We start from the raw sequence: 288358 nt of genomic DNA, 5'->3' as shown, positions 1-288358 counted from the left end.
CATGCAGTGGGGTCCCAGCCAACCTTCAATCTCAACTAACAAAAAACTTTTTAAAAAAAGATGATCTGGACACTCTCCCATTACTGTTTATGGGAATTTGCTGTGCACAACTGGACTGCAACGACTTGGACTGCAAACATAACCGCGCTCTTCAAGAAAGAAAAGAGATAGGAAACTTTGAGCCAATTAGCTTTTATAAAGGGAGATCACATTTGACAAGCTTGCTGAAGGTCTTTCAGGACTTAGCAACCAGTGTGGATAAAGGGGAACCAGAAAATATCTTGCATTTACATTTACAGAAGATATTTGATAAGGTACCACATAAAATGTTATTGGACAAAATAACACTTAGGACAGAGATGAGGTAAAAATTCTTTTGAGCATTGTGAATTTCTCGAACTTTCTGTCCCAAAGAACAATGAAAGCAGAGCCAACTGATTATATTTGATTTCAAAAGTGATGGGTATTTCAAGAAGGTGCCAAGTGTTTAGGAGAGAAAAAGAAAGTGGCATTGAAGTCAAGACTGGCTCAACTAGGACATTCATGAATGGCAAAGCAGGCTTGATAGGTCAATAAGCCTTCTTCTGGTTCTTACATAAAGAAATCTTACAATCCTTACAAGTCAACAGTAACAATAATTCAGAAAGTTGCTTCTTGGCTCTCGGTATCTTCAGGATACACCATGATAGGCAATTTTCCCCATGCTCAATAGACATGTGCATACTTCCTCCTCTATGTAGAAGAACCTCAAATAAGCATCAGTAAGCCACGTACTTCCATGCAGGTTTCCCCTCCTGTTTCCTAGGGGACACACTCCGGTGAACTGATTCACTGACAGTAAAGTCTTTGAAATTCAAGTGCTGAAATAAAATTTAAACCTCTTTAACATTGTAGACAAAAAATAGAAGCTTAATCCATTATCTGTTGAATTCTTCCAAAATACTATCCGATGGTTTTCCTTAATTAGAACAAAGAGGTCAAATTCTGGCGGGAAGCAATCGTTTAATGCATCTAGTGTGTGTACACACACAGTACATTAGCAGATAATATTCAAAACTCCACTGGTAAGCAGGTCAGCACAAGAATGTAATTTATTGCCTGCTAGTTTTACTGGGTATAATCCCTCCATTCACAACCTTAATATTTTAAATAGATTGTTCTAGAGTGTAAGAATATACAGGAGAGATGATATCTATTTCAGGAGGAGTGCAGAATTAGTTATACAGCACTACATTTCTTTTATGATACTTAAAGCCATACAAGAAAGACTCCAAAATTGGATTTATTTGAATAAGACACTTTTAGATTTAAAAAACTAATCAGTGATGAATAAAGCTGCTCAATCTATAGTTTGTAATGGTTCTTTACTTCACCTGGACTGTGAAACATAAATTGGGACAATAATAAGAAATATTGAAAGTTCTTATGAGGTGAAGCGATCACAATTAAAACAAACACATTGAATAATCTGTGGAAAAATGTAAATCCAACATTAAGATCCAGCATTTCTTTCACAGAATTTTTCCATTTGAAAAGTTCAGCTGAGAAGGACTTGTTCTAAACTGCAAATACAACAAATACTTTTACCTTCATTAGAAAATGAAAATTGTAGTGCAATTTAATTATTCAGATCAAAGAAAAGATAATCTACATCCAAACATTGATGTATCTATCTTCCATTGGCTAAAGAATGCCGGCTAAAATGCAATTTCTCAGAAACAACAAGGATTTGTAAACTGAAAGCTGCCTGAAGGTTCACATGGTTTGAATCAGGGCAGGAGATTCGGAGGGAGAATTCCTGTATGCCTATCCTAATCCTCGAATGGGTGAAAAATATACCTCTCTGCCCCTGCCAGAGATTTTGCGCACAGGAGAGACTCTCAGAACACTGCGGCTCAGTACCGGGAGATATATTGGAATCTAAATCAGACAGAGCATACAGAGTGCAGCTTGCTTTGATGGTGTTCTTTTAAATGTAGTAAACTGCCCCGGTCTTTCACAGAGCCACAAGTTGAAGAAATTCAGTCAAACTCAAGGAGTCTTTCAGAAGATGAGAGGGGGAAGAGTTAAAGATAGAATTAAACTTCTTGAGGCCAAAACTGCATTCAAAACTAGCAGTGCAATAGTCAAAAACACAACAGATTATCCTCAATATTTGGTTATCTTTTAATAGAAACAAAGTTAAATTAATCCATTAGTTACAGAAAATCATCAACCCCTCTGAAATGTTTCTGTTGGATTAAAGGCAAGCAAACATATCTAAATCAACTTCTATGTATAAACGTAATGGATAAGTTTTCATAAACTTTTCAAGCCAATATTAAAACCAGGTTTTTGACTGAACTGCTGGTTTAAAACAATCACATCTGGGTGTCATATAAATTTATACAACACAATCATAAACACAATCCACAAGTTTTAACAAACTTGAAAAGTGAACCAAACGAGCCGGCTGGAAGCTGTTGCCGCCACAGCCTTGCTTGCCATTCTCAGACCAAACACAGTTCCCAAAACATTCACTTTCTAAACGTAAGATTATTTCCGAATCGCTCCACATGAGCTATCAAGGATTGCAAAGGTAACTTTTCAATCTCAAACGACCTCACTAAAACTGTTGAAATAATCACAAAATTGTATAAAAGGTTATTGTTTAAAATATTTAAAACAAGAAAGATTAGTACTCTCTCGTCACTTCTCAGTAACATTCTAAAGATCAAAAGCAAATGGGAAGATGAGTCCCTATTTGTTTCAAAAATACCTAATCATAATCCTCATTATTTTTGCTAAATAAGGCTGTATTGGCACACTTATAGTGGCTTAACTACAAAGAGTCTACAGATACACTATAAATGTAGCCTCCATAGTTCGTCTCCCTCTCGACGGGAGCCAATTCAAGTTTTAACATCAAATTTACAGAACTCAAAATTAGCACTAAAGTGACCTTGAAATGTTTGTCATACTGTCAAACTTATTATGTTAGTGAACTACAGAATTTAATTTAGGTTATCACTGAGAGCCTCTTTAGTTGACTCGATAATTACACGGTGACGTGCTTTTGTGTGGATTAGTCTGGCAATATTAGGATGTTATTATTTTAGCAAGAAATAATTAGTACAGTTAGGTTTTGTGTTTTCTTACTTTAATTTAATCTCTGTCCTTTGTAACTTCTTTTGTCTGTTCAATGATGCAAAAAAAATCAGAATCCATTATTTCTGAGTCCCAAACGTGAAGTTCTGCTCCACCCAACAAATTATCTTTTTCTAAAAATTGTCCAAATGGAATGATGGTTTTAACCTTTCAACAATTTATTTTATTGTTAAAACAAAAATCATTTTGATTTCTAATGGGGTTATTACCATTTGTTTTGTTTTACCATCCAGTGCAATTTTTTCTGGGTTTTTTTTGGGATATAAAATTCTCAAATGGAAACATAACGAAAACGCTCACAGAATTTATCTGGCAAGTTTTAGAGAGCATGGGAAAAGGTATTGTTGCTGAGTTTAGAGCAAACTTAAAATGTCTTCCTTCCCAACTTCGAAATGTTTTACAAAAAAAAACAACCGCCAGTCAACGTGGAAGCTGGTGAAAAAATAAGTCTTGTCTTATAAGTATCTTTAGATAATCCTCTTCTACAAAGTGAAAATTCCTCCTTCTGCGCCCACCGCAAACAAATGCTGCCGTTGCTAAGTTTTCCTACTTTATTCAACTCGTATTTACAGACTGTGGCTAAAAATAGCAACAAATGATCCATTTATAACTCAGGACGAGGTCCGCTCTGCAGCTCAGCGCCGCCTATGGTTTGAGTTCCTTGCATTTTTTAGAAATGAGGTCAGGCTTTCCTTAAAGGAACATTCACCCCAACTGGCTCCTCAGTTGCGCAGCTCACTTTATCGTTCACCAAACCCTTGACAAAGTGAATATCTGTCATTTTTCGTTTAAAGTCTGACCGTTCAAGTTCTACCCGACAATGGAACTATCACAACATTCACCAAAAAAAAGACCTCATTGACCTTAAAATTTGCCTTTTTTTGTTCAGCAATTCGCTTTCCTCAGCCTGAAACTGGGATAAATTATGTATTTCTTTCGACGTGTCCACCTTCTGCTGATGGAAACACTAAGTAATTCTAATAATGATTACTCATATTTGTAGAATTAGGTTCTGAATAAGTAACTGGTTCAACATAGTCTGCCAGCCTCCACCCCTTAGGTGCACCACAAATTTCAAGTTTGTTGAAAGGCGGTGTTTTTCAGGGTGTGCTTCCCCCTTGCATATATCATTTTATGGGTAAAAATTTCTACAAGTAATCTGTTTATCCACCTCCCCACTCTGCTAAGGTGGCTGTATTTATTGCAGAATTCTACATTTAACACGGGGATTCTTTGCTAAAATGCAAAGTGAGTTTGTAAGTGCAAAGTGAAATGCAAAGTACTGCAGATCTGGTGTTAAAGGGTATCACCAACTCTATCATGATACAAATGGGTTACAGTGGACTTGGGGCTGACTGTCAGCTTTCAACCCTGAGAGTGCAGTTGGCTTGCCACTGCCCCCAACAACCTGCTTACTGTGCTGTGCTGACCAATCCTCAGTTTTTACAACATGCAATATTACAGCACTGTATGAGCCCTTTTAAAGCCACCCTTTTAACCTACTCCACAATCAGTCTAATCCTTCCCTCCTGAACAAACCATAGCCCATCCTTACATCCGTGTGCCTATCTTAAATGTCCCTATTGTATCAGTCTCTACCACCACCCCCCAACAGGCATTTACCACTCTCTGTGTAAAAAACCTACCTCTGACATCTCCCCTACACTTTCCCCTACTCTCCTTGAAAGGATGCTCTCTGGTGTTGGCCATTGTCACCCTGGGAAGAAAGGCACTGGCTGTCCACTCCATCTCTGCCTCCTATCAAGTTGCTCCTAGGTTAGCAAAACCATGACCACCTTGATCACTTTGCACTAAAATAGACTTTTTTTGTTCCAATCATGTTCTTTCTTGTAAAAGTTATTTATGTTTTTCACGTGAATGGTGCTTATCTGATTCTGCGTGTCTGTGATGCTGCTGTAAAATAAGTGTTTCATTAGACCTGTGCACACATGTACCTGTGCACAACATGACAAAATTGATTCTGAGGTGACTCTGAGGTTCTATCACTTCCTGCGGAATTGATAGAAGAAGTCCAGGTATGATCTATGGAAGGCTATCTAACAGCAAAGCAAAAATTTCGATTAAAGTTGGATATGGAATCAAATGCATGTCAGCTCTGCCAGGTTTTGCAGGCCATTACTTCCTACGAGGCAAAATCCGACATAATTAACGGTTGTGATGCTTCACTCCCAGATGAGCTCAACGGCTTTTATGCACAGTTTGAAAGGGAGAATAACACCACACCTGTGTGAATCTCTGCAGCATCTGGTGACCCTGAGATATCTGTATTGGAGACCAATGTCAGAACAATTTTCAAGAGGGTAAACCATCGCAAGGCATCTGGTCCTCATGGTGTACCTGGTAGGGCACCGAAAACCTGTGCCAACCAACTGGCAGGAGTGTTCAAGAACATCTTCAATCTCTCACTGCTGCAGCTGGAGTTTCCTACCTGTTTCAATCTGGTGGGAACCTGATTGACACTAGTATGATTGTCACCCACCTGGGTAACAATCATAACAGTGCCCAAGAAGAGCACGGTGAGCTGCCTCAACAACTAACGTCCAATTGCACTCACATCTACTGTGATGAAGTGCTTTGAGAGGTTAGTTATGGCCAGAATCAACTCTTGCCCAAGAAGGACCTGGACCCACTGCAGTTTGCCTATCGCTACAATAGGTCTATGGTGCATACAATCTCACTGGCTCTCCGCTCAGCCTTGCATCACCTATGTCAGGCTGCTGTTTATTAATTACAGCTCAGCATTCAACACAATCATATCCTCAGTTCTAATCAACAAACCTCGACCTTTACACCTCCCTCTACAAATAGATCATTGATTTCCTTATCAGCAGACCACAGTCAGTGCAGATCAGATATAGCCTTTCCTCCTTGCTGACAATCAACACTAGTGCACTTCAACAATTCACTGTCTCTACACCCACAACTGTGTGACTAGGCACAACTTAAATGCCAAAATAGGTTTGCCAATGATTGTCTGTTGCTGAATGAATTTCAGATGGTAATGAGGAGGTGTTCAGGAGTGAGACAGATCAGCTGGTTGAGTGGTGCTGGAACTCAATGCCAGTAAGATCAAGGAATTAATTATGGACTTCAGGAGGGGGAAGTTGAGGGAACACACACCAGCCCTAATAGAGGGATCAGCAGTGGAAAGGGTGAGCAGTTTTAAGTTCCTAGGTGTCAACATCTCTGAAGATCTATCTTGTGCTCACACATTGACGCAATTACAAAGGAGGCACAAAAGCGACTACATTTCATTTGCAGTTCGAGGAGGCTTGGTATGTCACCAAAGATGCTTGCAAATTTCTACAGATGTGCCTTGGAGAACATTCTAAATGGTTGCATCACTGTCTGGTATGGGGGGGGGGGGAGGGTCCACTGCACAGTATTGGGAAAAGCTGCAGAAAGTTGAAAACTCAGCCAGCTCCATCCATCATGGGCACTCTCCTCCCCAGCATCGAGGACACCCTCAAAAAGGAGATGACTCACAAAGGTGGCATCAATCATTAAGGAGCAACATCACCCAAGAAATGCCCTCTTCTCATTGCTGCCATCAAGGAGGAGGTATAGGATCCTGAAGGTAAACACTCAATGTTTCAGGAACAGCTTCTTCCCCGCCATCTGATTTCTGAATGGACAATGAATCCATGAACGTTACCTATTTTTGTTTGCTCCCTTTGGGCACAACTTTCTTTCTTCCCTTCTTTCATTCTTTATTTATGTCTTTATTTCTTTATTTATCTGTGTGTGTGTGTGTGTGTGTGTGTGTATTTCTTACTGCAACTTAATTTTTTTAAATTATGTTTTACAATGTACTGCTGCCACAAAACAACAACTTTCACAATATATACCCATGATATTAAACCGGATTCTGATCCTGATTTTGCACAGTGGTTGTTTGTCAGTCCTTGTGTGTAGTTTTTCACTGAATCAGAATCAAGATCACTGGCATATGTCATGAAATTTGTTAACTTCACAAATTTCTAATGTATTCTATTGCAATGGATACTATTGTATTTCTTTGTTGTTCTGTGAATGCCTGCCAGAAAATGTGCATACCCCGATGATAAATTTACTCTGAACATTGAATTTTGAGAAGGTTCAGAATTGGGGCTTCGCAAAAGCTGGGTTAAAGTAGGAACAGAAGTGAGCAATGTCATGGAACCAAAAGCAAGCCATTGTTAGGAATACAGGGTTAAAATTCAGCTAAGGTAAGCATCAGACAGGGTTAGCCTGAGGCAAAAAGGGCCTGTGAGTGAAGATTTACAATAATGGTTTTCTCTTCTAAAGAGCTGAGTTGGAGAAGGCCACAGCTCAACCTTAAATTGAGTATCCGGCACAGTCAGTTACACCACGGCTGATATTTCTCTTCCGGGAGAGAGGCTTGACTATTAATGGTTTATTAAGAATGCCTGAGTGTCTAGGCGGTCAGATTGCATGTTTATGGGGAGGAATACATGGACAGGATATAAAATCTGTGGGAGTCAGGGATAAGGGGAAGTTGGAAAAAAATTGAGGATCGTTAAACTTCCCAAATGTTTGAAAGATAGTCAAAGGGGGAGGGGACTTCAAATATTCCATTTCACAGGGGATCCTGTGTTTCCCTTCTTCTCCAGGATCCTACAGCAAAAGATGAAATAGGCAAAGAGCAAAGAAACCTAGCTGAGCTCAGTGTGGCCAAGAGAGGTGTGCTCTTAAAGATGAGGACAAAAATTACATGACTCTTCTCCCACCCTTTGTGTGCAGAAATCATTTATCTCGGTAAACTGAAGTTCAAACTTGACTGCATTCCCATTTTTAAAAATAAAAGCTTTATAAGGAGAAAAGAAAACCATGCAAGTTCAGTCTCAGCTTATCCCTAATTACTGATCAACAGCCGCAGAGCTCCCACAGCTGGGACAGTGTCTAACCCAGAGGTACCAGAGAGGGGCAAAAACAACCCAGGGCTTCACGGAATAGCTAACTTAATGCAGGTGACAGCAAAAGGCATTTGGAGACTGTTAATGAAAATGAAAGGTATCCTGATAAAGTATATCCAATATTTTTACCCCATAATCTCCATCTTTAATATTGCTTACTGCCAAATCTGTTGTTGGTTTTTTGAATTATTCAGAATAAGATCCTGTGTCTGCTGGAGTGGGTGATACATTTTCTGGAGCCAAACTCCTTATCAGGTGGCAGGAAACTCTTGGATCCAAAGATCTCTGTTGCTACATGTTGGGCAGGTGGGCAAAGTGAACCAAAATCTTTCTGAAACATTTCTCTGCTGCCAGTCGAAAGCTCTTCAGATTATCCTCAGTTCGTAACAAGGTTAGCTCCAGATCCATCCCACCCATCCCTGCTTCCAGTTAGTTCAATGTTGTTTGGAAACCATTTGATTTACAAACTACTTCACTCTTAAAAGCAATGCAAAAATGTCAACACTGTCTCCAATGTATTTAAACTAGTTTTGGATTACTTTTACCAGAAAGACAACTTTTCCTCCATTTAGTCCAGTATCAGTTTAGATCCACACTCTCATTGGGACTTTGTAGCAGAGAATAGAACAGACTTTATGTTCGAGCTCAGTGTGGCCAAGAGAGGTGTGCTCTTAAAGATGAGAGTTGTAATAGACAACTGTTGTAATAGACAATTACTGCTTTGTTGGTGGTATCACCTTTGGACTTTAAGCCAAACATCATCTACCTTTATTAATAGACTTAATTAATTAATTAAAAGAATCTGGAACTATTGCTAAAGTGTAGTGGTATCCTTTGGTATTCTGGCCACTATTCACTCAAACACAAGAAAACTGGAGGAATAAGTCACCTGGCCCCCTCAAGCCCACCCCACTATTGAATATGATCATCGGTGATCTACCCCAGGTCTCAACTCCCACTCTGTGCCAGTTATATAGCCTTCAACTCCATAAATTTTCAAACATTTATCTGCCTCCTCTTTAAGTCCCTCCAGTGAGCCTTCACAACACTAGGAATACAGAGATGCAGCAACCTCCGTATGAAAAAATTCTACACATCTCAGTTTTATTTGACATTTACCTTGTAACTATGCCCACTCATTACAGTCTCTCCCACTGCTGTAAACATCTCAATGTGTACCACTGCTTGTTATACTCAATCCTTAATGAAGAGCTCAAATAAGGTACTTTATTGACTATAAAAGGCAAGGATGGGAATGATTACAGTGAAATTAAAGGTGAAGCATCAAACTTAATGGCAATGTAAGATTTAAATACTTGATAATAATGGAAAGCAGATGGAACTGCAGCTGTTGGAATCTGAAGCAAAAATAGAAATACTGGAAAAATTCAACCAGTCAGGCAGCATCCGCGGAAAGAGAAAGGTCCTTCAAGCAGGGAGAGGGAGAGAGAAGGGGAGAGAGAGTAAGAGCGAGTGGGGAGAGAAGGAGAAAGGGTCAGAGGGAGAGAGAGAGATATATACAGGATCACTGAGTCAAAACTCTAACCACTTGCTCTTTCCACACATACTGCTTGACTGGCTGAGTTCTGATATTCTCTTTTTGATAAATACTTGACAGACTGATTAGCAATGCAACCATGAAGGAACAAATTTGGAGAGAATTATAAAACAAAACATGTTTTAACTGTGGCTGCCTGGAATGTGGTGAAGCAGAAATCATGCTGATAAATCTTTTTTAATATTGACAGTTTGAGAGTTGCTTGAGAAAGACCAATATTGAAAGGCAAGGGGGAAGCACAGCAGAGTTTAATTATCATTTGAAGCTAATGGGAAAAGCTCGACACCACAGAATGCATGGGGCAACTGGCCCAGTTTCGTGTCCTGACACAGGAGATATAAAATTTTGTGTAAAACTGTACAAAGAATGGACACAGATGAACCATATGTATCACTAATGGGCTGAGGAACTGAGGATATTTATTCAATGTGAACGTGTTCCTCATTCTCTAACAGAGATCGATGGTAGCCATTCTGAGTGATTGATGAACGCAGTCTGTGCGGAGATTACATCGTTGTAGAGCATCACAAACAAAAATGTTCCGTCTAAAATTTCAAAACATTCCCCTTGTAATACAAATGAACTAATGTAGCATTAATAAAGCAATCACATATTTTCAGCTGATGACAATGGCGTTTTATGGTGTGGTAGTTCTGCTAGCCTGTTGCTGGTGCAGAAGACCTGAATAATAACTTCATTTGAACATTTCAATTCGTTCGCAAAGTCTGGAGGTAATGCGAGTGACCACGTCGCTCTCTGAATGTGATAGAAAACAAAATCCAAATGGTTCAACAATACCCTTCAGAAAGGATAATTCACCTTCTGGCTTCTGCATGATTTCACTCTAAAGTTAGTGGGGATAGAACTGTTAGCTCACAGCTCAAGTGATCCGGGTTCAGTCCTGAGCTTAGGTGGGAGGTATGGAGTTTGCCCATTCTCCCTGTCACCAGGGAACATTCTGCCAAGTGTTCCCATGGACATGCAGGTGGGACCTCAAAGTATGTGGGAGGCAAAATGAATCAAAGGACATGGATAAGCATGTACTACAAGTTGCATGGCTACAAGGAAATAAGGAGAGGAGAATGGGACTGTTCTGTTAGCTCAATGAATCAGAACGCCTCCAGCTGCACCATAATGAGTAAGTGAAATAGCTGATCACCTTCCAAAACCACCTAGAACGGCAAGTTGTATCGAAGCTCTGGAGCCAACTTTTTCCATATACCTCATCCCATGATTTCAAAGTGTTTTAAATTACAGAACAGATTTTGAAGGTTCAATGCTCGTGATCCCCTTTAATAAGTCGCTCCTGGTTGGGATTTTACAACTACCTTCAGTCAGAAACAAACTTAAAAGATCACTTTTCCTCAGTCTTCGGTGCTACCCTGTAATTCCCGGAAGACCACATACACCAATGTGCAGGATCCCATGCCCCAACAACCATTCAATAGCCTGTCCATATTAGGAGTTGATCACACTGAAATGAGCCACAAATAGAATTTTGACACAGAGCTGGAAAGTCATTCCACTCTTGAACTTCTAGGTACAAGATCACAGGTCACACACCAGCTACAGGGGGCTTTTACCAGGGTGAAATGTCTCCAAGTCCTTCACCAGAGTGAGTTTTGATACACAAAATGAAAAGTAACTAACTACAGTTGCTCAGAATCTGAAACTGAGACAGACAACGTTAGACATACTCAACAGGTCATGCAGCACCTGTGGGTTTTCAGTATGGCTCAAGATCATCCATCTAAAATGTTAACTTTTTCCACAGATGCAGCCTGACCAGAATTTCCAGCAAGTTCTTTTTTTAGCTGGAATAAGATAATAACAATAGGACAAATGAAAAATGTTTGGTAAATTTTATTAAGTCATGTTCAAAGATGGAGAAAGATATCGATGTCAACAAGGGGAATTCTAGAATTGAAGACACAACACATTTGAAGACGTAGCTGGCAATGGTGGAGAAAAAGAATCCGCCAATGCACAAGAGATTTCTCAGTGGGGTATAGGGCTGCAATTGGTTATTGGAGTGGGCAGGTGAAGGCATTTCGAGATTTAAGTCCAAAATTGAAGTGTTGTCATATTGAAGGCCAAGTCACAGAATTCTAGGTGAGTGGTACTTGCTGAGAATACAGTATAGGACACTAGATCACAACTACTGCATCTGCTGGAAATCCAAAATAAAAAGCATACAATGATGGAAGCACTCAACAGATCAGGCAGCATTTATGGAGAGGTAAGCAGAGTCAGCATTTCATATCAATAACTCTTCTTCTGGAAGGTCACTGACCTGAAGCATTAACTCTTCCTGCTGAGATTTTGGCTTTTCTGCCTTAATCTGGCAGCAGGATTTCAGATGGCCGGAGCTCACCCAGGGATACAGGATGGGGTCTTGGCAGGAAAGTACCGAAAAAGAAAAATCCAAGAAACAGCAAGGAGCCGAGACAAAGACAGGTAAAGCAACTGCAGTCTTGGCAAATGAGAAATTGGAGCCTGAGAAGTCCGCCCATAAGTCCAGAAAATTCCTTCCTGGGAATTCCAAGACTGGGGAAAACAGATTTTAATCCAGATGGATGGGATGGAAATCTTCATAGCCTTCCGTTTGTAATCGGTTATGTTCAAACCATTTCTTCGTGCACTTAGTTTTAAGACACTAAGACTCTAATATGAAAATGGAATATGCTCTTCTTATTTGAATATAGGTTATAAATAGGGGTCTTGTTTGTAAATGGAATTGGGCCAGCCTCAGACCCACAATGGAACATTGCAACTTTCTCCCCCAGACCAAAAACTATTCTGCCTCCTTCAACCATCTGTTTCATTACAACTCAGATCTCAAACGGTTAACCAGTTGGGATTACACTTGTTCCAAAAGTGCCTTTGTTAAAAATAGCTTAAATAGACAAATAGTTTGTCTGTTCTCCATTCCAGACATCAAGAGCAAGCTTTGTTCATGCATAACACAAGGTGATTAATTCCTGACTTTTAATTTTGTTGTTGCTTCCAGCAATGCCAAGGTGTTGGATTAAATGTTGCTTCTAAACCATTACCACAAGGACAGTCCAGAAAAAGAAAGCAAAATATAAATTAAGGCAAACAATAGCACTGCACATGACCAAGAGCTGCTCGTGCCAGAATAGGAACATTCTTTTGCACAAAACTAAAACGGTCATATATCCACAAACACATTCACTCTCATATCCATCGGTGTATGTTTAGCTGAATTTAAAAATGCTCTAGTAAGCTCCAAAATTATCTGGATAGCCATAAGACCAAAAGACCATAAGGTACAGGAGCAGAATCAGGCCATTCAGCCCATCAAGTCTGCTCTGCAATTCACTCATGGCTGATTTATTTTCCCTCCCAACCTCATTCTTCTGCTTTCTCCGGGTAACCTTTGACATCCTTACTAATCATGAACCTATCAACCTCCAATTTAAATATGCCCACTGAAGGCCTCCACAGTCATCTGTGGCAATGGACTCCATAGGTTCACCACCATCTAGCTAAAAAAATTTCTCCTCTTCCCTATTCTAAAGGAATGTCCTTCTATTCAGAGACTATGCCCTCTAGTCCAAGACACAATAGGAAACATCCTCTCCACATGCACACTATCTAGGTCTTTCTATACATGGTAGGTTTCAATGAGATCCCTCCTTCATCTAAACTCAGGTGAGTACAGAACCATTAAACACTCCTTCAAATAATAACCTTTCTTTTCTGGGATCCTTCTTGTGAACTTCCTCTGGACCTTCTCCAATACCAGCACACCCTTTCTTAGGTATTGTGCCCAAAACTGCTGATAATAATCCAAGTGTAGCCTGTCCAATTCCTTATAACACGACCCACCCAGCCAACACACTTTTCGTCCCTCTTTCCTCCGGGAGAAGGCTCAGGAGCTTGAAGACTCGTACGGCTAGATTTGGGAACAGCTTCTTTCCAACTGTGATAAGACTGCTGAACGGATCCTGACCCCAATCTGGGCCGTACCCTCCAAATATCCGGACCTGCCTCTCGGTTTTTTTGCACTACCTTACTTTCCCTTTTCTATTTTCTATTTATGATTTATAATTTAAATTTTTAATATTTACTATCGATTTGTAATCCAGGGAGCACGAAGAGCAGAATCAAATATCGCTGTGATGATTGTACGCTCTAGTATCAATTGTTTGGCGACAATAAAGTATAAAGTAACGCCTCAGCATTACATCCTTGCTTTTATATTCTAGTCCACTTGAAATGAATGCTGTCATTGCATTTGCCTTCATTATTACTGACTTAACTGAAAGCTAACCTTCAGGGAATCCTGCACTAGGACTCCCAATTCCAAGTTTTGAATTTGATCTTGGCCTTTATTGCTTCTCCCTAAATGCATGACCATACACTTCGCTACACTATATTCCATCTGCCACTTCTTTGCTCATTCTCTGAATCTGTCCAAGTCCTTCTGCAGACTCACTGTTTCCTCAACAGTACCTGATTCTGCACCTACATTTGTTTCATCCACAAAGTTGGCCAGAAAGCCATTAATTCTGACATCTAGATCATTAACACATAACGTGAAATGTTGCTGACCCAACACCAACTTCTGCAGAACACCACTAGTCACCAGCAAGCAACTATAAAAGGTCTCCTTTAATTCCACTCTTTTGTCTTCTGCCAGTCAGCCAATCTTCTGTCCATGCTAGTATCCTTCCTGTGATACCATGGGTTTCTTTAGCAGCTCATGTGCAGCAGGCAAGTCTGGACCACGTCAAAGGCCTCATGAAAATCCAAGTAAACAACGTCCACTGCCGCTAGGCCCCACCTCCCCCTCGTACCCCATCTGTTACTCATTTTTATGCACACATTCTTTCTCTCACTCTCCTTTTTCTCCCTCTGTCCCTCTGAATATACCTCTTGCCCATCCTCTGGGTCACCCCCCCCCTTCTTTCTTCCCGGACCTCCTGTCCCATGATCCTCTCGTATCCCCTTTTGCCTATCACCTGTCCAGCTCTCGGCTCTATCCCTCCCCCTCCTGTCTTCTCCTATCATTTTGGATCTCCCCCTCCCCCTCCAACTTTCAAATCCCTTACTCACTCTTCCTTCAGTTAGTCCTGACGAAGGGTCTCGGCCTGAAACGTCGACTGTACCTCTTCCTATAGATGCTGCTTGGCCTGCTGCGTTCACCAGCAACTTTGATGTACGTTGCTTGAATTTCCAGCATCTGCAGAATTCCTGTTGTCCACTGCCTCTCCTTTGGCTATCCTGCCTATTACTTCCTCAAAGAATTCTAACGTATTTCTCAGGGAAGATTTCCCCTGCAGGAAGTCATGCTGTCTTGCACGTATCTATCATGTGCCTCCTCGTACTCCGAATCCCCATCCTTAATAACGCTAACCACTTAAGTTAGTCTAAGTGATCAATAATTTTAAACACAAGAGATCCTGCAAACGCTGGAAATTCAGAACAACACACACAAAATGCTGGAGGAACTCTGGAGGTCAGACAGCGTCTATGCAGATGAATAAACAGTCGACATTTCAGCCAAGACCCTTCTTCCGGACTGGAAGGAAAGAAGAAGATGCCAGAATAAATAAGTGGGGGGAGGGGAAGAAGGACACGCTGGAAGGTGATAGGTAAAGCCAGTTGGGTAGGAAAGGTAAAAGGCTGGAGAAGGACTTAGATCACCTGGACAATACAAACACTTATGTCTGGATGCTGTTCATTGACTATAGCTCAGCATTTAACACCATCATTCCTACACTGCTGATTGATAAGTTACAGAACCTGGGCCTCTGTACCTCCCTCTGCAAATGGCTCCTTGGCTTCCCAACCGGAAAACCACAACCTGCGTGGATTGGTGATAACATCTCCTCCTGGCTGACTATCAACACTAGCATGCCTCAGAGATGTGTGCTTAGCCCACTGCTCTGCTCTCTCTATACCCATGACTGTGTGGCGAGGCACAACTCAAACGTCATCTATAAATTTGCTGATGATACAACACAGCAAGACCAAGAAATCGATTGCAGACTTCAGGAAACGGAAGCTGGGAGAACACACATCAGTCGTCACTGATGGGTCAGCGGTGGAAAAGCTGAGCAGCTTCAAGTTCCTGGGTATCAACAACTTAAAAGATCTATTCTAGGCCCAACACAATCATAGAGAAGCTACACTTGCGCTCTTGAAGAGATCTGGTATGTCACCAAAGACTCAAATTTCTACTGATGTACCACAGAGAGCATTCTGGCTGGCTACATTATAGCCTAGTATAGAGGCTCCAATGCATAGGATCAAAAGCTGGAGGCTCCAATACTCTGAGCAGAGCTGAGGAGGATGATGGTGCCTAACGGCGACTCCTCTGCTTGCATCTTTGGAAGCAACTCTATTTCTATCTTTAATATCTTTTTTTCCCCCTTCAGGGTTCTTTTGAAGACCCTGACCTGGAGTTACACACTGACTTCAGTTCTTCGCGGAAATGGGTCCCGCTCTCGGGGCCTCACCACCGGCCGCTTTTCGATATGCCAAGGATGCGGCCTAGAAGACTAGAGCACCTTTAGGGTGCTGGATTTTCGTGACTCTAGAGGCGGGTGGACTCGAGGCTGGTGCCGCCGCCTGGTGCGTCATGGGAGACAGAAGATCAAAAGCAGCGAGCTGGCTGCCTGCTGTGTGCCCAGAGACCCGAGTTCTTTGGATATAGAGCTCGGAAAAAGTGACGCAACAGACTTTTAACACCATTAATCGGCCAGTTGCTTTGTTATGTCTCCCCTCTCGCTGTGAAAAGGGGACAACTCTTTTTCCCTTATTAGGGAGAGAGAGAGGGAGCCTGTGGTATGTTGAATTACTGGGTGAACGAGTAGTCTTTGGGGTACTGCAAGTCTGTGTCTTTATTGATGCTTTGCTGCACGCTTGAGTGCTCGGTGGAGGGTTCAGATGCTTTCTTGCTGCTGGGGGGAAAGGAGGTTGTTGCTTTGCTGCTGCTTATGCGTGGGAGAGGGGAGTTGGGGGGGGCTTTACTCCTCTGTTTCTCATGGATGTTTGCGAAGAAAAAGAATTTCAGGATGTATACTGTATACATTTTTCTGACGTTAAATGTACCTATTGAAAGAGACTGTAGTAGAGCTTGGTAGACTAGTCAGCATCATGGGCATAACCCTACCCATCCAAGGACATTTTCAAGAGGCGGTACCACAAGGCAGCAGCATCTATCACTAAGGACCCTCAACATCTTACCATCATGGAGAAGGTACAAGTACCTGAAGATATAGATTCAATGTTTTAGGAACATTCTTTCCCCCGCTCTGCCATCAGATTTCTGATGGGTCCATAAACCTATCACCACTACCTTCAGCCTTCTACCCGCTTCCTTTCCAGTCCTGATAAAGGATCTTGGCCTGAAGTGTTGACTGCTTACTCCCTTCTATAGACGCTGTCTGACTTGCCGAGTTCCTCCAGCATTTTGTGCGCCTTGCTCAACACTACCTTGTTCATTCATTTTTTATTTATTGTTATTAACTAGTAATTTCATGTCTTTGCACTGTCCATGCTGCCAGAAAAGAACATGTCGTACAAGTCAGTAAAAATAAACTTGATTCTGGTGCAGATTCTGACTGTACCTTGGGACTCAGCGTCAGGATTCACAATGAACTAGGAGTACTCCGGCAGCTATTCTGATCAGTTCTGTGGGTGGTGGGACTGGATGACCAAGTTAGGAACTGGCAGTGAGTGCTAATGGAGTAACAACAGGGCATTGCATTGCTTGCTCTGTAATTATTATTTTAGAATCCTGGCTCCATTGTTGTGCCTGTAGGATAGTGGAGAGGGCAGTTTGCTCGGGAGAGCACGCGCAAAGTCGCCAGTCACCGGCGCCATCTTTAACGAAGATGGATTGTAAGGATTGCCTGTTAAGCCATAGTGCCGAAGAAGCCAAATTAATTCTGTACGGGGGACCCCAGTTTTAGCCTAGGGCGTAAATTTGCCTGTGTTCTTCTTAGCAGTCCCTTGGGATCAGGATGACTTGCTTTCGTTCTGGTTCTGAGTTAATGGAGGAGGCCAGTGTGGGAATCACAGATCCTTCCACAGACTGTGGGTGGGTGAGTACCTTGTTGGGTGGTACACCATGGTAGAAGATAGCTGCTGGGTTTGTTAGACATGGGACATCCATCAGACAGTAATATGGACAGCAGCCATTAATACAATGAAAACAGGTCTTCAAAAATAACTTCACAGGAAGTAGTCAAACAGAGACCATTGCGCGCAATGATCGTAGGCTACCATGTTCACAACAGGAGACCACTAAAAAGGGATACTTTGCAGACTGACAAAGCAAACTCTTCTATTAACTTTGTTTAATAAAGTACAAATGCACTTTATTAAACAAGGTGACATCTATCCACATTCTGAGGACATTGATACTTGTCATCGGGTGTGAGACACTCTGGTGTTGCATTATTAGAAATTACACAGGGCAAAACCAATGCATGTTAATCAACCCACACTGAAGTTCCCAGGATGAGATCGAGGAAAGGATTAAGTGACTGCATGGGTTGGCAGGAAACGTAGAGGAGGCAGAGCAGAGGAGACTATTAGCAGTAAACAATAACCTAATACACTGCAAAATAACAAATCACAGGGGAGCCACAAAACAAGAGAGAACAGATAGCTAACATGACAAGGCAACAAGGTTACTGAAGGCTCGGAACGACTGGTTGAGGCTGGCTAGTTCGAATGAGTCAACAAAGCTAAGAGCTGGGTTTAAATGGGCTGCAGGCAGGCACCTCCCAGCTAACAGGAGTCACCTGCCACTATTTCGAAACGAGTGGCAGGTGACTCCTGTTAGCTGGGAGGTGCCTGCCTGTGCAGGCCTGACAGGACCTCCTTCCTATGGCTGGCACCCGATGGCACAGGGTGATCTGGATGGGTCCAGAGGAGTTTTTCGATAAGCAATGGATCCAACATGAAACCAAAACCTCTCCTCAGGGCTGTACCCTCTCTAGTTGACCAGGTATTGCACACCTTGTCCGCAATGAAATGAATCCACCAACCAGCGAACTGTGTAAGCTCAAGCACTTTGCACCATCCATGATGCCAGAGATGCAGGCCCAGGTGGGTTGAGTGGCCCGTGCACAACAGGCTAGAGGCAGGACACATGAAAGGTGGCTGAGATCCTGAGGGAAAGTGACAGCTGGAGTCAGTGAGCGACTGGATTGATGTGATAGGCAATCTTGAAGGGACCAATGAACCAGAGCGAGAGCTTGCAAGATCGATGTACGGGGCAGATCTCAGGTGGACACCCAGACATAGTTCCCAGGCCACAGTGGTCTGGCTGGGTGCCGATGGCAGCTGGCAGCTAGGATGGCCGTCTGTGCCCACTTCCGAGCATTTCAGCATGGAACACCAGGGACAGCCATCACTGGCTCCTCCATGGGGAATTATAGGGGATGGTAGCCATGAAGCACTTCAAAGGGAGACAAACCCCCTGGCAGAGGACTTGTGTAGGTTGGGGTACAGTTCATGCCAGAGCAGATACTTCTTCCAGTTGGAAGGATTAGAGATGGCGAAGCATCACAGAATCTTCTCCAAGTGCTGACCGTTTTCTCTTCTTGCTGTCCATTGGTTTTCAGATGACAGCCAGAGGACAAACTCATTGAGGTGCAGAGGAGGGAGCAGAAGGCTCACCAGAAGCGGGAGATGAATTGTGGGCCCCAGACCGACGGTGAACTATGAATATGTTGGAGAGCCAGGTCTGCTGTCTCAGCCACTGATGGAAGTTTTGGAGGCAATGAAAGTGGGCCACCTTGGAGAATCATTTCACCATTGTCATGATCACCATGGCCCCATCAGAAGGTGCAAACTCACAATGAAATCCATGGCGATTTGGGACCATGGTCACTGAGCAATCAGCAGGGGCCGCAGGAGCCCAGGGGGCTACAGGTCGGAGGAACTGGACTGGGCACATTGAGAGCAGGCAGCGATGAACTATCATACATTTGCGATCATGGTGGGCCGCCAGAACCTGCAATGCGGGTAGATATTCCAGGGTCCGTTGTGCACTTGTTTGGCCAGAGAGAGGGAGAGGGACGAGCTGGAATGCTATGGAGCACACAGCTGCCGGCACATTACATGTGGCTGTCAGGTGTGTGAGCTGGAGCAGGCTTATGCTGTAGGGCCTGGTGAATCTGGGTCAATCTCCATTTCAGCTGGGTCAAACGGTCGTGACAGGGCACCCACCTTAGTCTTCTTGGAGCCGGATCAGTAGGAGATGGTGAAGCTGAATTGCTTGAAGAAGAGGGTCCAGCAAGCCAGATGTGGGTTGAGTTGAGGATCTGTTGTATGGACATGAGATTCTGGTGGTCAGTCCAGATCAGGACAGGCTCAATGATTCCCATCGGCCAATGTCTCCATTCCTCCAAGGCCCAGTGATGGCGAGCTGCTCCATAACAATACTGTGTGGAGTTGAACTTGCTTGAGAAGGCACCACAAGTGTGTATCTTCCTGAACTGTTGTCGCTGGGAGAGGACGGACCCAGCGTCCAAGTTGGATGCATCCATCTCCACCACAAAAGGCCCAGAGGGGTTCAGATGGCGGAGAAGGGGGTCAGTGGTGAAGCATCTCTTGAGCTCCTCGAAAGCATGGTCCATGGCAGCAGACCAGGTTATCCGTGAGGAAGATGATTTGGTGAGGGAAGTGAGACAAGCAGTGATTTGGCATTAGATGGCTGAAGAAATGGTGGCAGAAATTGGAGAAGCCCAAGGTGCACTGTAGCTGTTTGAGGGAGCACGGTCGGGACCATTCAACGATGATGCACACTTTCTCTGTCTCCATGGTTACGCCTTGGAGTGAAAGGATGTAGCCCAGGAAGGAATGACTGGGATGTGGAACTAGAAAACCAGATGATCACAGGGAGTGATAAAGCCCAGGAGGAGCAGATGCGTGATCTGTGATGGAGCAGAGTGCTGGCCTCCCTGCTTTGAAAGCAATGCTTAAGTCATGATATTCCTGTGGGAGTGTGATGAGGTCGGGAGTTTTCTCCATTTCCTTGGACTTATGGGGTGAGGTCAGCTGAGGATGCAAGCAGATGAGACCCCAAATCAGCAATGAACTGGATGACTAGGCGAAGGTCACGAGTGGAAAGCCAGGGTTAATCCAAGATGAGAGAAGTGTTACGCGAGTCAAAAAGGAGGAAATGGATGGGCTTGCAGTGCTCCCCAATGCTCATGTGCACAGCCTATATGTGTGCTCTAACCATCCCAGACCTCAAGAGATGTCTGCCATATATATATTTCTCCGCTGATGCTCATGCTGTTGGGGGGAGGGAGTTAAGGGAGCTCTCCCTTACTGCTGGATTCCAGAGGCATTGATGATGAGGACTGTGTAGCCTAAAAAATGATTCTGAGAACAGAAATGGTGTTCTGGCTGATTACCTGGAGGGTCGCTCCATCAGACACTTATCAATTTGGAGGGCTTGAGGTTGGTAGGCATCTCCTGGATAGACAGCACGTCTTTCAAGCGCTCCAAGAAACCGTGACAGTAACGGGCTAGCAGAATTCCAGCTGCACTCCACCACGACAGTCCTGAAATCCACGATGTAAACCAACACCAACCATGAACCCACATAGACACGGAGAGAACGTACAAACTCCTTACAGGCAGTGGCGGGAATTAAACCCGGGTCGCCTGTACTATGAAGCACTGTGCTAACCACGACACTACCATGTTCATATCTTGCCAGTCTTCTCCCATTGTAAATCTGTAATTCTGCAAAGTTACTTGTCTGCACCCAAAATGTTGAAGGGAGCTGCATAATTATAACTATTAAAACCGTACTTAATCACCTGCTCTGATCTTTGTGCTATAAAACCTCTATGTATCTGAGTTCAGTGAGACTCGTTTGAGATTCATCCAAGACAGATTATTTCAGAGTGCCTGTTTGTCACACTGAAAACAACACCTTTTACATCTACAGCTCCATTCTCCTTGTGGCTCATTCGTAGTCACAGCAGCTTCAAGGGTCTTGATGCCATCCCAAATGCAACTTTGAGCGGTCACGATTCAGGGATGCTGCACATTGCAGACACCCTTGAATCCCCTCCCCGGTCTGCCTAACAATCTCTTCCTTTACTGATGAAGTCCAGAATACACATACTGTTTGGGAATCTGATGTCAGGCATGTGAACGATGTAGCTGGTTTTATACAAGCAATTGGAGAGTCACTAAGATTTTCAATGCTAGGCGTTGGCCTGGGAAAGTACGCTGACTTCAGTTCACTTTTCCTTTTCCAGTGAATTTAAAAGATTTTGTGGAGACAGTAACAGAATTCTGTACCCTGTCAGTTTTCTCAACAATTTCTAAAGCACTTAAAATTAATTTACAACCTGATAAATTAACTGTGCTTTTTGGAATAGTTCCTCAAAATATTCATGGTATTTCTGTGTCTGACCACCATGCTATTGCATTTGTTACATTGATAGCTAGGAGGGCCATTTTGTTGAAGTGGAAGGATACATCAGCTCCCACTTTGTCACAATGGTTCTCTCAAGTGATGCTATGTCTTAGTTTGGAGAAAATTAGAAGTCAAACCTTTGAACCTTTATTTGATTTTGAGAAAAGATGGGGCTCATTTGCTCGTTATTATCATTTGAGTTAATTGATATAATTGTTCCATGATCTAATTGTAAATTCTTTTAGTATATTTTCTTTTCTTGCTGGCGGTTTGATGTTTATTTTTAGAAGCTTTTTGTATGACGCATGGCTCCGGGGTTGTACACCTAATGGGTTCTCTTTTTTTTCTCACTTTTCTGCTTAGTAGGTTTTTTTTTGTTATCACAAAATTTTGTTTTCAATCTTTAAGATGATGGTTTTTTTGAGGCATTGTAAGCGTTGTTACTTCGATGTACTCATATTATTTTTCCCATATATACAATAAAAAGATTTGAAAAGAAAGAATTCTGTACCCTGGACTGTGGTAAAGAGTAAAGCTTTATAAATATGGGGAACTGGAACAGAAGAAGAGTTTAGAGCTAGTGTAGATCAGCTTGATGGGCCAGATGGCTTGCTCCTGCTGCTATATTCTTGTGTTTTTGTATCTCTCCAGTGCCTTGAGAAGCCAGCCATACCAGTCCAGCTTCCAGAAGCATACAGCAGAGCAGTGATCACTGGTGCCCAGAACTGCATTCACAAAGAGCACAAAAACCATTTCAATGTTTTAACATATCCATCAAAAATACAGAATATGACCAAGACTTGTAAAAATAAAACCAGGCCTGTACTATTTTGTCAATCTGAAACAACTGGTTCACCCCAGAAATTTTTTTCAGACTGAATAAAACTCATGCTGAACACAATGTTAGAACTCAGTAAAATGTCAAGATTAATTGGTTAGACCCAACTTTTGTTGGAGATGGTCATTGGTATGGAACTTGAATGCCACAAATGTTTCTTGTTACTACGAGCTTGAGCATTGCTCCATGTAGGTCTGGGGTCCTTTGTTGTTTTGGCATTGAACATTAGACAATCATCAATAAATATCCCCACTGAAGATGACTGAAACAAAGGCACTACTCTGAGATCATGTTACTGTACCAGAGGGACATCAGGGACTGCCGTGCACTCTGTCTTACGGAAATATGGCTCACACCAGCAATTTCAGATGCAGTGCTGCAGCCGGATGACTTCACCATTCTCTGCAAAGACAGGACAGCTCAGTCTTTTAGAGGTAGAGGAAGTGGAGCATGCTTTATGATTAACTCATTGTGGTGCACAAACATGGCAGTTCTGTTTCAGTCCTGCTCACTTGACCTGGAACATCTAACAGCCAAATGCCTTTTGATGTTGCGGTGTTCACTGAACTTGGCAATTAGCTTGCAGACTTTTCATCTCCAGTCAAGATGACATCCACAGTACACAGTTGTTGGTGTTTCTCTCTGGGAATGCTGGCATTTATATAGCCCCCACTTGCTTGCCTCAGTCCTGAGTGGCTACCTCTTCAGTTGACCTTTGAATGTTATTGCCTCGCATTTCTTTGGCTCTTAGGGGTTCATAGATGGTGTCGATTTCAATATGTTTGTTTACTGAGTTATCAGAAGAGAACCACACTACTAAAAATTCTCGTGCCTGCCTGGTGTTTGCCTGCGCCAGAACCTCCACAGTGTCCCAGTTAAAGTGGGCTCCTTCTTGGCCCTCATGTACCAAAATCAGCAACAATGGATAATGTCTCTGTACTGCCAGTTTGAGTTGCCATAAATGAGTTCGAGGAGACTTGGTATGTCACCAAAGACTCTCGCAAATTTCTACAGATGTACCACAGAGGGCATTCTCACCGGTTGCATCACCATCTGGTATGGAGGGACCACTACACAGGATCAGAAAAACCTGCAGAAAGTTATCAAGTCAGCCCGCTGCATCATGGGCACTCGCCTCGCCAGCATCAAGGGCACCTTCAAAAGGTGACGCCTTAAAAAGGCGGTATCCATCATTAAGGATCCCCATCATCCAGGACATGCCCTCTTCTCATTGCTAACATCAAGGAGGAGGTACAGAAGCCTGAATCCACACGTTCAGTGTTTCAGGAACAGCTTCTTCCCCTCTGCCGTCAGATTTCTGAATGGACAATGAACCCATGAACAGCACCTCAGTATTTTCTGGTCATCTCTTTTTGCATTTCCTATTTAATTTAATTTTTAAATATATATACTCTTATTGCTAGTTATTATTTTTATTACAGTGAATTGCAATGTACTGCTGCCACAAAACAACAAATACGCTGGTGATAATAAACTTGATTTTGATTCTGAGTAATGTGTGATGTGATGTCCTGGCATTGGGATGATCGACCTCCAACAACCACCACTACAGGGTATGACTCCACCAAAGAGAAGAGACTCCACTGGAATGTTTATTCCCTGGTACCCATTGTCTTCAATTTAACCAACTCCTTGATGCTACGCCTATTCCAATGCTGCCTTGATGTTCAGAGTAGTCTCTTTCACCTGATCTCGGGGAAACCCAAAGCAATCACCGGTGGACAAGTTACCGAAGAATAAATGAAACTTAAGAACACAGTCCACAGACCTTCCTTCACTCTGCTAATGATTGAGTGTTAAATAATTATGTAAGGGACACAATGTCATGGTGGGATTGGCTTGAACACATAGTTCTACTAGATCTAACAGATCATCCTGCCCATACTGCTTTACTAAAATCATCCCAAGTTTTGTCATCATTATGAAACAGTGAACACATTCTTTTACAATGTGAAACATATAAGGTTGAAAGAAAGCAACTGCAGGCTGCACTTCTATCTTTGGGGGTTGATAGTTTTCATTTAAAAACTTTACTAAGTTATGAAAGTGACTTTAATTTAATTCACAATATTGACTTTCATTATTTATAATCTATAGGGCTTTTTGAGGCAATTTAGTTTTCACTGATAAAGAACTAGTATGGGTTTTATTTCCCAACTCTCTACACCACACTCCAGTCCAGTTGATGGTGGTAATGCATCTTTAAATTGGACCGCCTACTGCTACTAAAAGTCTGAAGAAGAAGAAGAAGATCATCTGCAAAACACTGTGCTCCATTATGCATGCTGCAAAGCATATGCTTCCATCTTAGAAAGTCTGTGGCAATAGCTTCCAATTTAAAATCAGTTGGTTTTAGTATCACAAAAGGCTCTTTCAGTATCTTCCTCTGTGACAAAAAAAATAAGCAAATTGCTCTCAGAAACTTTTATTTCAGGTTTAGGAAACTTCTATTGTTTTGTGGTTTGTGTTATCTCCTTTTCCCCAAATGGGTTTCCCCAAAATGCACATTGTCTTCTGCCTAAGATTGGCAGATTTGTACATGGTCGACGCTACATCCAGTTTTCTTCTCCTATGAAAAAGCTTCCGGCTATGAATAAGCATCTCCCAACAGATGGATCATCAATTACAGTCAACCACGTGTCCTATCCTAGGCATCCGAAACGGCTCCCTATTAACACTCTCCTCTCCAACTCAGATTCAATTCCTACTTCAAAGAAGGGCTGAGGGCCACTACACTGTTGTGGTTCACCTTTGGGACAATGACTCCCTCCGTCACTCTCTTAAAGGGACATGAAATGTCCAATGACACTATCTGAAAGAACATTCAGCAAGTTCTTTGTTCCTGTTCCAGCATCCTTAATCAGTGTAATTAAAAATAGCAGTTTATCTGATTAGAGCAGTTTTCAAAACCTAAAACTCCCACTTTACAATCATGGTTATAATTCAAAACATTTTCAATGGCTGTAACATTTTTTGTGAACCCCTGAATATACAAAGAATGCTAATATAAACGCAATTCAACATATATACGATAGGGTATGATAGGGTCTTTTAAGAGACTCCTGGACAGGTACATGGAGCTCAGAAAAGTAGAGGGCTATGGGTAACTCTATGTAATTTCTAAGGTAAGGACATGTTTGGCACAGCTTTGTGGGCCAAAGGGCCTGTATTATGCTGTAGGTTTTCTATGTTTCTATATCTAGTCCAAGATCACACCACACATCAAAGCAGCTCCCACACTACTAATCCCAAAACTCAATTAGAGGAGAAGATAGAATCTACCGTTGATTTCACCCTCTGGAAGTAATCATAAAAGATAGAACATAGAACAGTACAAGCACTTTCGGCCCAAGATGTTGTGCTGACCTTTTAACCTACTACAAAATCAATCTAACCCTTCTCTCCCTCCATTTTTCTTTCATGCAGTGTGACTACTCATGGGTTATTTTGACAAAAAACATTAAATTGCAGCATCCATTGTGCAAAGAGTATCATGAAAATTCCCACACTAATAACAAGTACTGTTACTTGTTTCAGCAGTTTTGGAAGGTCAGTTCACAAAAACTATACAAATTCCTCGCACTCCAATATTGTTGGTGAGATCCTACATGCCCTTATTTCAGAAAACAATGTTTTGGGTCACAGTCGATGATACAGTATATGACACAATGAGTAATGAAGAATGTTCACCTGTGGTTCTCACAGCTCTTCACTGCTAACTCCCATATCCGGTGCCGAAGAAATGAACTGACAGATTAATCACAATGATTAGTGAAACACACCATTACAGTTCTATTACTTGAGTAATGGAATTGTAGATCAAATTGATGGATGTCGGTATTTCTTTGTCCATCAATTCTTATGCTAAAATTCCCTGTAACAATGCCCTGGATGAACACGTGCAATGCTGACAACTGTATTCATATGACATATAACATGGACACTAGGATTTCACTGTCAAATTAGATGGATTACCTTTTCTCTCTTAATTATGAAAAGCACTGTTTTTAAATATTGCAGTCTCATTCTTCATTACAATAAACCCATCAAGATACAAAAGATTTAACTTAACAACCCAGAATCTCCAGTCGAACTTAATTACCAAAATCTAGTTCTTCCTTCCGTAAGCTATCCTGTTTATGAGAACCATCTGCCAAACCCAGAAATAGTTGCTAAACAAAAAATGTTTTGTGGATCCAGAGTATCCTTAAATTAGAATAATAAGAATCTCACATCACAACACCTTTAATTACTGACAGAATGGGCACAACATCCAAAGTGTACATTGATAATAACCACCAACCAATCTCCAGTCAAAAGGTTAGAGAGCATCCCTCACACTTGGGGATGTAATGGGTGCTAAGGATATAACTTCCTGATGAGAAAAGATAATGAAACCCCATTCTGCTATGGGAATGGTGTGTTCAAAACCTTTCCCCAGAATGGCATTACAGTGTTCTGAAATAAGTCAGCAGGTTAGGCAATACCTGAGGAGAGAGTGAAGCAGTTTCTGGCCTTTTCGTTCCAAAGGGAGGTTTTGAGGCTGAAGACCCTGTTTCTCTCTCCACAGATGCTGAGTGTTTACAGAAATTTTTTTTGTTTTCATTTTAGATTTCCAGCATCTGCAATTTTGTTTTGCTTTTACAAGGTTGATTATTTTTCACCGTTGGATGTATTTGTGAGATCACCTAGGCCTGACTTCCACCACTACCCCTGCCAACACCCTGAACCCCCACCCCTCTCCCTACTTTCCTACCCGCTCCCACCGTGACTTTTTAGAATAATGCCATGGGGACTTTTTGGTAAGCTGAACTGGAGACGGGACTTATGTTTAATGGTGGTTGGTGATGTGTCTAAAATACTTGACTTCTGACTGAGTACTGGAACACACTGTCAATGTGGATTATGGAACAAACTACTCGGAGACACCAGCAACATTTTAAGGGATATTCTTCCACTCGGAATTTGTTCCCTGACACATTTCAAAATGGTTAAGCACAATCACAAGTCATGAGCAGCATTTTCCCCTTCTTGACTCATGGTTCTATTCAGAAAGTCCACTGATTTACCATTGCAGCTCTTTCCCAAAGGCTTATTATTAGCTTCATTTCTGCAGCATTTTTTAGATGCTTCACTGGAAGGGGCCATTCAGCCTATCCTATTCATACTGGCTGATGACCAGATCGACTTTTTACCTCCTCTCTCCATGTATTCATCCAATACTCCCACGAATACCTCAGTGGAACCTGTCTCCCCCTTGTCTGTAGGTTTCAAACATGCAATGTGAAAAAGTTTGCCTTCAGGTCATTCTTGGTTCTCTCTTTATTTATTTTATACCTTTAACCTTGACCCCTCCAACCAAAGGGAACAGCCTCCTCCATCCACACTTCCATCATTTTATATGCTTCAGACTTCCCTTCAATATTAATAATAATTGCACCTTTCATACATTAAGATGCAGGCTCAAACTGCTTTATATAGGTTGTAAAGATAAATCAATATTGCCATAAAAATACAAGTCAAAATTGAAAATCACAAGACAAACATTCTATAGAATAAAATGTAATCAAATATAATCAAACTATAGAAATGTAACCAACATCAACAGGCATTAAGTAGTCCTAAAAGCAGGGCAAATTAAAAAAGTAGGTTTTTAGAAGTGTTTTGAAACGTTCCAGAGTTCTAGCCTGGTGTATCTCAGTCAGTGAAGCATTCCAGCAAAAGGCTATAGCACAAGTTGTTATATGCTTGGCTCTGGGAACACTAAGCAAACCAGTATTCACAGATCTAAGATTAAACATAGAAAAATAGGTGCAGGAGTAGGCCATTCGGCCCTTCGAGCCTGCACCGCCATTTATTATGATCATGGCTGATTATCCAACTCAGAGGAAAAATCAATCTAACCCTTCTCTCCCTCCATTTTTCTTTCATGCAGTGTGACTACTCATGGGTTATTTTGACAAAAAACATTAAATTGCAGCATCCATTGTGCAAAGAGTATCATGAAAATTCCCACACTAATAACAAGTACTGTTACTTGTTTCAGCAGTTTTGGAAGGTCAGTTCACAAAAACTATACAAATTCCTCGCACTCCAATATTGTTGGTGAGATCCCAGCCTTCCCTCCATACCCCCTGACCCCTGTAGCCACAAGGGCCATATCTAACTCCTTCTTAAATATAGCCAATGAACTGGCCTCAACAGTTTCCTGTGGCAGAGAATTCCACAGATTCACCACTCTCTGTGTGAAGAAGTTTTTCCTAATCTCGGTCCTAAAAGGCTTCCCCTCTATCCTCAAACTGTGACCCCTCGTTCTGGACTTCCCCAACATCGGGAACAATCACCTAAAACCAAAAGTGTTTATCAACTTTTCTGCATTTTGAGGTGTTATATGAAATATCGAACTTTTGTAATGTTCCTTAAATAAAAGAACACAGTCTAATAACATGGTTAATATGTGATTTGAAATTTTCCACTCGGAATCAATGATAACACCTAAATTCTTTACCTCTGGCTTGATTTGTAAGGCCAGATAATCAGATTTATTTCTAAGATTCACACTTCTTATATTGCTACCAATAGCCAAAAGTTCAGTTCTTTCCGTAATTTGGTTTAAAAAAATTCAAGCTCATCCATTCTGTAACACTAGTGAGACACTGGACCAGAGGGTTTAAGAGCCTCAAGGTCATCTGGCATATAAAGCAAATACAGTTGTGTGTCGCCTGCATAGCTGTGCTAATTCACATTGTGTTTTGAAATAATCTAACCTGATGGGAACAGGTAGAGTGAGAACAACAACGGGCCAAGAATTGATCCTTGCAGCACACCAAAGACAACATCATGGATTTTGGATGCACAATTCTCCAAAGAAAACAGTCCCAACTTCTGCAATCTTTCAATGAAATTGTAGTCCCTCATCCCAGGAACCGCTGATGTATACCTTTTCTCATCCTCTCTGTAGTGCTATGTACAATGTACACTGAATCTCAGACGACGTCTTTTTTTTAATTGAAAGGCAAGGTTGCCGAGCACCATCACTCTGAAGGCTGCAAAAGGCAGGATCTCCTGGTGACTACCTATTTCAATTTAACTTCCTATTCCCATTCTGACATGTCTGTACATGGCCTCCTCTACTGCCATAATGAGGCCAAACTTAGTTTGGAGAGGCAACACCTCATATGCAATCTGGGTAATGCCTCCAATCCAATGGCCTGAACATCAATTTCTCCAACTTCTGGTATTGTTGGACAACAAATCTTTTATTTCCTGAATACTGCTGGGTGTATCTCGTGGATCTTGGGCTGCTGATCATGAAAATCACCATGAAAGCTCCCCATTATGCATCATTTTTTTGAAATTGCCTATATTTGTTATTTCAATTCATAATTCAAGTCAATTAAAATGTTGCCCACAAAGTCAGCTGAAAAGTCTTCTATCTCGGCATACTTAGGCAAGGTGGATGCTGTATGGCAGGAGAGGTTTTAGAAAGACTGCTACTAGGAAAGCAGCTCGGATACACCAAGAACTGTTGTTTCATTTATGAATGGGATGACTGTGCTAAAGAATCTCATTACATTAAAAAGAATTGGCCACTCCATAAGCATTTGGCTCCAGGGCAAAAATGTGTGGCACATAAGTCACTTGTAGACTCAGCAAAGATATTTTTTTGCCTCCTCTTCATATAAAACTGGGGCTTATGAAAAGTTTTGCAAAAGCGATAAACAAGGAAGGTGAAGGATTTCGATATTTGAGACAGATGCTTCCCAGAATAACTGATGCCAAGATTAAGGAAGGCTTTTTTGTTGGTCCACAAATCAAACAGGTCATCAATGAATTTGAAGAACTTCCAGTGGACCAGAAAAAATGGTGTGTAAGGCATTCGAGGATGTTGTTGAAAAATTTCTTTGCAGCTACAGAGCACCAAACTAGTTGCAGCTGGTTGAAAGCATACTTCAAGCATACAAATCCATGAAGTGCAATATGTCACTAAAAATTCATTTTCTGCATTCCCATTTAGGCTTCTTCCTTGCAAATCTTGGTGCTGTCAGTGACAAGCATGGTGAATGGTTTCACCAGGACACTGCGGTCATGAAGAAACGACATCAGGACAACTAGAATCCATCAATGCTGGCTGATTATTATTGGAAACTTAAGTGAGAAACCTCAAACCCTGAGTACAAATGAAAATTATCAACAAAACGTTCTTAGCTAAGTTGAATTCATTAAATTCAATAAAAGGTAATTTTTGTTTCTCTCAATTCCTACATAATACAAGTAGTCTGAAATCATATTTGTGTTCAGCTTCAAGTGGTCTATCATAAACAAAAAAAAAATCTGAGAAAGAAACACTTTCAAAAAATATTGTTGTCCAGTGTAATTTCTCCTTCTTTCCTTTTTCTATCCCCCATTCTGGTTACCTTCTCACCCCCTCTCTTCTCCTCCCCTGCCCATCACCTCCCTCTGGTTCCCCTCCTCCTTCCTTTTCTTCCATTGTCCACTATACTCTCCTAATAGGTTCCTTCTTCTTCAGCCTTTTACCTCTTCCACTTATCCCTTCCCAGCTTCTTACCTCATCACCCTGTCCCACCCACCCATCTTCTCCCTCACCTGGTCTCATCTATGGTCTGATAACTTGTACTCCTCCTCCCCCTCCCCTCACCTTCTTATTCTGGCTTCTGCCCCCTTCCTTTCCAGTCCTGATGAAGGGTCTCAGCCCAAAGCATCGCCTGGTTATGCCCCTCTGTATAACTTGTCAAGTTCCTCCAGCACTTTGTGTGCCTTGCTCAAGATTTCCAGCATCTGCAGAACCTCTTGTTTTAAAGGTTCTATATTATTCAGAATGATGTATAACAGGTAGAAGGCTCAGATACAGGTATGCAGAGTTTAGTTATCAAATTCTATCCTTTCACCTGTGCTCACTTGCCTTCAACTTAAGTGAATGGGGTTCAAACCACTTGGAGCACAGAAGCTAACTGGTGCAGTACAGTGGGAGTTCTGTGACTCAACCTACATTACTTAAAACAGCTTCAGAATATCCTGAGGTTACGATAGACACAAACACAAGTACACCTACTTAGGGGTTAACAAGATAGCTTCTAATAAGCAGAGTTGGAGATTCAAGATTGTTTAATGTCATTTCCAGTTCAGAATGAAGTAATTGTTACTCTGACTCCAAGGCAGAACAAAAAAAAACAATAAGATAAAGAACACAATAATAATAAAAATAAACACAATAAATAATAAATACATAAGATAGTTTATGTACATAGATTGATTGTATGTCCACAAAGTGATGCTAGACACAGAGCATCTGTAGATAAGACGATTAACAGGAGATGATAAATAGTGGTGGTGGGGGAGGGTTAGTGGGTGGAGGTGTTGATCAGCCTCACTGCTTGGGGAAAGTAACTGTTTTTGAGTCTGGTAAACTTGGCATGGAGGCTACATAGTCTCCTCCCTGATGGCAGTGGAACAAACAGTCCACGAGCAGGGTTGGTGGGATGATTCATGGTGTATACCATGCAGTGATACAGCTCTCTACCGCACACCTGCAGCATGTTGTGAGTATAAACGTGCACAGACCAGCTCTCTTCAGCCCCCTCAGAGAGTAGAGCTTTTCTGATAGTGTAGAGTGTGGTCTGGGACCATGAGACGTGGTGTGAGATGTGCTCACCCAGGAGTTTGAAACAGCTCGCAGTTCCCACTGTAAAGAGGAGAGTGTTAATTACAGTCCAACTTCTGCAGCGCTACGAGGTTGCTAGCTAGGGCTTACATTTTAGCATTATGTTGTATAATTCAAGCAAACAGAGGCTGTTCTATTTGTTGACAAAGCGGTCAAACATAGGAATGATGGGAGTCACATGAAGGCTGGGAATAGCAATGCTAACGAACTGTAAACGCACTGTGTGAGGATCCTCATGGCCACGGGCAATATGCGTCCTTATTTACACGTTTGAGTCTTTTCATCATCACCAATAAACAGGCTTGAACAGCATATCCCAGGATGGATTGAAAGCCACAATTTATCAGCACTTGCATTGTTAGACTTTTACATTAAGAAATGGGTATACAGTGTTGCTTCTGTAGGGCTTTGCTGGACCAGACGTGTTGAACAAAGAGGAGTATGTTTAATACCTAAGGCTCTAAGACTCGAAGATAATAAAAAAAACTTACAGTAATTTGTGTATTTTATAACTTGAAAATGTCCTTATCTGCTTCACACCCACCCCACACCCTTCCCCGAGTATTAACCTGTAAAGAAACGACAGCCCAGTTTGACGTGGTAAGGTCCAGAATCGGCTATAAGCTAAAGACTTTTTTTTAAAAAGAAAAGTGATATTGGTTGAGAGTAAGTACTCTCCATGGCAAGAAACCCGGCGAATACCCTCACTACTTTCCAAACACTATCTGGTCTCCTGGTCCAGAATCAGCCCTCCTTACAATTTGGATCTTCAGCACAATTGCACACAGGTCACATCTCCACAGGGCAGCTTAAAGATGAAGCCACAGCCCTGGGGAAGAGTGGAGATGAGAGCCAAGTATGTACAAAGCTAGGACAGCACTTCCGTCCTGTACCACCAGTCCTCTCTCAAATGTTACACCATGAAGTTCAGAGCTGCTGAAGCTTCACTGGTGGTTTGGTTATCAACAGTAGTCAACAGTATTTCAAGATCAAGAAACTGGTTTTGTCTTGCTGGAATAGACTCCACCCAGCTGTTGCCGGAAAATCGCTCCAAGCTAAATTCCAATCTATTTTGGAGGTCAAATAAGCTTGCCACTGACTCTGGAATCCCAGCCAACCGCAATTTTCAGGTGACTCCAGAATAAAGTAAAACACTGCAGGTTCTTCAACTTGAGACTGGTCCCAAAATTCATCCTTCTTGGCCAGGTTCCCAGATTATGAAAATTTCAAAAGGGGGGAAAAAAAAGATACCATACAGCCTTTCAATTTCTCATTTAAATACGGGTGTCTCTTTTTAATATGGAGTTGCTGGCACCCTAGCTGGTGCTGCTGAAGGATTTAAAGCAGAACAGTACTGAGGCATCATATCTTTATTTTCCAAATGCAAACGGCCCAGCCTTTCAACGACGTAGCCACCAAAATGCTTGAAAAGTTGTCCGCACTACTGTACATGACACAAGTGTGATCCAGGTGTTGATCACTCAAAATGTCAGGCTGCCATCAGCAAAATTACAAACCTATAAACAAGGATCACCCTTCTTCCCACCTCAACCACACAGCTCCTACCATAGAAGCTCTCAAAAAGAAAATTAAAGTTTGAATAAAGGCTTTACATTAATGACTTTTGGACATTTTGCATAACTTCAGAGTCTGTTTGACTTCTTGGCACTGTTGTAATGCAGGCAATGCACAGCAGTCAATTTTGCACACAGACAGTAACATCGTGGCGTCGTACAGTGTGAATAGGCTCTTTAGCCACCAAGTCATCTGTATTCAGCAAGAAGAACACAGATGATAGTGAGATCAGGGAGGGATATGCTAATATGCTAAAACATGTTGATATCGAGAAGGATCAATTTCTTCAAGAACATTTAGGCGGGGAAGTCCCCAGCACCTGGCGAGATATTTCCCAAGTTACTGAGAGAGGAAAGACAGGAAATTACTGAGGCCTTGACAAAGACCTTTGTACTCTCTTTAGCCACAGGCAAGGGCACAGACACAGACAATGTTCCTTTGCTTGAGATGGGCAACAGAGACAAGTCAGGAAGATGTCAGCCAGTAAGCCTGACTTGAGAAGTTACAGAAGAATAAATTACCAAAAAAGACTCTTAGGGTAGGATTTATTCACATCTGGAAAAGCATGGACCTTTTGGGATGGCCGGCATGGCTTTGTGCAGGGGAGGTCATGTTTTACAAAACCTGATTGGGTTTTTTCAGGAGGTGATGAAGATAATTGATGAAGGTAGAGCAGTGGACTTTAGCAAAGCATTCAACAAGGACCTTCAAGGTAGGCTGATCCAGAAGACCTGGTAGATTAGATTCGAGACTGGGTTGCCCATAGAAGACAGAGGGTAGTGGTGCTGTTCTGACGGGAGCTCCGTGCCCAATGGTGTTTCACTGCTGGGACCTGCCTTGTTTGCGATACATGTATAAGCAAATTGGATCAACATGCAGGTGGGCTGATTAAAAAGTTTGCAGACAATACAAAAAGTGACGGTTATGGATTGTGAGAAAAGTTGTAAAGGATTCAGCAGAATATACATTAGTTGGAAATATGAGCATAAAAGTGGGAGATAGACTTTAATCCGGACAAGTGTATGAGCTAGTTTACTCTGGAAGGCCAAATGTAAGAGGAAAGCACAGTGCCCATAAAAAGTATTCACCCTCCTTGGAAGTTTTCATGTTTTATTGTTTTACAACATTGATTCACAGTGGACTTAATTTGGTTTTTTGACACTGATCAACAGAAAAAGACTCTTCCATGTCAAAGTGAGAACAGATCTCTACAAAGTGATCTAAATTAATTACAAATATAAAACACAAAATACTGATTGCATAAGTATTCAGCCCCTTCAAGTCAGTATTTAGTAGATGGACTTTTGGCAGCAATTACAGCCTTGAGTCTGTGTGGATAGATCTCTACTGGCTTTGCACATCTGGACATTGCAATTTTTCCCCATTCTTCTTTACAAAACTGCGCAGGCTCTGTTAGATTGCATGGCGATCATGTGTGAACAGCCCTTTTCAAGTCCAGCCACAAATGTTTAATTGGATTGAGGTCTGGACTCTGACTTGGTCACTCCAGGACATTAATTTTGTTGCTTTTAAGCCATTCCTGTGTAGCTTTGGCTTTATGCTTCGGGTCATTGTATTGCTGGAAAACACATCTTCTCCCAATTCCCAGTTCTTTTGCAAACTGCATCAGGTTTTCCTCCAGGATTTCCCTGTATTTTACTGCATTCACTTTACCCTCTACCTTCACAAGCCCTCCAGGGCCTGCTGCAGTGAAGCATCCCCATTGCATGATGCAGCTACCACTATGCTTCACAGTAGGGATGGTGTGTTTTTGATGATGTGCAGTCTTAAGTCTGACAGCCAAAAAGGTCAATTTTGGTTTCATCAGACCATAGGACCTTCTTCCAGCTGACTTCAGAGTCTCCCACATGCCTTCTGGCAAACTCTAGTTGAGAGTTCATGTGAGTTTTTTCCAACAGTGGCTTTCTCTTTGTCACTTTCCCACTAAGCTGTGACTGGTGAAGCTCCCGAGCAACAGTTGTTGTATGTGCAGTGAAGTTTATAACTCCTCCAGAGTTGTCATAGGTCCTTAGTAGCCTCCCTCACTAGTCCCCTTCTTGCACAGTCACTCAGTTTTTGAGGACGGCTTGCTCTAGGCAACTTTACAGCTGTCCCATATTCTTTCCATTTCTTGATGATTGACTTAACTGTATTCCAAGGGATATTCAGTGACTTGTATCCATCTCCTGACTTGTGCTTTTCAATAACCTTTTTGCGGAGTTGCTTGGAGTATTCTTTTGTCTTCACGGTGCAGTTTTTGCCAGGATACCAATCCATCAGTAGCTGGACCTTCCAGATACAGGTGTATTTTTACTATAATCAATTGAAACACTTTGCCTGCACATGGTGATCTCCATTTAACTAATTATCTGACTACTAAAACCAATTGGCTGCACCAGTGATTACTTGATGTGTCATATTAAAGAGGGGAATACTTATGAAATCAATTATTTTGTGTTTTATATTTGTAATTAATATAGATCACTTTGTAGAGAGCTGTTTTCACTTGGACATAAAAGAGCCTTTTTCTGTTGCTTGGAGTAAAAAAAAGCCAAATTAAATCCACCGTGATTCAATGTTGTAAAACAATAGAACATGAAAACTTACAAAAGGGATGAATATATTTTATAGGCACTGTATATAATAAGTGACTGACCTTCGAAGCATCGATGTACAGAGGGACTGGGGTGCAAGTCAAGTTCCCTGAAAGTAGCACCACACTTGGACAGGGAGGTAAAGAAGGCATACAGCATATATTTATCAGAGGCATAGATAAGTGTCTTATTCCAAGGATGGAAATGTCAAATAGAAAAGAACATATATTTAAGGTGACACTCACAAGACGCTGGAGGAACCCAGCAGGTCGGGCAGCATCCGTGGAAAAGATCGGTCGACGTTTCGGGCCGGAACCCTTCGTCAGGACTCTAGAGGGAAGGGGCAGAGGCCCTATAAAGAAGGTGGGGGGAGGGTGGGAAGGAGAAGGCTGGTAGGTTCCAGGTGTAAAACCAGTAAGGGGAAAGAAAAAAGGGTGGGGGAGGGGAGGCAGGGAGGTGATAGGCAGGAAAGGTGAAGGAAGAATAGGAGAAAACACAATGGGTAGTAGAAGGAGGTGGAACCATGAGGGAGGTGGTAGGCAGCTGGGGGAGGGGCCAGAGTGACATAGGGATAGGGGAAGGGAGGGGGAGGGAATTACCGGAAGTTGGAGAATTCTATGTTCATACCAAGGGGCTGGAGACTACCTAGACGGTATATGAGGTGTTGCTCCTCCAACCTGAGTTTAGCCTCATCATGGCAGCAGAGGAGGCCACGTATGGACATATCTGAATGGGAGTGGGAAGCAGAGTTGAAGTGGGTGGCTACTGGGAGGAGGTGTAGGGACAGGTGTAGCACTTGTGCTTACAGGGATAAGTGCCAGGTGGGAGATCTGTGGGGAGGGACGTGTGGACCAGAGAGTCGCGGAGGGACTATTCCCTGAGGAAAGCAGAGAGGGGTGGAGAGGGAAAGATATGCTTAGTGGTAGGGTCCTGTTGAAGGTGGCAGAAGTTGCGGAGGATAACGTGCTGGATCCTACACCTCCTCTCTTGCCACCATTCAGGGCCCCAAACAGTCCTTCCAAGTGAGGCAACGCTTCACTTGTGAGTCTGTTGGGGTCATCTATTGCATCCGGTGTTCCCAGTGCAGCCTCCTCTACATCGGTGAAACCCGACACAGATTGGGGGATCGCTTCGTCAAGCACCTCCACTCCGTCCGCCAAAACAGACAGGATCTCCCAGTAGCCACCCACTTCAACTCTGCTTCCCACTCCCAATCAGATATGTCCATACGTGGCCTCCTCTACTGCCATGATGAGGCTAAACTCAGGTTGGAGGAGCAACACCTCATATACCGTCTAGGTAGTCTCCAGCCCCTTGGTATGAACATAGAATTCTCCAACTTCCAGTAATTCCCTCCCCCTCCCTTCCTCTATCCCTATGTCACTCTGCCCCCTCCCCCAGCTGCCTACCACATCCCTTATGGTTCTGCCTCCTTCTACTACCCATTGTGTTTTCTCCTATTCTTTCTTCACCTTTCCTGCCTATCACCTCCCTGCCTCCCCTCCCCGACCCTTTTACCTTTCCCCTTACTGGTTTTTCACCTGGAACCTACCAGCCTTCTCCTTCCCACCCTCCCCCCACCTTCTTTATAGGGCCTCTGCCCCTTCCCTCTACAGTCCTGACGAAGGGTTCTGGCCCGAAACGTCAACCGATCTTTTCCACGGAAGCTGCCCGACCTGCTGAGTTCCTCCAGTGTGTTGTGAGTGTTGCTTCGACCCCAGCATCTGCAGATTATTTTGTGTTACATATCTAAGGTGAGGGGGTAAAGCTTAAACGGAGATTTCTGAGACTAATTTTTTATTTTTCTTAACACAGAGAGTGGTAAGAACCTGGAGTACACTGCCAGAGAGATGGCAGAATTAGATACGATTCAAGAGGAATTTAAACTGGCACATGAACAGGCAGGGAATAGAAAAAGGATATAACATTATGGTTTGCAAAGATATCATGGGCTGATGTTTCTAAGACCACACCCACTATTAACCATTCACTTACACTAATTCTATTCACGTTTTTATTCTCCCCACATTCTCATCGGCTTCTCCTCCCCCAGATTTTCCCATTCATCTGCTCTCTGGGGGCAATCTACAGTGGCCAATTAACCTACCAACTTGTACATTTTTGGGAAATCAGAGCGCCCAAAAGAACAGTGGAGTGTGGGTGCTTGAAATTGAAGAATTCAACGTTCATACTATCTGGTTGTAGATTATCCCACGGAATACAAGGTGTTACTCATCTAGTTTGCATTTGGGCTCACTCTGGGAGTGGAGGAGACTGCGGACAGAGGGACTGGTGTGGGAATCAGAAGGGGAGTCACAATGTCTGGCAATCAGGAACTCAAGGTGGCCATTGTGGACAAAGCACGGGTGCTCAGTAACATTTGTCCAGTCTGCACTCGGTCTCGCCTCTTTATGCTGGCTAACTCCCCTTTACACTCTGATGCAGAGTCTCAACCCCCAACTAAAACAATCCCTTTGCCTTCCGCTCTCAAGGAAAGCAATTCTCTACGTTAAAAAGCATAGATGCTTTCCCAAATGTGAATAGACGCATTATAGAATTTCATGTATTGCTCTGGAGCCAATACTCTGTTGCAAATTAACCTCTTTTATTCCCAGTTAAATAAGAAGCAAAGACATCAGTGAAGTGATGTCCAGTATAGATCCCAGAAAATCGTGATCTTCCAACATTCAGTTCGGTCCCACACCAGGGAACTATTCACTGAGACTAGGCTGGTGCCTAGGTAAACTGACTCAATCTGCAACCCCATAATATGGCATTCCATTGATCCATTGATAAATGACAGGAGGTACAGGAGCCTGCAGACACATACTCAGTGTTTTAGCAAAAGCTTCTTCCCCTCTTTTCTCCTTGGAGCGACAGAGGATGAGAGGTGACTTGATAGAGGTGTACAAGATAATGAGAGGCATTGATCATGTGGATAGTCAGAGACTTTTCCCCAGGGCTAAAATGGTTAGCACGAGAGGGTATAGTTTTAAGGTGCTTGGAAGTAGGTACAGAGGAGATGTCAGGGGTAAGTTTTTTTTACACAGAGAGTGGTGAGTGTGTGGAATGGGCTGCCGGTGGCGATGGAGGCGGAAACGTTAGGGTCTTTTAAGAGACTCCTGGATAGGTATATGGAGCTTAGAAGAATAGAGGGCTATGGGTAAAGCCTAGGTAGTTCTAAGGTAGGGACATGTTCGGCACAGCTTTGTGCTGTATGCTTTCCATGTTTCTATCTTTCTCCACCAGCAGTTTTCTGAACAGTCCATGAAGCCATGCAAACTACTTCCTTATTCGCTTTTTGCACCATTTATTTATTTATGTCTTGCTGCCACAAAACAACAAATTCCATGATGTGTTAAGAGATAACAAACCTGATTTTAATTCATAGACAAAACAGGAAACTGGGCCTTAGGAATGATTTGGCTTAATTTGTCTAAAAAAACCTAACTCTATAAAGATACACAAAATTGAGAGTACTTGGAATGACATTAATTAATGATAAGGAGACACTGATACACACAACTTCTATCCCTCGAGTCTACACTGAAATTTTACTCTGTGTAATCCATCAACACAGAACTATTGGTCATTATTCCCATAAGTGGCTCATGCTTCTCCAAGGGTTTGACAAGCCTCAATAAATACCAGAATAATCATAACAGACCTCTGGAAAAACTTCGCAGCCAAGAGCCATTCACCTCAAAACAGTGTCCACCTAAAAAAAGGATTACATTGACAATATATACATTCCTCAGTCAGTGCAGACAAGAAAATGAGACTTGGTTTCTCTGTTACACATGTGAACTTGAAACAGTTCCCACCGCTAACACACTGAGCCTGATCCACTTTTACAGACACTTAAGGATAGCTGAATATATCATAGACACATAGACATTGCCAGTTTGTAAAGTCACTTATATCTATATATAATGTACACTTTGAGAGTTAACCCCTTAATAGGACATCACAGCCAGAACAAACAACAAAAATGGTAAAAATTCTTCCTTGATGTTGGGTAAATGGATGTTAATAAATGAGGCACTTCATGAAAATTGGTTAGCATCACATAGGAAAGGCACAGACTTTCCCTATGATAAGAACATTAAGAAGAAGACTATTTCAAAATCAAGTCAAGCTGTAAAAAGAATAATTACAAAAAAAATCTTCACAGAAATAAATTGTGAGAACGTAGAATGACTCAGTCAGTCACCAAGAGGCAGTCATATAAGGTACTCACAGGGAAAGTAATGAAATCATTATTAGTCTAAGAAAAAGTGGGAATGGGGATGGGAGGGGACTAGAGTCAAGGGCTTCAAAAATTAAACAGGTGCAGAGACAAAAGAACTCTGCTTGTTCCTCTAACATGGCCAGTTGCTCCCCTCAACACTTATTAATAACATGCTATTGAAATACGAAAGGTTTTGAGCTTTGTAAGTAATGATCAAACCAAATTCTGTACTATAAACACAAACTTATTGTATCACTTTTGCTGAGCACAAACCCAGCAAGGGTGAAGTAACTACCCCTTTTTCCCATTTTAACAAAACTTTACAATAGATCTAAAGCAAAAATAGGAGAGGTGTGGCACTGAACTTTTCACATCATGAGACCCATCCCAACATCAGGCACCAGGTCAACTGCAATAGATCGTCCCTACTGTTTAGTTAATAAGAAAATCAGGTTTCTGTTAATTTCCTTATTTCCTTGTAAATTAGGAGTCTTGGCTGGTTCACAGTGCAATCCCATTCCCCAACTAATCTCTCCTGTAACCTCTTCTCCCTCCATTGCCACCCAGATTAATTGCCAGGTTACTTGATAGGATCTACTGCTCCCAGATGCCAACTGGCATGTCTCTGAGATGTTAGGAGAAACTGCAGCACCTGGCCTTCCAGTCACAGGCAGAGCATGCAAACTCCACGTAGACAGCACTAGAGTTCAGGATGAGCTCAGATCACTTGAGTTGTGGGGACAGCGGCTCCTGCAGCTGCACCACTGTTACACCCAGGTGAGTGGTCAAACCTGGGTGGGGAGTTTATGTGAGTGTGGCAAGAATAAATTAAGATTACTATAAATAGGTGCTTGATAACTGACATGGATTTGGTGGGGTCTAATCTCCATGAAAGACAGCCAGCTTGATTGGATTTGAAAAAGTTTTTTTTTCTTATGGTCACGATTATAGAGAAAATTCTCTTATAAACTACTTAGTTTATATCACCCATTAACCTTAATTTAACCAACACACATCAAAGTTGCTGGTGAACGCAGCAGGCCAGGCAGCATCTCTAGGAAGAGGTACAGTTGACGTTTCAGGCCGAGACCCTTCGTCAGGACTAACTGAAGGAAGAGTTAGGAAGAGATTTGAAAGTGGGAGGGGGAGGGGGAGATCCAAAATGATAGGAGAAGACAGGAGGGGGAGGGATGGAGCCAAGAGCTGGACAGGTGATTGGCAAAGGGGATATGAGAGAATCATGGGACAGGAGGTCCAGGGAGAAAGACAAGGGGGGGGGGGAACCCCAGAGGATAGGCAAGGGGTATAGTCAGAGGGACAGAGGGAGAAAAAGGAGAGTGAGAGAAAGAATGTGTGTATAAAAATAAATAACTACATCATTTTTGCCTATCCTTTTTAGTTTGTTCTGTTCCAATGCATATTGAAGGGTTAATTATCCTGGCTGAACTTCAGGACATATATGGTAATTAGATCATCATCCTATATGGTGATTAGATGTTCAAGAAGCAAGGTTTTTTTTTAAATTTGTCGTTCCCTCAGGTTAATGGTATTTGCATTCACGCAGCTAGAGCCGAGTAAAACATGGTTGTGTAGAATAATCACTACTCACGTGCACCTCCTAGTGTCCAATTTGAGCACAATCCTCGGCCTTTTGGTTAACATCAAACCCCTTGATCACCAACTTGTCATGATCAAGGGATTGAGAAGAGCTTAACCTGCTGACGTAGAAGTGGATCCCCATGCTGACTGGGAAACCAATCTAAAACCCCTTTCCAGCAATTAAGTAATCAACTACAGGACCTGGGATCTGAAGCACCATCAGGGTGGCAGTGAAGGATCTCAAGGAGGGGAACCCCTTCAACAGGAGCTACTTCATTCTGAAGGCCCTGCTTCAAGTGCTGCAAGTCTGAGGCAAATGCCATCTACCAAGACTTCACTGGAGATGGCTTTTTCAAAGTAACCTTCAAGTGCGCGGCGGGATGGCAAAAGTTCCTGCAGGATTTTTGAGAGGAGGAGACTGAGGCGCTGCTGAAGGCGTGGCCATTCTTTACCACCCCGACACAGAAGGAGCCTGTGATAACAGCGCACATGTTCAAAGCACAAGTGCTCATTGTGGACGAAGTCACCTTTCTTGCCCGTTACACCAAGGGAGCTAGAAACTGTGTGGACGTGAAAGAAAGGTTCAGGATCTGGACAAGCAAACGCAGGGCAAGGTGAAGTCACGCTGAGGGTGGATTCAAATAGCTCCATTATCCTCCCTCTCTCAGTCTTCAGCATAGGGGGGAAACCGCAGTTACATGGTGTATGCCAGTTAACCCAGGCTGTGCCATAACTACAAGCCATGACACGTAGTGGCCCAATGCAGTGTAAGAAGGTCACCAGACAACGGACTGGAAAGCCAATGCTGCAACTTCTTTGGAGGGGCAGGCCACCTCTACAAAGCCTACCCAAAATATGCTGACACCTATGTACAGGCACTAAGAGGGGGTGCTGGCACCGACAATGCCCAGGCAAACGCTGACGTGCTCACCACCAGCACAGAGGCCGCAGTCAACACCAAAAAAACAAATTGAGACTGAGGAAAGGCTGACCACCTTGAGCTCTCACCTCGCCACTCCAGCTGGAAAAAACCCAGACCCCTCCACAAGTCGAGGAAGAGTCCACAGAGGAAAAGAGGGCAGAGGGACAAGAGGAGAAATGGCTGGTGCTAAAGAGGAAGAAGCCCCAGAAAACACCATCCAGAAGACAATAGGCTGCTGTGAATAAACTGAATAGGAAGAAAAAAAACAGGGCAGCAAACAGATGACAGCAACCTCTCCTCATTGGAGGATGAAGCAAGCATGGGAAACCAATGATACAGGCAGAGGAAGTGCTAAACAGCTGGGGAAAAAGTGAAAAGGAACTAACAAGCAATTGTGGATGGGGAGGGAATTCTGCTGACCAAACCCCAGTCCCGGGAAACCAGGGGCAGCACAGAGGCCATAAGCCACCAGCTCCAGGAGACAGGAAGCAGCACGGGAGCTGAAACCACAGGAGCTGATGTGGCCCATCTCCTGCTTCTCCAGTTTGGGAATCACCCGAGCTGTCTTCAGGTTCATCTGGGGATCCAAGTTGGAGTGGGTTAGATGGGTCATAATACACGTCCCTGGACAATGGAGGCAAAAATGCACCCAATATCGCCCTCACTCCGATGAGCACCTTTGTGTGAGGCTGCATCAGGCTGCGTGAGGAACCAAAATACGTGGGCATCAAGTACCACTAAATACGAAAGTTTTATCTGTTCCTGGTGTTATGAAAGATGGATCCGGCCCCGTTGCCATGCAACATCCCAATCAGCCGAATGTTGCTACACTACCTGTTCTTCACGGAAAAGTTCTTCTGGTCCAACACCTTTGAACGCAAATCCATCAGGCATTGGTCAGTACAGAACGTCCTACCGTCACTGCAGGAGAAAAACTCAATGGTCAGAGTGGGGTGGTTCTCTGAGCAGATTGTCCAGACCATCTAGCAGAATGCCTTATTGTCGAACCTCCCCAACAGGCACCAAGACCTTGCCTGGCTGGCGGTGAGAGAGGTTCTCGCTGTCGGATCCTTCTTGCATGCCCAGAGCATCACTCCCACAGCACGCTGTCCACGGGATGGCTGCAGTGAGGAAGGGGCAGCAGCTCACCCGTTGGCGGACTATGGATTTGCGAAGTGGGTGTGGAGAAAGATGGAAGGGCCACAATCAGGATTCATCTCAAGCAGCTGCTTGACAGCGGGGTCTTATTCAAGGTTCCCACATGCTGCAGAGTGGAAGTTGTTGAATTAAATGTTGAGACTTGAGGGAAGTAACATCCCTGGTCAGAAAACGAGGTGCTGCTCCTTCTTGGGCTTCATCTGAACTTTGTAAGAGCCCAAAGTCAGAAAGGTCAGAGTGGAATGGGGATGGAAACAGGCAATTGAAAAATACAACCTGTTTGATCTATTTTGATCTAGTTTGATCTATTTCAATGCCTCTCTGGCAACCGCATAGCTTATCCGTAACACTTCCCGAATTCTAACTCCATCTACAAGTCTGCAGATAACACCAGAGCGGGGCACATCTCAAATAATGATGAGTCAGAGATAGAGAGCTCAGTGACACGGTGTCATGACAACAACCTCTCCCTTAATGTCAACAAAACAAAAGATCTGGTCAACACAAACCTGCCTGTCCTGGTAGACCTTTTATCTCAGCATCCACGAATCTGCCTGTCCTGGTAGACCTATTGTTTCAGCTTGCACCTGCCCCACCAAACTCATTTCTGCATACCTCAACACTGTTTTATTCCCCCCTTGTTCAATCCCTTCCCACCTATGTTCGTGACACTTCTCACGCTCTTAAACTTTTCCATGATTTTAAGTTCCCTGGCCCCCACCACTTTATTTTCACCATGGATGTCCAGTCCCTATATATTTCCATCCCCCATCAGGAAGGTCTCAAAGCTCTCCGCTTCTTTTTGGATTCCAGACCTAACCAGTTCCCCTCGACCACCACTCTGCTCCGTCTATCGGAATTAGTCCTTACTCTTAATAATTTCTCCTTTGGCTCCTCCCACTTCCTCCAAACTAAAGGTGTAGCTATGGGCACCCGTATGGGTCCTAGCTATGCCTGCCTTTCTGTTGGCTTTGTGGAACAATCTATGTTCCAAACCTACTCTGGTATCTGTCTCCCACTTTTCCTTCGCTACATCGACGACTGCATTGGCGCTGCTTCCTGCACGCATGCTGAGATCGTTGAATTTGTTAACTTTGCCTCCAACTTTCACCCTGCCCTCAAGTTTACCTGGTCCATTTCCGACACTTCCCTCCCACTTCTAGATCTTTCTGTCTCTGTCTCTGGAGACAGCTTATCTACTGATGTCTACTATAAGCCTACGGACTCTCACAGCTATCTGGACTATTCCTCTTCTCACCCTGTCTCTTGAAAAAATGACATCCCCTTCTCGCAATTCCTCCGTCTCCGCCGCATTTGCTCTCAGGATGAGGCTTTTCATTCCAGGACGAGGGAGATGTCTTCCTTTTTTAAAGAAAGGGGCTTCCCTTCCTCTACCATCAACTCTGCTCTCAAACGCATCTCCCCCATTTCACGCACATCGGCTCTCACTCCATCCTCCCGCCACCCCACTAGGAATAGGGTTCCCCTTGTCCTCACCTACCACCCCACCAGCCTCCGGGTCCAACATATTATTCTCCGTAACTTCCGCCACCTCCAACGGGATCCCACTACTAAGCACACCTTTCCTTCCCCCCCCCCCCACTTTCCGCAGGGATCGCTCCCTACATGACTCCCTTGTCCATTCGTCCCCCCCATCCCTCCTCACCGATCTCCCTCCTGGCACTTATCCTTGTAAGCGGAACAAGTGCTACACATGCCCTTACACTTCCTCCCTTACCACCATTCAGGGCCCCAGACAGTCCTTCCAGGTGAGGCGACACTTCACCTGTGAGTCGGCTGGGGTGATATACTGTGTCCGGTGCCCCCGATGTGGCCTTCTATATATTGGCGAGACCCGACGCAGACTGGGAGACCGCTTTGCTGAACACATACGCTCTGTCCGCCAGAGAAAGCAGGATCTCCCAGTGGCCACACATTTTAATTCCACGTCCCATTCCCATTCTGATATGTCTATCCACAGCCTCCTCTACTGTAAAGATGAAGCCACACTCAGGTTGGAGGAACAACACCTTATATTCCGTCTGGGTAGCCTCCAACCTGATGGCATGAACATTGACTTCTCTAACTTCCACTAATGCCCCACCTCCCCCTCGTACCCCATCCGTTATTTATTTATATACACACATTCTTTCTCTCTCTCTCCTTTTTCTCCTTCTGTCCCTCTCACTATACCCCTTGCCCATCCTCTGGGTTCCCCCCCCCTTCTTCTTTCTCCCTGGGCCTCCTGTCCCATGATCCTCTCATATCCCTTTTGCCAATCACCTGTCCATCTCTTAGCTCCATCCCTCCCCCTCCTGTCTTCTCCTATCATTTTGGATCTCCCCCTCCCCCTCCCACTTTCAAATCTCTTACTATCTCTTCTTTCAGTTAGTCCTGACGAAGGGTCTTGGCCCGAAACGTCAACTGTACCTCTTCCTAGAGACGCTGCCTAGCCTGATGCGTTCACCAGCAACTTTGATGTGTGTTATCTGGTCATTGACTTTAGAAAAGAGGATGATACACATGATCCTGTCTACATCAATGTTGTTAAAGTTGAAGGGTTCAGAGATTCAAATTCTTAGATGTGAGCATCACTGATAACCTGCCCTGGTCCGACTATATTGATGCCATGGCCAGGAAAGCTCACCAACCCCCTCTACTTCCTCAGGAAGCAAAAGAAATTCAGCACAATCCCATCAACTATTGCGAAGTTTTATCAGTACACCATAGAAAGCAGTCTTATTGGATGCATAATGGCTTGGTATGGCAACTGCACTGTACGTGACGGCAAGAAACTTTAGAGCAGGGGTTCCCTACCTTTTTTATGCCATGATCCTACCATTAACCCAAGATGTTCATGGACCCCAGTTGGGAACCCCTGCTTCTAAGAGTAGTGGACACAGCTCAGGACATCTCAGAAACCAGCCTCCCCTCAATGGCCTCTATCTATACTTCTCACTGCCTCAGTGAAACAGCCAGCAGAATCAAAGACCCCTATCCATCCCTTACATTCCCTCTTCTCCCCTCTCCCATCACACAGAAGATACACAGCCTGAAAGCACATACCACCAGCCTCAAGGACAGCTTCTATCCCACTGTTATCAGCCTCTTGAAATGGCCTCTTGTACGATAAGATGGGCTCCTGGCCCCCCCCCCGTCTACCTTGTTATGATCTTGTACTTTATCATTTTTTTTCCCTGTAGCTTTTACACTTTATTCTGCACTGTTACTGTTTTACGTATTCTACCTCAATGATCTGATCTGTATGAACAGCATGTGAGACAAGTTTTCCACTGTATCTTGGTATATATGACAATAATGTGTTCGCCCATCGTCAACGTCGATGAGGACCTCGACACCATTATTATGGTGTCGACTAGCGCGTGGTTTGGACTTCAGTGAGGGAGAGTTGCGCAGTGTCAGCCTCACTCTCTCTTCCCAATTCCCATTTGGATCCAGTGGCAAGACAGAGTCGAGACAACTGGAGATGGGACTAGGCGCAGTGGATGACCAGGATGTCTTCTGTGTCTTGTCCTGCTCTACTCATTCCATGACGCTTGCAGAGACCGCCTTCTTGACCATTGGACCAATACCAATATGACAATAATAAACGTAAACCAATACCAATTCACAATGATCTATTTATCCTTCACACAGCACATTTGTTGCCCTATGTTTGTTCCAACTCAAGGAACAACTCAAATTTAAAATTTCTCATCCTGGTGTTCAAATCCCACCAGGAACTCATCCTTCCCAACTCTGTAGCATCCTTTAGTCCTACAATCCTTCAATAATTCCAATCCTATCCTTGCAGATATACCCATTTCCTTGGGTGCAACGCGTTGTTGCAATTACAACAAAGGCACACTAGCAGCTATACTTCATTAGGAGTTTGAGGAGATTTGGTACATCATCAAAGACTCCATCAATAAGGATCCTCACCATGTCCTTTTCTTGTTCCTACCATGAGGGAGGAGGTACAGAAGTCTGAAAAGCCGCATTCAACTTTTTTAAAATGGTTTCTTCCCCTCTGAAAGTGTAGATTCTTGAGGTGTACCTGTGTGGATGGTCAACAAGGAGGAGATGTTATCACTGATCCACTCTAAGTGTGGTCTCCCAATGGGGAAGTCAAAAATACAGTTGCAGAGGGAGGTATAGTGGCCCAGGTTTTGAAGCCTGTTAATTAGTACTGAGGGAATGATGGTGTTAAATGCCAAGCTGTAATTGATAAACAGCAGCCTAATGTATGTTTGGTCTAGGTGTTCTAAAGCCAAGTAGACAGAGTTTGCATCTACTGTAGATCTGTTGTTGAGATAGCTCATCCTGCTCTTCTTGGGCACCAGCATGATTGCTGCTCTGTTAAAGCAGGCGGGAACCTCCGACTGCAGCAGAGGTTGAAGATGTCCTTGAACACTCTCTCCAGTCTGTCTGCACAGATTTTCAGGACCCAGCCAAGTACACTGATGCCTTCTGAATGTTCAACCCTTTGAAGAATGTTCTGACGTTGGCCTCCAAGTCAGAGATTACAGGGCTGCCAGGTGCTGCGGGCATTCACGTAGGCATTGTGTTCTTTTCCATTTCAAATCATGCATAAAAGTGAAGCTTCTCTGCCACCTATGCTGCTGGGTTTTGTCTTGTGGAATGTACTGGCACACAAACCCTGCCACAACTGTCGTCATGCTTATCCATATTATATTCCATATGCACATCAAAAATAAACTGATACGCAGAGCATTTTTTCAATGCTCTAAAGTGACTAAAAGGCATTGAGGGTCAGAGGGAGCTGGTGATCCTTGTACACAGATCAGGGAAAGTTAGAGTGCTTGTTCAACAAGCAATTAGGAAAGCAAATGGTGTATTGGCCTTCATTGCAAGAGGATTTCAGAGCAAGAGTTCTGAAACCATCTTGCTCCAATCCTATTGGGCTAAAATGAGTGAATCTGGAATATTCACAAGACAAGATCACAAGACAAAGGAGCAGAATTTGGCCCATCGAGTCTGCTCCGCTACTCCACCATGAGCTAAACTATTCTCCCATCTAGTTTCAATTTCTGGCTTTTTCCCCATATCCCTTGATACCCTGATTAATTAGATACCTATCAATCTCCTCCTTAAACACCCTCAATGATCGGGCCTCCGCAGCTGTCTGCGGCAACAAATTCCATAAATCCACGACCCTCTGGCTAAAAATATTTCTCCTCATCTCTGTTTTAAATGGCTACCCTCTAATTCTAAGACTGCGGTCTCCTTTCCTGGACTCACCCACCAAGGGAAACAGCCTTTCCACATCTACTCTGTCCAACTCTTTCAACATTTGAGATGTTTCTATGAGATCCCCTCTCATTCTTCTATACTCTAATGAATACAATCTAAGAGCCGACAATATGTTAGCCCCTGCATTCCAGGAACCATCCTCGTAAATCTTCTCTGAACTCTCTCCAACATCAGTACATCCTTTCTAAGACAGGGAGCCCAAAACTGCACACAGTATTCCAGATGAGGTCTCACCAGTGCCCCAAACAGCCTCATCAACACCTCCTTACTCTTATACACTATTGAATGCCACATTGCAATATTGTGCATAGTACCTACTAAATTAACATAGGAATAATCCTAACTTCCATTTGCAGTGCAGACTGATTCCCAGCAAAATCAGTTTGTTATATGAGGAAAGATTAGACATTTAGAAGGTTAAGAAGTGATCTTACCAAAACATACAAAACTCTTTCCAACCTTGATGCAGAGAGTATGTTTCTACAAGCTGAGATGTCTAGAATCAGGAGTCAAGAATTCAAATAAGAAGTTGGCCATTGAGAATGGACATAAAGAAATTTCTACATCCAGAGCATGATGTATCTTAGAAATTCTTTACTTCAAATGGTTATGGAGTTGCCGGGTATACTTAACATGGAGATAAGATTTTTTTTATATAGCAATTAGGGATGTGGTTCGTGCTAGAAAGCAGCACTAACGAAAGAGATCAGCTATAATGTTGCCGAATGGCAAAACAGGCACAGAGGTCCAAAAGGCTTCCTCCTGCTCCTGTCAATACATTCATTGGACTCCCATTACAAGCTCATTAGCACAATTTTGTTTTCAGAAAGTATTTACTATTGGACATCCCTAGTTGTAAATGTCCTCCATAACTTATTTGTTCCCTCCTCCCATCACTGTTAGATTCCTCACCCATGGAGGCTCTTGGTACAGCAAGACTAGATTAAATATTCTCATCCTTCTGTTCAGCTCCTTCCATTTCTCTTCCCTGTCTCTGTAACCTTGCAAAGCATCTCATCCAAAAGGGGTAAAACTATCCAAGTCATAAAGCAAAGTCAATTATAGAGCTACACCCTACATTCAATGAAACATTCCCTATCCCTACCTCCTAAGCCACGAGAAAGTGGGATTGATGATTACTCTACAGCCTTTGGTTACTAAACAATCTACAGCCTTGTTATCTTACACAACAGATATAAAAGTGAGTTTTCTAATGTCAACTTATTGAGCTAAATTGGTTGCACAAGTGAATATTTCACATAATGAAATAGCAGAGAAACTCATAACAAGTTGTTTTCCAACTTTCACCAAAAAACTTCCTTCTCTACATTTTCCCTTTGCGGATATATATGTTAATACACATAATTTGAAGCTTAAGTGTTGTTATCCAAACAAGCAAATGACTTATCTTAAAAAAATAACATTCCAAAGTGTGTCCTAATCATGTGATACGTAAATAGATGAGAGCAGTGTCAATATCGTCACTCCTATACTGCTTATGAGTGGCAGACAGTTTGAGGCTTATGGAAAAATTGATGAACTATGGCAAGCCAAAGAGGTCAGCTTCCGTATTCTCTTCAGAAAATCAGGATTACTTCCCCAACAAATTACTTAGATAATACAAATTGTTAGCACTAAATCAATTCCAGTTACTTAAAGTAGAATAGTTTTAGGCACAATTGACAGAGCAAATAGTCAGTCATTTCCATGTTCACCAAAGGCTCGTTCTCTCGCTATATTCTGCTGAATGGGAAAATGATGTGTTACAAAAGCCAGGAGGCCTAAAAATTTTAATGGGAGTTGATGTTAGGAAGCTCTGAACAATGAATAGATGTGATTCAAAGATCTCCTAAACCCCACTGTTAATTCTCATTTCTGCAGTTTGGGCATCAGTTGCTGTGTTACTCATGGGATCAATCCCCGGGAGAAGGGTGAAGGGGTAACAACAGTGAAAATTCACAGGGTCAACAGACAGGCAAAATTGAGAGAAAGATTACAATTACTTTAATTGGCTTTACAGAACCAGTTGAGGTGATTAAGTGTACTTAGAACATAACCTTCTAAATTTTGCACAGGCATTGGATAGGGAGGAACGGTGGTTTAAAAAGAATCATCACAAATTATCCTCTTATCCATCAGTATCTCTGAAGGACAGCCAATGGAATGGGCGCATGTTGCAACTAAATTCCTTGCCAGAATTCCTCACCCACATCACTTTTGTGGCCCCAAGTGGTGGGTGGAGACACCAGTGCATGGTTCCTTCAAGAAAAAACAAGAACTAATGATGCAGGAACAAAGGAGACAGAAACAGAGATGTAGAACACAGAAAACCCTTGACAGGGCTTCAAGTTCTTCACCCACTCATTTTGTCCGTCTCTGTACTCAAGAATGTAGTTCTATTTTCAAAAAATTCAAGACAACCACTGCCTGTCTCTCCAGCAGTTATTTTTATATTGAAAATGAAAATGCAGGTTTATTTAAACTGTAAAATGTGAAGCTAAGTCAGCCAGACACTGTGAAAAGCTCCTCTTATTTACACTGTCCTTGGCAATAAAATTATAATTCCCAGCAAAGAACTCTCTGCAGCACTTCTGCTTCCATCCACCACTCACCCCTACCTCTACTATTTTTTCACAACCCTTGCTCACAAGGACAACACCAGTCATGGAGAGCTCTGGACTGTGGCGAATCTTATCTTAAGGATCCATCATTGCTGAGTGAATCATTCAATTTTCTCAACTTTGGACCACTCCAAGGGCCCCACAAATGATGTGGTGGGGAGGTGGAAGGCAATGGATAGCTACACCTTTCTCCCTTTTGTTACCCTCTACAGTGAGCCACAGCAACCTCCCATATTCTGCTTTATGTTCTACAAGTAACGGCATGGCTCAGAGACCACAGGCTCCAGGCAACCATTGACAAGTACCCACATGTAAGCCAGGTAACCATTCCTGCCATCTCCTTCCCTTCCTATGGGGAACAGCTGACCCAGATATCATGATCTGCCACTTGGTTCTCTCAGCCCTTGTCTTCTTCTGCCCATCCCTCATGACCTGCCCATCACCTCTTTCTGGTTCCTCACCTGCTTCCCTTTATTTCATGGCTCACTGCCCTCTGCTATCCTTCTTCTTCAGTCCTTTACCTCTTCCTCTATCCCGTACCATCTTCTGTGCCTCCCACTCTCCCACCTTCTTATTCTGCCCTCTGCCCCCTTCCTTTCCCGTCCCGCTGAAGAGTCATGACCCGAAAAGTTGATTGTTTATTTTCCTGCTTAATCTACTGAGTTTCTCCAGCATTTTGTGTGTGGTGATCAGCCACTCCCCTGAAGCAGGAGCAAGCACGGCACTTGCAGGGCTAGTGATTCTACGATAGTCAATGAGCATTTCTTGACAGCTCAGCACATACCCCTCACAATCCAACAATAAAAGTGCAGATAAGCCACAAGTTCTTCTTTAGCTACAGATTTGCCACGTGCTCTTCATCCTTTCAACTTTTGTTGGTTTCCTCTGCTTTGGAACACTAAACCAGGATGCTTAAAAAAACAAAAGAGCCAGGAAAAGAACGTGCAGAAATGCGGACCTCCTTGATTTGCCTTTTGGTCCACGTGTCAACACAAACCCAATATCAGTGGTCAAGGGCTCAAATTGTGACAAGAATACACATAGATTAAGATGTTAGCTGTCCTGTGCTGGCATCAGTGGGATCAGCAGTTGGTCTGCCGCCTGTCTTCAGGAGAGAGAGAGATAAGGAAAACAATGGAGCAGCATTCGGAGATGTTAATGAAGGGACGGGAGAGAGTAACGGAAGGAGAGCTGTCAAGAGCAGCTCCCCCTTTGAACCCTGAACTGTTTGAAGTGATGGACAGGCGATACCCCAGCAGGGGGATAAAAAGGGACAGGTTCGCTAAGGCATGACACACGACACCTGAGGTAACGAGACCCTGGAAGCGGTGCGTCTCTCACAAGTCGGTGGGAAGTTTTGGAAGGCCAGTTGCGGGACCAGGCCATAGACGCACAGGGTGGAAAGGCATGATCGGCGGGAACCTGGTGTGTGTCCACCCTTGTCTGGGTGCCGGGTTCACCACAGAGAAACGATCGTATCTGGAAACGGAGGGGGTCACGGTCGGTGACCTCAGATGACATCACAAAGGACTCGCCCGAAAGCTGACTGCGAAGGTCTGTGTGGAAGCCGTCTTGAATATTCATTCGTTTTGCTCTCTCTCTCCTTCCCCCCACTGTCCATCGCCACGGCAGCGATTACTGCGAACTGAATTGAACTAAATTGAACTGAACTTTGCGTCACTTTGAAACTGGTCATTTACCCCTAGACACCGATAGAGCTTGATTGATCCTGTTATCTTAATTCTGTGTACATGTATGTTTATCATTGCTGAACTGTTGCATTCATTATCCTTTTGATTAGAGTACTGTGTTGCTTGTTTCTTTAATAAATCTTTCTTAGTTCTAGTAATCCAGACTCCAACTGAGTGATCCATTTCTGCTGGTTTGGCAACCCAGTTACGGGGTACGTAACAAAATCAACACTACAGATGCATGAACAAAATTTCCTAGAAATATATTTTTACTACTGTGATTCATCTCTAGATCTGAATAAACTTGCCACAGTTGTCACCAACTTCATCAAGACCAGCGTGGATGAGTGTGAGTTGTTGAAAACATACCCAACGAATAAAAACCAGAAGCCGTGGATGAATCATGAGTTTCATTGGCTGCTGAGGGCTAGATCTGTAGTGCTTAAGGTCAGCGATTCAGCACCCTACAGTAAATCCAGGTATGACCCACGGAAGGTGAAAAGGCAATCCCTTGTGAAGTTAAAGAGACAAAAGGATGCACGCCATTACTTCTTATAAGGTGGAAGCTTAGAGCATAAATGGCAGTAACGCTTCAGTCCCCAATGAACTCACCGTCTCTTATGCACACTGTGAAAAGGATAATAAAACAACACCTGTGAGAATCCCCATAACATCTGGTGACCCTGTAATCCCTTCCTCAGAGGCTGACGTCAGAACATCTTTCAAGAGGGTGAACCCTCTCAAGGCGTCAGGCCCCAATGGTGTACTTGGCAGAGTACTGTAAACCTGTGCCAACCAACTGCCTGGAGTGATCAAGGCCAACTTCAATCTCTCGGTGTTGCAGTTGGAGCTTCCCAGTTCCATCAAAAGGGCATCAATCATACCAGTACCCAAGAAGAGCAGAGTGAGCTGCCTCAAAGACGATTGCCCAATAGCTCTCACATCTACTATGAGGAAGTGTTTGAGAGGCTGGTGATGGCTAGAATTAACTCTTGCCTCAGAAAGAACCTGGACCCACTGCAATTTGCCCAGCGCCACGACAGATCTGCAGTGGATGCAATCTCATCTGGTCCAAAGCAAATCATGTTTCAGGCTGCTGTTTACTGATTACAGCTTGGCATTCAACATCATCATCACCTCAGTACTCATCAACAAGCTTCAGAAAACTGGGCCCCTGCATCTCGCTCTGTAAATAGATTCTTGATTTCCTGGGAGACCACAGACAGTGTGGATTGGTGATAACATCTCCTTGCTGACAATCAGCACGAACACACCTCAATCATGATAAGGTGCCACACATGAGGCTGCTTAACAAGATAAAATCCCATGGCGCTACAGGAAAGATACTGGCAAGGATACTGGAATGGCTGACAGGCCGGGGCAGCGAGTGGGAATAAAGTGGTCCTTTTCTGGTTGGCTGCCAGTGATTAGTGGTGTTTCTCTGGGGTCAGTATTGGGACCACTACTCTTCACATTGTTTGCCAATGATTTAGATAATGGAATTGATGGCTTTGTGGGAAAGTTTGCGGATAATATGAAGATAAGTGGAGGGGTAGGTAGTGCTGAGGAAGCAATGCGATTGCAGCAGGACTTAGACAAATTGGAAGAATGGGCAAAAAAGTGGCAGATAGAATTCAGTGTTGGGAAATGTACAATAATGCAGTTTAGTAAAAGGAACAGTAGTACGGACTATTACCTAAATGGGGAGGAGGTGCAAACATCAGAGGTGCAGAGGGACTTAGGACTCCTCGTGCAAGTCTCCCAGAAGGTTAATTTACAGGTTGAGTCTGTGGTAAAGAAGGCAACTGCAATGTTGGCATTTATTTCAAGGGGAATTAAATTTACAAGCAAAGAGTTGATGCTGAGGCTTTATAAGACACTAGTCAGGCCACAGTAGGAATATTGTCAACAGTTTTGGGCCTCATATCTCAGAAAGGAGAGAACCCAGAGGAGGTTCACAAGGATGATTCCAGGAATGAAGGGGTTAACATATGAGGAGCATTTGGAGCTTTGGGCCTGTACTCACTGGAACTTAGAAGAATATGGGGGGGGATGGGGAGATCTCATTGAAACCTACCGAATGTTGAAAGGACTAGATAAGGTGGATGTGGACAGGATGTTTCCTATGGTGGGGGTATCCAGAACTAGAGGGCACAGCCTTAAAACAGAGGGGTGACCTTTTAGAACAGAGGTAAGGAGGAGTTGTTTTAGCCAGAGAGTAGTGAATCTGTGGAATGCCCTGCCACGGACTGCAGTGGAGGCCAAGACCGTGGGTATATTTAAAGTGGAAGTTCATAGATTCCTGATTGGTCAGGGCATCAAAGGATATGGCGAGTAGGCAGTTGTATGGTTGAGTAGGATCCGGGATCAGCCATGATGGAATGGTGGAGCAGACTTATTGGGCTGAATGGCCTAATTCTGCTCCTATGTCTTATAGTCTTTTGCGTGCTTAGCCCACTGCTCTACTCCCTCTACCCTCATGACTGTGTGACTAGGTACAGCTCAAACGGCATCCAGAAATTTATCAATGGTGCCACTGTTGATGACAGAATCTCAGAGACATACCAGAGCAAAACTGGTCGAGTGGTGTCACAACAACCTTGTACTCAATGTCAGCAAGACCAAGGAACTGACTGTGGACATCAGGAAAACATACAGTACACCAGTCCTTATTGAAGGGGTCAGTGGTGGAAAGGATGAGCGGTTTCAAGTTCCTGAGCATCAACAAATCAGAGGATCTACCCTGGGCCCACCATATAGAACATAGGATGTAGAAAATCTACAGCGCCTTACAGGCCCTCCAGCCCACAATGTTGTGCCAACCATGTAACCTACTCTAGAAGTTGCCTAGAATTACCCTACCACATAGCCCTCTACCTTTCTAAGCTCCATGTACCTAAGAGTCTATTAAAAGATCCTATTGCATCCACCTCTATCAGCTTTGCTAGCAGTCCATTCCACGCACCTACCACTCTCTGTGTGAAAAACTTACCTCTGACATCCCCTTTGTACCTCCTTCCAAACACCTTAAAACCATCCCCCCTCGTGTTAGCTATTTCAGCCCTGGGAAAAAGCCTCTGGCTATCCACACGATTAATGCCTCTCGTCATCGTATATACCTCAATCAGGTCACCTCTCATCCGTCGCTCCAAGGAGAAAAGACCGAGTTCACTCAACCTATTCTCATAAAGCATGCTCTCCAATCCAGGCAACATCCTTGTAAATCTCTGCACTCTCTATATAGCAGCCACATCCTTCCTGTAATGAGGTGACCAGAGCTGAACACAGTACTTCAGATGGGACCTAACTAAGGTCTTATATAGCTGTAAATTACCTCATGGCTCTTGAACTCAGTCCCATGGTTAATGAAGGCCAACACACCATACGCCTTCTTAACAACACTGTCAATCTGCACAGCAACTTTGAGTGTATTATGGACACGGACCCCAAGATCTCAATGATCCTCCATACGGCCAAGAGTCTTACCATTAAAATTATATACTGTCTTCAAATTTTACCTACCGAAATGAACCACTTCACACTTCTCTGGGTTGAAGTCCATCTGCCACTTCTCAGCCCAGTTCTGCATCCTACTGATGTCCTGCTGTAATCTCTGACAACCCTCCAGACTATCCACAACACCCCCAGCCTTTGTATCATCAGCAAATTTACTAACCCACCCTTCTAATCCCTCATCTAGCTTAATTTATAAAAATCACAAAGAGGAGGGGTCCCAGAACAGATCCCTGCGGAACACAACTGGTCACCGTCCTCCATGCAGAATAGAAGCCATCCACAACCACCCTTTGCCTTCTGTGGTCAAGCCAATTCTGGATCCACAAAGCAAGGTCTCCTTGGATCCCATGCCTCTTTACTTTCTGAATGAGCCTCGCATGGGGAACTTTATCAAATGCCTTACAGAAATCCATATACACTACATCCACTGATCTATCTTCATCAATGTGTTTTGTTACATCCTCAAAGAATTCAATCAGGTTCACAGCCACAGCCTGCCCTTGACAAAGAAATGCTGACTATCCCTAATCAGATTATGTCTCTCCAAATGCTCATAAATCCTGTCTCTCAGGATCTTCTCCAACAACTTGCCCACCACTGAAGTCAGACTCAATGGTCTATAATTTCCTGGGTCATCTCTACTCCCTTTCTTGAACAAGGGAACAATGTTTGCAGTCTTACAATCCTCTGGTACTTCTCCCGTCCCTATTGATTATGTAAAGGTCATCTCCAGAGGCTCAGCAATCTCCTCCCTCGCTTCCCACCGTAGCCTGGGATACATCTCATCAGGTCCCAGCAACTTATCTAACTTAATAGCTTTCAAAAGCTCCAGCACATCCTCTTTCTTAATGTCTATACACTCAAGCATTTCCGTCCACTAGAACAAGGGTCCCCAACCTTTTTTGCACCGCGGACTGGTTTAATATTGACAATATTCTTGCGGACCAGCCGACCGGGGCGGGGGGGGGGGGGTTGTTCAAGTAGGGTTAAACTCACCTCAACATGTCTTTTACAGTTAGGGTTGCCAACTTTCTCACTCCCAAATAAGGGACAAAAGTACCAGTCAAATCCTGGGACACTTTACCCCAGGAAAGACTACCAAGACCATGAAGCCTTGCACGGGCACCTGTGTGCGCATGCGTGACGTGCGCACGTGATGGGTGCATGCGCATACGTGCCGATTTTTTCCCCACAAATCGGTTTTGCCTTCATCTTCCCGACTATACTATACATACATTATTTCTACTTTATATAGGTTGTGTATTTATCATATCATTCCTGCTTTTACTATATGTTAGTGTTATTTTAGGTTTTATGTGTTATTGGTATAATTTGGTAGGTTTTTTTTGGGTCTGGGAACGCTCAAAAATTTTTCCCATATAAATTAATGGTAACTGCTTCTTCGCTTCACGCCATTTCGGCACAAAAGGTTTCATAGGAATGCTGTACCTTAGCGGGGGAAATACGGGACGCCAATTTAGCCCAATATACAGGATGTCCCACAAATATGGGACAATTGGCAACCCTATGTTCAAGTTCAACAGTGCGTGACAGGGAATGAGGAAAGGTGCAGCTGACTCATATCATTTCCTCGCGGCCCGGTAGCATATGCTTTGTGGCCCGGTACCGGTCCACAGCTCGGTGGTTGGGGACCGCTGCACTAGAAGTCATCCACAATTGCCAAGGTCCTTTTCACTGGTGAATACTGAAGCACAGTATTCATTAAGTACCTCCGCTACCTCCTCTGGCAACATGCACACATTTCCACTATCGCACCTGATGGGTCCTATTCTCACAGTGCTCATCCTCTTGCTCTTCACATACTTGTAGAACACCTTGGTGTTTTCCTTAATCCTGCTTGCCAAGGCCTTCTCTTGGCCCCTTCTAGCTCTCCTAATTTCATTCTTGAGCTCCTTCCTGGCACCCTTGCAATTTTCTAGAGCTCTAACAGTACTTAGTTTCTTGAACCTTTCGTAAGCTTTTCTTTTCTTCCTACTAGGTTTTCTCCATCCTTTGTACACCGTGGTTCTTTAACCCTACCATCCTTTCGCTGCCTCAATGGAACATGCCTATGCAGAACGCCATACAAATATGCCCTGAGCATTTACCACATTTCTGCCGTGCATTTCCCTGAGAACATCTGATCCCAATTTATGCTCCCAAGTTCCTGCCTAATAGCATCATATTTCCCCCTATGCCGTTTAAATATTTTCCCAAATTTTCTGCTCCTATCCCTCTCCAGCTCTATGGTGAAGAAGAAAGAGATGTGGTCACTACCTCCAAAATGCTCTCCCACTGAGAGATCTGACACCTGACCAGGTTCATTTCCCAATTCTAGATAAAGTACCGCCTCTCCTCTAGTTGGCTTATCTATATATTGCGTCAGGAAACCTTCCTCAACACACCTAACAAGCTCCACCCCATCTAAACCCTTTGCTCTAAGGAGATACCAGTCAATATTAGGAGAGATAAAATCACCTATCACAACAACCCTATTATTATTGCTCCATTCCAGAATCTGCCTTCCTATCTGCTCCTCAATGTCTCTGTTACTATTGGAGGGTCTATAAAAAAACACCCAGTAAAATTATTGCCCCTTTCCTGTTTCTGACTTCCACCCACATTGACACAGTAGACAATCTCTCCATGACTTCCTCCTTTTCTGCAGCTGTGACACTATCCCTGATTAGCAATGCCATGCCCCCACCTCTTTTGCCTCACTCCCTGTCCTTTTTGACACACCTAAAGCCTAGCACACTCAGCAGCCATTCCTTAAGTCTCTGTAATAGCCACATCATAGTTCCACATGTTGATCCAAGCTCGAAGTTCATCCGCCTTGCTCATAATACTCTTTGTATTAAAATAGACACACCGCAAACCATCTGGCTGAGTGCTTCTTTGCTCTATCATCTGCCTGTCCTTCCTCATAAACTCCCTAGAAGCTGACACAACTTGTGCGCCAACCGCCCCATCCCCTGCCTCTTCACTTCAGTTCCCAACCCCCTGCAAATCTAGTTTAAACCCTCCCCAAAAGTATTAGCAAACCTCCCTTCCAGGATATTGGTTCCCCTGCAGTTCAGGTGCCACCTGTCCCACTTGTACAGGTCACCCCTTCCCCAAAAAAGGTTCCAATGGTCCAAGAACTTGAAACCCTGCCCCCTGCACCATCTTCTCAGCCATTCATTCATCCGCACTATCTTCCTGTTCTGACCTTCACTAGCTCGTGGCACTGGGAATAACCTGGAGATCTGCCACCTTGGAGGTCCTGCATTTCAGCCTCCTTCCTAACTCCCTAAACTTACTGCGCAGGACCAGTACCCCGCTCCTGCCTACACCATTGGTACCAACATGCATCACAACCTCCGGCTGCTCACCCTCCCCTTCAAGAATATTCTGCAACCGCTCAGAGACATCCTGGGCCCTAGCACCTGGAAGGCAACACACTTTCCTTGTATCTCTTTTGCTGCTGCAGAATCTCCTATCTGTCCCCATAACTATCGAGTCCCCTATGACTGTTGCTCTGCCTGACTTCACCCTTCCCCTCTGAGGCTAAGAGCTGACGACACAGCTATTCGTCTGGCTGCTGCTGCCTTGCCCAGGTAGGTCAACCCCAACAGCAGTATCCAAAGGGGTATACTGGTTGCTGAGGGGAATGGCCACAGGGGGACCCTGCACTGACTTCTTTCTCCCTTTACCTCTCTGTGTTCACCCATCTATTCCCTGAATCCTGCTCACGGGTGTAACTACCTGGTCAAAAAAGTCATGTCTATCAATTGCTCTGCCTCCCGGAAGTTCATCCAACTCCAGCTCCAGCTCCTTAACGCAGCCTTTCATGAGCTGGAGTTGGCTGCACTTCCTGCAGGTGTAGTCATAAGGGAGACCATCAGTTCCGTGAATTCCCACATCCTACAGGAGGAGCATTCTACTGCCATCCTGCCTGCCCTGTACAATGGGCAACCAGAACCAAATCTTCTAACCTGTTCCTTTGGCCTCAGCCTGCTCTCATTGAAGCCTCTTGAGTCAAAGTCTGATGCTCCTACTCTCACCACTGGCCTACTCCCAATAATGGCCACCCTGCTTGCCCCTTCTATGCTTTTATTTAATTTGCAGTGCTCCGCTCCTGACGCTGATTGGACCTCTGGAATTTCTGAACGCCTGTGAAGCTCTCCTTTTACACTAGCTTCGCCGACCTGCCAGCAAACTCTTCCAAGTGCTCTACTCCCGACACTGCTTGGACCTCTGGAACCTCTGGTGCAACTGTAACGAAAGCCAATTTCCCCCGGGATCAATAAAGTATGACTACGACTATGACTATATAGATGCAATCATGATAAAGGCATGCCTGGAGTAGATGGTTCATTAGGAGTTTGAGGGGACTTGGTATGTCAAAACTCTACAGATGCTCTCTATGACTTTGTGCATCACTGCCTGGTATGGAGGTGTCAGACAGATGTAGACTCAGCCAGCTTCATCATGGGCACAAGATTCCCCACCACTGAGGACATCTTCAAGAAGATGGCATCAATCATTACCATTACCATCTGGGACATGTCCTCTTCTCATTACTGCCATTAGTGAAGATATTTAGGAGTTTGAAATTCATCACTCAATGTTTTAGGAACAGTTTTTTTCCCTTCTGTTATCAAATTCTGAATGGTCCATGAAGCCATGGCCACTACCTTGCTAATCCTCTTTAACTATTTTTATTGTAACTTATGGTAATTTGTTCTGTCCACACTGGACCGCTGCCATAAAACAACAAATTTCACGACTAATGTTAGTGACAATAAACCAGCAGTGGAAAAGGTGAACAATTTCATGTTCCTGAGTGTCAACGTCTCTGAACATCTATCCTGAGTCCCACATATTGATGCAATTACAAAGACAGGGGCTATATTCCATTAGGAGTTTGAGGAGGATTGGTATGCCACCGAAGACACTCTCAAATTTCTGCATCAGCGTCTGGTAAGACCATAAGACATAGGAGCAGAATTAGGCCATTCAGCCCATCAGGTCTGGTATGGAGGGGTCAGTGCACAGGAATGGGAAAAGATGCAGAAAAAGTTGAAACTCTGCCAGCTCCATCATGGGCACTAGTCTCCCCAGCATCCAGGACACCTTCAAAAGGAGATGCCTCAGAAATGAGGCATCCATCATTAAGGACCCCATCACCCTGGACATGCCCTCTTCTCATTTCTCCCATCATGAGGAGGTACAGGGACCTAGACACACACTCAGCATTCTGGGAACAGCTTCTTCCCCTTCACCGTCACATTTCTGAATGGACAATGAACGCATGAACATACCTTTCTTTTTGCACCACTTACATAATTTTTAAAAAATATACTTATTGTAATTTATAGTTTCTTTACTATTATGTAATGCAATGTACTGCTGCCACAAAACAACAAATTTCACGACATGTGCCCCAGTGATAGGAAACCTGATTCTGAATCTGAAGAACTTCTGAGAGGACAAATATGTGAAGAAGGCAAAAGACATATAAGCATTTATTTCAAGAAGATTTGAATATCAAAACAACACACTGCTGTGCCTGATAAGGCATTGGTCAGACCACATTTGGAATACTGTGAGCAATTTTGGGCCCCATACCTAAAGGAAGATATGCTGTCTCTGGAAGGGTCCAGGAGAGGTTCACAAGAATGAAAGGCCCAACGTATGAGGAGCATTTGATGTACTGAATGAAGTTCAGAAGGGTGAGAAGGAACTTACATCAAATACTGAAAGACCTGCCTCTCAAAGTCCAACTCTATGTCCCCGTCATGAGAGGAAACGGGTAAGGCTGGCCTATAGGGCTCCGGTGACGCCAATCCCCTGTACACTGGATGTAATGGATTGCAGAAGCATTGATGAACTCCAACCGTACCATCAGCTCCAGAGAATGATGGTAACTTATGGTAACAGGAGGTCATCAATGGTCTATGCTCCACTGGCAGCTAAAGGCCCAAGAAGAAGACTGAAAAGCATGGATAGAGGACGTTTCCATTAATGGGAGAGTCTGTCCAGCATCCATGAGTTCAGTCTCTGAATAAAGGGATGTATTTTTAGAACAGATCTCCAAGAGGACCGCAACCTTGTCGTAGGGTTTGGAGGCTTGCATGCCTCAGTGACCCAGAGAGCTATGTTGGCTGGAGTCAGGGCTTTATGCTTTGGCTCTTGGTAGGGTCACTCATGCCAAACAGGTCAAAAGGTAGAGGCCAGACTAATAGTGGTCCACCAGTCTTCCAGGTTCGGGGGTTCAGCTCTGGGCTAACAAATCTGACTGGTAAAACAAGACTGTTACAGAAACAGCAATGAAGAGTCCTTCTACATCTGAGCGCGATGCTATTCCTGAGTCTCCACCCGGGACTTGCATGACTGTCAGTAGTGAACACCAAGAGGAAGCTACGAATATGATGAAAGAAGCCCTGAACACCACCAGAGATGGAGGACCTTAATTGCTGCCCTATATGCCAGCTGTGTAATGGGCAAAACAAACTTCTAAAACTGAGATGAGAAGGACTTTCTTCTTGAATGGTAAAACTGAATTTGAAACTGTAGAGGCCAAGTCACTGGGTGTATTTTAAGTAGAGACTGATAGGTTCTTGATTGGTAAAGGGGTTGGGGGAGGGGAGCAGGCAGGAGAATGAAAATGAGGAAAAAGATCAGGTGTAATTAAAAGGCATAGCAAACAGGATGGGCCGAATTGTCTCCTCCATCCTGATCAAAAAGGCACAACAGTGCCTTTATTTCCTGCGGAGCATCAAGAAAGCTCACCTCTGTCCCAGGATACTGACGGACTTTTACCACTGTACCACTGAGAGCATACTCACCAACTGCATCTCAGCGTGGTATGGCAATTGTCCCATATCAGACTGCAAAGCACTCCGGCGTGTGGTGAAAACTGCCCAGCGGATTATCAGCACCCAATTGCCCAACATTGAGAACACCTACCATAAACGCTGCCTGGGCAGGGCGAAAAGCATTATCAAGGATGCATTTCACCCTGACCATGGACTATTTCCTCTCCTCCAATCCAGTAGGCGCTACAGGAGCCTCTGCTCCCGCACCAGCAGGCACAGGAAGAGCTTCTTCCCTGAGGCTGTGATCCTGCTGAACCTCACATCACAGCGCTAAGCAGTATTGCACCCATATTGTACTGTCTCAGTACTTTTATATTTGTGTGCTGTAGCACTTACTTTTTATTCGCAGTTATTCTGTAAATAACACTATTCTTTGCATTTCTCGTCGGATGCTAACTGCATTTCATTGGCTTTGTATCTGTACTTGGCACAATGACAATAAAGTTGAATCTAATCTAATCCTGCTCCTATATTTTATGATCTATATATTTACAAGGCTGATATAGTTCCAAATGCTGCCACTGGGATATAAGGGACAATAAACCACAATGAAGAAGATGTATTTGAATTTGCAATTCGGTGTGTGTGTGTGTACACGCACATGGTAGAAATCAAACCCCTATATAGCCCCTACCACCCTGTTCTCACATGCAAATCTGAACAACATTTCAGGTCTAGATACTCAATGAAACCCATTGAATATTAGATGAGTTAAGTCATAATAAGGTGAGCCTTACATCTCAGTATGTTTCTTGTTTAATTTTTGTCACAGGATGATAACGTTCCAAACCCCAAATTTAAACTCAACCTTTGGTCCAAGGAAGAGAGTACTTCTCCAAAAGAAAACAACAACAACCAGGATGTTCAATTCAGTACTTACACAGATGTCTCCACTCGCATAAACAGTGCCAGAACCACCTCTGCACACATCACTGACATATACCTGAATACAATCAGTTCATTGCATATATCAATCCTTCCATAAACCTCAGGATTATCCCCCTTCAGTGCTGTACAGCAACAATCTATCCTGTTGTCTTACCAAACTTCTGCTTATATTAATCATAAACTTATTTTCATAGGAAGTTAAGGAGGTTTGGATGTCTCCAAACACGCTTACAAACTTCTACAAATGTACTACTGAAAGTATTCCAACTGGTTGTATCATGCAACACACATCAAAGTTGCTGGTGAACGCAGCAGGCCAGGCAGCATCTCTAGGAAGAGGTACAGTCGACGTTTCAGGCCGAGACCCTTCGTCAGGACTGACTGAAGGAAGAGTGAGTAAGGGATTTGAAAGTTGGAGGGGGAGGGGGAGAACTTTCGGCCTGAAACGTCGACTGCACCTCTTCCTATAGATGCTGCCTGGCCTGCTGCGTTCACCAGCAACTTTGATGTGTGTTGCTTGAAATTCCAGCATCTGCAGAATTCCTGTTGGTTGCATCATGGTCAGGTACAGAAAATTTGAGTTTACAGGAATGTAAGAAGCTACAGAGAGTAGTAGACTCCAGTCAATACATCACAGGCGCATCCCTCCCCACCGTTGGTAGTATCTGCAAGTGGCACGAGAAAGCAACATCCATCATCAAAGATCCCCACCGTTCGGGTCATGCATCTTCTAATCTGGCAAGGAGCCTGAACTCACATAGCACCAGGTTCAAGATAACTACTTTCCTTCAAACATTTTCTTGGTAAAATTACATTTTACTTTCTAAACCAACCAGTACAACCCTAATCACTATGACCACTTTGATCACTGTGTACTAAAATGGAATTTTTATTGTTCTAATTGTGTTTTTCTTTCTTGTAAAAATTGCATATAATGTATGTTTGTCTTGTGAATGTTGCCTCTGTGATAATGTGTGCTTCCGAGGCTATTACAGGTAGTTTTTACATTGCAACTGTGCATAAGACAGTAAACTCAGCTTTGACTTTGAAACACAACCCCTGGTGTTGATCAACCCATTTACTGGTCCTCTCTTATTTTAAACATTCAGCAGCCAAAATGTAAAGGATGGAAATGTCAGAATATAAAACTAAATCAAACATTGAAAAAGAATTAAAGTTAACATTTCCGTAAAAATCCCCCAATACCATACAATAATGACCGTATGGTATCCAGACTCTCACCCTGAACATTAACCTGCAGATCTTTGTCCAGTGAATGGAGCAATAAGAAAGAGAAGATGCCAAGGACACAGGCTGGAAGACTAGCACGACTTCAGGGTGCCCGGTTTTCGTGGCTCTGGAGGCGGGTGGATTCGAGGTCGGTGCCGCTGCCTGCTGTGTTGTGGGAGTACACGGAAGATCGAAAGCAGTAAGCTGGCTGCTGGCCGTATGCCCAGGGACCCGGGTTCTTTGGGCACAGAGCTCAGAAAAAAGAGCTCAGCAACAGGTTTTTAACACCATAAATCAGTGAGAGGGAGAGGGAGGGGGAGGGGGAGAGAGAATGAATGAGAATGTTGAATTACCGAGTGAACGAGTAGTCTTTGGGGTACTGCAAGTCTGTGTCCACGGCAATTCAGTCCTAAGCATTGATACGCATGTAAGATGGGAAAAGCATCTACTATGTTCCTCTGTGACACTCCAACCCATAAAGTAGGACAGAGATATTGTTGATTATTTGAATGTATTAATAAAATGGTCCTCAAATTAATACTAAACACGTGACACAAAACATTCTGATAATGAACCATCCCACGGTATTTCATGAAAGCATCAGCAGATATATGATAACCATAAAGGGGCAAGGCGGTGGGGTTGATCAAAAGTTTGGTCGAAGAGGAAGGCTGCAGTGGAGGGCCCACAGGGAAGAGGGAACTGGAAAATGGGAAATGGTTGAAAAGCAACACATTCAAAACGCTAGAGGAACTCAGCAAGTTAGGCAGTATCAATGGAGATGAATAAACAGTTGATATTTCATGCCAGGACCCTTCATCAGGACTGGAAAGTACGGGGACAGAAAGCAGAGGTGTAGGTTGAAGAGAGAAGGCACAAGGAGAATCTTAAAATAGCTACAGGAGTTAATTTTGGCCAGCAGAGCTCATCACAGTTGGGAAAACTGAATAGTGCAACACGAACACAGTCAGCATCACTTTAAAATGGACAATGAGAGACCAACCAAAGCAAATTAAGTGGTTAAGTCTGGTGATGACAAAGCCTTGTTGTAGCAGATAAAAGGAAAACACTAAGACATTCATCAGATCAGGTAGCTTCTCCAGAAGATTAGCGCTGCTATCATTAGTCACGCATTGATGTTCTGGTATCTATGGGGGGTGCTGACTCAAGGAGGCAACATACATCATCAACGATCCCCACCCTCCGAAGTCCCACACCACCAGGGTGAAGTACAGCTATGTCCCTTCAAACAACCAACACAGCTTTAACTGTTCAGCAACACCATGACTACTTTGATCACTTTGCAATAAGACTTTTTTTGTTCTAATTGTGTTCTTTGTTACAGATACATATGCAACAATAAACTTGACTTCAACTTTTTTGCAGATTTGCTCAAGTTGTATGCAATTATGAAAAGCATAGAGCCCTTCAGCTTCCTCAAAGGCTCTTTTCCCACTGAGCATCAAATAACCGTCAATGCTAATTTTAGACTGATCCCATTCAACCAGAGACAATGCAAGAGATGAGTTTTTCCATATTATTTTGTGTTTCTTTTACGTTTGCAGTGCTTATTTGAAAAAAAAACTGGCGACACAGGACTGAATACAGACAACCTATCAGAGATGTGGGGGAGTCAAGAGAGATAGAGTTAGGCAATTGAACAGCCTCAGCATGAGAGGACGCAACAGAATATCTTGCCACTTTCACAGCATTCTCGATAATATTCCAAGCGGAGGAGTAATGGTAAGAATTGACATCGAACCAAACAAGATGACCTTAGAGTAGTTGAGTTCGTGCATGGTTAAAAAGGTGCTTTTGATAACGTGGTGATATTCAAGACCTGGGTAGCTGAAGCTACAGGCACTAAGGGGGTGGGGGGCTGGGGGAAAGAACTGTGATGTAGGCACAAGGTACAAGATCTAGAGGAAGGTAGCATCCACAGAAGGCTGCAGGGAGTTATAAATTAGTTCAGGGTCATGGATAAGAGAAACACTGCCAGACTTGGACCCATTTTGTAGCAGTGGTTGGGTGAGATCCGGCATAAGCTTTAGACCCTGAAGTCTAATGCAGAGGCACGCAGCAGATCGGAGGCCTGATAGGAGAGCTGCCAAGATCAGAGGCGGATCCTATCAGGCCCTGCTAGTTTATCAAGTTCATGATAACTTTTAGTGCTGTGACCACCACTGCCCCCCTCCCTTCCCCGACCCTACTGGGCTGAGGGCATGTGCCAGCCTTCAGCATAACAAACACAGCTGGGAGAACGGGAGGCACACTAAGCTTGGATGAGGGGTTAGGGTCGTGGTTGAGAATATAGAGGGTGCAGATCACTATAAGGGTCGAAATGACAGGAGAAGAGTTGTGTGAATGTCGCGGAGCGCTGGTGGGAGACTCACCGAGGAGGAGGAGCCGGTGGGTCTGCTTGTACTCGCGTTTTTCCGCCTTCAGGCTCTTGTCGATGCTCCGGCTCCGCTTCTTATCGGCTTTCAGCCGGGCTTTCTCCTCAGCCCGGAGCCGCTCCCTCAGCTGCCCGTCAGTTTGCTCGTGTTGTCCGGCTTCGCCCTCGCCTCCAACGCCGGCCGTGCGGCCCCCCGGGTAGGCGAGGCTGGAGGAGGCGTGGGGACCCAGGAGCCGCGATCGCAGACTGTAGCACGTCCCCATGGTGAGAGAATGTGGAGTCGAGTGAGAGGCAAAGCCGCCCGCCCCTCGGCCGCTCCCACCCGTGCCAATCAAAGGCAGGGCAGCCGCAGCCGCAGGGAATCACCAGGATCCAGCAGGAGGGCACGGCCCAGGGCCGGGGAGGGGAGGGGAGGGGAGGGGAGGGGAGGGCCCGGCTGAACACAGCCCGAGGAGGGAAGGGGAGGGCCCTGGGGTCAGGGAGAGCAGAGGTCAGGAATGGAGAGACTTCACCCCAGGGAAAGGAGGTTCTGGGCACGGGACTGGGGAGACCACAGCTCAGGGAGGGGAGGACTGAGCCTGAGGCGAAAGAGACCACGGGTCGGGGTCGGGGGGTCGACATGACACCCACCCAGGGACCACAGCCAAGGCCAGGGAAGAGGGGAGGGCTGGGTCGGTGTGACAGAGCCTAGAAAAGGAGACCATAACCCAGGGAGGTTAAGCCTGGGGCCAATGAAGATAACGGCCCAGAAAACTGAGGGCCCGACTTCAAGAAGAACACAACCCAGAGGAGTTCACAGGGCAGTGCTAAGGAGGAGGCAACTTGCGGAGGACACAGCCAAGATGCCCCCCTTCATCTCTCTTTGTCCTTCCTGTACCCCACCCTCTTCTTTCTTTGTATCTGCACCAATATTCCTGGTCTCTATTCCCCCTCAAATCAGCCGCCACTCCATCTCCAACTTGCACCATTGGAGAGAGGTTCTGCTTGTGACACCCCATCTATCTGGCCAAGTCTTCCCCAGATGTGTAGGCAGTTTCTCCCACTGCAGCAGCCAGAGCTCCATGTTTAAGAGCTGGAGCTGTGGTTGGGGTTGCTTACATGCATTCCTGAGGCTATAAACTTGTGGATAGCATATTGAAAGAGGTGATCAGAACACTCCTTGTACATGAGCAGGTAGAGAGCTCATTGGGGGAATCAATGAACAGATGAGATAGTGCAGGATTCCTCTGAGTGAACACCCTTCTGTAGAAGAGATTTTTGATGTTAGGGGCAGGGTGATGGTTCCTCTGAGATTGGCATTCAGAGCTAAGAACAGAGCATTGTGGGTGGGTCCTCTGCACCAGAGAGGAGGAAGAGGTGCAAAAGAGCATTATTAATTGGAGATTCATTCATCTAGTATTTCTGGATGTTAATCCAGGAAAATATGTTGCCTTCCTGGTGCCAGGGCCAAAGATGTCACTGAACAACTGCAGAACATCCGGAAAAGGAGAGGGTGAGCAGGCTGAGGCCATGTTCCATATTGGAGAAGAGGTGAGGTCCTGGGGGCATTTTAAGGAGCTAGGAAAGAGGTTAAAGTACAGTACATCAAAGGTAGTGATCTCCCACGGCCACATGCTAACAAGTAAAGAAATGGGAGAACAGAGCAAATGAATACGTGGCTAGGGAGGTTGTGCAATACAGTCGGCTTTAGATCGCTGAGATCATGTCAGGGATAGGTGAAACCTGTACAATTTGATTAGTTGCACTCAGCAGAACTGGGACTAATATGTTTACATGGGACACATAAAAATTGCTGGTGAACACAGCAGGCCAGGCAGCATCGAAAGGAAGAGGTACAGTTGACGTTTCAGGCCATGTCCTGACAAAGGCTCGAAACATCAACTGTACCTCTTCCTATAGATGCTCCCTGGCCTGCTGCATTCACCAGCAATTTTTAGGTGTGTTGCTTGAAATTCCAGCATCTGCAGATTTCCTCTTGTTTGCAAGTTTATATGGGGATTGCTTTAGCTAATTGGAGAAGGTTTAAACCTGCTTGATAAGAAAGGGAATTGGGAATGAAGAGAAGCACAGCAGGAAGTGTATATTAGAAAAGTAGAACGCAAAATAAATAGACAATAAAACAAAGTTGGCAGAAAATGGAGATAAGATCCAGAAAACAAAATATTATTAATTAAGGGTAAACAACAGGAATTCTGCAGATGCTGGAAATTCAAGCAACATACATCAAAGTTGCTGGTGAACGCAGCAGGCCAAGCAGCATCTATAGGAAGAGGCGCAGTCGACGTTTCAGGCCGAGACCCTTCGGCAGCATTAACAACAAGGTAAGTAAAGTATTGGCACAGATAGAAGCAAACAAATAGAAGGTATGATCAAATTGTCATTACTGAAACATGCCTGCAGGGTGATCAAGTTTCAATTACACTGCTACTGTCTGGGATCTCTGTAGGTCAGAGGCTTGTCAGCATTCACTGGGAAATGTGCAGTGTGTCAACAGATGCATAGATAAGGAAGGTTCAGCCACATTGGAGTCTGCTGACCAATTCTGGGTGTAACACTTGAGGAACATTATTAAGGTTTTTACAAAAAATGTACAAGAGGTAAACCAAACTGATTCAAATGATTAGGGGACATTGATTATTAGAGAAACCAGGCCTGTAATTTCTGGCAACACACATCAAAGTTGCTGGTGAACGCAGCAGGCCAGGCAGCATCTCTAGGAAGAGGTACAGTCGACGTTTCGGGCCGAAACCCTTCGTCAGGACTAACTGAAGGAAGAGCTAGTAAGAGATTTGAAAGTGGGAGGGGGAGGGGGAGATCCAAAATGATAGGAGAAGACAGGGGGGGGAGGGATGGAGCCAAGAGCTGGACAGGTGATTGGCAAAAGGGATATGACAGGATCATGGGACAGGAGGCCCAGGGAGTAGGGAAAGGGGGAGGGGGGAAAACGCAGAGGATGGGCAAGGGGTATAGTCAGAGGGAGAAAAAGGAGAGAGAGAGAAAGAATGTGTGTATATAAATAAATAACGGATGGGGTACAAGGGGGAGGTGGGGCATTGGCGGAAGTTTGAGAAGTCAATGTTCATGCCATCAGGTTGGAGGCTACCCAGACAGAATATAGTATTGTTCCTCCAATCTGAGAGTGGCTTCATCTTTACAGTAGAGGAGGCCGTGGATAGACATATCAGAAAAGGAATGGGATGTGGAATTAAAATGTGTGGCCACTGGGAGATCCTGCTTTCTCTGGCGGACAGAGTGTAGGTGTTCAGCAAAACGATCTCCCAGTCTGCATCGGGTCTCGCCAATATATAGAAGGCCACATCGGGAGCACCGGATGCAGTATATCACCCCAGCCGACTCACAGGTGAAGTGTCGCCTCAACTGAGAGGACTGTCTGGGGCCCTGAATGGTGGTAAGGGAGGAAGTGTAAGGGCACGTGTAGCACTTCTTCTGCTTACAAGGATAAGTGCCAGGAGGGAGATCAGTGGGGTGGGATGGGGGGGATGAATGGACAAGGGAGTCGCGTAGGGAGCGACCCCTGCGGAAAGCAGAGGGGGGGGAGGGAAAGATGTGCTTAGTAGTGGATCCCGTTGGAGGGTCTCGACCCGAAACATCAACTGTACCTCTTCCTAGAGATGCTGCCTGGCCTGCTGCGTTCACCAGCAACTTTTATGTGTGTTGCTTGAATTTCCAGCTTCTGCAGAATTCCTTGTGTTTGTAATTTCTGGAATGTGGAAGGTGGATGATTTATAGAGATCATTAAAATTTTGCATTCAGCAGATAGAAAGAAACAGTTCCTATTGGCAGAATTGCTGAAGCTATCTTAGATAAACCGAGTATGGACTTGGTGGGCCAAATGGCAGGTTGTTTGACATCTATTAAGGACAGATAATAACGAAATGGGAGTGATGCTACACCATTGATAAGGAAGGATATCAATGCAGTGGTGAGAAATTATCTTGATTGACAGACAAGGATGTAGAATTAGGATCAATTAGACATAATAAAGGACATAATACTTATAGGAAATACTTATTAGGTCAAGCTAATTAATAATTATTAGTAATTGCAATATAATTAATTATAGGTGTGGGTATATATGTGTGTGTGCGCGTGTTTGTTTGTATATAAATATATATATAAATTTTCATGTGCTAAAATATTAATAGACCACTGTAACCTACGAATAGAAAGGATAAATCAGATTTGCTATAGTAGGGAAAATGAATGGAATGTGCACACAACGCTTTTCTGGATCAATATATTGAGGATCCAAATGGGGATAAAGTCAGGATTTAGCTTTGTGCAGTGGCAAAGGGTTGATGGTCTTATTATCAAGGAGCCTTGAGTAACCATAATATGACAAAACTTTACCTTGAGGCTGCACTACAGTTCAGTTCCAGAAAGTTGCCAGAAAAAGGAATGTATCTGTGGCCCAGGAATATAGTTTTCCAGGCTGAACGCAGAAGTCAGTCCTAGATTTTCCAGTAGCCTTGAATGAACGTGACTTTTGCTAGCGGTACCATAGAGCAATGTCAGGCTCAGCCTCTTAACAGATTGTGTGTTAGTGTGGAAATTAAAGACAAAATGTGAGACCTGATGGTGGCACACCTGCCTGCCCACTCCAGCTGCTCAGAGGATATTTTTTTAATTAGAAGTAAACTTTATTCATAGTAAAATATATATACCATCCAGCAGAGAAGCATAATTTGCTCTAATTTGAAGGTTCTGGCCAATGTCCATGTGCCTACTTAATTAAAAACACCTTTAAAGTGATAGAAATTAAATATGTTAGCATTCATTGGTAAAACACTTAACTATCCAATTAAGTGCATCAAGTTCATTGGAATTCTAAGATTTTCCATGTTTATTTCAGATTTTCAGCATCCACCATCTGAGGCCTAGTCAGCACTCATGAGCCACTCTGCTTCACAGAATAGCCGTACAGAGAGTAGACTAGGCTGTAAAAAATACTTATTTGAAATCAACTTCTGTTCATCCAGTATTAATGTATGCCCCATAGTCTGACAGAGAAAGAATTGAGAGTTTGAGGCATGGAGGTGAAATAGAGGCTGTTTTTGGAAGACATTGCTGAGATGTAGTAAGCAGATGAGAAATTACAAAATGGTTGCAGCATCAAAGAGGCCCACTAAGTCTGTACTCACTGTATCTAAGATAGCTTCAGCAGGTTTCAATCCCTTGCCTTCTCCCAAAGCCCTGCAAATTCTTTCCTCTGAGACGCTTACTCTCTTTTGAGCAATTAAATGGAATCTATCTCCACCAGTGCCGGATATACCCAAACAAAAGTCATGGATGGACCAGGAGATTCACAGTGTACTGAGGACTAGATCTGTGGCATTCAAGACCAGTGATTTAGAACCGTACAAGAAGGCCAGATATGACCTATGGGAGGTTATTTTAAGAGCAATAAACAATTCCAATTGAAGTTAAAGATGTAATCAGATGCAGAACAGCTGTGGTAGGGTTTGCAAGCCATTACTTCCTACAAAGTGAAACCCACTGGCTGTGATACCTCACTCCCAGCTGAGCTCAATGTCTTTTATGCATGCTTGGAAAGAGAGAATAAAGCTACAGCTGTGCGAATCCCAGCAGCATCTGTGATCTCTGTCTCGGAGGTCTACATCAGAACATCTTTCAAGGGCAATGAACCCTCACAAGGGGTCAGGCCCTGGTAGGGCACTGAATACCTGTGCCAACCAACTGGCATGTGTGTTCAAAGACATCTTCAAACTCTGACGACTGCAGTCGGAGGTTCCCACCCTGCTTCAAAAGGGCACCAATCATATCAGACGCCTAGAAGAGCAGGGTGAGCTGCCTCAACCACTATACAGTTGCACTCAAATCTACTGTGATGAATTGTTTTGAAAGGTTGGCCATGACCTAAGGAAGGACCTAGACCCACTACAATTTGCCTATCACCACAATAGGTCTACAGCGGATGCAATCACACTGGCTCTGCACTCGACCTTGGATCACGTGGACAACAGCTCAGGATTCATAACAATCATACCTTCAGCTCTAATCAACGAGCACCAAAACCTGGACCTCTGTACCTCCCTCTGCAGCTAGGTCCTTGAGTTCCTCACTGGGAGGCACAGTCACTGCAGATCAGAAATAACGTCTCCTTCTTGCTGACAATCAACACTGGCACGCTTCAAGCCCACTGCTCTATTCTCACTACACCCATGACTGTGTAGCTGGACATAGCTCAAACACCATGTATAAATTTGCCGATGACACAGCTATTGTCGGCAGAATTTCAGATGGTGATAAGGAGGGCTACAGGACAAGATAGATCAGCTGGTTGAGTGGTGTTGCTACAACAACCTTGCACTCAATATCAATAAGACCAAGGAATTGACTGTGGACTTCAAGAAGGGGAAGGCAAGGACCTGATAGAGGGATCAGCAGTGGAAAGGGTGAGCAGCTTCAAGTTCCTGGGTGTCAACATCTTTGAGGATCTATCCTGGGCCCAATGTATTGATGTAATTACAAAGAGCTATATTTAATTAGGATTTTGAGGAGAGTTGGCATGTCGCCAAAGGACACTCACAAATTTCTACAGGTGTACTGTGGAGAACATTCAAACTGTTTGCAATACCATCTGTATGAAGGTCACTGTGCAGGATCAGAAAAAGCTGCAGAAAGTGTAAACTCAGCCAGCTCCAGCATAGGCACTAGCTTTCCCAGTATCAAGGACACCTTCAAAACGTGGTGCCTCAAAAAGGTGGCATCCATCATTAAGGACCCCGATTATCCAGGATATGCCCGCTTCTCATTGCTACCATCAATGAGGAGGTAGAGGAGCCTGAAGATACATACACTCAATGTTTGATTCTGTTTAAAATGTTTGTGAGATCACACTCATCATCATCATCATTACGTGCCGTGCCATATGACGTTGGTGATCATGGTCTTTGACCATGATTGTTCTTGGCAATTTTTTCTACAGAAGTGGTTTGCCATTGCCTTCTTCTGGGCAGTGTCTTTACAAGACCGGTGCCCCCAGCCATCGTCAATACTCTTCAGAGACTGCCTGGCTTCAGTGGTCACAAAACTAGGAATTGCGATATGCACTAGCTGCTCATACAACCTTCCACCACCTGCTTCCCTGGCTTCATGTGACCCTGATTGGGGGGGCTAAGCTGGTGCTACACCTTGCTCAAGGGAGACCTGCAGGCTAACAGAAGGAATGAGCAGCTTACACCTCCTTTGGTTCAGACATATCTCCACACTGCCACCCAAAGATCACACTGTTGTACAGTATTGTGTTGGGGGGGGGGAATGTGTAGCAGTAAAGGGATTGCAAAAGAGATTCGCAAGGTTCTTGGCTGAAGTGGATGGCTGTAGTTGTAAGTAAAATTTGGATGGGCTGGTTTTGTTCTCCCTGGAACATAGGCTGAGTGGTGAACTTAGAAAAGTTTATGAAATTATGAGGGGCATAGATAAGATAGATAAAATCATTCTCCCGGTGCAGGAGAGCCTAGGTCTAGAGAACACAGGTTTAAGGTGAGAGGGAACAAATTGAAAGGAGATCTGAAGGGTAAGTTTTTGTACATGGCGAGTGGAAGTTATCTGGAAAAAAATGCCTGGTGAAGAGGTGGTGGCAACTACGATTACAATGTTTAAAAGTCTTCTGGACAGGTGATTTGGTAAAAAGTAGAGGTGTACAGATAATTCAGGCAAATGGGATTACATAGAACATAGAACAGTACAGCACAGGAACAGGCCCTTCTGCCATGATGTTTATACTTACCCTGATGCTAATTGAACCTGCACATGATATATCTGTCCCAGTTCCTTGCCTGTTCGTATATCTGTCAAAGTGCCTCTTTATAATGTGTAGATGGGCATCATAGAGTGAGGTGAGCTGGAGGTATCTATTTCCGTGCTGGATGATTCTCAGATTCTCTGTCCTTATTTGGGGTGGGTGTTGTTTATGAAGTCTCTCCTAGCTACTGCATGGCAAGAAGTGACATAACGGAGAAGCATTGCCTCAGATTTTCAGTCAGTCACTTAGAACAACTTGAATGTCATCAGTATATGTGGCTTCCCCATATGTGATTGAAAAAGATTCCAGAGAAGCCCAATCCGTGGAACTCAAAGATCAAGGGGCACCACGTTACAACAGGAAACTATGGGTGAGTCAGAGATAGACATTGAATCAGATGATCTGCCACAGTATTTGGTGTAGAGTTCTGCTCTATTTTTAAATTTTCTGCCTCATCAGATTTCATAATTGTTACATTTAATGACGGATGCTTATTTTTATGCAAAGCAAGAGTTTTAAGAGAGTATTTCCAGAATTGAAAGGACAGTGTTGTGAGAGATAAAATTAGAGGGTTAATTCATCCACAACAAGCCCAAACAAGAGGTGAGGAATCTTTGGAGATGGAAAGCTTTCTGGATCACATCCAAAATTCCTCCCAAATATATTACACTAGTGATAAGTCGCAAATTATATCCTCTAAGACTATTTTCTAAAATAAACCTGTGACCTGCAGTGTACCACAAAGATTAAATGTGAGTATAGGAGTTATGATGTGCAAGTTTGTAGCTGACGTAAAAATTAGTGGTGTGGTTCTTAGTAAAATGGGTATTCTTGGGCTGATGCTTATCAGTTGGTGAGTTAAGCATTTGGAATTTAATGCTGATAAGTGTGGGGTGATGCATTTTATGGGGTGGGGTCTAATAAGAGAAGGGCATATACAATGAATGGTAGGTCCTTAGGGAATACAGAGGAACAAAGGGACTTTGGTGTACAAGTCTAAACATCCCTGAAGTAGATACGGTTGTGAAGGAGGAGGCATACTGAATGTTTCCTTTCATTAGCCAGTGCACAGAAGATAGAGATCTCGATACAGCTTTATAAAACAGTGGTTATGCAACAACTTAGAAAATGTTCTGATCTTCATATTGCAGGAAGGATGTGATTGCACTGGAGAAATTTCAGAAGATTCACCAGGATTTTACCTGAGATGAAACTTTTCAATTATGAGGAGATTATGGTTTCAATTTAGAATACTTCTAAATATACCTCTTTTGAATTACCCTCACTGCAACCTACAGCATGTAATTTTACTTTAAGCAATGTATTTTAAATCGACTTAATGAACTACAAAATTTCACCATCTTTTGAAGGGTTTGGCGGACTTAAATCACAAGCAAGCAGGTTTGGCACCTTTAAGCAGATGAAGGTTCATCACCATGGCCAGAAGCGAGGCAGGTGGAGGGAACTCCAAGTCAGGTTGAAACACAGAAGAATGAGACCACCTCTTACCCAGCATCTTGTAAGCAAATGTGGTGTTGCTGGAGAACAAAATTGAGGACCTGAGGGCAAGATCAGTGAACCGGAGGGAAATGAGAGATTGTTGTATTTCATGTTTAACCAAGACATGGCTTACTCCCAGCACACCAGAATTGGCGATCAGACCCTAAGGCTTTTTGATTCACAAGATGGACCGAACTGCTGATTCAGAAAAGGCAAAAGGTAGAGGTGTGTTTCATGATAAACTATTGATGGTGCTTCAAAATGGCGGTTTTGTTGAATTTCTGTTCCCCGACCTTGAGTACGTAATGATCAAATGCCATCCATTCTATTTACCAAGGCAGTTCTCCTCCATAATCCTGACTACAGTTTACATATTATCAGCGGTCAACTATAATCAAGCACTGGAGATATTCCGCGATGCCATCTCCATCCTGATGCATTTCAAATCATAGTTGGGGACATCAACCAGGTTTGTTTGAATAAATCCTTGTCCACTCACCATCAGGGTATAACTGGTAGCACCAGAGGTGCCGGTACAGTTGGCCACTGTTATGCTAAGATCAGGAATGCTTAATGTTCTATGCCAAGACCACATTTTGGGAAATCTAATCACTTGGCTGTTCTTCTCCAACCTGCATACAGAGAGAGACTAAAGAGCAAGGCTACAGAGATAAGGACAACGAAGAGGGGGTCGCAGGAGGCAGAGGAGTGTCTATGGGTTTGCTTCGAGTCGGTGGACTGGGCCGTGTTCAGAGACTCATTTGTAGATCTGAATGAATTGTATTAATGGTTGTATTAAAGTATGGACTTTATTAAAACAGTTGTGGACAAATGTGTACCCACAAAATCATTCAGTCTTCCCCAACCAGAAGTTCAGATCAGATGTATTCAAGTCTGGTGACCAAGAGAGTTACAAGAGGTCCAGGTCCATGTACAAAATCCAGAAAACCATCTCATGGGCGATGTGGCAATCCCAGACAAAACCTGAATTAACAAAGAATGCTAGACAGTTGTTCCAGGGCTTGAGTGCTATAATCTCTTTCATGCGATATTGGTGACAACAGGGCTTTGTTTTTTTGCTGAGCTCAATGCTTTCTATGCTGGCTTTGACATCAAAACAAAGAAGAACCATCATGAACTCCCACAGCCCCCAGTGATCCTGCGATTTCAGTCTCTGACACCAATGTGTGAGCAGCCTTTAGGAGGGTGCACCCACGAGAAGCATCTGGCCCAGGCCGGGTACCTGGCCAAGTACTAATCAATTGGCTGGAGATCGTTAACCTCTTGGTCTAGCAGTATGATGTGCCCACTTGCTTCATGCAGGCTTCACCTGTACTGGTGCCTAAGAAGAATGAAGTGACCTGCCTCAATGACTATCATCCAGTATCACATCCACAGTGATGAAGTGTTTCGAGAGGTTGGTGAAGAAACATATCAACTCCTGCCTGAGAAGCAATTTGGATCTGCTCCAGTCTGCCTACTGGTGACACAGGTCCACAGCAGAGACCATTTCAGTGGCTCTTCCTTCAACCTTGGAAGATCAGGACAGCAAAGGTAAATACATTAAGATGCTCTTTATCGATTACAGCTTGCCATTCAATACCATCATCCCCTCAAAACTAATCCATAAGCTTCAAGTCCTTGGCCTCAGTACCTCCTTGTGCAATTAGATCCTCAATATCCTCATTCACAGACCCCCAGTCAGTTTGGATTAGTAACAACATCTCCTCCACAATCTCCCCTAGCACAGGTGCACCACAAGGCTGGGTGCTTAGCCCCCTGATCTACTCGTTTTACGCTTATGACTGTGTGGCCAAGCACAGCTCCAGTGCCATTTTCATGTTTGCTGATGACAACAAAGGTGGTTACGAATCAGCATATGGGAAAGAGACTGAAAATCTGGCTGAGTGGTACCACAACAACAATCTCTTGCTCAATCTCTGCAAGATCAAGGAGCTGATTATTGAGTACAGGAGAAGGAAATCGGAGGTCCATGAGCCATTCATCATTTGGGGGGCGGGGGGGGGGTGGAATCAGAGTTGGAGAGTGTTAGCAACTTTAAATTATTCTGTATTATTATTTCAGAAGATCTGTCCTGGGTCCAGCATGTAAGTACTATTACAAACGAAGCACAGCAGCGCCTCTACTTTTTTAGATGTCATCTAAAACCTTTGACAAGCTTCTATAAGTGTGCGGTGCAGAGTATATTGACTGGCTGCACCATAGCCTGGTATGGAAACACCACTGCCCTTGAACAAAAAGTCCTTCAGTGTATATTGGATATGATCCAGTCCATCATGGGTAAAGCCCTCCCCACCATTGAGCACATTTACATGGAGCCTTGTCGCAGGAAAGCAGCATCCATCATCGGACCCTCACCAGCCAGGTCATGCTCTGTTCTTGCTGCTGCCACCAGGAACCTCAGCAACACACACAAAACGCTGAAGGAAGTCAGCAGGCAGCATCTATGGAAATGAATAAACAGTCAACGTCTCAGGTTGAGGCCCTTCTTCAGGACTGGAAAGGAAGGGGAAGGCACCAGAATAAAAAGGTGGGGGAATGGGAAGGAGGACTAGCTATAAGGTGATAGGTGAAGCCAGGTGGGTGGGAGAGGTAAAGGGCTGGAGATGAAGGAATCCGGTAGAAGTGCAGAGTGGTCTTTGGGAGAAAGGGAAGAAGGAGGGGTACTAGGTGGCAGTGATAAGCAGGTGAGGAGAGTAGAAACCAATGTTCATGTCATCAGTTTGGAGGCTACCTGGACAGAATATGTGGTGTTGCTTTTCTGCCCTGAGTGTGGCCTCATCATGGCAAAAGAGGAGGCCATGGACTGACGTATCGGAATGGGAATGGGGAGAGGAATTAAAACGGTTGGCCACTGAGAAATTCCACTTTTGGCGGATGAAATGGCATTGCTTGACAAAGCTGTCCCCAAATTTACATCAGCTCTCACCATTGTAGAGGAAGGCACATTAGGAAAGTCAGTTACAACAGGTAATTAGTGGGGAGGGATGAATGGACAAGGAAGTGAAAGTGGAATTCTATGGAAAACAGAGAATGGGTGGAGGGGGGTAGGTAGAGATGTGTTTGGTGATAGGATCCAGTTGAAGATGGCGGAAGTTGCAGTTGGATGTGAAGGCTCTTGGGGTGGTTGGTAAGGACACGAGGAACTCTACCCCTTTTAAGGTAATGGCCTGCAAGCCCATGAGCCTATACATCCAACACATCCTCCACAACTTCCACCACATATTTACCTCCCCCTACTCTCCACTTCCCACAGGGATCACTCCCTCTGTGATTCCCTTGTCTTCAACCCTTCCCACTAATCTCCCACCTGACGCATGGAGTCATAGAAAAGTCCAGCAGAGAAACAGGCCTTTCAGCCCAAGCCATTAAAACTGCCTCCTCCTATTGACCTGCATTGGGAGTGTAACCCTACATATTCCTACCATCCATGTACCTATCCAAACTTCTTTTAAATCTTGAAATTAAGCTCGCATGCACCACTTGCACTGGCAGCTCATTCCACACTCTGATGGCGCTCTGAGTGAAGACGTTCAAAGATTCAAAGTACATTTATTATCAAAAAATGTGTAGAATTATAGGAACTTGAGATTTGTTTGCTTACAGGTAGCCACAAAGCAAGAAACCTGAAAGAACCCAATTAAAGAAAAGAAATAAAAGACCAACACCTGATGCGCAAGAGAAAGAAAAAAACGTAAATCATGCAAACAATTGAAGTGAACAACAACATTCCAAACCAAACTGAGTCCTCAGATCTGAACCCCGGAGCAGCCTGGGGTAGCCCCAAGGCCTCGCTTATCAGTTCATCATATTAGCGGGTACAGAGCACAGCAACCGGGGGCAGTCTTCGTGGCCTTGGCGCCATGGAGAGAGGAGTAATCATTACAGAGAACAAGCAAAATCGGCTTTCGCACTCGGACCCAAATGCTCCGTTGGACTCAGGGCCCAGACCACACCACCACCCAGTGACTTGCTCTGGCCCAGATTTTGCCTCCCAGCCCAAAGCTGTTCTCAAATCAGCTTGGCGCCCAGAGCGATCCAACCTTGCACCTGGGACAGTTTATGGGTATCAGAACTCCCACTGCCCCAACCTCTCCTCTCCGAATGGCTCACTCCATTTGCATTGATTCTGCAACACAGTATCTCAGCTCATCCCCTGAACTCCCCTCACTGTTTGTGGCACTAATTAAACATAATTCACCTAGAAAAGGTGTTTTTAGGGGCGGTTTTAGTCCGATTTCTTAACTTTTGAACTAGCAGTGAGCTGTCACGCTCATTTGGTTGCTCCACCTTAAAGGAAAGTTTTCACCTTTCACCCTTAACCCATGACCTCTAGTCATCATCCCACCCAACCTCAGTGGAAAAAGCCTGCTGACATTTACCCTATCTATACTCCTCATAATTTTGTATACCTCTATCAAATCTCCTTTCAATTCTCTATATTCTCAGGAATACAGTCTATTCAATCATTCTATTTACTGTAACTCAGGTCTTTCAGAACTGGCAAAATTCTTGTAAATTTTCTCTGTACTCTTTCAACCATATTTACATCTTTCCTGTAGATAGGTGATCAAAACTGCATACAATATTCCAAATTAGGCCTCACCAATGTCTTATACAATTTCAACATAACATCCCATCCTCTGTTCTCAAGACTTTGATATATGAAGGTCAATGTGCCAAAAGGTTACTTTGCAGCCCTATCAAACTGTGATGCCACTTTCAATCAATAATGGACCTGCATTCCCAGATCCCTTTGCTCTACCACACTCTTCGGAGCCCAACTATTCACTGTGTAAGACCTAACCTGCTTGGTCCTACCAAACTGCAACACCTCACACTTATCTGCATTAAATTACATCTGTCATTTTCCAGCCCTTTTTCCAGCTGCTCCAGATCCCACTGCAATCCATGATAATCTTTCTTTCTGTCCACTCCACTCCCAATCTCGGTGTCATCCGCAAATTTGGTGATATACTTAACCACATTATTATCCAGATCGTTGATATAGATGTCTGTCTCCTGAGTAAATGCAGATGCAAAAAATGTATTTAAGATCTCCACCATTTCTTTTGGCTCCCCATATGCATTAGTATTCTGATTTTCCAAAGAACCAATATTGTCCCTTGCAATCGTTTTGTTCTTAACATATCTGTGAAATCCTTTAGGATTCTCCTTCACCTTGCCTGCTAAGGCAACCTCATTCCTTGTTTTTAGCCCTCCTGATTTCTTTCTTGTGTTCGCTCGTATTTCTTATACTCCATAAGCACCTTATTTGTTTCTGTCTGCCTATACCTCCAATGTACCTCCTGTTTTTTTTAACCAGGGCCTCAATATCTCTTAAAAACCAAGATTCCCTACACCTATTATCTTTCCCTTTTATTCTGACAGGCATATGCAAGCTCTGTACTCTCAAAATTTCACTTTTGAAGGCCTGCCACTTACCAAGTATACCTTTGCCGGAAAACAGCCTGCCCCAGTCCATACTTGCCAGATCCTTTCTGATACCATCAAAATTGGCCATTCTCCAATTTAGAATTGCAACTCACGCACCAAACCTTTTTGCATATTTACCTTGAAACTAATGACATGATCACTAGATGCAAAGTGTTCATCTACACAGACTTCTGTCTCCTGACCTGTTTCATTCCATAATAGCAGATCAAGTTCCGCACACTCTCTCATTGGGACTTCTATGTACTGATTAAGAAAATTTTCCTGAACACATTTGACAAACTCTATCCCATCTAGTTCTTTTACAGTAAGGGAGTCCCAGTCAATATGTGGAAAGTTAAAATCACCTCCTATTACAACCTTGTGTTTCTTGCAACAGTCTGCATCTCTCTACAGATAAATCACTTGGACTGTTGGGTGGTCCATTAACGTTGGCACACCTTTCTTATTCCTCAGTTCAATCCATTAACACCTCACTAGACGAGTTCTCCAGTCTGTCCTGAATGAGCACTGCCATGACATTTTCCCAGACTAGTAATGCCATCCCTCCTCCTTTAATGCCTCCCACTCTGTCACGCCTAAAACAACAGAACCCCAGAATGTTGAACTGCCAGTCCTGCCCCTCATGCAACCAAGTCTCACTAACGGCTACAATATCATAATTCCATGTGTTGCTCCATACCCTAAGCTCATCTGCCTTTCCTATGATATTTGTTGAATTGAAATGAATGCTACACCTGCCCATTCATCTCCCTTACTTCCATTCATTGTCTCAAACAGACCTTCCAGGTGAGGCAACACTTCACCTGTGAATCTATTGTATCCAATGCCCCTTATGCAGCCTCCTCTACATTGGTGAGATACAACTTAAATTGGGGGACTTCTTTGTCGAGCACCTCGGCTCGATTTGCAAAAGTGGCATTTTCTGCAGGTCAAACATTTAAATTCCTCTCCCCATTCCCATTCTGACATGTCCATCCATGGCCTCCTCTTTTGCTATGATGAGGCCACTCTCAAGGTGGTGGGGCAACACCCCATATTCCACCTAGATAGCCTCCAACCTGATGATATTAGCATTGATTTCTCTTTTCTGTATTCTTTTCCTCCTATTCCCCACTCTGGCCTCTTACCTCTTCTGCTCATCACCTTCCCCTGGTGCCACTCCTTTTTCCCTTTTTTCCCATGGACAACTCTACAATTAGAATTATTCTTCTCCAGCCCTTTACCTTTGCCATCCACCTGGCTTCACTTATCACCTTCTAGTTAGTTCTCCTTCCCTTCCCCCACCTTTTTTTTTATTCTGGGTGTCTTCTCCCTTCCTTTCCACTACTGAAGAAGGGTCTTAGCCCAAAATGTTGACTGTTTATTCATTTCCAAAAGTCGTGGCTGACTTGCTGAGTTCCTCCAGCATTTTGTGTCTGTTCCTCAAGTTATGTAAGCAGTCTTTTGATTTGCATCTATATGCCAAAGACATGAATGAATCTGGTCTTGTAGATGAGAAATTACAAGAGGTGGGGGTCATGACAATGGTCTAGTCTATTACAAGAGCTATATTCGACCTACTGGCATTCTTCTGATTTGGAGTAATACTATAAAATGCCAAAATATCATCTGCCTATTGTATATTTTTCTTAATTGTCAGTTCTACTGAAGTTGAGGGTGTGGTCACATAATTGGCAATTCCATGTTTCTGGGGATGATTGTCAGTGTTCAAGTCCAAGGACTTTTCTGCAACTTACAAAACACATTTCTGAGTGAAGTGAGTGGATCTGGTTTGCTAGCCCAGTATAGCTACACTGTCACCGCAAAACAGCAGGGATGACAGCAGAGCAGCAATGGCTAGAATTACGGGAAGCAATTCGGAAGGCACAGGATAGATACAACCAAAGAAGAAGTATTCTAATAGCAGGATGACACAACTGTGCAACACACACAAAATGCTGGAGGAACTCAGTGGGCCAGGCAGCATTGGTGGAAGAGAGAAAACAGTTGACGTTTCGGGCCGAAACCCTTCATCAGGATTGGAGGAAAAAAGATAAGTCAGAATAAGGAGGTGGAAGGAGGGGAGGAAGGAATGCAAGGTAGTGGGTGATAGGTGAAACTGGCAAAGGGGGAGGGGTGAAGTAAAGAGCTGGGAAGTCAATTGGTGAAAGAGATAAAAGGCTGGAGAACGGAGAATCTAATAGGGAGAGGCCAGAAAGCCATGGAAGAAATGGAAGTTGGAAGCACACCAGAGGGAGTTGATAGGCAGGGAAGGAGATAAGGTGAGAAAGGGAAATGGGAATGGGGAATGGTGAAGGGGGGGGGGCGGGTATATTTACCGGAAGTTTGAGCAATTGATGTTCATGCCATCAAGTTAGGCTAGTCAGATGGAATATAAGGTGTTGACTGAGTTTGGCCTCATTGCGGCAGTAGGGGTGGCCATAGGCTGACATGTCAGAATGGGAATGGAAGTAGAAACAGAATGGGTGGCCACTGGGAGATCTTTTTTGGAGGGCAGATAGAGTGTAGGTGCTAGGCCAAGTGGTCTGCCAATCTACGTCGGGTCTCACTGATCTACAGGAGGCTACATCGGGAGCACTGGATATGGTAGTTGACCCCAACAGAGTCACAGGTGAAGTGTCAACTCACTTGGAAGGATTGTTTCGGGCCCTGAATGGTAGTGAGGGAGGAGGTGTAGGGGCAGGTGTAGCACTTGTTTGGCTTGCAAGGATAAGTACCAGGAGGGAGATCGGTGGGGAGGGACAAATGGTCAAGGGAGTTGCACAAGGAGTGATCCCCGTGGGAAGCAGAAAGTAGGGGAGGAGGGAAAGATGTGCTTGGCGGTGATATCCCATTGGAGATGACAGAAGTTGAGGAGAATTATGTGCTGGAAGCAGAAGCTGGTGGGGTGGTAGGTGAGGACAAGGATCCTTATCCCTGGTGAGGTGGCGGGGGGATGGGGTGAGGGCAGAGGTGCAGGTGAGGGCAGTGTTAATAGAGGAGGGAGGGAAGCCACTTTCATTGAAGAAGGAAGACATCCCCTTAATTCTGGAATGAAAAGCCTCATCCTGAGATCAGATGTGGCAGAGACAGAGGAATTGAGAAATTTGTGTGTGTTGCTTGGATTTCCAGCATCTGCAAATTTTGTCTTGTTTGTGACACAACCGTGGCTGACAAGAGAAGTCAAAGCTAACATAAAAGCCAAAGGGAAGGCATATAATTGAGTAAACATTAGTGGGAAGTTAGAGGTTTAGGAAGTTTTTAAAAAAAACAAACAAGGCAACTAAAAATGTCATAAAGAAAGAAAAGATGGATTATGAAGGAGGATTCTAAAAGATTCTTCCAATATATAAAAAGTGAAAGAGAGGTGAGAGTAGATATGGGACCACTGGGAAATGGTGCTGGAGAGGTAGTAATGGGAGACAATAATGGTGGACGAACTAAATAAGTATTTTGTATTAGTCTTCACTGTGGAAGACACTAGCAGAATGCCAGAAGGTCAAGAGTGTTGGGGGGCAGAAGTGAATGAAGTTGCCATTATTAGGGAGAAGGTGCTTGAGAAACTGAAAGGTCTGAGGGTAGATAAATCACCAGGAGCAGATGGTCTACACCCCAGGGTTCTAAAAGAGGTAGCTGAAAAGATTGTGGAAGCATTAGTAATGATCTTTCAAGAATCAGTGGATTCTGGCAGATTCCCAGAGGAATGGAAAATGCAAATGTCACTGTACTCTACAAGAAATGAGTGAGGTAGAGGAAAGGAAATTACAGGCCAGTTAGTCTAACCTCAGTGGTTGGAGTTGATTATTAAGGATGTGGTTTGGGGGTACTTGTGTAGGCAAATGATAAAAGAGGTCAAAGTCAACATGGTTTCCTTAAGGGAAAATCTTGCCTGACAAATCAATTAGAATTCTTTGAAGAAATAACAAGCAGGATAGACAAAGGAGCATCGGTGGATGCTGTGTACTTGGATTTTCAGAAGGCCTTTGACAAGGTGCTACACATGAGGCTGCTAAATAAGATAAGAGCCCATAGTAGTACAGGAAAGACACTGGTATGGATAGGGCCTTGGCTGTTTGGCAGGAGGCAAAGAATGGGAATAAAGGGAGCCTTTTCTGGTGGGCGGCTAGTGACCAGTGGTGTTCCACAGGGGTCTGTGTTGGGACCACTTCTTTTTACATTATATGTCAATGAATTTGATGAAGGAATTTATGGCTTTTTGGCCAAGTTTGCAGACATTACAATGATAGGTGGTGGAATTGATAGCTCTGTTGCAAAGTTTGCAGGCAATGCAAAGATAGATGGAGAGGCGGATAGTGTTAAGGGAGCAGAGAGGCCACAGAAGGACTTGGACAGATTAGGAGATTGGGCAAAGAAATGGCAGATAGAATACTGTGTCAAGAAGTGTATGCTCATGCACTTCGGTAAAAGAAATGGAAGTGTAGACTATTTTCGAAATGGAGAGAAGATTCAAAAATCTGATGTGCAAAGGAGCTTGGGAATCATCATGCAGGATTTCCTAAGGGTTAATTTGCAGGTTGACTCAGTGGTAAGGAAGGCAAATGCAATGTCAACATTCATTTCAAGAGAACTGGAATGTAAAATCAAGGCTGTAATGCTGAGGCTTTATAAAGCACTGGTAAAGCCTCACTTGTAGTATTCTGAGCAGTTTTGGGTCCCTTTTCTAAGAAAGGGTGTGCTTACATTGGAGACGGATCAAACGAGGTTCATAAAAAGATTCTGGGATTGAAAGGCTTATCATGAGAGGACTGTTTGGTGGCTCTAGCCAGAGAGTGATGAATCTGTGGAATTTGTTGCCACATGTAGCTGTGGAGGCCAAGTCATTGTGTATATTTAAGGCAAAAGTTGATTAGTCAGAGTACAAAAGGATATGGTGAGAATGCAGGAGATTGTGGCTGAGAGGGAAATGTATTATCCATGATGGGATAGAATAACAGACTCGATGGGCCAAATGGCCTATTTCTGCTCCTATATCTTATGGTTTTAAAATTAAAAATTCCTGTTGATACTGGACATCTGTTCTTCTTTTTCTTCTTGCATCAACTATGTGTAGGAATGTAACAAACTGTCAGGAATAATAAAAATAACTCAGCATCTGTGACTAACATGGCATTGGGGGGATAACAAAAAAAAACATAAAGGCCAGAAAGCTCATCAGAAAATGTATCCATCTGAAATGTTGACTCCCTTTCTTTCTCCACAGATACTGCCCAACCTGCTGAGAAATTCTGAAGTGTTCTTATTTTACCTCAGATTTCCAGAATTTTCACGTTTTGAGACTGTATTGCAATACAGTATCACACATCAAAGTTGCTGGTGAACACAGCAGGCCAGGCAGCATCGCTAGGAAGAGGTACAGTCGACGTTTCAGGCCAAGACCCTTCTAGAGATGCTGCCTGGCCTGCTGCGTTCACAAGCAACTTTGATGTGTGTCGCTTGAATTTCCAGCATCTGTAGAATTCCTCGTGTTTGTGTTTTGCAATACAGTATGACCCCTTTCTCCAGATTAGTTCAACCCTCCCACACAGACAACACAGAGTGCAGTTGATCATATGGTTTTGGCTTAAGGAGGTTGCAGTCTAAAAGCCACAGTCACCCTTTAACATCACTGGCCTTTCTGAAAAGATAAGATTATAAGATAAGATAGGATTATCTTTATTTGTCACATTGAAACATAGTGAAAGGCATATTTTTGCAACAACGACCAGCAAAGTCCATGTTTCCAGAGGTGAAGTGTACACGAAGGAATGAAAGGGCACAGATATGAGGCATCTACCCTATGATCTGCTTCACTTTCACTCCATTTCCAGTCTTCATTGCTTCAGCTTTGTCTCCATCACCCTATCTCAAATCGATTGCTTTCCCAGGTATTGGTGAAGTATCAACTGCTTCTTCCTTCCCATATTGCCAAGATGTTAAATCAAGACTTACGATACATCAGCCTGGTAGTCACTGTATGAGACTGATGCTCAAGTCCTTGAAGAAGATTTGAGTCAACTGCATGTAGACCCAGTGTGTTATTTCAGTCAAATACAAATATGATCCTCCAGTCTCTGCTCTGGTCTACCTGTCCAGTTTAACATCATGATTTGCAGCTTATATTTGGTAGAAAACAGTATGTGCCATCTGCTCCAGTTATTTCACAGCACTGCAGTTCTGTTGGTTAATAGGATCTTTTTGTGTCTATTCCCAGGACTGAACCATTTGAATAGTATCTAAGCAACACACACAAAATGCTGGAGGAATTCAGGCAGCATCTACGGAAAAATGTAAACAATTGACATTTGCATAGTAGGGGAATTAGGGTTATGGTCAACGAGACTTGGAAGAGCAAATTTGCAGAGAGATAATAGGCAACTGCAGGAAACATAAAGTTGTGGTGGTAGGGGATTTTAATTTTCCATACATTGATTGGGACTCCCATACTGTTAGGGGTCCAGATGGTTTAGAGTTTGTAAAATGTGTTCAGGAAAGTTTTCTAAATCAATATATAGAGGGACCAACTAGAGGGGATGCAATATTGAATCTCCTGTTAGGAAACGAATTAGGGCAAGTGACGGAAGTCTGTGTAGGGGAGCACTTTGGTTCCAGTGATCATAACACCATTAGTTTCAATTTGATCATGGACAAGGATAGATCTGGTCCTAGGGTTGAGGTTCTGAACTGGAAGAAGGCCAAATTTGAAGAAATGAGAAAGGATCTAAAAAGCGTGGATTGGGACAGGTTGTTCTCTGGTAAAGATGTGATTGGTAGGTGGGAAGCCTTCAAAGGGGAAATTTTGAGAGTGCAGAGTTTGTATGTTCCTGTCAGGATTAAAGGCAAATTGAATAGGAATAAGGAACTTTGGTTCTCAAGGGATATTGCAACTCTGATAAAGAAGAAGAGGGAGTTGTATGAAATGTATAGGAAACAGGGGGTAAATCAGGTGCTTGAGGAGTATAAGAAGTGCAAGAAAATACTTAAGAAAGAAATCAGGAGGGCTGAAAGAAGACATGAGGTTGCCTTGGCAGTCAAAGTGAAGGAGAGTCCAAAGAGCTTTTACAAGTATATTAAGAGCAAAAGGATTGTAAGGGATAAAATTGGTCCTCTTGAAGATCAGAGTGGTCGGCTTTGTGCGGAACCAAAGGAAATGGGGGAGATCTTAAATAGGTTTTTTGCGTCTGTATTTACTAAGGAAGCTGGCATGAAATCTATGGAATTGAGGGAATCAAGTAGTGAGACCATGGAAACTGTACAGATTGAAAAGGAGGAGGTGCTTGCTGTCTTGAGGAAAATTAAAGTGGATAAATCCACGGGACCTGACAGAGTGTTCCCTCGGACCTTGAAGGAGACTAGTGTTGAAATTGCGGGGGCCCTGGCAGAAATATTTAAAATGTCGCTGTCTACAGGTGAAGTGCCGGAGGATTGGAGAGTGGCTCATGTTGTTCCGTTGTTTAAAAAAGGATCGAAAAGTAATCCAGGAAATTATAGGCCGGTGAGTTTAACGTCAGTAGTAGGTAAGTTTTTGGAGGGAGTACTAAGAGGCAGAATCTACAAACATTTGGATAGACAGGGGCTTATTAGGGAGAGTCAACATGGCTTTGTGCATGGTAGGTCATGTTTGACCAATCTGTTGGAGTTTTTCGAGGAGGTTACCAGGAAAGTGGATGAAGGGAAGGCAGTGGATATTGTCTACATGGACTTCAGTAAGGCCTTTGACAAGGTCCCGCATGGGAGGTTAGTTAGGAAAATTCAGTTGCTAGGTATACATGGAGAGGTGGTAAATTGGATTAGACATTGGCTCAATGGAAGAAGCCAGAGAGTGGAGGTGGAGAATTGCTTCTCTGAGTGGAGACCTGTGACTAGTGGTGTGCCACAGGGATCAGTGCTGGGTCCATTGTTACTTGTCATCTATATCAATGATCTGGATGATAATGTGGTAAATTGGATCAGCAAGTTTGCTGATGATACAAAGATTGGAGGTGTAGTAGACAGTGAGGAAGGTTTTCAGAGCCTGCAGAGGGACTTGGACCAGCTGGAAAAATGGGCTGAAAAATGGCAGATGGAGTTTAATACTGACAAGTGTGAGGTATTGCACGTTGGAAGGACAAACCAACGTAGAACATACAGGGTTAATGGTAAGGCACTGAGGAGTGCAGTGGAACAGAGGGATCTGGGAATACAGATACAAAATTCCCTACAAGTGTCGTCACAAAGGGTCGTAAAGAGAGCTTTTGGTACATTGGCCTTTATTAATCGAAGTATTGAGTATAAGAGCTGGAATGTTATGATGAGGTTGTATAAGGCATTGGTGAGGCCAAATCTGGAGTATTGTGTTCAGTTTTGGTCACCAAATTACAGGAAGGATATAAATAAGGTTGAAAGAGTGCAGAGAAGGTTTACAAGGATGTTGCTGGGACTTGAGAAACTCAGTTACAGAGAAAGGTTGAATAGGTTAGGACTTTATTCCCTGGAGCGTAGAAGAATGAGGGGAGATTTGATAGAGCTATATAAAATTATGATGGGTATAGATAGAGTGAATGCAAGCAGGCTTTTTCCTCTGAGGCAAGGTGAGAAAAAAACCAGAGGACATGGGTTAAGGGTGAGGGGGGAAAAGTTTAAAGGGAACATTAGAGGGGGCTTCTTCACACAGAGAGTGGTGGGAGTATGGAATGAGCTGCCAGACGAGGTGGTAAATGCGGGTTCTTTTTTAACAATTAAGAATAAATTGGACAGGTACATGGATGGGAGGTGTATGGAGGGATATGGTCCGTGTGCAGGTCAGTGGGACTAGGCAGAAAATGGTTCAGCACAGCCAAGAAGGGCCAAAGGGCCTGTTTCTGTGCTGTAGTTTCTATGGTTTCTATGGGCAAAAGGCAGGTAGGTGGAGATTAGTCCACGGACAGATCAGCCAAGATCTTATTGAATGGTGGAGCAGGCTCAATGGGCTCGATGGCCTACTCCTGCTCCTATTTCTTATGTTCTTAATGTTCAGACCAAGACCATTAATCAGGACTGGAGAAGAAAGATAAGTTAGAGCAAGAAGGTGGGGAGAGGGGAGGACGAAATACAAGGTAGTAGGCGGGAGGTGAAACTGGAAGGGGGGGTGAAGTAAAGAGCTGGGATCATTTGGTGAAAGAGATAAAGGGCTGGAGAAGGGGGAATCTGATAGGAGAGGACAGAAGACCATGACAGAAAGGGAAGGGGAAGGAACACTAGAGGGAGGTGATGGGCAGGTAGGGAGATAATGTGAGAGAGGGAAATGGGAATGGGGAATGGTGAAGGAGAGTGGGGGGGGGGGGCATTACCAGAAGTTTGAGAAATTGATGTTCATGCCATTAGGTTGGAGGATACCTAGACGGAATATAAGGTGTTGCTCCTCTAACCCGAGTGTGGCCTCGTTGCAATAATAGGGAAGGCCATGGACTGACATGTTGGAATGGGAATGGGAAGTAGAATTAAAATAGGTGGCCAATGGGAGATCTCGCTTTTTCTGGCAGATGGAGCGTAGGTGCTCGGTAAAGCAGTCTCCCAATCTATATTGGGACTCTCCGATATACAGAAGGCCACACCAGGAGCACTGGATACAGTAGATAACCCCAACAGACTTACAGGTGAAGTGCCACCTCATAAGATCATAAGAAATAGGAGCGGGAGTAGGCCATATAGCCCATCGAGCCTGTTTTGGCCTTCAATAAGATTATGGCTGGTCTGGCCATGGGCTTATCTCCACCTACCTGTCTTTTCCCCATAAGCCTTAATTCCCCTATTATGCAAAAGTCTATCTGACCTTGTCTTAAATATATTTACTGAGGTAGCCTTCACTGTTTCATTGGGCAGAGAATTCCACAGATTCACCGCTCTTTGGGAAAAACAGTTCCTCCTCATCTCCGTCCTAAATTTACTCCCCCAAATCTTAAGGCTATGTCCCCTAGTTCTATACTCACCTACCAGTGGAAACACCTTTCCTGCCTCTATCTCATCTATTCCTTTCACAAGTTTATATATTTCTACAACATTTCCTCTCATTCTTCTTAAGAATGAGTGGCCTCACCTGGAAGGACTGCTTGGGGCCCTTAATGGTAGTGAGGGAGGAGGTGTAGTGGCAGGTGTAGCACTTGTTCCGCCTTGCAAGGATAAGTGCCAGGAGGGAGATCAGTGGGGAGGGACGAATGGACAAGGGAGTCGTATAGGGAGTGGTCCCTGAAGAAAGCAGAAAGTGGTGGGGGGGGGAGGGAAAGATGTGCTTGGTGGTGGGATCCCATGGAAGTGGCGGAAGTTATGGAGAATTATGTGCTGGGCGCGGAGGCTGGTGGGGTGGTGGGTGAGGACAAGAGGAACCCTACCCCTGGTGGGGTGGCGGGAGGATGGGGTGAGGGCAGACACACGCGAAATGGAAGAGATGCAGGTGAGGGCAGTGTTGATGATGGAGGAAGGAAAGCCACTTTCTTTGAAGAAGGAGGACATCTCATCTCCGTTTTGGCTATTCCCCTTCATTGTGTCCTTAGAATCACTGCTGTATGCCTTTAAGCCACAGCTCAGAAAATAAAGCTGCTGTAAGTGTCGTTCTAATCGTTGTCATGTAGCCCAGTGGTAACTTCTCTGCTTGCTTCATAGACATGCTTTCTTCATTCATTCATTCAGGTGCCTTGCCTTTCAGCGTGGGCGATCATGTCTCTCCATCCATCACGGTCCCTGACCCTCCGAATTGTAATTGTTGCCTCCCCTGTTTCTAACCATGATGTTATTCCATCGATCATTTTCATTCTCTGTCTGCCTCTGCTTCTTTTTCCTTCCAGCTTTCCAGTTGTAACTAAATGTTCTAATGTCTCTCTTCGCATGATGTGTCCAAAGAATTTTGATTGCTGTTTTCTGATTTTTTTAAGTAATGTACGTTTTGTTTTCGTTCTCTGTAGAACTTCTTTGTCGGTTAACCTGTCCATATATGATATGCATAGCATTCTTCTGAGGAACCATATCTCTGCTGCATTGATTCTTTTTTCCATTGCATTTGTGATGGTCCATGACTCGCAGCCATACATCAATATAGGAAGAATGTAGCAGCTGAGAGTTCTAAGGCGGATGTCAATTGCTATTTTCTTCTTCGGTAGGATGCTTCTCATTTCTGTAAATGCTGTTCTTGCTTTCTTACCCACTCTATTTTGTGGACTCTCATTGTACTTGCTTTTTGTTAATATTTGAATACCATTGCTGTGTGTCCTTTTGTGGAAGGAATTATGTAGCCCCGATAATAATAACAGATCTTTGCAGTTCAGCAGAACAGTTGGACAAGACAACAACAACAGGTTCCTCTGCCTTTCACGCTCACTCATGTGGCCTTCCTGCCAATTAGCCAACCAACCCACCCGCCTTTGGGATATGAGAGGAAACTGGAGCATCTGGAGGAAACCCACATGGTTATGGATGACACCTGAGGTTCAGATTGAAATGTGGTGAGGAAGCAGCTCATGGCGTATGCCACTGGGTCACTTATCTCTAATAGTAGCCTCTAACATTTTATCTGATATAAAACGTAATTTTGTCTGTAATTTCTCACTTTACCTCCCTCTTTGATACAGTTGCTATTCTCCAATATAGTGAAATATTCCCAAAATTAGGGAATTTTGGAAAATTAACTATCTATAAACATAAGAGATCTTGCAGATGCTGCAAATCCAGAGCAACAGTGTCAAATTGCTGGAGGAACTCAGGAGGTCAGCCAGCATCTATGGAAATGAATAAATGGTCAACGTTCTGGGCCTAGACCTTCATCAGGACTTTTAAGGCCTAAACAGTTTCTTGTGCTTGTAATTAGACCATCTAGCCCATCGAATAGACTCGAAGGACCGAGGGCTAATTCTGCTGACATGTTTTGAAGTCTTTTGGTAATTTTAATGAGTTCCTAATGAGGATTTAGATCCCATAGCTGAGAAAATATGTTATGTTTATTTTTTGAAGCAGCAAAATTGCAAAAGTAACTAAAAAGGAGGAACTCAGCGGGCCAGGCAACACGTGCAAAGACTAAAGTAGCCCAGGTGATGCTGCAGTGGCAGTCTTCGCCACCGCTAACATAGGTGGCGCTGTACTGGGAGGTCAGCGCCTGCTGCTGCCTCCGTCCCACTGTTGACAGTTTGTTTGCAGCATAACCCATGAGCGGCCTGGGCGAGAGCAGTGGGCGGAGTGGCGCGTGCGCTGGGGCCGGTAACGGGCTCCGGGGCAGGGGGATGAGCGAGGAGTATTTCGGCAGCGCGGCGGACTGGGAGGAGCAGGATGGTTCCATGGTGAGAAACACCCTGGGGTTCTTCTCCTTCGCCTTTGTTTTTGAAAAAGGGGCTGCAGATAGTGGAAAAGCGCGGGCTCGACCATGGAAGTGCGACTGGGGGGGGATGAATGGGGCGGGGCGTTTTCCGCTGATTGGTCCACGTCATGTCTAAGGCGAGCGGTCAATGAGCGCTGCGTTTATTTGTTGACGTCAGTGGTCACATGGCCAAGGAACACTGATGGACACATCGCTCCATCCCGCCTCCTTACAAATGGTGGTGCTCTGGTAGACAGCTGTTCAGACACTTTCTCTTCGCCAGTCGCGCTGTTATCTTTCATAAAGCACAGAAATCTTGGGTCTACCATGAACTTGATGCCCGCATAACCCATTATCCCTCCATCTGCATATTCATATGTGTAAAAGCCTCTTAAAATACCACGATTGTAGCTACTTCCACCACTCCCAGGGTAACCTATTCCAGGTAGCTACCACTGTTTATGTAAAACTATATTTGACTTGTAAATCTCCTTTAAACCCCACCTCACTTAAAACCTATGCTCATCAGTATTCCAAATTTCCACCCTGGGGTGAAAGATACATGACTATTTCCCAATCTGTGCTGCTCAGAATTTTATATAATCCTGCCAGATTATCCTGGAGACTCTGATGCTCCAGAGAAAACAATCCAGGTTTGTCCAACCTCTCCTTAAAGGTGAAACTCCAATCCAAACAACACCTGGATAAATTTCTTTTGCACCCTACCAAAGCCTCCACATCCTTACTGTAATATGGCAACCAGAATTGCACACTATACGCCAAATGTGGCCTAACCAAATTTTGAGACAGCTGCAACACAACTTGCAAACTTTTATACTTAGTGCCCTACTGTTCCAGGTACCTACCACTCTGTTTTAAAAAAATATTTGCTTTGCATCTGCCCTTTAAACTTTCAGCCTTTTGTCTTAAATGCACATCCTCTAGTAATTTACATTTCTACCCTGGGAAAAAATTCTCTCTAATGGTTTTTCAAGTGATACTTTGACATGTTGCCAGAAACTGCTGGTTAACAACCAATGTGGATTTGACAAGGAGTGGTCATGTCTGACTAACTGCATTGAATTCTTCAGAATCCAAAGAAGATAGGAGCCTGCCCCGACATTTAATGTAGCCATGGCTGATCTGTCCCAGGTGTTGTCTCCTCTCTGTATAAGTACCCCTTACCTCTCATTTTGCCTAACTTGTCTCATCTTTAAAATACCATCAGTGATCTTGTTTCCACAACCTCTAGAGACTTGCCATCAAGATGAAATGCCTACATACCTCAGTACTAAATGACTGCCCACTTACAATTATGACCCTATATTTAAGACTCTCCCACCAGTAGAACCATCTCGGCATCCGCCCTGTCATGGTGGATATTATATGTTTCAATAAGGATATATTATATGTTTCAATACGATCATCCTCATTCTTTTAAGCTCCAAAGAATACAATTTTTTCTTTAGTCATTTGACATACGACAATTGGAAATTAGTTTACTGTTGTCTCGTGTTCTATGATACAGTGAAAACCTTTTGTCTGCACACTATCCAGACAGATAATTCCATAGCAACACACACGCTGGAGAAACTCAGCCGGTCAGGCAGCAGTCATGGAAGTGAACAGCTGATGTTTTGACCTGAGACCCTACTTCAGATGATGTCATATGCAAGTACAAAAGGAAAACAAAACAATGCAGAATATAGTTTTACAAATACAGAGAAAGTTTAAATGGACAATTAAAGTGCAAAAGCTATTACAAGGTACATTGAGAGATCATGAGTTTATCTTTATCGTATAAGAGGTCTGTTCAAGAACCTTTTATCAACAGGACAGAAATTGTCCTTTGAACCCACTTTCATTACAGGACTGTGTCCAATGCTAGTGTATCTGTGTATCCTTCCTGAAGAAAGTGGACCAAAAGTTCTCTGGTGGGGTCTCACCAATTCTCAGCATGAAGTGCTGATAGGGAGTTGATGAGCTGATGCAAATGAGATGGATTTTCAGAAGGGTTTTGACAGCAGCCCGCACAGCAGGCAGGTCACTAAAGTAAATGTTTAGAGATCCAGGGGAGATTGGCAAATTGGGTCCAAAATTGGTTCAGTGGCAGGAAGCAAAGCTTAATGGCTGGACAGGTGTTCTGGTTGCCAGTGGGGTTGCTCAAGGCTCAGCACTTGGTCCTATAGCTTTTCATAATATATTTAATGATTTAGACCCACCTAGAGGGAGCACGTAAACACAAAATAATCTGCAGATGCTGGGGTCAAAGCAAACTCACAACACGCTGGAGGAACTCAGCAGGTCGGGCAGCATCCGTGGAAAAGATCGGTGGACGTTTCGGGCCGGAACGTCAACCGATCTTTTCCATGGATGCTGCCTGACCTGCTGAGTTCCTCTAGAGGGAGCACGTACAAGATGTTTGTGGGTGATACCTAAATCAGCCAACTAGTCGACAGCAAGGAGATTTAGACTGCAAAAAGATAGAATAGTCTGGTCATTTGGGCAGAAAATTGGCAAATGGAATTTAATCCAGATGTATGATATGATCCATTTGGGGAGGCGCTATGATGTAAAGGTATATATAGTAAATGGAAGGAAATTGAATGGCATGAAGGAGCCTTGGAATGTATGACTATGGATTTATAAATGTTGCACAGCAGTTTGTTATTGGTTAAATTGACGCATGGGAAGTCATCCTTCATTAATCAAGGCACAGAAACTATATCAAGGGTTAGGCTGCAGCTTGAGTCTTGCATACACAATGGATGAGAATGCTGAAAGGACGGGACTATATTTGTTTATTTGGCAAATGGAGTACAAAGCAGAAACGGTGCGAGTAGTAAAGGCCTCTCATAGAATTGGCAAGCCATTGCAGAGCTCTAAAAAGTAGAAGATTCTGGTGATTGTAGTGCATGATTTGCCAATGGTTAGTATCCAGATGCAGCAAATAAATAGAAAAACAAACAGAATGTGCAGAGAATTGCACACACAGGTTAATATTTTTCAATTCCATGGGACATTGGTGAAACTACAATATATGACTACTTTATTGATCTCCCTTTTTAAAGAAGGGTATGAATGCAGTTGAGGTTTACTAAGAATGGGTCGACTTTACAAGAGTAAAAGGGGTTGGTTAAAATGTCTCAGACCCTGAACATTTTAAGACAGAGGAAGATAGACTTTGAATTATCAAAGGGGGTGGATGGGACTGAGGTCTCAGTTGGACTGGTTATCATTTTATTCTATGTTAGAGTAGGGAGAAGGGACCCGCTGTATCAAGTTATGATACCTAGCAAATACCGATGCCATTGCCTGAAAATCACCTTACAAATATTGATACATTTTGTCTAATATTGACACATTCCCAAAGTTCCATCCTATACTCCCTTCCACAGCAAAAGTGGATGCATTGCCAGAGTATAACCTCACCCTCTGGCAAATGCTGACAGGATGCAAGGGAGCCCTGACAAGTGCTGACTCCTGCCACACGCTCCCTTTGACTAGCACAGGTGGGACTTTGTAGACCCCTGGGCAATACGAATACATTTTCAGGCAACCCTTCCCTATAAAATACTGACTCGTTAGTTGATCCCCCCCAAGGTAAAAACTGATACCCGATCATGGTTAATCACACCACCTAGTACTGACGGGTTCTCTGAGATGACCCCCAAGATTGGCACCAGTCCAGGTGAAGGTCCTCGGCCCAAAACATTGACTTTTCCTCTCCAGATGTTGCATGATCTGCTGAGTTCCCTCAGCATTGTGTGTGTGTTGCTTAACACATTATCTGTCCTTTGGGAAAACTGCCCTATGGAAGGTCTGGTGATCTCTGGAAAACTCTAAATCCCTGGACATAATGGTACATGTTCAGGTTGCAGACAGCAAATTCTAGCACATAACAAGGGACCGTTGAGAGTGTTGTTTCCCTCTAAACCAGATGATGCTGAACCATAACTTGGAAACCAAGGGAATTCTTTTCTCTTATCTGAATTCTTCGATGACACAGTAAAAAATCACAGGCAAACTCCTAAGTGCGCTGCCAAAGTTATACCAACATGTCTCCTGCCCCACTAGAAACCCGAATATACTTGACCACTGCTACACAGCAGTCAAGGATGCCTACCGTTCCGTCCCACGACCTCACTTCGGAAAATCGGACCATCAGGCCGTACTCCTCCTCCGGGCTTACAAACGGAAACTGAAGCGGGAGGTCATGGTGTCAAAAGTGGAGTCGCATTGGACGGAGGAAACAGATGAGGTCCTCTGTGACTGCTTTGAATCGGTGGACTGGTTAGTATTCAAGGACTCGGCAGCTAACCTCGATGAGTATGCCTCAGCTGTCACGGACTTTATTTGGAAATGCACAGAGGACTGTGTGGCTTGCAAGACGATCTGGGTATTCCCTAACCAGAAACCTTGGATGAATTATGAGGTCAAGTCCCTTTTGAAGGCTAGAGCTGTGGCTTTTAGGTCTGGGGATACCAGTCGCTACACAGAATCCAGGCGTGAACTCCGGAAAGCCATTAAGGGTGCCAAGAGGCAATATCGAGCCAAGTTGGAAGCCCAGGCTAACCAGAGGGATGCCAGTAGACTTATAGCAGGGTCTAAATGAGATCACTGGGTGCAAAGAAAAGGCTGGGAATATTAATAACTGTGGCGCTTCTCTTCCTGACTAACTTAACGTATTCTACGCAAGATTCGAACAGAAGAGGAGCGTCCTGCTCCCTCCGGATGAACCGGACCTGGTGGCATCGAGATTCGTCGTCACTGTGGAGGACGTTAGAAGGGCCTTCCTGAAGATAAATCCAAGGAAGGCGGCAGGCCCAGATGGCGTCCCGGGACGGGTTCTCCGGGTCTGTGCAAGCAAGCTAGCTGGAGTGTTTGCTGACATCTTCAACTGCTCCTTGCTTCAGTCTAAGATCCCCTCATGTTTTAAGAAGGCAACGTTAATCCCGGTGCCAAAGAAGAGCAAGGTGGCATGCCTGAATGACTATCGACCTGTGGCTCTGACATCAATTGCTATGAAGTGCTTCGAGAGATTGGTTATGGCAAACATTAACCACAGCCTACTGGTCAACCTCGACGCTTTGCAATCCGCCTACTGGAGCAACAGGTCAACGGCAGATGCCATCTCTCTGGCCCTACATTCCTCCTTAGAACACCTGGAGAATAAAGACACATGTGTAAGGCTCCTTTTCATTGACTACAGCTCTGCTTTTAATACCATCATTCCAAATAAACTGATTCCTAAGCTCCGGAACCTGGGCCTTAGCACTCAGATCTGCAGCTGGATCTTCAACTTCCTCACAGACAGGACCCAGGCTGTAAAAATAGGGGACAAGCTCTCCTCTACAATCACTCTGAGCACTGGTGCCCCTCAAGGCTGTGTACTCAGCCCCCTGCTGTACTCCCTGTACACCCATGATTGTGTAGCCAAGTTTCCATCGAACTCAATATATAAGTCTGCTGATGACACAACAATTGTAGGCCGTATCTCAGGTAATGATGAGATTGAGTACAGAGATGAAATTAAGAATCTGATGGCATGGTGTGAAGACAATAACCTATCCCTCAATGTCAGCAAGATGAAGGAATTGGTTGTTGACTTAAGAAGGAGTAGCGGACTGCACAACCCCTTTTACATCGGTGGTGTGCAAGTGGAACAGGTCAAAAGCTTTAAGTTCCTTGGGGTCAATATCACAAATGACCTGACTTGGTCCAACCAGGCAGAGTCCACTGCCAAGAAGGCCCACCAGTGCCTTTACTTCCTGAGAAAGCTGAAGAAATTTGGCCTGTCCCCTAAAACCCTCACTAATTTTTATAGATGCACCTTAGACAGCGCCTGTCCCCTAAAACCCTCACTAATTTTTATAGATGCACCGTAGAAAGCATTCTTCTAGGGTGCATCACAACCTGGTATGGAAGTTGTCCTGTCCAAGACTGGAAGAAGCTGCAGAAGATCGTGAGCACAGCCCAGTACATCACACAAACCAATCTTCTGTCCATGGACTCACTTTACACCACACGCTGTCGGAGCAGTGCTGTCAGGATAGTCAAGTTCATGACCACCCAGCCAACACACTTTTCGTCCCTCTTCCCTCCAGGAAAAGGCTCAGGAGCTTGAAGACTCATAACCGCCAGATTTGGGAACAGCTTCTTTCCAACTGTGATAAGACTGCTGAACGGATCCTGACCCAGATCTGGGCCATACCCTCCAAATATCTGGACCTGCCTCTTGGTTTTTTTTTTGCACTACCTTACTTTCCCTTTTCTATTTTCTATTTATGATTTATAATTTAAATTTTTAATATTTTCTATTGATTTGTACTCTAGGGAGCGCGAAGCGCAGAATCAAATATCGCTGTGATGATTGTACGCTCTAGTATCAATTGTTTGGCGACAATAAAGTATAAAGTATAAGTAATGTGGTAAAATATCGGTAGAGTTGTAGAGACCAACTTCAAACTTTGATTGAAATGGAGTCAAGCTCTTGTAGAATGCTTCAAGATGGCACTGCGTACGCAGCAGTGTTGTGAGCTCCGTACCAACTTTACAGCGTACTGCTAATTTCTGCAATTTCCTTCACATTTCTTGTTCAAGAACCTGTTAGTCATATCAGGTATGATCGACTGTCTCTTCTGAACATCAGGGAGTGGGCATTTACCCACAACGTGCTGCCTTTTTTCCACTGGGAACTGCTGGTTACACGATCCATGGGAGCCTCATTTATTACACCACCGCTACCTCGGAAGTGGTGCCAGAGGCGAGGGAGAAAGGCCGGTGTCCTGGTGAGGTTGAGATGGCGCTCCCTAGCATACTCCTGGCTGATGTTCAGTCCCTGGACAACAAGCTGTGCAAACTGACAGCCGGAATCTCCTATTGGTGGGAAACACAGGGAATGTAACGTTTGCTGCTTTGTGGAGACCTGGCTGATGGATGAGATACCAGATCATGCCATCGAGCCCTCTGTCCCTGTTCCGGGCGGGCAGGTCGAAAAACCTCTCTGGGAAGAGTAAAGGAGCTGGGGTATGCCTCATGGTCAGTATTGCCTGGTGCGACCCCTGGAATGTGCATGCCCTCAAATTCTTTTGTTCCCGGAATCTGGAGTACCTTGTGCTGCTGTATCGACCTTTCTGGCTGTCTAGGGAGTTCACGGCTGTTATTATCACAGCTGTGTATATTCCGCCGCAGACTGATGCTGACCTGACTCTCAAGGAACTGTACGAGACCATCAGCACCCTGGAAACTGCACACCCAGAGGTTGCTTTCATCGTCGCCGGAGACTTTAACAGAGTGTCACTGTCTAAAATCTCTATGAAGTTTTGGCAACACATCCAGGTGAGCACACAGGGAGATAGCATACTTGACCACTGCTTCTCTCCCTTCCGCAATGCTTACAAAGCGCTCCTCTGCCCACCATTTGGAAAGTTGGATCACTCCTCCATCTTGCTTCTGCCGATGTACAGGCAGAAGCTGACCCAAGAGGCGACCGTGGTTAAAACTGTCCACTCTTGGCCTGGCCAATCAGTCTCCATGCTACAGGACTGCTTTGATGGCATCAACTGGAATGTCTTTCGTGATGACGATGTCTCTGAGTTCACAGAAGGGGTCATGAGCTTCATCCGGAAGTGCATCGAAGACGTTGTCCCCTAAAATCGGTCAGGGTTTATCCAAGCCAGAAACCCTGGACCAGCAGTTCCATGCATGCTGTACTTATCACGCGAAACAGAGCTTTCGCTGCCGGTAACCAACAGGAACTCAAAAGATGCAGCAATGATCTATGCAAAGTCATCAAGGCAGCAAAACGACAATATAGGGACAAGATCCAAACACAGCTCTCCATCAACAACACACGCAGTTTATGGCAGGGTCTGCACACCATCGCAGACTTCAAAGCCAAATGCAGTGCTGCTGTCAACACCACTGCCTCTCTCCCAGATGAGCTGAGTCTTTTTAACACTCGGTTTGATGTCACCAACACTGAGGAGAACCGCTGAAGTGACCTGCACCGTGGTCATCTCTGAGGCTGAAGTACGCAGGTGTTTCCAACAAGTGGACAGGCACAAGGCTGTGGGACCGACCGGATGGCATCCCAGGGTGAGAACTCAGGATGTGCGCGGCACAACTGGCTGGCTGGTGTGTTTACAGACATTTTTAATCTCTCCCTCTTCCAGTGTAGAGTGCTCTCCTGCTTCAAAACATCCACCATTGTCCCTATACCTAAAAAGACCGAGGTAACATGTCTGAACGACTGGCATCCTGTTGCACTCACCTCAATAATAAGCAAATGCTTTGAGAGGCTGGTCAAGGACATGCTACCACCCACACTGGACTCCCTATAACCGATCAACAGATGACACAATAGCCACCTCTACACACCGTCCTTACATTCCTGGAGAAGAGGGATGCTGTTCTTGGACTACAGTTCAGCATTCAACACCATAATTCCCTCCAGGCTTGACAAGAAACTCAGAGACCTCGGCCTTCACCCTGCCTTGTGCAGCTGGATCCTGGACTTACTGTCAGATCGCCGGCAGGTGGTAAGATTGGGCTCCCTCACCTCTGTCCCTTTGACCCTCAACACAGGAACCCCTCAAGGCTGAGTCTTAGCCCCCTCCTTTACTCTCTGTATGCCCATGACTGTGTTGCCACCCACAGCTCTAATCTGCTAATTAAATTTGCTGATGACGCTACATTGATTGGCCTAATCTCAAATAATAATGAGGCAGCCTACAGAGAAGAAGTCATCACCCTGACACAGTGGTGTCAAGAAAACAACCTCTCCCTCAATGTTGCAAAAACAAAGTAGCTGGTTGTGGACTACAGAAATGGAGACAGGCTGACCCCTGTTGACATCAATGGATCTGGGGTCGAGAGGATGAACAGCTTTAAGTTCCTGGGCATACACATCACCGAGGATCTCACGTGGTCTGTACATACCGGCTGTCTGGTGAAAAAAGCAAAACAGCACCTCTTTCACCTCAGATGGTTGAAGTAGTTTGTCATGAATCCCCAAATCCTAAGAACTTTCTACAGGGGCAAAATTGAGAGCATCCTGACTGGCTGCATCACTACCTCATATGGGATCTGTACTTCTCTCAATCGCAGGACCCTGCAGAGAGTGATGATGGCCCAGCGCATTGGTAGCTGTGAACTTCCCACTATTCAGGACATTTACAAAGACAGGTGTGTAAAAAGGGCCCGTAGGATCATTGGGGACCCAAGTCACTCTAACCACAAACTGTTCCAGTTGCTACCATCCAGGAAATGGTATCGCAGCATTAAAGCCAGGACCAACAGGCTTTGGGACAGCTTCTTCCACCAGACTATCAGACTGATTAATTCATGCTGATACAATTGTGTTTCTCTGCTATATTGACTGTCTTGTTGTACATACTGTTTATTGTAAATTACTATAAATTGCACATTGCACATTCAGGTGGAGATGTAACGTAAAGATTTTTACTCATATATGTGTAGGATGTAAGAAATAAAGTCAATTCAATTTAATTTGAATGTATATATTCTTAGAAACCCTGTGAAATTAATGATACATACCCGGTAACTCTCAAACACCAAGATATTCTAACTACACACATCAAAGTTGCTGGTGAACGCAGCAGGCCAGGCAGCATCTCTAGGAAGAGGTACAGTCGATGTTTCGGGCCGTTGGGTCTTGGCCCGAAACGTCGACTGTACCTCTTCCTAGAGATGCTGCCTGGCCTGCTGTGTTCACCAGCAACTTTGATGTGTGTTGCTTGAATTTCCAGCGTCTGCAGAATTCCTCGTGTTTGAGATATTCTAACTACTGCTGGTGATGCCAGTGAATACACAGCTCTGCCAAGGTTCTCCTGCAATTCCTCGCAGTCTTTGGGTATTGACATACACCAAGGCATCTCATTATAACATTGACACATTCACAAGTAGCCCTGTAAATATTGACCCAGGACACCCTGTATAAATATTGTCCCAGGAAAGTTTGTATATCATGACATCCTCCACCCCCGTCACACCTCCCTCCACAAATAGACACATTCCCAGGACATCCTGCAAATACTAACACACTTCCTAAGATCCCTTGTAAATATCTGCTGAAATATTCAAACTATCCCAGCAATCACTTGCACATACTTATCCAACTCAAAGATAACTAGTGCCTGCTAGCATCCTCCCAGGGATAGCAAGCAAAGATTGACACATTGTTTGGGGCTAATTACTCCATTGCTGTGGTGCTTCTGCAGATAAGTAGTCATTCTCCCATGGTATCTTGCAAATGCTGACAGCTTTTTGCGGATCTTCTACAAATATTATCCAAGGGATCTTTTTTATATGCTGGCAGAAACTTGGGAATCATTTTGTAACAGTGACTCACTCCCAGAGGCATTGAGAAGTACAGATCGAAATATTATATACAGGCCACTCCTAGGAATATCTTTTACATTTTAGAAAAGCAAAGTAGTGCAAATATGGTCTGAAATTAAAATAAAAAGTGTTGGAGTGGGGACAGCTGCATGCGTGGGGAGACAAATAGGGTAGTGTGGTGGTTAGCTATAACAGTGCCAGTGACCCAGGTTCAAACCCGCAGCTGTCTGTAAGGAGTATGTACGTTCTGCCTGTGATTGTGTGGGTTTGCTCAGGATGCTCCAGTTTCCTCTTACATTCTAAAGACATAAAGGTTAGTACGTTAATTGGTCTCATGGGTGTAATTGAGCAGCATGGGCTGATTGGGCCAAGGGTTATGTTCCCTCTAAGCTGTACGCGTGTGCGCACACACGTTTTTCAACCAGCGCACAAAGGAAATTAATGTGCGCACAAAAGGTTAGTTACCTAATTATACTTAATGAAAATAATCTTTTAGTTCTGTTAACTAGCTTGTCGGTTTTTCAAATACCACAATGCACGTCAGGGATTGATTCACTTCATTTTACGCGAGGCAAAATTAACAAGATAAGAAAGCAGTATCTGGGAGACAATGTTTCGTGGAGTGACAAAGTTAAAAGTTTTGCTAAGCTAACAACGTGAAGAAAACGTCACAGTAGATACAAGTTCGCTGTTTACTTTTATAAATAGTCTTTGTGTTCATTTAGAAGAAAGGTTTCCTGAAGATGAGGTACAAGAATGGTCAGCTTTTGATTTCTCCGCAATTACAGATTGTGACTTCACATTTGGCGATGAACAAGTTAGTGCCTTATGTCTAAAATATCATGATTTTCTAGCTGAAAATACTGTAATAGTTAGACAGTTTAATATTTCAAATTTTCCGTGCAAGAAAAAATTAAATCCAAACTGATTTCAAACTTTGCTCAAATGGTGGCATTTGTACTTCAAAATGAACAGTTTTGCCACCTTGCACAGTTGATGGACATTGGGGGAACCTTTCTTGCGGCTGGTGTGGACTGTGAGCGAGGTTTTAGCCTAATGAATCATCTCAAAAACAAGTTGAGAAACCATTTAGGTGAATGTCGTTTGGAAATGTTAATGAGAATCAAAAGCTATCAATTGGATGGAAGTTCTATTAGTCTAGATAAAGTTTACAAAGAATGGGTAAATGCCAAAGACAGGAGAGAGAAAAAATAACTGAGTGACTTAAATATGTACGCAAACACGAGGAATTCTGCAGATGCTGGAAATTCAAGCAACCACACATCAAAGTTGCTGGTGAATGCAGCAGGCTAGGCAGCATCTCTAGGAAGAGGTACAGTTGACGTTTCAGGCCGAGACCCTTTATGTATGTTATTTTGTTGTTATTTTGTGCAGTTTTATGTCAAATATTTTGTAAACCTACATAAACTGCTATGTGTGCATTCAGTGCGCACATACTTTTGTCACAGGAAAAAAATTTGCACAGCATAAGATTTTTGCGCACACTGACTACTAAAAATTAGAGGGAACATTGGCCAAGGGACCTGCTACCAGGATTCACATCTCTGGTCAATAAAATTGTATAAGAATTGTATAAGAAGCCAGCACTGTGTGGTTCTGAAATATTGACCCACTTTAGACAAAAACTAATCTGAATAATATCTAGGAAAGTCAAGATAAAACTAAACTGATTTCCACCGACTGCTGCAAAAAATCGATTTATTCCCATGAATACTTAGCACATGTTGTTGCCCTCTTAAACAGCAAGCTGAATTATAATTGCTCAAGGGTTCTCCCTCAGATACCAGTCCTCTCCTGGAGACGTCCTGCAAATGTTGGCTTGGGTAAGTGCTGTTGGGCTACACCGTGATGCAGCCGTGCAAAAACCACACAGACAGCACCTTGGGTGGTTGTCTTTGTGCTTTGTGCACAATCGTCTTGTGACCATGTGGATTCCTTCTCAAAGACATGCAAGTTGGTAGGCTAGTTGCCCTAGTGTGCAGGCGTGTGGTAAAATCGGGGAGAATTGATGGGAATGCGGGAGGAATAAGTAAGATTAATGTAGATGAGTGTTTGATGGTTAGTACAGATTTGGTAAGCCATAGGGCCTGTTTCTGGGCTGTATGAGTTTGTAATTCTATGACAATCATGCTCCCAGGTCCTGTACATTTCCAGTTTGGAAATTATGATCGTATCTGTCTTAAAGCTTTCTTGTATAATTACATTCATCACCATACCAGGCAGTTTGTCTCTTCTTGATGGCATTGTCTCTCTCAGGTGAATTATTCTATGGTTCCAGCAGTTGTTGGTTTATGATGCCATTCCCCGTGGTTATTCAGTGTTCATTTGACAAATAGGGATCTCACAAGGGAGCCTAATACTGTTTCTTTTAGCAATAACTGGTCAACAGTTAAGCTTTTTCATCTTCTTGCTTTGTTTGATGCTGCTTCTATACAGCATTTTGTGTAGTTAAAAGCAAATTTCAGGTTGTCGCTATGCCTTTTTTCCTTCTTCAGAGTATAAGAACTTGCTCATGAGGATGAACGCTTCTTTTTGGGTCTGGAAGCTTCCAGTTTGGAATTTCTTGTATTTAGGGGAAGACTAGGAATGGGAAGAGATTCAGGAGGAGCACTGCGGTATTGTGTTACTGACTAATAATTTAATATCCCCACTCAGCACGATGAAGATGAAGGGGATGGTGAAGACGATGCAGAGGTGCAACAGGAATGCCTACAGAAATTTTCCAGTAGAGATTACATAATGGAACCACCTATCTTCAACACATTGAAAAGGTAACTGAACCATGCGTTACTGAACAAGTCAAAAACACAGCTGTGGTGGGTAAAAGAGCATGGGAGGCAGGGACGGGTTTGAAAGGAACACAGAATAATCTCTGTGAGTGTGGGAGATGGTCAGTCTGGGTGAGTTTAAAAGTGCTGTGAGAATAAAAAATAAAATAATGGAATCAATCTGATCAATAAACTTCTTAGTCAAAAAAACAGGGATATTCTGAAATAAATATCAAAATTTTGGTAAAATCATCATTTTGACTATATGGTTGCTATATGGTCAACAAGTGAAACTGTAAGTGGACCCCCTACTAAATAAGTACTTCATAGAAACTAACAAGGGAACGAAATTAGTTTTATAAAGATCCTTATATTTTTTAGTGATTATAACACCTAAATATCTAAAAGAATCCGTGACTTTGAAAGGACTATTATCATATATAGAAACAGATTCATTTAAAGGAAACAGTTCACTTTTACTAAAATTTATTTTATATCCTGAAAAATCTCCAAATTCCTTAAATAATTTTAGCAAAGCAGGAATAGATTCCTCGGGATTGGATATATAAACCAATAAATCGTCAGCGTAAAGAGAAATCTTATGAATGGTCTCATTTACAAAAATCCCATAAATATCTTTAGCTTCATGAAGAGCAATAGCAAGCAGTTCTAATATTAAATTAAATAACAAAGGACTGAATGGACAGCCTCGTCTTGTCCCCCGTGAAAGCTGAAAAAAAGGAGACCTACAGTTATTGGTAATAACAGTAGCAATAGGAGTTTTATATATCATTCTAATCCAATTATTAAAGTTAACACCGAAGCCAAATTTCTCTAAAACATTAAATAAATATTTTCATTCGACTTGATCGAACGCTTTTTTGGCATCCAAAGAGACGATGCATTGTGGAGTTTTAAAACATTGTTAAAACATTAAGTAATCTAGTAATATTGATATTCTTAAATGTTAACCTAATAAGAAACCCAGAGTAACACACACATATGCTGGAGGAGCTCGGCAGGTCAGGCAGCAATTAAGGAGAGGAATTACAGTCGATATTTTAGGCTGAGATCCTTTATCAGTACCTTTATTCAGGGTCTTGTATCTTTCAATTAAAACCCCTCTCATTCTTCCAAACTCCAGAGAATTTATGCTTAACCTTCTAACTATTCCTCATAAAGAAAACGTATTTATTCCGGTTATTCTCTGAACCAATTCTATTGAATTAATAGGCTTCCTTAAATAAGTATTGTACCCAGCTCTCTGGAGGTGGTTTTACTAATGCTCAGTAACCAAAGCACAAGTTCCCTAACTTGGTATTCAATTTCCCCAGCAATAACCGATAAAAATCTGTTAACTTTATTACTTACTTGCTGTACCTTGTCAAAACCTTGATTTTGTAATGCCTTCTGTCAACTATCTGAGAAACGACTTGTAACTGCAATGCAATATTTTTGCCCCTTTGGCCCTTTTTTTTATACTATTTAGTTTTTGTAGTTTATAGTTTTTTAAGCCACGTGCTGTACTGCTGCCACAAAACAACAAATTTCACAACATTTGTGAGAATCAGAATCAGGTTTATTATCACTGTTGTATCATGAAATTTGTTGTTTTTTGGCAGTGTACACTACAATACGCAACAAAATTTATACGACAGTAAGAAGTATATATATATCTAAATAAGTCATGTAAAAATAGTGAGGTGTCAGGCTCCTGTACTTCCTGTGTGATGGTAGCAATGAGAAGTGAGCATGTCCTGGGTGGTGAAGATCCATAATGGTGGATGCCACATTCTTGAGGCATTATTTTTTGAAGATGACCATGATGGAGCTGCCTATGAATCACCTTTTTCAATTCTGTGTGTTGGTGCCTTCACAGCAGAAGGTGACGCAACCAGTCAAAATGCTCTCCATGACGCCTCTGTAGAAATTTACCAGAGTCTTCAATGACATACCAAGTCTCCTCACGCTCCTAATGAAATCTATCCACTGGCATGTCTTCCTCATAATTGGTGGCATGGTAGCATAGTGGTTATCACAACGCTTTACAGGCAACTTGTGTTCAATTCCCGCCACTGCCTGCAAGGAGTTTGCACATTCTCCCCGTGGCCGCATGTGTTTCCTCCAGGTACTCCGGTTCCTTCCCACTGTCCAAAGATGTACTGGTTGGAAGGTTAATTGATCATTGTAAATTGTCCTGTGATTAGACTCGGATTAAGTCGGGGGATTTCTGTGTGGCGTGGCTTGAAGGACCTATTCTGTGCTGTATCTCAGTAAATGAATAGTTGCTTTAATATATTAGGTTTAGAATAAATCTTCAGATATGTTGACACCCAGGAATTTGAAGCTGTTTATCCTTTCCACTGCGGACTCCTCGATGAGGACTGATGTGTGTTCTTCTGACTTCCCCTTCCTGTAGTCCACAGTCAATTCCTTGGTCTAACTGCCAAGGTTGTTGTTGTGACACCACTCAACCAGCTGATCTGTCTCAGTGATAATAAAACTGATTCTGATTTTTTTGCTCATTTATCTTTACTCTTTTCCCCTCATTCCGAACTGTTGACCTTGTGTCATCTCCCTTAAATGCATCAAAAGCTGTCTTCCTTGAAATCGTATGAATTTGCTGGATCTCAACATGACCACAGTGTGGCACCAGACCTTCAGCTATTTTATCTACACAAGAATTCCAGTCCTGATGTTTAAGGACATCCTTTCTGGAGCAGTTGCATGAATGAAAAGATTTTGGCAAATTAATTACATACACATTTCAGATTAATTTATAATTGGAAACCACCTATGTTGTGTAAAAATATCTTAATTCACGATCTAATAACTTTGCAGAGTTGCTGTAAGTGTGCAAACTATGAGTTATGTCAGCTTTTTAATTCCAGTCCTGCTAAATTATTCCTGATATAGCTATCAGTCAGCAGACTGAGAAAACTATTGTGTCCACCTTTTGCTTTAACACTGCTTTTCATATGTCACTATGGTTACTACTTTTCACTATGATGGACTTTGTTTTTTATTGTTCTAATTGTGCTCCTTTTCTTTTAAAAATTGAGTATAGTTATATTCTCCTGAAGTTGTGTATCTGATGCTCTGTGCCTGTAATGCAGTAAGTTTTTCATTACACAGTGCATAAATTACTTGAGTATATGACAGTAAACTCAATTTTGACTTTGTTCAAGCCTAGACCAAATTTATATGAGCATTATGATTCTAGGCTGTATGGGATATGATATTGACTGACCCTTTGCCCTGAATGAAGAGGTAGTGACTTACCTGGATTGTGTCTGTTTTGCTTTCTTAGGTACTTCCAGGCAGGGGGTTCTCCAGAGCATGTGATCCAGATGCTGTCTGAGAACTATACAGCAGTAGCACAGACTGTAAATCTGCTGGCAGAGTGGCTTATTCACACAGGTAATCTTTGGTTAGCACTTGTTAAACTGGAACAATCAAACTTTTGAAAATGAACTTTGATGTTTTGAGTACAACTCACTAATTTTGTGGAGTTAGTAGATTTTATCCACCATGTCTCTTTTTTGAGTTGATGTTTTGCTTGGTCTTGGTGACAGTGCTTTCAGCGATTGAGTGCATGTTTTAATAGGGCTTCTGGCACAGACCTCCTCTTCCTTATTCAGTCTTTGAGAGGGGAGTGAAAGGACATGCTGCCCTTTTTCAGTATGGTCTTTGTTTCTCCCTCTCCCAGCTATATCCCCAGTAGTACACTAACTGTCAGATTAGATGATACCAGAGTGTACTGCTCTCCTTGTTGTGAAGTAGGAAGTACACAATTCAGCAGTAAGCCAAACTCCACTTACCTGAACACGGCAGCCTGAATATAGCATTCAAGCTTCAAGTGCTTTATTTGGGCAGCATGCACACATACAGTTGAGTAAAGAGTAAAACTGAGAATGAACCTGAAAAAGACTATGAGTACTTATTGCAGGAAACTTATTAGATTATGAGAGCACTCAGTCCTCTTTTATTGTCATTTAGAAATGCATACATGCATTAAGGAATGATACAATGTTTCTCCAGTGTGATATCACAGAAAACAAGACAGACCGAAGACTAACACTGACAAAACCACGTAATTATAACATTTAGTTACAGCAGTGCAAAGCAATACCAGAATTTGATGAAGAACAGTCCATAGCCACAATAAAAAAAAGTCTCAAAATCCCAAGTCGATCGACTTCCGAGTCCCCGATAGCGGCGGCAAAAGGGAGAAACTCCCTGCCATAAACCTCTGGATGCCTTGGAAGTAGCCGACCCCAGCTGGCCCTGAGTCCATCCGTCTGAAAACTCTGAGCTTCCGAGCAGCCTCCCCGATACAGTCTCCCAAGCGCCATCCTCTGCCGAGCGCCTTCAACCTCTCCCCGGCCGCTGAAACACGCAAAGCCAAGGATTTTGAGGCCTTTAGCTCCAGAGGTTCCGGTTTCCACACAGTGGCAGCGGTAGCAAAGCAGACATTTCAGAAGTTTTCCAGATGTTCCGCTGTGCACTCACGTCTGTCTCCATCAAATCAGGATTGTGCACGGTCCCCTACTTGACAGATAACAGATACTCATCACCAGAGAGGCTGCGCGCGCCATCGTCGCACCGTCATCTTCTCCCCTTATTGCAGGAAACTTATGATGATTAAATCACACATTCATAAGAAATTAGGAATATATGAATCCAGATTTGCATGTTAAGTATCCAAAAACTATACACAAAATGGGAAAACAAGGTTTTAAAGTATGCAAGAAGACTAATACAGAGCCTTGGTCTTGAATGTGAAGTTCCAGATGGAAGTGTCTCAGTGACATTGTTTATTTGTTATCTGTCATTTATTTAATTCAAGTAAGATAGTGATGCACTCAGATGGAGCGGCCTCTCCGGGACCAACCAAAGATGCTTTTGTCCTTTTTAAAAGTCTTTTTTACGATCGCAAGGCAATGCTGGACATTAAGAACTTAAGTACTGCAGGTATACCCCATTGCTCGTTGACAGAGGAGCTGGACTTGGTGTGGATAGTCTGCAGAAAGACTTTGGAGTCGATGCGCAAAAGTGATGTGCAGTCTATCTGCAAGTGATTGCTTTGGTCACTTTTCTTGGGATTTCGCGGTGCTCATTTCTCTTTATACAGCATTAAGGCTGTGGACTGCTCTGGCGGCTGTCGTTTCTGTGGTCCTGTGGCATTTTGCCCCACTAGTGTGGTGAATGAGATCGAGGTGTGGGCCTACTCCGGAGAGTGGATTTAAGGACTGGTTCAGAACGCTGTCATTTGCTTCTATTGTATGATGTGGGTTTTTCTTCTTCTTTGCACAGTGGTTATGGTGGCTTTTTTTAAAATTGGCTTCTTTGGGTTTCTTGCTTTGTGGCTGCCTCTAAACAGACAAATCTCAAGGTCTATAATTTATACATACATTGATAGTAAATGTACTTTAAATCTTGGAATCTTGACTTTTGAATTGCTATGCTTTTCTAAAAAAAAACAGTAAACACTGGAAACACTGAGCAGGTCAGGCAGCATCTACAGAAAGAGAAACAGGTTTAATACTTAAGGTCAAAGAGCTTTCATCAAACTAGTTTTTCTGAAATCTTTTAGTTTATATCGCTTTCTCTTTTAGGAGTGGAACCATCACACGTTCAGGAAACTGTGGAAAACCATTTGAAGAATTTGCTGATTAAGCACTTTGATCCTCGGAAAGCTGATTCCATTTTCACAGAGGAGGGGGAGGTACTTTTCTGAATGTTTTTCCAAAAGTAGGACATTCACATGATACGTACTTAAAAAGCATTTAAATTTGATTTTTTTTTGCCCTTGTGATCATTGTACTCATAGTATTCTCCAGTACATGTGTACTCTTGTCCACTTAGGGAGGTTTTGCCTGGTTCCATCTTTCCAGTCAGAGTGGCTTCTGTTCCCAGTTCCACACTGTTACCTGGCCCTTTCCTTCTGCTGTTCATATTTCTCAACTACATTGCTGTGGCCCTCAGTGAGATCATCTAAAATTACAGTATCAGTTTCCCCACGTCAGCATCACCCCTGGACCTCAGACCACCTCAAACGGTCAGGTTACTTTCTTGACTTTCTGCACCAGATGATAAATACTTGTAGACCAAAACCATTATTTTTGGACCCCACCATAATCTCCATTCCTTGCCTACTGACCACTTCCCTCTATTGTGACAGATGGGTAAAGATGAATCAGGCTCTTTAGAGTCTTGGATCATTAATACTCTCCTGAAGATGAACTTTAGACCATTTCCACACCATTACTAACATTGCATATTTTCAAGTTCGTAACTGTGCAGTGTGTCCTGACTCAATTTATCTCCGCTGCAACCCATGTCCTTTTTTCCCATGACCATCCAATGCACTTCTGGCTGGTCTCTAACCTCTAGCCTCTGTGAACATGAGGCCTTGTAAACTCTGTTGCCCAGGTCCTTGGTTTTACCTAAACCCATTCACCCTATGCGATTAAGCAACACCTGAATTTCTTTGTCCTTGTTTTGAAATTGCTTCAGTTTACCTCTGCAAACTCATCAACTGATATCTCTGAAACATCTCAGATCACTTTTATTCTCCATTTTGGTCTCTCAACAACATCCCCAAGCTGCTCATTCCTAAGTTCACTATTCCCTATGTGGGATGCAAATGCATAGGGAATTTTTTATCACCTGAGGAGTTTATTCATTGATTGACAAAAATGAATTCTTTTCCTCTTTTATCTCTTATCACCTCAGCTTTCTAGAGTCCATCTCACACTAGTAGCCCACTCAACACCACCCTTCAGAATGCTGGTTCATTAGGGTGCTTTAGATTTTTCAGTCCAAAGACTCAAACAGGTTTCTACCATCCCAGTAAGAGATCTGCTTGGGTTACCTGATGCTGGTGTTCCAAAGGCAGTGAACGAGTGATCCCATTAGTTTGGTATGAAGTGAAGCATTGGGGCGATGTGCAGATGCTACCCGAGGGTTGGTGTTGGCCAGACAAGGGGGGCAGTGGGGGGTAGTGCAGCCACACTTGGTGCTGAGACTCGTGGTTGGTGCAGTGAGTGTTGCCGTTCTTGGAGACTAGAACCAGCCGCTCCATCTGTTGATAGATCACTTGGATCCTACGGCCTCTACTTCCTCCAGGATATGATGGATGATGCTGTCATACCCTGTCTTGGTTTTGCTACATAGTTCTGCCGCGCCTGAACATTTTTCTCTGGTAAAATCTGGCCACTGCACATTGCTGGCTGTCTGTCCAGCCTAATGCATGTATTAATGAGATTGCTTTAACCATTACACTGTTGTGGAAACATAATGGAATGGTGAGCCCTCACCAGGTTCCCAGCATGTTAGGGATTCACAAGTGGTTCCTGACACAACAGGGCTATTACACAGCTGTCTTTATGTATATAATATTCCCCAGGCTTGCATTTAGGAGACCATGCATTTAAGGTGAAAGGGGACAAGTTCAAAGGAGATGTGCAGGGCAACAGAGTGGTGGGTGCTCGAAATGTGCTGCTGAGGATGGTAGAAGCAACACAATGGGGGCACTGAAGAAGCTTTTAGATAGGTGCCTGAATGTGATCACATGAAAGGATATGGACGTTGTGTAGGCAGAAGGAATTAGTCTAGTGCACATTTGATGACTAATTTCATTAGTTTGGAACAACATTGTGTGCTGAAGGACTTGTTCCTCTGCTGTACTGTTCTATTTTCTAATATGACTTCATAAAGCTACCCCTTTCACTGCAGATTCCAGTGTTCCTGGGATCACTTGTGTAGTGAATCAGATGAAAGGACCAAGTATAGTTATTCTGCATGAAACTTGATTGGGAAGTTGTAAATTGCATGCAGTCATTGAGAAGAAACTGAAAATGTGAGAACATTAAGGCATTAAGAGGTAAGAGGATAGGGTGGGAAGGTAGAATTAAGGGTGGTCTTATTAATAATAGGACAGGTTCAAAGGGTAAAAGTTCCAATATTCTAATAAGACACATTGTGATGGCTAACTGCTGCATTTTTGTAGTACAAAATGACTTTGGACTTCAGATTTCCTTAACATCTTTTCTCATTTATGTTGTGCCTGACCTGAGGTTGACACTGACTGCCACAAGAGGTGTGATAACAAAGCTGACTAAACCGCGAGGATCTTTATTGCTTTAGGTTATCAGGTTCCTTCAGATTTTACTGTAGTTTAACCATATCTAGGTGAGTATACTCTTGCACATTTTCTTTGCACTCATTCAGCCATCAAAGAAGACAAAACAGTTGAGTAAGGACTTAAAAGGGAGCAAAGTGCAGGTTGTTAACCTACTTGATTATGCAGTCATAGATAAATTCCCAGAAAAAAAAACGAGTTATCAGTTGAAACTGAATTGATCTGTGGCCTAGTGATGATACTGTACCTCAAAGTTCAGGAATCTGGGTTTGACCCTGACCTCAGGTGCTATTCTTGGGGTTTACATATGCTCATTCCAGTGGCGGCGCCAGAGATTTTTTCTTGCTGGTGCTACGGAGGGGCTGAATTATTCAGTGATGGTGCTGAGGGATGAAATGTATGGTAATATGTATTCGCAAGGCCAGACGCATGGCGTTAAAAAGTCAGTTTCAAGCATTATGTGCCTACTATAAATGCCTCTGTTGATTCACAAGCAACAGCAATTGATAGATCTAATATAGAAGTGAACTGTTACAATGTCAACAGCATCAGAGATAACCTGGGCTACACGGAGCTTAAACAAAAAAAAACTAACAGAGCATCCGAGCAACAGCAGACAACGTGAATCACGCACCAATCTCACAATCAGCGTCAAGTGCGTGCTTTTCAACTGAAAAACGCAACACGAACCCCCTGCTATTCGCATTACATAGACAGCAATGCCAAAAGATACAGAGTTAATGAAGTCAAATAAGGCAAACAACAGATGCAAGGCTTTACCAGGAGTTGGACAAATCGTACTCTGACCATGCAATACCTCAATTAATTCGGCTATTGAATTTAAAACAAAAATCAACAGTCACCGCTTGGAAGTTTAAGCAAAACCAGTAGGCTTAATAGCGGTAAATGTAATATTGTAGTATTTGCAGGAAGCATAAGGACTATGGGGTATCCACAACAAAATAATAATAATAATCAGCATTAGTCTTGGCCCAAATTTTTAAAAAATCAACTGCACTCACCATTGATGTTTTCAGAGAAGCACAATCCGTCTGTTGTTGTGATTGGTGGCAAAAGTGTCAATGAGTTTCTGGATGTCAAGTGCTTTGGTCCTCCGGCTGTTTATGGCCAACAGAGCCAAGTTGCTGTTCTGAGCATCGCCGCTGCTATTCCTTAAGTAGTTTTTGATGCGTCTGAGGCAAGAGAAACTCGCATGAGGCAGATGTAACAAGTAGAGTCAGTGATAATGCAGATTAGTTTGTATAAATCTATAAATGCATCGTAGTAGGGTCTCATTAGAGCTAGAAATTCCACTTTGTCATTCACTGTCTGTCCTTGGTTTTGTTTTATTTCCAGCAGACGCCGAACCTGATGTAGCTCTGCAGTCAGGTTCTCTTCAGTCATTCCATAGTATTGGGCCATGGGACAAAGACAATTCTTGTCTAGGAAGAACTTGTGTTTGGGACTCAATGCTGAGACTCCAGTCAGAACACTCCCAGTCTCAACTGAGAACCGTCTTTTCATTTCGGTCAGAAGTCTGTCTATAACTGGATAGAAACAGTGGTTGCGAAGGTCATCAGAGGATGTGACAAGTGTGCGTTCGGTTTGGGCCTCAACAACAAAATCATGTAGGCGGCGGGGTGGCTGGGCCTGTCTCCTTTCATGTGGTCTGCTCTATATACCGGCCTTGACGCACAGGTCCCGAGCTCTTGCCTGAATTTCACTCCCATGATTCCTCTCCCTGTTTTGCTGCGAGTGCATCGATAACAGACTGAGCCAAGTCCACAGCGGATGAAAGCTCCAAACTGGGAGATCGTAGCTGGTCTGACATGAACTTGGTGACTCGGAATAAATCCTCAAACAGAGTGAGAAGTAAAGCAAACTGCTCGTCAATCAGTCCATTTACAGCTCTGGCCTCTGTTTTCCTCTGTGCATTTGGTTGACCCATAATATCCTGTAGTGTAGCTAGAATTGTAGGGAGTGATTTCCTTATAGCCCACAAAGCTGTAAACTGCCATGCCCTGTGTGTATCTGACAATTTCTTCAACTCCACGGGCAGTGCAGTTGATTCCAGTTCTCTCTATTTCTTCATGAAAAGATCGTGGGCAACAAAGTTTGAAAAGAAGTTGTAAAGCAGCTGCACAGTTTCAAAAAACTCACCCACCTGTGGTACATTGCTCACAACATCCACTAAGACAAGGTTAAGTCTGTGAGCATGGCAGTGCCGATATAATGCCTGCGGGAACTCTTTCCTGAACCTCTCTTGTACCCCGTTATTGCACCCAGACATCACTGCTGCCCTGTCATAACACTAACCTATACACGCGTTCTTATCAGTAACACATTGGGCGAGTGTCTGTTCAATGCTTTTAAGAAGCGACTCTGCGTTCAACCCTTCTGCTGGAATGAAGTGCAAGAATTCTTCAAGCACTGTTTCGTTATTCAAATACCGCACCACCACTGATATTTGCTCCTTTTTACTCAAGTCTTTACTTTCATCCACCATGATGGCAAAATATCCAGCCTCCTTGATTTCTGCACTTATTTGACGTCTGACCATATCTGCCATAATACCCATAATTTCATTTTGGACATCGTGATGGGTGTTTTTTACATTTCCAGGATTGTCCTCTGTTTTATCAGCTACAATCTTATCAAACTTCCCAATTACACTGAGCTACTCAACAAGGTTTCCCCTATTGCCAGATCCATCATTCTCCCGGTGTCCTCGCTGGGCAATGCCTTGGCACGCAGTATAGCGTAGAGACTCAACCACTGCTCTCATATACTCACGATTTTCTTGGACAATCTTTGCATGTCCTTTATCAAGCATATTTCCCAATCTTGAACTGTCTTGTTTTCTCAATCTGAATTCGGCCCATGCTTCCATAGCAAACTTATGAACTGCACTTACATGGTGGGTTTTGAAAGCTGTTGTAGCTTTCCGCCAGTTGCGGTAACCGCTGACAGGGAAAGTAGACTCTGAATGGAACCCACGTCCTCACATAGGAAATGCCTGCATGCGAAGCAGAATGTAGCATCTTTTGTAATTGAATATTCGAGCCAGGAGTACAGGTTAAACCAGCCACGAATAAAACTCCTTTGCTGATTGCCAAACTGCTGTGAAGGGTACTTCTTCAATGCTGGCTGACAGGGTCCTTCCTCAGGCTGCTGGCTAACATCGCCGACAGTGTTTCCACTAGCACTAAGAGCAGCTTCATCTACGTTCTCTTCCGAATCCCGCTGCTTTTCTTGTTCCTCTACTTCACCCTCACACTCCGATGAACTGCTGTTGTCCTCATCCCCACTTACTCCTTTCTGCATGTCACTTTCAATTAAGACAGGCTCAGGCTGAGACACCACTAATTCCTCTGGATGAGGTCGTTTTCTGACTAAAAATCGATCCATTTTTCACGCTGGCCAAAATAATGCACGTGCCAGGCCCACGCTCGCTTGTAAAAGCACAATGTGTGCGTGTGGCATCCGTTAGTCTCGCGAGACCACGGATCTGTGCCTGGATGTGTACTATCAATTTCCCGCGTGAGTGAGAGTGAGTGACATCACCACCTTAAGTGATCTTAGATCAGCTTAACTGATCTGAGGACAGCAATGGCAAGACATTGACAACGAACGAATAAACAGAAGTGTAGAGTGGATCTGACAGAGTTTATAACTTTATTGCTGTGTGGGTGCTATGGTAATTAGGGGCGCTGTTTCACTAGATCAACTGGAGAAACAAGCTGTATTCAAAACTATACAGAGAAAGCAAAGCAGCTGCAGTTAATTTCTTGGTGGTGCTACGCTGGTGCTATTGCAACTTCTGCTGGGGCTATAGCCCCAGCTAGCACCACCTTAGCGCCACCCCTGTCTCATTCTGACCATGCAGGTTTTCCGCTAGGTGCTCTGTTCCAGGTGCTGATAGGTTAACTAATCACTGCAAATTATCCCTTCATGTACGTAAGCAGCAAAAGAACCAAAAGCAGAGTTGATGGATATGTCAGAGGGAACAGTTTAAAGGGGGGTCCCTGTTGGAAGTCTGAATGGACCAAATAGACCAAATTATTTTGCCTCCTGTGTTATAATAATTAAATGTGGTTCAATTCAGGACATTTCTGTGTCAGATTGAAACATTTAAATGAATCACATTAATTTGATGTGTTCTGGTTTCAGCTATCAGTGAACATAACTTATATAAGATATTTGTAATGTAATGAGGATGGTCAGTGGCATTTCAAATCAATACCTTTACGTATTTAAATTATTAAACATGAAGTGACTGAACTTAAATATGCTGAAAGCATTAGTTTGTTATGGCTACAAAACTAACAGTTGACTAAACTTTAGAAGCATTTGATTTTTCTTCCCATTGAAAGCCCTCAAGGGTTTCAAGGGCTCATTATAACCTGTTAACCTGTTATAGTTAAATAACGATAACTCAAGACTGTTTGAGTTGCAGTATTACAGAAATGAAAGTTCAGTTTTACACCCAGACATCACAGCCAAGTTCTGAATCTTAGACTGTGAGAAACTGACCAGTTAAAAGCTGAATATCAGGAAAACGAAGGATAAATGCTGAGAAAAACGGCAAGAACAGTGTGTTCAAAATTATAGAACAGGACAGAGTAGATAGAAGCAGTGCTTAAGACTCAGAAATGAAAGAGCACAGATGTAATTTAAGATTAAATACAAGGGATTTAAAGAGCAAAAAAAAAATCTTGTGTTACGTCTCAAATGCGAGGTTGAGGCAAGAACTATAGAAGTTAAGTAATTAAAACAGAGACCATGTAAGTGTTTGAAAATAGATAGATAAGTAATTGAAGGATGGAGTTATAAAATGTGTGACATTAGTTTTGCACATCGAGTTTTGACATTAACATTGCCATCCTGAGACATGATGGAAAGGAGAAGGTCTGCTTTGAGAACGACGTGATGGCTGCACCTTCTTCAGGAAGGGCGGACAGGAAGAAGAGCAACACCTTTGTGAGGTGGATTATTCCATTTAGAATGAGTAACTCCCTCCATGGGGTAAACAAACATCCCATGAACCCCTAGTTAACTCTGACTGGCAATCAACAGTCTGTACTCATCAGTACAAAAGAGGAAATCTACTAAGGCCTTGAGGTACCCCAGTTCAAAGCCCTGAAGATGACAAACTGATTCTTATGGACAATTTCATTGCCAAGGCTGGAAAGGATAGAAACCTTTGGAAAGGTATGATTGACAAGCAGTGAGTAGAGAAAGCTAACTTCAGTAGAATCTACCTCTAGACAAAATACTTAGAACATGTTCTTGTCATAATGCTAGTTCATCAGAGAAACAGCATTGTCACCACGTCCTTGATTCAGGTATTGGCATCTATTCTACTTTAATGTGGATCAAGCCAGAGAAGGGAAGATTGTTAACATCACTGATGCTGATAACTGCTGAATCAAGCACCACTTAATCCAATTTATTTTCACTTAAAAAATGATAGCAAAAAAATAGTTTTGGCTAAAGCAATTTTGGAGGTCTCAACCCAATTTTATCCTTGCCACATGAACTTAAATACCCTATTTCAATCAAATGACAGATACCTCCTCTCAACTCTAATTACCTCAATCTATTAATTAACCAACCACAAACAAGTACACAAACCAGAAGCACTTCGTAGTTGTGGCTGTCCCTTATTTTTGGCTTCATGTGAATGGTGTTGGTTATGCTGTTAAAGCATCTGTTTCAGTTAAGCACTTTTTTTTCTATCAGCACCGAGCTAAGTGACCTGATGGCTTCATTTATCTAAAAATGCTAATACCAGGCTCACCCTTTTCCTTATCTCAGTTCTTCCTCCGATTTCAGTTAACATGGTGTGTTTACTTTTTTTCACACTACACTATTGCACCACAACACAAACTGTTGTGTTTTAGAACATTGCTTGAATATATTGGTGAATCTTTTAACGAAAGCTGTTTCATCTTCCTTCTGTATAATTTCCATATAATTTCCTCCTTGACCAAAATATCTTGTCTGTTTCTATTAGATTATGTATGTCATATTTCATACAATGTGCGGATACCTGAACCTTTCTACCTATTCTTCTACCAGTTAGTCCATAATCTTACTGTCAACATATTAATGTGAAGTAAAGGCATCTGTTAGTCCTGCGAGACCATGGATCTGCGCCTGGAAAGTCTTCACTCTCCAGGGCACAGGCCTGGGCAAGGTTGTATGGAAGACCGGCAGTTGCCCATGCTGTAAGTCTCCTCTCTCCACGACACCAATGTTGTCCAAGGGAAGGGCATTAGGACCCATACAGCTTGGCACCAGTGTCGTCGCAGAGCAATGTGTGATTAAGTGCCTTGCTCAAGGACACAACACGTTCTGGGGCTCGAACTCACGACCTTCAGGTCACTAGTCCAATGCCTTAACCACTTGGCCACTTGCCCACACATATTAATGACAGATATACAAAACTCTACACTGTTGTCTGCCACAAGGAGGATCACAACCAGGATCTTCCTCAATTGCCTTTCCCAAAAGTCCCAATGTATCAAGACAGAGAGTGAACATGATCTTCACCAAATGTTAACTCCAAGTGAAAAGCAGCGAACCAGATCAGCCACAGTATGTGATCTTTCTTGGCCTCACAACAGCCTTCCACTCTCTTAATAGAGAAGCTCTGCAGCAAATTTTCTTGGCTATGCACAGGAATTTATCCTGATTTTATATCTACAACATGATGACAAGCTTCTTGATGCATCATAGGCTTAATTGCAATGCAGATTGAGGTCAAGCATAGCTGTGTGTTCACTCCAGCCCAAGTTATTGCAGGAACCTAGCAGGTCAGGCAGTAGCTGTGGAGGGAAAGGGATAGTTGACATTTCATTTCGAGACCCTGCATCAGGACTGGAAGTTTAAAGGAGAGATATCAAGTACAGTGGATTCCGGTTAATTGGGACAGAGGGATCAGTACATTTTGGCCCAATTAAGAGGCTGCCCCCAATTAGCTGGAATTCCTTTCGTTCCCAAGTCGAGAAAATAGCCATGATTCCCTTCATTTATTTAGGACACTCTGTCGCTTAATTGGGGCAGGAGAGTGTTGCTGAACAGTTTCTAACTAATGCCATTCTCATGATAGCCGTGAGAGACTACACCATGCTTTGAGTGAACAGTTTTTAAATAGTGTCAGTTGTGTGTCTTTGTGTTCAAAAAGCAGTGAATTTTGTTACTAATAGTTGGCGAGAAATAAGCAGTCAGACAATTCAGAACTGTTTTGCTCACTGTGGTTTCAAACATTCAGGCTTGGAGATGCCAGAAATGGCCGTGAGTTAAAATGAAATGATTTCACTACTTCACAAACAAGAGAAAATTTGTAGATACTGGAAATCTGAGCAACCACACACAAAGTGCTGGAGGAACTCAGCAGGCCAGGCAGCATCTAGGAAAAGAGTACAGCCGATGTTTCGGGCCGAAACCCTTCGGCAGGAGTGGAGAGAAAAGAGCTGGGGATCAGTCAACATCGAGGGTATCCCAAAACCCTTCCTCTTTTCTCCAGATTTCGCTACTTCAGCAAATTAGGAACTGTAAACAGTTTGAAGGTATTGACAATCATCTTGAATATTTCAATGAAAATGAAGATTTGAAGGATGCAGTCATGGAAAGCATTGGATGAAAGCATTCTATTATCTGCACTAGGTAACTGCACTGATTTGATTAATTTACAGTCAGTCAAAAGAACATGGCAACATACACTGAACGAATTTCTCCGTCAATAACTATTAAAAAACTAATATAGTTTTGTAGTTCTGTAGTAACATTGATGAGTTGTCCTTTTGAATTTGATTTTGTAATTGTGTCGTCTAAGGAACAGAGCCCATCTCTGCATTCATGCTCCTGCTGTTAGTGGAACACCCTTCTACAGACTGAAAATGGACACTGGTGGTTGATGATTAATAATAAGACCATATGACATAGGAGCAGAATTAGTCCATTTGGCTCATTGAGTCTGCTTTGCAATTTCATCCTGGCCGATCCATTTCCCTGTTAGCCCTATTCTCCTATAGTCCCATAACTTTTCACACCCTGACTAAACAAGAACCTATCATCCTCTACCTTGAATATACCACAGTCTCCATAGCTGCCTGTGGCAACAAATACACAGATTCACCACCCTCTGGCTGAAGAAAGTCTTTCTCATCTCCGTTCTAAGTGGACGTCCCTCTATTCTGAGGCTGTACCCTCTAGTCTTAGACACCCCCAACATCCTCTCCACATCCACTCTATCTTAGTCTTTTCAACGTTTGATAGGTTTCAATGAAATCCCCACTCTTTGTTCTAAATTCCAGTGAGTAATGGCCCTGAGCCAACAATTGCTCCTCATATGATAAGCCTTTCATTCCTGAAATCATTCTCGTGAATCTTCTCTGAACCCTCTCCAATGTCAGCATATTCTTTCTTAAATAAGGGACCTGAAACATCTCTCAATACTCCAGGTGACGCCTCACCAGTTCCTTATAAAGCCTCAACATTATATCCTTTTATATTCTAGTCACCTTGAAATGAATGATAACATTGCATTTGCCTTCTTCACCACTGACTCAACTGCAAACTAACCTTTAAGGAATCCTGCACAAGGGCTCCCAGGTCCCCTTGCATCTCGAATTTTTGGATTTTCTCCTTGTTTAGAAAACAGTCTGTGCTTTCAGCTTCCCTGCTTTCTCAACCCTACTTGTGCCTCCACCTATCTTTGCATCATCCACAAATTTGGTCACAAAACTCTCAATTCCTTCATCCAGATCATTGACATACAACATAAAAAGCACCGATCCCTGCAGAACACCAGCAGCCAATTAGCAAAGGCAACCTTTATTCACTCTTTTTGCTTTCTGCCTATCAGCCAATGCTCTATCCAACTAGTATCTTCCCTATAATACCCTATGAAACCCTGCCTGCTGCAACAGTTTCTCAGCCACAAATTCATCTGCCAAGCCATCATCTTCTTACCCTCACTGGTGAGGGGCACAGGCAACAATCCAGACATTGCTACCCTGAAGGTTCTGATTTTCTGTTTTCTACCTAGCTTCCTAAATTCTCTCTTCAGGACCTCCTCACTTTTCCTACCTATGTCATTAGTGCCAATATATAGCAAGGTTTCTGGCTGCTCAGTCTACCCCTTTAGAACGTCATGGACCTGATCTGAGACACTTCTTACGCTGGCAACATACCTCCCGGGTGTTTCTATTGCGTCCACAGAATCTCATGTTTACTCCTCTAACTATGGATTCCCTTATCATTACTGCAGTCCTCTTGTCCCCCGATTCGCTTCTGAGTCACAGCACCATACTCAGTGCCAGAGACCTGGTCAGCGCACCTCCCCACCCCAAGTCGGCCATCCCCCTCAGCAGTATAATCAGTACGTAGGAGAGTGGTCACAGTGGTACTCTGCACTGGCTCCCCATTTCCCTTCCCTCTCCTGACAGTTACACCTTTTCCTGCCTCCTATTACTTATGGGTGACTACCTCCCTATCGCTCGTATCTATAATCTCAGTTTCCCATTGAGGCATTGAGCTGCAGCTCCAGTTCCTTAACATGTTCTCCGAGGAGCTGCAGCTTGATGCATCTGGTGCAGATGTGTTTATCCGGGAGGCTAGAGGTCTCCCAGAATTCCCACATCTCACATATAGAACACAGCACAGCCCTTGGATCCATTCTCACTGCTCTAACTATGTACTAACAAATGAAGAATGAAGAAGAAGAAACTTACCAGATAGCTACCTTGTTCAAGCCTGATGAGCCAAAGCCTGCCCACTCTAACACTGATCCACTCCAGCAACGGCCACTCTGCTTGTTCCTGCCTTATTTTTAGTCGCCTTTCCTAAGGTGTGATGTGTCCTGCACTGATTCGACCTTAGCTGTGCCGCTGAAATCCAGCAAAAGCTCCTTTATTTAAGTCTCTTGCACCCCGACCCATGTGAGGCCTCCTGTACCAATTCTACTTTGACTCCCCCACCTAATGAGTTGACCCTAATGAGGGTCTGCCAATCTGTGCTTAACTTTTCTCTGCAGCGGTAAGGGAATGTGTTGCAATGGCTGTGGACCATATGAGGAGCTGTTCCTCTAATGCATTTAAAATTTCCATTCTGACAACTGTGGTGGTCTCTGGATGATTCCTACTCTCCTGTTTGCTGTTCTACCTTTGAGTTGCCTTCCCTCCGTCAAATCTTCTGCAATAGCACTAACAAATTCTTCGTTGAGGATATCGATCCTGTTGCCGTTGAGATGCTTGTACATGTCTGCTCTTGTCCTCAGAACTGTCCCAATTCCTGAAGAACCTAATGCCCCTCTTTGTATCCCATTTCCCAAACCACGTTTTCATAATGGATGTTCTCAAAAAATAAAGCAACTGCACTTACAGATCTGGATTCAAGGAGCAAAATAGTCATTGTATCCAAAGTGTTTGTGGTTTTTATGTTCTTGGTGTGTACAGACAGTGAGAGGGCATGTTAACAAACTGTTAAATGCATTAAAGTACGGCTGAACCTCTGTGTATATTTGCAGGTTGTGATGCTAGATGCTGATAACAAATAGTGTCAATCATGGTTCAAATGACTGTAATCTCGTCTGAATAGTGTGGGTACAGTGCCAGTTCCAGACTCTGAAGTACATCATCTTAACTGATGATGGCTATCAAAGACCTTTTAAATGTCCTTAAATGTTTCTGATTCTAAAATGTTGGAAAACAGCTGAATTTTTAAGAAGTTTACAAAAATATTCTTAAAGGTTCCACATGGTAGGCTTATTCAGAAAGTCAGAAGGCATGGGATCCAAGGAAGTTTGGCCAGGTGCATTCAGAATTGGCTTGCCTGCAGAAGGCAGAGCGTCGTGGTGGAGGGAGTACATTCAGATTGGAGAGTTGTGACTAATGGTGTCCCACAAGGATCTGTTCTGGGACCTCTACTTTTCACGATTTTTATTAACGACCTGGATGTGGGGGTAGAAGGGTGGGCTGGCAAGTTTGCAGACGACACAAAGGTTGGTGGTTTTGTAGATAGTGTAGAGGATTGTCGAAGATTGCAGAGAGACATTGATAGGATGCAGAAGTGGGCTGAGAAGTGGCAGATGGAGTTCAACCCGGAGAAGTGTGAGGTGGTACACTTTGGAAGGACAAACTCCAAGGCAGAGTACAAAGTAAATGGTAGGATACTTGGTAGTGTGGAGGAGCAGAGGGATCTGGGGGTACATGTCCACAGATCCCTGAAAGTTGCCTCACAGGTAGATATAGGGTAGTTAAGAAAGCTTATGGGGTGTTAGCTTTCATAAGTTGAGAGATAGAGTTTAAGAGTCGTGATGTAATGATGCAGCTCTATAAAACTCTGGTTAGGCCACACTTGGAGTACTGTGTCCAGTTCTGGTTGCCTCACTATAGGAAGGATGTGGAAGCATTGGAAAGGGTACAGAGGAGATTTACTAGGATGCGGCCTGGTTTAGAGAGTATGCATTATGATCAGAGATTAAGGGAGTTAGGGCTTTACTCTTTAGAGAGAAGGAGGATGAGAGGAGACATGATAGAGGTGTACAAGATAATAAGAGGAATAGATAGAGTGGATAGCCAGTGTCTCTTCCCCAGGGCACCACTGCTCAATACAAGAAGACATGGCTTTAAGGTAAGGGGTGGGAAGTTCAAGGGGGATATTAGAGGAAGGTGCTTTACTCAGAGAGTGGTTGGTGCGTGGAATGCACTGCCTGAGTTAGTGGTGGAGGCAGATACACTAGTGAAGTTTAAGAGACTGCTAGACAGATATATGGAGGAATTTAAGGTGGAGGGTTATATGGGAGGCAGGGTTTGAGGGTCGGCACAACATTGTGGGCCGAAGGGCCTGTAATGTGCTGTCCTGTTCTATGTTCTATGTTCTAAAGCATGTTTATTATAGGCATTCGTTAGTCTCGTGAGACTATGGATTTGCGCCTTGGGAGGTTTCCAGGACACAGGCCTGGGCAAGGTTGTATGGAAGCCCAGCAGTTGCCCATGCTGCAAGTCTCCCCTCTCCACACCACCGATGTTGTCCAAGGGAAGGGCATTGGCACCATACAGCTTGGCACCAGTGTCGTCACACATCAACGTGTGGTTAATTGCCTTGCTCAAGGACACAACATGCTGCCTCAGCTGAGGCTCGAACTAGCGACCTTCAGATCATTAGACCGACGCCTTAACCACTTGGCCACGTGGGCACCAATATTTAAAGCATGTTTAACTCACAGAAATTAATTAAAATGTTAAGATTGAGGAATCTAAAATAAAACCAAAATAAACCAGTTGCCGTACTTAACTTTGCATTACAGTTTGGAGACCATTGAACAACCGTTGAGACAGCTGGGGTGGCAGGGTCGCAGAGTGGTTAACGTAAAGCTGTTGCAGTGCCTGTTCAATTCTGCCACTGTGGCTGTAAGGAGTTTGTATGTTCTCCCTGTGAGTGCTTGGGTTTCCTCCGGTTGCTCCGGTTTCATCCCACATTCCAAAGACGTACAGGTTAATAGGGTAATTGGTCACATGGCTGTAATTGGATGGCACTGGCCTGTTGACATTTGACCTACTGTGTGTCCTTTTCTTCCATGCTGCAAAGCATAATGTGGAAGACAGGAGCATATTGACCCATGAACAGCAGCTAGCCAGTGGCAATCAGCATGATATAACCCAGATCGTTATAAAGATCAAAATGTAATAGTATGCTTTATCACTAGGTAAGTACTTTTGAAGTACACTTACGCATGCCATGCATAAAATTTAGCTATTTGTTTCTGCACAGCAAGCTGCCACAAGCATGAGAAGAAGCAGTTTCAGATCAAGTTCAAGTTTATTGTCATTCAACCATATGCACGTATACAGCAAAACGCAGCACATATAGGCCCACACTCCACATATAGAATGGGTATGATCCAGCACATACAGTCACAAAATAATATCAGCACAAGTCCCTGAGTGTTATTACCTGGAGATTGACAGGTTGACATAAAGTGAGACAGTATAATGTTACTGGCACTTTTATAATAAAACAATCAGTAGTAATTATTGTTGATAATAAGTTGTTGAATTTGTCAGTACATTAGTCTACAATCCCATTGGTACACTTGGAACTACTAACCTCCTTATCTCTAAGTAATGGTCATCAGGTAATTAAAAAGTGTTATTTAAATTCCAACGTATCATTTTTTGTGCTTTAATCACATAAGCAGGCGTTGCTTGACTGTTGATCTGATGTAGCAATACATTTCACAGCTATTTGAGTCGACTGAGACATAATAGCTCTTTTGCAGTTACTGACGTGATTTTTTGATTTAACCATTTTTGTGTGTTTTATTTTGCAGACACCAGCTTGGCTGGAGCAGATGATTGCTCATGTAACTTGGAGAGACCTCTTCTATAAACTGGCAGAAGCTCATCCTGACTGTTTGATGCTCAATTTTACTGTCAAGGTAAAACCACTTTGGTTGAGATGCTTTTTCCCTTAGATAGTCTTGAGATATGGCCAACACTAGCAGGGCCATTATTTATTGTCTATTTCTATTGCCCAGATGAAGGTGGTTTTCGCCATCTTCTCGACCATTGCAGTCCATCTGATGGATCTATTTCCACAATAGTATTGGCATGGGAGATCCAAGATTTAGACTTAGCAGTGAATAAGGAATAAGTACAGGAGAATGAGGAGAGATCTTATAGAGGGGAGTTCTTATAGAACTACGCAATATTATGAGAGGAATACATAGGATGAATACTTGCAGGCTTTTTTCCCCTCAGGTTGAGTGAGACTAGCTCAAGTTCAAGTTTAATTGTCATTCAACCGTACATGAATACAGACAAATAAAAGAGCGTTACTCAGGGGCAAAGGTACAAAACACAGTACCAAAAGTCATACACAGCACAAAGCACAAATAAGATAACAGTAAGATACATTCACACAGAAAAAAAAGAGTCCAAGTCTGAGTCCATGAATGTTGCAGCAGCCTGCAGTCGGACACAATATAGCTCATCTTCAGCCAAGCAAACACTGGTGGACAGCACGGACTCCGACGCTTCTCCCCAGACGGCCACAAACAGGTGACACGGCGGCCCAAGGCCACACAGCTCTCCCCTGCTGTACGTACAGGCAGCACTAAAATACAATGACACAAAAAAGAACACTGTGCAAGTCCGTGAGTCCGTGGACCCACAACCGAACACAACACACACATCAAAGTTGCTGGTGAATGCAGCAGGCCAGGCAGCATCTCTAGGAAGAGGTACAGTTGACGTTTCAGGCTGAGACCCTTTGTCAGGACGAAGGGTCTCGGCCTAAAATGTCGACTATACCTCTTCCTAGAGGTGGTGCCTGGCCTGCTGCGTTCACCAGCAACTTTGATGTGTGTTGCTTGAATTTCCAGCATCTGCAGAATTCCTCGTGTTTGGAAACACAGCGCAGCTTGTCCTCTACCAAGCGAACGGTAAGGGAAGCTCTGAACCCTCCTGCACCGACTCTGACACTTCCCTCCTGTGACGGCTGCAAACAGGCGGCACCACAGCTTGAGGTCTACTCCTCACTACGACCAAGGCCCCACAACTCCGCAGAACCAGAGGTCATAAGTTTAGGGTGAAAGGTGAAATATTTACGGGGAACTTGAGGGGGGAGCTTTTTCACTCAGAGGTTGGTGCAAGTATGGAATGAGCTACCAGTGGAAGTGGTAGATGCAAGTTTGATTGGAACATTTAAGAGAAGTTTGAATAGGTGCTTGGATTAGCGGTGTATGGTGAGCCGTGGTCATGTTACAGGAAGATGGGCATAGGCAAAAGACTGGGCCTGTTGGATTAGATGAGTCGAAGAGTCTGTGTCTGCAATGTAGTGCCGTGTGACTCTACGGTAAATTAGGATTGTGTCCAAGATGAGGTTGTGGAGCACTGTCAGAGCACCCGAAGGGAGTACGTGCAGTGCATTTTGTACATGCTGCATCTGCTATGTGTTGGTGGTGGAGGGAATGGGCAGCTCTGGTGATGAATGGGGCGCTAGTGTTACGTGACCATGGTTTCGTTTATTGTGGGTGTCACTTTAAAACGCTTGGATGAGGCAGGACTATGACGTCAGAACAAGCTGCGACAGACTGCTGGGACTTTCAGAGGAGAAGGGGAGAGAGAGGGAGTGTGTGAAAGCTTTGCACCACAAGCTGCTGGCAGGAGCTTGCTGCAACAGTGGGTAAAGTCTGAAACTTTCCCATGCCCAGAGAATTCGGTTGATCAACAGCACCCAGTGCACATTGGGTGTGTGACTGTCACTTCGTATGATCCATACGTGGATTTTGTTGGAGTACCCTGTGGCGACCACCTTTGTTAACCCTTACATGGTTTCGGGTATGTTATGTGGTAACCACTTGTGCTAAGGAATATTCCGTAACTGTCACCTTGTGATATTTCTACGTGGATTTCAGGACGTCTCAATGGATAAGATCTTTGGCGACTGTTACTTCATTTTCCCAGCATGGAACCTGTAAAATTCTTTGTGATTGCCTCCTCTATACACAATAATGTGGATTTACAAGTTTTTCCCCTCACTTATTCCGTGGATTACTGGACCTTCCTAGTTCGCTAACTTAAGACTTTAAGAACTGTTCCTAAGCTTGACAGTTTGGGAGCCACACACACAAAACACTGTTAACTTCTTTTTAGTTTGTTTAATTTTCTATATTTTTGAGTAGATACTAATAAATATAGTGGTTTCAACATTAAAACCTGACTGAATTTGTGATCTATTGTTGCTGGTACGTAACACTAGTTAAACAGACTGCATTTTCCACGACAGTGTCAACATTCTTCAGTATTTTTTGGAGCTTTGATCAACCTGCGGTGTAGAATATTCATCACCCTCCTGATTTGTACCTTGTAGATAGTGGAAAAGCTTTGGTTTATCCAGGGAGAAGCTGCAAGATGCCCAAGACTCTGACCAATTCTTGTAACTGGCGGCTGGCCCAATTGAGTTTCTGGTCAATGGTAACGGAGGATGTTGATGGTGATGCCTCTGATGGTCAAGAATAATTGATTAGACCTTAATGTTGGAGATGCTCATTTTCTAGTATTTTGCCTTCCCACCCTTAACTGAATATTGTCCAACTCTTGCTGCATGTAGCTATGGACTAATTCACTTGCTGATGAATTACAAAAGGAATGAAGCATTGTTCAATCATTGCATGACCATCTTCACTTCTGACCTTATTTTGGAAGAAAGATCAGTGATGAGCAGTTGAAGATGGTTGGGCACAGCAAGTGGCCACAGCTGTCGGTGCTGCTATACCCCAGCTCCAAGTCACCAGGATCAATCCTGACCCAATGTACTATCTTTGTGGAATTTTGTGTCCATGTGAGTTTCCCCTGCTGCTCCAGCTTCCTCCCACATTCCAGAGAGGTACAGATAGGTTAATTGGCGATTTAAATTACGTCCAGATCTAGGTATAGTGCGGGGAAATAAAACAAGGAGAAAAGGACTGAAGGGATTGCACTGTTGGCATAAACTAGCTGAGTTAATGCCTCTACATGTCATAGTAAATGTATTGTACTCTACTATCCTGAGCAATTCCTCCAGTAATGTTCTGGGGCTGAGTTGATTGTCTAAAAACAATCATAGTCATCTTTGGATATCAACCACTGGAATAAGTTCCTGTTGGTTGCCGATTAATTTCAGTTTTACCAAGGCTGCTTGGTGCCACGCTTGATGAAATGACAGCTCTTGACAGCAAGGCAGCAATCTCATCTCATCTCTGGAGTCTGTGACCAAATTGGCCATTGGTAAGCAGGTTATTGAAGAGCAATTACTACTGGACAGAATTATGCACACCATCTTCCATCGTTTTTGCTGATGACTGAGTGTTGACTGAATGGGTGTTGGGGTATAATCTAGTTTGTATTTGTCCTGCCTTTGGTGAATGAGACATCACTGGGGAATTTTTTTCAAGTTGTTTAATACATTGTACTGGAACGGCTTGGCTAGAGATTTGGCTTGTTCTACTGTATTAATCTTCAGGAGGCCATCTGAGATGTTTTCCGCTCCTAGCACACAGTGTGTCCAGTGCTCTAAGTCTTTCTTTGATAACATGTGGAATGAATTAAAGTGGTTGCAAACCAACCTGTGATGTCTGGGATCTCAGAAGGGAGCTGAGATAATCATTCTCTTAGTACCTCTGGCTAAACATGTTTAGGATTGCTGCACTCTTGCCTTTGGCAAATAATCTGGGCCATACCATTATTGAAGTTGAGGATATTCTTGTAGTTTCTTACTCTTGTCAACGGTTTAATTGTTCACCACCATTTATGACCAGATTTGGCAGGGCTGCTAAGATTGGAATTGATCCATTGGTTGCAGGATTGCTTGGTCATATTTATTGTATAATGCTAATGCTACTTAGCACACAGCAGTTCTGTTTCAACATCACTGAATAGGCATCTCAAAGATACCACTTGAATTTTTGCCATTTGGCATATTTTGCTATTAATGCTTTGCATTATTTTTCATGAACCCTACTGCATGCAATGCCTCTAACACATTTTTGTATTTCCTTCTTGCTCATTTATTTCTCACTTTCCTTTGAATACATCTAAACTATGTGTACTGCAATTATTTTCAGTGACTGTTACCTTATTCTAACTAATTTTTGGATAGTTTCCATTTACAATTCTCAACAGTTTTATTTCTTTCTCAGACCTCTAATTTCGGATTTCTCCCCAGTGGAAATATCTTCCCTAGATCGACCCTAACAAAAATTCCTCTTCAATTTTAAAACCTCTGTGGTCACATCTCTCTGCTCCTTTTCAATGGAAAGAAGCCCTGGACCTGAGGGGTTTTTTTCTTCAATGGGTTCAATGTCTTAGTTCTGACATCAGTTTCTAAATGCACCTCTATATACTGTATCTATAGACTTTTAAATTCAAGTTTATTGCCATATGCAATAATTGCACTCATTATATTCTCAACTCCAGTAAGTTTGTCAACAAGACCTACCCTTCATGAATCCACCCTGATGGAACCACTTCTATCCAGATATCTTGCTATTTCTTCCTTAACAATAGCTTCAGGCATTTTCCCAACTACAGACGTTAAGTGACCTGGCCTATAGTTACCTTCCTTTTGCCTATATCCTTTTTAAAAAGTGGCTTAACATTCGCTGTTTGGAATCTAGAGAATTTTAGTAAATTGTCACAAATTATCATGGTTGAGAACATTGAGTTCAGAGCTGAGTGCAGTATTCTGTGATAGAGTGGTATTGCAACAACCTCAGCAAGACCAAGCTATTGATTGGGGACTTTAGGAAAGGGGAGTTGGGAGAACATACACCAGACCTCACAGAGATGTTAGATGCTTCCAGTTCCTGGGTATCAACATCTTGGAGGATCTGTCTTGGGCCCAGCGTGTTGATGCGATCATAAAGAACGCACACCAGCAGTGCTACATCATTAGGAGTTTGAGGAGATTTGGTATATCACCAAAGAGTTTTGCAAATTTCTACAGCTGTACCATGGAGAGCATTCTGACTGGTTGCATCACAGTCTGGCATGGAGACTCTAATGTACTGGATTGCAAAGAGCTGCAGAGGGTTGTAGATTCAGCCCTTTCCGTGTAGGTGCGACCCTCCATACCATCGAGGACAACCTTCCATGCCATCGAGGATATCTTCAAGAGCTGATGGCACACACTGTTAAGGACCCTCAATAACCAGGATATGTCCTCTTCTTATTACTATCTTTGGCGAGTAGTAGAGGAACCTGAAGACCCCTCCACCATCAGACTTCTGAATGATCCATGAACTCGTTGTTCCTCTTTTGACCAACTTCTTTATTTTTGTAACTTATAGAAATCTTTATGTCTTGCCAAGGAACAACACATTTTACAACATATAGTGCACCTGAATCTGAACCAAGATTCTGTGCTTTAAAATAGTACTCTGTTACTGGCCAAACCCTTAATAGTGTTAGTGTGCAGAGGGATCTTGGGGTCCAAGTTCATAGCCCCCTGAAAATGGCTGCACAAGTTGGTGAGGCAGTAAAGAAGGCTGGCATGCTTGCCTTAGTTAGTCGAGGAATTGAGTTCAAGAGTTGGGAAGTAATGTTGCAGCATTATGAAACTAGTTAGGCCAAATCTGGATTATTTATCTCAGTTCTGGGTTGTCCCATTACAGAAAGGATGTAGAAGCTTGGAGAAGGTGTAGAAGAAGTTCACCAGGATGCTGCCTGGATTAGAGGGCATGTGCTGTAACAAGAGGTTGAACAAACTTTGGTTGATCTCTCAGGAGCGGTGGAGGCTGAGAGAGGTCTGATAGAGGTATATAAGATTATGCGAGGCATAGATAGAGTAGACAGGTAGTATCTTTATCCCAGGGTTCAAATATCTAATACCAGAGGGCATGCATTGAAGGCGAGAGAGTGGTAAGTTCAAAGGGAGATGTGCAGGGCAAGTGTCTTACCCTGAGAGTGGTGTGTACCTGGAATATGATTACTGGGGTGGTGGTGGTGGAGGCAGAAATGATAGAGGTGTTCTCAGGTAGGCACATGAATGTGCAGGGAATAGAAGGATGTGGGCATTGTGTAGGTAGAAGGGATTAGGTTAGGTATCCTGATGGGCCTGCTTCTGCTCTATACTGTTCTATATTCTGTGTTTAAAACAACTTCTCTGCTATTCTTGCATATTCTTGTTTATTACGGCTTCTGATGAGTTTGAGCCCCTAGTTTCTTTTGTTTCATAGTAATTAACGGAAGTGATCACCTTATTTAATCATAAGAAGGCAAAAATTTACTTGTTTTCAGTTGGTGTAAAGATCAGTTTTATCTGATTGGAAGTGTTAGTGCAAACAGAATAGAATTACGTAGAAGCTGTGCAAAATGAAACCAAGTATGGGATCTCAGAAATGTTTCTGAAGATCATTGATTATGGCAGCCAAGCTTCCTATTTCATTTTGTATATGTTGTTCTAGATTCCCAGCAGCTGCAGCATCTCTTGTGTTTATTGTTTCTGAAAAAAGAACAAGTGAGAAATGTTGTGTCTAACAACATCAAAGAAACAGCATATTGCGGATACGATGGGGTCTCTTGCGGATATGATAGGGTCTTTTAAGAGACTCCTGGATAGGTACATGGAGCTTAGAAAAATACAGGGCTACGGGTAACGCTAGGTACTTTCTAAGGTAGGGACATGTTCGGCACAGGTTTGTGGGCTAAAGGGCCTGTATTGTGCTGTAAGTTTTCTATGTTTCTATTACCATTCATGCAGGCTGCTGCAGGGAAGTTTAACTCTCGGCACTCTAGCCACAGGGATTGGGACCAAAATAGAGAAGAGCTCAGCATGCATAGAGTCTTGCGTGGACATGGAGCCCATAGATGGGTTGATTTCAATGAAGTATTACCCATGTCCAACGCACTTCCTTCCCAAGCAGAGTCTTTAAGCAATCTTGTTTCATATTTAACCATAAGCATGGCTTGTGATAATACGTCTGCATGATACAGTGTGCTTTCAGAGACATTTGAGAGACTACATTCATTTTCTAACGCTGTTTATGGAACAATCGTCAGTCACACGTTAACATCCAGATTGTATCTGTAGCTATGACTGTTTTTTAGCCACAAGTAAATGCCTCTAACAGTGAAAAAATAAACTATTGCTTAAGTAGAGTGAGATTCAAACTAATAGAGTAAATTGGCTCATCCATTTGTAACAAAGTGGAGAGGAATTTTCCACTCAAAGGCTGGTACACTTTTGAAATTCTCTACCCCAGAGAGCTGTGGAGGTGAAGTCATTGAATATATTCAAGGCAGAAACTGGCTGACACTTGACCTACAAAGCAGAGAAGGGAAATAGGAAAAAGGCAGGAAAGTTATGTCCAGGCGAAGATAGGATTGGCCATGTTCTTATTGAATGGCAGAGCAAGCCAAGGGGTCAGGTATTCTGCTTCGGTTTCTTCTGTTCTTACGAATGGTGAAAGGTGACCGTCCTTCTCCAATCTCCTGCATTGTGGACATGAGATTTCGGTGGGATCTGTGGATCCACACTTGCTTTGGGTCTGTCACCTTTGTTCAATATAGGCAGGCATTCTTTTAATGAATCCTAGAATTGCTTCTTGCCCTTGATCTTCCAGGAACAGGAGAATGCCCATTGTACTGGTGAAGTCTTTTCAATGTGGAGATGAACTATCTGTAACCATATTGGACAAATATTAAGTAACAACAAAATCTGACTAAATCAAAATCAATCTGATGAAGGAAAATGTTGCTTTCTTTTTATACACTTATTCAGGAGGACCTAAGTCGCCTCCCTCCTGTCATCTGGCAAAAGGTACCGAAGCATTTGGGCTCTCATGAACAAACTGTGCAACAGTTTCTTCCTCCAAGCCACCAGACTCCTCAATACTCAGAGTCTAGACTGACATCTACATCATTTATTATTATATTGTAATTTGTCCTCTACTGTGCCTATTGTCTTGTTTATTAATTATTGTACTGCCCTGCACTGTTTTGTGCACTTTATGTAGTCCTGTGTAGGTCTGTAGTCCAGTGCAGTATTTTTTATGTTGTTTTACGTAGTCTAGTGTAGCCTTGTGCTGTCTCACATAGTCTAGTGTAGTTTTGTGTTGTTTCATGTAGCACCATAGTCCTGGAGGAACGTTGTTTCGTTTTTACTGTGTACTGTACCAGCAGCTTATGGTCGAAATGACAATAGACTTGACTTGACTCCTAATATCTTTTAAATTCACTCATACTGTATTTTTCTGCTCATCTTTTTGTCTCACCACAGCTGATTTCAGATGCTGGATACCAGGGGGAAATTACCAGTGTGTCAACAGCCTGCCAGCAGCTGGAGGTCTTCTCCCGAGTTCTCCGCACTTCCCTTGCCACACTTGTTGATGGAGGTGAAGAGCATTTGGAGAAAAACCTGCCTGAATTTGCAGTGAGTGTCTTCCTATTTATTTCAATGTGTTAAAGGGGTCATCACTGAGTTCTTTGTTGCGATGCTGGTGCAAGGCAGTTTATTTATGAAGAAGCAGACTTCTCAACAGCCCACCTTTGTTCCAGACTCCAGATTTGCACTCCCTTCCACCTGTCGATACAGTACAATTGCACAGATGTGGCTTACAGTAATTTATAAGCAAGTGAAATTGCAGCTCCCCCCTAGATCTGACACTAAATTTCACACTCTGGAGGTTGGAGGCCTGATGTCTGTGATGTCTGCGGTGGCCTGTCCTGGGTGCAGGTTATTGGGAAAGGGGTTTGTTTTCCAGCCCGGAAGAAGGGTCTCAGCTTGAAACATCAACTGTTTATTCATTTACATAGATGCTGCCTGACCTGCTGAGTTTCTCCAACATTTTGTGTGTGTTGTTTTGCTGTTGTTGCTTTATTGTATGTTGGCTGTGTGTTATTCTGCTGAATGTCGAGGGCATTCGATGTTAGTGCCGGAATGTGTGGCGGCACTTGAGTGCTCCCCACAGCATGTAGAACATTACAGCACAGTCCTTTGGCCCGCAATGTTGTGCCGACCTTCTAACCTACTCTAAGATCAATCTGACCCTTCCCTCCTATGTAGCCCTCCATTTTTCTATCATCAATGTGCCTATCTAAGATTTTTGTAAATGCCTCTAATGTAACTGCCTCTACCACCACCACTGGCAGTGTGCTCCATGCCCTCATCACTCTCTATAAAAAAAACTCCCCCTCCCATACTTGACTTCAATCACCTTAAAGTTACTCTCTCTCATATTAGCCATTTTTAACCAAGGAAAGTCTCTGGCTATCCACTCAATTTATGCCTCTTATCATCTAGTACACCCCTATAAGGTCACCTCTCATTCTCCTTTGCTCCAGAGAGAAAGGTCCTGTTCTTGTTCAGCTTATCCTCATAAAACATGCTCCCTAATCCCGGCAGCATCTTTGCACCGTCTCTCATGCTCTCACATCCTCCCTGTAATGAGATGACCAGAACTGAACACAATATTCCGAGTCCTCGGATTGTGTTGGTTGTTAATGGTAACGACTCATTTCACTGTATGATTCAATGTACGTGTGACTAATAAATAAATCTAATCTAACCTAAACCTCCTCCCATAGGAGTTCAAATTTCTGTAAATGTTGCTGCAATTTATACATTCTTTGAGGGAGTGTTTGCCCCAAGACATGCTGGGCTATTGATTTGCTGATCAAATTTCCAGTTTATGGATCACAAACTATCCTGTGAAACTAATATAACCATATAACAATTACAGCACAGAAGCAGGCCATCTCGGCCCTTCTAGTCCGTACCGAACTCTTACTCTCAGCTAGTCCCACTGACCTGCACTCAGCCCATAACCCTCTATTCCTTTCCTGTCCATATATCTATCCAATCTAACTTTAAATGACAGCATCGAACCTGCCTCAACCACTTCTGCTGGAAGCTCGTTTCACAAAGCTACCACTCTGTGAGTAAAGAAGTTCCCCTTCATGTTACCCCTAAATTTTTGCCCTTTAACTCTCAACTCATGTCCTCTTGTTTCAAACTCCCCCACTCTCAATGGAAGAAGCCTATCCACGTCAACTCTATCTATCCCCCTCATAATTTTAAATACCTCTATCAAGTCCCCCCTCAACCTTCTACGCTCCAAAGAATAAAGACCTAACTTGTTCAACCTTTCTCTGTAACTTAGGAGGTGAAACCCAGGCAACATTTTAGTAAATCTCCTCTGTACTCTCTCAATTTTATTGACATCTTTCCTATAATTCGGTGACCAGAACTGTACACAATACTCCAAATTTGGCCTCACCAATGCCTTATACAATTTCAACATTACATCCCAACTCCTATATTCAATGCTATGATTTATAAAGGCCAGCATACCAAAAGCTTTCTTCACCACCCTATCCACATGAGACTCCACCTTCAGGGAACTATGCACCATTATTCCTAGATCCCTCTGTTCTACTGCATTCTTCAATGCCCTACCATTTACCATGTATGTCCTATTTTGATTAGTTCTACCAAAATGTAGCACCGCACATTTATCAGCATTAAACTCCATCTGCCATCTTTCAGCCCACTCTTTTAAGTAGTCTAAATTTCTCTGCAAGCTTTGAAAACCTACTTCATTATCCACAACTCCACCTATCTTAGTATCATCTGCATACTTACTAATCCAATTTACCACCCCATCATCCAGATCATTAATATATATGACAAACAACATTGGACCCAGTACAGAATCCCTGAGGCACACCGCTAGACACCGTCCTCCAATCTGACACACAGTTATCCACCACTACGCTCTGGCATCTCCCATCCAGCCATTGCTGAATCCATTTTACTACTTCGATATTAATACATAACGTCTGAACCTTCCTAATGTACGGGGTCTTTCTTTTTGTTAGAGTTAAAACAGCGACTTTGTTATGTTAATCTGGGGAATGCGGCTTTGTTGTGTTAAACGCTGAAGAGAGTTTGCGCTAGCAGTTTGTTTTACTTTAGAGTGAGATAGCAAGGTTCTATTAGCCAATGGGTGGTTATGTATCGTCTTGTTTTCGGATACCATGCTGTATGATATGACTGTGGACTGAGTTTTGGCGGGGAGTCGGAGGAGAGATGAGGACGGTGGAGAGACGGGGAGTCGGAGGAGAGACGGGGAGGACAGTGGATGGGGTTTTTGGGGGGGAGTCGGAGGAGAGATGGGGAGGACGGTGGACGTGCGGGGGTTTTTGGGGGGAGTCGGAGGAGAGATGGGGTTTTTGGGGGGGAGTTGGAAGAGAGACGGGGAGTCGGAGGAGAGACGAGGAGGATGGTGGACGGGGGTTTTTGGCGGGGAGTTGGAGGAGAGACAGGGAGGACCGCGAACGTGCGGAGAGGCTCCAGTCGATCACTCCGGGTGATCCCGAGCCGTGAGTCGACAGGATTCGGGTGGTCGTCAGGATTCGATTGAGCTCCAACGGTTGCGCGCGAAGAACTTGGACTTTGATAAGTGTTGGCGCCTTTTTTTTATCACTTTCCTCTCTGTATCAAATTCATATTAATGTCATAGAATTAGTAATATCTATAAAGTGTATTTGTTAAAATTTACTGGGTGTGCTGGCTAATGATTGATGTTTGGGCTTGATTCGGGCTGCGACTGACCCTGAGGGGAGTGTTGAAGCAGGTGCTGGGCGGGATTTCCCCTAGACATACACGAGTCAATATAACGGATAGTTACCCTAACTAACCTTCCGTGTGGACCCTTATCAAAGACCTTACTGAAGTCCATATAGACAACATCCACCGCTTTACCCTCGTCAACTTTCCTGGTAACCTCATCAAAAAACTCAATAAGATTTGTCAAACATGACCTTCCACGCACAAATCCATGTTGACTGTTCCTAATCAGACCCTGTCTATCCAGATAATTATATACACCATCTCTAAGAATACTTTCCATCAATTTACCCACCACTGACGTCAAACTCATAGGCCGATAATTGCTAGGTTTACTCTTAGAACCCTTTTTAAACGATGGAACAACATGAGCAATACGCCAATCCTCCGGCACCATCCCCTTTTCTAATGACATATGAAATATTTCTGTCAGAGCCCCTGCTATTTCCACACTAACTTCCCTCAAGGTCCTAGGGAATATCCTGTCCAGACCTGGAGACTTATCCACTTTAATATTCCTTAAAAGCGCCAGTACGTCCTCTTCCTTAATCATCATACTTTCCATAACTACCCTTCTTGTTTCCTTTACCTTACACAATTCAATATCCTTCTCCTTAGTGAATTCTGAAGAAAAGAAATTATTCAAAATCTCCCCCCATCTCTTTTGGCTCCGCACATAGCCGTCCACTCTGATTCTCTAAGGGACCAATTTTATCCCTCACTATCCTTTTGCTATTAATATAACTGTAGAAACCCTTTGGATTTATTTTCACCTTACTTGCCAAAGCAGCCTCATATCTTCTTTCAGCTTTTCTAATTTCTTTCTTAAGATCCTTTTTACATTCTTTATATTCCTTGAGCACCTCATTTACTCCAAGCTGCCTATGTTTATTGTAGATCCCTCTCTTTTTCTGAACCAAGTTTCCAATATTCCTTGAAAACCATGGCTCTCTCAAACTTTTACCCTGTCCTTTCAACCTAACAGGAACATAAAGATCCCGTACCCTCAAAATTTCACCTTTAAATGACCTCCATTTCTCTATTACATCCTTCCCATAAAACAAATTGTCCCTATCCACCCCTTCTAAATCCTTTTGCATCTCCTCAAAGTTAGCCTTTCTCCAATCAAAAATCTCAACCCCGGGTCCAGTCCTATCCTTCTCCATAATTATATTGAAACTAATGGTATTATGATCACTGGACCCGAAGTGCTCCCCAACACATACCTCCGTCACCTGCCCTATCTCATTCCCTAACAGGAGATCCAACACTGCCCCTTCTCTAGTTGGTACCTCTATGTATTGCTGCAAAAAACTATCTTGCACACATTTGACAAACTCCAAACCATCCAGCCCTTTTATAGAATGGGCTTCCCAGTCTATGTGTGGAAAATTAAAATCTCCCACGATCACAACCTTGTGCTTACTACAAATATCTGCTATCTCCTTACAAATTTGCTCCTCCAGTTCTCACTGCCCATCAGGTGGTCTATAATACACCCCTATAAGCGTCACTACACCTTTCCCATTCCTCAATTCCACCCAAATAGCCTCCCTAGACGAGCCCACTAATCTATCCTGCCAGAGCACCGCTGTTATATTTTCTCTGGCAAGCAATGCAACACCTCTCCCTCTTGCCCCTCCTATTCTATCACACCTGAAGCAACAAAATGCAGGAATATTTAGTTGTCAATCACACCTCTCCTGCAACCATGTTTCACTAATAGTGATAGTCTTGAGATAGGTTTTGGTAGCCAGTCTGCAGGTATGACTAACAGATTCTACTTTCAATTGACTAATACCTTGACTTTTCAAGAACTTTGTTAGTTTCATCAATTTTCACTGTTCATGTTGTTTGGGCTACTTCACTGACCTACAGGCAAGGTTAGAGCAGCTTGACACTTCAAGTCAATAGTTCTGAGAAATCACAACTGTTTGCCACAAGGCTGGTGGTTGTTCTTGTTCTAGGCTTGTATTGGGTTTCTCTTCCACTTCAGCGGTTTAAATCTTCCTCTACAAGTCGATCCTTGCTTTTCCACACAGTAGATCATGTACACCCATTCACACTGATGACTAGTCCTTATTGTTTTTAAACATTTTTCTTGGATTTTATCAGTTATACAGAACTGTGCAAAAGTCTTAGGCCCAAACAGTATATATAGCTAAGGTGCCTAATACTTTTGCACAGTTCTGTATTTGTCAACGTGGAGTAGAGAGGAGTTTGTAAATCTGGCAGGAACAAAGGATGTTGGGAATGGCGAGGGTGGAGTGCCACAGACGGCGTGAGGGACAGGTAACAGAGAAAGAGTAGCAGAGGTCAGGGATGGCACAGGTGTAGACACACCCAGCTCTGAAACAACAGGCAAGGTCTGTTGATTCCAAACAATTGGTTTATTGATCATTACAGAATGTCTCACTGATGCTTCCTGCTCCCTCCCCTCTCCCTTCCGCTTTTGCCAACCATGATACCCCTCTCCCTGTCCCCTTCCCACTCTCAGTCCACAATAGAGACCCATGTCAGAATCAGATTTTATCATCATTCACGTAGGTGATTAAATTTGGTTTTTTTTGCAGCAGTACAGTGCAATGCTCAAAATTACTGCAGTACTGTGCAATTGTTTTAGGCACCCTAATTCTATGTATGTGCCTAAGACTTGTGCACAGCACTGTAAATATGATTGAAATATATCCTTTGTTATGGTAGCTGGAATGCATGCTGTGTTCAGCTGGCCCTGTCCCAGTAGTGTGTGCAGTAAATCGTCATTCTCCATGTCCTATCTGATTTCTTTACTGGTGGATTGATGTGGGTTACAATGATCTCAGCACTCTTGATCAATCAGGGACTGATCTGCCCTTTCTAAACCCCCTTCAGTTTCTGTAGGAAATAAGGAAACCCCTGTTTTGCAGGTCTACTCATGGTTTCTCCTCCTCCCCCACTATCTTCATTTCCACGGAGTGGACTTGCCCACAGTCATGTTTTTGTCCTGAGGATCTTTTTTAACTAGTGTTCAGTACCTGACTTCTGCTGATTATCCAACTCCATGTCATTGAGTCTCCTGGATACCAACACCCTTGCTTTATAAAAGGCCAGAAAAGACTTTGTAATTGTTCTAATCTAACTTGTGTGTTTGATTTCTTGGATTCTAGTAACTTTGCAGCGAGTCCTGATTTTATATTTTTAGGCATGTGCTTTAGATTGCAGTTCCCTTACTATAGGATTCCATGTTGTTCATTGTAATGTTCCTTTTGCTCTTTGTGCAATCACTCGAGTTGAGTGTAATGCTTTCCTGAGGGATTGTCTATTGGTGGGTCCTCAGGTTACTATCGCGGCCGATCCAGGATCCACGTATTCTGGTGTAGTGTGGGCAGGAGTAAGTGGTGGTTGGGTCTTTTGGTTGCTCAGTGTTCCCTTTTACAGCTGTCGTTTGTTCTCTGTGGCACAGGGAAGGTCTGATTCAATAATCTTGAGTAGGCAGATGATTAGTTCAGAATCAGGTTTAACATTACTGGCATATGTTGTGAAATTTGTTATTTTGTGGTAGCAGTATATTGCAATACATAATAAAAACAACAGTAATTGCAATAAGAAGCATGTATATGTGTGTGTGTGTGTGTGTGTGTGTATTTAATTGAATTAAATAAATAGTGCAAAAAACAAAAATAAACAGTGAGGTGGGTTCATTGTGCATTTAGAAATCTGATGGCGGAGGGGAAGAAACTGTTCCTAAAACGTTGAGTGTGTGGCTTCAGGCTCCCGTACCTCCTCCTTGATGGTAGCTCTGAGAAGAGGGCATGTCTTGGATGAATGGATTCCTTAATGATGGGTGCAGCTTTTTGAGACGTCGCTTCTGAAGATGTCCTCGATGCTGGGGAAGCTAGTGCTCATGAAGGAGCCAGCTGAGTTTGCAATTTCCTGATCCTGTGCAGTAGCCCCTCCATACCAGATGGTGATGCAACCAGTTAGAATGCTCTCCACCTTACATTTGTAGAAATTTGTGAGAGTCTTCGGTGACATACCAAGTCCCTTCAAACTCGTAATGAAATATAGTTGCTGTTGTGCCTTCTTTGTAATTTCATTAATATATTGTGCCCAGGATAGATGTTCAAAGATGTTGACACCCAGGAACTTGAAACTGCTCACCCTCTCCCCTGCCGATCCCTCGATGAGGACTTGTGTGTGTGTTCTTTTGACTTCCCCTTCTTCAAGTCCACAATTAATTCCTTGGTCTTACTGATGTTGAGAGCAAGGTTGTTCTTGTGACACTACTGAACCAGCTGATCTAACCCACTCCTATACACCTCCTCGTCACCACCTGAAATTTTGCCAACAATAATTGTGTCATCAGCAAATTTATCGATGGTGTTTGAGCTGTGCTTAGCCATACAGTCGTGGCTGTAGAGAGAGTAGAGCAGTGGGCTAAGTATCTTTGAAGTGCTGATTATCAACAAAGAGATGTTATTTCCGATCCGTACTGATTGTGGTCTCCTGATGAGGAAGTCAAGGATCAATTTGCTGAGTGAAATACAGAGGCCCAGGTTCTGGAGCTTGTTGATTAGAGCTGAGGGTGTTGAACGCTGAGCTGTAATCGGTAAACAGTGGCCTGACGTAGATATTGCTATTGTCCAGATGCTCCAAGGCCAAGTGGAAAGCCAGTGAGATTGCATCCACAGTAGACCTATTGTAGGCTCAGGCAGGAGTTGATTCTGGCCATGACCAGCCTTTCAAAGCACTTAGTAGATGTGAGTGCAAGTGGGTGATAGCCATTGAGGCAGCTCACCCTGCTCTTGGGCACTGGTATGATTATTGCCCCTTTGAAGAAGATGGAAATCTCTGACTGTAACAGTGAGAGATTGAAGTTGTCCTTAAACACTCCCATCAGTTGGTTGGCAGAGGGTTTCTGAGCCCTACCAGGTACACCAGTGGTCCCCAGCCTCCGGGCCACGAAGCATGCAGGGGTACAGCGGTAGCCGGAACGCACCCAGCACATCTTTAAGAAAAAAGCCGAAATAAACAAGCTAATTAATTAGGTGCTGCCTGGCACGTAACTATCGGCCCAGATCAGAGGCGATTATCACCTCTCATCTGGGCCAACATTTAAGGCTGATTTATACTTGTGCATCAAATGTACGCCGTAGGGTACCGTGCACCTACCTAAAAATGTAACTCACGCGTTGCGGCGATGCAGACCGCAACAACTGTGATTGGTCCACTTGGTAGCATCGCATTTCCTCATATGCATTTCTGATTGCTTTTCTCCGCCATGTATGTACACTGATGCGAAATGAACGGTTGGACACGATGAACCGAATCGTCAAATCTACCTGCCGACATCCGAAAATATTTGAAATGCATTTCCTCGTCCATGTCTCTCACAAAGAAACTCAACACAGTGGCATAGAAACCCCACTGCCAACTAATGTTTTGGCAGTGAATTGCAGAGCGACACAGACACAACTATGCATGCTACGGCGTAGGGCTACGCAAAAGTGTTAATCAGGCCTACGGTGTAGCCCATACACACAAGTATAAATTAGCCTTTACGTGCTGAGCGGTACCTAATTAATTCGCTTGTTTATTTCGGCTTTTTTCTTAAAGATGTGCTGGGTGCGTCCTGGCTACCGCTGCATGCTTCACGGCAATGTATCGGTCTGCGGCCGGGAGGTTGGGGACCACTGAACACCACCAGGGCCTGATGCTTTGCGAAGGTTCACTCTCTTGAAAGATGGTCTGACATTGGCCTCTGAGACAGAGATCACAGGGTCATCAGATGCTGCAGAGATTTGCACAGGTGTAGTTTTATTTTTCTTGTAAAAGCATGCATAAAAGGCACTGAGTTAATCTGGGAGTGAAGCATCACAGCCCTTTATGATATTAGGTCTTGCCTTGTACGAAGTAATGGCCTACAAACCCTGCCAGAGCTGACGTGCATCCAGATCTGTTTCTATCCTCAACCAGAATTGTTTATTCACTCTAAATAGCCTTACGTAGGTCGTACCTGGACTTCTTGTATAGTTCTGGCTCACCAGTCCTGAATTTCGCAGCTCTATCCCTGAGCAGACTATGAATCTCCTGGTTTATGTCTGGCTTTTGGTTTGGATATGTCTGGTATGTTCTCATAGGCACACACTCATCCACACAGGTCCTGATGAAGTTGGTGGCAACTGTAGTGCATTCATTCAGATTCGAAGATGAATCCTTGAATATTATTCAGTCCACTGACTTGAGGCAGTCCTGTAAATGCTCCTTCGCCTTCCTTGACCGTACTTTCTTTGTCCTCACCACTGGTGCAGAAGTCTTCAGACTCTGCCTGGAAGCCGGAAGTAGAAGTGCAGTCAGGTGATCGGATTGCCAAAGTGCGTGCATGGGATGGCACAGTAAGCATTCTTGATGGTAGTTACTCAGATATTCCTTGATTTAAAAAGAAATGCTTCCCAGATCTAATGCTTATTAGTAAAAGGGTTTTAGATAGAATTACGATTGTATCAGTGTGAAGCCTCTGTTTCAGAGTAAATTTATCTAAACAAGTATTTTTATTTTTATATTTATCTTGGCAAAGTATTGCTAAAATGAAGACCATTTCTTTTAGCATATGTGAAATACTTAAAGAATGTTCCGTACCTCTCTGCGTTTATTACATTTTTCAAGTAGAGGATGTTTCTTTGGGGAAGCATTTGGAGAAGACTGATCATAATTTCAAAGATATGAGGTAATTTTAGTGTTTGAAAAGGTAGCTTTATCCCAGAGGAGCCATAAGGAAAGTTCAATGTTAAATAAAGTTGCAGTCACAGCCTGGTTTCCCTCAATACATTATAGACTTCTCTTGCTATTTTACTGTTTGCTTTCTACTAAATAGGAACTGTTTTTTTCTGCTTACTTGAAGCTACCTTTGAATTGTTACATTTCTTGTGTAAATTGACCGCACATTTAGTATATTTTTTCACAACACCGCTGTTGATAATTTCCACAGAAAATGGTATGTCATGGGGAGCACACGTACCTGTATGCTCAGTCCATAATGTCTATGTTGGCCCAGGAAGAGCAAGGGGGTGCCGCTGTCCGAAGAATTGCACAGGAAGTTCAGAGATATGCACATGAGAAGTAAGTATACAATCAATCGATGAGATTTTGGCAAAATTTAAAGACTTTTAATCACAGACGGCTGACTCTTCATTCTTTCCCTGAATTGCTCGAGCATACATTTCCATTGCCTTTGGCCTTCCTGCATTACCGCCGTCAGCTGGGGGTCATCCATTTCTTCTGTCTATGATCTCATACATGGCTACTTGTCATATTCTATTACCAGTACCTCATCCATGGGCACTTTCAATCATTCATGCATTGGCCCAGATCATTTTGCATAACCTCTTGCAGTGGGCAATAACAATCTTCTTTTACATATCTCATGAATGGCCAATTGTAATATAAACAGAACTGCTCATCAGATCTGGTAGCAGAGCTAACAACTTGTTAGGCTGCAGAGAGGGTGGAGTAGGGGTGATGTCTCTGATAGGGTAAAACTGGGTGACTAAGGGGGCACAAAATTTAATTCTGTAAATTCAGATAACTTAATTTCTATTTGCATCAGTGGTCCACGTGTGATACTGACTCAGCTCGGTTATGTTTTTTTCTCATCTGGGAGTGAAGGACCTCACCATCCTGTCGGGCATGTCCCTCTACTCTGCATTTCACAGCTCTTACACTGTCTTGTCAGTGTTCTCACTCACTACCTGCTGCTGTTCACTCAGTGACCATTACAGATTATCTCCATGGTCAACCACATTTTATCCTATCCCAGGCATCCCTACGTCAGTAGATATAGAAATGGGCAAAATAACTTGCATGTCACTCAGATCATTCACTTGCCATCTTTTAGTGCCACATACATTACCACGTGCCTCTGATATGGCCAATTTCTATTCTCTCCCTGGCTATCCATCCCATAGGATGATGATGGTTCCTTTCAGTCAGTTAGTGGGGTGGTACCCCACTCCTCAGAAAGGAAGAGTGTGTGCGTGAGTGGATTTTAGGTGAGTAGGGGGTTGCATAGGTCCAGACCCATCCTCTTGACATCCCCTCCCGGATCCAGCAACATGGGGGGGTCCAAGACGGCTGGGGGAAGTTCTGTTGCAGTGAATGGCCAGACCAAGCTTCGATGCAAGGGATGCCCTTCCCACGCTTCACGGCATGTGTTTGCTACATGGCTGTTGACCCTACAAGAGGGTTCATCCACCCTTTGACAGGTCTTGTTTTTGGTCCTGCAGGGTGTCTGGCCACCCTCCTCACCAGACAAGCCCGGTGGCGGAGCCGGTTTAAGGCTGATTTATACTTCTGCGTCAAATCGATGCTGTAGGTATGGCGTAGCCACGAACCCTACGCAGTGCCTACGCAGATCCCTGCGCCGTAGCCTGACGTGCACCTCTCCCAAAATATAACTACGCGTCGCGGCAACCCAGACCTCAATAACTGTGATTGGTCCGCTTGGTAGCATCGCATTTCCTCCTACGCTGCAGTAGCTTCCCATTGGGCGACTGAAGGGCAGGGAAGGAACTCTGGCTGCAATGCTTTCCATAAAGCTTTACAGGCCTGCGAAATTATGGAGGACACATTTGGGGTTTACGAAAAAAAGACGCTCACTTTAAACTTGTTTACCCCGAGAAAGACTACCATGACCATGAAGTCTTGCACGGGCAGGTGTGTGCACATGCGTGATGAGCGCGAATTGCAGAGTGACGCAGACACACCAACACACAAGTATAAATGATCACAATGCGCGTAGGCCACTTGCGTAGGTTACGGTGTCGATTTGACGCAGAAGTATAAATCAGACTTTAGTCGCCGACCACCCGACCATGCGACAGGTAGTACTGGGTTACATGGTACCAGTAACACTCAGACGAGTGACCTGACATTAGTCACCTAGCATTACCTCATCCATTGGTATCTTCAACTTCTTGTCACCTGGATTACAGATTTTCTTGCATTACCTCATGCATAGAGACTACACAGCAACTTTTTTGCTCGCACTTTTGGGATTTGAACATTGTTAACAAGACTAGCACGTATTGTTCATCCCTAATTACTATTCGAATGGTAGTGGCAAGTCACCTTTCTGAACTGCCGCAGCTCCTCTTGTGGGCGTGCTGCCACAGAGCAGTTGGATAAGAATTTCCAGGATTGAGATCCAACATTGTATCTTAGAATACTTGCAAGGGGAACGTAGTGTTGGTGTGTGACATCACAGGTTTATGAGGTGATGTTATCGTTGCTTTGGTGAGTAATTACAGTGCATTTTGTTCATGCCATGTGCTGGACAAGCGAGCAAGAGTACAGGTAATCCATGATTAAAGTGGTTTAGGGATGGCCATTTAAACAGACAACTTTGTCCTACATGACATCAAGCAACTTGTGTGTTATTAGAGCTGCACTTATCCAGGCAAGTGCAGAGTATTCTACAATGTTCTTGGCTTCTGTCTTGTAAATGGTGAAAAGATTCTGTGGCATCAGAGGTTGGGGTACTTGCCGCAGGACACCCAGCCACATGGTTGGTACCTGTGGCTTTCTGGTCAGTGGTGACATCACAGGATATTAACTCAATAGTGGTAATACCACTGATTGTCAAGGGTAGGTGGTTAGACTCTTGTTAGAGGTGGATATTGCCTGACACTTTATGTACATTGAAACACACAAAGAATGCCTTATTTGCGTCAAATCAAATCGGCGAGGATTGTGCTGGGTACAATTGTGGCACCAACATAGAATGTTACTTGCCGTTACTTGTCACTTAAGGACTTGCTGTATGCAAGCTTGGGCCGCTTCATTTGCTGAGGAGTTGCAAGTGAAATTAAGCTATGCTTAATTCTACTTGCAATTCCTCAGTACACGAAGCAGCACAATACATCACCATTTCTCACCTTTTGAAGAAGGGTTAGTCACAGCTGAAGGAGCCACAAATGATCAAGCCTAGGACATGTGCTCATCAGGAACTTTTGAAGTGGTGGTTTGGGAACATGGCGCAGGAATGTTGCGGTTAGTGTAATGGTATTACATCACCAGAGATCACCAATCGGTGTACAATTACTGCCACTGCTTGTTAAGAGTTTGTACGTTCTCCCTATGAGGGAATGGGTTTCCTCCAGGTGTTCCAGTTTCCTCTCACTGTTAAACCTTATTTCTAATTATCACCTGTTACCCGATGCAAGAACACACAGTACTACGGGAGGTAAAACAACTGCTTCTTTATTAGTAGCTCACTACTAGAGAGAGAGAGAGAGAGAGAGAAAAAGAGAAAAACTTCTCGAGCACACATGGGATCCGTACCAGCGGTCTCTCTCTCTCCGCACACAGATACAGAGTCCTTTTTTTATATCCTTTCTGTCATGTAGCAGGAAGCAATTTTCCTAGCTACCCCCATAGTCACATGCCTAGCAACAGTATTATTTTAAGACCTAGATCTCTTGGTTGCCTTACTAGACCAAAGGTCTTCAGCCTGAGGAAATGTGCAGGATGAGGTTGCCCCCCGCTTTTTCAACTGTAGTTTCACATTCGTTTGGACAGTTTTACCACCTCCTGTTCTGCAGGTGAGACAAGGATTGTGAGTTCGTATCGAACCTTTGTCCAACTTAGAAGTATTACAATTTATAGACCTAGCTTACACGACAAAAAAACCGCTCAGCTCAATCCTCGCAGTTTCAATCCACAAAGCATAACATCTGCAAGGTTATCAGTCAGAACAGAACAAACAAAGGTCTGTAGCAATTTTAACCCATTATTCACAAGAGTCCGAAAATCATTTCCCAACCCCTTTAACCCTTTAATATCTCACCACATTCCAAGACATATGGTAAGGATTAGTAAGTTTTGGCCATGCTATGTTGGTGCCACAATTGTGGCAACACCAGCAGGCTACCCAGCACAATCCTGGCCAATTTGATTTGATGCAAACAATGATTTCTTTGTGCGTTTCAATGTACATGCGACAAATAAAAGTAATCAACAACAGCCATCTCCCTTTGTGTGATGTACAACTTAAACCATTGGAAAGTTACCCCCTTGATGCCTGTTGACTTCAGTTGAGCAGGCTGTTGATGCTACACAGTCAAAAACTGTTATTAAGGGCAATCACTGTGCCCTCTCCTCTGGAATTCAGCTCTTTATTTGTGATTGTAGTGAAGCCTGGACATGTGTAATCATGGTGAAACCCAAAGTCGGCCTTGGTGAGCAGGTTATTGGTTAGTGCCACTGGATGAATTAATAAATTGGTCTATGTATTTGAATACTGTGAAAAACTTGCTTTGCATATCATCCATACAGATCAATTTGTTGCAACAGTGCATTGAAGTAGTACAATGTAAAACAATGACAGTGTAAAATTTACCTTATTTAACAATACAGGCCCCTACAGCCCTTAGATGTGAGTAGCGAATCTTTGGAGGTCTGTACGCAGGGCTGTCTTCTATGTTTAATTGCTGAATATATTAAAGATGCAGACTGGTGAATTTTTGGAAATTGAGATGATATGTCATGATACTTCTCAGTGATAATAAGCCTGATTCTGATCCTTATTCCAACAGTGATAACTTGATAGTGATCAAGAATACAAGCACTGGCTGACTTTCAGTTCACTAATGCTGGGATAATGAGATTCTTTACGTAATTGCTGTAAGCTCTGCATATAGCAAGCTTCCACAGTCCATATAATTCTTATGTTGTGCTGAACTGCTTGGTGACTTCAAACAAAAATTCATAGCTCTTTGTGCAGTTTCCTTTCGAGTCATAAGGAAAGTTAATGCTCTTTGTGCTACCTTCCTACAGAGGTCATGATGCCAGTCAGATTACTTTAGCGTTGGGCACAGCTGCATCTTATCCCCGAGCTTGCCAGGCACTGGGTGCCATGCTATCCAAAGGAGCGCTCAATCCTGCTGATATCACGGTGTTATACAAGATGTTCACAAGCATGGATCCACCACCTGTCGAACTGGTAAGAAATGCTCTCAGGCACCTGTTTAACTGAGACAAGAAGACAACCTCTCCAAATACTGGGCTCCCCTCAATTTCCCAAATATGTTTGTACATTGGATTCTGGTTATTTGAGCTATTGGTTAATAGGGGCAGCCACGTATTTGGAATAACTCTTAACGGACAAATAGTAATTGAGAAAATAGCTGGGATTCTTTTTGTTTATTTGAGACACTCTGCCGCTTAGTTGGGACAGGAGGTTGTTGCTGAACTGTTTCGAACTAGCGTTATTCATGTGCACGTGTGGATGTTAGACACTACATCGTGCTTAGAGCAAACAATTTTTAAATAGCATCAGTTGAGTGTGCTTGTGTTCAAAAAGCAGTGATTCTTGTCACTGATAGCTGATGAGAGATGAGCCATAAGACAATTAAGAATAGCTCTGCTCACTGTGGTTTCAAGCATTCAGTCTTGAAGATGCCAGAAATAGCCGTGAGTGAAAATGAAACGATTTTACTACTTTCTACAACTTGAAGAACCTTGATTCCTATAACGAACACACTGAATAGCACCAGCACTGGCACGCCATTGCCCTGTCCCTCCCCACCACCCGCAGAGATATCTGATTGATGACCCCCCACCTCCCACCTCACTCCTCCTGTGCTTTACTTACTACAGCCACCAGAAAAAAACTGGGCAGCTACAAATAGACTCAGAAGCTGACGTGCCAAAGCAACGCAAACACTACACTGATGGGGTGCCCAACAAACCCCAGCTTGCCCCTGTGGTGCCCCAACCTAGGGCGACCGCCACTGGGTCCAAACTTGCCTTCTCACCAAGATCCCAGATGGCTTTGCCGCAGTCCATTGATGAGGCCATGAGCTGGAGGGGTGGCTTGACAAAGACAATCAGAATTGTGAAGAGAAAAACATCTGCCATACGAAACAATAACTTCTTCAACAAGTTAGGAACTACAAAGAATTTGAAGATATTGACAATCATCTTGAATATCTGGAGGATGCCATCATCAATGACATTGTATTAAGGCAGTCCATTATCTGCACTAGGTGTCTGCACTGGTTTTGTTCACTTATAGTCAATCAAAAAAATGGCAGCATACACTGGATGAATTTCTCCATCAATAACTAGTAGGAATCAGTACACAGTTTTATAGTACAGTGGTAGTATTGGTAGTGTGGTAATTTGTTCTGTATTTCACTTAAACGGTAGTTTATCTTTTTTATACTTTTTTAACTATTTCCATGAAACTGGCTAATTGGGTCTGTCATTTACAAACCCCATTTCCAGAAAAGTTGGGATATTTTCCAAAATGCAATAAAAACAAAAATCTTTGATATGTTAATTCACGTGAACCTTTATTTAACTGACAAACGTACAAAGAAAAGATTTTCAATAGTTTTACTGACCAACTTAATTGTATTTTGTAAATATACACAAATATAGGATTTGATGGCTGCAACACACTCAACAAAAGTTGGGACAGAGTTAAAATAGGATTGAAAAGTGCACAGAAAAGTCATGCTACTGTGACAATTATAGCCACCTGGGCTCGGGAGTACTTCGGAAAACCACTGTCACTCAACACAGTCCGTCGCTGCATCCAGAAATGCAACTTGGAACTGTATTACGCAAGGAGGAAGCCATACATTAACTCTATGCAGAAACGCCGGCGAGTTCTCTGGGCCAGAGCTCATCTCAGATGGACCGAAAGACTGTGGAACCATGTGCTGTGGTCAGATGAGTCCACATTTCAGCTAGTTTTCGGAAAAAACGGGAGTCGAGTTCTCCATGCCAAAGATGAAAACGACCATCCAGATTGTTATCAGCGAAAGACGCAGAATCCAGCATCTGTGATGGTATGGGGGTGCATCAGTGCCCACGGCATGGGTGAGTTGCATGTATGTGAAGGTACCATTGACTCTGAGGCGTATATTAGGATTTTAGAGAGACATATGTTGCCATCAAGGCGACGTCTCTTCCCGGGACATCCATGCTTATTTCAGCAGGACAATGCCAGACCACATTCTGCACGGGCTACAACAGCGTGGCTTTGTAGACACAGAGTGCGTGTACTTTTGACAGTTAAATAAAGGTTCACGTGAATTAACATATCACAGATTTTTGTTTTTATTTGCATTTTGGAAAATATCCCAACTTTTCTGGAAATGGGGTTTGTAATTGGGCCAAAATGCATTGGTCATGATGTGTCCCAATTAACTGGAATCCACTGTATCTTCTTGCCTCTTGACATTGAACGATGTCACCTTCTGCAAGAGTTCACATCCTGTGCCAGTCCAGACAATAAGCATGATTATAGTGTCTGTGTGAAAAAGAGCTTTGACCAGCGGCCAAACCGGACATCAAAAGCAGCAGCGGGTCGCAGGAGCGAGTAAGAGCTTTAACCTGCAACCAATTGACGTTTGGAATTGATTAGTAAGAGCAAATTAAAGGAAGGCAGGAGCAAACACAGCAGTTGTCATCTGAGTGGGCAGAGTCAGAGTGGTGATTGTGAGGCTTTAGCTCTTCGAAGCTTCTGCAAAGACAGGCTTCACTTAGAGAAAGCAAAGGAAAAGAAAGCCTCATGTTTTTTTTCCTTCCCTTCTTTATATCTGCTCAGCTTGGACAGCAGAGATACCGGGCAGGACAGTGAAATGCTTCTCTTGTGGGATGTGGGAAGGCAGGGAGGCATCCAGTGTCCTTGACGACTACAGCTGCGAGAAGTACATCCAGCCGCAGCTTTTAACACGCTGCGTTAAGGAGTTGGAGCTGGAACTGGTTGAACACCAGATCATTTGGGAGGCCGAGGAGGTGATTGATAAGACATATAGAGAGGTAGTTACACTCAAGGTGTATGACACAGGAAACTGGGTGACAGTCGGGAAGGGGAAAGGAGTTAAAGAGCCAGTGCAGAGTACCCCTGTGGCCATCCCCCTCATCAACAGGTATTTCAGGTTTGATACTGTCGGGGGTGGGGGGCGGGGCAACAATTACACCAGTACCTAAGAAGAAGAATGTGAGCTACCTTAATGACTATCGCCCAGTAGCACTCACATCTATAGTGATGAAATGCTTTGAGAGGTTGGTCATGACTAGACTGAACTCCTGCCTCAGCAAGGACCTGGACCCATCGCAATTTGTCTATTGCCACAATAGGTCAATGGCAGACGCAATCTCAATGGCTCTCCACATGGCTTTAGACCACCTGGACAACACAAACACCTACGTCAGGATGCTGTTCATCGACTATAGCTCAGCATTTAACACCATCATTCCCACAATCCTGATTAATAAGTTACAGAACCTGGGCCTCTGTACCTCCCTCTGCAATTGGATCCTCAGCTTCCTAAACAGAAGACCACAATCTGTGGATTGGTGATGATATCTCCTCCTCGCTGACGATCAACACTGGTGCACCTCAGGGGTGTGTGCTTAGCCCACTGCTCTACTCTCTCTATACCCATGACTGTGTGGCTAGGCATAGCTCGAATACCACCTGTAAATTTGCTGATGATACAATCATTGTTGGTGGAATCTCAGATGGAGTCGAGAGGGCGTACAGGAATGAGATATGCCAACTAGTGGAGAGTTGTCGCAGCAACAACCTGGCACTTGGTGTCAGTAAGACAAAAGAGCTGACTGTGCACTTCAGGAAGGGTAAGATGAAGGAACACATACCAATCCTCATAGAGGGATCAGAAGTGGAGAGAGTGAGCAGTTTCAAGTTCATGGGTGTCAAGATCTCTGAGGACCTGATCTGGTCCCAACATATCAATGTAGTTATAAAGAAGGCAAGACAGCGACTATGCTTCATTAGTAATTTGAAGGGATTTAGTATGTCAACAAAAACACTCGAAAACTTCTATAGAGAGCATTCTGACAGACTGTCTGGTATGGGGGAGGGGGGAGCTACTGCACAGAACGAAAGAAGCTACAGAGGGTTGTAAATCTAGTTGGCTCCATCTTGGGTACTAGCCTACAAAGTACCCAGAACATCTTCAAGGAGCGATGTCTCAGAAAGGCATTGTCCATTATTAAGGACCCCCAGCATCCAGGGCATGCCCTTTTCTCACTGGTACCATCAGGTAGGAGATACAGAAGCTTGAAGGCACATACTCAGTGATTGAGGTACAGCTTCTTCCCCTCTGCCATCCGATTTGTAAATGGACATTGAACCCATGAACACTACCTCACTTTTTAAATATATATTATTTCTGTTATTGCACGATTTTAATCTATTCAATATACATATGCTGAATTTATTTATTTATTCTTTTTTTTCTCTTCTCTGTTATCTATTGAACTGCTGCTGCTAAGTTAACAAATTTTACAACACATGCCGGTGCCCATAAACCTGATTCTGACAGATCTCTGGCACTGAGTCTGCCTCTGTGCCCAAAAGGGAAGAGGGGAGAAGAGGCACACTGTGGTGATAGGGGATCCATTAGGGGAATGGACAAGAAGTTCTGTGGGCAAGAATGAGATTCCTGGATGGTATGTTGCCTCCAGGGTTCCACAGTCTGGGATATTTTGGATTGAGTCCTCACCATTCTTAAATGAGAGGATGAACAGCCAGAAGACGTGGTCCATGTCATGGGTAGGACAAGTGATGAGGTTCTGCATAGGGAGTTCAGGGAGTTAGGTGCTAAGTTAAAGGGCAGGACCTCTGGTGCTGTGATCTCAGAATTGCTACCCGTACCACATGCTAGTGAGGCCAGCACTAGATAGGTTATACAGTTTAATACATGGCTATCGAGTTGGTGTAGGAGGGAGGGCATAAGATTTTTAGATCATTGGGCTCTCTTCCAGGGAAGGTGGGACCTGTACAGAAGGGACAGTTTGCACCTGAACTGTAGGGGGATTAATATCCTAGTGGGAAGGTTTGTTAATGCTGCACAGTGGGTTTTAAACTAGAGCTACAGGGGAATGGGAACCACAGTGCCAGAACAGTTAGTGGAGAGGTTGTGGAGGCAGATGTTGGTAAGACCTCAGACAAAGTTAGGAATCAAAAGGTTGAGCATGGTGCAACTAGTGTCCTGAGTAGCATGTATTTCAATGCAAGGAGTATCCTAGGAAAGGCAGATGATAGTGCTGAAGATGAGGGTAGCTGGTTTACAAACAGAGACCATGTGTAGTGAGGAGAAGCTGTTGATAGGGCAAAATTGCAGTTAACGGGATAAGTTGCAACATAAAAGGTGGACAAAATCGAAAAGGAATGAAGGTGTATCTGAATGTGCACAGTATACAGAATAAGGTCGATGAACTTGCAGCACAGTTGCAGATTGGCAGGTATGATGTTGTGTGCATCACTGAATCATGGCTGAAAGATTACAGCTGGGAGCTTAACGTCCAAGGATACACATTGTATTGAAAGGACAGGCAGGAAGGCAGAGGGGGCGGCATTGCTCTGCTGGGGTCGGAAGGTGTTGAATCTTTGTGGATAGAGCTAAGGAACTGCAAAGATAAAAAGATTTTGATGGGAGTTGTATACAGACTCCTAAACAGTAGTAAGGATGTGGCATGCAAATTACAATGGGAGATAGAAAATGCATGCCAAGAGGGCAATGTTACAATAGTCATGGGGACTTCACTCTGCAGGTAGATTGGGAAAAATCAGGTTGGTGCTGGATTCCAGGAGGGAGTATTTCTAGAGTGCTTATGAGATGGTGTTTTAGAGCAGCCCGTGGTTAAGCCCACTAGGGGATCAGCTATTCTAGATTGTGTGTTGTGCAATGAACCAGAATTGATTAGAGACCTTAAGGTAAAAGAACCCTGAGGAGTAAGTGATCACAAGAATATCTAATTCACCCTGAAATTTGAGAAGAAGAAGCTAAAGTCAGATGTATCAATATTACAGTGGAGTAAAGGGAATTGCAGAGGCATGAGAAAGGTATTGGCCAGAATTGATTGGAAAAGAACATTGGCAGGGATGATGCCAGAGCAGCAATGGCTGGAATTTCTAGAAGCAATTTGGAAGGCACAGGGTGGATACATCCCAAAGAGGAAGACATATTCTAAAGGAAACGTACTCAGCCATGGCTAACAAGAAAAATCAAAGCCAACATAAAAGCCAAAGAGAGAGCACACAATAGAACAAAAATTAGTGGGAAGTTGGAGGATTGGGAAGCTTTTAAAAACTAACGAAAGGCAACTTAAAAAGTAATTAAGAAGGTAAAGATGGAATACGAAAGTAAGCTACCCAATAATATTAAAGAGGATACCAAAAGTTTCTTCAGATACATAAAGTGTAAAAGAGAGGCAAGAGTGGATATCGGACCACTGGAAAACGATGCTGGAGAGGTAGTAATGGGGGTCAACAAAATGACGGATGAACTGAATCAGCTTTTGCATCAGGCTTCGCTGTGAAGACACTAGCAGTGTGGTGGAAGTTCTAGGTGTTACGGGCATGAAGTGTGTGAAGCTACCATTACTAGGGAGAAGGTTCTTGGGAAACTGAAAGGCCTGAACATAGATAAGTCACCTGGACCAGATAGTGTACACTCTAAGGATCTAAAGGAGGTGGCTGAAGAGACTGGAGACATTTGTAATCATCTTTCAAGAATCACTAGATTCTGGAATGGTTCCAAAAGACTGGAAAATTGCAAATGTCACTCCACTTATCAAGAGGGAGAGAGGCAGAAGATAGGCCAGTGTTTGGGAAGATGTAAGGATGAGCCCTCACAGTACTCGGATGCACATGATAAAATAGGCTGAAGTCAGCATGGTTTCTACAAGGAAAAATCTTGCCTGACAGACTTGTTGGAATTGTTTGAAGAAATAACAAACAGTCTAGACAAAGGAGAATCAGTTGATCTTGTGTACTTGGATTTTCAGAAGACCTTTGACAAGGAATCACACGTGAGGCTGTTTAACAAGCCCATGCTATTACAGGAAAGATTCTAACATGGATAAAGAAGTGGCTGATTGGCAGGATGCAAAGAGTGGGAATAAAGGGAGCCTTTTTCTGGTTGGCTGCTGATGACTGGTGGTGGTCCACAGGTCACCACAGTAGTGTTGAGACTGATTCTTTTTATGTTATATGTCAATGATTTGCATGATGGAATTGATTGATGGCTTTGTTGCGAAGTTTGCAGATGATATGAAGATAGGTGGAGGGGCAGATAGTTTTGAGGAAATAGAGAGGCTATAGAGGACTTACATAGATTCAGAGAATAGGCAGTGAAATGGCAGGTGGAATCCATTGTCATGCACTTTGGTAGAAGAAATTAAAGAGTTGACTTTTTTAAAAGGAGAGAAAATACAAAAAAAACTGAGGTGCAAAGGGACTTGGGAGTCCTTGTGCAGGATTCCCTAAAGGTTAATTCTCAGGTTGAGTCTGTGGTGAGGAAAGCAATTGCAATGTTAGCATTCATTTCAAGAGGACTAGAAGATAAAAGCAAGGATGTAATTTTGAAGCAGTGGTGAGGCCTCACTTGGAATATTTTGAGCAGTTTTGGGCCTCTTAGAAAGGATGTGCTGACAGTGGAGAGGGTTCAAAGGAGGTTCACAAAATGATTCCGGGATTGAATGGCTTGTCACATGAAGAACAATTGATGGCTCTGGGCCTATATTCACTAGAATTCGGAAGAATGAGGGGTGATATCATTGAAACCTACGGAATGGTGAAGGTCTTGATAGAGTGGATGTGGAGAGGATGTTTCCTATGGTGGGAAGACCAGAGAATACAGCCTTAGAATAGAGGGTGTCCTTTTAGAAGAGAGATGAAGAAGAATTTCTTTAGCTGGAGAGTGGTGAATTTGTGGAATTCTTTGCCAGAGGCCGCTGTGGAGACCAAGTCTTTATGTATATTTATGGCAGAGATTAATAGATTCTTGATTGGTCAGGGCATGAAGGGATATGGGGAGAAGGCAGGAGATTAGGGCTGAGAGGAAAATTGGATCAGCCATGATGAAATGGCAGAGGAGATTCAATGGACCAAATGGCCTAATTTTGCTCCTATATCTTATGGTCTTACGAATGGAGTGTTAAGTCTGACCGAAGACTCATATCCCATGTTAATTTTCCAGCAGAAGTTTATTTTTGATCAAGCCCTCTGATGAACATATTCTCTTTAAACTACTGTTTTAAAACTGACAACATCCACATTACATTTATTATTTCTATCCAATTTTCCAAAATCCAAATTCAGAAACTTGGTTCTGACTGTAGTTGTTTTGTCAAATTTGAGGGCACATTTACAGAAATGGGCATTGTTTTGCATTTCATAATGATCTATTAAACCAGTTTGAAAACAAAGTGCATTTATTATCAAAGTATGTGTGCATTATACAACCTTGGGATCCATCTCCTTACAGGCAGCCACAAAACAAAAAAACCCAATAGCACCCATTAAGAAAAGAGACAGTCAAACGCCCAATATGCAGAAAAGAAACAGATCGTGCAAACAATAAAAAATAAGCAACTAACCTTCAGAACTGAAGTTCACGGAAGCGAGCCCACAGCCTCAAAGCTGGTCACAGCTGATCCAGGAGCCCATTAGTTGCAGGCCACAGCCTTAGTTCAGTGTAGAGGTGAATAAACCCTGTGGAGCAGGAAACTGACACTGGCCTGTCCTTAGTCTTTTCAACCTGACCGGTCACTTAAATCGGTCAAATCTCGGGTTGTTCCTCGCTGTTGGACCTGAGTCCTGCTACTTCGATACACTCTCAGGCCTGGCCCTGGCACCTCAATTCGGCCTGTACCTGACCTTTCCAATCTGGCCCAGTGCTTAAGTCGGCTAAGCCGCAGCTTGTTGCTTGCTCTCGGGCCCAGGCCCTTTTATCTTGACTCTGCCTTGCCTCAGCTTGGCCACTTCGAGTCCACTGCAGCAATGGCCAAACACTGGCTCGATCTGCAGCCTCAACTTGGCTTATACATGCCAGGCTGCAAAAATGCCAGGTCGTATAGCCAGTTCAAAAGCTCAAAGGGGAAGTTACTGTACTGGCTATCGATTGCAGTGATCTGTTTTGAGAAAAAGTAGTAATTTCAGTAAAATTCCTCCTCTTTTCTGTTGAGATTATTTGTTATGAACTTACTCTATTTTACTAGGGATGCCTGTATCTAACTGTGTGTGTTTCCTTCTCGTTCCAGATTAGAGTCCCGGCTTTCCTTGATCTTTTCATGCAATCTCTCTTCAAACCGGGTTCCAAAATCAACCCTGAGCATAAACACAAGTATATCTACATCCTGGCCTATGCAGCAAGTGTGGTGGAGTCATGGAAAAAGGTTAGATTTAAATTTCACGTATGGTCATAGGAGTGGGACTGAGAAGCCCAGTGCATGGTGTGTTCTTACAATATAATTGTTCACTGTTAAATTACTCTTGTTTATATCATCCCATGGCCATAATCTGCTCTGTGAATTGCTCGTTCCTGGCCGGTCCATGTAGCTGCCAACATGGCTGTGAAACTCCTTACGTTCTCCTAGAGTCTTCACTTTCTTATTCATTTGTTAAGAGAAATAAAAGACCCAAGGCACCTTCTTATCTACTTTTCTCTATAAGATACTTAGGATTTCAAATAAAATTGATTAAGTTGTGAAAATTATATGACTTACATCAGCACAGTGGAAGTGAGTTTCTTTGCATGTTGGTCTGTAATACAGATGGAGGGTTAGTTTTCATTATATCATTACTTGAAGGCAACCACTATCCTATATATAAAAACAGGTCAAGTTTTAAACTTACACAAGAATACAAGGAAGTAGGAGCCAAAAGGAGGCCCTCCAGCCTGCCCTGTCATTCAGTTAATTGTCTATGCTGAAATGCCAATGCTAAGACCTCGTGTGGCATAACTCTTCACAGCAGCTTACCAGATGCCCTTTGAAAATACAGTTGTACACCTTCAGGTTGTGTTTTATCCAGTGTATTTGTACAACCTCAAAGATTCATTTATTATCAATGTATACAACTTGAAGTTCTTCTTCTCCAGGTAGCCATGAAAAGAGAGGCAGCACAATCATCAACCCCATAATCTCCCCTCTCCATACAAAAACGGAACAGGCAGATCAACCCCCAAGTCCCTTCTCCCCACACAAAAAGTAAGAAAGATTGGAAGAAAGACAATATAAAAACGATAAGACAGATAGGAAGGCTATAGTGCAAGTCCACATGTGAAACACAGAAAAATCTGGGGAATACTTTCCGGGCCAGCAGCAGACCTATCTCTCTCTGGTACAGAGTGATCAAAAGGCAGGCAGCTGGCGCTCACCCTCTGCTCTCGCCTTGATGTTTCAATCTCCCTCGTCTCTTTAATCAGCGAACAATGGAAGCTTTAATCAGTGAAATGGAGTCGAACAACAGTTTCACCCCTTCCCCCTACTTTCCTGTCATGAAGTTCGTGCGAACTGTCTCTGTCTCCTGGAATCCTCTTGGAGACTGCAGCACGCTGAAACACCCAATGATCTCCAAGCTTCCGCAACCTTATATCTTTGAGTTTGAAGCTCCAGCGTCAAAGATTTAACAGTTTTATAGAATGCCTTTTGCATTCCTCTTTTTGTGGGAATAGGTCTTTTTACCGTGACTTTTTTTTTACCGTGCCCAATTATGTGGTTTTTGTCGGTTTTTCAGTCTTGGTCTGTCTTGTGTTTCTGTGATATCACACTGGAGGAACATTGTATCATTTCTTAATGCAAAGACATTACTAAATGACAATAAAAGAGGATTGCGTGTCCTCATAATCTAAAAAAAAGAATAGGTGCAGTATTGGTGGCTTAGCAATCAATTGGAACCTGCGCCAAACCTAGAGTACATTGGAAGATTACTATCTTTGCAGCCACTTTTAAGACCCTTGATTTTTCTACCCTGAGTCCACTTAGTTTGCCTGCTACTTTTTTCTACTGATAGTGATTGTTTTTAGTTTCTTCTCACTTGTTCCTCTTTATCTTCTGCTGTTTCTGGGATGCTTTTAGTTTAATAATAATCCACACAGCTAAACAAAGAAGCTGAAGAGAAGCATGCAATGGTTGCCTCTACTATATTAATGAAAACGAGAGAGAAAACCTGTTCACAATTTAACTTAAAGGTAATTGAAGCCAGTCATTGTGTGGGAGACATTCTGATTCTGTCTCATGGAGCTAAGCAGGGGAAGACAATAGATGAATGTTCATGTTACTTGGTGGTCATTAAAAACTCCAGGAGATGTTAATCCATCTCCTGTATTAACACATTGTTAAAGGCATACCCCTGCTACTTAATGTGCAGTTTAGAATGTCCTGTTTTGTCACTTAACTTTCAGACCCTAATGATTGTGATTAACTAAACTGAGCCACACTGAAACGATAACTGGGAGATATAAAGGAGATCTTCAGGAGAGAATCCAGTTCTCCTCTCCTGACACTTATACTTTTTGAACACAAACAGTTTCACTGGCTTTTAACATTTTGAATACAGACAGGCAACTTCATAGAATAACATTTTTGCAATGGTGGCATCCAAATTTGGAGAACTCTTGAACTAGTTGCTGGCCTGAAAGTACAAACTGCAGACACCCAAAAAAATACCCCTTTTGTTACAGTGATGAGGGATGGCAATCTGAATTGAATTGACTTTATTACCTACATCCTTCACATACATGAGGACTAAAATTCTGTACGTTACGTCTCCGTCTAAATGTGCAATGTGCAATTTATAGTAATTTGTAATAAATAGTATGTACAACAGGACAGTCAATATAGCACAGAAATGCAATTGTATCAGCGTGAATTAATGGCCTGGTGGAAGAAGCTGCCCCGAAACCTGTTGGTCCTTACTTTTATGCTGCGGTACTGTTTCCCAGATGGTAGCAGCTGGAACAGTTTGTGGTTGGGGTGACTCGGGTCGCCAGTGATTTTTCAGGCCCTTTTTACACACCTGTCTTTGTAAATATCTGAATAGTGGGAAGTTCGCATCTACAGATGTGCTGGGCTGACCGCACCACTCTCTGCAGAGTCCTGCAATTGAGGGAAGTACAGTTCCCATATCAGGCAGTGATGCAGCCAGTCAGGATGCTCTCAATTGGGCTCCTGTAGAAAGTCCTTGGGATTTGGGGACCCATACCAAACATATTCAACTGTCTGAGGTGAAAGAGGCGCTGTTGTGCTTTTTTCACTGCACAGCCAATATAACTTAGACATGGCAAGGTTATTTTCCATGGTAGGGGAGTCTAGGACAAGAGGGCATGACTTCAGGATTGATGGATGTCCATTTAGAACAGAGATGCGGAGAAATTACTTTAGTCAGAAAGTGGTAAATCTGTGGAATTTGTTGCCACAAGCAGCTGTGGAGGCCAAGTCATTGGGTGCATTTAAGGCAGAGATAGATAAGTTCTTGATTAGCCTGGGCATCAAAGGGTATGGGGATAAGACAAGGGAGTGGGATGACTGGAAGAATTGGATCAGTCCATGATTGAATGGCAGAGCAGACTCGATGGGCCGAATGGCCTGCTTCTGCTCCTATATCTTGTGGTCTTATGTACAGACCATGTATTAAGTGACAGAACAGACCAGACCTGAATTGTTCATTAAGTGGCAGGGATATGCCTTTAACAAAAGGAGATGATCACTTAGGTTACATCCACACTAGACTGGATAATATTGAAAACGCCGGTTTCGCGTAAAAACGATAGGTGTCCACACCAGGCATTTTTAAAACTACCTCCGTCCACATTAAAAAGGGTATTTGGGCGAATTTCCTCCTTCTGGGCATGTGCAGGACACACAGAAAACACAAGCGAAGAGGAAACGGTATACCTGGTGCACGTTTGTCCAGCTACAGACTTGAAAAACGTAAAAGGAAATTGCCAAACGAAAGACTTGGTGCACGTTTGTCCAGAAACATTTCCTACAGCCATAGTCTCTTCACCGATGAAAGGGATGACAGCTACAACTAAAAGCAATAAGGCTTGTTACTGGGCAAAAAGTGAAATTTGCTGTTACCTCATTTGTTTGCCTTTACTTTTGTCATGACTTTGTGTACTATTTTGCTGTATTTAACATGTGTAATAAAATGAGTAACTGGGCAAAAGTGACAATTGCATCTATTGAATATTTGCACAAGAAATACATTGATAGTGCACCTTGTTAAATGTATAAAACATGTCTGCATCAGTGTTATCTTGTATTTCCATACAATGCTACATTAGGCTGTTACACATCTATCGTCAGATATTGTTGTCGTGGTGTTGGAGGTTGCGTTCAAGAAATCAATGAAATGCCACGCTGTCGCCACCATTTGTTCTGGCACGTCATGACAGCATTTTTTAAATTAGCCGGTTACCCTGTACGCACTACAACAGCCAACCGGCATTTTCAGATTTAAACTCTCTGGAGAGTGATTTAGAAAAGCTCCGTTTTCGGGGGAGGAAAACGCCATTTCAGTGTGGATGGAGGGTCAAAACGAAGAGAAAAAGCTTCAGTCATGGATTTATCTGGTCTAGTGTGGACGTAGCCTTAATGTCTTCCCTGATCTCATCCTGGAATTTTTAATGAGTTTAATTAACATGAATGTTCATGTATTGTCTTCCCCTGAGGAGTTTCAATGGGATGGAATCAAAATGTACCACACCCAATGATAGGATCTAGTAGTTGAAGTTAAAATTTGAATAGGTTTTATTTCCTGAGGACTGGCTGTCATTTTCATTAATATCTGCTATCCACAATTTCATAACTCCAGAGTAATCCCTAGCAGTTCCCAGGACTGACATCGATTGGTAGTTGAATGCTGAATCTTTGGAAAAGATATATGGCAGTGGTATGAGAGTATTAATTATAGATAACAAAATGTAATTAGAAAAGAAAAAGAACTCAGCTATAATCAGAATCAAAATCAGGTTTATTATCATCTGCATGTGTCGTGAAATTTGTTAACTTAGCAGCAGCAGTTCAATGCAATACATAATCTAGAAGAATAATAATAAACAAGTAAATCAATTATGTATATTGAATAGATTAAAAATCGTGCACAAACAGATAATATATATTAAAAAAGTGAGGTAAGGTTGACAAAATTATGTGGTTATAGGAAAGACATTGCCAAGGTGTAGAGGATGCAGACGAGACTTGTGAGAATGCTACCTAGACTCCAGGGCCTGTGTTACAGGGAGAGATTGGCCTCGCTGGATCTTTTTTCCCTTGAAGCACAGGAGAATGAGGGAATGGGGGCGACCTCATGTGGGGTATGGATTACTTGGGTAGTCATATTCTTTCCAGGATTGGAGAACACAAAACTAGAAGGCCTAGATACAAGATAAGAGAGGAGGAAGATTTAAAAGAGAGCAGAAAGGTAACTTCTTTACATAGAGGTAGTGGGTACCTGGACTAGGCTGCTAGAGGAAGTGATCGAGATGGATACAATTGCAACATTGATGAGGCATTTGGATAGGTTCATGGCTTGGAGGGTTCTGTGCTGAACATTGGTAACTGAGACTAGGAGGGAAGGTGGTTTGTTAAGGTTGTCATAGTCAGGGGGTGGGGAGGTATATTGGGGATGAGCTCCCACTACTTATTAAATGCTCCCAATGGCGAGCGTCTCCTATAGCCTTTGACAAACAAGTCCAGCCCCTGACCTTCACATATGCCTTGGCTACTAAGCTGGTGGAACCATTTGTACTGACAGGAGGAGAAGGGGCAAAGGTCCCTTAAAACCAGTCGCTCCGGGAAGATGGGTCTCATTGGCCATGATTGGCAGCTCATTCAGATCTCAACCTCGGCGGTGTTGTGGCTATACCCACTCATGGGGAAGGTTTCAGGAGGAAACCCTGAGGAAAAGTCTGGAGCTGGAGATCCTAAGTCAGACCTACATTGGCCGGCAACTCCTGCAACGTCACTGGAGCCAAACAGTATTGGCCTCTGCCATTCCTTTGGATTCATCAGCTATATGGAGAGGGAGAGCCTACTGCACAAGCCCAGCTTATTCTCCATATCATACTGCCCTGGCTTGGCTGCCGGTAACCTAGACAGCTGAGATGCAACATTCATGGTCGACACCGACCAATAGAGGGCTTCATCTCGGGAAGATGCTGTGGTTGGCATGGACTAGTTGAGCTGAAGAGCCTCTTTCCATGTTGTACCAATCTATGACTATAAGATAGAATTTCCATCAATAGGGATAGCAGAATTCAGAATAAGTTGTAACAACTTCAAAGATGAAGTGCAGTGCAGGCAGACAATAAGGCGCAAGGTCACCGTGAAGAAGATTGTGAGGTCATCAGCCTAGGGGATTGTTCAAGAGTCTTATAATAGCAGGATAGGAGCTGTCCTTGAGCACGGTGGTACAGGTTTTCAGCCTTCTATATCTTCTGCCCAATGGCCGAGGAGTGGAGCAGTGAGAATGAGAATGTTTTGATTATGTTGGTTGCTTAACTGAGACAATGAAAGGTATAGACAGAGTTTGTGGAGGGAAGGTTAATATCCGTGTTGTTCTGTGCCCGCATCTCTCGGCAATTTCTGCATAATAAAAGACCTATCAACTATTGGGTTTATAACTGCCTAAATGTAAAAGAGACTTGGAGAGTAACAGTTATGGAACTGAAGAATATAGAATAATAACTACTCAGAATTTCAAGTATATTAATGAGAGGTAGTGGTTAAAGGAGAAGTGTACAGAGTTCTGATGTATATAGGGCCCTTTTCCAGACTAATACTGGAAAAGGCACAAGAAAGGAGGATTGGCTATTGGGTATAGTAATGGGGATAAACTGGAGCAGATAAGAGAAGTAAGGGATCATAAAGATATCAGTGAGGAGATACAACGATGTCTTGGTCCAGTCCGTGAAGTCTGTATTCCAGTTCACGGTCCGGTCCATCGACCCTTGCTCCAGGTTTTCCTGTCTACTCTGTTTCTGTTCTTGTTGAGCTCTAATTGAGGCAACTGATGCTCGTTGGGGCTGGCGGCATAAATACCTTCTGAGACCAGGGTGTGGCTGCTGGATTGTTCTTGTCCTTACTCCTTGTATCCCTTCCTCTGCCTTCTGTTTCCTCGCCTGAAGCCTTGCCTTGTTTTGCCAGTAACTCTCACCTCACCTGAAGTTCTCATTTTGCCTTGCATTGCCTGAAGCCTTGCCTTGTTTTGCCAGTAACTCTCACCTCGCCTGAAGTTCTTGTTTCACTTTGCCTTGTTTTGCCGGTAACTCTCGCCTCGCCTGAAGTTTTCATTTCACTTTGCATTGCCTGAAGCCTTGCCTGGTCTTGCTGGTAACTCTTGCCTCGTCTCGCCTGCAGTCTTGTCCTGGAGCCACCCCGTACCTAGCTCCCTTCCTGTCCCTTGCTTCCGCCGGGTAAGTCAGGCTGTCTTGCCATTACCCTGCGACTGGTTCCGTCCCTTCCTTTCTCTTGCCTCTGTCGGGTAAGCCAGGCCGTATTGCTGTTACCTACGGTTGGTTCTGTCCCTTCCTAACCCTTGTCTCCGTCGGGTAAGCCAGGCCGTATTGCCATTATCTGCAGTTGGTTCTGTCCCTTGCCTCCGTCGGGTAAGCCAGGCCGTCTTGCCGTTACTTACGGTTGATTCTGTCCCTTCCTGTCCCATGCCTCTGTCGGGTGGTGATCTGCGCCCTGCCCAGGTGAACCGCGCCCTACCCAGGAGGAGCCTGCCTAGCCTCAAGCCTGAAGACTCCAGCCTCCTGCCTCCTGCCAAGCCTCGCCTCTAGCCTCAAGCCTGAAGACTCCAGCCTCGTCCTTGCCTAGTTCTGGGGTCCGAGCCAGAGGCAAGACCCAGGTACTGGGTCCTTGTCTAGTCTCTGGCTCGGAGTCCAAGCCCGGGCTCCTAGCTCTCTTGTCCAGTCCTGTTCCGGGTTCCTGGTTTTCATGTCTATGTCCTTGCCCTCACCCTGTATCCTAGTCCTGTCCCTGGTACTTCAGTGTCTGTGTTTTGCACTTGGGTCCATTCTAAGCCACTGCCCTATGACAAAAGATGGAAGTATGATGCAGGGACATTGAATTTGAGGACAGAGAATAAAACTTGAGAACATAATATTGGCAATCGACAATAGTGAGCACTTAAGGCACCATTCAACAGAACAAAAATATATTCCACTAAAGGGGACAAACTAAAGACTCCATATATGAATAAAGCCTTGTGAGCAATTAATGATGAGAAAATAGTGCATAGCCCAAGTGTGTTGAGGTGAGAGAGGATAGAAAGAGGGGGAAATAGGATGACAGTGCAAACTATAAAATTGAATTTATTAAGGAATATTAACCACATAGTAAAGGTTGAGGTGTGAGTAAAGATTAATAATTAATATGACAGAAAATAAAATACAGGTCTTAGAAATATCTAATCTTTATTTTGCTTCAAGGAGTCGGAACAAGCGCATGAATTGAAATGGAATGAGTTAAATGTACTTAAGATAAATAGGGGATGCAATAAATTAACTGATCAAGTTCAAAGAGTATAAAGCTCTTGTTAAATTGGATTGTGTTCATAGTTTTAAGAGACTCTGGAAAGATAGCAGAAGTGTTGTTACGGGGGGGGGGAACGTCGACTCGGACCATGAGAGGCCTGCGTCGGGCATTTTCATGCCTTACAAGGTGCAGATTGGAAGTCTGTGTGGGGCGTCACTCCTCGCACAGGACTAGAGCAATGTGTGATTAAGTGCCTTGCTCAAGGGCACAAACATGCTACCACTGCTGAGGCTCGAACTAGCGACCTTGAGGTAACTAGACGAACACCTTAACCACTTGGCCACGTGCCTAACACACATACTAAGTATGTGTAACAAAGGCATTGTTACACATACTCAGTAATTTTTAAAAAATGAGTCGTAGAACTGGTATTTAGCTAACATTTATTGAGGAAGTGGGAAAGAACATCTGCTGAGTATTACTGACCAGTTACCTGAGCAACTGCCACACGCACTGTCATACTGACTATTCTGAGTCTATCCCTGTCTAGCCAAATACTTATATCCAGTCTCTTGGAGTACCTTCCAATAACTTCCCCACTACTGTTGTCAGGCTCATTTGCCTATAATTTCCTGGTTAATTCGTGGAACCTTTCTTGAACAGCGGAACAAAATTAGCTATCCTCCAATCCTCTAGTACCTCACCTGTCACTAAGGATGATTTAAATATCTCTGCTCGGGCCGCCGCAATTTCTGTTCTTGCCTTGCTCAGGGTCTGAGGGAATACTTCAAAGTATTCAAATTAAATTTTATTATCAGAGTACGTATATGTCACCACATACAACCCTGAGATTCTCTTTCCCGCAGGCATACTTAGCAAATCTATAGAACAGTAACTGTAAACGATCAATGAAAGATCAAGAAGAGCATAGAAGACAACAAACTGTGCAAATGCAAATATAATTAAATAGTAATAAATAATGAGAACATGAAATAACAAGATAAAGAGTGCTTAAAGTGAGGTCATTGGTTATGGAAATATCTCAGTGGATGGGCAAGTGAGTGTAGTGGTAACTTTTTTGAAACCTGGTGGTGTGAGTCCTGAGGCTCTTGTACCTTCCACTTGGTGGCAGCAGCGAGAAAAGAGCATGACCCTGGTGGTGAGGATCTTTGATGAGTGATGCTGCTTTCCTACAACAGCGTTTCATGTAGATGTACTCAATGGTTGGGAGGGCTTTACTGTGACGTGCTGGGCTGAATCCACTCTCTTTTGTAGCATTTTCTGTTCAAAGGCATTGGTGTTCCCATACCAGCCAGTCAATAGTTTCCACTACACATCTACAGAAGATTGTCAAAGTTTTTGATGGCATGCCGAATCTCTGCAGAATTGTAAGGAAGTAGGGGCACTCTTGTGCTTTCTTTGCAATTACATTTATAAAATGGGTCCAGGACAGGTCCTATGAGATAGTGACACACAGGAATTTAAAGTTACTGACCCTCTCCACCTCTGATCCTTCAATGAGAACTGGATCATGGACCTCTGGTTTCCCTCTCCTGAAGTTTACAATCAGTTCCTTGGTCTTGCTGACATTGAGCAAGAGGAGTTGTTGTGACACCACTCAGCCAAGCAGTCAATCTCCCTCCTGTATACTGATTCACCACCACCTTTGATACAGCCCACAGTAGCATCATCAGCAGACTTGAAAACGGCGTTGGAGCCGTACTTAGCCACACAGTCACAGGTGTGGAGCAAGTAGAGCAGGGGGCTAAGCACAGGACCCTGTGGTGCGCCTGCAGCTGGAGATTGGAGATGGTGAAGGAGATGTTTTTGCCCATCTGAACTGACTGGGGTGTGCAAGTGAGGAAATTCAGAATCCGGTACAAGGGGGTATTGAGTCCCAAGTCTTGGAGTTTACTGAATTTTGAGGGGGATGATGGTATTAAACGCTGAGCTGTAATCGATAAAGAGCATCCTGATGTATGCATCTTTGCTGTCCAGATGTTCCAGGCCTTTAGAATTTGCCCACCCTAATTTGCCTCAAAACAGCAAACACCTCCTCCTCTGTAATCTGTACAGGGTCCATGACTTCGCTGCTGCTTTGCCTCGCTTCTGTAGACTGTGTGTCCATCTCCAGAGTAAGAACAGATCTCACTCATCTCTTTCGGTTCCATCCATAGATTACTATGCTGATCTTCCAGAGGACCAGTTTTCTCCCTTGCAATCCTTTTGCTCTTAATATATCTGTAGAAGCCTTTAGGATCCTCCTTCACCTTGTCTGCTAGAGCAACCTCATGCCTTCTTTTAGATCTGATTCCTTTCTTAAGTGTTCTCTTGCATTTATTATACTCCTCAAGTACCTCATTTGTCCCTACCTGCCTATACCTGCTATACACCTTTCTTTCTTAACCAGGGCCTCAATATCTCTCGAAAACCAATATTCCCTAAACCTGCTATCCTTACCTTTTATTCTGACAGATTTGTACTGAACATTTTGCTTTTGAAGGCATCCCACTTTCCAAGTACACCTTTGTCAGAAAACAGCCTGTTCTAATCCACACTTACTAAATCCTTTCTGATACTATCAAAATTGGCAATTCTCCAGTTTAGAAATTCAACCTGAGGACCAGACCTATCCTTTTCCTTGAAACAAATGGCATTATGATCAGTAAATGTAAAGTGTTCCCTAAACAAGCTTCTGTCACCTGCCCTTTCTCATTCCCTAACAGGAGATCAAGTAACGCATTGGGACTTCTTTCTACTAACTCTACTCCATCTAGTTGTTCCATCTAGTTAGGGGTGCCCCAGTCACTATGTGGAAAGTTAAAATCACCTACTATAACGGCCTATAAAAGTTGCTGGTGAACGCAGCAGGCCAGGCAGCATCTCTAGGAAGAGGTGCAGTCGACGTTTCAGGCCGAGACCCTTCGTCAAGGGTTTCAGCCTGAAACGTCGACTGCACCTCTTCCTAGAGATGCTGCCTGGCCTGCTGCGTTCACCAGCAACTTTTATGTGTGTTGCTTGAATTTCCAGCATCTGCAGAATTTCTGTTGTTTACTATAACTGCCTTATGTTTCTTACGGCAGTCTGCGGTCTCTCTACAAATTTGTTCCTCTAAATCCCATGGGCTGTTGGGTAGTCTGTAATATAGCCCCATTAATGCGGTCATACCTTTCTTATTCCTCAGTTCTACCCATAAAATTCTCCAGTCTCTCCTGACTGAGCACTGCTGTGATATTTCCCTGACTAGCGACACCATCCCTCCCCCTTTAATCCCTCCCACTTTATCACGTCTAAAACAATGGAACCCCGGAATATTCAGCTGCCAGTCCTGACCGTCCTGCAACCAGGTATCGCTAATGGCTACAATATCGTAATTCCATGTGTTGACCTATGCCCTGAGCTCACCTGCCTTTCTTACAATACTCCTTGCACTGAAGTATATGCAACTCAGAACATTAGTCACACTATGTTCAAACTTTTGACTCCTGACTTTGTCTGAGGTCTTAACAACATTTGTCTCCATAATCACTCTACTATCTGTTCTGGCATTCTAGTTCAAACCTCCCCCATGCAATACTAGCAATCCTTCCTACTAGGATACTAGTCCTCCTCCAGTTTAGGTGCAAACTGTCCCTCCTCTACAGGTCCCACCTTCCCTGGAAGAGACTTCCAAAACTCTGAAGCCCTTACTCCTATATCAGCTCCTTAGCGATGTGTTAAAATGTATGATTTTTCTATTATACATGGGTACAATCCTGAGATCACAACCCTGGAGGTCCTGTCCTTTAACTGAGCACCTAACTTCTGGTTTAAGATGGCGCTAGTGAAGCCCAGGGACTTCTTGGCAGTGGCAAACAAAACAAAGAAAATTACTAGTTACTTTATTAATCTAGTAAATAATTGATCACTGTAATCAATAGCTCTGTCGGAGCTGAGCTTTTGAACCGCCTGTACAACCTGGCATTTTTGTGGTGGGAACTAAAGTCTGGAACATATAGGACGGTTGTGGCAGCTTGACCCGGCCATGAGAGTGAGGAATAAGCCAAAGTTTGGCCATTGCTGATAGAGCCAACATGAGGTGAGTGGAGGCGAGGCAGAACACAGCCCGAGAGTGAGGAAGGACCTAAGATTTGATCGATTTGAGTGCCCGGCCAAATTGGAAAGGTTGGGTATGAGCCGAATTGAGGTGGCAGGGCCAGGGCCCGAGAGCACATTGAAGCGGCAGGATGATTAAAGCGCCAGGCCAGATTAAAAAGGTCAGAGTGTTGGGCCCAGACGTGAAGGATGGGCCAATTCAGCTTGCTGCTCCTCGAGGTTTATTCATATCTGTGCTGAACTGAAGCTGTGGCCTACAACAACATGCTCCTGAATCGGCTGTGGTTGGCTTCATGGCTGTGGGCTCAGTTTCGTGAACTACAGTTTTGAATGCTAGTTGCTTACTTTTACTGTTTGTACGATTTGTTTATTTTTCTCTGCACATTGGGTGTTTGATGGTCTTTTTTTTAACGGGTTCTATTGGGTTACTTTCTTTTGTGGCTGCCTGTAAGGAGACGAATCTCAAGGTTGTGTTTGGTATTGATACCAAATGTACTTTGAACTCCCTGAACTCGCTTTGCAGGGCTTTGTTTCTCTTCCTACTCATGTCTTTGGTACCTCCATGGACCACAATGTCTGGCTGCTTATCCTCCTATTTAGGAATGCTGAGGACTCTATCTGAGACGTCCCAGACCCTGAAACCTGGGACACAACATAGCATCTGGGAATCTCATTCTCATCCACAGAACCATTGTCCTGTTCCCCTAACTAATGAATCCCTTATTACCACTGTTTTCCTCTTCTCCCCCCTACCCTGCTGAGCGACAGACCCAGACTCAATGCTAGTGACCCGACCGCTGTGACTTTCCTCAGCTAGGTCATCCTGCCCAACAGTATCCAAAGTGATATACCTGTTGTTGAGGGGTACTCTGCACTGGCTCCTTAACCCCTTTCTCCTTCCTGACTGTCACCAAGTTTCCTATGTGCTGCACCTTGGGTGTAACTACCGCTCTATTTGTCCTGTCTGTCACACCCTCTCAGCCTCCTGAATAATCCAGAGTTCATCCAATTCCAGCTCCAACTCCTCAACACGGTCTGTTCGAATGGAGGCACTTCTTGCAAGTCAGTGATCAGGGGCACTGCAGGTCTCTCCCTGCCTTCCCTCATCCTGCAAGAGGAGCATTTAACTATCCTGCCTGGCATCCCTACTGCTCTGCCTGTGCAGTTATAAAAAGGAAACAAATAAACCTTTAAAAATCTACCTAGAGCTTTTTGCTGTAACCTTCAAGGTTACTGCAAGGAGAGAGGCTCTCACTCAGGCCTCTCTGCTTGCTGTAACCTTGAAGAGCTAAAGCCTCAAAATCCCCAATCTAACATTGTCCACTCCAACAATGGCCTCTCCATTTGCCCCTGCCATATTTTAATTTGCATTTGCCAATGAATCCCAATCTCTGACTAGCCTCAGTTCAAACGCCAAAACTCCCGTGAAGCACTGCTTTTTAATGCACACTCTCAGACCTGAGTGAGTCACTGCTTCTCTCTCCTGATCTCTGAGTGGCCGCTGTTCAAACATCCATGAGGAGCCCTTGTGTAGAATCTAACTAGAAGTACTAGACCTGGTTTTGGAAAATGAGTCAGGCTAGAAGGCAGACCTGACTGTGGGTGAACATTTTGGGAATATTGACCACAACTCATTAGTTATAAGTAAGGATAAAATTGGATCTTCAAAGAAGCTAAATTACAGCAGGATGAGAGAGTAATTAAGGAGCATTGATTGGGAGCAATTACTGCAGTCGGACAATCTAGGTCTGACATGTGAGAGTTGTTTAAAGACATGGTCAGAGTTCAAGATTGGCTTGTTCCAGTAAGGGACATGGTAAGTTAAGGGAACCTTGGATGACCCAAGAGCTCCTAAGTTTAGTCAAGATGGAAAAGGAAGCATAGAAAAAAGGTTTAAAATCAGATTGGGGTTGTGTAGTATAAAGATAGTGGAAGAGTGCTGAAGCACAATTAGGAAGACTAACTGATGGTCATTCCCAAGGCATTTTATATTAGAATCACATCAGGTTTAGTATCACCGCATGTGTCCTGAAATTTGTTGTTTTGCGGTAGCAGTACATAGCAATATATAATATTAATGAAAATAAATTACAATAGCAAGTGTGTGTTCTTGGATTCATTGTCCATTCAGAAGCTGTTCCTGAAATATAAAGGCTCCTGTCCTACTTCCTTGATGGTAGCAATGAGAAGAGGGCATGTGATGGGTGATGGGGTCCTTAATGATGGATACCACCTTTTTGAGGCATCTCCTTTTGAAAGTGTCCTGGATGCGGGGTTGGAGGGGGGGGTGGGCTAGTAGTCTATGAAGGAGCTGACTGAGTTTACAAACCTCTGCAGCTTTTTACGATCCTATGCAGTGGCCCATCCATACCAGACGGTGGGTGATGCAACCTGTTAGAATGCTCTCCACGGTACATCTGTAGAAGTTTGTGAGTGGCTTTGGTGACAACAATTCTCAAATTCTTAATGAAATATAGCTGTTGTCATGCTGTGTTAGACCCAGGATAGAACCTCACAGATGTTGACATCCAATTCTGATTCCCCGATGAGGACTAGTGTGTGTTCCCCCGACTTCTGCTCCCTGAAGTCCACAATCATTTCCTTGGTCTTACTGATGTTGAATGCAAGGTCGTTGCTGTGACACCTCTCAACAAGCTGACCTAGCTCGCTCCTTTATGCTTCCTCATCACCATCTGAAATTCGACCAACAATAGCTGTACTATCAGCAAATTTACAGGTGACGTTTGAGCTGTGCCTAGCCACACAATCACATGAGTAGAGAGAGTAGAGTGGTAGGCTAAGCAAACGTCCTTGAGGTGCACCAGTGAGGAGGAGATGCTATTTCCAAACTGCACAGGCTGCGATCTCCTGGAGAGGAAGTCAAGGATGCAGTTACAGAGGCCCAGGTTTTGGAGCTTGTTGATTAGAACTGAGGGTGTGATGGTGTTGAACGCTGAGCTGTAATCAGTAAACAGTAGCCTGACGTAAGTATTGCTATTGTCCAGGTGATCCAAGGCCAAGTGGAGAGCCAGTGAGATAGCATCTTGTTATAGACCTATTGTAGGTTCAGGCAGGAGTTGATTCTGGCCACGACCAACCTCTCAAAGTACTTAAAGAACCTCTTACCCCTTTTTACCTATGTCATTGGTGCCAGTGTGCACCACAACCTCTTGCTGCTCACCCAGTCTCTTGAGATTCTACTGCAGCTGAGACATCCTGGACCCTAGCACCTGGGAGGCAACTCACCGTCCAGGCTTCCCTTTAGCGACCCCAGAATCTCCTCTCCATCCCCCTAACTATGGAGTCTACTATTACTTTTGCTCTGCCTGACTTTACCCTTCCCTGCTAAGCCTCGGAGCCAGCCATGATGCCACTGGCCTGTCTGCTATTGCTGTTCAAACTGGCACATGAAGCCTATAAGGAACTGTCTCCAACTCACTCCACAGTCTTCCAACTCCGCTCACAAGTCCCGACAGGCCCCACTCGCTTTATAAAACTGGCGTGTAATGTCCACAAGGTAATGACTCCAACTCGCTCCAAGATCTCCCGCTCTGTCCCTAGGGTCTGATGGCAAATATCCCAAAGTATTGAAAGAAGCAAGTGAGGAGATTGCTGGGACTTTGACAAGTATTTTTGTGTCCTCACTAGTAACAGTCGAGGTCCCAGAGGACTGGAGAGTAGAATGTTGTGCCTTTTTTCAAAAATGTTACTGGGGGTAATCCGGTAATAATCAGCCAGTGAGTCTCATGGCTGTGGTAGGTACGCTATTGGAGGAGATACTGACGGATAGCATTATGTGCATTTAGAAAAGCTAAGGGGCAGTCAGCATGGCTTTGTGTGGGGCAGATCATGCAATCCAGACTTGTTTGGATTTTTTGAGGAGGTGACAAAGGTGTTTGATGAGGGTTAGGCAGTGGAATTTTCTGTGGGAACTTTAGTAGGGCATTTGACAAGGCCTCTCAAGACAAGTTGATTCTGAAGATAAAGATACCAGGGATCCAGGGTAGATTGCAAGCTTGGAATTGAAACAGGAGTCTGCCCATAGAAGATAGGGAGTAGGGGTAGAGAGCAGTTATTTTGGCTGGAGAGCCATAACCAGTAGAATACTAGATCTGTGATAAGTATCAATGATTTGGATGAAAATGTAGATGGATTAACAAGTCTGCAGATGAGACCAAGATTAGTGAATTTGTGGACAGCGTAAAGGACACTCAAAGAATACCGTGGGATATAGATCAGTTACAGATTTGGGCAGAGATTGTGGCAGGTGGTGTTTAATCCAGGCAAGTGTGATATCTAACACTTGTGTGGGAGAGCAAATGAAAGTAGAACATATGCGGTTAATAGTGTCTCCCCTAAAACCATTGAGGTACAGAGGGACCTTAGGATCCGGGTCCATAATTATTGAAAGTGGCTATGCAAGTGGATAAGGTGATAAAGAAGCCATATAGATTGCTTGCCTTCATTGGTGTTGAGCATAAGAGTAAAGGAGGCATGCTGCATCATGTAAAGCTTTACTCAGGCCACACCTAAAGTATTGTTTGCTCTTCTGGTCACCCCATTATAGGAAGGATGTGGAGATCGTGGTGAGGTTGCAGAAGAGGTTCACGAAAGTGATGTCTGAATTCGAGAGTATGGGGAATAAGGACAGTTGGACAAACTTGTGTTGTTCTGCTTAGAGTATTGCAATCTGAAGGGAGATCTGTTAGCGATTTTTAAAATTAGGGGATGTATAGGTAGGGTAGACAGAGAATCTGTTTCACAGGGTAGAAATGTCAAATATCGGGGGTCATGCTTGTAATGAGGGAGGACAATTTATGGGCAATGTGAGGGGCAGTTTTTTTACACAGTAACTGGTAGGTGCCTGGAATAGGTCACCAGGGGTAATAGTGGGAGCAGGCAGTTAGGTGGAGTTTAAGAGGCTTTTAAACAGAGACGTGAATGTGGGGAATGGAGGGATATGAATAATACACGGGAGGAGAGAGTTGAGCTATATAATGCGCTCAGTGGAATTCAAGTCTAAAGACATTCTGCTTAAGCTGTATAATGAGCTTGTGATGCCACACCTTGGGTACTGTGTACAGTTTTGGTTTCCATATTTTGTGAGGGATGTGAAGGCACTGGAGAGAGTTCAGAGAAGGGCAACTAGACTCATTCCAGGTCTGCAGGGTATGGGCTATGAAGAAAGATTGAAAGAACGAAAATCTTTTTAGCCTACGTAGACGTAGAATGAGAGGAGACATGATAGAAGTGTTCAAAGTCATTAGGAATATAAATAAGGTGAATGACAGCTGCTACTCAAAATTAATCCATCAACAAGGACACAAGGCCACAGGTGGAGACTGGTTTAAGGGAGATTTCAGACTAACATCAGGAAGCATTTCTTTACACAGCAAGTTGTGTACACGTGGAACAAACTGCCTAGTTGTGTCGTTGAGAGTAGTACCTTAGAGACTTTCTAATTTAAACTCGATAGCTAGTTCAACACACGATGTGAATAGGAATTTGGCAAGCTTTGTTGGGCCGAATGGCCTGTTCTTGTCAAAAACTTTCAGATGTTTTATAAATTGGCATCATGTTAGGCACAACATCATGGGCGGAATGGCATGTTCAGTGCTGTACTGTTCTATGATCTTGAACATTATAAAGTCAAGTACAAAATGCCAGTCAGACCAAAACTTGCGATTATTACAGGGTTTTAGTTGACTCACAAGGGTTTTCAATGTTAGTTCAGACAAATGATGTGGTCAAGCGCATACATTTACCAGTCATAATTCCCTGTGGTCATTAATACCTTGCTGCTGGATAGCAATCTGAATAGAAATAAAAGTCAGCTTGGGACTCTCTGCAAAAATAGTTGGGCATCACTGATGTAATCGTGACATTGTATGGAGAGTGTAATGCTCGTGACAATAAACTTGAACTTAGATAGTAGTTCCCTATATAACTTCCATTTAATTGTGAGGACAATTTGGAAGAAACTCCCTTTTCTGAATAATAAACAAGTTACTTATTGTAACGTGCAACCTCTCCACCCGAATTGTTCCATTTCTTCCTATTTTGTTGAGTTATTACAGTTAATGATCCCATTCCTCCAAGTTCATGCAACACCCCCTCCCCACACCCCATGCATCCTGTATTGAAGTTATGGTCTGTTGCATGAATCATAACTCATTCTGTCCCCAATTTCTATATCCACCAAATTTCTCACTTCCTTTCTGCATTCTGCCGGCTTTCAAAACCCTTATTGGTATCAGCTGACCACAACTTATCACACTGTTTTCTTTAAAGGGAACTAATTTGTAAACTTATGAATGAAGAACTTTGTTATAAAGGCTATCCTTAGAAGAGGCCAAAAAAATCTAATCAACTGTAAAATCACTTGTATTTTGTATATTTATAAATTGTATTTAGCTCAACTCATTATATTAAAAAAGGTCATTATTTGCAGATGGAAAATTGATTTAATTAAAATAGCACCTAGACATTTATTAGTATTGTAATTCACTATCTTCTAATTGACAAGTACAGCAAGGCTGGTAATTAGCTGCTTTGCAAGGGTTTGGTCCTTGCGCAGTGTTTAAGGACGGCTTTTATTTTTCTGATTTGCAAAACTGACATGTTTATAGGAAAAAAGCTGAAAATATTTACTGGAATTATGTTTTGTTGAGAGATATTGTTTTATCTGACAGAACAAAAGATTTAACATCAACAAAGATGAGCTGAAATCCACCTCAAAGGCAATTGAGACTGTCCATAATCTGTGCTGCAATGAAAACAAAGGGGCTTCAGAGCTGATTGCTGAGCTGGGCACTCTTTATCAGTGTATTCGGTGAGTATCACAGTGCGTGAGGTGTCCGTCAACAGATTAAACCAAGGGTTGCCATTGGGTTTGATGCCTTTGATGGGTGAAAGGAGCATTGGGCCATCTATAGTTCTATTTGGTGTGTATGTAGGGATGCAGGATGTTCTATCCCAGTCAATGGACCAGTGTTCAATAAACTGTGTAGCTACTCTACTGGGAGCATTTATGAAGATAGTGTGCAGGTATTTCGCTTTTTGCCAAATCCACTGTTTGGAAGATCTGACCAGATGAAGGATCTCAATACAAAAGGTTGATTGTCCATTTCCTTTCACATATACTGCCTGATCTGCTGAACTCTGGCAGTTTGTCTGCTTCTCCAGATTCCAGCATCTGTACTTTCTTGTGTCTCTCTCTGGCAGATCATACTAAGAACTCTTTCTTTTCAAATCTTTTTATTATTATACTATTCGATGCATGAGTACATCGAAGTAACAACACTTACAATGTCTCAAGGAGAAAAAAACATTATCTTAAAGATTAGAAAATTTTGTGATAATAAAAAAAACCCTACTGAGCAGAAAAAGTGGGGGGGAAAAACCCATTAGGTGTACAACCCCGGAGCCATGTGTCATACAAAAAGCTTCTGAAAGTAAACATCAAACCGCCAGCAATAGAGAAAAATATACCAAAAAATTTACGGTTAGATCGTGGAGAAAATCTATCAATTAGCTCAAATGATAATAATGAGCAAATGAGCCCCATCTTTTCTTAAAATCAAATAAAGATTCAAAGGTTCGACTTCTAATTTTCTCCAAACTAAGACATAGCATCACTTGAGAGAACCATTGTGACAAAGTAGGAGCTGATATATCCTTCCACTTCAACAAAATGGCCCTCCTAGCTATCAATGTAACAAATGCAATAACATGTTGGTCAGACACAGAAATACCATGGATATTTTGAGGAATTATTCCAAAAAGCACAGTTAATTTATTAGGTTGTAGATTAATTTATTATTAAGTGCTTTAGAAATTGTCAGAAAGACTGACTTCCAGAACTGTTCCAGTATAGAACAAGACCAAACCATGTGTGTCAGTGTAGCTATCTCAGTTTTACATCTATCACAATAACTAACAACATTAGGAAATACTTTAGAGAGTCTCTCCTTCGTCAAATGGTAACAATGTACAATTTTAAATTGAATCAGTGAATGACTAGCACAGATCAAAGAAGAGTTAACCAGCTTCAGAATCCGAGTCGAATCCTCCGTCATGAAAGTCAAATTGAGTTCCTTTTCCCAATCCTGTTTAATGTTAAATAAAGGACGCTTATCCCATTGTAATAATAATTTATAAATTCTTCCAATAGGACCTTTCAACGAAGGGTTCATACTCATAATAATATCTAACAGGTCAGCCTTCAATATGTAAGGAAAACTACTTAAATATTTTTGTAGGAAATGTCTAACTTGAAGGTAAAAAGTGTATGAAAGAGAGTGTATGAAAGTGTATGAAGAGTATGAAAGAGAATATTTATCAACTAATTGTTCAAAACACATCAATCTATCTTCTTTGAATAAGTCCAAAAAAGAATTAATACCTTTATTTTTCCGAAGTAAAAAAAATGGATCACTCAAAGAAGGCTTAAAAAGATAATTTCGATAAATTAAACTGCAAAGTTTAAATTTTTTAAGATTAAAAGAATTGCGGAACTGGAGCCAAATTTGTAAAGAATGCTTAATCACAGGGTATAGGTTTAAATTAGCAACTTTAGCTAACTGTATAGGTAAAGCAACTCCCAATAACGAGGTTAAATGAAACTGTTTCACAGCTTTCAGTTCCAGGTCTACCCAAATTGGCCGATCATTCTTATCAACCCAATATAACCAAAAGGACATGTATCACACATTAACAGCCCAGTAATATATTCTTAATTTAGGCAAAGCAAGACCTCCATCCTTTTTCAACTTTTGTAAGTGACATTTACTAATTCTTGGTCTTTTATTATTCCAAATAAAAGATAAAATAATAGAATCAATCCGATCAAAAAAACCTCTTAGTCAAAAAAAGAGGATATTCTGAAATAAATATAAAAATTTTGGTAAAATCATCATTTTAACTATAACACCTAAATATCTAAGAGAATCTGGGACTTTAAAAGGAATATTATCATATATAGAGACAGATTCATTTAAAGGAAACAATTCACTTTTACTAAAATTTATATCCTGAAAAATTTCCAAATTCATTGAATAATTTTAGCAAGGCAGGAATAGATTCGTCGGGATTAGATACATAAACCAATAAATCGTCAGCATAGCGAGAGATCTTATGCATGGTCTCACTCACAAAAATCCCATGAATATTTTTAGCTTCATGAAGAGCAATAGCAAGGGGTTCTAATATGAAATTAAGCAACAAAGGACTTAATAGACAACTTTGACTTGTCCCCCGTGAAAGCTGAAAAAAAGGAGACCTACAGTTGTTAGTGACAACAGTAGCAATAGGAGCTTTATATATCATTTTAATCCAATTATTAAAATTAACACCAAAGCCAAATTTCTCTAAAACATTAAATAAATATTTCCATTCGACTCGATGGAACACTTTTTCCAGCATCCAAAGATACGACGCAGTGTGGAGTTTTAAAAGAGGACGAATATATAATGCTAAATAGTCTCTGGACATTTGAAAAAGAATAGCGACCCTTTATAAAGCCTGTTTGATCTTTAAAAATAATTTTACCCAAAATATTCTCCAACCAATTGGCTATTATCTTGGACAGAATCTTAGCATCGACATTCAGTAATGAAATAGGTCTGTATGAGGCACAGTTGGTAGGATCTTTATCCTTTTTAAGAATTGAAAAAATAGAAGCCTCATAAAAATTATAGGGTAAATCACCTTTCACAAAAGAATCCTTAAACATTTCCAACATATATGGAGAAAGCAATTTTCCAAATTTTTTATAAAATTCTACAGGATAACCATCAAGTCCAGGGGCCTTACCAGATTGCATTGAAAAGATAGCTTTATGAATTTTGGCTTCAGTAATTTGGGCATCAATTTTTTTTGATCCTCAACAGAAATTTTAGGAAAAGCAATCTTTTGTAAAAAAGCATACATTTCAGAAGAATCTACTGGACATTGAGATTTATAAAGTTCAGTATAAAAATCTTGAAAAATTTTATTAATTTCTTCATATTCCTGAGCCAGGGTTCCACCTTTCCTACGGATTTTCAAAATTTGCCTTTTGGCTCCGGCCGTTTTTAATTGAGACGCGAGCAGTTTGTTATTTTTATCTCCAAACATATAAAATTGTCTCTTTAACTTGAGCAAGTAGCCTTCAATGGGATGAGTTAATAATAGGTTATATTGTGATTGAAGTTCCACCCTTTGTTTGAATAAATCATTATTAGGGGAAATTGCATAAGTATTGTCTAAACCTTTAATTTGTTTTGAAATTTTACCTAATTCTGCTTTAGTCTGTTTTTTAAGTTTAGCTGAATAAGAAATAATCTGACCAAGTAAAAATGCTTTAAATGTATCCCATATAATTAATTTGGACGTACCCCCTATATCATTAAAAAGAAAAAATTATTTTATCTAGGTTTCAATAAAACTGACAAAGTCAGAGTTTTGCAATAATGTCTGAGACATGTGCCATGGTGGACGGGCAAGAATAACATCATCAAATTCAAAGGGCGAACTCAGAGGCGCATGATCAGATATAGCAAAAGTGTCATATTCACAATTTTTAACACTAGGCAAAAAGTGGGGATCGATTATAATATAATCAATCCTCAAATATTTTTTATAGATATGTGAAAAGAAGGAATATTCTCTGTTATCGGGATGCAGATGCCTCCATAATTCGATCAATCCAAAATCAATCAAAAAGGAGTTAATAAGTGACACGGAACGATTTGGAAGTTGCTGATTGGTTGAGCTCTTGTCAATCATAGGATTTAAACAACAGTTATCCCCACCCATTATCAACATATATTCATTTAAATCAGGCAGTAAAGCAAATACCTTTTTAAAAAAAGAAGGATCATCTATGTTAGGATCATCTATGTTAGGACCATACAGATTGACCAAAACAACTTTTCTGTTGCAGATCACTCCTTTAACAATTAAAAATCTACCATTAGAATCTGATTCAATATCCTCTTGAATAAATAAATTAGATTTAATAAAGATAGACACACCTTTAGTTTTACTCTGAGAGGTAGAGTGGAATTGCAAGCCTCTCCACCATCCAAAAAATCTATTTTGATCTCCCGCCCTGATATGTGTCTCCTGTCTCCTCATTTGATAGGATGATTCCAACCACGTACATTTCAACTTATTACATTAATCCGTTTAAGTACCATACCATAATTTTATTCTACTTTATACATGCACAGAGCACATACCAATACGGGATGATGAAAAATGGTGGCGATGAAGAACACAACCACATAAAAAACACGCATGCTCCGGAACCACCCAATGGAAAAAAAGCCCCTAACTCTAATCCCACCCCGCCTTCCCAAAAGCCCAAGAAAAAGGCAAGCAATCTATGATGGAAACAAAGCCAAGGACGGCTCTGTCTGTATTTTCTTTCCCTCTCCCTAGTTAGTAAAAAATAAAGTGACCTTGTAAGAAAGACGTTAAAGTCTCAACAAAGGAAAGTATTTACATTCCATCATCTATTAAACAATAAAGAATAAAAATAATGTTATCTCTTAGAGAGAAAAACCAGCGCCATCTTTAAGTTTAACATTAAATCCCAAAAAAAAACTTTAATTTCGGTTATAAGACGCTATAATAAAACAGAAAAAAAGTTAAGGGTATATTTAACCCAACTAATTTTTCAAAAATACTAATTAATAATATCATAAGTAATTAAACCCTCCCAAATATATATATAAAAAGAAGCCGAATTTGTAGGAAAAATCTCCCAGTTAGTTAATTAAGAAAGAAACAAAAAAAAACATCAAACCAGGTATTAGGTTAAAGAAACAAATCCCTTTATCTTCTTTTCTCAGTTGAATGTCCGAATAACCATTTAAACAGTCATACTTGAAACATAGATCTTCTTTCAAAAAGAAAACCAATAATATGCAATAATGAACAAATTTCCTTATCTTCTTTTATCAGTGTCTCAATGGAATATCCAAGTAACCTTCATAAATCTTCCTTCTGAAATGCGAATAATATACAGATAACCAAACAACCTTTCAGATAGTTTATTCGGTAGCGGTGGCAGGTATAGTCTGAACAAAGTCCAGTGTGGCTTTTGGATCAAAAAATGTACGAGGAGGAGAGTTAGGAGGATAAACTTTAATTCTTGTCAGGTAACGCAGAGAAGGAAACAGTTTCTAATCATATGCCTGTTTCATTACCAGAGCAAATCTTGATCTTTGTTCCATTACCTCCCTTGGATAATCTTCATAAATCTAAAAACTCCTTAAATCTCCTTAAATCTAAAAACTCTCTGTTTTCTTGCCTGCCGCGTTATTTGATCTTTAATTTTAAAGTGATGAAAACAAACCAGAACAGATCTTGGTTTATTTGGATCCTTAAATTTTGAAGTAAACGCTCTGTGTGCTCTTTCTATAGCAGGCGGCTATGATAAAATGGTAAGAAATAAAGTATGAAAAAGCTTACCAAAGTAAGCAGTTAAATCTCCATCTTCAGCTCCTTCTTGCAGCCCAACAATTCCTATATTCTTTCGACGAGACCTAGTTTCCAGGTCTATAATCTTATTTTGATATCTTTCCAAACAGGTTGTAGCTTCAAACAATTTTTGCTTAGTTATCTTCAATTCCTCTTCATGCGTAATAACTTGAGTTTCCAAGTCTTTAAGTTTTCCCAGAAATGACTTCATTTCATTACTATTCTTTTCCAGTTGGTCTTTAATTGACCCATTCTGGGCTTTAATTTGTTACGTACCCCATAACTGGGTTGCCAAACCAGCAGAAATGGATCACTCAGTTGGAGTCTGGATTACTAGAACTAAGAAGGTTTTATTAAAGAAACAAGCAACACAGTACTCTAATCAAAAGGATAATAAATGCAACAGTTCAGCAATGATAAACACACATGTACACAGAATTAGGATAACAGGATCAATCAAGCTCTATCGTCGTCTAAGAGTAAATGACCAGTTTCAAAGTGACGCAAAGTTCAGTTCAATTGAATTCAGTTCAGTTCACAGTAATCACTGCCGTGGGAGATGGACAGTGGGGGGAAGGAGAGAGAGAGCAAAACGAATGAATATTCAAACGGCTTCCACACAGACCTCTGATATTCTTCGCAGTCAGCTTTCGGGCAAGCCCTTTGTGATGTCTTCTGAGGTCACTGACCATGACCCCTCCGTTTCCAGATACGATCGTTTCTCTGCGGTGAACCTGGCACCCAGGCAAGGGCGGACACACACCAGGTTCCCGCTGATCGTGCCTTTCCACCCTGTGCGTCTATGGCTTGGCCTTCCAAAACTTCCCACCGACTTGTGGGAGACGCACCGCTTCCAGGGTCTCGTTACCTCGGGGTGTCGTGTGTGTCTTGCCTTAGCGAACCTGTCCCTTTTTATCCCCCTGCTGGGGTATCGCCTGTCCATCACTTCAAACAGTTCAGGGTTCAAAGGGGGAGCCGATCTTGACAGCTCTCCTTCCGTTAAACTCTCCCGTCCCTTCATTAACATCCCCAAATGCTGCTCTATTGTTTTCCTTATCTCTCTTTCTCCTGAAGACAAGTGGCAGACCAACTGCTGATCCCACTGGTGCCAGCACAGGACAGCTAACATCTTAATCTATGTGTATTCTCATCACAAATTGAATTCAGTGTCCGAACGATATCTTCAGCCCATGGTGGCATTTCATCAGATCTTTCTTTTGGCATCTTTCCTTTTCCATTACTTTTATCACTAGGTTCAGACAGGTTCTTCCCAATCCTCGTAGACAGAGACATGTTATTTCCCCTCAAGAATCAGCAAATAAAAATTTTAAATTTGTAGTTTAAACTAGGGAGAGAGAAAGAAAACTAAGAGCAGCACAAAATTGCTGCTACTCCATTTGCAGACAGGGGTAGTCCCATACCAGGAGCTCAACACTCTTGCCACCCAGCTGGATTATGAAATTTTCGGAACTTTGGACCGAACTTCTTCTACAGACACCAAGTTCAGATGTTTGTATTTAGAAGGCCGGAACATCAAGGCCGTGCTCTCAGATTCTCTTATAATTTCCAGGACATGAAATTTAGTTCTCAATGGAAATTGTTCAAAAAGTCATTGTTCAAAAAAAAATGCAGGAGGGTTGCATGTACACATCATTTGATAACTGTTCCTTTCTGATTATTAGGTTCCCGGTGGTGGCAATGGGAGTGCTGAAATGGGTTGATTGGACGGTGTCAGAACCCAGCTATTTTCAGCTGCAGACAGACCATACACCTGTTCACTTGGCCTTACTAGATGAGGTAACTGGAATGCTGCTTCCATTTTTGGATGACTTGGGTTCAAAGTCTTCTATTACGTTATATCATCAGATCTTCCTCTCTGGTGAAGCTAAGTGTTCCCAGCTTACCATCTGAGGCAGCTATTGTGGCATGATTCACCCGAGGCAGTCATTCCTTTATTACTCTTAATCTGCTGCCTTGGCCAAGGGAGATGGAAACATTAGCAGGCTTATGGAGACTTTGAATGGATGGCAGCTGATCAGAATTATAGGCAAAATGGTTTCACATTGAAAAGTTGAAAATGTAAATATTCATATAAACTGCTGCACCAAATTTCAGGTATTTCAAAAATGTTTTTTGTTACCGATTGTAAATATCCAAAGTTTGAAGTACAGATCTGATTTTATTTTATCCATCTTTCATTAACCTTAGCACAGTGATGGCATTTGCCTATCATGACTGAGGATTCAAGGCAGTGAGACCTTAATAGAACCTAGAACATGACAGCACAGTACAGGCCCTCTGGCACACGATGTGATGCCAACCTTTTAACTTAGACTAAAATCAATCTAACCCTTTCCTCCTACATAACCTCCATTTTATTATCATCCATGTGCCTCTGTAAGAGTTTCTTAAATGCCCTTAATATCGTTCCATACATCCACCACTTTCTGTGTAAGGAACTGATCTCTGAAGGGCAAGAAGCAGGTACTAGAGAGTACCCCAGTGGCTGTCCCCCTTAACAATATGTGTTCCTGTTTAAGTACTGCTGGGGGAGACAGCCTACCTGAGGGAAGCAACAGTGGTCGTGCCTCTGGGACAGAGTCTGGCCCTGCGGCTCAGAAGGGTAGGGAAAGGAAGAGGATGGCAGCAGTGACTGGGGACTCTATAGTTAGGGGGTCAGACAGGCAATTCTGTGGACGCAGGAAAGAAACATGGATGGTAGCTTGCCTCCCAGGTGCCAGGGTCCGGGATGTTTCTGATCGCGTCCACGATATCTTGAAGTGGGAAGGAGAACAGCCAGAGGTCGTAGTACATATTGGTACCAATGACATAGGTAGGAAAAGGGAGGAGGTCCTGAAAACAGACTACAGGGAGTTAGGAAAGAAACTCAGAAGCAGGTCCTCAAAGGTAGTAATCTCGGGATTACTGCCTGTGCCATGCGACAGTGAGTATAGGAATAGAATGAGGTGGAGGATAAATGCGTGGCTGAGGGATTGGAGCAGGGGGCAGGGATTCAGATTCCTGGATCATTGGGACCTCTTTTGGGACAGGCATGACCTGTACAAAAAGGACGGGTTGCACTTGAATCTGAGGGGGACCAATATCCTGGCAGGAAGGTTTGCAAAGGCTGTTGGGGAGAGTTTAAACTAGAATTGTTGGGGGGGCTGGGAACCGAACTGAAGTGACGGAGGAAAGGGAGGTTAACTCACAAATAGAGAAAGCTTGGAGACAGTGCAAGAGGGAAGATAGGCAGGTGATAGAGAAGGGACGCACTCAGACCGATGGTTTGAGATGTGTCTATTTTAATGCAAGGAGTATTATAAATAAAGCGGATGAGCTTAGAGCGTGGATCAGCACTTGGAGCTATGATGTTGCGGCCATTACGGAGACTTGGATGGTGCAGGGGCAGGAATGGCTGCTTCAAGCGCCAGGCTTCAGATGTTTCAGAAAGGACAGAGAGAAGTCAAAAGAGTTGGGGGCGCGGCACTGTTGATCAGTGATAGTGTCACAGCTGCAGAAAAGGAGGAAATCATGGAGAGGTCGTCTATGGAGTCTCTGTGGGTGGAAGTTAGAAATAGGATGGGGTCAATAACTTGACTGGGTGTTTTTTATAGAGCACCCAATAGTAACAGGGACATCAAGGAGCAGATAGGGAGATAGATTCTGTAAAGGACTAATAATAACAGGGTTGGTGTGGTGGGAGATTTTAATTTCCCAAAGATTGATTGGCATCTCCCTAGAGTGAGGGGTTTTGATAGGGTGGAGTTTATTAGGTGTGTTCAGGAAGATTTCCTGACACAATATGTAGATAAGCCTACAAGAGGAGAGGCTGTACTTGATCTGTTATTGGGAAATGAACCAGGTCAGGTGTCAGGTATCTCAGTGGGAGAGCATTTTGGAGATAGTGATCAGAATTCTATCTCCTTTACTATAGCATTGGAGAGGGATAGGAACAGACAAGTTAGGGAATCGTTTAATTGGAGTAAGGGGAAATATGAGGCTATAAGGCAGGAACTTGGAAGCATAAATTGGAAACAGATGTTCTCAGGGAAATGTACGGAAGAAATGTGGCAAATGCTCACGGGATACTTGTGTGGGGTTCTGCGTAGATACATTCCAACGAGACAGGGAAAGGACGGTAGGGTACAGGAACCGTGGTGTACAAAGGCTGTTGTAAATCTAGTCAAGAGGAAAAGAAGAGCTTACAAAAGGTTCAAAAAACTAGGTAATGGTAGAGATCCAGAAGATTATAATGCTAGGGGGTAGGAGTTTAAGAATGAAATTAGGAGAGCCAGAAGGGGCCATGAGATGGCCTTGGTGGACAGGATCAAGGAAAACCCCGAGGCATTCTACAGGTACGTGAAGAGTAAGAGGATAAGACGTGAGAGAATAGGACCAATCAGGTATGACAGTGGAAAAGTGTGTATTGAACCAGAGGAGATGGCAGAGGTACTTAATGAATACTTGCTTCAGTATTCACTACGGAAAAGGATCTTAGCAATTGTAGGGATGACTTGCAGCGGACTGAAAAGCTTGAGCATGTAGATATCAAGGAAGAGGATGTGCTGGAGCTTTTGGAAGGCATCAAGTTGGATGTCACCAGGACTGGATGGGATGTACCCCAGGCTACTGTGGGAAGCGAGGGAGGAGATTGCCGAGCCTCTAGCGATGATCTTTGCATCATCAATGAGGACGGGAGAGGTTCCGGATGATTGGAGGGTTGCAGATGTTGTTCCATTATTCAAGAAAGGGAGTAGGGATAGCCCAGGAAATTATAGACCTGTGAATCTAACTTCAGTGGTTGGTAAGTTGATGGAAAAAATCCTGAGAGGCAGGATTTATGAACATTTAGAGAGACATAATATGATTAGGAATATTCAGCATCGTTTTGTCAAAGGCAGGTCGTGCCTTACAAGCCTGATTGAATTTTTTGAGGATGTGACTAAACGCATTGATGAGGGTAGAGCCGTAGATGTAGTATATATGGATTTTAGCAAGGCATTTGATAAGGTACCCCATGCAAGGCTTATTGAGAAAGTAAGGAGGCATGGGATCCAAGGGGACATTGCTTTGTGGATCCAGAACTGGCTTGCCCACAGAAGGCAAAGAGTGGTTGTAGACATGTCATATTCTGCATGGAGGCCGGTGACCAGTGGTGTGCCTCAGGGATCTGTTCTGGGACCCCTACTCGTCATGATTTTTATAAATAGCCTGGATGAGGAAGTGGAGGGATGGGTTAGTAAATTTGCTGATGATGCAAAGGTTGGGGGGGTGTTGTGGATAGTGTGGAGGGCTGTCAGAAGTTACAGCGGGACATTGTTAAGATGTAAAACTGGGCTGAGAAGTGGCAGATGGCGTTCAACCCAGATAAGTGTGAGGTGGTTCAATTTGGTAGGTCAAATATGATGGCAGAATATAGTATTAATGGCAAGACTCTTGGCAGTGTGGAGGATCAGAGGGATCTTGGGGTCTGAATCCATAGGACACTCAAAGCTACTACACAGGTTGACTCTGTGGTTAAGAAGGCATACAGGGCATTGGCCTTCATCAGTCGTGGGATTAAGTTTAAGAGCCGAGAGGTAATGTTGCAGCTATATAGGACCCTGGTTAGATCCCACTTGGAGTACTGTGCTTAATGGAGGAAGAGGAGGAGGAGAAGATGGTGGCACGAGGGCAGCGCACGCGGCCACTTCGGTGGTGATGTCCGTTATCTGTCAAGTAGGGGACCGTGCACAATTCTGATTTGATGGAGACAGACGTAAGAATACGGAGGAACATCTAGAAAACTTCTGAAATGCCCGCTTCACTGCTGCTGCTACTGTGTGGTAACTGGAATCTCTGGAGCAGAAGGCCCCGAAATCCTCGGCTTTGTGTGTTTCAGTGGCCGAGTCGAGGTCATTGGCGCTCGGGAGGCTGTATCAGAGAGGCTGGTTGGAGGCTCGAAGTTTTCCGACGGACGGACTCAGTGTCGGCTGTGGTCGGCTGCTTCCAAGGCATCGGCAAGTTGACGGTGCCTGGAGGTTTATGGCAGAGAGTTTCTCCCTTTTGCCGCCTGCTATCGGGGACTCGGGATTCGATCGACTTGGGGACTTTTGAGACTTTATTTACCGTGCCCATGGTTTGTTCTTCATCAAATTATGGTATTGCTTTGCACTGCTGTAACTATATGTTATAATTATGTGGTTCTGTCAGTGTTAGTCTTTGGTTTGTCCTGTTTTCTGTGATATCACTCCGGAGAAACATTGTATCATTTCTTAATGCATGTATGCATTTCTAAATGACAATAAAAGAGGACTGAGTGTTCTCATAATCTAAATAAATTCTGGTCGCCTCACTACCGGAAGGATGTGGAAACCATAGAAAGGGTGCAGAGGAGATTTACAAGGATGTTGCCTGGATAAGGGAGCATGCCTTATAAGAATAGGTTGTGTGAACTCAGCCTTTTCTCCTTGGAGTGACGGAGGATGAGAGGTGGCCTGATAGAGGTGTATAAGATGATGAGAGGCATTGATCATGATGATAGTCAGAGGCTTTTTCCCAGGGCTGAAATGGCTAGCATGAGAGGGCATAGTTTTAAGGTGCTTGAAGTAGGAGATGTCAGGAGTAAGTTTTTTACGCAGAGAATAGGGAGTACGTGGAATGGGCTGCTAGTGGCTGTGGTGGAGTCAGAAATGATAAGATCTTTTAAAAGTCTCCTGGATGGATATATGGAGCTTAGAAAAATAGAGGGCTTTGTGTAAGCCTAGGTAATTTCTAAGGTAGGACATGTTTGGCTCAGCTTTGTGGACCGAAGGGCCTGTATTGTGCTGTAGGTTTTCTATGTTTCTATGCTTCTGACATTTCTCCTATACTTTTCTCTAATACCTTAAAATTATGCCCCTTGCATTAGCCATTTCTGCCCTGGGAAAAATGCTCTGGCTCTCCACTCTGTCTGTGGCTTTGTACATTGATGTCAGGTCACCTCTCATCCCCCATCACACCAAAGAGAAAAGCCCAAACTCACTTAACTTTCCTTCACAGATATGCTCTGTAATCCAGGCAGCATCCTGGTAAATCTCCTCTGCATCCTTCTTATATCTGTAGTGAAGTATTTCTGGTGAATGCCTATATAAGTCTAGCAGTGCCATTCAAGTAGAGAGTGTCTATGTCCTGGCCTATATTTATTCCCCACCCCATGCAATAACTCTCACTTGTATAGAACCTCTAATATATCAAACATCAATGAATGCCACCAAAGAAAATTAATGTCAAACTGTTCGAAGATGAAAGGACAGTAGATCAAATTCTTGGTCACAGCTGGACTGAGAAATATCTTTAAAAGGACAAAAGATAGTGGGGAGGGGGCTTAGGGAAGAAAGTCCTGGGAGGATCTTGGCAGGGGCTGTTGCCGGGGTGACTAAATACGAGAATGATCAAGGGGTCAGAATTGGAAGAGAGTAAATATGTGAATGTTGTGGGGCTGGGAGAGGTTCCTGAGAAATAAGGATGGCAAATGGTGGTCTTGAAACTGAGGATGAAAATTTTACACTTGTAATGATATTTAATTAGGAAGCACTCTTTATAGGAAGTTTAGTGAATGGAACAGAGTGAGTTGAGATATGGCAGCTGAGTCTTGGATGTCCAAGAGAATTCAAGGAGTAGAATGAGGGGAGTCAGCCATCAGTGCATTGGAATAGTGAAGTCCAGAGGTAACAATGAAGCTCTAAAGAGCAGGTGGGTAGAATTGGATTACCACAGAATTGAAGTAGTCTTAGTGGTGGCACTGATCTGATCTGATGTTCATCAGCTCAAATATGATACCAAAGTCTCTAATTTTCAGACACTTGCCAGGATGAGGGATGGAGTAGGCAACAAGAGAATGGACTTTATTGTTGGAACCAAACATGACGGCTTCAGCCTTCTGGATACCTGCTGTTTTGCTGGCAAAACTTGTACCCTGTGATTGCTGGAGAGAAGATAACAGTTGAAAACTGCAGTTTACTCTAAATACAAAGGAAGGTGTTAGTAAGACAATGAGCAAAGCAATGGAAGGAAAAAACGGATCTTGAGGGGATTAGAGTAAAACTGGGGAAAATAATATTTTTCAGCAGATTGTTGAAACAACTATGGGAAATATTTTAAAAGATTACTGGAGAGAAAAGTAGTATTCTGTAAAAATGAAATAATCAACAATAAAAAGTCGTGGATAAATGTAGGAATTTCACAAGTTTACGCATTGAGTGAATCAAGAGGAGGTAACTAAAGGAAGTATGAAAAGTGTATGGAATGCTTACAGAATAAGCAATGAAATCAGAAAAGTCCAATAGGAATAATGATCAAGCTCAATAAATATAAATGTGTTAGAATTTCACAGATTAGAGGGTATTAGCTACAAGGAGAAGTTCGATGGAGTGTAAGCTCAATGGTTGATATTTAAATCTGTAACATTTAGGAGTGATAAGGCCAACAGTAAGGATTCTACTCTGCAGTTTAGATTGGTTAATTGAAATTTGGCTAACACTGCACCTAGGGAGGCACTGCTGTTTTGTTTCCAGTCTCTTTGGTTCTGTGATTATAATGGTCTTGCTTCTATTTTTTTCAGATAAGTACCTGCCACCAACTCCTCCATCCGCAGGTCCTGCAGCTCCTTGTTAAACTCTTTGAGACTGAACATTCCCAGCTTGACGTCATGGAGCAGGTAATCCTCCTTTCGTGTAGTACAACCATGAGTGGGTGTGTTGGGTGGTAGGGATGCTAAGGAATTATGGGTTTGCATTTCACTTTTAACTTCTAGGGTGGAGGGGTTATAATCACAGTACCACTTTGAATAATAATTCAGAATCAGGTTTATTATCACTGATGTAAATCATGAAATTTGTTGTTTTGTGGCAAGGCATAAAAAATTACTGTAAGTTCCGTGAGGAGGAATAGATGGATTGAGTGAGAGAGAGCAAAACAGTGAGGTGGTGGTCATGCGTTCGCAGACCGTTCAGAAATCTAATGGCGGAGGGAAAGAAGCTGTCCTTGAAATGTTAAATTTACAAATGTTCAAGGAGGCTGCCACAAATGGAGAAGGCACAGATCTCAAGAAATATGCCTCATCTGTCACTGGCTACATCTGCAAGTTTAGATGACGTTGGTGCCGCAAGAATGATTATCTCCTAGCCTAATTACGAGCCCTGGCTGAGTGCAGAGGTGCGCTCCCTACTAAAAGCCCGAGATGCTGTCTTCAAGTTTGGAGACACAACAATTCAGGGCAGCCAGGAGAAACCTCATCTTAGGCACCATGAGGGAACGACCTTCTATCCTCAAAAAATTCAAGAACACCTGTCTGATAACAACCCCCAGTGTACTGTATGTGGCTGGGCATCCAGCATTACTGACTACACAGGCTAAATAGCGTCAATTGTACCAGTGACACCTCCATCCCTGATGCTCTAAACAACTTTTATACACGTTTTGAGGCATGCAACACAACCAGCCATAAAAACTACTCCTCCTCCCCCCCCCTTCAAATGAGCAGCCACCGTCTATAATAGCAGCAGATGTGAGAAGGAGTCAACTCCCATAAGGCCGTCAGGCCAGACCACATCCCAGTCCAAGTACTCAGGGTGTGCACACCAGCTTGCTGGCATCTTCACAGATATCTTCAATACCTCACTCATCCAGGCTGCTGTCCATGCTTCAAATCAGCCACCATTATCCCTGTACCAAAGAAATTTACATCTTTAGAACTAGACAACTACTGCCCGGTGGCACTGTCACCAATCATCATGAAGTGCTTTGACTGGCCAGTAATGGCACTTATCAGAAACTCCAGATGTACCACACTGGACACTCACCTATATGCTTACTGACCGAACCACTCTATGACAGATGCCATAGCTTCTGTCGTGCACCTGGCCCTGACACACCCAGAAAGCAAGGACACTTATGTCAGACTGCTGTTTCTGGATTTCATTTTGACATTCAACATTATTATTCCACAGAACTTGGTAAACAAACTCCTACTCCTCAGTTTAAATACCTCACTGTGTAACTGGGTGGACTTCCTAACCAGCAGGCTAAGATAGTCAGGATGCACAACTGTTCCTTCCTCCCCTTCATCCTCAGCACGGGTGCCCCCCCCCCCCCAGGGCTGTGTGCTGAGTCCACTGTTGTACACTCTGCTCGCACATGACTGCACGGCAAACACCCGGGTAATCACAATGTCAAGTTCACCCATGACACAACAGTGTTGGAGCTCATCACCAACAATGATGAGACAGCCTACAGAATGGAGGTGAGAGGAGCGTGAAGCCCGGTGCCAGGCCAATAACCTCTTTCTCAATGTCAACGAGAGAAAGGAGATGGTTATCAACTTCAGGAGAACTCACACCCCACTTTACTTCAGCGGCACAACAGTGGAAACTACAAGCAGTTTCACACTCCTGGGAGTGGACATCTCACACAACCTCTCATGATCCCAGGACACATCCTACACTATCAGGAAAGCAAACTTTCTGAGGAGGCTGAAGAGAGCTGGACTATGCACATCTATACTCACATCCTTTTACAGATGCACAGTAAAGAACATCTTAGCATCCTAATATTTTGCATACCTCTATCAGTGTTCCATTCCAGGGAAAAGAAGCCCAGCCTATCAAGTCTCTTATAATCATTTGTAATGCTCTAATCCAGGCAAAGTCCTGATGAATCTCTGCACCCCTTCCAGGTTCTCCCACCCTTCTTCTGACCCTGACTTCCACATGTCTTATCTGCCTGGGGGATTGGAAGGTATAATGAGAACTTTACTCAGTATGTAATTCTTCTTCACCACCAGCTGGAGCTGAAGAAGACCCTGCTGGACCGAATGGTTCACTTGTTGAGTCGTGGCTACGTCCTGCCTGTGGTCAGCTACATCCGCAAGTGTTTGGAGAAGCTAGACACAGACATTTCACTGATCAGATACTTTGTGACAGAGGTCAGTGGCTTGCATGGTGATGTACAAATTTAGTTCGTGAATGGACAGATGGAGAGAGATTGACCTGTGGTTAACCTGACCATTGGTGTTTTGGGTCACAATCCTCCATCAGCTCAACCAAGTGGCCATTGCTGAAGACTGAACACCGGGGAATATTAGCCCAGCCTTGTACTCCAGCAGGTGGGAGGAGTTGCAGGGATGCAGGGAATCAGCCAGGAATTATACTGTGGAAAAACAAGAGACTGCAAGTGCTGCAAGTCTAGGGAGCAGAAGCTTAGTGTGGTCTGCACCCCGTCGATGGTTTAAAACCAGGAAGTTCAGCCCCTTTATGGTGAGAGCTTGAGAATGTCAGGACTGGAAAATAGAGCTCCACTGACTGATTCCAATAGGATTGGAATCTTGTTAATCAGATGCTTTATTCCAATATAATTGCAGGGTAGGAACCTTATGATCCTACCTTTATTTTGCAAGTGACATTGAAGCCCATGAGAGTCAAGGGAGCTTGCAGAATGGATGTGAGATTGGGAGAGGAAGCAGGGATTAGCTGACACTGAATCATAAAGGAAGCGAACAGTGAAACTCCTCATGAATTGGACTCCTCGTTCATGAGTGCAGAAGTTCGGGTGTAGTTTCAACATCGGCATAAGCAAACTCAGTAATGTAGTGATTAATGAAGAGAATGGTGGTGGATACCAAGAGAAGCAATTTACAGAAGGCCTACGAGATGGCTTTTGAGAGCAGCTTATGGTTGAGCCCACTAGAGAAAAGGTAGTTTTGAATTGGGTGTTGTGTAATGAACCAGATTTAATTAGGGAGGTTAAGATAAAGAAATCCTTAGAAGGCAGCGATCATAATACAGAATTCACCCTGCAGCTTGAGGAGCTAAAATTGAATGTATTAGTATTACAGTGAAGTAAAGGGAATTACAGAGGGATGAAGAGGAGCTGGCCAAAGTTGATTGGAAGGGACGCTAGCAGGGATGACAGCAGGACAGCAATGGCTGGAGTTTCTGGGAGCAATTCAGAAGGCACAAGATAGATACATCTCAAAGATAAGGAATTATTCTAAAGGGAGGATGAGGAAACTATGGCTGACAAGGAAAGTCAAAGACAGTATAAAAGCAAAAGTGTCGGCATTCACGACAGCAAAATTTTGGTAAGATAGAGGATTGGGAAGTTTCTGAAAACCAAACCAACAGATGACAACTAAAAAAAGCAATAAGAAGAGAAAAGATGAAATGTGAAGGTAAACTAGCCAATAATATAAAAGAGGATACCAAATGTTTTTTTTTTCATATATTAAAAGAATAAAAGAGGTGAGTGGATATTGAAATGCTGGACAATAGTGCTAGAGAGGTGGAAACGGTGGACAGCTCAGTAAGTATCTTGCATGTCTTCACTGGAAAACACCAACAGTATGGCAGAAATGTGAGAGTATTAGGGCAGAAATGAGTGTAGTCACTTTTACTAAGGAGAAGGTGTTTGGGAAGCTGAAAGCTCTGAATTTTGAAAAATTACCTGGAACAGATAGTCAATAGCTCAGGAATCTGAAAGAGGTTGCTGAAGAGATTGTGGAACCATTAGTCGTGATCTTTTAAGAATCGCTATATTCCAGAGAACTAGAAAATTACAAATGTTACTCTGCTCTTTTAGAAGGGAGGGAGGCAAAAGATAAAAAATATAGGCCAGTTATCTTGATTTCAGTGGTCAGGAAGATGTTGGAGTCCATTACTTTTCTTTTCTTTTTAAATCTTTTTATTAATTATTATTGAAATTCACCAACAGAGAAAAATGCATCAAAATAATCAAGACAATATATCTAAATGTAGAATAAGAGTTAAACTATCAACCAAGCTGAACAGTATATCAATAATAATAAAAAAAAGTTAAAGCTTTTTTTATGGAAAAAAGGAAAGAAAGAAAAAAAAAGAACCCCTACTAACTAAAATAGAAAAAAAACCCTGATAACAAAAAAAAATGGGGAAAAAAACCCATTTGGAGCACAAACCCAGAGCTATACGCCATACAAGCTTCCATAAAAAAAGACATCAATCCACCAACCAAATCCATATACCCAAGCATCAGAAAACGACCATCTTTATTAACTCAAATCAAATGATAATAACGGGCAAAAGAACCCCACCTTTTCTCGAAGTGAAATCTAGGATCAAAAGTTCAACTTCTAATTTTTTCCAAACTAAGACATAACATCACCTGAGAGAACCATTGTATCAAAGAGGGAGCAGAGGCACCTTTCCATTTTAATAGAATAGCCCTTCTAGCCAATAATGTAACAAATGCAATTACGTGTTGATCTGATATAGAAATACCATGAATATGTTGAGGAATTACACCAAACAAAACTGTCAATTTATTAGGTTGTAAATTGATTTTTAAAGCTTTAGAAATTGTAGAAAAAATAGATTTCCAAAATTGTTTCAATACAGAACACGACCAAAACGTGTCAATGTAGCTATCTCAGTTTTGCATCTATCACACTGACTATTTACATTAGGAAATATTTTAGACAATCTCTCCTTTGTCAAATAATAACGACTACAATTTTAAATTGAATTAGAGAATGACTGGCACAAATCGAAGAAGAGTTAACCAGCTTCAAAGTTGGCAACCAATCCTCTGTTACCAAGGTCATGTTAAGCTCTCTTTCCCAACCTTGCTTAATCTTAAGTAAAGGATAGTTATCCTGTTGTAATAGTAAATTATAAATTTTCCCAATAAAACCTTTCACTAAAAGGTTCATTTTTAAAATAATGTCTAACAGATCAGAGTCTTGTATATATGGAAAATTACTTAAATATTCTTGTAAGAAATGTCTGACCTGAAGATATTGCAAAAAATGTGAATATGAGAGCGAGTATTTAGTTACTAATTTCTCAAAGGACATCAATTGGCCTTCTTGAAACAAGTCCATAAAGGAAAAAATTCCTTTGTTCCTCCAAAGAGAAAAGGTAGGATCACTAAGTGAAAGTTTAAATAAATAATTTCGATAAATTAAACTAAAAAGGTTAAATTTTTTAAGATTAAAAAACTTATGAAACTGGTACCAGATTCGTAATGATTGATTAATCATAGGATTTATATTAGAATAGAAATTTTGGCTAATTGTACAGGTGAAGGAGCTCCTAATAACGAAGTTAAATGAAATTGTTTCACAATTTTCAATTCCAAATCAACCCAAGATGGTCGTTCCTTTTTATCGGTCCAATATAACCAAGAACACGCATCCATTACCAAGGATGAGGTTTCGGGGTACTCGGAAGCTCATGATAATATAGGCCAAAGTCAGTATGGTTTCTTTAAGGGGAAATCTTGCCTGACAGTCTGTTAGAATTATTTGAGGAAATAAACAGGCAGGATAGACAAAGCAGAGTCAGTAGATGTCTTTACTTGGATTTGACAAGGTGCTGCACAAAAGACTGCTATACAAGAAAAGAGCCCATGATATTACAGGAAAGGCAGTAGTGTGGATAGATGATTGGTTGATTGGTGGGAGGTAAAGAGTGAGAATAAAGGGGGCATTTTCTGGTTGGCTGCCAGTATCGAGATGTTACGTGGGGGCCAGTGTCGAGACCACTTCTTTTCATGTTATATGTCAATGATTTTGGTGACAGAATTGATGGCTATGTGCTCAGGTTTGCAGACGAGACAAAGACAGGTGGAGAGGCAGGTAGTGTTGAGGAAGCAGGGGGTCTACATTAGGCTTTAGACAGATTATGAGTATGAGCAAAGAAGTGGCAATGGAATACAGTATAGGGAAGTGTATGGTCCTGCACTTTTGTAGAAGGAATAAATGTGTAGACTAGTTTTTAAATGGGGAGCAAATTCAGAATTCAGAGGTGCAAAGGGACTTGTCAATCCATGAGACCAGAAGAGTTAGTCTGCACCGCCATTTCATCATGGCTGACACATTTTCCCTCTCAACCCCATTCTCTGTGTAACCTTTTGCACCCTGACTAATCAAGAATCCATCAGCCTCTGCCTTAAATACACCTAATGACCTGACCTCCACTGCTGCCTGTGGCAACGAATTCCACATATTCACTCCTCCTCATCGCTGATGGTAAGAGGAGATAACCTCCTCATCTCTGTTCTAATTGGATGTCCCTCTATTCTGAGGCTGTGCCCTCGAGCCCTAGACTCTCTGCATCCACTCTATCCTGGCCTTTCAACATTCAATAGGTTTTCCATGAAATGCCCCCTCGTTCTTCTAAATTCCAGAGTACAGGCCCGGAATCATCAAATGCTCCTCATACGAAGAACCCTGTCCAATGTCAGCACATCCTTTTTTTTAGATAAGGGGCCAAAACTACTCACAATGTTCCAAGTGAGGCCTCACCAGTGCCTTATAAAGCCTCAGCATTGCATCCTTGCTTTTATGTTCTGGTTCGCTTGAAATGAATGTTAACATTGCATTTGTCTTCCTCACCCCCAACTCAACTTGCAAGTTCACTTTTTGGGAATCGTGCACGAGGACTCCCAAGCCCCTTTGCACCGTGGATTTTTCAATTTTCTGCCCATTTAGAAAGTGTGTGGCCATATACTTCCCAATACTTATTCCATCTGCCACTTCTTTACCCATTCTTGTAATCTGTCTTAAGTACTTCTGCAGACTCACTGCTTCCTCAATACTACCTGCTGCTCCATCTATTTTTGTACTGTCCGCAAACTTAGCTACAAAGCCATCAATTCCATCATCCAAATTATTGACATATAGCATAAAAAGAAGCGCTCCCAACACCGACCACGACGGAATATCACTAGTCACTGGAAGCCAACTAGAAAAGGCTCCTTGTATTCCCACTCTTTGTCTCCTGCCAATTAGCCAATTCTCTATCCATGCTAGTACCTTCCGTGTAATACCATGGGTTCTTACATTTCTTTTACTCTTTGTATGCAGTATCTGAAAAAACTTTTGGTATCCTCTTTGATATCCTTCCGTTATCTCTTTGGTCTTCAGTTTTTCTGCATTTTCTTTCTTGTTGCTGATTGGCAGGTGGGCGATTTGTTACTTTTTTGGGCGAGGGAGGGGCTGGGGATTCAAGACTTGTTAGTGTTTTTACTTGTGAACGATCTGTTAGATTTTTGTGTGAGAGGATGGGGGTTTGATGTTATTGTTGCTGTTTTTTGTGTGGGAGGGGGTTGGGGTTTGATGATTTAGCTGCCGTGTCTGGGTGGATGGTCTGTTTTTGTGCGAGGGAGAGGTTGGGAGAGTTTAGGGTTAGCGAGTTCTGTTTCTTTTCTTTTTTCATGTGGGAGTGGGGGTTGATGTCTTCCAGTGACTTTAATGGCTTTTCTGTATTTCATGGCTATCTAGTGAAGATGAATCTCAGGGTTGTATACTTTGATAATAAAATGAACCTTTGATATTATTGGCTAGCTTACCTTCATAGTTCATCTTTTCTCTCCTTATAGCTTATTTAGTTGACTTCTGTTTTTTTTAAAAATTCCAAATCCTCTGACTTCTCACTAATTTTTGATCTATTATATGCCCTTTCCTTTGCCTTTATGTTGTTTTTGACCTCCCTTGTCAGCCACGGTTACATCATCCTTTCTAAATACTTCTTTGGGATGTATCTATCCTCTGCTTTCTAAATTGCTCCCAGAAACTACAACCATTTGTCATCCCTGCAAGTGTCCCCTTCCAGTCAACCTTGGCCAGTTCTTCTCTCATCTTTTTCTCGTGCAGGATTCCATGAAGGTTAACTTGCAAGTTGAGTTGGTGGTAAGAAGGGCAAATGCAATGTTAGCATTCACTTTGAGAGGACTAGAATATGAAAGTAAGGATGTAACACTGAAGATTTGTAAGGCATTGGTCAGACTGTACTTGGAGTATTGTGAGCAGTTTTTGAGCCCCTTATTTAAAGGATGTGCTGTGATTGGAGAGGGTCCAGAGGAGGTTCATGAGAATGATCCTGGGAATGAAAGGGTTAATGTATGAGGAGCTCTGGGCCTGTACTTGCTGGAGTTTAGAAGAATGAGAGGGGTTTTCTTTGAACCTCTTGAATTTTGTAAGGCTTAGATAGATTGGACGTGGAGAGGATGTCTCGGACCAGAGGGCACAGCCTCAGAATATAAGGAAGTATCTTTAGAACAGAAGTAAGGAGGAATTTCTTTAGCCAGAGGGTGGTAAATCTGTGGAAATCATTGTTGCAGATGGCTGTGGAGACTAAGTCATTTGGTATATTTAATGCGGAGGTCATTCGGTTCTTGATTAGCAAGGCTGTTAGAAAAGTACTTTTGATATTTTGCTTCATTAGTGGAGACAGAGTTCAAAATCAAGATGTGTTAAGTCCATTGTAACGAGCGATGTGGAAGGCTATCAGGGATTGCTGAAGAGATTTACTCGGACAGCCCCAAAGTTGGTGAAGTTCAATAATTTTAGACATGATGAGAGTGAGTTGTTTCCAAAACACTTGAAGACCAGGAGATTTAATGGAAATATTCTTAGCCTCATAGTTACTGGAGGCAGTAAAGTGAAATTCTTTATGGTGCGAGGTTTCAACAGGTGACTCCATTTTAGATGGCTGGCAGACAAAAGAATGAAAAATTTTGTCGACCTACAGCCTGCTGAAAGCAACTTCTGCAATTACAAGAATTTGCAGCAGAGATATTTATAGAGTGGAGTCTGTTGCCAGCTAGTTGAATTGCTCTAGCTCGGGGAAATGGGCTAAGTGGCTGCTTTCTTTTTTTGATGATTCTGTTCTTGTGCCTGCAGGTTCTGGATGTCATTGCCCCTCCATACACCTCAGACTTTGTCCACCTCTTTCTCCCGATTCTGGAGAACGACAGCATTGTTGGTACAATTAAAACTGAAGGGGAGTGTGACGCTGTGGCAGAGTTTATTGGTAAGTGGAGTATAGAGTTATCTGGAATTGTAAGGCCAGGACATCTGCGGCCAAAGGTTAGTGGGATTTCAGCAAGGGAGCTCCATCAAAAGGCTGCTTCTTGAACCCAGAAATCCAGACTAATGCTGAGGGAATGCTACACTGTTGAAAGTTCTGTGTTTCAGTACTGAAGTTGAGATATTACCTAATCATAATCACAGTTGCTGCTTCTGACTTCTTGCTGCTTCTTGCAATTTAGCTGTTTCACTTCCTCAATTTTAATAATCAGTCCCCTGCAAAATGCTCTGAGAGCTTCATAATCACAGGTTCATATTTCTTTCTGATTCAGTTGACTTCCTGTGTTAAGGGAGAGTGTCATTTTGTGCATTAGGTATATGCAACTACTGTGTAGCACTTTATCAGACTTCTTAGAACTGAGCAGAAGCCTATTATTTTGTATGTTAGTGAGTCGGGTTGAGCCCCTCCTCTTGCAGTTGACGATATTTCTTCTATATCTATGATATTTCTGTTTATTCAGTGAAAAATAAGCTTACATTGAGTGGAATCATGTAGAATATTCAGCACAGTAGCTGTGGACCTACCAGCCTGAATGGTTTTTCATTCCTTCACTCCTGTACCTTTTGATGGGAAACCCTGTCAAATGGCCTCACTCCAGAAGAAGTGGATGCACAATATTTGTAGGTGCGGTTTTTAGTGGCAGAGATTCCTATGTGTAGTGCATGTTAGCTTATTCTGAGAGATTACTGCTCAGAAGGATAAGAGCTACATAAATGGTGGCTGGTGGCCTACATCTCTCTGATGTAAGAAAATTTAAAAACAGGAGCAGTAAGCCAATCCACCCCCTGAGCCTGCTCTGCCATTTAATACAATCATGGCTGATCCAACATTGGCCTCAGCAGCACATTCCCAGTCTCTCCCCATATCATCTGACTCCCTTGTAGCTTAAGTACCTGTCATTCTCTTTCTGAAGTGTATTCGATATGTCCATCTTCACATCTCTCTAGAGCAGAGAACAATAACTTTTGAGAAGGTGTTGTCTTTAAAATGTGACCCTGTATTCTGAAACCATGCTCTATAGGACCCCATTAGGGGAACACACACAAAATGCTGGAGAGACTCAGCAGGTCGGGCATTATAGATGGAAAACATAGTATTACTTAAATAGAGTTAGACCACAAACGCAGCATCTGCAAAATCTTGTGACCCCGTTAGGGTAAGCATCCTCAGAATGTTGTATTTTTCAGTACAATTACTTCCAGTTCCTTTGCAACTAAGCTCATTATGCAGAACATCAAACCCCTCATCCCGGAATCAGCCTAGTGAACCTTCTCTTCATTGCCTCCAGTGCACCCTTTCCTGTGGTACAGAAATCAACCCCAACTCAGTATTCCATATGCGGTCTCTTAAAGTTGCATTAAAATTTCCCTAGTTTGATATTCTATACTTTTTTCAATAATGCTCAACATTTCATTAGACTTCCACATCACTTGCAGAATCTGCATTTTGTGTTTCATGCACCAGGACTCCACATTCTTCAGTTTGTAGTCTAATTCCACTTAAGAAATATTTTGCTTTTCCCGTTTTTTTTCCAAATGGATAACCTGACACTTCTCCTACATTACATTACACTCCACTCAACAAAGCTGTGCCCTCTTGCTTTAACTGTGTACCACTAGCACGTCCTTCTGGTGGGCTCTTTTGGTCAACCTGCAGTGTTAGTGTGTAACTTGTGATATTCCGCCCAAGCTAATGTGAGTGAGGGAGAGTCGGTGAGGCATGACACCCAGCAGCTGGACCCGAGTAGTAGGAAAAGGATCTCATGGAGGCCTCTTGGGACAGTGGGAGTAAGGAAATGTGATTGTAACTCCTGAATAAAAGTTTCACGTAAACTGTACTTCCAGCACACTGCAAATCCAACTTTATCATGGTGAACTAGCACGGAGAAGGAAACACAGGAATGGAGAGCAGCCAAAGGAGGATGTACAAGATCTTTCTGAGAGATGTGAGACATGATGGAACACTGTGTGTCATGTAAAATTGATCCAAGAATTATGAGTGAGACCCGGCAGCAGTTAACTAGATGAATAATAATTAGATTTTGTACTTTATTTTATATGTGATGTCAAAGTTTTAAAATATAGAAGCCTTTTTCTTCTTTTCTGCAACTGACTTTGGAAAATAAACTGAGTTTGGAACTGATGTGTTAAAAATAAATAATGGCGTTGTACTTTCAGGAATGCTTGGATTTACAGTTTTAAAAACAATCCCACTTATTTTGCCAACAAGGGACCATAGGTGAGGATAATAAAGGTATTTATTCTGATTCCATCCGTCACTGTAGAGCTGATGAAAACCATTGATGCTAATGTTTGTACCACATACTCCTGCTGTGTCAGACGCTTCCTGACCTATCTGGTCTCATCAGTCACTTCATAATCTACAAAAGTGCAGTGTAACCCTTGATCTCCTAAAAAGAAGAGAAGGTATATAATATTTTAATATTCAGAATTATCTTTGAAGTGCACGGAAATGTATTATGTAGAGTTTGTCACTTCGTGCTCCCAGCAAGAAATTGGCGCGCAGTTAAGAATGGTAGCATCTTTCTTTAAGGATCACTGGTACGGATCCCAAAACCATATTAGGAGTATCACAGGTGCAGAAGTTGTTTTCCGGAGTTCAGAATGATGGTCCTTCTGAATGCCCAGGTGGGAATGTTGAAGGGATATCAGCAGGACAGAGCCTGTCTCGGGGCTTAAGGCTCCATTTCCTAATGGTTAGGAGGGGCTTGGTCCCTGTCTGCATACTGTGGATGGGTGAGGAAGGAGTTAACATTTCAGCTACTGGTGTTCATGTCACTTGTTCTAATTTAGTGGTTGAAAATAAAGACCAGAGTTCCTCGGTGAATTGTTAGCCTCAATTAGTTGAGGTGGGTTGTGCAAATACACTTTCTTCACATAAATGGGCAGAGACTCCCACATGACCTTTTATGTTCTGAGTCAGAATCAGAATCAGGTTGAACATCACTGGCATATGTTGTGAAATTTGTTGTTTTGCAGCAGCAGTGCATTGCATACATAAAGGAACTACAAATTACAATTAAGGAAATATATATATATATATATATATTACACACAGACACACACACAGTGGATTTCGGTTAATTGGGCCTCCGGTTAATTAGAGAAGCCAATAATTTAAGACAACTCTTAAGAACAAAAATGGATTGAGAAAAGAGCCGGGATTTCCTTTGTTTGTTTGGGACAGGAGACTGCTGCCGAAGTTTCTAACTAGCGTTAGTCATGTACACTTGTGTCGCTGTTAAACACTACACCATGCTTAGAACAAAGAGTTTTTAAATAGTGTCGGTTGCATATACTTGTATTCAAAAAGCAGTAATTTTTGTCGTTGATAATTTGTGAGAAATAAGCAGTAGGACAATTCAAGTGTTTTGCTCACTGGTTTCAAGGATAAATTTCTCTGTCGAAGTACATTTTTATAGCATTGTAGAAGTAATGTTAGTGTTCTAGTTTGTTCTATATTTTACTTAAATACATAATTTCTTACTCAGTTAAATGGTAGTTTGTCTTTTTTTTAAATAGAAGTTTTTAACTAATTCCACAAAGCTTTGGCTAATTGGGGAAGCTGCTTTATTGGGCCAAATTGTGTCCCAATGATCTCGATGTGTCCCAATTATTAAAAAATTGATTTCAATAAATAATGTAAATAAGAAAATAGTGAGGTAGTGTACAAGGGTTTATTGTCCATTTAGAAATCCAATGGTGGCAGGGAAGAATCTGTTCCTGAAACGTGTGTGTATCTTCAGGCTCCCGTACCTCCTCCTTGGCGGTAGCAATGATATGGGACGTGATAGGGTCATGCCTACACCCCCTAATCTTTGACACCCTTGCTCATCAAAATCTACCAACCTCCACTTTAAATATTCCTAATGACTTAGCCTCCACAGCTGTCAATGGCAATGAATTCCACAGATTCACAAACCTCGGGTGAAAGAAATTCAGAATGTGAATCAGCTTATTATAGCTGACGTTCAGTATGTCATAACATTTTTTTTTTGTTTTGTGGCAGCAGGACAGGGCAATACATAAAATATACTACAAATTACAATAAGAAATAAAAAAAATTAGAGGTAGTGCAGAAAGAAAATCAAAGTAGCAAAAATTCCTTCTCATCACTGTTCTGAAAGGACATCCTATTCTGAGGCTCTGCCCAAACACCCTCCCACCTCTCCCCCGACAGAAACATCCTCTGCACGCTTGGTCAGTTTTCAATATATCCCTGTGATATTATTCAACAAAAAACCTGATATACCTACATATGTTAGTTCCTACGTAAAAGTAGGACTGGCCTCCCTTTCTGATCAGTCATGTGCTTTAAATGCCATTCATTACAATACTGAGGTGGGATGGTTATCATTTTGAATGATTTTGTGTGGCTTCCAATTTACAGACAAAATTGACTTACAGACACAAGTTTTCCCCACATCTTTACCTCTGAACACACAATGCCAAGAGAACTGAGGCAGCAGGGGTTGAATAGTCGACACTTTGGGCTGAGAGCCCTCAACAAGACTGGAAAGGAAGTGGGCAGGAACAATGTCCACATCTCTCCGTAACGCTGCCTGACCTGCTGAGTACCTCCAGCATCCTTCGTGTGGTTCAAGGTTTCCAGCATCTGCAGTCTCCCTGGTGTTTCCATTACCTTTTCATGGGTCTGCTTTGATCAAAAGTACAAATGCAAAGTGGTCACTCAGTATCAACTGAAGCAGCCCAGGCCTACACAGGAGTATGGCAATATTACAAGGAATCTAGAAATACTGAGCCAGTGGCCCAAAGCCATAGGGCACCACACAAAGATCAGGTGTTCTCATGCACAAAACACAAACAGTTAGCTGGCAGGTGAAGTGAGAGCAGATGGCATACATCTGCCGTCTTTGTTACTTTCCCCAGGTAATAAACGTCCAGATATCTTAAGTTACATCAGAATCATTCAGTATGGTAAACATACTTATATATTTTTGATACCATTCATTAAATTCCATATAAGACTAAATAAGAACAATCACTAAATGTGGAGAGCAGGAAGGGAACTAGGAATACGTAGTTTGAACTTAATATTATTGGCGCTCAGTCGTATGTAGGGGATGTTTATAAATTGTACATCTGTAACTCGGAGACAGCCTGTACTGGCTTTTAATGCAAAGGGGTTGGAGTTTCAGAATATTTATGAATATTGTATAGGTTGCTGATCAGGTCACACCTGACTACTGCTCACAGGTTCAGTCCTCTAGGAGAGTTGGAGGACATGATTCACATGGTTAATTCCTGGATGAACAGGTTTGTCCTCTTGCTGGAAGTTGGATCTGCATTCTTTGCATTTTGGAAGAACAAAGGATGGTTTTATTGAAGCATACGAGAACCCAAGTGGCATGACAGAGTAGATGGTGAGATGGTTCCAATAGTGGGAGAGTCTTGAATGAGGGAGCAAAATTACAATATAAAGGGGCAGGCAGTCATTTCGAACTGAGATATTGAGGAATTTCTACTTACAGATGGAGGTGAGACTCTGGAATTCTCTACCCTTGAGGGTTGTGGAGGCTGGTCACTGGGGCTTTAAAGAGGAAGATCATCGAGGTCAATGGAGAATGAGTACAACAGAGGATTTGAGGTAGGGAGGTTCAGCCATGGTCATGTTGAATAGCAGGACACAGGACAAGTGACCCACTGCTCCTGTTTTCTTGTGTGGTCACCTAGCTTCATAGTGAACAGTGTGTGCAAGTCATGACATCATAGGGAATGGATGTCAGTGCACAATCACCAAGTACCCAGCTTTGAACTGTGCTTAGTTAACAGCACATTGTAGTGCTGCAGTGTGCTGTTGACCTTTATCACATCCTGTACATGCTCTTTTTGACATTACAAGGCTAAACAAGCCTCCAAATTAGGAAGCTGAGAACTAGCTGTAGACATCAAATAGGCACATTTCTGCCCCATTTCAGCACCACCATGGGTGGCTGCTGTGGTTTTGTGGCCAACCCATGTCCTGCAGATAGAACGTAGCTTAAAGTACTTGTAGGTTTATTCATTTATACCAATACATTGTATTATGGTGTCAATTTACAAGCAAGTTACTTAAGCTTTCCTTCCTGGTGAAGCCTATTCAGTTAATTTTACAACAGCTCCCTTGCATCATTGCTATTAGTATCAAATGATTAAATATCTTCATTTTCAGCTGGAGTTTTGGTGCCTCAAACAGCAACTAGTTTGTTTTACTTATTATTATAAACTAGTTTTGTCCAATTTAAATAGTTTTGGCAACTAAATCACTACTTTTCATTCAGGAATATGGCAGGTGCTTTGAAACTAAGGTAAGGCTATGCATATATAGCACAGAGCCCCATCCTGAATTACCTGCCTATTAGATATATATTAAGAAACCAATAAGTAAGATTGATTCACTGTTCACACAGCTTCATGCAGAAGTTTTACTATTGTACTGCTGCACTGGGAAGGCAGTATTGCTTAAATCTTTTCTACAAGGCACATTGAACTGAAGCACAAGACAGACATACTGTTTAAGAGCTATTGAATTTTATACAGTAGTTTTAGGCTCTTTGAGCTGAACAATATATGATTACTCTCCCATTGTAAAAGTCCATCTTTATTTTTCTTTAATTACTCCTGCACTCAATGCAGTTTTCCTAGTACAAGCACAGTTTGTAAAAATTATCTTTACCCCCCCATTTGACCTCTTTAAAAATATATATTTTTAAAGTAGTAGATTTGCAATTTATTACATGTCAAATTCACACCCTGCTACAAAACAGGGTCCCCATAGGCACAATCGTCTTCTATTGCCAGGTTGTAGAAGTTTCCTTTTCCTCCTTTGTAAGCACTGGTGACAATTCGTAGCCAACCTTTCTCCCCCTGGAATAGTAACCAAAGTGTTAATCATATGACTGTCTCAGATTTGCAGTCTCTCTCTCTCTCTAATGAAATAGTTTGTTAAGACACTCAGAATCTGAATTAATATTGCTGGCATGTCATGAAATGATGCTGATTAATCCAGCAATTATTTTCTTCTAAGGTTGAGGTCTTCTGCATGTGAAAATTCACAGGGTCAACAGAATCCAGGTCAAACTACTGGGAAATGCAGGTTAAAGTGTTAAATGATAGGGCACTGCACTATGTCTTATACTGCCTTGAGTGTAGAAGTTAAGAGCAGATCCGACTGTTCAACATGACATAGAAACATAGAAAATAGGTGCAGGAGTAGGCCATTCGGCCCTTCGAGCCTGCACCGCCATTTATTATGATCATGGCTGATCATCCAACTCAGAACCCCGCCCCAGCCTTCCCTCCATACCCCCTGACCCCTGTAGCCACAAGGGCCATATCTAACTCCCTCTTAAATATAGCCAATGAATTGGCCTCAACAGTTTCCTGTGGCAGAGAATTCCACAGATTCACCACTCTCTGTGTGAAGAAGTTTTTCCTAATCTCGGTCCTAAAAGGCTTCCCCTCTATCCTCAAACTGTGACCCCTCGTTCTGGACTTCCCCAACATCGGGAACAATCTTCCTGCATCTAGCCTGTCCAATCCCTTTAGGATCTTATACGTTTCAATCAGATCCCCCCTCAATCTTCTAAATTCCAACGAGTACAAGCCCAGTTCATCCAGTCTTTCTTCATATGAAAGTCCTGCCAGCCCAGGAATCAATCTGGTGAACCTTCTTTGTACTCCCTCTATGGCAAGGATGTCTTTCCTCAGATTAGGGGACCAAAACTGCACACAATACTCCAGGTGTGGTCTCACCAAGGCCTTGTACAACTGCAGCAGTACCTCCCTGCTCCTGTACTCGAATCCTCTTGCTATAAATGCCAGCATACCATTCGCCTTTTTCACCGCCTGCTGTATCTGCATGCCCACTTTCAATGACTGGTGTATAATGACACCCAGGTCTCGTTGCACCTCCCCTTTTCCTAATCGGCCACCATTCAGATAATAATCTGTTTTCCTATTTTTGCCACCAAAGTGGATAACTTCACATTTATCCACATTAAATTGCATCTGCCATGAATTTGCCCACTCACCCAACCTATCCAAGTCACCCTGCATTCTCTTAGCATCCTCCTCACTGCTAACACTGCCACCCAGCTTCGTGTCATCCGCAAACTTGGAGATGCTGCATTTAATTCCCTCATCCAAGTCATTAATATATATTGTAAACAACTGGGGTCCCAGCACTGAGTGTTGCGGTACCCCACTAGTCACCGCCTGCCATTCTGAAAAGGTCCCGTTTATTCCCACTCTTTGCTTCCTGTCTGCTAACCAATTCTCCACCCACACCAATACCTTACCCCCAATACCGTGTGCTTTAAGTTTGCACACTAATCTCCTGTGTGGGACCTTGTCAAAAGCCTTTTGAAAATCCAAATATACCACATCCACTGGTTCTCCCCTATCCACTCTACTAGTTACATCCTCAAAAAATTCTATGAGATTCGTCAGACGTGATTTTCCTTTCACAAATCCATGCTGACTTTGTCCGATCATTTCACCGCTTTCCAAATGTGCTGTTATCACATCCTTGATAACTGACTCCAGCAGTTTCCCCACCACCGACGTTAGGCTAACCAGTCTATAATTCCCCGGTTTCTCTCTCCCTCCTTTTTTAAAAAGTGGGGTTACATTAGCCATCCTCCAATCCTCAGGAACTAGTCCAGAATCTAACGAGTTTTGAAAAATTATCACTAATGCATCCACGATTTCTTGGGCTACTTCCTTAAGCACTCTAGGATGCAGACCATCTGGCCCTGGGGACTTATCTGCCTTCAATCTACCTAACACCACTTCCCTACTAACATGTATTTCGCTCAGTTCCTCCATCTCACTGGACCCTCTGTCCCTTACTATTTCTGGGAGATTATTTATGTCCTCCTTAGTGAAGACAGAACCAAAGTAATTATTCAATTGGTCTGCCATGTCCTTGCTCCCCATAATCAATTCACCTGTTTCTGTCTGCAGGGGACCTACATTTGTCTTTACCAGTCTTTTCCTTTTTACATATCTATAAAAGCTTTTACAGTCGGTTTTTATGTTCCCTGCCAGTTTTCTCTCATAATCTTTTTTCCCCTTCCTAATTAAGCCCTTTGTCCTCCTCTGCTGAACTCTGAATTTCTCCCAGTCCTCAGGTGAGCCACTTTCTCTGGCTAATTTGTATGCTTCTTCTTTGGAATTGATACTATCCCTAATTTCTCTTGTCAGCCACGGGTGCACTACCTTCCTTGATTTATTCTTTTGCCAAACTGGGATGAACAATTGTTGTAGTTCATCCATGCAACCTTTAAATGCTTGCCATTGCATATCCACCGTCAATCCTTTAAGTGTTTTGCCAGTCTATCTTAGCTAATTCACGTCTCATACCTTCAAAGTTACCCCTCTTTAAGTTCAGAACCTTTGTTTCTGAATTAACTATGTCACTCTCCATGTTAATGAAGAATTCCACCATATTATGGTCACTCTTACCCAAGGGGCCTCTCACGACAAGATTGCTAATTAACCCTTCCTCATTGCTCAAAACCCAGTCCATAATAGCCTGCTCTCTAGTTGGTTCCTCGACATGTTGGTTCAAAAAACCATCCCGCATACATTCCAAGAAATCCTCTTCCTCAGCACCTTTACCAATTTGGTTCACCCAGTCTACATGTAGATTGAAGTCACCCATTATAACTGCTGTTCCTTTATTGCACACATTTCTAATTTCCTGTTTAATACCATCTCCAACCTCACTACTACTGTTAGGTGGCCTGTACACAACTCCCACCAGCGTCTTCTGCGCCTTAGTGTTACGCAGCTCTACCCATATCGATTCCACATCTTCCCGGCTTATGTCTTTCCTTTCTATTGTGTTAATCTCTTCTTTAACCAGCAACACCACCCACCTCCCCTTCCTTCATGTCTATCCCTCCTGAATATTGAATATCCCTGAACGTTGAGCTCCCATCCCTGGTCACTCTGGAGCCATGTCTCTGTGATCCCAACTATATCATAATCATTAATAACAATCTGCACTTTCAATTCATCCACCTTATTACGAATGCTCCTTGCATTGACACATAAAGCCTTCAGGCGCTCTTTTACAACTCTCTTAGCCCTTATACAATTATGTTGAAAAGTGGCCCTTTTTAATGCTTGCCCTGGATTTGTCGGCCTGCCACTTTTACTTTTCTCCTTTGTACTTTTTGCTTCTACCCTCACTTTACACCCCTCTGTCTCTCTGCACTGGTTCCCATCCCTCTGTTGTGAACTAACCTCCTCACGCCTAGCCTCTTTAATTTGATTCCCACCCCCCAACCATTCTAGTTTAAAGTCACCTCAGTAGCCCCGGCTAATCTCCCTGCCAGGATATTGGTCCCCCTACGATTCAAGTGTAACCCGTCCTTTTTGTACAGGTTACGCCTGCGCCAAAAGAGGTCCCAATGATCCAAAAACTTGAATCCCTGCCCCCTGCTCCAATCCCTCAGCCACGCATTTATCCTCCACCTCATCGCATTCCTACTCTCACTGTCGCGTGGCACAGGCAGTAATCCCGAGATTACTACCTTTGCGGTCCTTTTTCTCAACTCCCTTCCTAGCTCCCTATATTCTTTCAGGACCTCATCCCTTTTCCTACCTATGTCATTGGTACCTATATGTACCATGACCATGACATAGGTGTACAGAAAGTTTGCCCCAGCATTAGCATCCAGAATATCAGGCAATAACTGCAAGCAGGAAGCCCTTTCCTTCCCTCGTGATAGAGACAACAGGAATGAATAGTCTCTGGGTATCGCCAGTAGGGACAAAGGTGTCCTCCCAGTCAGCAAAGCATTCTTGTACAATGGAGGAGAGCTGATAATGCATGTGTACAATATAGTCCATCAGATAAAGAGATTGAGCTTAATCATAGATACTTGGCTCGCGACTGAATGGTAGTTACCTACTTCTAGGTAGAATGTACTTGCACCAACCCAGGATGACGACTCTGGGCTGTACTTACCCATGGTTCACCCCAGGAGTTGCGCACAATCCAATATTCAGTTCCATCCTCGTCCACACCCCAGCCTGCCACTGACACGATATGGTTTATGGTCGATTCGAAGTGATACTCAGAGTATACCCCTCCACTGTACACTTCCAGCTTGTCTGTAGCCATAATACCGCAACTACAAGGAATTAAATGAAAGTTTACCAAACATAGCTAGCTCCAAAACTACTTCAACTTTTATCAGTAACTCAAGATTAGCCACCCTAGTGTCCATGACCTGTTGTTTTGTCTGTATTCAAACAAGTACATATTGTTTATATTTGTATATGCATATTGAACTACAAGTTGCAGGCCAACCTTGAGGTTAGTGTTAAAACTTTCTGCCAAGAGCCAAAGTGGCTTCAAGTCGCACTCCGAATCCAGCACAACTGTGTGTCATACTCAGAGATGGTTTATGATTGTCACAGATACCAAGATACAGTGAAAAAGCTACCTTGCATATCATTGATACAGATCAAAGTAAATTTATTATCAAACTACATACATGTCACCATATACAACCCCGAGATTCATTTTCTTGCAGGCACTCAATAAATCTAAGAATCTTAATAGAATTGATGAAAGACCACACCCAACAGGGAGGACAACCAGTGTGCAAAAGACAAATTGTGCAAATACAAGAGAAAAAAAAACAGTAAATAAATAATCAATAAACTATCCAGAACCTAAGATGAAGAGTCCTTGAAAGACAGCCCATAGTTTGTGGGAATATTTCAATGATGAGGCAAGTGAAGTTGGGTAAAGTTATCCTCTCTGGTTCAAGAGCCTGGTGGTTGAGTGGTAATAACTATTTCTGAACGTGGTGGTGTAAATCCTGAGGCTCCTGTATCATCTTCCTGGCGGCAGCAGCAAGAAGAGAGCATGGCCTGGGTGGTGGGTGCCCCTGATGATGGATGCTGCTTTCCTGCAACAATGCTTCATGTAGATGGTGTTTCCATACCAGGCTGTGATGCAGCCAGACAGTATACTCTCCACCACACATCTATAGATGTTTGTCAAAGTTTTAGACGTCATGTAGAATCTTCGCAAACTTCTAAGGAAGTAGAGACGCTGCTGTGCTTTCATTACACGGTACATTGATGTAGAGCAAGGTAAAACAATAACAATGCAAAAATAAAGTGTACAGCTACAGAGAAAGTGCAGTGCAGGTGAACAATAAAGTGCAAGATCAAAACGAGGTAAATATAGGTGTCAAATCAGAGTCTGGGGAAATAAACTGATGCCGGTGTGTGCAATATTGTCAGAGCCCTACAGTGGCTTTGGAGACACAGCTCACCATCCTGCACCACCACTGGAAACGTGGTGCAAGCAATGCCAGCAGTTCAGAGAACGTTTACTAGGACAACATTTGGAATGGGCAGTATTTCAAGGCCAATTTATACTTCTACATCGAATCTACGCTGTAGGTACGGCGTAGCCACATACCCTATGCCGTAGCCTGACACGCACCTCCCTAAAAATGTAACTATGCGTCGCGGCAACGCAGACCGCAACAACTGTGATTGGTCCACTTGGTAGCATTGCATTTCCTCCTACGCATTTCCGGTTGCTTTTTCTCGTCAAATCTACCTGCTGACATCCGAAAATATTTAAAATGTATTTCCTCGTCCATGTCTCTCAGTGGCCGGACAAGCACAGAAAACTCACCCTCCTTCTGCCTCAATCCGTTCAATGGTCGTACACACCATCTCCTCTGACGTCTTCTCTCTTTTCTGTGTTACAGTAATTTCAATAAAAGTAACTCTTGTTCAACATTTATGAGCTCCAACTCCAACATGATGTGCTCAGTTTCAGTCGCCATTGTTTAAAGTACACAAAGAAACTCAACACAGTGGCATAGAAACCCCACCGCCAACTAGCGTTTTGGCAGTGAATTGCAGAGCGACGCAGACACACCAACGCACAAGTATAAATGCTCACAACGGCGTAGGCTACAGCGTAGAGCCTACGCAGAAGTATAAATCAGCCTTTATAGACCAGCTGGGCTTGTAGTCATAGGAGTTGAGAAGAAAGTAGACAATTAAACCATACGTGATTTGAAAGGTCTTGACAGGGTGGATTTGGAGAGGAGGTTTCCACTTTTGGGAAAATCTAGAAAAGTTCATTGCCCAAATCCAATCGAGGTAGATGACACCAGCGACCAACGACGACATCCTCCAGACAGTTCACTTCTTTTATCTTTTTCTTTCAAATGTGATTCTGCTGCTGTTGGAGCCAGTGACAGCCATTTTGCTGGTATGTTTTTGGGCCGATTGAACAATGGGGCATTTTGCTGTCTCCAAGGACGTTCTGTGGGGCACACGGCCTCGAGGCCAAGAAGCCTGAAGATGGGGCGCAAGCCCACTATTGACTCCCATTTCTCGCCAGTTAAACCCCAAGGAAGATTGAAATCATTGCAACGAGTGCAGGTGAGGGGTGTGTCCAGCACTGCCCACCAGCTTCTCGCTCACTGCTCCCAGAGCAGGGTTCCTCCCTCCCTCCCTCCCTCCCTCGACGCTGTTGCACGATTTGGGTCTTGGGTGAGGTTTAATTATGTGTTTCTGGTTTCTCTTTTTTTGTTGCTATTTTGGGTGATTTTGTATTGGGGTAGCCTGCAGTTAACAAACACCCAGCTAAACTGAAAATGCCTGGACTCTTTTGATTTTGTGTTAATACTGGTTTTCGCTCTTTTGTTTTTTTGCATGTGGGCGGTGGTGTGATGTTTTACTTTGAACGGGTTCTATGGTTTCTTCTGTTTCACGACTGTCTGCGGGGAAGATGAATTTCAGGGTTGTATACATACTCTGATAATAAATGTACTCTGAATCTTTGAATTTTTTGCATTGTCACCAGCCTTTGGAGTTCTCTTCTTCCAAGAGCACTAGAATTTGAGTGCACAAATGTCTTTAAGACAAGTTGATAAACCAGGAGTGAAATGGTCCCAGGAACAAACAAACAGTATTAACATAGTTGTGAACAGATGCACCATTCAACAAAGCTCAACTTTACATCACTGATACCAGGATGTTAAAGAGGAATGGGCCTTATCAAATACTGTACCTGATTGGGCCATTGGCATAGATCTCTGCCATCATCTTCTCTCGACCACTGACATGGCCATAGTCACCAACCTTCCATAGTGTGTAATTGTTGACAATATGACAGACTCCGAAAGTTGTACAAGTGCCACACTGATTAAATGGCAAACAAGCTAAAAAATAAAATAAAATCAGACATTTAGTATTTTTGCCGTTGTTTAAAGTTAGTTTCTTGATGGCTCAGAATGATTATCTCCAACTGTAGAAATAATGAACTGATGACTGTGAAGTGGCAACTGTGGTCAGCCCGGTGGCAGTGACAGAACTTGGGAAAAGGTAAAAATGGTGGAGGCCTCTCCTCTAAACACAGGACATAGTAATACTAGTGAAACCTTAGTCACAAAGCAAAGCATAGATATAACAAGGAGAATAAGGCACAGGATGGAGACCAACTGAATGGGGTTGGAAGAAGCTCTAATGGACCATAAATATTGCATAGATCAAAATGAATCACAAATCATTCCTTTTTGGTGTTATAAGTTCTATGAGCTCAATACAAGAGCTTCATCAAATGGGTGGAAAATTAAGGCACCTTAACATGAGTCAAGAAACCAACCTAGTGGGGGAACTCAGCAGGTCGGGTAGCATCTGTGGAGGCAAAGGAATAATCAGTGATTTGGGTAGAGAACATGAAATGTCAGCCATTTGCTTGACAAAGCCCCGAGTTCCTCCAACAGGTTTTTTTTTGTGTGTTTTTGCTCTGGATTTCAGCATCTGCATTCTCACGTCTCCATCTCAAATAGCTCATGTTCCAGTGTATTCGGCTTCTGTTCACCTTAGTTAGAGTGAGGAAGATGCAGCAGTGAAAATGGTACCTTGGTCCTTGGCCTGGTAGTTGTTGCAGGTCTCGTCTGGAATGCCGTGCGAGTGAGCGTAGCTCCACACCCCATAGTGGTCACCGCCTTCACAGGACCCTGCATTGGCGCAGTCAATAATGTGCTGAACCGACAGGTACGCTGATGGCCAGGCACCCTTGCGCTTTATGTTGATCCTATCTGGAAAAGAAATCCCTTTATTAGGCTGTCACAGTCTGCACATGTATTGGACATTGCAATCTAACTAGTGGGATGAAGCCCTCTGTTGCCTTTGAGGGGTTTGCAGGATGAGAGTTTTGGCAGTAGCAGGCAGTATTATAGTTGGCGTGAAACCCATGACAGCACCAAGCCTTACTGTCAAGTCAAACCTAGTAAAGTTTCAAGGGTCAGCATTGAGCACAAGTTGCCATCTTTCCAGAGCCAGAGGACCGGAGAGAGCAAGTTTGACATTGGCCAATGAGCTGAAACTACCTAACAGGACATGACCTACAAAAATGATCCATGCTACCACCGGAAGCAATACAGAAAAAGTGGCTCTCAACCTCTGTATCAAATCATTCTTGTGAAAATATTAGATTAGATTCAACTTTATTGTCATTGCACTGTGTACAGATACAAAGCCAATGAAATGCCATCAGCATCTAATCAGAAATGCAAAGAACAGTGCTATTTACAAAATAACTGCGAATAAAAAGTAAGTGCTACAGCACACAAATATAAAAGTACTAAGACAGTACAATATGGGTGCAATACTGCTTAGTGCTGTGATGTGAGGTTCAGCAGAGTCACAGCCTCAGGGAAGAAGCTCTTCCTGAGCCTGCTGGTGCAGGAGTGGAGGCTCCTGTAGTGCCTACCGTTTGGGAGGAGAGTAAAAAGTCCATGGTTAGGGTAAGATGCATCCTTGATAATGCTTTTCGCCCTGCCCAGGCAGCGTTTATGGTAGATGTTCTCAATGGTGGGCAATTGGGTGCTGATATTCCGTTGGGCAGTTTTCACCACACACTGGAGTGCTTTGCGGTACAATACGGGACAATTGCCATACCACACTGAGATGCAGTTGGTGAGTATGCTCTCAGTGGTACAGTGATAAAAGTCCGTCAGTATCCCGGGACAGAGGTGAGCTTTCTTCATGCTCCGCAGGAAATAAAGGCGTCGTTGTGCCTTCTTGATCAGGATGGAGGAGTTCAGGGACCAGGTGAGATCCTTGGAAATGTGGACACCAAGGAATTTGAAGCTTGATACACGCTCCACTACAGTTCCGTTGATGTAGATGGGGATGTTGAGTGTGGCTCCTAGCATGCCTGAAGTCCACAATGATCTCCTTGGTCTTCTGGGTGTTAAGGGGCCAGGTTGTTGTCGGCACACCACACAGCCAGGTGCTGGACCTCATCCCTGTAGGCCGTCTCGTCATCCCCTCTGATCAAGCCAACCACCGTGGTATCATCTGCGAACTTGATTATGGAGTTAGAACCATGTACAGGAACGCAGTCATAGGTGAAAAGGGAATACAGAAGAGGGCTCAGCACACAGCCTTGAGGCACGCCGGTGTTCAGGGAGAGAGTGGAGGGGGGGGCAGTTGTCTAACTTAACTGATTGGGGTTTGTTAGTCAGAAAGTCCAATTGCAGAAGTATGAGCTGATACCAAACTGGCAAAGTTTGGCAATCAGCTTGGAGAGGACCACCGTATTGAATGCCGAACTAAAGTCAATGAACAGCATTTTGACGTAAGAGTTGAGGCTGACCAGGTGGGTCAGGGCAGAGTGAAGTGTCGTGGAGATGGCGTCCTATGTTGATATCCTCAATCAATATACAAGGGTTGATGCCTGCAGATATTTTATCATCCCTATAATGTTTCTATTGTGTTTGAAAAGTACACTACTTCCAGTAACTTGGTTTAGAAATAGGACTTGACCAAACACACTCACACACCATTCAGTTAAGTTATACCCAATCTACAGTTCCCTGCACACTGTTCTAAACAAGTTTCACAAACTAATCTCTGTCCTCAGCTCTCCAGTTGCAAAGATATTATTCTTTTTTTTTCACCTCAGATGGGGCATTTCTGACAAGGCCAGCATTCATTATCCATCCTTTAACTTCCCCAGAAAGTTGGTGATGTGACTGAGTTCACTAGGAGACAGCCAACACCTCTGCAGTTCTACTGGTGCACTGCCAGTGAGGGACTTGCAGGTTACAGAAGAGTTCTATGCCAGGGAACTGTTTGCAAGTCAGAAATGGGGTCGCAAACCGAGTTCCCACCCCGCAAAAGATGCTTGCAGGCTCCGGGAAATCCATGCTGCTGGTCCCAAATCCTCATACATATGGATATGCTGTGCACTGGCTGGTTGGATGTGCACAAAACTCCATTTGCCAAGCTTTTGCCCGGACACTCAGGCTATCCACCTCCCCTTGCAGGATCACAATATCCTCAAATCAGAGTACTACAGCACAGAAACAGGCCCTTTGGCCCATCTAGCTCATGCCAACCCTTCTGCCTTGTCCCATCTACCTGCACCTGGCCCACATTCTTCTGAACACCTCCTATTCGTGTATCCATCCAAACCTCTCTTAAATGTTACAATTGAACCCACATCTGCCACTTACGCTGGCAGCCTGTTCCACAACACCCCCCTGGGAAGAAATATTTCCCTTAAATATTTCACCTTTCACCCCAAATCTAGGACCCTCTATTTCTCGTCTCACCCAAGTTGAGGGGAAAATGTCTGGCCTTGCACTTATTCAGGCATCATTTACTTCTGAATGGCCCAAATTTAATCTATGTCCTGTTACCTTGGACAGATGAAATGCAGTAAAAGGCTCAGAAATACAATTCAAAGGCATGATACATGGCATAGAAGGATGAATTGGATCTGTATTCAGCTATGGCTGTTAGAACACCGAGATTGCCTACATTCCCTGCACTGGGCCTCATAGTACTTCACTTCCTTGGTTTTCTCCACCTGTGGCTCCCACACTGGCACTGACTCTGGTCTTGCATTCTTGTTTATGGACGGTCTCTTCCCCTGGCACACTACCCAGTTTAATCAGGGGGTGTTGCAGGGTATTTCAGCACCGTCCGTGTTGTACCTGCCATGGCGCTGGTGCTCCCGTGAGCCCAGCAGGATCCGCAGTACTGCGGGATGTGCTGGTTCCTGGTGGTGCTGACGTAGTTCACCCCGTTCACGTTGCGCCAGTCCCACGCCTTTGGCAGCGCGGCCACAGGCAGCCGTTCATGGGGCCGAGTGTAAGACCTGCGGGAGAGGAACAAGCAGCAATTAATTAATTGGTTTGTATTTTAGGGTCATTTAACATTCTTGGTTTTTTTTTTCCACCCAAAGTTCCCACATTGTACTGAGGTACAGTGAAAATCTGTTCTCAATTGCCCACCTTTGCATCCTTGATGCAGTAGGAATCAAAAGGAGGCCCAGTAATAATCCCGGATTCACTCTACCAAAATTTGCCGTATCGGAATTTAAAACATGCTGCCATTTTGATTTGACGATTCCAAAGCAGAAATTCAGGTTCATCTCACCCTGACTTTGCTTCGGAGCTTGGGCCTTACTAACAATAAACTGTAGCCACATTTGTAGTCTGTGTGGAATGAAGCTCTTTAAAGTTTCCTCAAAAATTTTCAAGAAAGAACTGCGAGCTTCTGTGCATCTAACAACTTGTCAGTGAGTACGTGAAGACAATTACCTGTCAGAACAGATCCTTCTACAGGGGAGAAAAATCACAGTTTAGTCTGCCTTCTAATTCTGCAATTTCCAGCAGCTTAATATTGAAATCATCCCATATATGTACCACTTCACTAAATAAAACAAACTTACTAAAGTAATTTGTTTCACAATCCAGTTCAGTCATAAGAATGGTTTCCTTGTCTGTGCTCATTAAATAAAATGCACTCTCACCAATGGGTTGTTTTCTCCAAAAACATTTCTATTCTGTGCTCAAAATAAAAGGCCCAGAAGCCTTTGTGTATGGAATGCGAGTCTGAGCAGTCATTTAATCCTTTTCCTTTCTCCACAGCAATGCAGGTCTCATCCAGGAACGATTCTGCAAATTTCCCCTGTGTCTGTTATTTAATCATTGGCATTTCTCCCAGTCCAATCACTCAGATTGACCATGTATGAGGTCAGACTCAGAATATTAACTCTTCATTCACACAAGACACCAGAGTCAACAACTTTGTTTTTCCTAACCTCACTGCTCCTCTGTCACCTGTTATAATGTATACGCACGTGTTGCGTTAAAAGGAACACGGGCCCGAGCACAAACAATGTTCTGATGCAGGGTTTCGACGTCAATTCCTTTCCTTCCACAGATGCTGTCTGACCCGCTGAGTTCAGTCAGAATCAGGTTTATTAGTACTGACACGTCGTGAAATTTGTTGTTTTGTGGCAGCATTACAGTGCAAGACATAAAAGTGGTCATAAATTCAATTCATGCATAATAAATAGTGCAAAATAATGAGGTAGAGTTCATGGACTGCTCAGAAATTTGATGGCAGAAGGGAAGCAGCTTTTCCTAAAACGCTGAATGTGGGTCTTCACACTCCTACACTTCCTCCCCAATGGCATTAATGGGGAGAGGGAATGTCCTGAATGCGAGGTCCTGCATGATGGATGCTGCCTTCTTCAGGCATTACCTTTTGAAGGTCTCTTTGATGCTTGTGTCCGTGATGGAGCTGGCCGAGTTACAACCATCTGGCATTACATTCCTCCGGCAGACTGCATGTTGCTGCTGAGACGTCCTCAACAACTACCTTACCAAGTCTGTCCATTCTTAAAAGTTGGCTTTTAAGCCCATCTGGAACTTCCGGCTGGTGAGATCTGAAATCCAGCTTCAAGTTCAAATTCAAGCTTGTCATCTGACTGTACATGTTTAAAACCAAATGAAGTGCAATGCACCCACAAAACGTCACACATAAATCAAAATATCACAAGTAAAAATACTCAAAATCCATGCAGCACAGATAAACAGCAGAGTATCCTGTAAACAGCAGGCTGGCCTCGTGATAAACCTAGGGGCATCAGGGAGGAGATACAGGAGGTTATACTTACAATAACAGGACTGCAGTGAAGGTCCACTAGGGTTATTTCCCCGAAGTGACAGATTTGGTGTACAAGCAGAGTGTGCTAAGGGCTTGAACTTAGACTGGGGAGGGATCTCACTGAAATGTACAAAATTCTAACAAGGTTTAGCAGGGTAAATGCTAGTTTTCTCTGAAGAGTATCTACATCCAAAGGCGTTGGCAACTCAGACCAGAGATGAGAAGAAACTTCTTCCTTCGGGCAGTGATGGATCTTTGGAATTCTCTAACTGAGGACTCAATTACCAAGTATGTTGAGGACAGGTTTGGAGAGTTTTGATTGTCAAAAGAATCAAGGATTCTGTGGTTGGTATAGGAAATTTGTCCTGAAAGATTAGCCACAATCTTACTGAACAACAGCAAGCAGTAGGAACTGAATGGTCATGATGTGCTCCAATTTTGTGTCCCATTGGCCAGATGGAAGAATCTGCAGAGATGTGTAGAATCAGTGTTTTATACAATCATTCCTTCCCTCTGCAACTGGATCCTCAACTTCCTAACCAGAAGACCACAATCTGAGCAGATCAGAAATAACACCTCCACCTCATTGACAATCAACACCGGTGAACCACAGGGATGTGGGCTTAGTCCACTGCTCTAATCTCTCTGCACCATGACTGTGTGGCTAGGTATAGTTCAAATGCCATCTACAAATTTGCTGACAAACAACTATTGTTGGCAGAACTTCAGAAGGTGACGAGAGGGGTACAGGAGTGAAGTATATCAGCTAGTTGAGCGGCTTTGCAGCAACAATTTTGCACTGAATGTGATTAAGACCAAGGAACTAATTGTGCACTTCAGAAAGGGCAAGATGAGGGAAAACACACCAGTCCTCAGAAGTGGAGAGAGTGATCTGAAGATCTATCCTGGGCCTAACATATGATACAGTCACAAAGGCAGGACAGCAGCTATATTTCATTAGAAGTTTGAGGAGATTTGGTATGTCACCAAAGACACTCACAAATTTCTACAACATACAGTGAAGAGCATTCTAACTGGCTGCATGGCGGGTGAATGGGGGCAGAGGTGTCAGTCAACAGGTTCAAAATAAGAGAATTGTATATTTAGTCAGCTCCATCATGGGCACTAGTCTCCATAGTATCCAGGTCATCTTCAAGGAACAATGCCTCAAAAAGGCAGCATCCATCATTAAGGACCCCAATACCCAGGTCATGCCTTGTTCTCAGAAAGGAGGCACGAGAGCCTGAAGGCACACACTCACCAATGCAGGAACAGCTCGTTCCCCCCGCCTTCCGATTTCTGAATGGACTTTGAACCCATGAACACTACCTCACTACTTTAAGCAGTGCAAAAATAGAAATAATTTAACTACAATAATAGAAAACCATGAATTACAGTAAGTATATATTTACTGTAATTCATTTTTTCTTTTATGTATTATGTTCTGCTGCCACAAAGACAAATTTCACAACATATGCTGGAAAAGGAAGTAGTGCTCACATGCTCAAATGTAAGAGGGGAAGAAAGATTTTTTTTTAAAAAAGACTTCCTTGTGGGAATTTTCTTGTGCTGTAGAATGAAGTTCAAACTAACTTGGCCAGAGCCGTGAAGCAGTAGAATAAAATAGTTTGAAAGTACCAGTCCAAATTGGCCTAAGGGACGATCAATGTCAGCAAAAAGTGCAAGGTCCAAGCTGCAGATGCAACTACAATTCCAATGTTATGTCAGTCAGACCAGAGGATGGGAGAACAGAGTGGGTGGAGAGTACAAGAACTACAGGAAGGGCACTTGCAGTGATTAATGCAGACCTAGAGAGAGAGATATGTCCTGGAATAATCCCTTTGGATTTATGAAACTATGGAGGTGTGATTACATTTTACTGCATCTGTTCTGTGGGCTGCCCAAACGGTGGGAAGGGCACAGGGGAACGAGTCTACAGTGAAACCGTGCCAAAACCACAAAGTAGCAACACAGACTCTTAACAGCGATAACGTTACGGGTCGAGAGGGGCTGCGTTTCTGAAGGACCGTCAGTCTATTTCTGGGAATCAGAGCTAGACCAAACAGATTATGGGAAGGAATAGCCAAGCACCACTAGCCACCGTATGGGGAAGGATGTCCGACACTTCAAGTTAAAAAGTGGAGAAAGACCATTTTAAAGGGTAACATCGGATGTTGATCACATTAAAATGAGGGCAAAAAAATGTTTCAGCTACAATCCAAGCAGATGTTAACTCCATTGCTATCTCCACAGATGCCGACCAACCTGTTTAGCCCCAGACGATCAGCGCTAAATTCACAGACCACAGCAATCCAGGGCCGCAGGTTCAAACCACGTTTTTGCGATTGTGGAACTTATAGTCGGTTTAAAAAATTAGTCATTTGCCAAGGGCCACAAAACGAAGGGACTGCTGTGGAAACTCATCCGATTTGCCAGTGCACTTTCAGCAAGAAAGTTTATCGTTCTTCGCCAGTCCGCGGAGGCCGTTTCGGAACCCCCGGCCCCACTGCTCCAGGACAAAAAAAATGCCCGCGACCCCTCTTCCCCCACCCCCCACACGAATTTTCTACTTCACTCGCCGCCTCTGCCTGACGCAGTTTTATACAAGAATTAACATTGTTAGCCGGTTTCTATTTTCTTGCCGTCCTTCCACAGGGCTCCACCACAACTAACACAATCACTTCTTGTTAAAGACACTGAGAAGTCACGCTCGATTAGACACTCGGGGTTAATAACAACAAGCGGAGAGGGGAGAGTGATGGGGGAGAGGGGAGAGGGGAGAGGGGAGAGGGGAGAGGGGAGAGGGGAGAGGGGAGAGGGGAGAGGGGAGAGGGGAGAGGGGAGAGGGGAGAGGGGAGAGGGGAGAGGGGAGAGGGGAGAGGGGAGAGGGGAGAGGGGAGAGGGGAGAGGGGAGAGGGGAGAGGGGAGACGGGAGACGGGAGACGGGAGACGGGAGACGGGAGACGGGAGACGGGAGACGGGAGACGGGAGAGGGGAGAGGGGAGAGGGGAGACGGGAGAGGGGAGACGGGAGAGGGGAGACGGGAGAGGGGAGAGGGGAGACGGGAGAGGGGAGAGGGGAGAGGGGAGACGGGAGAGGGGAGAGGGGAGAGGGAAGACGGGAGAGGGGAGAGGGAAGACGGGAGAGGGGAGAGGGAAGACGGGAGAGGGGAGAGGGAAGACGGGAGAGGGGAGAGGGAAGACGGGAGAGGGGAGAGGGAAGACGGGAGAGGGGAGAGGGAAGACGGGAGAGGGGAGAGGGAAGACGGGAGAGGGGAGAGGGAAGACGGGAGAGGGGAGAGGGAAGACGGGAGAGGGGAGAGGGAAGACGGGAGAGGGGAGAGGGAGACGGGAGAGGGGAGAGGGAAGACGGGAGAGGGGAGAGGGAGACGGGAGAGGGGAGAGGGAAGACGGGAGAGGGGAGAGGGAAGACGGGAGAGGGGAAAGGGAAGACGGGAGAGGGGAAAGGGAAGACGGGAGAGGGGAAAGGGAAGACGGGAGAAGAGACTGTTCCGGCCGCTCGGTACTGCGGACAACCCCACACGCTGCTTCCAGCGCCCTCCCCTCCCTCTCGTCCCCATACCTGACTCCCTGGTCTCTCTTGCCCGGTTTATAGCAGGGCTGAGTGAGGCGGTGAGCGGCCGAGACACAGCCCAGGAGGAAGAGAGCAAGTAGCCAGCGTAACATGGCCAGGCCGTACACTAGAACAGGAGGAAATCTCTGCCTTCGCCGGCTGCAGTACAGAGAGCTCGTGAACAGTTTAAATAGGGGAGGAGAGAGGAAATGGTTTAATCAGCATCCTCCTCTGTTGAATCATGTGAGCAGTTTCTCTGGGACGGGTGCTCCGGGCGAAATACACGCTGGGTGTTTACGCACCCTCTGGTGTTGTTCACTGGCAGAATCTTGAGTCTCCGATCTGTAGTCAGTTTCCGTGACCTTTGAGTAGGTGAAACAGTTTCTTTTCACAGTCAGAAAGTTATTTTTACGGTTGCATGCGTTACAAATCGGACCCTGTACGGGAAGAGTCAACTGTTCTTCCTTCCATAGATCTGATTTGATCTGCTGAGTTCCTCCAGCATTTTGTGTGTGTTGTTCAAGGTTCCCAGTATTTGCAAAATCTCGTGTCTCGGGAACGCTGCAAGCCCTCAGCAAATCGATCAGTGTTTGCTGGGAGGCAGAGTAAATGTTCCGGCCGAATACTTCTTCCACCTTCAAGCTGAGATATTAAGTGTGTGGCTTCGTGTGGGTGCTGTCGGTTCTGTGGCGTTTTCTGTTTTTAGCTAGGGATTTAATTACAGGATCACACAGCATGGAAACGGCCCCCTTGGCCCAACTTGCTCATGCCAACCACCTGTCTACCTCAGCGAATCCCATTGCCCACATTCCCCTCTATTCTGGTACTGTACTTGGCCAGATGCCTTTTATCGTCCCGACCACTTCCTCTGGCAGATTACTACATATACTGTACTCCACCACTTTCAGACGAGAAAATCTGCAGACGCTGGAAATCCAAGCAGCACAGGCAAACTGCTGGAGGAACAAAAAAAGGAACGGAGGGTTATGGGCTGAGTGCAGGTCGGTGGAACTAGGTGAGATTAAGAGTTCGGCACGGACTAGAAGGGCCGAGATGGCCTGTTTCCATGCTGTAATTGTTATATGGTTATATAACTCAGCAGGCCAGGCAGCATCTATGGAAAACAGTAAACAGTCGACATTTCAGGCCAAGACCCTTCCAAACCTCACCACCCTCACCTAATTTTAGACTCCCCTCCCTCCGGGAAGACTAAATGTACACTTTTTGATATTATAATGGTTCCTTGTCCTTTAATTTTATAAACCTCAAAAGTTTGCCCAGCAGCTCCTATAGACCCAGCCTCGCCTCTCCTTACAACACAAGCCAGTAAAATCCTTGTGAACTTATTTTGTACCTTCTCTGGTTTAATGAAGTTCTTTGTGTAGCTGCATGACCAGAACTGTACACAGTGCTCCAAACGGGCTGTAACATCTCCTGTGTGCCAATGTGGGCAAGTGTGCCAAAGCCGTTTTGACCATCCTCTCTACCAGTGCCATCACTTTGGCACTGTGGTGAGTGAGACAATATGACAGCTCAGAGTGTCAGAGTTCAGTCCTAACGTCCCCCTGTAAGGAGTTTGTACGTCCTCCCCTTGACCCCGTGTGTTTTCTCCTGGCACTTCGGTTTCCTCCCATAGTCCAAACTCCTACTGGTTGATAGGTCGGCGTAAATTGCCCCGTGATTAGGCTAGGGTTAAATTGGGGGTCAAAGGGCCTATTCCACACTATATCTCTAAGTAAATAAAATGATTTTGTTACAAGTCAATTTCCCCACCACCACGAAGACACTAACATGATGAGCGTGATTCATTTTGCGTTTAGTAATAGATATTTTTGCTTGCACGCGGTATGGAGAAGGCAGCCTCCACATCCTGCCCCAGTCCTGCTCTTTGCCAGTGTTCACTGCAAAGCCATTCTGAAGTTAAAGTCAAGCTTGTTTACCAATGATAAGGATGTGTTGTACCAGTGCAATGAAAAACTGAATCACACGAACATCAAAGGTACGTCCTTGTACCCCATTGAAAACTATTGATTGGAAAGCCTAGTTTAGAGGGCGTTTAATGGATGTAGAGAGGATGTTTGCTACAGTGGGAGAACCTAGGACTTGAGGGCACAGCCTTAGAATTCAAGGCATCTATAGGACAGTACAGACAGGACAGGCCATTCGGCCCACAATGTTGTGCCGAGCCAGCTAAAAAGCAAATCAGGAACACCAAAACACTAATCCCTCTTAAATAAGGTTCGTCCATTGTCATCGATGGAGACCTCGACACCATTACTACTTTTTTTACGGGTCGAGTTCCACCCGGCACGGATGGAAAGCGTGCCCGGGAGCAGCTCGACTGGATTTGAACTCAGGAACCTTCGCTCCCGGTGTCCGGCGCTGATGTCACTGCGCCACCAGCCAGCGATGGTGTCGAGACTAGCGCGTCATTTGGATTTAAGTGAGGGAGAGTTGCGCAGCGTCAGCCTCACTCTGTCTTCCCAATTCCCATCTGGATCCAGTGGCAAGACGAGTCGAGACGGCTGGAGATGGGACTAGGTGCAGTGGATGACCAGGACATCTTCTATGTCTTCTTGTGCTCTACACGTTCCACAACGCTTGCAGAGACTGCCTTCTTGACCGTCGGACCTTCCATTGGTCTCGTCCGCTCAATCCGCTGGACTCTGTCTTCACATGCTGGGATAGACAACTCCCTATCTCACCGAGGGTTTGAGACCCATCGGCTACCCTCACCTGGTTTAGCCGGCTTGTCGAAGCCGTTGCCCGGGGTGTGGCCGCTGTCACATGCAAACAGCTATGGGGAGCCATAGGTGAGAGCTGAGTGCCAGGTGGGGACCAAAGGTGGACAAACCGCCCTGAAAAGGACGTGACATGTTCCCCCACCAGAGGTGCTACCCCTCCCTGACACCCCGTATACCCGAAATCCCTCCTACCTACACCGTATCCATATTTCTCCATCTTCCTTACATCCATCTGCCTATTCAAATGTCTCTTAAAAGCTTCTAATGTATTTGCCTCTACCCCCATAGCAGGCAGTGCATTCCAGGCATCCACCACTCTGAGTAAAAAACTTACCCCTCACATCCCCCTTGAAACCTACCCCCTCTCACCTTCAATGCACGTTCTCTGGTATTAGACATTTCAACCCTGGAAACAGATACTCCCTGTCTCCTCTATCTATGCCTCTCCTAATCTTATAAACCTCTATCAGATCTCCCCTCAGCCTCCAGTGCTCCAGAGAAAACAACCCAAGTTTGTTAGCTCCTGCCCTCTAAACCAGGCAGCATCCCGGTAAACCTCTTCCGCACCCTCTCCAAAGCCTCCACATCCTTACTATTGTGAGGCGACCAGAACTGTACACAATACTCCAGATGTGGCCCAACCAGATTTTATAAAGTTGCAAAATAACTTTTTGACTTTTGAACTCAGTGCCTTGACCAATAAAAGCAAGCGTTCCATAAACCCTCCTAATCACCCTATTGACCTGTGTAGCCACTTTCAAGGAGCTGTGAACTTGGATCACAAGATCTCTCTGCTCAGCAACACTGTTGAGGATCTTGCCCTCAATAGTGTACTTTCTCCTTGCATTTGCCCTACAAGGTGCAACACCTCACATTTGTCTGGGTGAAACTCCATCTGCCATTTCACTCCATATCTACAATTGATCTATATCACACTGTGTTCTTTGCCAGTCTTCTACACTATCCACAACTCCACCATTCTTGGTATCATCAGTAAACTTACTAACCGACCCATCTACGCTTTTATCCAGGTCAGTTATATACATCACAAACAGCAGAGGTCCCAGCACAGATCCCTGTGGAACTCCACTACCTACAGACCTCCAGCTTGAATAAGTCCCTTCAACCACTACCTGCTGTGCACAAGCCAGTTCTGAAACCAATTCACCACGGATTCCATGACCCCATCTTAATCACCGTTAGTCTCACATGAGGGACTTTGTCAAATGCCTTAGTAAAATCCATGTAGACAGCATCCACTGCCCTACCCTCACCAATCTCTTTCATCACCTTGTCAAGGAACTCAATCAAGATGGTAAGGCACGACCTGCCACACACAAAGTCTGCTGGTTGTCCTTAATTAGACCGTTGGGTTCCAAATGCTCATGTATCCTATCCCTAAGAATTTTCTCTGGCAATTTTCTACAACTGATGTGAGACTCATTGGTCTGTAGTTCCCAGGATTTTCCCTCGTTCCCTTCTTAAATAGAGGTACAACATTAGCCACTCACCAGTCCTCCAGAACCTCGCCTGTGGCTAGAGAGGACACAGATACTGGTCAAGGCCTCAGCAATCTCGTCTCTTGCCTCCTTCAAGTCAAGTCAAGTCACTTTTTATTGTCATTTCGACCATAACTGCTGGTACAGTACACAGTAAAAACGAGACATTTTTCAGGACCATGGTGCTACATGAACAATATAAAAACTACACTGAACTACGTAAAACAACACAAAACTACACTAGACTACAGACCTACCCAGGACTGCTTAAAGTGCACAAAACAGTGCAGGCATTACAATAAATAATAAACAAGACAATAGGCACAGTAGAGGGCAGTAGGTTGGTGTCAGTCCAGGCTCTGGGTATTGAGGAGTCTGATGGCTTGGGGGAAGAAACTGTTGCACAGTCTGGTCGTGAGAGTCCGAATGCTTCGGTGCCTTTTGCCAGATGGCAGGAGGGAGAAGAGTTTGTATGAGGGGTGTGTGGGGTCCTTCATAATGCTGTTTGCTTTACGGGTGCAGTGTGTGGTGTAAATGTCTGTAATGGCGGGAAGAGAGACCCCGATGATCTTCTCAGCTGACCTCACTATCCACTGCAGGGTCTTGCGATCCGAGATGGTGCAATTTCCGAACCAGGCAGTGATGAAGCTGCTCAGGATGCTCTCAATACAACCTCTGTAGAATGTGGTGAGGGTGGGGGGTGGGAGATGGACTTTTCTCAGCCTTCGCAGAAAATAGAGATGCTGCTGGGCTTTCTTTGCTATGGAGCTGGTGTTGAGGGATCAGGTGAGATTCTCCGCCAGGTGAACACCGGATGCCATCAATGTTCAGGGGAGAGTGGTCGCTCCGTGCTCTCCTGAAGTCAACAACCATCTCTTTTGTTTTGTTCACATTCACAGACAGGTTGTTGGCTCTGCACCAGTCTGTTAGCCGCTGCACCTCCTCTCTGTTTGCTGACTCATCATTCTTGCTGATGAGACCCACCACGGTCGTGTCATCGGCGAACTTGATGATGTGGTTCGAGCTGTGTATTGCAGCACAGTCGTGGGTCAGCAGAGTGAACAGCAGTGGACTTGGGGTAACCTGGGTTCAATAACCTGGGGTAAATCCTACCAGGCCCGGGGGGAACTTCTCCACCTTAATACTCATTAGGGGGCCCAACACTTCCTCCTCCTAGACCTCTGAATGCCCTAATGTATTTATACACTCAGCACTGATCTCCTGGTCCTCCATATGCTTTTCCTTGGTAAATGCTGAAGCAAAGTACTCATTAAGTACCTCACACATTCTCTGCATCCAAGCAAATGTTCCCCCCTTTATCCTCGAGTGGTCCTACCCTCTGCCTAATTATCTTCTTGCTCTTGATGTAGGTATAAAATGCCTTGGGATTCATCTTGATCCTACTTGCCAAGGGCCTTCCACAGCCCTTCCTAGCTTTTCTAATTCCCTTCTTTAATCCTTTCTGGCTTCTTTATATTCCTCACGTGTTCCGTTTGATCCTAACTTCCAAAGCTTTACATACTTTTCCTTTTTCTTCTTGACTAAATTCATTACCTCTCTGGTTCTCTTATCTTTCCATCCCTGTCCTTCCTTCTACCAGGAACATACCCCGGTCTGGTATCTCCTCTGACAACCAGGTCTCGGTGAAGCATTAGACATTCCAGTCCGTTGTTTCCCGCTTGTAGGGTATTCTGTCTCTCAGCTCACACAGCTTGTTGTCACCTCTGACCCTCAATGTAGGAGCCCCCCCCAGGGCTGTGTCCTGAGCCCCCTCCATTACTCCCGATACACCCATGACTGTGTTCCACACACAGCTCCAATCTGTCGATCAAATTTGCAGATGACATGACATTGTAGTAGTAGTAATAGTCATACTTTATTGATCCCGGGGGAAATTGGTTTTCATTACAGTTGCACCATAAATAATAAATAGTAATAGGACCATAAATAGTTAAATATTAATATGTAAATTATGTCAGTAAATTATGAAATAAGTCCAGGACCAGCCTATTGGCTCAGGGTGTCTGACCCTCCAAGGGAGGAGTTGTAAAGTTTGATGGCCACAGGCAGGAATGACTTCCTATGACGCTCTGTGCTGCATCTCGGTGGAATGAGTCTCTGGCTGAATGTACTCCTGTGCCCACCCAGTACATTATGTAGTGGATGGGAGACATTGACCAAGATGGCATGTAACTTAGACAGCATCCACTTTTCAGACACCACCGTCAGAGAGTCCAGTTCCATCCCCACAACATCACTGGCCTTATAAATGAGTTTGTTGATTCTGTTGGTGTCTGCTACCCTCAGCCTGCTGCCCCAGCACACAACAGCAAACATGATAGCACTGGCCACCACAGACTCGTAACCCTCATTTCCAACAATCATGAGGCAGCCTGCAGAGGAGAAGTCAACACCCCGACACGGTCGTGCCAAGAAAACAACCTCTCCCTCACTGTCGAAAAAACGAAGGAGTTGTTCGTGGATTATGGGAGGAATGGAGACAGGCTAGCCCCCATTGACATCAATGGGCCAGTAGTTGAGATACTGAGTAGTTTCAAGTTCCTCGGTGTACACATCACCAAGGATCTCACCTGGACTGTACACACCGGCTGTGTGCGAAAAAAGCACAACAGCACCTCTTACACCTCAGGAGGTTGAAGAAGTTTGCCACGAGTCCCCAAATCCTCAGGGGTACCACCAAGAGAATTCTGACTGGCTGTGTTATCACCTGGTACAGGAAGTCAATCGCAGGGCACTGCAGAGCACGGTGCAGACAGCCCGATGAATCAGTGGACGTGAACTTTCCTATATTTAGGAGATTTATGCAGCAGGTGCATAAAAAGGGCCCAGAGGGTCATCAGGGACTCCAGCCACAAACTGTTTCAGCTGCTTCCATCAGGCAAGCAGTACCACAGCACTAAGGCCAGGACCAACAGGCTCCGGGACAGCTTCCTTCGCCAGGCCATCAGATTTATCAATGCACACTGATCTGATTGCATATCTGACCGTACATTTTTCCTGACTGTACTTACATCTATACAAAACAATTATGTATACAATCTTAGTGTTTGGGCAATTCCCTCCCATGTTCCCCTTCCTTATTTCCTGTACATTGTGATGGAGACACATGATAAAGATTTCCACATCCTTGGATGGGGTGGGGGGAGGAGGAGGAGGAAAGAGGAGGGGGGAGGAGGAGGAAGGGGTGAAGATGCTGAAATTGTGATTCTGTACTGTCCCAGAGGACAGAGTGACAGAGTGATAGAGCGATATAGCACAGAAACAGATATTTCAGCCCAACTAGCTCATTCCTGACTGGTCTGCCTGCACCCAGTCAATATCCCTCCAAAACTCCTGTCGTTGATGTATAATCCCACATCTACCTCTTCAATTGGCAGCTCATTCCATATTTGCACCACCCTCTAACTGAAGAAATTCCCCTCAGATTCCCCTTAAATATTTCATGTTTCATCCTTATTCTATGACCTCCAGTTGTAGTCTCACACAACGTCAGTGGAAAAAACCTGCTTACATTTACCCTATCTATATAAAAAAAAAAGGCATCTGTTAGTCTTGTGAGACCATGGATCTGCGCCTGGAAAGTCTTCACTCTCCAGGGCACAGGCCTGGGCAAGGTTGTATGGAAGACCAGCAGTTGCCCATGCTGCAAGTCTCCCCTCTCCACGACACCAATGTTGTCCAAGGGAAGGGCATTAGGACCCATACAGATTGGCACCAGTGTCGCCGCAGAGCGCTGTGTGATTAAGTGCCTTGCTCAAGGACACAACACGCTGCCTTGGCTGGGGCTCGAACTCACAACCTTCAGATCGCTGGTCGAATGCCTCATCTATACCCTATCTATACCCCTCATGATATTGTATATGTCTGTCAAAACTTTCTTCATTCTCCTACACTTCAGTGAATAAAGCCTTAATCTATTCAACTTTTCCCGAAAACTCAAGTCCCAGTAACATCCTTGTAATTTTCTTCTCCACTCTTTCAATCTGATTGATACATTTCCTGTAGGCAGGTGACCAAAACTGCACACAATACTCCAAATTAGCCCTACCAATGTCTTATACGACTTCAACATAACATCCCATCTCCTGTACTCAGTACTTTGATTTATGAAGGCCATTGTCCCAATAGATCTCTTTACAACCCTATCTAAATGTGACACCACTTTCAGGGATTAATGGATCTGTATTCTCAGATCCCTCTATTCAACAGTGCCCCTCAGTGCCCTACCGTTCACTGGGTGAGTCCTACCCTGGTTTGCCCTCCCAAAGTACAACACCTCACACTTGTCTGCATTAATTCCATCTGCTATTTTTGCTATTTTTCAGCCCACTTTTTCTACTGATCCAGATCCTGCCGCAAGCTTTGATAGTCTTCCTCGCTGTCCACTACACCCTCGTTCTCGGTATCATCTGCAAATTTGCTGATCCATTTTACCACGTTGTCACCAAGATCATTGCTACAGACCCATCATCGATCCCTGCGGCGCACCACTAGTTACAGGCCTCCAGTCTCCAGCTTCTCCCACTTCATCCTGAATCCCAAGCAATTTAACCCTCCAGACCAGCCTCCCTTACAGGACTTTGCTGAAGTCCATGCAGACAATTTCCAACTTTCTTTCATCAATCTTCCTGGTAACCACCTCGAAAAACTTTAAGATTGGTTAGACCAAGACCTGCCATGGAAAAAGCCATGTTGACTATGATTAGTCAGGCCCTGTCTATCCAAATAATTATATGATCTGTCCCTTAGCATATCTTCCAATAATTTACCCACAACCAACATCTGGCTCACCGGCCTATAATTTCCTGGCTTATTCTTGGAGCATTTCTTGGACAACGGAACATTAGCTATCCTCCAGTCCTCCAACACCTCACCTGTGACTAAGGAAGTTTTAAATATCTCTGCTAGGGGCCCTGCAATTTCTGCACCAGCTTCCCACAAGGTCCAAGGGAGCACCTTGTCAGGCCTTGGGGATTTATCCACCGTAATAACATCAAGACAGCAAGCGCTTCCTCTTTTATTATCTGGTTACGTGGCCATGTCCTCATTACTCTTTTGCCTCAGTCCTATAGACTCTGTGTTTATCTCTTGAATAAATACAGATGCAGAAACTCCATTGAAGATCCCCTCCATCTTGTGCACAGGTGACCATGCTGATTTAAAAAAAAAAACCAATTTTGTCCTTTACTATCTTTTTGCTCTTAATGTAGCTGTCGAAACCCTTGGGATTCTCTTTTAACTTGTTGGCCAGAGCAACCTCATGCCCTGTTTTTGCCCTCCTGATTTCTCTCTTAAGTGTTCTCTTGCACTTCTTATACTCCTCAAGAAACTTAATTGATCCTAAGTGCCTACATCTGAAATATGTCTCCTATTTTACCAGGGCCTCAATATCCCCCAATAACCAATGTTCCCAAAAACCTATTAGCCTTGCCTTTCATTCTAAAAGGAACATACAAATTTTGTGCTCTTCAATATTTATGTTTCAAAGGACTCCCACTTATCAAGCATCTCTTTGCCAGAAAGCAACTTATCCCAATCCGCACCTGCCAGATCCCCTCTGTCTTACACACACTATTGTCACCTGCCCTGTCTCAATCCCTAAGAGGAGGTCTAGTATTGCATTCTCTCTGGTTGGGACCTCTACATTCTGGAAAATTTCCTGAAGACAAAATTGAGAGGTTAGAGTTCATGGGTCCAAGAGGCTGTTCCTAAGACTTTGAGTGTGTATCTTCACATATGGCCACAAAGCCATCAATCCCATCATAGGGATGGCCAGCCTACGGTGCATACGCCAAAAGTGGCGCATTGGACGATTAGAAGTGGCGCATTGCACCCCAGTGATAATAATAAAAAAGGAAGCCTACTCACGCAAAAAGTATTAACCAAAAACCAATTTGTAGAAAAAAAATCTATAGCAGGAGTTCAAGTAGCTTAGAGCTAGAAATGGGTTTTACTGAGAATAAATCTAAAACTTAGCATTTATTTTTAGCGATTTTATTATTTCGTGCACATCTTTTGGCAAATGTTATCTTCTTTCGCATCAATCTGTTTTCAATTTTTAAAAAATGTTCAATGAGTCAAACTAGGAAAGAAGGACTTCTGTTCTGCAGTCGTTCCATAACTGTTCAATACACGTTTGATCCTGAGGCGCCAGGCGTCTGCACCAGCGGTGCGTCGCAGGTTTTTGCCAGTTTACAATTGACACTCATGCGCTACGGAATTGTGCTTTGTTTGTCCTTTGTGAACATTTGCAGTTTTGTACCTTTTCAAAAATTAAGCCTTGTTTTTACATTCAGTTACCCATCACAGTGCAAAAGAAAATAAGCAGAAAGTGATAGTAAGTGTGAATTCAATGAACAGTGGGAAAATGAGTTCTTATTTATAGCGGGTCCGTCAGGAAAACCATTGTGCATTGTTTGTGAAAACACTTTCTCTCAAAATAGAAGACATAATCTTAATAGACACTATAAAACACAACATCAGACTGAAATAGAAGGAAAACTGAAGCTAGTGCTTGGGTCTGAGTTACAGAAAGAATATGTGATTAAGAAAAAGGAAGAAATCAAAAGAAGACAAAATATATTTGTTAAAAGTCTCATTAAGGTAACTAATGCTCATCTTGTTTTTATATTAAATCAATATATCATGCAAAAATGCTAAATATGTCTATATTAACATATTTTTACAAGAATTGAATGGGGGTACAAGAGTTGTATGGTGTATCTGAACTCTTGCGTGAAAAAATTGACGCATGGAATGTAAAAGGTTGGCCACCCCTGATCTAGATCATTAACACATAACATGAAAAGCAACAGACAGAACATCATCCCCTGTGAAACATCAACCTGAAATGTCCCTCTTTATTCCCACCTCCTCTGCCTTCTGGCGGTCAGACAATTTTCTGTCTTTTCTTGTTTAGCAGCCCCATGTGTGGCACCTTGTCAAAGGCCTTCTGAAAATACAAATAAACAATATCCACTGACTCTCCTTTACCTATCCTGACTGTTCTTTCCCCAAAGAATTCCAACAGATTTGTCAAGCAAGATTAGCCCTTAAGGAAGCAATGCTGCCTATGCTTCACCTATTCTGATAGTATCTCTCCAAGTACCCTGAATCCTGATTCTTAATAATGAACTCTAACCACTGAAGTTCAGCTACGTGGCCTGTAATTTCCCATCTTTTGCCTCCATGCCTTTTTAAAGAGTGGAGTGACATTTGAGATTTTTCAGTCTTTTGAAACCATTGGAGAAGTTGGTGATTTTTGAGAGATCACTATTAATGCCTCCTCAACGGCTTCAGCTACCTCTTCCAGAACCTTGAGGTGTAGTCCATTTGATTCAGGTGACTTACCTACCTTCAGACCATTCACTTTCCTAAGCACCTTCTCCTTAGTGATAGAATCTACACTCACTTCAACCCTCTAGTACTCTCACATTTCTGGCATGTTACTAGCATTTTCCACAGTGAAGACTGACAAAAAATACTTACTCAGTTCATCTATCATTTCTTTGTCCCCCATTACTACATCTCCAGCATCATTTTCTAATGTCCTAATATCCACTCTCACCTCTCCTTACTCATCTGAAAAGAAATTGGTATCCTCTTTTATATTACTGGCGATCCTATCTTCCTATTTCACCTTTTCTCTCCTTATTGCTTTTATAGCTGCCTTCTGTTGTAAGAACATAAGAACATAAGAAATAGGAGCAGGAGTAGGCCATCCAGCCCATTGAGCCTGCCCCGCCATTCAATAGGATCATGGCTGATCTGTCCGTAAACTCAGCTCCATCTACCTGCCTTTTGCCCATAACCCTTAATTCCTTTACTATGTAAAAACCTATCTAACTGTTTCTTAAATATATTTAGTGAGGAAGCCTCAACTGCTTCGCTGGGCAGAGAATTCCACAGATTCACCACTCTCTGGGAAAAACAGTTTCTCCTCATCTCCGTCCTAAATCTTCTCCCCTGAATTTTGAGGCAATGTCACCTAGTTCTAGTCTCACCTACCAATGGAAACGACTTTCCCTTATCTATCCCTTTTAAAATTTTGTATGTTTCTATAAGATTCCCTCTCATTCTTCTGAATTGCAGAGATTATAGTCCCAGGTGACTCAATCTCTCCTCATAGGTTAACCCCTTCATCCCTGGAATCAACCTGGTGAACCTCCTCTGCACTGCCTCCAAAGCCAGTATATCCTTCCTCAAGTATGGAGACTCTAACTGCACACAGTACTCCAGGTGCAGCCTCACCAGTACCTTGTATAGTTGCAGCATGACCTCCCTGCTCTTGAATTCAATTCCTCTAGCAATGAAGGCCAACATTCCATTTGCCTTCTTAATAACCTGTTGTACCTGCAAGACAACTTTTTGCGATTCATGAACAAGCACTCCCAAGTCCCTCTGCACAACAGCATGCTGCAATCTTTCAGCATTTAAATAATAATCTGCTCTTCTATTATTCATTTCAAAGTGGATGATCTTGCATTTACCAATGTTGTACTGTATTCCATCTGCCAGTCCTTGGCCCACTCACTTAACCTATCTATATCCCTCTGCAGACTCTGTACAATTTGCTTTTCCACTCAGTTTAGTGTCATCAGTAAATTTTGCTACACTACACTCAGTCTCCTCTTCTAAATCATCAATGTAAATGGTAAACAGCTGCGGGCCCAGCACCGACCCCTGCGGCACCCCACTCACCACAGACTGTCAACCGGAGAAACACCCATTTATACCAACTCTCTGCCTTCTATTGGTTAACCAATCCACTATCCATGCCAATACACTTCCTCCGAATCCAAGCACCCGTATCTTACTCGTTGGAATTTAGAAGATTGAGGGGGGATCTGATTGAAACGTATAAGATCCTAAAGGGATTGGACAGGCTAGATGCAGGAAGATTGTTCCCGATGTTGGGGAGGTCTAGAACGAGGGGTCACAGTTTGAGGATAGAGGGGAAGCCTTTTAGGACCGAGGTTAGGAAAAACTTCTTCACACAGAGAGTGGTGAATCTGTGGAATTCTCTGCCACAGCAAACTGTTGAGGCCAGTTCATTAGCTATGTTTAAAAGGAAGTTAGATATGGCCCTTGTGGCTACAGGGGTCAGGGGGTATGGAGGGAAGGCTGGGTTCTGAGTTGGATGATCAGCCATGATCATAATAAATGGCGGTGCAGGCTCGAAGGGCCGAATGGCCTACTCCTGCACCTATTTTCTATGTTTCTATGTTTCTATGTTTCTATGAATCTCCTGTGCGGCACCTTATCGCACGCCTTCTGGAAATCCAAGTATACGACATCCACCAGTTCCCCTCTATCCACTGCACTAATTATGCCCTCAAAGAACTCCAGTAAGTTTGTCAAACAGGACCTGCCCTTTCTGAATCCATGCTGCGTCTGTCTAATGGAACCACTCCTTTCTAAGTGTTTCGCTATTTCTTCCTTAATGACAGCTTCAAACATTCTCCTGACTGCAGATGTTAAGATAACTGGCCTATAGTTGCCGTCCTTTGCCCACATCCTTTTTTAAAAAGTGGCGTGACATTTGCTGTCTTCCATTCCGCTGGGACTTGCCCAGAGTCTAGAGTGTTTTGACAAATGATTACCAACGCGTCTACTATAACCTCCGCCAATTCCCTCGACACCCTGGGATGCATCCCATCAGGACCAGGGGACTTATCTACCTTCAGGCCCTCTAGTTCGCTTATCACTATCTCTTTAGTGACTGATTTTATTGAGGTCCTCACCTCCTATTTCATACATAACATCCTTCTTTGGCATCTTAGACGTGTCCTCCACCATGAAGACCGACACAAAATAGTCATTCAATGCCTCAGCCATTTCCTTATCACCCAATATCAATTTCCCCTTCTCATCTTCCAAGGGACCTACTGTGGTAAACCATGTCTATATGTTGTAACTCGGTTACCTGTCTGGACACACCCCTCTGCTGACTGCCCCTGTGGCTCCTCCCACAGAGTCCTGTATAAAGGTGTTCGCCTTGCCCCTCCCCCTCAGTCCGGGGGCAGACACTCACCGTGGAGGTCGTATTGTACAGCGAATAAAAGCCTTTCAGTATTTTACCAAACCTCAGTCTTTTGGAGTAATTGAAGGTGCTTCACCTACGTTGACTTTAGCCTCTTTCTTCTGCTTTATATATTTATAAAAACTTTTGCTATCTGTTTTTATATTTTGTGCTAATTTACTTTCATACTCTATCTTCCCTTTCCTTATTTCTTGTTTAGTTGTTCTCTATCGCTTTTTAAAGTTTTCCCAGTCCTCCAGTCTCCCACTACTCTTTGCGACTTCGTACAAATGAGCTTTTAATTTGATACTATCTTTTATTTCCTTAGTTATCCAAGGCTGGCTCTCCCCACACTTACTGTCCTTACTTTTGACTGGAATATACTTTTGTTGAGCACTGTGAAAAATCTCTTTGAAAGTATTCCACTGTTCCTCAGCTGTCCTACCAAATAGCCTGTGCTCCCAATCCACATTAGCCAACTCCTCCCTCATCCTGTTGTAGTCTCCCTTGTTCAAGCATAATACGCTAGTTTTAAGATCTATTTCATCCTCCATCTGAATGCGAAATTCAATCATACTATGATCACTCTTTCCAAGAGGATCCCTGACTACAAGATCATTAATCTTACCTGTCACAGGACTAGATCTAAGATAGTATTTTCCCTTGTAGGTTCACTAACATACTGCTCAAGAAAGCCATCACGGATGCATTCTATGAAGTCCTCCTCAAGAATTCCTTGACCAACTTGATTTACCCAATCTATGTGGAAGTTAAAATCCCCCATGACAACTGCCGTTCTGTTCTTACAAGCCTCAGTTATTTCTTGGTTAATCGCCTCTGCCACTGCAATATTTTTATTAGGTGGCCTATAGACAACTCCCACCAGTGATTTTTCCCTTTACTCTTAATCTCTTCTGCTCTGTAGATCTAATATCGTCTCTCACAATCGCCCTGATCTCATCCCTAATCAGGAGCGCCACCCCACCTCCTCTGCCTTCCTGCCTATCTTTCCGTATTACCCGATACCCTTGGATATTTAATTCCCAGTTATCTCCACCTTGCAACCAGGTTTCTGTAATGGCCACTAAATCATATGCCCTGGTACTGATCTGTGCTGCAAGTTCACTAACCTTGTTTCTAATACCACGGGCATTTAGATAAAGTGTCCTTATACTCATTGTCCTTTTAGAATCTAGTGACTGATGTGATTTTTGCTTTTTACTTTTATGCACTCTACTCTTACTTTTTTCTTCACTAACTCTAGCTTTGGTCTCTGCATCACTTCCCTCTTCTTTTTTGTGTGGGTTCCCATTCCCCTGCCATATTAGTTTAAAGCCTCCCTAACAGCACTAGCAAACAATCTCCCTAGGACATTGATCCCAGTCCTGCCCAGATGTAGACCATCCGGACGGTACTGGTCCCACCTCCGCCAGAAGTGGCTCCAATGCCCCAAGAATTTGAAAGCTCTCCCCCCCACCACCGCTGAAGCCAAATATTACAAGCCAGGGGAAGCCGCAGCCTAATTGAACAGTACAACTGCTCAGTTTGCACCTGAAGTATCAGGTCATGTTCTGGTCACTGAGACTGAAAGGAGCCACAACACCAATCTCTAGTGCAGACTCATATTAGTGAGAAAAGACCAACCTCTTCAGTCTAGAAAGAAAATCGTGTCAGACGATCTTCCTGGGCTAGGCAGTCACCAGCAAAAGGCAAGTGCAGAAAATTACATCAAGTCTGAACAAGTTGAAGGTATCATTCTTCCTTACGAAGGAAATCCAGTAGTGCTTGAGTCTAAACTCTGGAATGATTAACAAAAATAGAAGGATACACCATGGGGTGATTTAAAGAATTAACACTGGATAGGCCAGCATGCCCCCTTGTACACATACCATGATGTCAGGCTTGGTTTTGGTTTCATATAAAGGCCACATTACTGTAACAGGCTGGTTATTGTCCTCAGTTCCTTCACTGAGTTTTACCGTCTCCCACAAGTATAATAGCTAAAGGTATTTCTAAGTTGATAGCATCAGTATGATCGCAGAAGCTAATCTCAAAGCCACTGTAATTGGTCCCAAAGTTATGCGTACGGGCTTGTTTGTGATGGCGCCGGGTGTTAATCAAAAGGTTACAGCTGAGTTAGCAAAGCAGGAATTCATGAATCAAGGTCGTCATTGAGAGATTCAAAGACTTACCAGATTTTTTTAATGCATGAATTTTCTATCTCACTGTTCCCAGTGCTCTGCACTAAGACAAAACATTTCTTTAGTAGTTATAAATAGCATTTTTGACAGTTGGCACAAAACCTGCATGTTGATAAATGAGAAGAAACCACTTCCAATAATTAGAGGATTCAAATTTAAGTGACTGGCAAAAGCACCAGAGGAAACATCAGAATCAGGTTTATTATCATCGGCATGTGTCGTGAAATCTGTTAACTTAGCAGCAGCAGTTCAATGCAATACATAATATAGAGAAAAAGATAATAAATAAGTAAATCAATTACAGTATACAATATGTGTATTTGAATAGATTAAAAATCGTGCAGAAAACAGAAATAATATATATTAAAAAAGTGTGGTGGTGGTGTGATGGCAGAGGGGAAGAAACTGTTCCTGAATCGCTGAGTGTGTGCCTTCAGGCTTCTGTACCTCCTACCTGATGGTAACAGTGAGAAAAGGGCATGTCCTGGGTGCTGGGGGTCCTTAATAATGGACGCTGCCTTTCTGAGACACCGCTCCTTGAAGATGTCTTGGGTACTTTGTAGGCTAGTGCCCAAGATGGAGCCGACTAAACTTACAACCCTCTGCAGCTTCTTTCGGTCCTGTGCAGTAGCCCCACCCCATACCAGACAGTAATGCAGCCTGTCAGAATGCTCTCCATGGTACATCTATAGAAGTTTTTGAGTGCATTTGTTGACATACCAAATCTTTTCAAACTCCTAATAAAGTATAGTCGCTGTCTTGCCTTCTTTATACCTGCCTCGATATGTTAGGACCAGGTTAGATTCTCAGAGATCTTGACACCCAGGAACTTGAAACTGCTCACTTTCTCCACTTCTGATCCCTTTATGAGGATTGGTATGTGTTCCTTCATCTTACCCTTCCTGAAGTCCACAATCAGCTCTTTTGTCTTATTGACATTGAGTGCCAGGTTGTTGCTGCGACACCACTCCACTAGTTGGCATATCTCACTCCTGTACACCCTCTTGTCACCACCTGAGATTCTACCAACAACGGTTGTACCATCAGCAAATTTATAGATGGCATTTCAGCTATGCCTAGCCACACAGCTTACAACTTGAAATATGTGCATGAAGGAGTTGTAGAAACATAGGAAACCTACAGCACAATACAGGCCCTTTGGCCCACAAAGTTATACCGAACATGTCCCTACCTTAGAAATTACTAGGGTTACCCATAGCCCTCTATTTTTCTAAGCTCCATGTACCTATCCAAAAAGTCTCTTAAAAGACCCTGTCGTATCCGCCTTCACCACCGTTGCCAGCAGCCCATTCCACACACTCACCACTCTCTGAGTAAAAAAACTTACCCCTGACATCTCCTCTGTACCTACTCCCCAGCACCTTAAACCTGTGTCCTCTTGTAGCAGCCATTTCAGCCCTGGGAAAAAGCCTCTGCCTATCCACAGGATCAATGCCTCTCATCATCTTATAGTAGTGATGGCACATTCAGTCAAAAGACCATAAGACACGTGAGCAGAATTAGGCCATTCAGCCCCTCCAGTCTGCTTTGCTACCTTCTCCCCGAAACCTTTAACACCCTTTCTATTCAAGAATCTATCAATCTCCACTTCAAACATAGCCAATAACTTGGCCTCCACAGTGGTCTGTAGCAATGATATACCACCCTCTGGCTAAAGAAATTCCTCCTTATCTCTGTTCTAAAGGGATGTCCTTCTATTCTGTGGCTGTGCCCTCTTGTCCTAGACGTCCCCCACAAGAGGAAACATCACCACATTCACTCTTACTTAGGCCTTTCAATATTTGATAGGCTTCAATGAGAACCCACCCCTCTGCCCCCATTCTTCTGAACTCCAGCGAGTACAGGCCCAGAGCCATCGAATGCTCCTCATACGTTAACCCTTTCATTCCTGGGATAACTTCTGTGAACGCTCTCTGGACCCTTTGCAATGCCAGCACATCCTTTTTTAGATAAGGACCCAAAACTGCTCACAATACTTCAAGTGCATCTGACCAATGCTTTATAAAGCCTCAGCATCATATCCTTCCTCTTATATTCTAGTCCTCTCAAAATGAATGCTAACATTGCATTTGCCTTCCTTACTGAGTTCATAATGTGTGTTCATAATAAAGAACTGCAGTTCCCAGTGGGCATCCGGAACTGGCAGTGATATGGGTGAGCTCTCGGGCTGAAGCTGTTACGGTAAATAAAATACGAGCTAGCACTTTTACCCACACTGTTTGAGAACAAAAATAACAGGGCGTCAGAAAGGGAACAGATTTGTATTTCCACTGTCGCTACGCAGGAAATGCTCCAGAAGATACACAAAAGGTGGAAAAGCTTTTGAAGTGGGGACAGACCAATAACCAATTATGTCCAAACCACTGACTGACTGTCCCATGAGGATATAGCACATAAGGCTGCAGGTGACCTTCACACCAGGAAAATATATGTTTGCTGCTGATGTGTTGTCTCGAGCAGTCAACAAGAAAGAAAAGAGTGACCAAGAGGTTAATGCAGATGTACAGGTCCATGTTGTCATGGTTATCACCTCCATTCCAGTATCTCCCATTAGAATGGATAAGATTAGGAAAACAGCAGGGTCAGATGAAACAGTGAACGTACTCAAAGAGACAGCTCAGAAAAGATGGCCAGTAGCTGAGAATGACTGTCCAATGTGTATTCGGGATTATTGGGCATGCAGAGCTGAACTGTCAGCAGTGGAAGATATGGTCTTCAACTAGTTTGTGATTCAAGTGTCGCTATACAAGGAAATGCTCCAGAAGATACTTGAAAGGCTTCTTGGTGAAGAAAATCGTAAACGAAGAGCTCATGAAGTGATGGACTGGCCAAGAACAAACCAAGACATCAGCCAGACCATTCCTTCATGTGAAATATGCCTTACCTGCAGAGAAGCACGCAGAATTGCTTATATCACACTCTGTTCCAGACAGATCATACTTCAAAGTTGGAGTGGGTTTGTTTGATTGTAATGGGAAGAGTCACATTGTTGTAACAGATTACTTTTGCAATTACCCAGAGATTGCAGCAGCACAATCAATATCCAGCAAAGCGGTCATCACCTTCCTGAAAGCTGCATTTGTGAGGCATGGAGTTCCATGTGAAGATGTATCAGACAATAGTCCACAACTTGAGCTGTGAATTGGAGTCCTTTGACAATGATCAGGGGTTTTGATATATAACTTCATGCTCACATCGCCCAAAATCTAATGGCCCAGCAGAGAGTTTGGTCAAGATAGTGAAGAGCATCATGAAGAAAGTGCAAGATGAACGAGAAGACTTCCACAAAAGACTGATGATTTACAGGAGTGCGTCACTGCAGAATGGACCTTTCACCAGCCCAAATGCTGATGGGTCGTCACATACACACTAACCTTCCAGAACATGAAAACTTGTTGACACTAAAGGAGCGCACAAGGTCAAATTGGCTAAAGAGAAAGTGAAAAAAAAACCAGAAATAGTATCATGACAAGACTGCAAAAAGCCTACCAGTCCTGAAACCTGGAGATCAAGTGCAAATCTGAGATCACAATCCTGGCACATGGTCCATGCAAGGATATGTGCAAGAGGAAGTTGCACCATATTCCTACCAGATCTAGACAGAGCAAGCAACAACTCTGAGAAGGAACTGTGTGGATCTACGACCACAAGCTCCAACTCATAGCTGTGACACATCACCTGTCAGTACATCAAAGGGGCTAGCAGATGTGAAAAATAAAATTATTGTTCAGAGTTCTCAGAAAGACACTAATATTAACATAGTAAGTGAAAGTAATACATCTGTGAAGACAAATATTAGACCGAAAAGAATCATCAAACCACCTCAGAAACTGATTGAAAGGTAATGAGTGAATAAGGGACTGTACTTGCTCATTACAAATGTAAATACCTTTTCTTGTGAGGTATTATTGTTTCTTGCAGGTTTATGAGGACATAGTATTGTGTTTGTTTTTTTTTAAAAAGGAGATGATGTGTTATTATATGTGTACCTAATGAAGAATTGCAGTTCCCAGTGGGCAATGGAAGAAGTTCACCCAACACTGGCAGTGACATGGCACAGATGGTTGCAAATACTCATGTCAGGCTGAAGCTATTGCTGTAAATAAAATATGTGCTAGCGTGTTTACCCATGCTGTTTTTATTAAGAAAAAAACTTAACACTTACCACAGACCCAATCTGCATGAGAACTCCAAAGTCTCTGTACACCTCTGATTTCTGAATTATCTCACTGTTTTCAAAATAGTCTACGCCTTTATTTCTTCTGCCAAAATACATGACCATACACTTCCAGACATTACATTTCATCTGCCACTTCTTTGCTCATTCTCCTATGCTGTCTAAATCCTTCTGCAGATCTCTGTCTCCTCAACATTACCTGCCCCGCCACCTATCTTCTCATCTTCCTCAAACTTGGTCACAAAGACATTAATCCATTCATCCAAATTACTGACATATAACATGAAAAGAAGCGGTCCCAATACCAGTCCCAGTGGAACACACTAGTTACTGGCAGCTAACTAGTAGAGGCCCCTGTTACTCTTTGCCTCCTGCCAGACAGCCAATAACTAAGAGGAATGAGAATGCAGACTTCACTGAAAACTGTTCTATGGAAAAAGTGGGGAAAAAGCAGGGGTGTGGGGCTTTAGGGTTCAGACCAGACAGCTCAGTCAAAGATGAAATCAAAATGGTCGTGAGGTAGATATAACCATATAACAATTACAGCACGGAAACAGGCCATCTCAGCCCTTCTAGTCCGTGCCGAACTCTTACTCTCACCTAATCCCATCTACCTGCACTCAGCTCATAACCCTCCATTCCTTTCCTGTCCATATACCTATCCAATTTAAAAAAAAAATGACAACATCGAACCTGCCTCAACCACTTCTGCTGGAAGCTCGTTCCACACAGCTACCACTCTCTGAGTAAAGAAGTTCCCCCTCATGTTACCCCTAAACTTTTGCCCCTTAACTCTCAACTGATGTCCTCTTGTTTGAATCTCCCTTACTCTCAATGGAAAAAGCCTATCCACGTCAACTCTATCTATCCCCCTCATAATTTTAAATACCTCTATCAGGTTCCCCCTCAACCTTCTGCACTCCAAAGAATAAATATGAGGATAAATATGAGCACCAAAGATGAGGAAGTTGAGGCCAATACAAAAGTTAAAGAGAGAAATTCCAGGAGGCAGGACAGGAACAGAATGTGAGAAAGGTCCCAAAGGCTAAATTGCATTTCGTTTAATACAAGAAGACTGGACAGCTAAGAAAGATATGCTCAGGGCATAGATAGGTACATGAGACTGGGATATCATAGCTGTTACAGATTCATAGATCAGAGACGGCCAGAACTGGCAGCTCAATATCTTCAGTTCTAAATGCTACAGGTGTGATAGGGCTGGAGGTAAAAGAGGAATGAGTGAGCTTTTGATTAGGGATAACATAGTAGTGCTCAGGAAGGATATTCCTAGGTGATTGTCCAATCAGATTATATGGGTAGAATTTAAGAATGAAGTGACACTCTGATAGGATTGTATTACCGGTCCCTCAAAAGTCGGTGGGAATTAGAAGTGTAAATGAGTAAGGGCAATGCAGATAATTGTGGGAATAATTTAATTTAAATAGTAGGAGGTTTTAACTTCCCTAATATTGACTGTGACTGCCAAATTGCTAAGGGATTAGGTGGAGTTGAGTGTGCTCAGGGAAGATTTTCGAGCAATGTGTTGATGGCCGTACCATAGAGGGGGCAAAATTCCTGTCAGGAAATGAGGCAAGTGCCTGAGTGAAGGTGGGGAAGCACTGTCAGACCAGTGATCATAACCGTATTGGTGGTCCACGAGGTCAAATCTGAAATTATAGCAAGGCTAATTTTGATGGCCTGAGGGCAGGAAATTGCAACAGTTGATTGGGAGAGCCCGTTTGTAGGTAATGGGATGTTTGGCTTGTGGGGGGAGGGGTGGTGGTTTAGAAGTGAGAAAAGGAGAGTACAGGGCCAACATGTTCCCGTCAGAGTGAAGGGAAAAGCTGGTAGGATTAGAAAACCCTGTATGACAAGGGCCAGCAAAAAAGATATGTTAGGTATAGTCAGTGGGGATTAAGCAAATCCCCTGAGGAGTATAACAGATGTAAGAGGTGAATCAGGAGGTCAAAATTGGGTCATGAGTTTTCCATGACAGATAAGATAAAGAAGAACTCTAAAATTATCTGTAAGTATACGAGGAGCAACACGTACCTGGAGACAACATGTGTCCCCTTAACGTGCAGTGTGGTTGTATATGTGCAGATCCTCAGGAGATGGGTCAGGTCTTAAGTGAATACTTCTCAACTATTGTTCTCATTGGGAAGTATTCGGGGAAGAGAACCGCGATGTCCTGAAACATATCACTATTTTGTGCTTGAGGCATATAAAGCTGGATACATCTCTGGGGCTTTGACCAAGTGTATCCTAGAAAGTTGTGGGAAGGCAGAGAAGAAATTGCTGGGGCTCTGAAAGATATTTTTTGTATCTTCCACAGCCATGGATGGGGTACCAGAAAATTGTAGGCCAGCTAGTGTGTGTAGCCTTTATTTCAAAAGGGCTGCAAGGAAATGCAGGGAATCGTAGACTGGTGAGCCTAACGTTAGCGGTTAAGTTATAGGAGGGGATAGGACCTGTTTTGGAATCTGGAATCTTCTCCTTGGTCTAGTGGTGATGAGGCAGCCTACAGAGGAGAGTTTGACACCCTGACACAGCGGTGCCAAAGATGGTAACTAGTTTAAACGTTATCTCCACAGCTAACCTTGGGATACAGGTCATCGAGTCCTGGGGATTTATCACCTTTCAGTCTCATTAATTTTTCTGTTAATACCAACCTCCTTCAGGTTCTCACAGACTCTCGATATTTTGTTCTTCAGTATTACTGAGGGACTCTCTGTCTCTTCTATGAAGAAGGACATAAAGTATTTGTTTAATTTTTCTGCCGTCTACACACAAAATATTTGGGAACACTGGGCTATGTGGCTGGGCGTCAAGGGCATTACTGACTTTGCAAGGAAAAACAGTGACACCTCTATCCTTGATGCTCTAAACAACTTAGGTATATGCATGCTTCGAGGCATGTAACGCAACACCACCCACCAACACTAACCCCCTCCCAGGTGAGCAGCTACATGTGAGGAGGACTCTGCAGAGACTCAACCCCAGAAGGTGGCCAGGCCAGATGACATCCCAGGCCCAGTGCTCAGGGAGTGTGCACACCAGATCACTGACATCTTCAACACCTCACTCATCCAGGCTGCTGTCCCTACATGCTTCAAATCAGCCACCATCATCCCTGTACCAAAGAACTCTACATCATCAGAATTAAACTATTATCTGATGCCAGTCATCATGATATGCTTTGAACAGCTGGAGTTGATACATATCAAAAACTCCATTCCTGCTTACCGACAGAACCACTCTATGTCAGATGACAGCATCTCTCATGTACCGAGCTCTGACACACCTAGAAAACAAGGATGTTTATGTCAAAATGTTATTTCTGGATTTCAGTTTGGCATTCACTGCTTTTGTCCTACAGATCTTGGTGAACAAACTCCTTCTCCTCGGACTAGCGGTGATGAGACAGCCTACAGAGGAGAGGTCGACACCCTGACACAGTGGTGCCAAGATAACAACTTCTCCCTCAATGTCCAAAAAACAAAAGAGCTGATTGTGGATTACAGGAGGAACGGAGACAGGCTCGTCCCGATCAACATCAATGGGTCTGCAGTTGAGAGAGTGAGCTGTTTCAAGTTCCTCGGTATACACTGAAGATCTCACCTGGACTGTACACACTGGCTGTGTGGCAAAAAAAAAACAACAGTGTCTCTTCCACCTCAGGGCGACTGAAGAAGTTTAGCATGAGCTCCCAAGTCCTCAAGACCTTCTACAGGGGCACTACTGAGAGTATCCTGACTGGCTATATCACCAACTGGTACGAGAACTACACCAACCTTGATCGCTGGGCACTGCAGAGAGTGGTACGGACAGCCCAGCGCATCTGTGGATGTGAACTTCCCTCCATTGAGGACATTTCCAGCAGCAGGTGCAGAAAGACCTGGAAGATCATCAGGGACACCAGTCACCCCAGTAAATTGTTTTAGCTGCTTCTGTCTGACAAACGCTACCTCAGCATTAAAGCCAGGAGCAACAGGCTACAGGACAACTTCTTTCCACAAGCCATTAGACTGTTAAATTCACATGTCTGTACATTGCGACGGAGATATAACGCAAAGATTTTTACTCCCTCACATTGTGGGATGATGTAAGATTTAAATAAATTCTAAATACACCACTGTGCAACTGGGTCTTGGACATCCAAACCACCAGTCCTCATGGTCAGGACACACAACCACTCCTCCCTCCCCATCATCCTCAACACAGGTGCCACTAGGGATGTACTGAGCCCATTGCTGTTCAATCTGGCTACACACGACTGCACGGTCAGACACCTCAGTAATCACATCGTCAAATTCACCAAATGCTCAGCAGTGGTGGGGTCTCATCATCAACAACAATGAAACAGCCTGCAGAGAGGAGATGGAAGAGCTCCAGCCCTGGGTGCTAGGCAAATGAGCTCTTCACCAATGTCAACAAGGCAAAGGAGATGGTTATCGACTTCAGAACTCACACCCCTCTTTACGTTGGCGGCACGGCAGCTTCCAACTCCTGGGAGTGCACATCTCGCACAACCTCTCATGGTCCTAGAACATATCCAATAGGAAAGCTCTTCAATGTCTCCACTTCCTGAAGAGAGCTGGACTTTGCACATCCATACTCATGTCATTCTATAGATGCGCAGTAGAAAGCATCCCAAAAAGCTGCATGGCTACATGGGACAGAAACCGCACTGCAGCAGACAGGAAGTCTCAAAAATGGGTAGTCAAAACTGCCCAGAGCATCACCTGCACCAGCCTACCCGCCATCAAAGACGTAAATACAGAAAAGGGCCAGTAGCATCATGAAGGATCGTACCTGCCCTGCTTGACTCCCATTAGGGAGGAAGCTACGTAGCATCCACACCTGGACGAACAGGCTAATAAGGTACTTTCCTGAAAGAGTGAGGCTGATCAACACCCCCACCCACTAACATACCCCTCCACAACACCATCACTTTTTAAAAAATCATTCCCTATCAGTCACGTTATGTACAGACCCTCCTGTGCCTAGCATCGCTTTATGGACATACAATCTATGCATATAAGCCACCTAATGAATTGATAATTATTGTGTTTTTTTGTGCTGCATCCTATGCAGAGTAACAATTATTTTGTTATCCGTTATACTTGTGAACTGGAAATGACATTAAACAATCTTGAATCTTGTTCTTTATTCCACAGTATAATTTCTCCAGTCCCTGTGTCTAATCCTTTTTTCCTGACCTATAGATACTTGTTTTGTTGTTACCTAGGTTGTTCCTACTTTACTTAAAAATACTTTAAAGTACTTTACTTTGAAGTACTTTACTTTTCTTATCAATACCTTTGCCCTCTTCTACTGAATTCTGATACGTTCTCAAAAGTGATTTTTTATTCATTTAATGTTTACTCAGTTGAGGAATCATCACATCTCTGGAAATTCCCTTTTTTTGCTGTTTATTTGATAGACAAAACATGCACTCAAATGGCCACTTTATTAGATACACCTGTACACCTGATCAGTAATGGAAATACCTAATCAGCCAATCAAGTGGCAGCAACTCAATGCATAAAAGCATGCAGACATGGTCAAGAGGTTCAGTTAGGGAGTAAATCAAAAGCTCGTCCTGACATAGTTATTGAGATTCTCTTAGTGTTGTTTAGAATAGGGAAGATGGATTGTGCAGTTAGATTTTCATGGATACCTGGGTATGCTGGGGTGGAGGGAAATGAAATTGCGGATGGCATTGCAAAGTCTTCCTTACAGAGCGGGCAAGTAGAAATTAGAGTTCCCCTAGGCAGAGCAGAATTGAGAAGTAGGATTAAAAAAGGTATAGAGAAGTGGTGACAGGAGGATTGGAAAAATTAATGAAGGGGCAGGCATTATTTTTCTAGTCACCCACTAGTTAAAAATGTCTCAGACTGTTACCTTTTAAGTCATAGAGATATGGTGAAATTTACAAGACTTAGTTTAGCCCACAATGCCCCAACCTATTATTTAAAGATAATAGGAAAAAATCCTATTGGATTATGTGACTGTGGTAGTCCAGAGACAGTCCAGCATGTTTTGCTGAGCTGTAATCGACACAAAATTGAAAGAAGCATGCTGTTCAAGAGGCTATCTGGCTTAACTTTATTTTGGTTTTCTATTCGATCTTTCTTTGGCCATCAAGAGAATCAACATCTGATTGAAGAGTCTATCATTCAGTTTCTACGTGAGACTAGGTTGTATTCGAGAATTTGAGTTCCTTTTAGTTCTATAATTAATTATACATCCTGTGGAGGGCTGTAATACGCCTAGATGTGTCTAAACAGCCGGAAATAGAAGAAGAAGGAGATTCAGTTGTTCAGACCAAACATCAGAATAGGGAAGAAATGAGTCCTATGACCATGGAATGATCGCTGGTGCCAGATGGAATGGTTTCCTGGGACTTTCACAGAGCAACTGTCTAGAATTTACGAAGGATGTTACGTAAAACCAAAGAAAAAAAAATCCAATAAGTGTCAATTCTGTGGACAAAAATGTCTTGTTAATGAAAGAGGTCAGAGAAGAATGGCCAGACTGACTGGAAGGCAGCAGTAGCTCAATTAGCCACGCATTACAGCAGTGATGTGCAGAAGAGTATCTCTGAATGGACAACACATCGAAATGTAAAGTGGATAGGCTACAGCAGCAGAAAACCACAATGGGTTTCACTCCTGTACATAATAAGATGGCCAGAGAGTGTAAAAGGCTTTTGACCAGGAGCTGGAAAGTGGTATTAATGAAGACAACAAACACAACAGATCTTAGATGCTGGAAATCCAGAACAACGCACACAAAATGCTAGAGAAACTCAGGTGGTCAGGCAACAGCTATGGAAATTAATACACAGTCAATGTTTGGGGCCAAGACCCTTCTTCAGGACACTCCACGTTGATTTGGCATGCATGCAGTGGGTCGAATTGACCTCCTTCTAGCCCATCAGCCTTGGAGGTTCTGAGTCCTGAACTCGTACCTGTGTTTACAAGAGAGGGAGTGGTCACATAGACAAAGAGAGACATACATTAAAAAGCTCAAGCCAAGCCTATAGAAAAGGCTTACGAAAAATAAGGAGGTAGCAGGGTTTCCAAGCTTTCTGCTGTTGGCAGTATTCCATCCAACACAATGCAAAGTTGTGAGTTACAGGAGACGGCAGATCCTATTGAAACGTTTAAAATCCTAAAGGGATTGGACAGGCTAAATTCAGGAAGATTGTTCCCGATGTTGGGGAAGTCCAGAACAAGGGGTCACAGTTTGAGGATAAAGGGGAAGCCTTTTAGGACCGAGATTAGGAAAATCTTCTTCACACAGAGAGTGGTGAATCTGTGGAATTCTCTGCCACAGGAAACAGTTGAGGCCAGTTCATTGGCTGTATTTAAGAGGGAGTTAGATATGGCCCTGGTGGTTAAAGGGATCGGGGGTATGGAGGGAAGGTTGGCACAGGGTTCTGAGTTGGATGATCAGCCATGATCATACTGAATGGCCGTGCAGGCTCGAAGGGCCGAATGGCCTACTCCTGCACCTATTTTCTATGTTTCTATGTTTCAACCTAAACTGTCAACAATTCCTCTCCTCCCGCAGGTGCTGGTCCAGCAGACTGTTTTCTGCCTGTTTCAGTCATATTATGCTGGAGCCCAAAGATCCCTTTCAAAATAGATTATCAGTTAACCCTTTATCATTCCCCAAAGAACAACTAAAACAGTCTGCTCCCTATTGGCTCCTCAATTTATTGATCGAATAAAAATACTGAGTACACATTCTGTGAAACTATCCTTCACTTTGTTAAAGTTAATTTAAAAGTTAGTAATCTTGGGAGATTTTAATCCACCAGCCAGAACCAGTGGAGAAATCCATATAAAGAAAATGGAGAATTAATAATCTGGAAAAGAACTGGGGGAGGGGTGGCAGGGGAAGGGATAGGAAATGAACAAAATGGGCATCTTTTTCAGAAGCCACAAGAAAATTGTCGTAATAGCCTCGTGTGATTACTCATGTCACATGCACCTCAATTCCTCTGATTTCTGCTGTGCAATGACTAATCAAATGCTAAATCAGAAGACATCACATGATCTAAATTACAGTCAGAAAGCTCTTGGGTTAAACTCATTAGGATTTCCCAACCAAAATCAGCTGTTTATGAGATCTTGAAAAAAACAATGTTAACAGCAGTTACAAGAAACTAACATCTAGATAGTGTAACTTGGGTAAGAGGGCTCAATATTAAGGTCAAAGAACAACAGAGTTCTTGAGAAATGAACAAGAGGCCATTCAACCCTTTGTATTGGTTCCAGCTCTTTAAAATAAAACAGCCATCCAGTTTGCCCAATCTCCTACTTCAATAACAAATTCACTTTGAATATATCATAATCAGAGTACAGAAACAGGCCCTTCACCCATCAAGGCTGTACCCAACTGTTATTCTCCCTAGTCCTTTTGACCTATATTAGGGTTGGGACCATAGCTCTCCCATCCATGAACTTACCCAAACTTCTCTTAAATGTTGAAATCCACCCTGCATCCACCACTTCCACCGGCAGCTCGTTCCACACTCTCACCATCCTCTGAGTGAAGAAGTTTCCCTCATGTTCCCCTTAAACATTTCACCTTTCACCCTTAACTCATGATCTCCAGCTGTAGTCTCACCTAACCTCAGTGGAAAAAGCCTGCTTGCACCTACCCTGGCTATACCACTCATAATTTTGTATGCCTCATTCTCTTATGCTCCAGGGAATAAAGTACTGATTTATTCAACCTTTCCCAGGTCAAGTCCTAGCAACACCCTTGTAAAATTTCTCTGTTCTCTTTCAATCTTATTGACATCTTTCCTGTAGGCAGATGGCAGAAATGCACTCAATACTCTCTCCAAATTAGGCTTCACCAACATCTTCTACAAGTTCAACATAACATCCTAACTCCTGTACTCAATACTGTGAATCTCTCCCAAAGATCTCCTCTTAATAATCTTTCCTGTTCTTATAGAACATTGGTTAGGTTGTACTTAAAAGAGTTTTACATATAGTCCTGATCACCACACTATAGAAAGGGTGTGATTGTGCTGGGGAGGGGGAGGGGGAGGGGGAATCTGGGGATTTATGAGGATATTGCTTGAATTAGAGGAACTTTGTTCTTGAGAGATTAGATCTCTGGAGCAAAGGAGATTGAGAAGCAAAATGATTATGAGGAGCATTGATCTGATAGATCAAAATCTTTTCCCAATGGTGGTGGGAACAGAAAGAAAAGAGACATAGGTTGAAAGTGAAAGGGAGGATTTTTTAAAATGGGGATAAGCTTTTTACACATCTGGAACACACTGCCAGAGGTGGTGGTGGAATCAGATACAATTACTGCATTTAGCAGACATTTAGACAAGCACTTAAATAAACAAGGCGTAGAAGGTTATGGCCCTAATTAACTGTCTATACTTCCTGTTGCCCAGGAAAGCAGCTCACACTCCAGTCGTTCTCTCATCTCGCTTTCTTCCCTCAGGGAGAGGGTACAAAAGCTTGACAACACATACCAACAGATCGGGAAGAGCTTCTATCCCACTGTTGAGATGTCTGAAGGAAGACATGAACTACTGTATTTATCTTGCAGTCTACTTAGCCATGGCCCTTGCATCTATCTACCTGCACTGCCTTCTCTTTGTACTTGGAACACAATATTCTGCATTATGTCATCGTTTTTTCCTTTTGTACTACCTTGGTGTACTTGTGTTTGCAACAATCTGACTGGATGCACACAAACAAAAGTTTCTTACCGTATTTTTAAAAACGCAAACACGAGGAAATCTGCAGATGCTGGAATTTCAAGCAACACACATAATAATGAAGGGTCCGAAACGTCGACTGCACCCCTTCCTATAGATGCTGCCTGGCCTGCTGCATTCACCAGCAACTTTTATGTGTGTTGCTTCTTACTGTATTTCATGTCAGCCAACAATAAACTAATTAGCAGCTAATACAGGCAGATGTGATTGGTATAGGGTGGAGAAGAGTTTGAGAGACGTGGTGAGTCAAACGGCCTGTTTCTGTTTTGTATTGAGTTTATTCTTCCATTTAAAAAAAAATTGAGATCAAATTTTGAAGCATGCAGATTGAGAGGCAATACCTGACTAAAGGGGTTTGAGTTTATGATGACATTAAAAGAACAATGAGAAGCTTTCTTTTGTGCTGCATGTAGCCACAACCTTGTATTATTGCAACCTAGCCATTTGGCCCATCAAACTATGCCTGCCTTCAGTGAAGTAATCCCCTCAGCCCCCTTACATGCACTAAGGGGCAATTTCCAATTAACCTACCGGTACTTCTCTGCAATGTGAGAGCATCCGGGGATAAATCTTGCGGAAAAAAAACCTGTGAAAACATGAAAATTCCACACAGACAGCACTGGAAGTCAGGATCAAACCTGGACCGTGACACACTATGCCTCCCTGAAAGGCAACTTCTGTATGGTTGCTGGAAACACCTTCACCAGTGAGGAAGGAAATATAAGAAAATTAGATCAAGTTTTTAATATGGTCAACCCCAGTGCCTTACAAGCTGGAAAAGGGTTGTGGAAAATGGGACCAATAGTGCTGGTGGTGGTAAGGTAATGCGAGAAGAAGCAGGGCCATAATTAGATAACTGTCTGGATCACAAGACACAGCTGGAACAAGGGGCATAAGAGCTGACCATAAGGGGAGATATGCAGAGGGACAAAACTATAGAGTACCAATAGCAGAGAAAACGTAGGAAATTGCTATCAGCAGTGAGGTAGGTTACTGACAAATTATTGCAAAATCTGCACGTAACCATTCTAACATGGATGCTATAGACTGCTGGAAGTTTTTGTGGTCAGTGGAGTAACTTTGTACTCTCCTTGGTGCACACCGTAACAGGCCCTGAGTACACCAACTTGTTCCAGAAAACTCACTGCTGCTCTACAAGAGATTGCTTGTGTGTGCTAAACTGATCTGAGCTGAAATTAGGAGGGCAACTGGGGCAACTCCTCCAACAAAAAGGGAACTGCAATGAATATTTACAGAGAAACCAATTTGCAGAACTTTGAGGGAATGACAAAAAGTGAAAATGCTTTTTGAAAATGTCAGCTTTGGCTCAACTTCTCTTTCTGTAGTTTGAAAGGAGGGATCTCTAACAGAGGGACAATATTGGTGTTCCCCTGATCTACTCTTCCATCTTACATTCTTTGGTTGGTCACAGAAACTTCCTGGAACATTTGCACAGGTGTAGTTAGCAGAAAACCAGAAACAAAACTTCCCACAATAACTATTTTTATACAGTGAGACATATGATCAGAAATAAATTGCTTGAAAGGGTAATAGATCTTTATTTCAGATGTTGAGCATTAAAAAAAACACGGATCATTTTACTAAATTGTCTGACCATTCATTTGGAAGGGGAATTCTGCACAGTTCTGGTAAAGCACTTTGGAAGACAGATGTAAGTGTAAAATATGCAGTAAATGGCAGAAATATTGACGAAGGGTCTCGGCCTGAAACGTCGACTGTACCTCTTCCTAGACCTGCTGCGTTCACCAGCAACTTTGATGTGTGTTGAATGGTAGCCACTAATAGTTTGGCACCAGAGGTGTCGCGGGAGTTGACAATCAGCATTGAACTCAACATTGGCATGCATTAGGGATTCTCGCTCTGGATTTTTCCCCTCTGGCTTTACTCCCAAAGCCTTCCCTATGAGTTGGCAGCCGAGGTTTGAGATCAGAGTTTTCCTTCTCCTAGATGAGCTGCCAAACGCAGCTGACAGGCCCCATCTGCCCAAAGCAACTGGCTTTAAGGCACCAGCAATCCAGCTTTGCCCCTTCTCTTAGCAGTAGAAACTGTTCTGCCGGGCTTAGTAGCTAAGCCACCTGTGCGGGCCAGGAGCTGGACTTGGTTGTCAGAGGCAATTTGAGGCACATGCCATTGGAAGCATTTACTATGTAGTAGGAGCTCGCCCCCACTACCTCCCCAGCTATGACAATCTTAAGGAACCAGGGGTTGATCACACATAGCAAACCCAACAACTTTGTGGAATTACAGCCTACTCACGGGCCTGCATTTGTAGGTTTACTATGTTCCTGTGTTTCACCAGAACATCAGCTCATGAGATGACAGGATTCCTTGACCAACAAAGGTGGGGATTTCCCACCATCTGCTACTTCAAATATTCAGCAACTGTCACATTGTACATCTCAGTTTTAGTATGTTTTGTTTCTTGTTCCTCTATTCATGTCCTCCACAGATTAGCTGCTATTAACAAGCCTTCTTCACCCTGTCTCATTCGACACCAACCTGCATCATCCATTTTTGCTTCATTTCCACCCTAAGGCCCAGACGCTGTTCTCTGCACCTTTCCCTCCCTCCTTTGTAATGTAAAGCTGACCAACATTCTAAATATTGCCAGTTATAAAAAAGGTCAGCAACACAAAACAGCCTCTCTTTCTTCCACCAGATACTAACTGACCTGCTGGGTATTTTCAGCATTTACTCCTTTTACCATTGATCAGCCCACTATTCAGTATCCTGATGAGTTTGAGACAAGAGGTTCTGTAGATGTAGGAAATCTTAAGCAGCACACACAAGATGCTGCAGGAACTCAGACCAAGTGGCAGCTATGGAGGGAAACGAAGAGACAACATTTTTGGCCAACACCTTTCATCAGGACTGGAAAGGAAGGGGGCAGACACCAGTTTCCTCATATCAACAACTGTAGTAGGAATTGACTAGATAGGAGCCCCTCCTAGTGGACCTAATGACACAGTGCAACCAACAACAATCTTCCACTTACCATATCAAATTCAGTTGCCACACTTGTAGGATAGACAGGGTTATATTTAACTACATTAACGATACAAATATTTCTAATTTTTGTAATGCTGCAAATGAACATAACTGATAAGATGAAAGGGTAATTGAAGTAACTGCAAACATAATGAAATGTGTCAAGTTTGTCAAAGGCACTGTTGTTGTAGGCTAATCAAAGGAGGTGATGAATCAGCATGTCGGAGGGAGATCGAAAATCTGGCTGAGTGGTGCCATAACAAAGCCTCTCACTTAATGTCAGCAAGAACAAGGAGCTGATTATTGACGTAAGGAAGAGGAAACCGGAGGTCCATGAACCAGATTTCATTGGGGCATCAGAGGGTGGAGAGGAGCGACTTTAAATTCCTCGGTGTTATCATTTCAGTGGACCTGCCCTGGGCCAGCTCATAAGTACAATTATGAAGAAAGCACGGCAGTGCTGCCACTTCCTTAAGAGTTTGTGAAGATTCGGCCTGACATACAAAACTTTTATAAACTTCTATCAATGTGTGGTGGAGAGTATATTGACTGGCTGCATCACAGCCTAGTATGGAAACACCAATCCCTTTGTATGGAAAACCCTACAAAAAGTAATGGATACAGCCCAGTCCATCACAGGTAAAGCCCTTCCCTACATTCAGCACATCCGTCATCAGAGACCCCCACCACCTTGGACATGCTCTCTTCTCACTACTGCCATCAGGGGCAAGGTACAAAATTCTCAGGACTCACGCCACCAGGTTCAGGAGCACTTACTACTCATCAACCATCAGGCTCTTGAACGAAAGGGGATAACTTCACTCAACTTTAATTGCCCCATCATGGAAATATTCCATAACCAATCAATTCACTTTCAAGGACTTGTCATTTCAGGTTCTCAATATTTATTGTTTATTTATTATTGTTATTTATTTCTTTCTGTATTTGCAGTTTGTCATCTTTTGCCCTCTGGTTGAACACCCAAACAGGGTGGTCTTTCATTGATTCTGTTATGGTTATTATTTTAAAGATTTGCCGCTTATGGCCAAAAGAAATGAATCTCATGGTTGTATATGGTGACATATATGTACTTTGATAATAAATTTACTTTGAACTTTGAAAGAGCTAACCGTTCAGAATATTCTCATGTTATTTACAATTCCCTCAGAGGCAACTCCCTTTAAAATAAAAAAAACCCGAGTATTATTTCAGAAGAAAAATTAAAATTACAGTTAATAAGGAGATTTTTGTCAGGCAACCTACATGTACTGAAATTAAAGCCATCCTCGAGAGCTGCTTTTGCTCCATTTATGGGAGATGTTGAATGCTCATATTATGTAACTGGCAGAAGCAAAGCAGCTCAAAGGCAATGCACTTCTAGAACAACCTGTCTTCCAACCAATACAAGAGTAGATTATATGGGATTTAGTATTGAATCACAAGCCAGAATTTAGTTAGACAATAAAGTGACCACTATTGAATGCAATATTGGCTCAACAAGGGGGAAAAGGTCACCTGATCAAATTTATTTTAGATATCATTCTTTTGAAAGCTGTTAAAACAATGAGAACCACTTGAGTTTTTGTACAGTACAAAACCAACTATACTGCTAAAAGGCAAAGGTTTCATTGTGTGATTAAACCGTCACGATGATCAAAACATGCAGAAGACAAGCCAACCGAGAAGGCCTGAAGAAAAGCTTATGAATTACGAGAGCTGTTGGAAACAAGAAATCACTGAGGGCATCTAGAACTGAGGAAACAATCAAAATTAAACTCTATTAGCATTTAAACCTGGAAACCTTTTTTTGGTTTTATAACACAAAAAGGAAGGAGGAAGAACCTGGAACACAAATATTGGCTGTGCTGGGTTAGCTGAAACTTACCTCCAAGCTTCTACTGGAAATGACTAACGGAAGTTGTAAATATTGAGGCAGAGATTAGCGATGATATGATGGAATGATGGAAGAAGCTACTATCAGGCAGGAAGGATATAAGCCTTAGGACACACACAGAGTTTCAGAAAGTCATCGTATAACTATCAGGCTTCAATCATTACTACACACAGAGTTTCAGGAAGTCATCGTATAACTATCAGGCTTCAATCATTACTACTCTGAACTGATTCTATGACCTACAGACTCACTTTCAAGGACTCTTTACAGCTCATGGTCTCAGTATTGTTTTTATTTTCACAGTTTGTCTTCTTTTGCACATCAGTTGTTTGTCAGTGTTTGTCTGTTTAGGTATTTCATTTTCTGTTAATGCCCAAAAGAAAATGAATCTCAAGGTAGTATATGGTAACATGTACAGACTTTAATAAATTTACTTTGAACTTTGGGGATATGAATGGTCTTTTCTCATTCCATTTTTCAAATTATATATTTTTCTTTTGATACTATTGGGGGTCCTAATTTTTTCAGTTGATTTATTATTTACATTTCACATGCCCCATAACACAATTTCCTTACATCACATTTCAGAGTCTACGATTTTCATGCCTGTTAATTTCACTGATATTAAAATGACTACGCCCCACCCCCCCAAGGTGCAACTCATTATGTGGAAAGTCCTGACAGGCAGTAACATAGCAGTGAATGTCTCTGTTTCACACAACAGAAGCAAGAGCCCATTTCTCAAATATTATGAAGACTGTTGGAGGCAGTGATCAAATCTAGATACAGCATAAACAGAAGGGCCTTTTTTATAATGTTCCTATTTCTTTGATTTAGGGAATAATTACTCATATTTAATGAAATGAGATGCATCATTAATCAGGTAGAAGATCCCCTGAACAGCTCTTCAACATCATTGCCCAAATTTCCATCATGAACCCGACTGGTGACCAAACCCTAGCAAGAATCACCATGTAGGATGTGGTAATCAGATGGTGGCAGATGTAGTCAGAGCCCACTATTTTTGCAAGAAGTGATTGGAACCAAGAACTAAAAAGTTTATATTTAAGCACTGCAATAGATTTATTCCTCATTGTCTTTTAAACAAAATAGAGATCAAGCTGCATACCATGTTAATTAAACATGGCACTAGAGTCTGGACTGTGCATAGGTATCAGTCCTCAGATCCAGGACCAGCCTTTCAAAGTGCCTTTACCAGTTAACTAAAACCATTTTACACTAATTAGGAGACAACATCTCAATATCAAAACAAGATGTACTTAATTTTCTGCTTATCTACGCAATGCCAGACACATCCAGTGTTACAATAGATTCCAGGGGTCAGTTGATGACAGAGTCAGCACTCCTTATTGAATGGTTATTTGAGACACAGGTTTCTAGTTTGCAGATAATTAGTCTGTACACAAGTTCAAAGTCAAACGTAAAAGGGAATTTAGATCAGGCAAAGACAAATCAGAGAAAAATGTTGGAACAATCCAGTATGTGGGGTTCTCACGGTCAGTCTCTTAAGTAAAAGCAGCACAACAGACTCAGTAAATCTGACTGGAAGGAAATCCTAGTGAATCCACATCTAGATTGGTTTATACAACTGCATACATCTCCTGCTTGTGATCTCCGTCACCAAACACCAACTCCATCCACCGAAATCCAGAAAGTTCCATGCGTAGAAAGGCTTGATAAAAACAAAGGACTCCTTTGTCCAGAAGGGTTATATACGGCGACAAAAACACATGTGCACCAAGTCTTGTTAACATTGAGATAGAAGTTGTCACAATCTGTTTTAACACTGGTTGCTGCAGCAGTTTCAGTCGTGACTAGACACATCGGAGAAGCTGTGCTCACAGGTTAGATTTGGGCCCAGCGTTGACAGGAATGGCTCTCAGCTCTGTCCGCATACACAGGTACTCACCTATCACTGCCATCAGGGCAATGCACACAATGTTCACCAGCCACCAGGTCAGTGCTGTGGGAAAGTGCCAATTGTAGATCCAACAGCCCATAAAGTGGAAGATATGGACAGTCACGGTGAAATCCAAACACTGCTTTCCCCTCCGGATAAAATACCACAAACCAAGTGCGCTAGTGCAGGAAACAGGAAAAGGTTACATTTGCACACAGGAAAATGTAAAAAAGTTTTAGTTAACTGAGATTGTTTGGCATTCACCACCATAAACATCCACAGTGACTAATTTACCATCTACAACACATACTGCAGAATTTAACCAAGGCTACTTTGACAGAACCTCTCACATCCCCAGCCTCAACTGCCAAAGGGAACAAGTACGCAGGGGACTGGACTGGCTACTTAATGTTCCAGGGTTTTGATGTTTTAGATGACATGGGGAGGAACTGAAATACTAATCCGAGCATCAACTGAGTCTTCATGGATAGAATTCAAAAATAAGGAAAATTCTATAAACTCTTTTGGATTTATACTGACCCCAAATAACCATAGGGACACTGAAGAGCAGGTTTGCAGTCAAATTAAGGAGCAACAAGGTGATCATTGTCGGTAACTTTGACTTGCTCAGCATAGACTGGGAACTCCTTAGCAGAATAAAATTAGATGAAGCAGAATTTGTTAGGTGTGTCCAAGAGGGTTTCCTGAAACACTGTGAAAAGTCCAACTAGAAGGGAGGCTAATCTTTAACCTTTCAGTGGGTGAATGCTTGGGAAACCATGATCACAACTGTAAGATAGCTACGAATAAAGATAGGGTTGTCGGCATCTGAGAAAGAGCTAACAAGAGTTAATTGGGAAGAGCTATTTTTGGACAAATCCACATCTGACATGTGGAGGTTGTTTAAAGACCTGTGGCACAGTTTGGGGCGAGTTTGTTCCACTAAGAGGGACGGCAGGGAGGCTGTTAAATTAGTCAAAAAGGTTGAAGCTTATGTAAGGCTTACAGAGCTGAATCAAACAGTAACATAGAACAGGAACAGGCCCTCTGGCCCACAATGTTGTGCTGAACCAATATGTAATTAATTGCCAACTAAATCCCTTATGCCTACACAATGATCATATCCTTTCATTTCCCTCACATACATGTGCCTATCTAAACATCTCTTAAAAACCCCTAATCATATCTACCTCAACACCATCCCAGGCATCCACCACTTGTCCTCCACATCTCCTTTAACTTACCCTCTCTCACCTTAAATGCATATTCTCTGGTATTACACATTTTAACCCTGAGAAAAAGATATCGTCTGTCTACTGTATCTACGCCTCTCATACCCTTATAAACCTCTATCAGATCGCCCCTCAGTCTCTCCTGCTTCAGAAAAAAAAACAACCCAAGTTTCACACATAAAAGTTGCTGGTGAATGCAGCAGGCCAGGCAGCATCTCTCGGAAGAGGCTGCCTGGCCTGCTGCATTCACCAGCAACTTTTATGTGTATTGCTTGAAATTCCAGCACCTGCAGATTTCCTCTTGTCCAAGTTTCCCCAACTTCTCATTATAGCACATGCCCTCTAATCCAGGCAGCATCAGTAAACGCCTTCTGCACCTTCTTCAAACCCTCCACATCCTTCCTATAATGCAGCAACTAGAACTGTATGCAATACTCCAGATGTGGCTTAACTAGAGCTTTATAAAACCGTAATGGAAGTTCCTGACTTTTGAACTCAATGCCTCAACTAAAAGGCAAGCCATATACCTTCTTAACCTCCCTGTCATCCGCAGACTTGGAGATGCTGCATTTAATTCCCTCATCCAAGTCATTAATATATATTGTAAACAACTGGGGTCCCAGCACTGAGCGTTGAGGTACCCCACTAGTCACCGCCTGCCATTCTGAAAAGGTCCCGTTTATTCCCACTCTTTGCTTCCTGTCTGCTAACCAATTCTCCACCCACACCAATACCTTACCCCCAATACCGTGTGCTGTAAGTTTGCACACTAATCTCCTGTGTGGGACCTTGTCAAAAGCCTTTTGAAAATCCAAATATACCACATCCACTGGTTCTCCCCTATCCACTCTATTAGTTACATCCTCAAAAAATTCTATGAGATTCGTCAGACATGATTTTCCTTTCACAAATCCATGCTGACTTTGTCCGATCATTTCACCGCTTTCCAAATGTGCTGTTATCACATCCTTGATAACTGACTCCAGCAGTTTCCCCACCACCGACGTTAGGCTAACCGGTCTATAATTCCCCGGTTTCTCTCTCCCTCCTTTTTTAAGAAGTGGGGTTACATTAGCCACCCTCCAATCCTCAGGAACTAGTCCAGAATCTAACGAGTTTTGAAAAATTATCACTAATGCATCCACTATTTCTTGGGCTACTTCCTTAAGCACTCTAGGATGCAGACCATCTGGCCCTGGGGATTTATCTGCCTTCAATCCCTTCAATTTACCTAACACCACTTCCCTGCTAACATGTATTTCACTCAGTTCCTCCATCTCACTGGACCCTCTGTCCCTTACTATTTCTGGAAGATTATTTATGTCCTCCTTAGTGAAGACAGAACCAAAGTAATTATTCAATTGGTCTGCCATGTCCTTGCTCCCCATAATCAATTCACCTGTTTCTGTCTGCAGGGGACCTACATTTGTCTTTACCAGTCTTTTCCTTTTTACATATCTATAAAAGCTTTTACAGTCCGTTCTTATGTTCTCTGCCAGTTTTCTCTCATAATCTTTTTCCCCCTTCCTAATTAAGCCCTTTGTCCTCCTCTGCTGAACTCTGAATTTCTCCCAGTCCTCAGGTGAGCCACTTTCTCTGGCTAATTTGTATGCTACTTCTTTGGAATTGATACTATCCCTAATTTCTCTTGTCAGCCACGGGTGCACTACCTTCCTTGATTTATTCTTTTGCCAAACTGGGATGAACAATTGTTGTAGTTCATCCATGCAACCTATAAATGCTTGCCATTGCATATCCACCGTCAATCCTTTAAGTGTCATTTGCCAGTCTATCTTAGCTAATTCACGTCTCATACCTTCAAAGTTACCCCTCTTTAAGTTCAGAACCTTTGTTTCTGAATTAACTATGTCACTCTCCATATTAATGAAGAATTCCACCATATTATGGTCACTCTTACCCAAGGGGCCTCTCACGACAAGATCGCTAATTAACCCTTCCTCATTGCTCAAAACCCAGTCTAGAATAGCCTGCTCTCTAGTTGGTTCTTCGACATGTTGGTTCAAAAAACCATCCCGCATACATTCCAAGAAATCCTCTTCCTCAGCACCTTTACCAATTTGGTTCACCCAGTCTACATGTAGATTGAAGTCACCCATTATAACTGCTGTTCCTTTATTGCACACATTTCTAATTTCCTGTTTAATACCATCTCCGACCTCACTACTACTGCTAGGTGGCCTGTACACAACTCCCACCAGCGTCTTCTGCGCCTTAGTGTTACGCAGCTCTACCCATATCGATTCCACATCTTCCCGGCTTATGTCCTTCCTTTCTATTGCGTTAATCTCTTCTTTAACCAGCAACACCACCCCACCTCCCCTTCCTTCATGTCTATCCCTCCTGAATATTGAATATCCCTGAACGTTGAGCTCCCATCCCTGGTCACCCTGGAGCCATGTCTCTGTGATCCCAACTATATCATAATCATTAATAACAATCTGCACTTTCAATTCATCCACCTTATTACGAATGCTCCTTGCATTGACACATAAAGCCTTCAGGCGCTCTTTTACAACTCTCTTAGCCCTTGTACAATTATGTTGAAAAGTGGCCCTTTTTAATGCTTGCCCCGATTTGTCGGCCTGCCACTTTTACTTTTCTCCTTTGTACTTTCTGCTTCTATGCTCACTTTACACCCCTCTGTCTCTCTGCACTGGTTCCCATCCCTCTGTTGTGAACTAACCTCCTCACGCCTAGCCTCTTTAATTTGATTCCCAGGGAGCAGTTGTACAAGGCCTTGGTGAGACCACACCTGGAGTATTGTGTGCAGTTTTGGTCCCCTAATCTGAGGAAAGACATCTTTGCCATAGAGGGAGTACAAAGAAGGTTCACCAGATTGATTCCTGGGATGGCAGGACTTTCATATGAAGAAAGACTGGATGAACTGGGCTTGTACTCGTTGGAATTTAGAAGATTGAGGGGGGATCTGATTGAAACGTATAAGATCCTAAAGGGATTGGACAGGCTAGATGCAGGAAGATTGTTCCCGATGTTGGGGAAGTCCAGAACGAGGGGTCACAGTTTGAGGATAGAGGGGAAGCCTTTTAGGACCGAGATTAGGAAAAACATCTTCACACAGAGAGAGGTGAATCTGTGGAATTCTCTGCCACAGCAAACTGTTGAGGCCAGTTCATTGGCTATGTTTAAGAGGGAGTTAGATATGGCCCTTGTGGCTACAGGGGTCAGGGGGTATGGAGGGAAGGCTGGGGCAGGGTTCTGAGTTGGATGATCAGCCATGATCATAATAAATGGCAGTGCAGGCTCGAAGGGCCGAGTGGCCTACTCCTGCACCTATTTTCTATGTTTCTATGTTTCTATTAACCTGTGCAGTCACTTTCAGGGGGTAATGAACTTGGACCCTCAGTCCCTCTGCTCATCAACACTAAGGGTCTTGTCCTTAGTTGAGTACTTAAAGAAGCCAGAAGGGAACTCAAGAAGGAACTCCGGACAGATCGAAGGGGTCATGAAAAGTCTTTAGTGATTAGCATTAAAGAGAAACCCAAAGCATCCTGCACATGCACCAAGAACAAGAGGACTACCAGAGAGGGAGTACAACTGTACAAGGATAAAGGAGAGATCAAAGTGAAGCATGGCATGCTATAGCATTTCGAGATCAGAAAAAAGGTGGTGTTAGGTGTCAAAACATTAAGGTGGAAGTCCCAAGGGCCTGATAGTATATAGCCTAGGTTATTGATCGAGGCTAGAGATGAGATTAGAGGGGCCTTGACCAAGATCCTAATGGAGAGGATCCTAGGGAATAGTATTTGAGCATTTGGAGAAAGAAGCATGGCCTAATTAGGATTGGTCAGATGGCTTTGTGCCACACAGGTCATGTCTGATTAATCTGATTTTTGAGGGGGTAATGAGGTGATTGAAAGTAGACAGTGGATATTGTATACATGAATTTTAGTAAGGCGTTCAACAAGTTCTTGGTAGGGTCATCCAGAAAATTAAGATGCATGGTGACTTGGTTGACTGAATGTAAAATTTGCTTTTTCATAGAAGACAGCAAGTAGAGGTGACTCTCTACTTGAATGAAAATGTGCTGGGTAGGTAAGTTTGCAGATATCAAGATTGGTGGCATCACAGATTGCACAGAAGACTGCCAAAGGATACAGTGGGATATTGAACAGTTGCAGATACAGGGGAAGTGAAAAGTGAGAAGTAGTGACAGGTGGCGTTTAATCCAGACAAATATAAGGTACTGCACCTAGGGAGATCCAAGATAAAGGAGAGTACAGAGTTCACTAACAACACCGATGAATAGAGGGATCTTGAGGACCAGGCATGTGGCTCCCTAAAAGTGGCCCCACAGGTTGAAAGGTGATAAAGATAGTGTATGGTATGCTTGCTTCTTTTGTCAAGGCAATGAGCTTGAGAGCCAGAAAGTAGTATTGCAGCTTTATAAAACTAGCTGGGCATTTATAGCATTGCCTTCAATTCTGGTCACCTCACTATAGAAAGAGGGTGAAGACTTTGGAGAGGATGGAGAGGCAGTTTACCAGGTTGCTACTTGGTTGGACATGTTGGGGCTGTTTTCAATAGAATGGCAGAGGTTGAGGGGAGATTTGATAACAGTTTAAAATAATGTGAGACATGCAGTTACTGGCGGTCTACTCTCTTTTTCCTAGTGTTGAAGAGTATAAGAGCAAGGTGGCAGAGGGAAAGTACAAAGAAGATGTACATGGCAAGTATTTTTTTTTCCAAAGAGGTGTGTTGGGAGTCTGGAATGTACTGCCGGGGGTGCTGGCAGAGGTCGATAGCACAGGAGTGTTTAGGAGACTTAGCTAGAGATAAATATGCAGAGAAGGAAGAGCTATAGTCAATGTGCAGAGAAGGTTTAGATTAATCAAGAGTCATTGGTTTAATTAATTTGGCACAACATTATGGTCCAAAGGGCCTATCCTGTCCTATCAATCACCCAGCTCCAAATCTGTCTCAGCCGCTGAGGCTATCTGTAGCTAAATTATCTCAACACTTGACTTATCAGACTAAGAGACAAATACCTCAGAGTAAGCACCTTCATCCTCATTTTCAAATCAGTTCATGGCCTTTGCCTCCCTAACTTAACTCTACCCCAATACTATAACCTCAGATTATTATGCTGTTCAGATCTCCTATTTTAATTGTAGCCAACTACAGAGGCTCAAAGTGGTGTGATTCTCTTCCTAGATCTAATTCTTTCTTCTAAAATTCTCCTTAAAACCTGCTTGTAAAGCTAGCAATAGCTGCCCTTCAGCAAATCCTTACACAACATAATTTGAAAGAGCAGAAGTCTTTGAAGAATAACATTCTACCCATTGTAAAATTTTACTTAACCGTAAGAAATGCAAAAACAATTAAATGCTCAACAGCTCGGGTTCCTGCAAGTAGTTAATGCTGCAAAGTCAAAGATAATTAAATATACAAATTGACTGAGCATCATTAATGATGTAAGTTACAAATTTAGTAAGGGGACATAATGACGACTTTTAATCTTCTTCTGTAACCTAAAAGCAACACAAACTTCAACACTGAACTCTGTATCAATGTGTAGGCATATCAGAGATCACACATACACACAGCATAACCTTGGCAAATATAAAATAACCACTGTTGATATCTTAAGAAGATACCCTGCTTCTTAAAAATAAGACTATGAACAAGTTGGATGTGTGTACCCTTAATTTGTTAACTCTCCTTAGGTGCTTCATAAATTCTAACAAATCTTGACAGCAAGTCACACAAGATTAAAATCTCCAGTAAAGATGGGTGAAGGAGGAATGAGTAGAGGGAGAGAATTCCAAATTTCAAGTATGATGCGCTTAAAGACAAAAGGAAAGTACTTGCTTTAGATATTGTTATACATGGGATTAAATGACAACTCACGTGAATGTTGAATCCTTAAATACTATTGTCGCTGGGCATTCAGTAAAACAAACCGTCACGGAATGTTAAAGCAGTCTGGATAAAGTGCAATTCTCTCCTCACCTCTAATCTGTACACATACTTACCATGTGAGTGAATTGAGGACAAAGGCCATCATTGAAAGTCTCCCCTGACCCGTGGAAAACCCCAACACCTAAATCACAAAGAAATCAATGTAAAAAGAGAATTAAAATAAAACCCCCTTCAAGAACTAGGCTTCTATCCAAGTGTTTTCCAATTTAGCACAGGAAGTATAGTTTAAATTTACTGCCATGCACTTGTTTAGCTGGTTAGGATTTTTGTTCCAGAACATATTAACTGTAATGCAAAAGGTAGTCTCAACTGTAAAGGAGTCAGTAATTTACTCCAAAGAAACATTAATACTTTAGGGTTATTTACCCACACAGCAATATGAGAACACACCAAGTTCTCCTCTAGCATGTAAGATTCCATCTCAACATGAAACATTTTTGGAATATCAAAAAACTTACAGAATGTGCTTTATAAAATACATTTATTTTAGAACAATAAAATTATGTCGGCAATATTTTATAACGCCGATACATTTTGCTTTATGATTGTGTGTGTGGACTACTGACCATTTTTAAATGAATGGTGAAGCTTGGTAACTCAGTGGAGCAGCAGACCATAGAAGTAAAAGTATGGTGGCATTTTTACTTTGAACGGGCTATCATCACTGTCATTACCAATTCATTCCCAAATATAAAGTCTTCTATAATGACAACTACCCGGATTTTGCCACCAGTGGCAGTATAGGTAAAAAAAAATACTTCCAGGCTTAAGGCCTGTCATCAAATTCATCTTCTGTAGGGTTTCCCAATCTTTTTTGTGCCGTGGACCCCTGACTGTTAACCAAGGGGTTCATGAACCCCAGGTTGGGAACCCTTGATCTGTGCTTGTTTTACAAAAGCAGGATTTTTGTACCACTTGCATTTGTTAGTTACTGAGCATCTACCATTTACATGGGTATCTCAAATTTCTCTAGTATTAAATGAACAGCCTTGGTTAGGGCAATGGCAGGCACGGGGGTGGGGGGTGGGGGGGGCAATGAGCAAATTATTCCAGTGCCTATGCTCCAGTGCTTACGAGCTGTACATTAATTGCTGGTTGGCAGTTAGAAAGAGAAGCCCACATTGCATTTGAAGGTAAGTGGGTGGGACATTTTTAATATATTTAGTAAAAGGGAAAGCATTAACATGCTTGGCATCTTTAAAGGTGGATAAAACTCCAGCAGTTAAAGGAATGGACAAAAAAGCAAGGACTTCAAATTAACCTAACTGAATATTTTGAAGCAGTAACAAGAGGGTTGAGGAAGAATACACTCTTCAATGGTCTACTGATCAAAAGAAAAGGCGCATAGGATTCTAGGGCAAATCAGATGCAAATTTGCCTCAATGTTGATGCAGAGTCACAACCCAAATGTTAGCAGTTCCCTCCTCCTGCCTCCACAGGCACACACATTGCTTGACCCAAGGAGCTCCTCCAGTAGCTGTGAACGTAATTTGTGACCAATGAGGTTCCACAAGGTCAGCATTTAGTTCATTGTTTTAACTAATAATTTAGACTAAAGATTGCAGATACTAGAAATGTGGCCACATGGTTGACAGAGATTTCAGGGGTGGGTGTGGGTGTATGTATAGAAATGTGGTAAATGGAATTTACTCCTGAGATGTGTGAGATAATGTATTTGTGAATGAGCAAGTCAAGCGAGTGTATGATAAATGGGAGGATATTTGGAATGCAGAAATGCAGGGACCTCAGCGTAACTCCACAGACCCTTAAGGCAGGGGTTCCCAACCTTGGGCCCACGGACTTCTTTGTTAATGGTAGGGTCCATGGCATTAAAAAAAGACTGCTTTAAGGGAAGACAGGTGACAACTTAATTAGCTGAAACAGAACAGTAGGAAGGTTATCCTATAATGGCACATATATATAGCTAGGGTACCCAGACTTTTGCATAGTAATGTACTTGTCAACATGGAGCAGAGAGCAAGTTTGTAAATCTGGCAGTAGCAAAGTACCACACATAAAAGTTGCTGGTGAACGCAGCAGGCCAGACAGCATCTCTAGGAAGAGGTGCAGTCGACGTTTCAGGCCGAGACCCTTCGTCTCAGCCTGAAACGTCGACTGCACCTCTTCCTAGAGATGCTGCCTGGCCTGCTGCGTTCACCAGCAACTTTTATGTGTATTGCTTGAATTTCCAGCATCTGCAGAATTCCTGTTGTTTGAGTAGCAAAGTATGTTGGGAATGGTGAGGGAAGAGCGCCGTGAGAGGGTTGTGGGACAGGTGGCAGAGATGATGTGTCAGTGGCAGGCATGGCTGGTGTGGGTGCAGACACATGCAGCCCTGTAACATCAGGCAAGGTCATCTGATTCCAAACAATTGGTTTATTGATCATTACAGAATGTCTCACTGATGCTTCCTGCTCTCCTCAACCATGATTCCCCTCTCCCTGCCCCCTTCCCACTCTCAGACTACAACAGAGACCCCATATTGGAATCAGGTTCATCATCACTCACGTACGTCATGAAATTTGTTTTTTTTGCAGCAGCAGTAGTGTAATGCATAAAATTACTATAGTACTGTGCAAATGTCTTCGGCAACCTTGCTATACACACGTACTGTGGAGAGCATTTTGACTGGCTGTATTACTGTTTGGTATGGGGGGCAGCTAATGCACAAGATGGAAGGAAGTTGTAAAATTAGTTCTATCATGGGTACTGGCCTCTATAATATCCAAGACATCTTCAAGGAGCTGTGCCTTAGGAAGGTAGCAACCATCAAGGGCCCCCACCTGTTTCTCACTGTTACCGTCGGGAAGGAGGTACAGAAGCCTGAAGGCACACACTCAGTGATTCAGGAACAGCTTCTTCCCCTCTGCCATCCGATTTCTGAATGGACATTGAACCCATGAACACTACCTCACTATCTTTTATTTGGCATTATTTTAAATTAACAATTTAGTAGATATATATTTAATGTAATAGGTTTTTCCTCCCAATTTACTATGTATTACATTGCACTGCGGCCATAAAGTTAACAACTTTCACGACACATGCTGGTGAAATTAAGTCTGATTCTGATTCTAAGACTCTTACAGACCACTGCATGCAATATTACAGCTCTGGTACTGTGTGTGGTTGTGGTTACCTTATACAAGAGATTGGAGGGAAGAACAAAGGCTATGGAAACGCTCAGTAGGCTAGGAATGTTTTCTTTGGAATAGTGCTGACAGAGGAGACCATGCAGAAGGTTGTATAAAGGGTTTATTTCAAACGGCTAAGGGGTCAAAAATCACTAGGCCTAAAATTGAGATAATTAAAGGAATAGGGTGAGATGAAGATCTTACCCTAAAAGGTGCTGGGTCTTGAAGTCCACTTAATTAACACTGAAATCCCCACCATACTTACTAAGTGCTTAATTATGTATTTAAAGAACGTGACCTGGTGACCTGCAGTGCTACAAAGTATTGGAAGGTGGGATAACAATAACTTTCCTAACTGATACAGACAAAATGGCTTCCTCCTCTCATTTCCAATGATTTTATGAAAATATTAATTACCTGCCTTTTAAAATAAGTTTTAATCACTTTTTAAATGGTTCAACTCTCAAAGCATATCATCTAGCTGATATTATGGATTTGTTTGCAGCTTTTCTCCCCACCCCACCACAGACGGTCTATTCACAACCAAGCCTCTGTATCATATTGCTATACATGTACCTCATGGAATGGATGCTACCCTCCTGAATTGTAATGAAGACGAGGGATAAGCTAGTGAAGTTTCTTTGGTAGCGATGAAATACAAGGTCTTCATTAGAACCATAAACACAAGAGGTTCAGCAAACGCTGAAAATCTTGCACAACACACATAATGATGGAGCAACCCAGGGCGTCCGTCAGCATCTCTGCAGAGGAATAAACAGTCAGCGTTTCAGGCTGAGACCCTGCAGCAGTACCGGAAATGGAAGGAGCATAAGCTGGCAGGTGATAGGTGAAGCAAAGTGAGGGGGAATGTGGGAGATGAAGAAAGGAGCTGGGATGCTGTAGACGGGAGATGTAAAGGGCTGAAGAAGGAATCTGATAGGAGAGGACAGTGGGCTATGGAAGAAAGGAAAGGAGAGGCACTAGAAGGTGGTGAGAGGGGAACCAGAATGGGAATGGAAAAAAAATTACCAGAAGTTAGAAAAATCAATGCTCATGCAGTGAGAAAAGAAGCTTCTCCAGATGAAAATGAGATGTTGCTCCTCCAACCTGAGTTTGGCAGTAGAGCGGCTATGGACCGACGTTTCACAATGGGAATAGGAAGTTGAATTGAAATGGGTGGCCATTAGGAAATATCGCCTTTTGAGATTTCATGCATTCAGGTTGTTACAGAGTTTTATCAGTACTGTTTGGCAATTTCTCTACCCTATCAGATTAAAGGGAGTGTAAAGTGATCCTAGTTTTAAAAAAATCAGTTTAAAATGTTTGCATTCTGTCAAAAAAAAATCAATTGGTCCAGTAAACATTCCAGCTTGCCGGAGATGGAGGTGGAGTTAAGATGGGCCAAATGGCGACCCCTTTGCTTGCATCTGCAGAAACCGCTCTATTTTCATCTTTAATATCTTATTTTTCCCTTTTCAGGGTTCTTTTGAAGATCCTGACCTGGAGTTACACGCTGACTTCCGTTCTTTGCGGGAATGGGATCTGCTCTCGTGGTTTCAGGACCGGCTGATGTTCAGCAGCCAAGGGTTCAGGCTAACAGCTCAGCTCGAATTCGGAAGCTGAAGATCTCAGAGCTCTGGAGACGGGCAGATCGAGGGTCGGTGTCACGACAGGAGACCTGTGTGTCGTAGGGGGAGTCAGGATATCTACTGTGGGCCTGAAGACCCGGGATCTTTGAGATCTTCCGGCACAGAGCTCGAAAAAAGCGACGTAATGGAGTTTTTAACATCGTAAACCAGCGAGTTGTTTGTTATGTCTCCCCGCTTGCTGGGAAAATGGAGGCACCTTTTTCTCCATTATTAGGGAGAGAGAGAATCTGTGGTACGTCAATTGCTCGGTGTAATGCGAAGTCTTTGGGGTAACTGCAAGTCTGTCTCTTTTCTATTGTTTTGGTCACGCTTGAGTGCTTGGTGATGCTTGCTTTTTTTTTGCCAGTGGGAGTTGGGGGGGGGGGGATTGTTGCTTGCCGCCACTTCTGCGCGAGTGGGGAACTGGGGTTCCTACGTTCAACACGCTGGAGGAACTCAGCAGGTCGGGCTGCATCTGTGAAAACGAACAGTCAACATTTTGGGCCAAGACCCTTCGTCAGGACTGAAGAGGGAGGAGGCAGAGGCCCTATAAAGAAGGTGGGGGGAGGGTGGGAAGGAGAAGGCTGGTAGGTGCCAGGTGAAAAACCAGTGAGGGGAAAGATCAAGGGGTGGGGGAGGGGATAGGTAGGAAAGGTGATAGGCAGCTGGAGGAGCTAAACTCAGGTTGGAGGAGCAACACCTCATATATCGTCTGGGTAGACTCCAGCCCCTTGGCATGAACATTGAATTCTCCAAAACATCCAGTAATTCCCTCCCCCTCCCTTCCCCCATTCCAGTTTCACTCTGCCCCCTCCTCCAGCTGCCTATCACCTCCCTCATGGTTCTGCCTCCTTCTACTACCCATTGTGTTTTCCCCTAATCCTTCTTCACCTTTCCTGCCTATCCCCTCCCCGCTTCCCCTCCCCCACTCCTTGATCTTTCCCCTTACTGGTTTTTCACCTGGAACCTACCAGCCTTCTCCTTCCCACCCTCCCCCCACCTTCTTTATAGGGCCTCTGCCCCTTCCCTCTTCAGTCCTGACGAAGGGTCTCGGCCCGAAACGTTGACTGTTCGTTTCCACGGATGCTGCCCGACCTGCTGAGTTCCCCCAGCGTGTTGTGCGTGTTGCTTTGACCCCAGCATCTGCAGAGTATTTTGTGTTTGGGGTTCTTACATTTATCTGTCGTTCATTCTTTGGGACACTTCTCTATTTTTGTGGATGTTTGCGAAGAAAAAGCATTTCAGAATGTATATTGTATACATTTCTCTCTCATTAAATTGGACCTTTGTACAAAAGTTATGCTTTTTACCTCCCTAGAAGGTTCTTTATTTGGAACCAAACTGTCCAACTTACTTGTACCCAAGACAAACCCAGAAAGTGAAACATCAACTGCCTACACAATTCGTTCCTGAAAATCAGTTGCATTTTCAGTTATTGGTATTTAACCAAGACTGTCCAAATAGCTTCCTATACACTAAACACATTCATAGGTTTCATTTCATTTTTCTCCCCAGAAAGGAGGATAATTCAGTGCTTCATCATGCAGGAGGGAAATATTCAGAATCTTTTGCAAGAAAGGATTTTACTTTATGAATACTTTTACCTCATAACTAAATATTTGATCAAGTGATCGACTGTTCTGTACCAGGCTGTCCACCACAGCCAACCAGATGCCCAGGAAGCTGTAGTAGATGCACTGCATTAGGATAATCTGAGACACAATGAGAATGGGATCCCAAACATAGCTGCGGAAGTGTCCAGCCATTCCCACAACTCCCTTTGGAATCACAACTTCTCAGTCTTTAGTTACTGGGCGCATGGTGTCTGCAGAGACAAAGTGTTGTGAGAAAGATCCGAATCACCAAGGACATCGAGTCCGGAAATGGATGTACTCATACACCTAGAAAGAGGAAAACAAAATTCTTTCAGATAAAAAAGGCCATTACTATTTCATTATTACTTCAGTATAATAATAAATTCACAGAAAGAACATTTAGGGAATAAAACAGTAGCAAAGAGTTTCTGTTTGTGAATATGAAGACATAACCAAGATTAGACCTATCAGTCTTTGTGCTTCAAATGCTGCTCCATTTGTACAGCAATTCAACTGCATGCCTTGGATTTACCAACACCCCAACTTGACAAAAATCTTTAAATTCCATAGATTCTTCCTTTGAATGAAAGGAAAATCCGAGACTATAAACTGAGGGAATCTGTGCATGCATCTTCATAACTTTGTTCTAAATGCGCAGCTTTTGTGTGCCCCGAGAACTCTTGAGACCTGATTTGTCATAGACAGTCATTAGTAGATCTGGGCCAAAAGCACCAATAGTTTTTGGGTTTGGGAAAAGACTGGATCTAAAGCTCAAAAACTACGCTACCCTGAAGAGGTCTGTAGAGCTGAGACATGATGTTAGACCACAAGAAACACGAGCAGAATTATGCCATTCTGCTCTGTCATTCCATCACGACCAATTTACTTTCCCCTTCCAACCCCATTCTCCTGCTTTCTCTTGTCCCTGTGTCTATGATGCCCTTACTAATCAGAACCCATTATCCTTCACTTAAATATAGCCATAATGTTGATTTTCTTTATTTTAAATAGGCCATTATTAGAAATGCCGTTGATAGAGAAAAGCCATAGCTCCCTGGAGGGAGGTAATATTTGCTTTCAGTTCAACACTAAACTTTCTTCTGGTTATCTCATTGGAAACAACGGCTTCTTCGCATCTGCTTCACCCTGTTATTTTAAAACCTCAATTAGATCACCTTCATCATCAAAACCGGAGGGAATAAACAAAGTATGCAACCCATTCTCCACAAAAATCCTATTAAGGGTCTGAAGAATAAGTGCAAGCCATCAGCAGCCACTGCAGCACTGCCTTAATATTACATTATTAGCTTAGAATTGTGGTCTCAGGTTTCTGCAGTTGGAACCCACCATCAAAGCTAGTGAAGAGCTTACACAAAAGGATGCAGTGGAAATCTCAGCCAGTCATTACTGCGGCATAGGACAGGCTACATCAATCTGTTTGGGTTGAATCCAGTAGGAATCCCTCCTTGAAAGCCATAGCAACATAATGGTTTATAGTTTTATAGATAAGAACTTTACTCGTAAGGGCCTGGATAGAAGTAAACTGGCTCTAAGTAATGGCCGCAAATGCTTGTCCAATTTAAAGGCAGGCAGTTGAAACTCAAGATGAACACTGCTTCACATGGACGTCAGAATTTGTGCCATGTGCAAGTGTACACACCTCAACAGTGAACTGAAATTCAAGCAGTCAGTACTGAAACCGGACACCAGAATTCAGAGGACAAACATTTTACATAGCAACAAGCTGAACAAAAGCAGTAGATAAGAAGTTGTCTCTTTAATCTTGGTTTACAGACAGATGAGCATCTTATTCAGTCGAAAGAGTTTATGCAGAACCTTGCAACTGAACTTTGTGAATGTGAGACGGGGAAGAAAGGAAATTTCAGCTTCAAGTGCAGCATATCTGTAGTTAGGTGTCAGGAATTGGCACTTTTGACCGGTGGGCTTCCTTCAAGTGCTCTGGTTTCCCACCACATCCCAAATGCAAGCCACTAGGTAGGTTAACTAGATCCTGGAGGTAGGCAAAAGACTGATGGGCATGTAAGAGAACAGGATTACTTCAACAGCCAGTGTAGACTTAATGGGCCAAATAGAAGTTCGAGACATTTTCCCTCCACTTTTTGGATACCAGAATTCAGTAACTCTGAAAATGTAATGCTCAGAAAGGCCATAGAAATGGCCATGAAACACACCATTCAGAATTGTAATTCAATCATTAAAATAAATGGCTATTTAAACATCACTCACAAATTAACTGCTGGGTTTTCTTCATAACAGCGACCACAATTCATTTCATTTGCTCCAAAGGCTTCTAGGATCATGAAAAACCATTGAAATGAAACACCCCCAAATGTTAAATCGATCACCCATGAGGTCTTTGACCTGGCATACCAACTGCTTTTCCTTCCACAGAAGGTGCCTGAATTAGTGCGCTATGGACTTGACATCTCCCTGCCTCAGTAAAGCAGCCAATGAAATCAAAGACCCTCTCCCATCCCAAACATGCTCTCTCCTCTCCCCTCCCCTATTGGACAGAAGGCTTTTTTTAAAAAATGCCTGAAAGCACTCACCACCAGGATAAAGGGCAGCATCTATCCCCCAGTATAAGGTGGCCTTCTGCCTTCTCTGTAACATGATTTCAGAACCTTTGTGTTACCTCAAAGCACTGATGTAAAGAAACAATGTGTATGGATGGCATGGAAAACAAAGTTTTTTTTTACCGTACCTCAGTGCATTTGGATAACAATAAACTAATTACGTCCAAGACAACAACATTTCAGATTTTTCACAACTGCATTTTGATTTTCTACGTTATTTGGACCAGTTTATTCAAAGGTCAGTAACACCCTTCAAATCACGTAGCAGGTTAAATTCCATTAGTCAGGGAAGGAAGGGCAAAACTACGAGCAGAATACAAACTCAGAATGTAGTATGCACAAGCTTTTGTTCTGGTCAAACATCTACGGTTTTATGAGAATGCGCTGCAAAGTATGAGCATGACACAAGAGATTATTTAAAATAGGAAGGAGTAGTGGGATAGGTGGGAAAGTAAAGGAAGCAAGGTAGTACTGGGGAATAGAATCGACAGGAGGATTCATTACACTCTTTACAGTCACAGTCTAGAGTTTAAATATATTGTTTGTCTGAGCAGGTATTGGGAACAACCTTACAACTGGATGGGATAGGGTGGGGAATTCCAGTTCTCACAGGGACTTGGGAACCAACAAGACAGGCCAGGAATGAGACTTTGTTCAGGGCTCAAGTATCCAAATGCAAAACCTTGGTTAGTTTCTGGATTGTTACGCACTCGTAATTTGAGATAAAGCAAGATAAGAGACTGCTGAAGGTGTACCCGAGGCAGAAGTTTTGCCGTTAAAGTGCTGCTGTCACCCATTAAGTTTACACCAGGTTTCAGGACAATCCCATTCCCCGTTAGTCTCTCAGATACCCATCAACTCCACTGTATCTCCTACTCCCCACCTAGTGGAATTTACAAGATCAATTAACTGCTGGAACTTAGAAGAGGAAGGAGTGAATTAAAACGAAAGAACCCGAGAGGTCTCAGCAGGGTGAAGGTAGAACTTAGAATGGAGACGGGATGGAGGAAAGCATCAAAGTTTCAACATAACAGGTCATCCACTGAGAAGAGATAAAAAATGAACTTTCTTCAAACAGAAAAATTGTAGGTCATTGTACCTCTACTATCCACCACGTAGCCATACAACAGAGCAACACAGTAGGGATAACAGTAAAGAATAGCTTCTCTTCTATAAATCTGCATAAGGGCCAAGCAAACTTACAAATTCAGACTATCCCACTGCCCAATTCAGTAACAATTTAACTTGATTTGACTGCATTTTTAACTCCACAGTTAAGTCTACTCACAGTAATGACTTCTTTATTAAATTAATTTTTTTCAAAGTAAGACAGGAATTATTAAGTGTGCTCATCAACTAATCCACATCCCCAGGAACTTGACCGCCCCTCACCAGTCACGGAAGTAAAGCATTAACAGTGCCTGTGCCACTGAGATAATGGGGCAGCAACTGAGGGGGAGGGTGTTAGAAGGAGGGCACTGGACACCATGGCTGGAGAATAGGTGGGCACGATGGAAAGTAGGACAAGCATGATAAGGGATCATAGCAGAGGAATGGGGTGAGGGTGGGAAAGGCGAGGGGGGAGGGGGGGAGGAGGGGAGGGGGGGAGGAGGGGAGGGGGGGAGGAGGGGAGGGGGGGGAGGAGGGGGGGGGGAGGGGAGGGGGGAGGAGGGGAGGGGGGGGGAGGGGGGGGGGGGAGGGGGGAGGGGGGGGGGAGGAGGGGGGGAGGGGGGAGGGGGGAGGGGGGGAGGAGGGGAGGGGGGAGGGGGGGGAGGAGGGGAGGGGGGAGGGGGGAGGAGGGGAGGGGGGAGGGGGGGAGGGGGGAGGGGGGAGGGGGGGAGGGGGGGAGGGGGGAGGAGGGGGGAGGGTGGGAAGGAGGGGAGGGTGGGAAGGAGGGGAGGAGGGGAGGGTGGGAAGGAGGGGAGGAGGGGAGGGTGGGAAGGAGGGGAGGAGGGGAGGGTGGGAAGGAGGGGAGGAGGGGAGGGTGGGAAGGAGGGGAGGAGGGGAGGGTGGGAAGGAGGGGAGGAGGGGAGGGTGGGAAGGAGGGGAGGAGGGGAGGAGGGGAGGAGGGGAGGAGGGGAGGGTGGGAAGGAGGGGAGGAGGGGAGGGTGGGAAGGAGGGGAGGAGGGGAGGGTGGGAAGGAGGGGAGGGTGGGAGGGTGGGAGGAGGGGAGGGTGGGAAGGAGGGGAGGAGGGGAGGGTGGGAAGGAGGGGAGGAGGGGAGGGTGGGAAGGAGGGGAGGAGGGGAGGGTGGGAAGGAGGGGAGGGTGGGAAGGAGGGGAGGGTGGGAAGGAGGGGAGGAGGGGAGGGTGGGAAGGAGGGGAGGAGGGGAGGGTGGGAAGGAGGGGAGGAGGGGAGGGTGGGAAGGAGGGGAGGGTGGGAAGGAGGGGAGGGTGGGAAGGAGGGGAGGAGGGGAGGGTGGGAAGGAGGGGAGGAGGGGAGGGTGGGAAGGAGGGGAGGAGGGGAGGGTGGGAAGGAGGGGAGGAGGGGAGGGTGGGAAGGAGGGGAGGGAGGGAAGGAGGGGAAGGAGGGGAAGGAGGGGAAGGAGGGGAAGGAGGGGAAGGAGGGGAAGGAGGGGAAGGAGGGGAAGGAGGGGAAGGAGGGGAAGGAGGGAAGGAGGGGAGGTGGGAAGGAGGGGAGGGGGAGGTGGGGAGGTGGGAGGGTGGGGAGGTGGGAGGGTGGGGAGGTGGGAGGGTGGGGAGGTGGGAGGGTGGGGAGGGTGGGGAGGTGGGAGGGTGGGGAGGTGGGAGGGTGGGAAGGAGGGGAGGTGGGAGGGTGGGAAGGAGGGGAGGTGGGAGGGTGGGAAGGAGGGGAGGTGGGAGGGTGGGAAGGAGGGGAGGTGGGAGGGTGGGAAGGAGGGGAGGTGGGAGGGTGGGAAGGAGGGGGAGGTGGGAGGGTGGGAAGGAGGGGGAGGTGGGAGGGTGGGAAGGAGGGGGAGGTGGGAGGGTGGGAAGGAGGGGGAGGTGGGAGGGTGGGAAGGAGGGGGAGGTGGGAGGGTGGGAAGGAGGGGGAGGTGGGAGGGTGGGAAGGAGGGGGAGGTGGGAGGGTGGGAAGGAGGGGGAGGTGGGAGGGTGGGAAGGAGGGGGAGGTGGGAGGGTGGGAAGGAGGGGGAGGTGGGAAGGAGGGGGAGGTGGGAGGGTGGGAAGGAGGTGGGAGGTGGGAAGGAGGTGGGAGGTGGGAAGGCGGGGGAGGTGGGAAGGCGGGGGAGGTGGGAAGGAGGGGGAGGTGGGAAGGAGGGGGTGGTGGGAGGTGGGAAGGAGGGGGTGGTGGGAGGTGGGAAGGAGGGGGAGGTGGGAGGGTGGGAAGGAGGGGGAGGTGGGAGGGTGGGAAGGAGGGGGAGGTGGGAGGGTGGGAAGGAGGGGGAGGTGGGAGGGTGGGAAGGAGGGGGAGGTGGGAGGGTGGGAAGGAGGGAGGGTGGGAAGGAGGGGGAGGTGGGAGGGTGGGAAGGAGGGGGAGGTGGGAGGGTGGGAAGGAGGGGGAGGTGGGAGGGTGGGAAGGAGGTGGGAGGTGGGAAGGAGGAGGGGGAGGTGGGAAGGAGGGGGAGGTGGGAAGGAGGGGGAGGTGGGAGGGTGGGAGGAGGGGGAGGGGGAGGTGGGAAGGAGGGGGAGGTGGGAGGGTGGGAAGGAGGGGGAGGTGGGAGGGTGGGAAGGAGGGGGAGGTGGGAGGGTGGGAAGGAGGGGGAGGTGGGAGGGTGGGAAGGAGGGGGAGGTGGGAGGGTGGGAAGGAGGGGGAGGTGGGAGGGTGGGAAGGAGGGGGAGGTGGGAGGGTGGGAAGGAGGGTGGGGGAGGTGGGAGGGTGGGAAGGAGGTGGGAGGGTGGGAAGGAGGTGGGAGGTGGGAGGTGGGAAGGAGGGGGAGGTGGGAAGGCGGGGGAGGTGGGAAGGTGGGAAGGAGGGGGAGGTGGGAAGGAGGGAAGGAGGGGGAGGTGGGAAGGAGGGGGAGGTGGGAGGGTGGGAAGGAGGGGGAGGTGGGAGGGTGGGAAGGAGGGGGAGGTGGGAGGGTGGGAAGGAGGGGGAGGTGGGAGGGTGGGAAGGAGGGGGAGGTGGGAGGGTGGGAAGGAGGGGGTGGTGGGAGGTGGGAAGGAGAGGAGGGAGAAGGGCTGAAGGGTAATGAGAGAGTAGAGGACACAATGTGGTGATTATGGACGAGGACTAGGAATCACAACGAGAGGAGCACAATAGGAAGCCGGGAGCAGGAACGACGGGGCTGGCTGTGTGAGTGAGGACGGAAAGAGACGGGGTGGCGAAACACCACGGCCGGGAATGGTGGGGTTGAGGAGGGCGGAGCGGCGCCGGACAGCTGGCTGACAACATTGCCAGCCGTCCGCGGAGGGAAGGAGGAACCAACCTGCCAAGGCCTTCCCCGCCGCTGAGCCAAGCCAACACCGCTGCCCGAGAACACGCCACCCGCCGGAGGACGTTTCAAAATAAACAGCGACGCGACACCAACCGAGCCCCTGTCCGCGCAGCCGCCGTCACACCTCGCCGGCCGGAAGTGGCGCCCTTAGGACGTCACGTCCAGCGCGCGCCGCTTCGACGATGATGACACGTCCAGTGCGCGCGCCGCTCCGACGATGATGACACGTCCAGTGCGCGCGTCCGCTCCGACGATGACGACAGATCCTGAGCGCGCGCCCCGTCCCCTTCCCCGCGGCGCTGACAGAGAGCGGGAGGTCAATGGACGGAATGTGAGTGGGACTACGCTCTTGGGGATTTGCCTAACGTGGCCTGGCCAGGACACCTCCCGTGAAAATGCCCATTGGTGGGAATAGATTTGATGTTACTGGAGGCTAGACAGGCTGAGAGGGCATCAATATTTTCCTTTTTGCCTATCTTTACAGTTGGTTCTAAAGACCCAGTTAGTAATCGGGTGGGTCGGAGATATTTATCCCCTGGTTTAACGTTGAGGTGGGGTGTCTGATGGGTTGTCTGCCTATACAGCGGAATGGATCTAAAAAGAAGTCAAACGTAGTCCTGATCTGTTCAGACTGTGCGTCAGTACTACAGAGTTTGGAATCGAAGCGCTCATGGGGA

At 43.5% G+C, this 288358-nt stretch overlaps 4 protein-coding genes across 5 annotated transcripts in view; 1 reads left to right on the top strand and 3 right to left on the bottom strand.

Moving 5' to 3' along the window:
* The window catches only part of gnas (GNAS complex locus), a 353499-nt gene extending 283934 nt beyond the window's left edge, over positions 1–69565 (bottom strand). The window contains exon 1 of the mRNA XM_063041591.1: positions 69166–69565. Coding sequence (XP_062897661.1) covers positions 69166–69430 — 265 coding nt within the window. The 5' untranslated portion in view covers positions 69431–69565. The remainder of the gene's footprint in view (positions 1–69165) is intronic.
* Positions 69566–96028: 26463 nt separating this feature from the next.
* nelfcd (negative elongation factor complex member C/D) lies at positions 96029–212298 on the top strand. The gene is made up of 15 exons (XM_063041589.1): positions 96029–96191; positions 109250–109365; positions 112673–112782; positions 114981–115090; positions 130848–130955; positions 139277–139429; positions 149595–149725; positions 154439–154604; positions 163691–163825; positions 182704–182843; positions 190162–190276; positions 197061–197156; positions 199281–199421; positions 206157–206286; positions 208188–212298. Exons 1-15 carry the CDS (start codon positions 96060–96062, stop codon positions 208220–208222), a joined length of 1818 nt encoding a protein of 605 aa, XP_062897659.1. The 5' UTR covers positions 96029–96059; the 3' UTR covers positions 208223–212298.
* Positions 212299–212940: 642 nt separating this feature from the next.
* ctsz (cathepsin Z) lies at positions 212941–230171 on the bottom strand. The gene is made up of 6 exons (XM_063041590.1): positions 229917–230171; positions 224372–224535; positions 221285–221464; positions 220432–220582; positions 217345–217510; positions 212941–213230 (listed from the first exon to the last, which is right to left on the bottom strand). Exons 1-6 carry the CDS (start codon positions 230018–230020, stop codon positions 213120–213122), a joined length of 876 nt encoding a protein of 291 aa, XP_062897660.1. The 5' UTR covers positions 230021–230171; the 3' UTR covers positions 212941–213119.
* Positions 230172–261782: 31611 nt separating this feature from the next.
* sys1 (SYS1 golgi trafficking protein) lies at positions 261783–287814 on the bottom strand. Of its 2 annotated transcripts, XM_063041588.1 has the most exons (5): positions 287673–287814; positions 282979–283042; positions 280741–281037; positions 274428–274495; positions 261783–267360 (listed from the first exon to the last, which is right to left on the bottom strand). In XM_063041588.1, exons 3-5 carry the CDS (start codon positions 280900–280902, stop codon positions 267120–267122), a joined length of 471 nt encoding a protein of 156 aa, XP_062897658.1. In that variant the 5' UTR covers positions 280903–281037; positions 282979–283042; positions 287673–287814; the 3' UTR covers positions 261783–267119. The 2 variants fall into 2 exon arrangements, with proteins under 2 accessions (XP_062897658.1, XP_062897657.1); XM_063041587.1 differs by lacking the exon at positions 282979–283042.
* Between the last annotated feature and the right edge of the window lie 544 nt (positions 287815–288358).

This window comes from Mobula hypostoma, chromosome 2 (assembly GCF_963921235.1).
Source record: "Mobula hypostoma chromosome 2, sMobHyp1.1, whole genome shotgun sequence".
In the NCBI taxonomy this organism is placed as follows: domain Eukaryota; kingdom Metazoa; phylum Chordata; class Chondrichthyes; order Myliobatiformes; family Myliobatidae; genus Mobula; species Mobula hypostoma.
The sequence above is the reverse complement of the archived record's forward strand: the minus strand, read 5'-3'. Positions and strand labels throughout refer to the sequence as shown.

Bases quoted from the DNA above. Each gene is read 5' to 3' on its own strand.
- sys1 (XM_063041588.1), bottom strand. From the start codon at position 280,902: ATGGCTGGACACTTCCGCAGCTATGTTTGGGATCCCATTCTCATTGTG. The intron at 274,496-280,740 runs GTAAAAGTATTC...TTTGTGATTTAG, and splicing joins ATCAAATATTTAGTTATGAG to GTGTTGGGGTTTTCCACGGG. The intron at 267,361-274,427 runs GTAAGTATGTGT...TTCCTGCACTAG, and splicing joins GTCCTCAATTCACTCACATG to CGCACTTGGTTTGTGGTATT.
- ctsz (XM_063041590.1), bottom strand. From the start codon at position 230,020: ATGTTACGCTGGCTACTTGCTCTCTTCCTCCTGGGCTGTGTCTCGGCC. The intron at 217,511-220,431 runs GTACAGTATTTG...AATTCCTTGTAG, and splicing joins TATGCCAATGGCCCAATCAG to TTGCGGTATTATGGCTACAG. The intron at 213,231-217,344 runs GTAAGTACAGCC...TTACTATTCCAG, and splicing joins ACTCCTGGGGTGAACCATGG to GGGGAGAAAGGTTGGCTACG.
- nelfcd (XM_063041589.1), top strand. From the start codon at position 96,060: ATGAGCGGCCTGGGCGAGAGCAGTGGGCGGAGTGGCGCGTGCGCTGGG. The intron at 115,091-130,847 runs GTACTTTTCTGA...TTTATTTTGCAG, and splicing joins TTTTCACAGAGGAGGGGGAG to ACACCAGCTTGGCTGGAGCA. The intron at 182,844-190,161 runs GTGAGTATCACA...TCTGATTATTAG, and splicing joins ACTCTTTATCAGTGTATTCG to GTTCCCGGTGGTGGCAATGG.